This window comes from Microtus oregoni, unplaced genomic scaffold (genome assembly GCF_018167655.1).
Source record: "Microtus oregoni isolate MIOR12 unplaced genomic scaffold, Mior012 000004F_ref0000308, whole genome shotgun sequence".
Lineage (NCBI taxonomy): Eukaryota > Metazoa > Chordata > Mammalia > Rodentia > Cricetidae > Microtus > Microtus oregoni.
Window position 1 is genome coordinate 62,860,063 of NW_024543063.1, and position 273,172 is coordinate 63,133,234.

General features: G+C 42.9%; 10 protein-coding genes across 10 annotated transcripts; 1 reads left to right on the forward strand and 9 right to left on the reverse strand.

The window, feature by feature from the left end:
* Nucleotides 1–1,727: 1,727 nt before the first annotated feature.
* On the reverse strand, nt 1,728–61,859 carry LOC121446984 (ubiquitin carboxyl-terminal hydrolase CYLD-like). Its single transcript, XM_041649931.1, is given in 17 exon segments — nt 1,728–1,948; nt 3,301–3,517; nt 3,731–3,849; nt 4,572–4,680; nt 5,490–5,622; nt 10,709–10,775; nt 11,605–11,696; nt 13,519–13,641; nt 14,937–15,078; nt 15,900–16,065; nt 16,873–17,252; nt 33,899–34,015; nt 47,882–47,980; nt 57,695–57,800; nt 60,034–60,336; nt 61,355–61,798; nt 61,800–61,859. Coding segments are annotated over 17 exon segments (2,862 nt in total). The 3' UTR covers nt 1,728–1,763.
* On the reverse strand, nt 38,768–39,906 carry LOC121446985 (phosphoglycerate mutase 1-like). Its single transcript, XM_041649932.1, has one exon. It carries the CDS (start codon nt 39,902–39,904, stop codon nt 39,140–39,142), a length of 765 nt encoding a protein of 254 aa, XP_041505866.1. The 5' UTR covers nt 39,905–39,906; the 3' UTR covers nt 38,768–39,139.
* Nucleotides 44,404–45,542, reverse strand: LOC121446986 (phosphoglycerate mutase 1-like). The gene has a single exon (XM_041649933.1). It carries the CDS (start codon nt 45,538–45,540, stop codon nt 44,776–44,778), a length of 765 nt encoding a protein of 254 aa, XP_041505867.1. The 5' UTR covers nt 45,541–45,542; the 3' UTR covers nt 44,404–44,775.
* A 9,194-nt stretch (nt 61,860–71,053) lies between the features above and the next one.
* Nucleotides 71,054–132,856, reverse strand: LOC121446980 (ubiquitin carboxyl-terminal hydrolase CYLD-like). The gene is given in 17 exon segments (XM_041649926.1): nt 71,054–71,274; nt 72,629–72,845; nt 73,073–73,191; nt 73,917–74,025; nt 74,823–74,955; nt 80,042–80,108; nt 80,938–81,029; nt 82,851–82,973; nt 84,269–84,410; nt 85,231–85,396; nt 86,205–86,584; nt 99,304–99,420; nt 118,923–119,021; nt 128,760–128,865; nt 131,031–131,333; nt 132,352–132,795; nt 132,797–132,856. Coding segments are annotated over 17 exon segments (2,862 nt in total). The 3' UTR covers nt 71,054–71,089.
* LOC121446983 (phosphoglycerate mutase 1-like) lies at nt 104,160–105,298 on the reverse strand. The gene has a single exon (XM_041649930.1). It carries the CDS (start codon nt 105,294–105,296, stop codon nt 104,532–104,534), a length of 765 nt encoding a protein of 254 aa, XP_041505864.1. The 5' UTR covers nt 105,297–105,298; the 3' UTR covers nt 104,160–104,531.
* Nucleotides 109,800–111,066, reverse strand: LOC121446982 (phosphoglycerate mutase 1-like). Its single transcript, XM_041649929.1, has one exon. It carries the CDS (start codon nt 110,934–110,936, stop codon nt 110,172–110,174), a length of 765 nt encoding a protein of 254 aa, XP_041505863.1. The 5' UTR covers nt 110,937–111,066; the 3' UTR covers nt 109,800–110,171.
* On the reverse strand, nt 115,440–116,706 carry LOC121446981 (phosphoglycerate mutase 1-like). The gene has a single exon (XM_041649928.1). It carries the CDS (start codon nt 116,574–116,576, stop codon nt 115,812–115,814), a length of 765 nt encoding a protein of 254 aa, XP_041505862.1. The 5' UTR covers nt 116,577–116,706; the 3' UTR covers nt 115,440–115,811.
* A 7,797-nt stretch (nt 132,857–140,653) lies between the features above and the next one.
* LOC121447026 (ubiquitin carboxyl-terminal hydrolase CYLD-like) lies at nt 140,654–178,580 on the reverse strand. Its single transcript, XM_041650007.1, has 18 exons — nt 178,448–178,580; nt 170,085–170,737; nt 168,657–168,959; nt 166,379–166,484; nt 161,993–162,001; nt 160,937–161,035; nt 158,206–158,322; nt 156,485–156,864; nt 155,509–155,674; nt 154,546–154,687; nt 153,307–153,429; nt 151,398–151,489; nt 150,498–150,564; nt 146,998–147,130; nt 146,094–146,202; nt 145,055–145,173; nt 144,613–144,829; nt 140,654–143,254 (listed from the first exon to the last, which is right to left on the reverse strand). The coding sequence occupies exons 2-18, from the start codon at nt 170,586–170,588 to the stop codon at nt 143,070–143,072; spliced, it is 2,871 nt and encodes a 956-aa protein (XP_041505941.1). The 5' UTR covers nt 170,589–170,737; nt 178,448–178,580; the 3' UTR covers nt 140,654–143,069.
* A 10,829-nt stretch (nt 178,581–189,409) lies between these two features.
* On the reverse strand, nt 189,410–230,872 carry Nod2 (nucleotide binding oligomerization domain containing 2). Its single transcript, XM_041650553.1, has 12 exons — nt 230,854–230,872; nt 224,954–225,420; nt 217,179–217,281; nt 212,353–214,168; nt 205,299–205,382; nt 205,049–205,132; nt 203,043–203,126; nt 200,377–200,460; nt 199,839–199,922; nt 193,019–193,102; nt 191,621–191,704; nt 189,410–189,638 (listed from the first exon to the last, which is right to left on the reverse strand). The coding sequence occupies exons 2-12, from the start codon at nt 225,410–225,412 to the stop codon at nt 189,566–189,568; spliced, it is 3,039 nt and encodes a 1,012-aa protein (XP_041506487.1). The 5' UTR covers nt 225,413–225,420; nt 230,854–230,872; the 3' UTR covers nt 189,410–189,565.
* An 8,761-nt stretch (nt 230,873–239,633) lies between these two features.
* On the forward strand, nt 239,634–248,560 carry Snx20 (sorting nexin 20). The gene is made up of 4 exons (XM_041650577.1): nt 239,634–239,761; nt 243,564–243,705; nt 245,183–245,334; nt 246,752–248,560. The coding sequence occupies exons 2-4, from the start codon at nt 243,576–243,578 to the stop codon at nt 247,418–247,420; spliced, it is 951 nt and encodes a 316-aa protein (XP_041506511.1). The 5' UTR covers nt 239,634–239,761; nt 243,564–243,575; the 3' UTR covers nt 247,421–248,560.
* Nucleotides 248,561–273,172: the final 24,612 nt, after the last annotated feature.

The window sequence follows — 273,172 nt, forward strand, 5'->3', positions numbered from 1 at the left end:
GGCATTACAGAGAAGCAGCCACATCCTTGGCAGTTCTTAGGCCCAGCACGCACCCTGTGAAACACACAGCTCTGGACCACATACCTGCAGGTGAAATAGCATCTTGGGAGGAGTAAGCTGTGTCTGGAGGCTTAGAGATGGTGGTGATGAGCCATAGCCAGCACATATTCAGAGTAGGTAGAGGCCATGCTATGGCCCAGAGTCAAATGGCGACACCCTAAAACATGCCCTAGACACAATGTGTGCCTGGAAGCTTGATGAAGAACCAACTTCTATGTTCCCCCAACCCAAGACCCTTCCGCTAAAGAAATCAAAGAGAAAGAACCATGAAAACTGCGTTTTAATGATACAGAAATAGTACATGGTACATATCTTTCCATAACAGCACTTCAATCGTCTCGTTTAACAAAATTAAGGCTACATTGGAGCATTCTGACAGAAAGGGACTGTTTTATACAATGTTATTTATGTTTTCACAAACAAAAGAATATTCTTCAGGCAAAAAATTTTTAACAAGATACAAGTAAAGGAAATGGAATACAAAATGTGTTCCTTTGGGTCAGCCTGATAATAGCCACACACCCCTAGGGAGTATCAGGGGATTTTTTTAATGAATACTTTGAGTATGAGGGCGACTCTCCAGAGTTAACATCCCACAATACAAGGCTATTTCATAATATAAAACCAAAGAAGCTGTGTCTCCCGCATAATCCCTTTAGACTGAATAACTAGTGAACATCAACAGTAGTTAAAAGCACAAGAGAACTGTGCAGAGGCCTACGGTGCCTGGAAGGACCATCCCTACATCAACAGACCTTCTCCCTCAAATCCGTTAGGAAGAAAATAAGAAACCAAAATCTGATGACACTAAACGGTCAGCACTGCCAGGAGAGTGGCCAGGACCCTGCGGTACTCTTGAGGATAAATTAACGCCATTTAAGGCCACCCACCAGCAAGGGTTTATCCCCAGTATTTCCACTGTTCACTACTCCTGGCCATCTCTGCTTCAGCTTGTCACCACATTTGGGCCCAAGAGAAACCCTTTAGGATCTAGAATAAGACAAAGCATAGACCCTCAACAACTCCAGCCAGTCCCCCACCTGAGACAACAGCTCACACAGGAGCCTAATTCCTTGCCAGGAAGTCACACTTTGACATCTTGATAAGAGGGCCAAGGCCCAAAGCCACAGAAGTTTGCCTCCACAAGTCCTGCCCTCTGCTGTGATGGGCGGCTCACTGCCTCCTCAGGCCACTCTGCTCCCCAGTTTCCACCATTCCATCTTCTCCGCCTATCCCAGCTGCATTAGGGAACTAAACAACCATCTCCCTGGTGAAGCACTGGGAGTGGTGCCGGTCTCATGACCTATCTACTCTGAGAAGGATATACTTGGTCCATAAGAAGAAATATTTACTTACATCCTCAATGGACTACAAGATTTTAGACGTCACAATTAAAATTGTATCTTTCCAAAAATATTATATTATCAATGCAATAAACTCAATAAACTTAAAGAAAACAAAACTTAACTTCATTTAAACTAAACTTCATTTAAACTTTTAAAAAACAAACAAAACATACTTCCTAGAGTGCAAAATGCTTATTAAATACTTCAAGAACACAAAAGTAATTTGTTTAAAAAGACAGAAATCCTTTGCTAAAGGGCCATCAACACAAAAGACACCCATTGCCGGCAATGGGTGCCAGCTGGACGAAACATGGTGTTAAGCTTTGTGCTTGGCCTCTGCCCCTTTCTGATGACATGTTATTTGTACAAGCTCATGGTTGGACTCTGGTACATGCACATGTACGCATCACAAAGAAGTCTGCGTGCACAGCCTCGAATCCTTCTGGAATCCAAGGAGTGTAGCTCCTCCAGAGACATCTTCAAGTACTCTCCCACTTCGGGGCAGGGTGTCACTTGTGGGATGTTGAAGCCATTTTCACCCCCTAGGGAGAGAGAGAGAGCTCTCATTAGGGCAGCGAACTTCTAAGTCCTCTTGGCAGCCTGTCCAACCAGAACAATTTTACTATCCTAGAATTTAGTGTAGACTGACTCCCAGAATCAAAAACAAAACAAAACAAACAAACAAAACTTTGTTTGACTTTCAGTTTCTAGAATTACGGTCTCCTTTTATTGGCTTCTGAGAGGGCTCAAGCAGAGAAAAGTGAAAAAAAAACAAAAAAAAACCTGGTAAAAGGACAGGCACTTAGGAAAAGCTGCAGTCCCGATTTGCAGACTGCTACTCTAGGCCCCTCAGACTTTTCTGTCCTTCCCAGACACTAGCAGCCTGACTCTTTTCCACTAGAAGCCAATTGTGAGCACTACTGTTTCCCTATGTTTTAAGAACATACTTGCATACCTCTAGCGCGGCTGATTTAGATACTAATAATCAGAACGCGCATGTGCTCTGATGATCAGATTTGCTCTCCCAGGTGCGTTCCCAAAAGTCAAGCTGCTAATGCTGAGTGAAGCACACACAGGGGTGGGCTGTGCCCTCAGGCATCAGAGCTATGCAGAAATGAAGAACTGTTGGTCTACAGCTTGGGCCTCTGGTCAAGAAGCTGTCACTCGGTGCCTCTGGTTATTAAAGTGTCACACCTGAAGACCTGGGGAACTAGGGCTTGGAAAAAGAGCTGTAGAGTAAATGGGGTATGGACAGGTACTGTGACAAGTACCTTACTACCAAGACCCCTGTCACTCAAGTGTGTACTAAGTAATGACTAAGCTTCCTAAAAACATCTCAATGAGTAAAGGTGTCTTCCTGAAATAAAATGCATGAGATCAGGAAGACTGAGTTAAATACAAACCATGCAACCTTCACCACCTTTAACGTTAGCTTAGACAATAGAAAAACAGGCATGATTTCCTTGACCAAAGGATTCCCACAGAGTTTGGCATTTATGTCCTCAATAAATGGCTACTCTACTGTATATAAAAATGCAAAGAAGAAGATGGTAAAATCAGCTCTAAATAAATTTTAGAATTTTTTTTTTCTTTTGAGGTGGGACAAATTGAAACAGGTTCTCACTATGCAATACAAACTGACCTCTGATTCACAATCCTCTACTTCCCAAGTCTGGGATTATGGCTAGGATTCTTTAACAAATCCACGTAAAAACCAAGATGGCACAACATTATTGCTCCTTAGTTTGAGGAGCAGAATTAGTAATACCCTTTGAAGAATAAAGTCCGTCCCACTGTGGTATCCTTTCAAGAATCTGCTCACAAAATACCCTATTACCACAAACACATGCTCTCACTAGGAAGCATCTCCCTCCAAAAGACAAGTTTTAAATACCATCTCGATCAGCCATGCTGTCAAAGAAGAGCCAGGCTGAATCATCCTTCCCATACTTCACAAAAGCAACATAGTGGCTCGTTTCTATGCAGAGAACGGCAAATAACTCCATCTTCTGGCAGGGGATGCATCCGTGTCTCCAGTCCCAGTCAGGCAAGTCTTTGGGAAGTGATACTGGGTGATAGGTATGATTCATTCTCTTCGGATGGAGGTGAACCTAAAATGGACCATGAAGAAAATACAAGCGAGCTAAATGCCATGTTTCAAGGGCAGACTCTAATCACTTTCATTGACCACCACAGCCAAGTTCTACACACACACACACACACACACACACACACACACCGGCAGAAGAGACATGAGCAATAACAATTACTGTGAATGTTTAAAATGCCCTTTGACTCTGACTGGTGCAGTGAGTGTGGATTACCTGAGTGCAGCAGGTCTTACAGAACTGCTTGATCTTCCCTGCTGTGATGTCGGGGTCTTCATAGCAATCTCTACATTCGAACATCGCAAGTCCTCCACAGATGCGACACTCCCTGGGAGCTAGGCAAAGAGAGAAGGAAGAAGCCTTTTTAAAAGACATTCTGTCGTTAAAAGTAAAAGCTATACTTTGAAAACAAGAATGCTTGGGGGTTGGGGAGAAGAAAGGCCTAGTCCTCTCTGACCCTCTTAAAATTTCATTTGGATTTTTTTTTTTGTACCTGAAGTATTTTTAAGGACTTTTTTTCATATAGCCATTTTTGTTAACCTATTCTAGAATTGTTCTTCTGGTCATGAAATGTTCAAAGATATAAAGTAAGTATTTAAGACTAATAGCACATATGATCTTAAGTCAGTAACAATCACTGGCATTATGAACTTTCTGTAACAATTTTCTGTCTGAATATTTATAAAAGTATGTGCACCCAGGTACATGTGTATCTCAAGCTTCTCTCATCTAGCCTCTCGATGCTTTCCCTTCCACTATAACTACCACACACTGTTTTCACATAGGTCTATTGTTTAGACATATGATCCAGTTAACCACTTCCCTCTTATTAACATTTCTTGTCAGATAGTAAGTAAATTTGCATTTAAATTATTTATTTTTACCTCTTTTTTTTAAGAATAAATTCTAGCAGTCAAATTATTGAGTTAGTATGTTTAAGCTCTTCAAATACTGAATTACCTGTCAGAAGTACTATACCCATAACTAATGAAAAGTCCAGGCCAACTATTTCTAAAACAAAACAAAACAAAAAACAAAGAAAGGACTATATACTTACTGTCTTCAAGCAAATCCGTTATATTTAATTCTAGAGAAGGGAAAATTTTTTTGAACATTTTGAAGTCTTTTCCAAACCGAGGCATCTGAATAATCAAGCATGATGGTGCCTTAAAAAAGAAAAAAAAAGGCACATCGCTTTAGAAACCAAAATCTTAAGGAGCTGGGGACTTAGCTCAATATACTGCTTACTTAGCATGTCCAAAGCCTTGAGTCCTAACCCCTGGACTAACGAGTTTCCCTATGAAACTGAAATAGTCATAGCTGTCAAACCCAGTAGTGGTTTCAGCAGGGCTGTTGGCCCATGAAGCAGAGCCCACTTGTGAATGTGCAGTGTGGATGCAGAGCAGCAATAAGCTACAGATTTTCCAGACTCCCCCAGAGACGAACATGATAAAACAGACCACGGCATGCACTGCAGAGATCACAAATTCTGACAGTCAAAGAGACGTTTCTATTGCATTCATTAGCAAACCCATACACAAGAATTTATTGGTATTTTCTCTCTTAACAGAGGAAGAAAAAATAACATTACCTTTGACATGTTTAGATACTATGCATGGGAAAAATGACAACTGAAAACGTAAACATGTATGTACACATATCTTTGCATTAAGCTACTTTAAACTTAAAAATTAGCTTTTGTTCCCTTTGCAAACCAAATCCAAAACATTCCAATTTCAGCTAAGCGGATATCTTTAAAAAGAAACAAAGTTAGAATACCTTTTTTTTTTTTAAAAAAAAAAAGTGTCTTCTTAACTATTTCTTCAAACTATTCTTGGTTAAAGCACAGTGATAGCTAGGTGTGGTTCAGTGGGGCAGCACTTGGGGTAGTGTGTACAAAAGGCCTGAGTTTAATATCTAGCATTGATAAGAAACAAAATAAAGTAGCAGTACAAGTCCAGTTAGAATCACTAACCTCTGCAAATTTCAGGTTACTGTTGAAAAAAGACCATTCTAGTAACTGTTGAGTTGTAGGAACTCCAACTTTCTCATTTTTTTCCACAAAGATCTGATAGAAGTCGCAGTCTTGGACTTTCTGACCTGCTGATCTGGGAGCACACAGGAAGAAATGCATATAAGCCGTCTACCAAATGCCTGAATCGAGTATGAAGCGTCTGACAGACCTGAGGACACAGCATCATGATGCTCATGTCCAGCTTTGGATTGTCCACACACCAGGTGAAAGACAATGATTCGGATGAGATAATTAAATGTGCTTATGCAGAAGACCTCATAAATTAGTTCTTCTGCCTTCTTCATAAATTATTTGAAAGATCTCTTGCCATCAAAAGAAAAATGTAGAATAATATTCCAGACAAGAAACACTATATGAACAATAATCAGTTCTTCTCCCTCCAAATCTAGAAAGTAGCAGATACTCTTTTTTAAAAAATTAATTTTTATTTTATGTACATTGGTGTTTGACCACGGATGTCAGGTCTCCAGGAACTGAACTTACAGACAATTGTGAGCAGCTGCTTTTACTGACTAGAGCAAATGCTACAATGCCTCAGTGACGGATTCTTAGACCTTCTAAATCAAACTTCTTTACTTCTTAAAATAAAAGCCCTGGGAGGGAGGGAGGGAGGGAGGGAGGGAGGGAGGGAGGGAGGGAGGGATACTTTTCTAGCAAGTCAAAGCAGGGCAAGGTGTGACTCCCAGGAACCCTAACAACTATCCTCTAGGCTTTCAGCTACCAGCAGCTCTTTAGATGCTCACCCACCAACTTGACAAACACCAGGTAAATGGTCACGGTGAAACATGAGGTGTCCAACATCTCCCTTCCCTTGCCAGCTTACTAGTAACCATTAAAACTAACTCTACTGAGAAAAATTGATTTTCATCTTTCAGCTTACCGCTTATCTTTTTAGCCAAGTTTCTGGGTTTAGAATCAGATTATTTAAATGTATGTCTAGATTTCAAGAGTTTTAGAAAAAAAACTATCAGCAGTTCTTATCACAAAACTTCTGTAATTCAGGGAGCAGCCTATTGTGATCTTCAGCTGCCCCAAGGAAATTATGTCCTGAATTTACAAAACATAAAATCTGGTAACTAGCTACAGCACTCTTGAGAACTCAAAGCTAATAAGAACAGATTATAATCCAAGAAACTAACAGTTATTCTAGAATAACATTTTAATTGGTTGTTGACTACAAAAAATCATAGAAAAAGTCATAGAAAAAAGTCATAGAAAAAATTCATAGTTAAAAATAGCATAGAAGAGAAAACAAAAATAATGGAGGTAAAAAAAAATCACACCCAGAAAAATCAAGGATGGCCAGGAGGAGGCATGGCAGCTAGTTAATGGAGGAAAGATACATAGTGTCCTAACACTGTAGCAGAAAACTGGGAGGAACAACAGCCACTCAAAACTCACTTCCAGGGCCAGGCATGGTGGTGCACACTTTTAATCCCAGCACTCAGGAGACCGAGGCAGGTGGATCTCTGTAAGTTCGAGGCCAGCCTGATCTACAAAGCAAGTTTCAGGACAGTCAGGGCTATATAGAGAAACCTGTCTCAAAAAATCAAACCAAATCTAAAATGAAAAACAAAACAACAAAAATCACTCCTCAAATCATATGCACAGGGGAGTCCTTTTAACCATAAAGAACAAAGTATGTCAGTAATAAAAAATGGATACAACTGGAAATAAACATACTAAACAAATTAAACCAGTCCCATAAAGAGAAACAATGTATGTTTTCTCCCATTTATGGCTCCTAGATCTTCTACAGATAGACAAAAAGCATTAATTTGTATATGACATGAAAGTAGACGTGATGCTGCCTAAGGAACAAAGGAACTATGAGGAGGGAGACATGGAAAGGGATAGAAAGTATGGAGGTACAGGGGAAACATACTCAATATACAATATGGGGTTTATGAAAATTTTAGAAAATGATAAAAATAATTAAATAACCCCACGGCTAGTGTTTTAGAAGTTTGGAAACCTACAGAATCATAACCAAGTTGTGAAACTGTACCAAGCCATGCTAGTTGGGTTGTATTTTCCACCAGGGACAATCCAAGGGCACAAGAATACAAATTTAGTAACTTTTTAAAGTGGATATTGACATTTTACAAACATGAATATAAAAACATTCATGGATTGGTGTGGTCTGGACCATAATAGGTGAGTCCTGAGGTCCTATACTCATTCCAAAACCCTGCAGCTCCATGATGAGCTTGTGAAGCTTGTGACGTCCCTGCCCAGCCACAAGGAGCCTGGGTCGCCCTGCCTTCATGCTCTTGTGACTCTTTGCTTTGCTCTGGCCTTTCTTTGCTTGCTCTGCCCCAACTCCTTCCTTTTGGGATGAGAACCAACCCTGTGCCACTGTAAGCTGGAAGTACAAAACTTGTTTATTGGTTTTTCAGGAACTCATGGTTAAAAAGACTATTTTTGAACAGTGTTGGAACATTAAAAATTATGGAAACTTCTGAAGTTAGAATGAATGTATTCTGCATTAAAGATGATCAAGAACCTATCGGGACAAAAAGTAGAAAGTAATAGCTTTAAAATCAAATGTTTAAGTCGGGTGTGGTGAAGCATGCACTTAATTTGAGCACTCAGGGGACAGAGGCAAGCGGATCTCTGTGAGTTTGAGGTCAGTCTGGTCTACAAAGTGAATTCCAGGACAGCCAGTAGCCAAGACTGTTACACAAAGAAATCCTGTCTCAAAAAACTTGGGGCCTAAGAGAGAGAGAGAGTTCAGCCATGAAAAAAAAACCCAAAAACAAAAACAAAAACAAAAAAAAAAACAACTAAGGCTCTTAACCAAAAGTGGTAGGAAATGTCTCAGCTATCAAGAGGTTAAGACAGCACACTGCCCTTACAGAGAACCAAAGCTCAGTCCCCAGAACCCACAACAGGTAGTTCGCAACTGCCTGTAATTCCAGCTTAAGGAAATCTGACATCCTCTTCTGGCCTCTGTTGGGACTGAACTCATACACACAATTAAAAATAAAATTAAATGTATTTTTATTTTTTTTATTTTTTAAATTTGTTTATTAAGGATTTCTGCCTCCTCCCCGCTACCACCTCCCATTTCCCTCCCCCTCCCCCGATCAAGCCCCCCTCCCTCATCTGCTCAAAGAGCAATCAGGGTTCCCTGACCTGTGGGAAGCCCAAGGACCATATATTTGGGTATCAAGTTGACAATAAGTGGTCTTGTGATGTTAACATTGTTAACTTGACAGGATCTGGAATCATCTATGAGATAAACCTCTAAACATAACTGTAAAAAGTTTGGTGATTGGGTTGAGGTGAGAAGATCCACCCTAAATGTGGGCAGCACAATTTCACAAGTTTGGGCCCCAGAATGAGAAGGAGAAAGTGAGCTGAGCACCTGCATTCATCTCCATCTGCTTCCCTTGCAGAAGCAGGGACACCGGCTGAGGTACAGTCCCACTACAACTGCACCAAGATGGACCGCACCTCACACTCTCAGCCTCAACCCAACCAGAAAACTTTTTTACAGATATGTTTAGAGGTTTATCTCACAACAAAACTAAGAAGAAGAAAAAAAGAAAAGAAAAATAAACCAACCCCCAAAAAACTGACCTTTTCTTCCCAAACTAACTACCATATATCCTATATCATGCTATTTTTTCTTTCAATGCTATTGAGTTTTCTACTCAAGTCTACTGATAAATACTTCTAATTATATACTGTTTTAATGTTTATTGCTTTGCCTTTACAAATTACAGTAGAATTCTTTTTTTAAATAAAAGAACCCGCGAACATTTTTACCCACTTCATTTTGTAGAAAACTCTAAAATCATTTTTTTTTGAGTTTTTAGAAAAGGTAAAGACAATAGGTTAAGATTCTGTCAATATACATTCCTATCAGTGGGAGTAGGGGCTGTCTCTGACTCTTCTGCCAGTTTTGGGAACTCTATTGGATTGCCTTTTCCAGCCTTAATACAAGGGAGGTGTCTAGTCTTGATATGCAACTTGATGTTCCATGTTTGCTTTATCTCCATGGGAGGCCTGCCCTCTTCTGAATAGAAATGAAAGAGGAGAGGATGGGGGGAGAGGGAGAAGGTGGGAGGGAAGGACTAGGAAGAGAGAAAGGAGGGGAAACTGGAGTTGGAATGTAAAAATCATTAAAAGAATAAAACAAACCAAAATATTAACATATTTAATTATTTACTTTTTCTCACTAATTAATCAAATCTGCCTTGTAACTCAGCGTAAATCTTTTTTAACTCTATCTTTGAAAATAATGATTGCTTATTTTTCTTTCCTAAAACATAAAATATTCCTTTTTCTATATGCTTGAAGGAATAAAAAATGTTGTTGATTTTCCATGATTAATTTATACAGGCTAGACTATAATAAATTCTTTTCTTAAATCTTTGTAGATAATTCTCTAGGATTTTCTAGGTACATAGAAAGCAATTCCCAACTTGGACTTGCTAATAAGTATGCACACCCAATGTTTATGCATCATGCCAGTTCACTAGTTAGAGATTTCTGAAGAGAACCAAATTTAACTGTGATACTTTCCTTGCTCCCACAATCAGTTTAATCCTGGTTCAAACTGCATTGCTTAGACACAAGAGGAAAGAGAACTAACTCATCAGTGTGGGTTCTTAAGGAAGTAGGCAGCACACTCCTAAGATTTTCACCAGAGAAAGCAAGACTGAAATCAAGAGGGGCCCACCATTCAAATGACCTGGGAAGCACAGACATTTCAAACATCCCACTAAGAACTGTATCGCAGTAAACTCAGGTATTCTTTCAATATGGGGAGAAGGAAGATCTAAACTGACAACGAAAGAGCTAACTTAAGGCTAACTATAAGTTATGGGAAGCAAAAACAATGCTCTCCCTGTTTTTTTTCTTTTTTCTTTTTTTAAATTCAGTTAAAGTAAGATTCCTTTTAAAAGTTCACTAACTGAACTTTCAAAAATATTACTATTCAGTTTCATAAGTAATTAAATTGTGGGCACATCTGTCACTAGGGCTAATTAAAAGGACAGGTTCACTTGTGCCCTGGAAGTTAAGTGTAGCTAGAGAGAGGACAGCAGCTAGTGAAACCCACATCTATGCTAGCAACATTTAGCTACTGGGCAATGGCAGTGTAAAAGAAGGTCTACTTCTGAAATGCTTCTAGACAGCTTGAGACCTACCTTATTTTTAACAATGGCTCAACCCTTAAAATATCATGAAACAGGATATTTAGAAATTCCTCAGGATCTAGGAGAAAACAAAAAAAAACCTAAGTGAATCACAGAGAATATTTAAAAACCATTCTATTCTTTAAGAGTGACATATTAATTCAAAGTTTAGTTATTTCAGGTTCTCTTGAGAAGGGAAAACTTATAATAAAATATTACTTTTTCATTTGTTGTCATGATGCCCTATTTAACAGAATATACTCATTCACACACAGTGAAATCATTTTTATGTCTTTTGGGAGGTTCAGTAGAATATACCTGGTATATGTCCTATTTTTTCTTCTATTTTAGTAATAGCCATGTGTATAAATGCCACAGCTGGTTATAGTATACAGTTAACAAACTAATTCAGGAGTTGAATCTGAGCAAATTCTTCAGTTGTGAGCAGACAGAAGTGCTGGCCAACTGCTCCACAGCCCCTTTCAACAGGGAGCACAGTGAGAAACTGAGTGCTGGGGACGCTCCCTATCACAGGAAGAGAAGCAGCTCCGAACAGCACTGCTGAGGACAAGGACAGCTCTTTACTTGGTCATCTTCTGTAGAGCCAGCCGGCTGGCCTCTTAAAGACTTCTTCCACATCACATCACTTCAGAAGATTCACAAAATCAGGAGAAATATGCATGTCACATAGAAAAAAAACTTTTCATATTTTTGCAGTGCTGGGAATCAAACCCAAGGCCTCTTACATACTCCACCACTGAGTATACTCCTAGCCCTCTCAAATAATTCTAACTTAAATTTAATCCTCTAAACTAAATAGGTATATTTCAGGAAATAATTTAGCATATTACTAGATGATAAACTTTCAAGTTATTTTCAATGCATATATTATAAATTAAAAGGGTCACCTTTTTCTTCAGAGGTAAATCCTGATGCAGCAGGAACTTTTTCAAGTATTTTCCTCAGTTTCATAATTTTTGTGGCACACACATATCCATATCTGTTGATAAAAGTGAATTAACTGACACTGGCACAGTGAGTCATATGGCACATCTTAATAATCAAGTACTTTTCATACAATTCTAACATGTTAAAAAACAATAGACAAGGCATTTATTTTTAAGAAACAACTGTAGGCTTCTTACAGAACTTTGAAAAGTGAAAGTCTGAGAATCAGAGTTGTTTCCAGATACTAGTAAACACCTTAAAAATAACTACCATGTACTAATACAATTCTCAACTCTTTATGAAGCCTGGGTGAAGCAATTTTTAAATGGCATTTGCTTATTATATTAAAACACTTATTTTATAAAATAGGATATCCAACTTTGAGAAAGCCCTTCTTATACACAGGATAAGAGACATGGAAAAGGGCACTGATGAGATACTAAAAATCTAAAGTCTGAAATCAAACAGTCAACATAATTATGACATTCTCTTTGTTTGACTATAGGAGACCATGGGCTTACAAGAACAAGTCAGAGCCAGCTAATCATACTGTGTACCTGCTTTTTAGAGCGACTATCCACTTACTTGGTAGCTCTTTGCAGTCAGCAAACACTAAACACCTACCACTTGTGTAATGCTATATATAGGGCACCAAAAATACAAAAGGAGACTAAAGAAACCTAACAACAACAAAAAAAAAAAAACAAATAAACAAAACAGGATCTCTGCCTGTGGGCGCTTCCAATACAGAAAGCAAAACCTCTGTCCAAACAACAGATATGACATTTGCAGACACAAGAAATATATCTCAAATTTCTGAGCTACTGATCTTGCCTTAGCCTCTTGAGCTATCAAGTGCTGGGATTACAGGTATATCCCACCATGCCTGACAAGATGCACCTTGGTCTCATAGGCCATGCAGCAAGTGTTTTCTATAGACTGGTGACAAAATTAGAATAACTATGATTCTGGACTAGTTGGGCAATCGTATGCAAAAAACGTTTGCTGATGGATTGACAGTATTTTAAAAAGAAGGAAGGTTGTGATAATATGCCTTGTGGTTAAGATTTGACCTGTGCTGTTCTAGTGTCATTTACATAGGGAAAGAAAAATCTGAGAGTTTAAAATTTGTGTAAGACTAAATAATTAATATTAAAATCAAAGCACATAATTAAAGGATAAGATGATTAGAAAAGTAAGGCAAACAAGTATCTAGAGAAATTTGTTTCACTTTTCATTTACTTTCTTAGCTATGTGACACAGTACGTCGTTTGGAATACTCCTTATAGTTTCATATTTTGTTATTTTTAAATATATTGTGTTAATTTTTATTTTCACTGTTGAGAAAAGTGCATCACAAACTTTAAATTGATCACAGTTGGACTTTAAATTGTATAGTTTGTTCTCTATGTCCCTGAGCTATCTGTTTCCTGATCACTGGCTAACCTAACTCTTCATCACATAAACGCCTTGTGAAGTCATCACACATCACCATCATGTATCAAAGTCTTCCTACATGGTCTTCTGCACATTTACAACTACCTTAGTAAAGGAGTAAAAGAAGACCTAAATAAATTCTTTTAAACAAACAAAATACCATGTCACTTTAATATACCTCACTTGTTTCTAGTGCAATGTCATTGCTACCTTGTAGTGCATGACTCCAAATGAGTCCCATCATTTTACAGAATGCACTGCCCAGACTAAACAACACATAAACAGAGGACAAAAAATAAAGGTTTTAAAAAGTAAGTATTTCATGAGAACTAAATTCTTTCTTTTTTACTACATGAGTCCAGAGCATAAATTAGTTACTATACAAGAAAACAGTAAACAGAACACCAACTAAAGACAAAACACATGTCTCTACTTACATTCTCAGAGGATTGACTATTGCTGTCCTCAGTAGCTCCTGGGTCTCACTATAATACTCAATATCATTCTTTCCTTTGGGTCTCAGCAACACAGTATCCAGGACAGAACTAAAAGCAAATAAGCTGCAAAATAAAAGAATATTTTCCTCATGTTATAAAAACAATAATATTTGAGAAAGATTCATATTTTTTTATTTTTTATTTTTCGAGACAGGGTTTCTCTGTAGCTTTTGTTTCCTGTCCTGGAACTAGCTCTTGTAGACCACGCTGGCCTCGAATTCACAGAGATCCGACTGCCTCTGCCTCCCGAGTGCTGGGATTAAAGGCATGTGCCACCAATGCCCGGCTGATAAAGATTCTTAAAGGAGTAGGAAGAGGCAAAGCGATAAAGTGTAGGGAACCACTGGTCTAAGAACTCATGGACAGACCACACAGGCCCTGTGCTCAGTACCCAGAGACCCTGCAGATCCAGAACAGAAACACCAAGACTGCACCATACAAGTGAAGGTTGAAAACACGCCAGAGAACATTATGAAAGAAGCTTGTTTACATAAACCAAGAGAGGCCTGGAAATCGGTCACACACACACAGACAACATAGGGCGAAAGTCAGAGACTGGTCAAGACCAGATCAGACTAGTCAGGACAAATTCATCTCATTATCATAAGATAGGCATTTCCTTATAATAACTTGTGAGAGATTAGCAATAAAAATTTGCTGGTATCAAAGAAAATAAATTTAGTTAAAATAAATTTTTATCAGCAAATCTAAGGAATATTATAGTAATGCTTGCTTGTTTGTTTAATCAAAAGTATTCCAGCAACGACAAGACCCACCTTTATTGTGCTCTCTCCTTTAAAATTCTAACTTCCATACTAACTTCCTAACTCTTGTGGCACAGCCTACGGAGTGGCAGATCCACTTCACTGGCAGTGCACAACCCGTACGGCTACAGATTCAGTCTTCATAGCCTAATGATCCTTGCTGTTCAACTTGATCCACTTTAGGGAAAACTACACAAAGGAGGGCAACAGTGATCCCATGGAAAGTAATTTTTAATATTAAGAATTTTTATGATCATCTCGATATTCCAGAACACACGCAGCACGCAATGCCAATAGCTTGCTGCAGGTTACTTGGCACACGTGCCATCATCTACACTGGAGGCAGATGTCCTCAGAGTATCTGTTCACTCAATATTCACTGCAGTATTTTTATATTAGTGCTTTGGATCTAGGAATAGGATATGAAATTCTTTAGTCACTAAGGACCAAATCTCATGATCTTTCCTAACTCTGTCAGTTTCTCTACTCAAAGGCAACTGGCACCTTCTTCCATATACACACACACACACATACCTGTCTCCCCTCTCCCCCACACAGCACTATTTACACTTACTGCAGAAAATAGGAACTTACCTGAATAAAGTTGAGTCCAAGTAACAAGAATTGTAATAGCCCTGGATGCCTTTCTTCTTTCCAACCATTATCTCTAAACCTTCATTTTCCATCTTTGGTGGAGTATTTTCTTCTACTACTTCACTTAAGTAGCCTCCAAATACTGAAAAGATAAAAAATAAAGATAATTCTTTTAAATCATGACAGTATATATTCATATGCATGTACATATATATCATTTAAAGTATATTTTGGCATCTTCTGCATTTTTTTTACTTTAGTTTACTGATATTTATCTGCACTTATAAAAATTCAATTATTCACTTTCAACATCATTCCTGTCATATAGAGTTTAGAAAATTAAGTCAATAAAGCATCTGTCAAAGAATATTTTGTTACTTGTCCAAAATGTTTCATTTTCAAGTATAAAAAGAAAACAAGTTTCCAAAATACTCTTCAACATTAAGAAAAATGTTTTTCATAAAGATGTTTTCCCTATTTCCCCCTGCTTGACTCTCACTATTGTTAAGGGTAAGGCCAGCATCAGCAAGCTAGTGACAATGAGAAGAATTGTCCTCCATCTGTCAAGCCAACTGCATCCCCAGACTGTATCAGATTTCTTCATAAGGACATCCGAAATGAGGTACTTAAAAAGATGCGGAGGGGGAAGTTATTGCTAAAGGGACCACATTTTCATTTCTACCACCCACACTGCCAAAAATTTAATGTCTATAATAAATAAAAGAGAAGAAAAAACACCGCCTTTCAGTCTTTAGACCCTAAACACTTTTCCTAACTCTTCTTTCAACATATCTCCTCTTAGGACAACTCTCTTATGCACCAAGTAAGAATCTTTACCAACTTCGAAACTTCATGAACACTGGCAAGTAAATAAAACATTTAAACACTGTCACCCTCAGATGCTAAAATGTAGCAAGAAACAGTCATTCCAGATGGGTAAATAAATTAAAAGTATCCAATTACCTAAAGAATTACACCTTTCAATCTGATTATAAACAGGCTCCAGAAAATCAAACCTAGAGTCCGGTCTGCAGCTCTTCAATTTCACAAACAGAGCCTTCTTCACGTCGCAGGTGAAATAGCGCGTGCCCCTGAACGTGCCATCTGTACAGCCCGCACATTCATCCTCCTGAAAAAGAAAGGTTTTGGTATGTGTTACACCGGGAAGAGCTATGGAGTTTTCACTTTTTCTGAATTTCTCTTTCAAATCTTTTCTGAACAGATCAGCACGAAGGAAAAGGGACTGACTAACTGGTGCTTTGGCCCTCAGCTGGTGGTTTAAGAAAATAATTCTTTAGCCCTCCAGGAAGTATTTGATGCATTTCCTTTCAAAATACATGCTTAGAACTTCCTTGGTTTACTGAGTTTCCCTGAGCCATTTCAAAAGTATTAAAATCAAGGGGCAGGAGTAGATAAATTACCTAGTTCCTCAACAGCAAGAAGACAAGTGGAAAAAAGTTAAAAACTATATTTAGGCAATAGCTAAATTTATTCAAATTCTCCCTCCTGGTTATGAAATATCACACAATATACTTTTTTTAGAGCCAAAAATAAAACCTTCCCCTCTCCCAAAGACTCCAAACATGATTAATTTTAAAGTCAGTCACATCCCTGAACTGACTGCAATGGGAGGAGGCTAAAGAATAAGAAGGAGAACTGGTCACTGAACTGCTTTCTTTGCTGCATTCTGTTTGTATGTGGAGATTACATGTTCTAGCCTAAAAATCAATTATTCCTTGATCACAAACAAACATGAGGAATAAGTGAGTGAGAAGCCTTAGCAATGGCAAAGGGTGAAGGCAAGCAATACTATATTTCCTCTACTACTGAATATTTTTTGAGAAAAAATAACTTCCCAAGAAATTATCTAATAGAGGAAAACGTAGTTTTAAAACCCATGAAGAAAAGTTGTAGATTTCAAGCCAAAACAAATTACCAGTTCCAGCCCAGCTAGCACGTCACTGAGCCCAGGCGGCTGGCCAATCCAACGGATAACCCCATAGAATGGGGGATTCTTTTTCACTTCAGCCAGTGAGCCCACCTCTAGGCCGTATGCATTACCAGAAGAGATGGGCAAAGGTGGACTCTTCTGGACAGGCAAGCTGTTCAGCTCGCCCATCACACACTGCACTGACAATGACAGTGGGCTGTGAGCAATGCTGCCGTTAGTATTGGGCATCTTGGTCAGGCTGAACGGTAGAGAGTGCAATCTGTTCTCGCTGGATAAGGAGTTCATGGAAGGAGGTTGTGGTGGAGGTGATGAATGTCCAAAGTCTGGAGACAGCTCTGTAAGTGACTTTGCAGGATCTTCTGCAACTATGAAAAATTGTCCTTAATTAGAAAAGGCTGTTCAAGAACATTAAATATGACTGCATCTTCTAAAAACAATACAAAGTTCTAGTCTAACTGATCACATGATCCCTTTGCAAGTCTGCTTGAAAGCACTGTAAACTCATTGGCTCTGAATAATATTTTTGCTCCTCTTCTCGACCTCCACAGTTTCCTGTCTCAGTAATCTGGCATTGGTATCTAAGTCTAGTCAGTATCACATGGATTATATTCTTTCCCATAATGTGATTAAATTAGAAATTAGTATAAAGAGATATAAAAATTAAATAATAATTCTAAATAACCTCTGGAAGAACAGACAGTGCTCTTAATCTCTGAGCCATCTCTCCGGCCCAGGATGAATGAATTCTTGAGAGAGGCAGGTCATGCTGCCTATGCTCACAAAACCCCACTCAGTGCGAGAATCAGATGTGGCAAATACCCACTCAGGTCACTTTCTGTGTAAGTATATATGTAACCTATAGTATCCAACTGTAGACTGTACTGTGTGTTTTAGCTTATAACTGAATCCATGTCATAAGCAGTCATCATAGAGACTTAGAACACTATATTTTCATTTAGTTTACTGAATCTCCTGAATACAAAGCACTGTAGAAGCACTAGGAACTTATAGAAAATCAGGCAAAAAACCAAAACAACTTCAGGGACACTTAACCTAACCTAAGAGAGTGAGTGAGTACAGCGGGAGGAAAGGTTTCAGTTTAAGAGGTGAAGAGCAGTCAGCCAGACCATTGAACTGGAAGAACTAGAAGGATTTCCAGGTAATTAACTTGCACAGATGAAGGAAATAAATACATGAAAGGAGAATGATATCTAGGAAACAAGGAAAGGTAGTGTGTTTTAAAGAAAGTAAGATAGGCAAGGCTTTAAATGAGTCACTTCATTTCTAGAAACAGTTGATTCTAAGCAGAGGTATTAAGAGATAAAAACAAACTGCTCAGCATAGTGGTGTACACTTTTAATCTCAACACTCAGAAACCAGAAGCAGGTGAGTCTCTGTGAGTTCGAGGCCAGTCTGCTCAACAGAGCAAGTTCTAGGACAGCCAGGACTTTTTATACAGAGAAACCCTGTCTTGGGTAAAAAAAACAAAGCAAAACAAAACCCAGACTACTAACATATTTCAAATGTATCCTCAACCCTAATAACAGTGTAGTTGAAACTATGTTTAATATTTTAGTTCAGCAATATTGTCATATTAGCTATGATCTATTCACTGTTTCCAAAATTAACAAATATTGATGAAAAAGTCATTTCCCCTTACATATTAAACAGAGGGTACCATTATAAAGAGGACTAAAATTATAGATTACCTTCATCTATATACAATGAATTTTTGGATTTGGATTGTTGTTGTGAATCAACAGATGACCCACTTAAGGTATAAAATAATTCAGAACTGGTTCTACTTCCAGGGTCTGAGGTAGATCCTATGGAACAAGAAAAGTTCCTTTTTTAAAAAGCCAATATGTTATAAAAAGAAATTTTATAAATAAATTAACATGCGTATGGTAGAACAACTGCTCACACAACTAATATACATATACATAGTATTGTATTGTCTTCGGCTTTAAAAGTTTGGTAATTAGTCAACACAGAAGAGAGTAGGAGCTATAAAATTAATATAAAAGTTAGCCGTTTATATTAAAGCTCTAAGAAACCATTCTGGTGGTCAGTTGTGACACGAGCCTTTAATCCCAGAACTTAGTAGAGGCAGACACATCTGAGTTTGAGGCCATCCTGGCCTATTGAGCAAGTTCCAGGACACTACAGACTATCTAAAGAAATCTGGACAAAAAAAAAATCATTCCATGTAGTCTATTTTTCAATGTCACCTCTACTTTGATGAAATTACTGGCTCACGAATATCACCTCTATCATTCATACCATATAACAGTGGTTTTCCACCTTCCTAATTCTGCCATCCTTTATATATACCTCAAACTGTGGCAAACCCCAACCAGAAAATTATTTTCATTGTTACTTTATAACTGCAATTTTACCACTGTTATGAATTGCAATATAAATATCTTTCTTTTCCAAAGGTCTTAAACGACCCCAATAAAAGGGTCATTCAAACCCCAAAGGGGTCACGATCCACAGGATGAAACCCCTTGCAGTCAACAAAAGAACATCCAGCAGTGTTATAGAGCCTAGACATACACAAAGTTCTTTCACCAAGGTTTGTGAAGTGCATTCTATGATGGTCACATGATGTGGGATTCTCCTCCGCATGCTGTGAATACCATTGGTTAATAAAGAAATTGGCATGGCCTGATAGAGTAGAACAGAGCTAGGTGGGGAAAACTGAATGCTGGGAGGAAGAAGGGCAGAGTCAGTGAGAAGTCATATAGCCCCACAGGAGATGCCAGAACTATACCTGGTCAGCCACAGCCTAGTAGCAATACACAGATTAATGGAGATGGATTAATTTTAGATGAGTTAGCCAGAAATATGCTTAAGCTATTGGCCAAACAGTATTGCAAATAATATGGTTTCTGTGTGATTATTTTGGGGCTGAGCAGCTGGGAACAAACAAGAGGTCTCGTAAAAAAAAAGTCACACAAGAAAACAAACTGCTGAATGATGCACTTATCAGAACTCATCCCAGTAATAAGTGGCTCATCATTATAATTTCCCTTCATATAAACTTCAAATGTGATCATACAAGCTGATGAACAAATTAGGTTAAAAAACATTCAGGTTTTGGGTGGATATATGGCTCAGGAGTAGAGTCCTATTTTAGTTTGTGTAAGATGCCAGATTTGATGCAAGCACCAAAAATTAAAAATAAAAAAGTAATCTCAGTGTCTGGAACAATACCTGAGTAAAAAAGTACTTACCTAGCTTATAAGTTTCTGTTGACTTTGATCCCCAACATTACAAAAGAAATAATATATTTTTTTTTAGATTTACAATATAAACATCTTAGAATTTTATTAACACAATTTCTTGTTCTTTGTAGTTTAGGAGGATGGACCTCCAAGGCTCTGTGCCCTCATTAGGGATGTGGTGGAATATTCGGCCTGTGCCTGTCAATGGCCTGACAATGCAGCCCACGACCCATATGACCAGGGGTACTTTCCTCCTTTCAGGAGAAGGCCAGGGTCAGCTCAAGCACCAAGACTAGGAAGCCTGATGACGACAAGAAGACATGACTTCGAGTCTAGCATCTCTCATGCACTGCTTGAGCTGGAGATGAACTCAGATCTCAAGGCACAGCTTAGAAACTCAGTATCACCCACCACAGCCAAGGAAACTGAAGCTGCTGATGGTCAGAAAGCAATCCTCATTTTAGCACCAGTTTCTCAGAAGAAATCTTTCCAGAAAATCCAAGTCCGGATGGTTCATGAATTAGAGAAAAAGGTTAGTGGCAAGCATGCAGTCTTCACTGCTCAAAGAAGATTCTGCCCAAGCCAACTCAGAAAAGCTGTACAAAAAAATAAGCAAAAGCACCAAAAGCTGCACCCTGGCAGCTGTACATGACACCATCCTTGGGGACTTGTTCTTCCCAAGTGAAACTGTGGATACTCCGTGTGAATGCATGGCAGTCAGCTCCTAAAGGTTCATTTAGACAAAGCTCAGCAGAACAAGCAGAACACAGGTCGAAACTTTCTCTGGTGTGTATTAGAAGCTCCCTCCCTTCCTCTCTCTCTCTCTCTCTCTCTCTCTCTCTCTCTCTCTCTCTCTCCCCCTCTAGTGTTTTTCGCTGGAACTTGCTCTGTCAACCAGGCTGTCCTCAAACACAGAGATCCACCTGCCTTTGCCTCCTGAGAGCTGGGATTGAGGCGTGTAACACCGCCAGCTGTTCTCTCTTATCAAAATAAAAAGCTCCCTCCACAGCTCATAGGCTGGACATTTCAGTGGTTTCTTTACTACATCCTCACTTAAAATCATGTACATAAAATTTTAGTTGACATAAAGTGTAGGAACAAACTATATGTATACATATATATATATACATATACACACACAAACAATAACATATAGCTTATTTAACATCTTGGAGAATCATATTATCTTATTGTAAATTACCAAGAATGGGCTCCATACCTGTAACCTTTGGTTCATTAATACTAGATGAACCTTTGTCACCATCATCTCTTGACATAAAGGCAAGTTTGGGAGGCCTCATTTCCGGTGTCATGCTCTCTGAAATAGTAAACATACTTTTTAACTATATATGGAAGAAACATAGTTTAGCATAAAAAACAAAGAAATCCTTTCCAACAAAAAAAGAACAATCTTTATAATCTTACAGATTATCTTTAAAGACTCCACAGTACTGAAAGGTACTTTCTCAGGTGAAAAAAAATCAACGCTGTACTTAAAAATATAATTTCTGTAAGAAAATATAATCATCAGTTACCAAAAGGCTTTAATTTTTGAAAAGTTAGTCAGATGCAGTCAATTTTATTTGAAGTTTTAAAAAGCTTTTAAGAAAACCTTATTCATAATTTTCGTTACATTTTCCAGATCAGCATGCCCAGCACAACCCTACACATTACAGCGTTTTACACTCAAGCGTTTAAGGAGGGTGCCAAGATAAACATGGACAATCTGTTTACTGTAAAAACCGGAGCCTTTACATGCCCACGTGCCTGGATAACCTCTAACCAATATGCTGTACTAAACTGACTTGATAAAACTTTCTCAGCCACCCAAATATGCTGGATCAGTGTATTTCACAGAACACAGCTTGATAAAAACCTGGGCAAGAGACAAATCAGAGTTAGCAAGAGACTCAGTACTAAGTATGTTTCCACCTTTAAACATAACATGCATGAAGCATAACAGATATGTATACAAACAAATGCAAACAGGAAAAGCAGAGAATTACACACAAATCAATAATGCAAGTTCTAGGACAGCAAGGACTTTCTATACAGAGAAACTCTGTCTCGGATAAAAAAAAACAAAGCAAAACAAAACCCAGACTACTAACACATTTCAAATGTATCCTCAACCCTAATAACAGTGTAGTTGAAACTATGTTTAATATTTTAGTTCAGCAATATTGTCATATTAGCTATGATCTATTCACTGTTTCCAAAATTAACAAATATTGATGAAAAAGTCATTTCCCCTTACATATTAAACAGAGGGTACCATTATAAAGAGGACTAAAATTATAGATTACCTTCATCAATATACAATGAATTTTTGGATTTGGATTGTTGTTGTGAATCAACAGATGACCCACTTAAGGTATAAAATAATTCAGAACTGGTTCTACTTCCAGGGTCTGAGGTAGATCCTATGGAACAAGAAAAGTTCCTTTTTTAAAAAGCCAATATGTTATAAAAAGAAATTTTATAAATAAATTAACATGCGTATGGTAGAACAACTGCTCACACAACTAATATACATATACATAGTATTGTATTGTCTTCGGCTTTAAAAGTTTGGTAATTAGTCAACACAGAAGAGAGTAGGAGCTTTAAAATTAATATAAAAGTTAGCCGTTTATATTAAAGCTCTAAGAAACCATTCTGGTGGTCAGTTGTGACACGAGCCTTTAATCCCAGAAATTAGTAGAGGCAGACACATCTGAGTTTGAGGCCATCCTGGCCTATTGAGCAAGTTCCAGGACACTACAGACTATCTAAAGAAATCTGGACAAAAAAAAATCATTCCATGTAGTCTATTTTTCAATGTCACCTCTACTTTGATGAAATTACTGGCTCACGAATATCACCTCTATCATTCATACCATATAACAGTGGTTTTCCACCTTCCTAATTCTGCCATCCTTTATATATACCTCAAACTGTGGCAAACCCCAACCAGAAAATTATTTTCATTGTTACTTTATAACTGCAATTTTACCACTGTTATGAATTGCAATATAAATATCTTTCTTTTCCAAAGGTCTTAAACGACCCCAATAAAAGGGTCATTCAAACCCCAAAGGGGTCACGATCCACAGGATGAAACCCCTTGCAGTCAACAAAAGAACATCCAGCAGTGTTATAGAGCCTAGACATACACAAAGTTCTTTCACCAAGGTTTGTGAAGTGCATTCTATGATGGTCACATGATGTGGGATTCTCCTCCGCATGCTGTGAATACCATTGGTTAATAAAGAAATTGGCATGGCCTGATAGAGTAGAACAGAGCTAGGTGGGGAAAACTGAATGCTGGGAGGAAGAAGGGCAGAGTCAGTGAGAAGTCATATAGCCCCACAGGAGATGCCAGAACTATACCTGGTCAGCCACAGCCTAGTAGCAATACACAGATTAATGGAGATGGATTAATTTTAGATGAGTTAGCCAGAAATATGCTTAAGCTATTGGCCAAACAGTATTGCAAATAATATGGTTTCTGTGTGATTATTTTGGGGCTGAGCAGCTGGGAACAAACAAGAGGTCTCGTAAAAAAAAAGTCACACAAGAAAACAAACTGCTGAATGATGCACTTATCAGAACTCATCCCAGTAATAAGTGGCTCATCATTATAATTTCCCTTCATAAACTTCAAATGTGATCATACAAGCTGATGAACAAATTAGGTTAAAAAACATTCAGGTTTTGGGTGGATATATGGCTCAGGAGTAGAGTCCTATTTTAGTTTGTGTAAGATGCCAGATTTGATGCAAGCACCAAAAAATAAAAATAAAAAAGTAATCTCAGTGTCTGGAACAATACCTGAGTAAAAAAGTACTTACCTAGCTTATAAGGTTCTGTTGACTTTGATCCCCAACATTACAAAAGAAATAATATATTTTTTTAGATTTACAATATAAACATCTTAGAATTTTATTAACACAATTTCTTGTTCTTTGTAGTTTAGGAGGATGGACCTCCGAGGCTCTGTGCCCTCATTAGGGATGTGGTGGAATATTCGGCCTGTGCCTGTCAATGGCCTGACAATGCAGCCCACGACCCATATGACCAGGGGTACTTTCCTCCTTTCAGGAGAAGGCCAGGGTCAGCTCAAGCACCAAGACTAGGAAGCCTGATGACGACAAGAAGACATGACTTCGAGTCTAGCATCTCTCATGCACTGCTTGAGCTGGAGATGAACTCAGATCTCAAGGCACAGCTTAGAAACTCAGTATCACCCACCACAGCCAAGGAAACTGAAGCTGCTGATGGTCAGAAAGCAATCCTCATTTTAGCACCAGTTTCTCAGAAGAAATCTTTCCAGAAAATCCAAGTCCGGATGGTTCATGAATTAGAGAAAAAGGTTAGTGGCAAGCATGCAGTCTTCACTGCTCAAAGAAGATTCTGCCCAAGCCAACTCAGAAAAGCTGTACAAAAAAATAAGCAAAAGCACCAAAAGCTGCACCCTGGCAGCTGTACATGACACCATCCTTGGGGACTTGTTCTTCCCAAGTGAAACTGTGGATACTCCGTGTGAATGCATGGCAGTCAGCTCCTAAAGGTTCATTTAGACAAAGCTCAGCAGAACAAGCAGAACACAGGTCGAAACTTTCTCTGGTGTGTATTAGAAGCTCCCTCCCTTCCTCTCTCTCTCTCTCTCTCTCTCTCTCTCTCTCTCTCTCTCTCTCTCCCCCTCTAGTGTTTTTCGCTGGAACTTGCTCTGTCAACCAGGCTGTCCTCAAACACAGAGATCCACCTGCCTTTGCCTCCTGAGAGCTGGGATTGAGGCGTGTAACACCGCCAGCTGTTCTCTCTTATCAAAATAAAAAGCTCCCTCCACAGCTCATAGGCTGGACATTTCAGTGGTTTCTTTACTACATCCTCACTTAAAATCATGTACATAAAATTTTAGTTGACATAAAGTGTAGGAACAAACTATATGTATACATATATATATATACATATACACACACAAACAATAACATATAGCTTATTTAACATCTTGGAGAATCATATTATCTTATTGTAAATTACCAAGAATGGGCTCCATACCTGTAACCTTTGGTTCATTAATACTAGATGAACCTTTGTCACCATCATCTCTTGACATAAAGGCAAGTTTGGGAGGCCTCCTTTCCGGTGTCATGCTCTCTGAAATAGTAAACATACTTTTTAACTATATATGGAAGAAACATAGTTTAGCATAAAAAACAAAGAAATCCTTTCCAACAAAAAAAGAACAATCTTTATAATCTTACAGATTATCTTTAAAGACTCCACAGTACTGAAAGGTACTTTCTCAGGTGAAAAAAAATCAACGCTGTACTTAAAAATATAATTTCTGTAAGAAAATATAATCATCAGTTATCAAAAGGCTTTAATTTTTGAAAAGTTAGTCAGATGCAGTCAATTTTATTTGAAGTTTTAAAAAGCTTTTAAGAAAACCTTATTCATAATTTTCGTTACATTTTCCAGATCAGCATGCCCAGCACAACCCTACACATTACAGCGTTTTACACTCAAGCGTTTAAGGAGGGTGCCAAGATAAACATGGACAATCTGTTTACTGTAAAAACCGGAGCCTTTACATGCCCACGTGCCTGGATAACCTCTAACCAATATGCTGTACTAAACTGACTTGATAAAACTTTCTCAGCCACCCAAATATGCTGGATCAGTGTATTTCACAGAACACAGCTTGATAAAAACCTGGGCAAGAGACAAATCAGAGTTAGCAAGAGACTCAGTACTAAGTATGTTTCCACCTTTAAACATAACATGCATGAAGCATAACAGATATGTATACAAACAAATGCAAACAGGAAAAGCAGAGAATTACACACAAATCAATAATGCAAGTTCTAGGACAGCAAGGACTTTCTATACAGAGAAACTCTGTCTCGGATAAAAAAAAACAAAGCAAAACAAAACCCAGACTACTAACACATTTCAAATGTATCCTCAACCCTAATAACAGTGTAGTTGAAACTATGTTTAATATTTTAGTTCAGCAATATTGTCATATTAGCTATGATCTATTCACTGTTTCCAAAATTAACAAATATTGATGAAAAAGTCATTTCCCCTTACATATTAAACAGAGGGTACCATTATAAAGAGGACTAAAATTATAGATTACCTTCATCAATATACAATGAATTTTTGGATTTGGATTGTTGTTGTGAATCAACAGATGACCCACTTAAGGTATAAAATAATTCAGAACTGGTTCTACTTCCAGGGTCTGAGGTAGATCCTATGGAACAAGAAAAGTTCCTTTTTTAAAAAGCCAATATGTTATAAAAAGAAATTTTATAAATAAATTAACATGCGTATGGTAGAACAACTGCTCACACAACTAATATACATATACATAGTATTGTATTGTCTTCGGCTTTAAAAGTTTGGTAATTAGTCAACACAGAAGAGAGTAGGAGCTTTAAAATTAATATAAAAGTTAGCCGTTTATATTAAAGCTCTAAGAAACCATTCTGGTGGTCAGTTGTGACACGAGCCTTTAATCCCAGAAATTAGTAGAGGCAGACACATCTGAGTTTGAGGCCATCCTGGCCTATTGAGCAAGTTCCAGGACACTACAGACTATCTAAAGAAATCTGGACAAAAAAAAATCATTCCATGTAGTCTATTTTTCAATGTCACCTCTACTTTGATGAAATTACTGGCTCACGAATATCACCTCTATCATTCATACCATATAACAGTGGTTTTCCACCTTCCTAATTCTGCCATCCTTTATATATACCTCAAACTGTGGCAAACCCCAACCAGAAAATTATTTTCATTGTTACTTTATAACTGCAATTTTACCACTGTTATGAATTGCAATATAAATATCTTTCTTTTCCAAAGGTCTTAAACGACCCCAATAAAAGGGTCATTCAAACCCCAAAGGGGTCACGATCCACAGGATGAAACCCCTTGCAGTCAACAAAAGAACATCCAGCAGTGTTATAGAGCCTAGACATACACAAAGTTCTTTCACCAAGGTTTGTGAAGTGCATTCTATGATGGTCACATGATGTGGGATTCTCCTCCGCATGCTGTGAATACCATTGGTTAATAAAGAAATTGGCATGGCCTGATAGAGTAGAACAGAGCTAGGTGGGGAAAACTGAATGCTGGGAGGAAGAAGGGCAGAGTCAGTGAGAAGTCATATAGCCCCACAGGAGATGCCAGAACTATACCTGGTCAGCCACAGCCTAGTAGCAATACACAGATTAATGGAGATGGATTAATTTTAGATGAGTTAGCCAGAAATATGCTTAAGCTATTGGCCAAACAGTATTGCAAATAATATGGTTTCTGTGTGATTATTTTGGGGCTGAGCAGCTGGGAACAAACAAGAGGTCTCGTAAAAAAAAAGTCACACAAGAAAACAAACTGCTGAATGATGCACTTATCAGAACTCATCCCAGTAATAAGTGGCTCATCATTATAATTTCCCTTCATAAACTTCAAATGTGATCATACAAGCTGATGAACAAATTAGGTTAAAAAACATTCAGGTTTTGGGTGGATATATGGCTCAGGAGTAGAGTCCTATTTTAGTTTGTGTAAGATGCCAGATTTGATGCAAGCACCAAAAAATAAAAATAAAAAAGTAATCTCAGTGTCTGGAACAATACCTGAGTAAAAAAGTACTTACCTAGCTTATAAGTTTCTGTTGACTTTGATCCCCAACATTACAAAAGAAATAATATATTTTTTTTAGATTTACAATATAAACATCTTAGAATTTTATTAACACAATTTCTTGTTCTTTGTAGTTTAGGAGGATGGACCTCCGAGGCTCTGTGCCCTCATTAGGGATGTGGTGGAATATTCGGCCTGTGCCTGTCAATGGCCTGACAATGCAGCCCACGACCCATATGACCAGGGGTACTTTCCTCCTTTCAGGAGAAGGCCAGGGTCAGCTCAAGCACCAAGACTAGGAAGCCTGATGACGACAAGAAGACATGACTTCGAGTCTAGCATCTCTCATGCACTGCTTGAGCTGGAGATGAACTCAGATCTCAAGGCACAGCTTAGAAACTCAGTATCACCCACCACAGCCAAGGAAACTGAAGCTGCTGATGGTCAGAAAGCAATCCTCATTTTAGCACCAGTTTCTCAGAAGAAATCTTTCCAGAAAATCCAAGTCCGGATGGTTCATGAATTAGAGAAAAAGGTTAGTGGCAAGCATGCAGTCTTCACTGCTCAAAGAAGATTCTGCCCAAGCCAACTCAGAAAAGCTGTACAAAAAAATAAGCAAAAGCACCAAAAGCTGCACCCTGGCAGCTGTACATGACACCATCCTTGGGGACTTGTTCTTCCCAAGTGAAACTGTGGATACTCCGTGTGAATGCATGGCAGTCAGCTCCTAAAGGTTCATTTAGACAAAGCTCAGCAGAACAAGCAGAACACAGGTCGAAACTTTCTCTGGTGTGTATTAGAAGCTCCCTCCCTTCCTCTCTCTCTCTCTCTCTCTCTCTCTCTCTCTCTCTCTCTCTCTCCCCCTCTAGTGTTTTTCGCTGGAACTTGCTCTGTCAACCAGGCTGTCCTCAAACACAGAGATCCACCTGCCTTTGCCTCCTGAGAGCTGGGATTGAGGCGTGTAACACCGCCAGCTGTTCTCTCTTATCAAAATAAAAAGCTCCCTCCACAGCTCATAGGCTGGACATTTCAGTGGTTTCTTTACTACATCCTCACTTAAAATCATGTACATAAAATTTTAGTTGACATAAAGTGTAGGAACAAACTATATGTATACATATATATATATACATATACACACACAAACAATAACATATAGCTTATTTAACATCTTGGAGAATCATATTATCTTATTGTAAATTACCAAGAATGGGCTCCATACCTGTAACCTTTGGTTCATTAATACTAGATGAACCTTTGTCACCATCATCTCTTGACATAAAGGCAAGTTTGGGAGGCCTCATTTCCGGTGTCATGCTCTCTGAAATAGTAAACATACTTTTTAACTATATATGGAAGAAACATAGTTTAGCATAAAAAACAAAGAAATCCTTTCCAACAAAAAAAGAACAATCTTTATAATCTTACAGATTATCTTTAAAGACTCCACAGTACTGAAAGGTACTTTCTCAGGTGAAAAAAAATCAACGCTGTACTTAAAAATATAATTTCTGTAAGAAAATATAATCATCAGTTACCAAAAGGCTTTAATTTTTGAAAAGTTAGTCAGATGCAGTCAATTTTATTTGAAGTTTTAAAAAGCTTTTAAGAAAACCTTATTCATAATTTTCGTTACATTTTCCAGATCAGCATGCCCAGCACAACCCTACACATTACAGCGTTTTACACTCAAGCGTTTAAGGAGGGTACCAAGATAAACATGGACAATCTGTTTACTGTAAAAACCGGAGCCTTTACATGCCCACGTGCCTGGATAACCTCTAACCAATATGCTGTACTAAACTGACTTGATAAAACTTTCTCAGCCACCCAAATATGCTGGATCAGTGTATTTCACAGAACACAGCTTGATAAAAACCTGGGCAAGAGACAAATCAGAGTTAGCAAGAGACTCAGTACTAAGTATGTTTCCACCTTTAAACATAACATGCATGAAGCATAACAGATATGTATACAAACAAATGCAAACAGGAAAAGCAGAGAATTACACACAAATCAATAATGCAAGTTCTAGGACAGCAAGGACTTTCTATACAGAGAAACTCTGTCTCGGATAAAAAAAAACAAAGCAAAACAAAACCCAGACTACTAACACATTTCAAATGTATCCTCAACCCTAATAACAGTGTAGTTGAAACTATGTTTAATATTTTAGTTCAGCAATATTGTCATATTAGCTATGATCTATTCACTGTTTCCAAAATTAACAAATATTGATGAAAAAGTCATTTCCCCTTACATATTAAACAGAGGGTACCATTATAAAGAGGACTAAAATTATAGATTACCTTCATCAATATACAATGAATTTTTGGATTTGGATTGTTGTTGTGAATCAACAGATGACCCACTTAAGGTATAAAATAATTCAGAACTGGTTCTACTTCCAGGGTCTGAGGTAGATCCTATGGAACAAGAAAAGTTCCTTTTTTAAAAAGCCAATATGTTATAAAAAGAAATTTTATAAATAAATTAACATGCGTATGGTAGAACAACTGCTCACACAACTAATATACATATACATAGTATTGTATTGTCTTCGGCTTTAAAAGTTTGGTAATTAGTCAACACAGAAGAGAGTAGGAGCTTTAAAATTAATATAAAAGTTAGCCGTTTATATTAAAGCTCTAAGAAACCATTCTGGTGGTCAGTTGTGACACGAGCCTTTAATCCCAGAAATTAGTAGAGGCAGACACATCTGAGTTTGAGGCCATCCTGGCCTATTGAGCAAGTTCCAGGACACTACAGACTATCTAAAGAAATCTGGACAAAAAAAAATCATTCCATGTAGTCTATTTTTCAATGTCACCTCTACTTTGATGAAATTACTGGCTCACGAATATCACCTCTATCATTCATACCATATAACAGTGGTTTTCCACCTTCCTAATTCTGCCATCCTTTATATATACCTCAAACTGTGGCAAACCCCAACCAGAAAATTATTTTCATTGTTACTTTATAACTGCAATTTTACCACTGTTATGAATTGCAATATAAATATCTTTCTTTTCCAAAGGTCTTAAACGACCCCAATAAAAGGGTCATTCAAACCCCAAAGGGGTCACGATCCACAGGATGAAACCCCTTTGCAGTCAACAAAAGTACATCCAGCAGTGTTATAGAGCCTAGACATACACAAAGTTCTTTCACCAAGGTTTGTGAAGTGCATTCTATGATGGTCACATGATGTGGGATTCTCCTCCGCATGCTGTGAATACCATTGGTTAATAAAGAAATTGGCATGGCCTGATAGAGTAGAACAGAGCTAGGTGGGGAAAACTGAATGCTGGGAGGAAGAAGGGCAGAGTCAGTGAGAAGTCATATAGCCCCACAGGAGATGCCAGAACTATACCTGGTCAGCCACAGCCTAGTAGCAATACACAGATTAATGGAGATGGATTAATTTTAGATGAGTTAGCCAGAAATATGCTTAAGCTATTGGCCAAACAGTATTGCAAATAATATGGTTTCTGTGTGATTATTTTGGGGCTGAGCAGCTGGGAACAAACAAGAGGTCTCGTAAAAAAAAAGTCACACAAGAAAACAAACTGCTGAATGATGCACTTATCAGAACTCATCCCAGTAATAAGTGGCTCATCATTATAATTTCCCTTCATAAACTTCAAATGTGATCATACAAGCTGATGAACAAATTAGGTTAAAAAACATTCAGGTTTTGGGTGGATATATGGCTCAGGAGTAGAGTCCTATTTTAGTTTGTGTAAGATGCCAGATTTGATGCAAGCACCAAAAAATAAAAATAAAAAAGTAATCTCAGTGTCTGGAACAATACCTGAGTAAAAAAGTACTTACCTAGCTTATAAGGTTCTGTTGACTTTGATCCCCAACATTACAAAAGAAATAATATATTTTTTTTTTAGATTTACAATATAAACATCTTAGAATTTTATTAACACAATTTCTTGTTCTTTGTAGTTTAGGAGGATGGACCTCCGAGGCTCTGTGCCCTCATTAGGGATGTGGTGGAATATTCGGCCTGTGCCTGTCAATGGCCTGACAATGCAGCCCACGACCCATATGACCAGGGGTACTTTCCTCCTTTCAGGAGAAGGCCAGGGTCAGCTCAAGCACCAAGACTAGGAAGCCTGATGACGACAAGAAGACATGACTTCGAGTCTAGCATCTCTCATGCACTGCTTGAGCTGGAGATGAACTCAGATCTCAAGGCACAGCTTAGAAACTCAGTATCACCCACCACAGCCAAGGAAACTGAAGCTGCTGATGGTCAGAAAGCAATCCTCATTTTAGCACCAGTTTCTCAGAAGAAATCTTTCCAGAAAATCCAAGTCCGGATGGTTCATGAATTAGAGAAAAAGGTTAGTGGCAAGCATGCAGTCTTCACTGCTCAAAGAAGATTCTGCCCAAGCCAACTCAGAAAAGCTGTACAAAAAAATAAGCAAAAGCACCAAAAGCTGCACCCTGGCAGCTGTACATGACACCATCCTTGGGGACTTGTTCTTCCCAAGTGAAACTGTGGATACTCCGTGTGAATGCATGGCAGTCAGCTCCTAAAGGTTCATTTAGACAAAGCTCAGCAGAACAAGCAGAACACAGGTCGAAACTTTCTCTGGTGTGTATTAGAAGCTCCCTCCCTTCCTCTCTCTCTCTCTCTCTCTCTCTCTCTCTCTCTCTCTCTCTCTCTCCCCCTCTAGTGTTTTTCGCTGGAACTTGCTCTGTCAACCAGGCTGTCCTCAAACACAGAGATCCACCTGCCTTTGCCTCCTGAGAGCTGGGATTGAGGCATGTAACACCGCCAGCTGTTCTCTCTTATCAAAATAAAAAGCTCCCTCCACAGCTCATAGGCTGGACATTTCAGTGGTTTCTTTACTACATCCTCACTTAAAATCATGTACATAAAATTTTAGTTGACATAAAGTGTAGGAACAAACTATATGTATACATATATATATATACATATACACACACAAACAATAACATATAGCTTATTTAACATCTTGGAGAATCATATTATCTTATTGTAAATTACCAAGAATGGGCTCCATACCTGTAACCTTTGGTTCATTAATACTAGATGAACCTTTGTCACCATCATCTCTTGACATAAAGGCAAGTTTGGGAGGCCTCCTTTCCGGTGTCATGCTCTCTGAAATAGTAAACATACTTTTTAACTATATATGGAAGAAACATAGTTTAGCATAAAAAACAAAGAAATCCTTTCCAACAAAAAAAGAACAATCTTTATAATCTTACAGATTATCTTTAAAGACTCCACAGTACTGAAAGGTACTTTCTCAGGTGAAAAAAAATCAACGCTGTACTTAAAAATATAATTTCTGTAAGAAAATATAATCATCAGTTACCAAAAGGCTTTAATTTTTGAAAAGTTAGTCAGATGCAGTCAATTTTATTTGAAGTTTTAAAAAGCTTTTAAGAAAACCTTATTCATAATTTTCGTTACATTTTCCAGATCAGCATGCCCAGCACAACCCTACACATTACAGCGTTTTACACTCAAGCGTTTAAGGAGGGTGCCAAGATAAACATGGACAATCTGTTTACTGTAAAAACCGGAGCCTTTACATGCCCACGTGCCTGGATAACCTCTAACCAATATGCTGTACTAAACTGACTTGATAAAACTTTCTCAGCCACCCAAATATGCTGGATCAGTGTATTTCACAGAACACAGCTTGATAAAAACCTGGGCAAGAGACAAATCAGAGTTAGCAAGAGACTCAGTACTAAGTATGTTTCCACCTTTAAACATAACATGCATGAAGCATAACAGATATGTATACAAACAAATGCAAACAGGAAAAGCAGAGAATTACACACAAATCAATAATGCAAGTTCTAGGACAGCAAGGACTTTCTATACAGAGAAACTCTGTCTCGGATAAAAAAAAACAAAGCAAAACAAAACCCAGACTACTAACACATTTCAAATGTATCCTCAACCCTAATAACAGTGTAGTTGAAACTATGTTTAATATTTTAGTTCAGCAATATTGTCATATTAGCTATGATCTATTCACTGTTTCCAAAATTAACAAATATTGATGAAAAAGTCATTTCCCCTTACATATTAAACAGAGGGTACCATTATAAAGAGGACTAAAATTATAGATTACCTTCATCAATATACAATGAATTTTTGGATTTGGATTGTTGTTGTGAATCAACAGATGACCCACTTAAGGTATAAAATAATTCAGAACTGGTTCTACTTCCAGGGTCTGAGGTAGATCCTATGGAACAAGAAAAGTTCCTTTTTTAAAAAGCCAATATGTTATAAAAAGAAATTTTATAAATAAATTAACATGCGTATGGTAGAACAACTGCTCACACAACTAATATACATATACATAGTATTGTATTGTCTTCGGCTTTAAAAGTTTGGTAATTAGTCAACACAGAAGAGAGTAGGAGCTTTAAAATTAATATAAAAGTTAGCCGTTTATATTAAAGCTCTAAGAAACCATTCTGGTGGTCAGTTGTGACACGAGCCTTTAATCCCAGAAATTAGTAGAGGCAGACACATCTGAGTTTGAGGCCATCCTGGCCTATTGAGCAAGTTCCAGGACACTACAGACTATCTAAAGAAATCTGGACAAAAAAAAATCATTCCATGTAGTCTATTTTTCAATGTCACCTCTACTTTGATGAAATTACTGGCTCACGAATATCACCTCTATCATTCATACCATATAACAGTGGTTTTCCACCTTCCTAATTCTGCCATCCTTTATATATACCTCAAACTGTGGCAAACCCCAACCAGAAAATTATTTTCATTGTTACTTTATAACTGCAATTTTACCACTGTTATGAATTGCAATATAAATATCTTTCTTTTCCAAAGGTCTTAAACGACCCCAATAAAAGGGTCATTCAAACCCCAAAGGGGTCACGATCCACAGGATGAAACCCCTTGCAGTCAACAAAAGAACATCCAGCAGTGTTATAGAGCCTAGACATACACAAAGTTCTTTCACCAAGGTTTGTGAAGTGCATTCTATGATGGTCACATGATGTGGGATTCTCCTCCGCATGCTGTGAATACCATTGGTTAATAAAGAAATTGGCATGGCCTGATAGAGTAGAACAGAGCTAGGTGGGGAAAACTGAATGCTGGGAGGAAGAAGGGCAGAGTCAGTGAGAAGTCATATAGCCCCACAGGAGATGCCAGAACTATACCTGGTCAGCCACAGCCTAGTAGCAATACACAGATTAATGGAGATGGATTAATTTTAGATGAGTTAGCCAGAAATATGCTTAAGCTATTGGCCAAACAGTATTGCAAATAATATGGTTTCTGTGTGATTATTTTGGGGCTGAGCAGCTGGGAACAAACAAGAGGTCTCGTAAAAAAAAAAAAAGTCACACAAGAAAACAAACTGCTGAATGATGCACTTATCAGAACTCATCCCAGTAATAAGTGGCTCATCATTATAATTTCCCTTCATAAACTTCAAATGTGATCATACAAGCTGATGAACAAATTAGGTTAAAAAACATTCAGGTTTTGGGTGGATATATGGCTCAGGAGTAGAGTCCTATTTTAGTTTGTGTAAGATGCCAGATTTGATGCAAGCACCAAAAAATAAAAATAAAAAAGTAATCTCAGTGTCTGGAACAATACCTGAGTAAAAAAGTACTTACCTAGCTTATAAGTTTCTGTTGACTTTGATCCCCAACATTACAAAAGAAATAATATATTTTTTTTTAGATTTACAATATAAACATCTTAGAATTTTATTAACACAATTTCTTGTTCTTTGTAGTTTAGGAGGATGGACCTCCGAGGCTCTGTGCCCTCATTAGGGATGTGGTGGAATATTCGGCCTGTGCCTGTCAATGGCCTGACAATGCAGCCCACGACCCATATGACCAGGGGTACTTTCCTCCTTTCAGGAGAAGGCCAGGGTCAGCTCAAGCACCAAGACTAGGAAGCCTGATGACGACAAGAAGACATGACTTCGAGTCTAGCATCTCTCATGCACTGCTTGAGCTGGAGATGAACTCAGATCTCAAGGCACAGCTTAGAAACTCAGTATCACCCACCACAGCCAAGGAAACTGAAGCTGCTGATGGTCAGAAAGCAATCCTCATTTTAGCACCAGTTTCTCAGAAGAAATCTTTCCAGAAAATCCAAGTCCGGATGGTTCATGAATTAGAGAAAAAGGTTAGTGGCAAGCATGCAGTCTTCACTGCTCAAAGAAGATTCTGCCCAAGCCAACTCAGAAAAGCTGTACAAAAAAATAAGCAAAAGCACCAAAAGCTGCACCCTGGCAGCTGTACATGACACCATCCTTGGGGACTTGTTCTTCCCAAGTGAAACTGTGGATACTCCGTGTGAATGCATGGCAGTCAGCTCCTAAAGGTTCATTTAGACAAAGCTCAGCAGAACAAGCAGAACACAGGCCGAAACTTTTTCTGGTGTGTATTAGAAGCTCCCTCCCTTCCTCTCTCTCTCTCTCTCCCCCTCTAGTGTTTTTCGCTGGAACTTGCTCTGTCAACCAGGCTGTCCTCAAACACAGAGATCCACCTGCCTTTGCCTCCTGAGAGCTGGGATTGAGGCATGTAACACCGCCAGCTGTTCTCTCTTATCAAAATAAAAAGCTCCCTCCACAGCTCATAGGCTGGACATTTCAGTGGTTTCTTTACTACATCCTCACTTAAAATCATGTACATAAAATTTTAGTTGACATAAAGTGTAGGAACAAACTATATGTATACATATATATATATATACATATACACACACAAACAATAACATATAGCTTATTTAACATCTTGGAGAATCATATTATCTTATTGTAAATTACCAAGAATGGGCTCCATACCTGTAACCTTTGGTTCATTAATACTAGATGAACCTTTGTCACCATCATCTCTTGACATAAAGGCAAGTTTGGGAGGCCTCCTTTCCGGTGTCATGCTCTCTGAAATAGTAAACATACTTTTTAACTATATATGGAAGAAACATAGTTTAGCATAAAAAACAAAGAAATTCCTTTCCAACAAAAAAAGCACAATCTTTATAATCTTACAGATTATCTTTAAAGACTCCACAGTACTGAAAGGTACTTTCTCAGGTGATAAAAAATCAACACTGTACTTAAAAATATAATTTCTGTAAGAAAATATAATCATCAGTTATCAAAATGCTTTAATTTTTGAAAAGTTAGTCAGATGCAGTCAATTTTATTTGAAGTTTTAAAAAGCTTTTAAGAAAACCTTATTCATAATTTTCGTTACATTTTCCAGATCAGCATGCCCAGCAAAACCCTACACATTACAGCATTTTACACTCAAGCATTTATGGAGGGTGCCGAGATAAACATGGACAATCTGTTTACTGTAAAAACCGGAGCCTTTACATGCCCACGTGCCTGGATAACCTCTAACCAATGTGCTGCACTAAACTGACTTGATAAAACTTTCTCAGCCACCCAAGTATGCTGGATCAGTGTATTTCACAGAACACAGCTTGATAAAAACCTGGGTAGGAGACAAATCAGAGTTAGCAAGACACTCAGTACTAAGTATGTTTCCACCTTTCAACATAACATGCATGAAGAATAACAGATATGTATACAAACAAATGCAAACAGGAAAAGCAGATAATTACACACAAATCAATAATGCAAGTTCTTGGACAGCAAGGACTTTCTATACAGAGAAACTCTGTCTCGGGTAAAAAAAACAAAGCAAAACAAAACCCAGACTACTAACACATTTCAAATGTATCCTCAACCCTAATAACAGTGTAGTTGAAACTATGTTTAATATTTTAGTTCAGCAATATTGTCATATTAGCTATGATCTATTCACTGTTTCCAAAATTAACAAATATTGATGAAAAAGTCATTTCCCCTTACATATTAAACAGAGGGTACCATTGTAAAGAGGACTAAAATTATAGATTACCTTCATCAATATACAATGAATTTTTGGATTTGGATTGTTGTTGTGAGTCAACAGATGACCTAATTAAGGAACAAAATAATTCAGAACTGGTTCTACTTCCAGGGTCTGAGGTAGATCCTATGGAACAAGAAAAGTTCCTTTTTTAAAAAGCCAATATGTTATAAAAAGAAATTTTATAAATAAATTAACATGCGTACGGTAGAACAACTGCTCACACAACTAATATACATATACATAGTATTGTATTGTCTTCGGCTTTAAAAGTTTGGTAATTAGTCAACACAGAAGAGAGTAGGAGCTATAAAATTAATATAAAAGTTAGCCGTTTATATTAAAGCTCTAAGAAACCATTCTGGTGGTCAGTGGTGACACGAGCCTTTAATCCCAGTACTTAGTAGAGGCAGGCACATCTGAGTTTGAGGCCATCCTGGTCTATTGAGCAAGTTCCAGGACACTACAGATTATCTAAAGAAATCTGGACAAAAAAAAATCATTCCATGTAGTCTATTTTTCAATGTCACCTCTACTTTTTTTTCCTTTTTTTTAATTTTTTTTTATTGCACATCACTCCTTTATTATACTGATCTGGAAAAGAAGATTTAGTATGCCCAAAACAATTTCTGGACCCACATGGTAGGGTCAAGCAGCTGGAACATGATTCAGACAGCGAAAGACAAAACCCTGGACATGATCAAGGGGCACTTCACCTCTACAAGACAAGGCAGAGGGGTCCTAACACACAGTAAGAGACACTCCTGTCCCTTGAGGACAAGGAGTTTATCCCACTTGATATGAGGAATGGCTTATTTTCTGGTGACCACATAGACTATTTCAATCACCACTAGAAACCTCAGAGGGATTTTTGTGTACTGATAAATATGTATGTACTTCTGTTTTTGTAAAAGTAAATGTAACACATAGACTTGACAGGACTGATCCCAACCTTCGGGGGCCAGCAGCTCCTTTAGGGTCAGAGAGGAAGGTAATCTTTTAAATGCAGGCATCTTTTAAATGCAGGCTACTTTCACCTTCCACTGGAATGACTAAAGCCCCCAGTTACCAACTGCAGAAGAGTGCAGGACAGGCTTCTCACTGGTCAGGCCACGGCATGGTTCCTCCCTGACCTCCTAAAGCAGACCCTTGTAAACAAAGGACTAAGAAAACTGTAATTACTACCTCTCAATTCTCCTGGGAGGGAGCCGTCCCTGGATGTGGACCAAGTACCTGCACCCTAGAGGTGTTACTCTGACTAGATTCTATGAAGGGAGTGGGTGCAGGGGATAAAATACTAAAACGAAATGGGAGCCACTGGTCCCCATCTGCAGCTACAACTTAAACTTAAGATCCTAAACATGGAGTCAGTGACGGGTGCTGGGAAGGGCGCAGGAGGCAGACAGGCAGGAAGGAGGGTCTCGGGGCAGAAGTCTGTCTGTGCGCCTTCACTTCTTGGCCTTGCCCTGCGCGGCCACAGCTTCCATGGCTTTCCGCACGGTCTCTTCATCTCCCAGGAACTGCATGGGTTTAACGGGCTTCAAGTTCTTGTCCAATTCATAGACAATGGGAATGCCAGTTGGCAGGTTCAGCTCCATGATGGCCTCTTCTGAGAGACCCTCCAGATGCTTGACGATCCCCCGAAGGCTGTTGCCATGGGCTGCAATCAGGACTCTCTTCCCCTCTTTGATCTGGGGGGCAATCTCTTCATTCCAGAAGGGCAGTGCTCTGGCAATAGTGTCCTTCAGGCTCTCACAGGACGGTAGCTGGTCCTCAGTAAGGTCTGCGTACCTGCGATCCTTACTGATGTTGCTGTAGAAGGGATGGTCAGGCTCCATTGGCGGTGGTGGGACATCGTAAGATCGCCTCCAGATCTTTACCTGTGCCTCACCATGCTTAGCAGCAGTTTCTGCTTTATTGAGACCAGTCAGCCCCCCATAGTGTCGCTCATTGAGGCGCCAGGTCCTGACCACTGGCAGCCACATCTGGTCAATAGCATCTAGGACTGTCCAGAGGGTCCGGATTGCTCTCTTCTGCACAGAGGTGAAGCAGATGTCGAATTCATAGCCAGCATCTCGCAACGCCTGTCCGCCGCGCTTCGCCTCCTCGTGGCCCGCCGGGCTCAGGTCGGCATCGAACCAGCCGCTGAAGCGGTTCTCCAGGTTCCAGGCGCTCTCGCCATGCCGGATGAGGACCAGCTTGTAGGCAGCCATGGCGGTAGGCAAGGGGATGCAGCAGAGACCGAGGCTCACTGAGATTCCACTCACAGCCCGCCCCACACTCGCGCCTGCGCACTTGCACACGTCCGCCACTCTCCCGCGCACTTTCTTCCCCGAAATCTTTCCACTCGCTCTTCTGACCTCCTGTCACCTCTAACTTTGATGAAATTACTGGCTCACGAATTTCACCTCTATCATTCATACCATATAACAGTGGTTTTCCACCTTCCTAATTCTGACACCCTTTAATACAATACCTCAAACTGTGGCAAACCCCAACCAGAAAATTATTTTCGTTGTTACTTTATAACTGCAATTTTACCACTGTTATGAATTGCAATATAAATATCTTTCTTTTCCAATGGTCTTAAACGACCCCAATAAAAGGGTCATCCAAACCCCAAAGGGGTCACGATCCACAGGATGAAACCCCTTGCAGTCAACAAAAGAACATCCAGCAGTGTTAAAGAGCCTAGACATACACAAAGTTCTTTCACCAAGGTTTGTGAAGTGCATTCTATGATGGTCACATGATGTGGGATTCCCCTCCGCATGCTGTGAATACCATTGGTTAATAAAGAAATAGGCTTGGCCTGATAGAGTAGAACAGAGCTAGGTGGGGAAAACTGAATGCTGGGAGGAAGGGCAGAGTCAGTGAGAAGTCATATAGCCCCACAGAAGATGCCAGAACTTTACCTGGTCCGCCACAGATTAGTAGCAATACACAGATTAATGGAGATGGATTAATTTTAGATGAGTTAGCCAGAAATATGCTTAAGCTATTGGCCAAACAGTATTGCAAATAATATGGTTTCTGTGTGATTATTTTGGGGCTGAGCAGCTGGGAACAAACAAGAGGTCTCGTAAAAAAAAGTCACACAAGAAAACAAACTGCCGAATGATGCATTTATCAGAACTCATCCCATTAATAAGTGGCTCATCATTATAATTTCCCTTCATAAACTTCAAATGTGATCATACAAGCTGATGAACAAATTAAGTTAAAAAACATTCAGGTTTTGGGTGGATATATGGCTCAGGATTAGAGTCCTATATTAGTTTGTGTAAGATGCCAGATTTGATGCAAACACCAAAACATAAAAATAAAAAAGTAATCTCAGTGTCTGGAACAATAGCTGAGTAAAAAAGTACTTACCTAGCTTATAAGGTTCTGTTGACTTTGATCCCCAACATTAAAAAAGAAATCATTTATTTTTTTTAGATTTACAATATAAACATCTTAGAATTTTATTAACACAATTTCTTGTTCTTTGTAGTTTAGGAGGATGGACCTCCGAGGCTCTGTGCCCTCATTAGGGATGTGGTGGAATATTCGGCCTGTGCCTGTCAATGGCCTGACAATGCAGCCCACGACCCATATGACCAGGGGTACTTTCCTCCTTTCAGGAGAAGGCCAGGATCAGCTCAAGCACCAAGACTAGGAAGCCTGATGACGACAAGAAGACATGACTTCGAGTCTAGCATCTCTCATGCACTGCTTGAGCTGGAGATGAACTCAGATCTCAAGGCACAGCTTAGAAACTCAGTATCACCCACCACAGCCAAGGAAACTGAAGCTGCTGATGGTCAGAAAGCAATCCTTATTTTAGCACCAGTTTCTCAGAAGAAATCTTTCCAGAAAATCCAAGTCCGGATGGTTCATGAATTAGAGAAAAAGGTTAGTGGCAAGCATGCAGTCTTCACTGCTCAAAGAAGATTCTGCCCAAGCCAACTCAGAAAAGTTGTACAAAAAAATAAGCAAAAGCACCAAAAGCTGCACCCTGGCAGCTGTACATGACACCATCCTTGGGGACTTGTTCTTCCCAAGTGAAACTGTGGATACTCCGTGTGAATGCATGGCAGTCAGCTCCTAAAGGTTCATTTAGACAAAGCTCAGCAGAACAAGCAGAACACAGGCCGAAACTTTTTCTGGTGTGTATTAGAAGCTCCCTCCCTTCCTCTCTCTCTCTCTCTCCCCCTCTAGTGTTTTTCGCTGGAACTTGCTCTGTCAACCAGGCTGTCCTCAAACACAGAGATCCACCTGCCTTTGCCTCCTGAGAGCTGGGATTGAGGCATGTAACACCGCCAGCTGTTCTCTCTTATCAAAATAAAAAGCTCCCTCCACAGCTCATAGGCTGGACATTTCAGTGGTTTCTTTACTACATCCTCACTTAAAATCATGTACATAAAATTTTAGTTGACATAAAGTGTAGGAACAAACTATATGTATACATATATATATATATACATATACACACACAAACAATAACATATAGCTTATTTAACATCTTGGAGAATCATATTATCTTATTGTAAATTACCAAGAATGGGCTCCATACCTGTAACCTTTGGTTCATTAATACTAGATGAACCTTTGTCACCATCATCTCTTGACATAAAGGCAAGTTTGGGAGGCCTCCTTTCCGGTGTCATGCTCTCTGAAATAGTAAACATACTTTTTAACTATATATGGAAGAAACATAGTTTAGCATAAAAAACAAAGAAATTCCTTTCCAACAAAAAAAGCACAATCTTTATAATCTTACAGATTATCTTTAAAGACTCCACAGTACTGAAAGGTACTTTCTCAGGTGATAAAAAATCAACACTGTACTTAAAAATATAATTTCTGTAAGAAAATATAATCATCAGTTATCAAAATGCTTTAATTTTTGAAAAGTTAGTCAGATGCAGTCAATTTTATTTGAAGTTTTAAAAAGCTTTTAAGAAAACCTTATTCATAATTTTCGTTACATTTTCCAGATCAGCATGCCCAGCAAAACCCTACACATTACAGCATTTTACACTCAAGCATTTATGGAGGGTGCCGAGATAAACATGGACAATCTGTTTACTGTAAAAACCGGAGCCTTTACATGCCCACGTGCCTGGATAACCTCTAACCAATGTGCTGCACTAAACTGACTTGATAAAACTTTCTCAGCCACCCAAGTATGCTGGATCAGTGTATTTCACAGAACACAGCTTGATAAAAACCTGGGTAGGAGACAAATCAGAGTTAGCAAGACACTCAGTACTAAGTATGTTTCCACCTTTCAACATAACATGCATGAAGAATAACAGATATGTATACAAACAAATGCAAACAGGAAAAGCAGATAATTACACACAAATCAATAATGCAAGTTCTTGGACAGCAAGGACTTTCTATACAGAGAAACTCTGTCTCGGGTAAAAAAAACAAAGCAAAACAAAACCCAGACTACTAACACATTTCAAATGTATCCTCAACCCTAATAACAGTGTAGTTGAAACTATGTTTAATATTTTAGTTCAGCAATATTGTCATATTAGCTATGATCTATTCACTGTTTCCAAAATTAACAAATATTGATGAAAAAGTCATTTCCCCTTACATATTAAACAGAGGGTACCATTGTAAAGAGGACTAAAATTATAGATTACCTTCATCAATATACAATGAATTTTTGGATTTGGATTGTTGTTGTGAGTCAACAGATGACCTAATTAAGGAACAAAATAATTCAGAACTGGTTCTACTTCCAGGGTCTGAGGTAGATCCTATGGAACAAGAAAAGTTCCTTTTTTAAAAAGCCAATATGTTATAAAAAGAAATTTTATAAATAAATTAACATGCGTACGGTAGAACAACTGCTCACACAACTAATATACATATACATAGTATTGTATTGTCTTCGGCTTTAAAAGTTTGGTAATTAGTCAACACAGAAGAGAGTAGGAGCTATAAAATTAATATAAAAGTTAGCCGTTTATATTAAAGCTCTAAGAAACCATTCTGGTGGTCAGTGGTGACACGAGCCTTTAATCCCAGTACTTAGTAGAGGCAGGCACATCTGAGTTTGAGGCCATCCTGGTCTATTGAGCAAGTTCCAGGACACTACAGATTATCTAAAGAAATCTGGACAAAAAAAAATCATTCCATGTAGTCTATTTTTCAATGTCACCTCTACTTTTTTTTCCTTTTTTTTAATTTTTTTTTATTGCACATCACTCCTTTATTATACTGATCTGGAAAAGAAGATTTAGTATGCCCAAAACAATTTCTGGACCCACATGGTAGGGTCAAGCAGCTGGAACATGATTCAGACAGCGAAAGACAAAACCCTGGACATGATCAAGGGGCACTTCACCTCTACAAGACAAGGCAGAGGGGTCCTAACACACAGTAAGAGACACTCCTGTCCCTTGAGGACAAGGAGTTTATCCCACTTGATATGAGGAATGGCTTATTTTCTGGTGACCACATAGACTATTTCAATCACCACTAGAAACCTCAGAGGGATTTTTGTGTACTGATAAATATGTATGTACTTCTGTTTTTGTAAAAGTAAATGTAACACATAGACTTGACAGGACTGATCCCAACCTTCGGGGGCCAGCAGCTCCTTTAGGGTCAGAGAGGAAGGTAATCTTTTAAATGCAGGCATCTTTTAAATGCAGGCTACTTTCACCTTCCACTGGAATGACTAAAGCCCCCAGTTACCAACTGCAGAAGAGTGCAGGACAGGCTTCTCACTGGTCAGGCCACGGCATGGTTCCTCCCTGACCTCCTAAAGCAGACCCTTGTAAACAAAGGACTAAGAAAACTGTAATTACTACCTCTCAATTCTCCTGGGAGGGAGCCGTCCCTGGATGTGGACCAAGTACCTGCACCCTAGAGGTGTTACTCTGACTAGATTCTATGAAGGGAGTGGGTGCAGGGGATAAAATACTAAAACGAAATGGGAGCCACTGGTCCCCATCTGCAGCTACAACTTAAACTTAAGATCCTAAACATGGAGTCAGTGACGGGTGCTGGGAAGGGCGCAGGAGGCAGACAGGCAGGAAGGAGGGTCTCGGGGCAGAAGTCTGTCTGTGCGCCTTCACTTCTTGGCCTTGCCCTGCGCGGCCACAGCTTCCATGGCTTTCCGCACGGTCTCTTCATCTCCCAGGAACTGCATGGGTTTAACGGGCTTCAAGTTCTTGTCCAATTCATAGACAATGGGAATGCCAGTTGGCAGGTTCAGCTCCATGATGGCCTCTTCTGAGAGACCCTCCAGATGCTTGACGATCCCCCGAAGGCTGTTGCCATGGGCTGCAATCAGGACTCTCTTCCCCTCTTTGATCTGGGGGGCAATCTCTTCATTCCAGAAGGGCAGTGCTCTGGCAATAGTGTCCTTCAGGCTCTCACAGGACGGTAGCTGGTCCTCAGTAAGGTCTGCGTACCTGCGATCCTTACTGATGTTGCTGTAGAAGGGATGGTCAGGCTCCATTGGCGGTGGTGGGACATCGTAAGATCGCCTCCAGATCTTTACCTGTGCCTCACCATGCTTAGCAGCAGTTTCTGCTTTATTGAGACCAGTCAGCCCCCCATAGTGTCGCTCATTGAGGCGCCAGGTCCTGACCACTGGCAGCCACATCTGGTCAATAGCATCTAGGACTGTCCAGAGGGTCCGGATTGCTCTCTTCTGCACAGAGGTGAAGCAGATGTCGAATTCATAGCCAGCATCTCGCAACGCCTGTCCGCCGCGCTTCGCCTCCTCGTGGCCCGCCGGGCTCAGGTCGGCATCGAACCAGCCGCTGAAGCGGTTCTCCAGGTTCCAGGCGCTCTCGCCATGCCGGATGAGGACCAGCTTGTAGGCAGCCATGGCGGTAGGCAAGGGGATGCAGCAGAGACCGAGGCTCACTGAGATTCCACTCACAGCCCGCCCCACACTCGCGCCTGCGCACTTGCACACGTCCGCCACTCTCCCGCGCACTTTCTTCCCCGAAATCTTTCCACTCGCTCTTCTGACCTCCTGTCACCTCTAACTTTGATGAAATTACTGGCTCACGAATTTCACCTCTATCATTCATACCATATAACAGTGGTTTTCCACCTTCCTAATTCTGACACCCTTTAATACAATACCTCAAACTGTGGCAAACCCCAACCAGAAAATTATTTTCGTTGTTACTTTATAACTGCAATTTTACCACTGTTATGAATTGCAATATAAATATCTTTCTTTTCCAATGGTCTTAAACGACCCCAATAAAAGGGTCATCCAAACCCCAAAGGGGTCACGATCCACAGGATGAAACCCCTTGCAGTCAACAAAAGAACATCCAGCAGTGTTAAAGAGCCTAGACATACACAAAGTTCTTTCACCAAGGTTTGTGAAGTGCATTCTATGATGGTCACATGATGTGGGATTCCCCTCCGCATGCTGTGAATACCATTGGTTAATAAAGAAATAGGCTTGGCCTGATAGAGTAGAACAGAGCTAGGTGGGGAAAACTGAATGCTGGGAGGAAGGGCAGAGTCAGTGAGAAGTCATATAGCCCCACAGAAGATGCCAGAACTTTACCTGGTCCGCCACAGATTAGTAGCAATACACAGATTAATGGAGATGGATTAATTTTAGATGAGTTAGCCAGAAATATGCTTAAGCTATTGGCCAAACAGTATTGCAAATAATATGGTTTCTGTGTGATTATTTTGGGGCTGAGCAGCTGGGAACAAACAAGAGGTCTCGTAAAAAAAAGTCACACAAGAAAACAAACTGCCGAATGATGCATTTATCAGAACTCATCCCATTAATAAGTGGCTCATCATTATAATTTCCCTTCATAAACTTCAAATGTGATCATACAAGCTGATGAACAAATTAAGTTAAAAAACATTCAGGTTTTGGGTGGATATATGGCTCAGGATTAGAGTCCTATATTAGTTTGTGTAAGATGCCAGATTTGATGCAAACACCAAAACATAAAAATAAAAAAGTAATCTCAGTGTCTGGAACAATAGCTGAGTAAAAAAGTACTTACCTAGCTTATAAGGTTCTGTTGACTTTGATCCCCAACATTAAAAAAGAAATCATTTATTTTTTTTAGATTTACAATATAAACATCTTAGAATTTTATTAACACAATTTCTTGTTCTTTGTAGTTTAGGAGGATGGACCTCCGAGGCTCTGTGCCCTCATTAGGGATGTGGTGGAATATTCGGCCTGTGCCTGTCAATGGCCTGACAATGCAGCCCACGACCCATATGACCAGGGGTACTTTCCTCCTTTCAGGAGAAGGCCAGGATCAGCTCAAGCACCAAGACTAGGAAGCCTGATGACGACAAGAAGACATGACTTCGAGTCTAGCATCTCTCATGCACTGCTTGAGCTGGAGATGAACTCAGATCTCAAGGCACAGCTTAGAAACTCAGTATCACCCACCACAGCCAAGGAAACTGAAGCTGCTGATGGTCAGAAAGCAATCCTTATTTTAGCACCAGTTTCTCAGAAGAAATCTTTCCAGAAAATCCAAGTCCGGATGGTTCATGAATTAGAGAAAAAGGTTAGTGGCAAGCATGCAGTCTTCACTGCTCAAAGAAGATTCTGCCCAAGCCAACTCAGAAAAGTTGTACAAAAAAATAAGCAAAAGCACCAAAAGCTGCACCCTGGCAGCTGTACATGACACCATCCTTGGGGACTTGTTCTTCCCAAGTGAAACTGTGGATACTCCGTGTGAATGCATGGCAGTCAGCTCCTAAAGGTTCATTTAGACAAAGCTCAGCAGAACAAGCAGAACACAGGCCGAAACTTTTTCTGGTGTGTATTAGAAGCTCCCTCCCTCCCTCTCTCTCTCTCCCTTCCCCTCTAGTGTTTTTCACTGGAACTTGCTTGGTCAACCAGGCTGGCCTCAAACACAGAGATCACCTGCCTTTGCCTCCCGAATGCTGGGATTGAAGGCATGTAACACCGCCAGCTGTTCTCTCTTATCAAAATAAAAAGCTCCCTCCACAGCTCATAGGCTGGACATTTCAGTGGTTTCTTTACTACATCCTCACTTAAAATCATGTACATAAAATTTTAGTTGACATAAAGTGTAGGAACAAACTATATGTATACATATATATACATATACACACACACAAACAATAACATATAGCTTATTTAACATCTTGGAGAATCATATTATCATATTGTAAACTACCAAGAATGGGCTCCATACCTGTAACCTTTGGTTCATTAATACTAGATGAACCTTTGTCACCATCATCTCTTGACATAAAGGCAAGTTTGGGAGGCCTCCTTTCCGGTGTCATGCTCTCTGAAATAGTAAACATACTTTTTAACTATATATGGAAGAAACATAGTTTAGCATAAAAAACAAAGAAATCCTTTCCAACAAAAAAAGAACAATCTTTATAATCTTACAGATTATCTTTAAAGACTCCACAGTACTGAAAGGTACTTTCTCAGGTGAAAAAAAATCATCACTGTACTTAAAAATATAATTTCTGTAAGAAAATATAATCATCAGTTATCAAAAGGCTTTAATTTTTGAAAAGTTAGTCAGATGCAGTCAATTTTATTTGAAGTTTTAAAAAGCTTTTAAGAAAACCTTATTCATAATTTTCGTTACATTTTCCAGATCAGCATGCCCAGCACAACCCTACACATTACAGCGTTTTACACTCAAGCGTTTATGGAGGGTGCCAAGATAAACATGGACAATCTGTTTACTGTAAAAACCGGAGCCTTTACATGCCCACGTGCCTGGATAACCTCTAACCAATGTGCTGCACTAAACTGACTTGATAAAACTTTCTCAGCCACCCAAGTATGCTGGATCAGTGTATTTCACAGAACACAGCTTGATAAAAACCTGGGTAGGAGACAAATCAGAGTTAGGAATGGACTCAGTACTAAGTATGTTTCCACCTTTAAACATAACATGCATTAAGAATAACAGATATGTATACAAACAAATGCAAACAGGAAAAGCAGAGAATTACACACAAATCAATAATGCAGAAAGCCAGAGATACAGAACTAAATTTTTTGATGGAAGCATTCCAAGTTTCACTTCAAAACACAGGTAAAAAAAATTTTGACAAACTTCTTTTAAATTCAAAGATCTTTCTAACTATTAAAACCTGATAACACTCATCCGACACTCATAACACTGATCTAATAAAAACAGAGGAATCAAGATGAAAGGCTTCCCCTCAGGAAGTTTAACAGCACATCCATGAAGTGCAATACAATTGCTGAGACCCATACCTGATAAAAGTGTTATCAGCCAAAACAGTATCACACACAGTGGAATTTTAAGGACAAAAAGAAAAAATAAGAAAATTTTTATGTGTTAAATATAAAAGGTAACAAAATAAAAGTCATACTGAATTAACTGTATGTAAATAATGCTTGATATCTTTTTATCATGACTGGAGGAGGAGGAAAATATATATTAAACTATATATCTTAAACACTTCAAAATATGATCAAATAGAATACTGAGATATCATTTCAATTAAAAATATACTGACTAACCATAATTTCAAAAATGATACAATGAAAGAAATACTATAAATGTTTTATGACATTACCATTCAGATATTTACAAATGTTATCTATGACAGTTTTTGTAGAAAAATAACCATCACTGGAGGAAGGTTCCTAATTAGAGCATATAAGCTGACTAAAGATTACTAATGCCCACTGTCAATTGTAACTGAGAGTTTGTAACTCCATTTGAAAAAGAGCACAACCATATGGATACCACAATATATGTATATTACACAGGTTGGGTCTTATAACAAATGCAGCCAGGGGTCCTCCCTTTGTACTCTGTCAAGATGGCTAAGCAAATTATCCCCAAAAGGATGAGGCATGATGCAAGCTCTGCTAGTGATGCTGGAGGTGATGCTCCAAGTTCTAGGAGTGTGAAAACTGTAATTACCCTCCACCAAAGCCTTTAGGCATAGGGTCTGTTTGGATGGAAGCTTCAACCCAGCCCCTAGCATCCATATATCCAAAGAGTCTGGAATGTTCAGATGGAAGCTCTACCCCGAGCCTCCCCCTCCAATTGCCTCAGACCAGGTTCCACCCAAGAAAGCCCATCAAATGATGACCCCTCCCCAAAGATGCTCAAGACCATTCTCACAGGGTTTTTAAACTGCTCCCCACAGAACAAACATGTGGTTTTCTAGTCTTTCTTTCCCTTCTCCTCTCTGGAGGACTAGAAAGCCATCCGGGAGCATGCTATCTATTAAACATGGGCTTTTTCTAATTCGTTTTGATTTGGTCTGATTTGGATTATTGTGTCAGTGGAAAGGGTTATGGGGTGCAGAAACTTTGCATCTGGAGGTTCCACCAAAGGGCTGTTTTTCTCACTGCCCGGGGCCTCATGGTGGGAAACACCCTTCTCCCCTGCTCCTGCCCTCAGCCAGCTAAGATCAGCTTTCAACTGGGTAAGCTGTCGTTTCCAAGTCACTACCTTAGAGGCCCAGGGCCTCTTGCGATTCTCAGGGTATCCTGCCGAAGACATGGCCGTGCCAGGCTCCCAACCTGTTACCGGGACATGAACCTTCTTTGCCCTGTGGGACCCCTTTTTCAGAAGATGTTCTGTTCAAGGGAATTTCCTACACCCCCTATTTTTGATCCAACGCTTACCAGAGTGGATGCACTGCACTCGGCTTTGGGTCCCGGCATAGACTTGCGAAATGGGCACCTGCAATTCAAAGCCTGATCCCCAAACACCATTGGACTGCCTTTTACAAGTCTTTTTAAATTGGGGCTGGCTGACACCAATGTCCTAAATGCCTAAAAATTTTTGCCGGCATGAGGACCAGTGGACAGGACTCCCATATGCCCATGGTTTCTGGTTACTGCAATCCCACCCTTCCTTCCCTCAGTGGTCAGTGTCTCACCGCACTTGTCTTAGTTACCAGGGGCATGGCACCTGCAGATTCCCGCCTATCTGGGAATCGGAATCCTGAAAGTTCTGCCCTGACCATGCTGCTGGAGACACTGGCCACTGCATATGCACGCACGCACGCACGCGCACACACACACACACACACACACACACACACTTCTCTTGCTGTTTGTCTGCATCTCTGCACTCCTGTCTCTCATTCCTGGCATGTGATCTGGTCATGCTGGGATTCTCCCTGCCACGGATCTGTTCCCCCTGCCCTACTACTCTGACTTGCATAGGTGTTCTGTCCTATGTTGGGTTTCTGTTCTCCCTTATAGCATCTGCTGATCTAGCCCTCAACGGGACCACCTGTGTGCTTGCCTGGCTCCTGCAGCCTACTCCAGGATTTTAAAGTTGGTCAGCTGACACAGTTTCCTGGAAAAATTTTGTTCATCTCTTAATAAATACATGTAAATAATGTGGTCACAGTATGCTTGCTTTGTGCCTGTGTGCGTTTGTGCGCATGTTTTAAAATCTGTAAAACTTGTAACTCCAGATTACAACTGCTCTGAAAAAGTACAAACGCATAGATAACCACCATTTTGGTTAAGTTCAAAACCTCAGTCCCATCCTTATTAAGGGTACCCACATGCGCTGGTCCCACCAAGGAAATATTCCTCTCCCATATGCTTTGACTTACAATGTATTTCTGTATAATTCCTGTCCTGTTCATAAAAAACAAGGTTTATAACTATGCAAATTTACTGAGATATTAAGGCTTCACCTCTACATTCATGTACAAGAACACATGTTGCTAGCAGTCAGATTTTTTATTTTTATTTTTTTTAAAGATTTAATTATTTATTATGTATAGTGCTCTATCATTCTGTATGTTTGCTGGCCAGAAGAGGGCACCAGATATTACAGATGGTTGTGAGCCACTATGTGGTTGCTGGGAATTGAACTCAGGACCTCTGGAAAAGCAGTCAGTGCTCTTAACCTCTGAGCCATCTCTCCAGCCCCCAGCAGTCAGATTTTTTAACTTAAGAGTAAACCCCTTGATATTGATTTAAAACACTAAATTGTTTACAATGTTAAAACTTGGTTCTGCCTTCTACAGATTAGGATTATACTCTCTGTCTTAGAACCACAGCTAAAAAACTACATATTCCTTCTAATCTTCTTGCCTCTAGTAACATTGGTAAACTGTAACTGTTTGGGTAAACTATATGTCCAAATTTAACTTATATATGTCTAATTTAGATATCCCTGACAGGTAAAGGTACCCTGATCCTCAGGTGCCTTTACAGATCTGAGAATATGCTGCTGAGGATGTGGAAAACTGGGTCATTCATATATTTCCAGTGGTCATGTGACACCATACAATCATGCTGTAAAACAGTGTAGCTGTTTCTCTAAAATCTTACTGTAAATAGTGGTACCCTGTGTGGGTAGATCAAGTTCCTTTCAGAAGCCACAGTCTCAGCTGGTGGTGGGGTTTCATACCTACTCCCCACTCCCTACAGGCTGGGATTTTGTCTGGACTGAAGCTGCACAGGTCGTGAACACATCATCACAATTCCTGTAAGATTATATATACAACTGCCCTGCTGCATCCAGAAAATTCTGTTTTCTTGAAGTTGACCTCTACCTCTGGCTCTTAAGAACTTTCTGCTCTCTCTTCTGCAAAGTCCCTGAGCCTTGGTGGGAGGAATGCAAATGTACGTGCCCACTTAAGGCTGCAGACTCCACAGTCTCTTATTCTTGCACCTGAACCAGTTGAAGGTCTCTGTGTTGACATCTTCTGCAGGAAGAAGCTTTTCTTAAGGTTGAGATGTACTGGTCTATGGCTATATTATCAATTTTATCAATTATATTGCTACAAAACTGTTACCATTTTTAAAGGTTATAAACCATGAAGACATGCAACACAAAGAAAAAACTGATCGGGAAGGATACAAAAAGAAATTATGAGTTTGGGATCAGCCTCAGGAGGAAAGGGTCCCACTAAATGACTTCCTTTTCAAATTTCTGTGAATGTGCACATACTGTGTCGTCTGAGTTGTTGTTGATAGTTGCATTATACTCTTAAGCTTCACAACGACAGACACAGCTCAATGCATTACTTTGATACTCAAAGAAATGCATACTTTGGGAGTGTCACAAATTGGCATACTTCATCGCAACTTTACAAACCTGGATGTGCTGTCTCAGCAGCTTTAATGCTTTGGACCATCAGAAACAGCAGTGCAAAGAGGGACACTTTAACAGCGGGGTGAAGCAAAGGTTTCCAGATACCAACAGGAAGAAATATTTCACTGGGGAGAATTCTTCCCAAATCTCACCAACTGTTCAGCTGCTCCAAAAACAATCTTTCCTACGTGCTAGAAATGTTAATTCTGTCCCACAAATGGATGTAATTGGGCAAGAAAAAATAAATAAACTAAGGAACTAAAGGAGACACTGTCACGCTTTTTCCCCTCAAGAAAAGAATGTTAATGATACAAAATATAGATGAAGGCTTATTCAAATATACCAAATTAATTTTCATTTAAATAATTTTACTTTTTAAAAGTCTATTTGCAAGCTTTATTTTGTTGGCAAATACGTGTAATTTATGTGTATAAAAGCAGTATCGTTCTTAATTATCTACTATTCAAGGTTTATGAATATCAATGGCTATGAAAGAGAAAAAGCATTCTCTTCCTTTCTTACAACTGCTCTAAACCAGCAATAACATCAATGACAAGCAGGAATCTTGAAGATCTTGACAAGGGACTTCCAAGTCATGAAACTCGTGTTTTGTTTTGTTTTTGGTTATTTTAATTCTATACCAGTGTTGAAATAGAAGATAATTAAAATGTTTTTATGGTGGGTACTGCTAAAAAAATTTCCTTGTAAGGTTACAGTCCAATTCCAAAACAGTTTTACTTTTCTTTTTTCTATTTATTATGTGCTACTGCAGAATCTAAGACAATTTACAGTTCAAACAAATTTAGAGTTGCAATATAAACATATATTAGTCACATACATACATATATAAAGAAAGAAAGCTGAGAACACATCAATCTTTAATTTACAGAAGACTAAAAACACGCAATCAACTCTGCATCCCTGAGCTTCACAGCTCAGGAATCTTATTCCTTCTTTTTTTAATATTTTATTTATTTATTATGTATAAATATTCTGTCGGTGTGTCTGCCTGCAGGCCAGAAGAGAGCATCAGATCTCATTTCAGATGGTTGTGAGCCACCATGTGTTTGTTGGGAATTGAACTCAGGACCTTTAGAAGAGTAGGCAGTGCTCTTAATCACTGAGCCATCTCTCCAGCCCCTCTTCTTCCTTCTTGAATGGTTATACTAACAATGATTTTCCCAATCCCACAACATACTTCATTCAGCTATAAAATGTAAAGCCCAAGACAATGCAATTAAGATAGCTAAAAATTGAAAATTACATTCTCACAAAAATGTCGCAGGTTTTAAGGTTTCAAAAACACCATTGGACAGTTCCCTGGGGAAAAAAAATCCTTAAAAAATGCCCAAATATACTTGTTTGCCAACTAAAGTGGAATTTGTGGGATATTGTGAAATCAGTGAGACATGAGTATAGAGAAGCAGTTTACTATGAATTGGCTCCTGTGGAAAAAAAACTCATAAATAAAAGAAAGAATTACAAGGGCTTATTCCCAGCCATTCAGCAAGTTAGCATTATAAAGTCAGCATAACTCTCCAACTTTTAGAACAGGCCTTCTTAATTCAGCTCCCAAATAATTTCTTGTGTGTGCTGCTCAAATGTCTCCTGCAGAGGTCTGTGGGAGCACACGAATGTGACAGGGCAACCCCCCATCCTCTTTACCCCTTGTTTGACCATTCTCCATCCTCATCACCATCTTACTGGCCACAGATTCTGTTCATTTACTATCTATCTCAACTTATTAAATGAAAGTTCTACATAGGAATTACTTTATTTTAAAAATTTTTAGTTAATTTATCACTCTGTGTGTGTGTGTCTGCACACGCACCCATGTGCCATAGCATGCATGCATAGATCAGATGATAATCTGCAGGAGTCATTCTCTCCTCCTAGCACGTGAGTTCCAGGAATCAGTCTTGAGGGCAAGTGCCCTTACCCACTGAGCCATCTTGCTACCCCTAATCATCACTTTTGTTCAGTGCGGAGACTGGAACTTACAGCTTCACTGAAGTACTCTAACCATGGAGCTACAGTCTCAACCCCAAGAATGCTTATGTGCTTTGCCTCCTAAACATCCACATCTAAGGAAGTCTACGTGAGGGCTTTCTACTATCTGAATGAATGGTGCTTTTACACTGCTGTATTTTAAACAATAAGCACTCGTTGTAACATTAAAAAAAGCATTTAAATTCACAAACATCCCAAACTGTGCTGTCTATAAAGCATGGATGAAAAGGAAACACAACTAATTAACATAAGGACACATATGTTTTCCCTGAATATAAACCATTTGTTTCCAAAAAGTAAGAAAGGGAATTAGGAGTGGGAGACCCAGGAGGAGTTGGGGAGGTATTATAATCAAAATACATTATATGCATGTATGAAAATTTTCAATAACAAATATATCTTAAAAGAAATCAAAAGTAAAGTATGTCAGACTTTTTCAGAGCAGATCTGTCATATGAACCTCATGCCTCCTGCTACAAAACTAAAAGCTGCGTGGGAAGCATGTTCAAATTGTAGAACAATTTATGACTTGACACCAACAGGCAGACAGGAAGGGTAGAATGCAGGTTAGGAGCCTTCAGTTTCCATTTCTATGAAATAAGGAATTCAGGGCCTAAAATAAGCTATAAAAATAAATTGAAAAGCATTTTGTTGTCAACATTACCAATAATGGGAAAACACTAGAAGAAAAAGTACAGTGTGTTGCTCACTTATAATTCTCGTTACAGTAAAATCATCTTTTATAGAACCAGAAATGAAATCTCCATCTCCATGAAAATAATATCCCCTAGTATGTGACACTAAGAAATACAGGTTTTTGTGCAGATGTTCACAATGCAAGAGTACTCGTAGGATATGGGATTTGTTGGGGACTAAAGAGAACACAGGTTCATAATCAGATGAGTTTTGGACTTTGGTTCTGCCACTCACTTTCATCATAGATAATTTAAGTCTGATTTGAGCCCCGGGTTTTTTATTTTGTTTTGCTTTTGTTGCTTTTGCTGTTTATTCTGCTTTATATATTTTTAATATTTATTTATTTATTTATTTTATGTATGTGAGTATTCTATCTGCATGTATGACTTTGTGCCAAAAGAGGGCATCAGATCCCACTACAGATGGCTGTAAGTTACCATGAGAATTGGACTTAGGACCTCTGGAAAAGCAGTCAGTGTCATAACTACTGAGCAATCTCTCCAACCTCCCTGTTTTGTATTTTTAAGCAGCAAAATATATATTAAGACCTATCTTATAAATCTGTTCAGGACATAGAGATAGCATAAACCATCTAATTCCAGGCCTGGCACATCCCTGGTTATGGCTTGTGGACAGCCCTATTTCTGAATGCCTCTATTGGCTTCAATGCACTAGCCTATCACTGGGAATTGAAACCATTGTCAATCACCTCATAGCAGCCAAAGAAGATACTTATTTGAGGCAAAACAAAAGGTTCTTAAGTTTTGGGGGGGGATGTTTATTGTTTTTCATTTTTGGGTGGTGTTTTTATTTTCATTTATTTTTTAAGTTCAGGGGCTGTGCTGTAGCTCAATGGTAAAGTGTTTTACCACTGTACCAATTATACCAATGGAAAACACTCTGTGTTACATACCCAGCAGTGTGTGTGTGTGTGTGTGTGTGTGCGCGCCCGCGTGCAAGTGCCTTTACCCACTGAGCCATCTTGTTGGCCCTAATTATTATTTTGTAGTAAATAATATATGCAGTAAAATACTAAGAATAACAGATATAATAAAACTATGTAATAGTTTCTGACTACAGTTATGAAGCATGATCTACCATAATAGCATCTTAAAACAAAAAGAACTTGGAGGGGGAGAATGATGAAAGAGTTGTCCCGATGAGGGTGCACTTCGGGGTCAGGAAGAAACCTCATGTCAGGGAAATTCAAGGAATTCACAAGGATGGTCCCAGCGAGGACTCCTAGCCATAGTAGAGAGGGTCCCTGAACTGGACATCTCTTATATTTAGATTGATGACTACCTTAATTGTCATTAGAGCGTCTTCATCCAGTAACTGATGGAAACAGATGCAGAGAACCATACCAAAGCACTGGGCCAAACTCCAAGTATCCTGTTGAAGAAAGGGAGGAACCCACGGAAACAACTAATCTGGGCTCATAGGAGCTCACAGACTCTGGACCAATAGTGAAGGATCCTGCATGGGACTGAACTAAGCCCTCTTCACATGTGTGACAGTTGTGTAGCTTGATCTACTTGTGGGACTCCTAACACTGGGATCCATAACTCTTAAGCTAAGTTTTGGGAACCTATTCATCATATTGGGTTGCCTTGCCCAGTCTTAATAGAAGGGGAGGAGCTTAGTCCTACCTCAACTTGATATGCCATACATAACACCCACAGGAGGCCTGCCCTTCTCTGAACAGAAACAAAGGGGAGGCAACCAGGGCCAGGGGCGGGGGGGGGGGTAACAAGAGGAGAGGAGGGAGGGGAAACTGAGATCACCATGTAAAATAAATGAAAAAATAATTAAAAACAACAAAAAAGGAACTTCAGCCATCATTTAATAAGAATCCTGAATCCTCTGTGGAGTTTAGATGAGATAAACAATTTTTTTAAAAGCTTCTAGCTTCATCTCTTACTCCAAGAGACAGCATTTTTTGTATTTTTGAACCTTCCAATTACAAGACAGGATTTCTTTCTCTATTAAAATGTCTAGGAGAAGACAATGTAAGAGATAATGTATAAACTTCACTATACTTACATACTTTTAGAAATAACCTTTATTGCCTTGGTTCGGGAGAAAAGAAAGGTTAGTCTATATAATGACAATTCTACAATATAAAGCCAACTTCAAAAGATCCATCTTTAGTATATATTTGCATTCTCATAACAAAATACATGTTAGAAACTATCTTCTGAATACATAAAGGAGACATACCTGGAATGATATCATTGATGTGCAGAAGAATTGTACTTTCAACACTTGCAAAACTACAAAGTTGTACTCCATCAAACATTCCATCCCAGTTGCCAATAGGGTTATCCTTGAAATGCCAAAAAAGTAAACCTTTATATACCTTTGTCAATAAATATAAAAGTGAACACCAACATTTCTTTCCAAAGTATTACCTAAGATATCTTTCATAGAAAAATGTTAACTATTTTGCCCAAAAGGAAGGCTGTATTAGAAATATCTGCTAAAGCAACAACTAAATAAATACCACCCTAATAATCATAACCCCGAATTGGTGTGGCATTGTTTGTGACTTACGCCTTCAGTTTTACAATAAAAATAATAACAATCAACTTACAGCAAACACACAAAATAATGAATCAAAAGCGTTTTTCATACTTTAGTCTGCAGTAATAACACCAGCTGAGGTTTAAAGAGACATTGTCTGCAAAAGAAAACTTACTAGGATTGCATTATTTTACCCAGAAACCTACCCTTAAAGTTAATCACACATCTGCATCCCCTGGGCACTTTGCTCACTGTATTACTGTGTGTCTTTTTATAAACAGAAGAGCAGTTACTTCAGAATTCTCTTGTTATCTGTGGGTATACAAGACTTTCCTCAAAAAATGGGGAAAGTCTTGATTTTCTAAGTTATTCTCTACTGTGTCACCAGCACAGGAGTTATTCGTGAGGCACAAGCAGATGGCCATGAAACAACTGCCCTGAGAACCAGTGAGGAATGTTAGCGTGTCCCTGGAAACAGACAGCCATGAGTAAAGTTAGGATCGACGAACTTTCTTATCAAGAAGTCTAACGGGACTGTTTGGAGCTGATGCTCGCATAAATCAAACAATGGACAGAACTTGTGTGGAGCTGGCAGGCAAGTCTCAAGACAGCCTGCCTGGGCTAAATAAGATGACCTCCTAGGTCACCATTAGGAAGGGAGAGGACCCAAACAGTTCCTGTAACATCTAAAGCCTGACCCAAGAAACCTATATAGCAAGGGGAGACTAAGTCCAAAAACTAATGGCCTTCTTTCTCCAACATTCTCTCTACCCAGTCTACAACTCCTCTGAAACACTAAACTCTCATTTAGAGAATTCTTGTTCTTAATTATTAACGATTCTGAGAGACCCACGGGTCTTACTCTGGCTCTAATTTCACATAGCGAGAGTCTGGCAAATTCTTATTTTGTACCTAACTAATGAGCCATCTTACACAATTTCTAAGTACAAGGCAACAGAAACACACTGGAACATTCATACCCAACCATCTCTGTAGAGCATTTATGAATAAATAAAAATGATTATTAAAAATATTCACTGTGTGAGTCTGCTGCTCATAATCCTCTCCCAACACACCCTGGTAAGAACAATTATGAAGGAATCTCCTTTATCCATAATGAACTTTTGCCTATACTTTCAGTCTAAGATAAAAATGTTCTCAACTTCTTTCTCCTCATTCTCTTGGGGCCACGTTAATTCACTATGTGCACTGGAATGCATCCATTGTTAACGAGTATGGTTATTCAGTAATAAAATGAGTGACACAAACAAAAGGAGTCATATTATACCATATGACCTCACTTCTGAGGTACCTACAGCAGGCAAACACCCAGTCTGTAGTTACCACGCATGGGCAAACTGGGCAGAATTTATTTAATCGAAACAGAGCACAGCACAGGATGATGAAAAAGTTCTGTAGACAGACAGTGGAGAGGCCATGATGAGAATATGCCAAATGATTTGAACTGTTAGTGTAACCATGGTTACACTGGAGCCTTTCTTCTACACAGTTTGCCGCAATAAGAAAACAGTTTTTAGACAGTGAAAATCCTGTGGGAATACTCTGTCAACTCAAAAAGCAGTATGGTTCTTTTCCTGAGTATTTTCTATTAATAACTTTCTACATTCATTATTATGAGAAAATTAATTAAACTTTAGCAAATATACAAAAAGTATCAAAAGTATTTTTAAATTAAAGGAAAACACAGTATCATACAATATATTTGGACTTAGTCAGAGAAATGTCAGTTTGTTTTATTGTTTTGGTTTGGTTTTTGTTTTTGTCTACTGGTCAGTTAAAATAAGGATAATTAAAAGACTGAGATTATTATCCCAGTTTCTTAAAACACGAAAAAATTTGGGAAATGTATTGTTTCTGCTCACATTCCTACTGTAATGTTCCTGTACGAAAGACAAACTGGAATATCTTCTTTAAAATACTGTAAATTTGAAGAATACAAAGTGTTCAATTTATTCCTAAATTAATAATAAAATTAATATATATATTCACAATAATAAAACTCAAAAAATCCTTACCATGTCCACACCAACAAAATATCCTAGACTCTCTATTTCTGGCAAAACATCACAGAATATTACTTTTCCAGATTCAACACTTTCTCCGACCTTCAAAGATACTCTGGAGTTTTTTTCCAAAGGGGGAGGTTCAGCCTGCATGGTATCCCCTACGGCTGCAAAATCACTTTCCACTCCATTGTCATCATCGTCTATGGGCTCCAGCTTGTCCAATGCCACAAACACGCCACAATCTTCATCACACTGAAAAAGCTGTTTCTCTTGATATACCCCATCAGTGAAACCTTGGCCAAGATGTTCTTCCTAGTTTTCAAAGTTTTTTTTAAAAAGACATATAAAAAGATTATCCATTAAAGGGATTTCAGGAAATTACTTTGGAAAAACTCTAAATTATATCCATAATATGAAATATGACTAGCAGCTGCTGTTGGGTTTAGGGTGTTTAAAGAATAAAGAAGCTGTATCTGATGATGAAACTAACTCATAATTTCAGATCATAATTCTTTTGAGAAAGAGTGAGGATTAAATTTACGACATAGTACTACCACGACTTTTGTCATGAACAGGCATTCAACTTTAACCAAACAGCAGCATCAGCTCCATTTACTGAGAACAAACTGTAACCATCTACAGCCATCCACCGTACAACTACTATAAGCCATGTGTGCTCTAAGCACTTCACAGATGAGGAACAGGTTAGGAGAACTTGATGTAGGTTAAGTAGCTGGCAACCCTGCTAGTACATACCATAGCTGGCAGTCACAGCCTAATTATTTCACTGCTCGAAAAGCCAAATCAAGAAGCAAGTAAAGCGCGACCTCTCTCTACTCCTGAGAGTGTCCAAATGTGAACCAATAGTCAGTTTGGAATATAGAATTCTTAGATATGTTGCCACGGCACATAAGTTCCAAGGCAGTTTATACATTCTGGGGATAAGCATGAGCAAACTGAAATTGCTGCAACACACTTCAAAAATTTTACCTCTAAACTGTTATACTTAGAAGCATACACTAAGAACTGGGAATCTTGTGGGTACTATCACAAGATAGTTCACAATTTTTTAAGTGTTTATAATTACAATTGGCAATTGTCTTTATATCCTCTCAATTTATCATTAAATAAATTTGGGAGCTGGACTATAGCTCAGAGGCAGAGGGTCCTGAGGTCCATCCTGAGAACTGTACTAAAAACAAACAAACATAAAACACAAATCTTATAAAGGGGAAAATATGTGCTCATGGTCTCTCGCTCACGCGCACACTCACTTTCTCATACGCTCTCTCTCTCTCCTTCTCTCTCTCAAATGTCCTAGCAAACTTACCAGCAATTCTACTCCAAAGAAAATCCCCGACACTGTCCTGTCCGCTAATAACGGTCCTCTGAAGCGCACAACTCCTGGAAATTTCTCTTCCCCAGATCGCAGCTGTACTTTCACAGGGCTGCCCACATCTACCTGGAGGCCTTTAGTTAGTCGAATTCTGTTTCTAAATAGGCTGAGCCTCTCCTCACAGTTGGTAATTGCCAACAGTAACTCTGTAAATTTCTCAGTGATTTCTACAACATCCTTTTCATCAACAAATAGAACTGCGTGTGATTGCTCTAAGATTTTTAATCCAATCTGATTTTTCTTGCCTTTTGCAGAAGGAACTCTTGAATGACCCACAGAACGGTCTTGGATGTACTGTCCTATACTTCCTTTGGGTACTTTTAGGAGTTTCTGTGTCTGTTTGTCTGTTACACTGCATTCTTGAAGAAGCAGATAAAAAAATCCGTTCTTCGCAGTAAGGTGAAGTAACTTTCTCTTGGCTCCATAGGCCTGAACTCATTGTGACAGTAACTTCAGAACATCAACTCACAAAAAGGAGCCACTAGCAAATCTGTCATAAAATCCCCAAAAATGAAGTTACTGGAATCCTAAAGCAAGTTGTTAACAACCTGGTGTCCATGCTGTAAAAAGACAGCAATTCAAAGTGCCTGGCAAACAAGCAAAACAAACTTTAGACTCTACTCAATACAATCTTAAAATAAAACTAAAGATGTTTTTAAAATCTCATTTGACTATATAAATATCTCAGAGCTAAACGACCCATAGGACTTGTGTCCACTGTTTCTGCGTTTTTAAAGAACTCCAGCTACAAAGCATCCATAGAAACAATAATGACTTTTCCAAAATTATAAAATTAGATAGAATCTAACAAAAACTTTAAGATTACCCTAATATACAGACTCTGAGACTTTTTTAAACTTTACAAAGTAGCATTTCTGTCTAACATGAATGAATAATATACAATATTTGAGAAAATACACATAATCTTATAAATTAAAAAGGCTATTTCTAAACATGTAACTTAGAAAGTAACACATTACAGTATCGAACATCTTTTATCAATTAAAAATATGACAATATTACATTCTGAAACTTTATCCACAATTCATTTATCTATATGCTTCATTCTGGTAATGGAACATTATCTCCTCAATTTTATTTTTTATACATTTTATTTTTATTTACACATATATGTTGTATCTCTGTTGACTGTATGGCACATGTGTGTAGTCCCAGAGGCCAAAAGGGGGCGGTTAGATCCTCTGCAGCTGGAGTTATAGGCAGTTGTGAGCCACCCACCATGGGTGAAGAGAACTGAATTCAGGTCCTCTGGAAGAGCAGTACACACTTTTAAGTGCTGACCAATCCCTTTAGCCACTCAATTTCATTTTCACATACCTTTTGTGCTTAGACAAGGAGATATTAACTATACTAGTTATAACTACTATTTTATTTCTTACAATCACAAGCATTAAATATAATCTTGAGTGTATATATATACACATATATATGTTAGGAAATGATTTGTAGATCAAAAGTTGGACAATGCAATGATGACATATGACTATATTACATTGCTCTAAGATTTTTAGTTCAATCTGATTTTGATGATTATGTCTATAAATTATACTGAATTATAAACTGGGCAGTGGTGACGCAATGTTTTAATCCCAGCACTCGGGTGGTAGAGGCAGGCGGATCTCTGTGAGTTCGAGGCCAGCCTGATCTACAAGTGCTAGTGCCAGGACAGGCTCCAAAGCTACAGAGAAACCTTGTCTCAAAAAACCAAAAAAAAAAAAATTATACTGAATTATAAATGCTTATATCTATAAATTGTTCACTCTATACCACAGTTTTAAATATGTATAAAGGGAAGAACATACAAGTGATTATTTTCCAGCTCTAACTTGCATTTAAAACTGTTAGAAAAATAATTTTACAATTTGTAGCCTCATTCTTAAAGACAACTTTAACTAATGACTTAAAACAACATAACTTCAAGTGCTGTAAATGACATGCCCATTGTCAACACCAGGCTAAATGGAGAAAAGTTTGAAGCTATCTCACTAAATCAGGAGCAAGGCAAAGTTGTCCACTCTTGTTACACACAAATACCACAGTTCACATGTAAAGGTACAAGGACAACACAGGAATTGGTTCTCTCTGTCCACCGTGTAAGCTCCAGGAATCGAATTCAGGTCATCTGGCTTGGCAGCAAGCACCTTCACTTGCTAAGGGATTTTTCCAGCCAAATATATACTATTTCATAAGGCAATTTAGAAATATAAGTTAAAAGAAAATTAGCTTTATAAGGGAGATATCCTGCTTGACTAAATAATGCTACCCCTGGAAGTCATGGTTATTAAACGAAAATCCCACCCAGTGTCAGATGTAGAAATACCTCCTTAAGAATTGTTAGGCAGGGAGCTTCCAAATGCCCCCAAGACAGTCCAGACTCTTGCCAGTCCTCTTGGTTGCCAACCACAACTAGATAACGAGATTCTATTACTAATGACACCACATTCCTTAGCTGTAAGATACAGAGAAACCAAGAAATGAAGCTAGAGCTGGGATGGACACGTCCTCCTCTGGCTAGCTTTCACAGTGCTGAAAGGTGCTATGCAGGCTGGGTTGGCAGAATGGGACGTCAGTGGTCTTGGCCAGCTGGGAATCCTATGGACTACAATACTAACCAAGCAGGCAAGACTGTGATGGACTCAGTCAACCATGCTCTATTGAATGTGAGGCCTGCTCTGGTAGAGGGAATCCATGCCAGGTATTATAAACCAGTTTAGAAACCCATGGCATAGAGGCTAACTGCCAAAGAAAAATTTTAAAAACTCAATTTCATTCCTTATAATTAAGGACTTATTTAATTATCTCCATGAAAAGAATGGTTTCCATGTATCTCTACCATAAGAATATAGCTACTTGATTCACAAATACAGTTCATGTTTGTTTCATCCTTCTTTGAGACAGAGATATCCTTCTCCAGCCCTGTGCTTATAGGCAGAAATTAATAACATTATACTATGTAAGCATTTTATTCTTGTAATTCAAATCAAATAAACTTAAAACTAAAGCATCAAACTGTATTTATTTGACTCAATGATTAAGCAACCTGGCAATTCAACACACAGTAACAGTTCCCTTAGAAAACACTTTTAGGTGATGAAGTGTCCCATCACGGTAACATTTTCACAAGTCTGTCCCTCTGTAAGCCCAAATGAGAGACACAAATCACCCGAGACAGGCTAAAGTCAGCACTCCTCCAATCCACCATCACTTAAAGCATCTGTGCGATATTTGGTGAAGATGGATGAAGGCCATGGCAGCTTGAGCGGCTCCTCTTTCTGCTTCCTTTTGTAATGTGTCTTTAACTCCACTTGAGGGCACTGTCTACTTCAACAGAAATGGAATCAATCTATAGCTGCCACTTACACAACACACCTGTGGACACCTCAATCTTAGCCCCACATAAACAAAATCCCTCAAAAAAAGCACCAAAGAAACTACACAACCCTTTAATGTGGCTCTGTGCCTCTGAGGCACCAAGATAAAGTGTTTGGTCTTTTGTTGTTGTTTTGTTTTGTTTTACTAAAATGCTATTAATATGTCAGCATTTTTCAAGAAAGAAAATTACTTTTTTCTCAATCGCTAAGAATCATTAGGAATATAAATTATTATTAGTGAGCCTCAAAATATATGTCTGTTTATTATTTCATTGAAAAGCTTTCCATCCTGTCCTCTGACTCCCTTTCCTGTGTTCTACAAATCATACTCTATACTATACTGTCCCTCTTGCAATCAGCCATTTTCTGTGGTTTCCTGCAGTCTGTCTTTGACTCTTTTTGTGGCCTCCTTGCTTTCCAATTTACTATTTCTAATCAGTTCTAAGAAGTGAGGTGATGAGGTATGTTTCTGTGTCTGAAAAAGCAAAGCAACAAAAACAAAAGGGACAGACAAATTCTAGAAGGGTCTTGAAAAATAAGGGGCATAAAGCCTTATTACAAAAATATTCTTGAGACTGTTCCCAGAGGTTGAGGCAGTCAAAAAGCAGTGAGTCATTGTTTGAGGATCTCATTAAAATGCAAAACTCTGGCCAAAACCATTTCACAGCTATTTTATTTTTAAAGTAATTTTTTCTAAAACCAGGTATCTTTAAAGAGTAAGCTGGAAACTGCATATTCTATTGATTCTCTAACTTAACAACTAATGCTGCAACTTGAAATAAAAAATATAAGTGTTAATGAAGCATTATCAAATCAAAACAAATCATTTTATTTGTTTTACGATATTATATTTTAAATGAATTTGATTACAAAATTGCCTTTTGCAACTCATTAATGGAGGTAGTCCACAGTTTAAAAAAAAAGGAAAAAGATAGTTTCTTGGTTAGTAAAAAGGTTCCTGGAAACAGAAGTTTTAAAACACCATTTTTAAAGTGAACTAGCAGAGAGTGACGAAGTCAGCCAACTTGTTGCACAAGTGAACCTGAGTTTATATTCAGTAATGGGAGAGGTCACAACTAGAATAGTCAAAGCAAACAAAACAAAATACTTTTTAAGGTATTATCCAAATATAAGAAACACGTGTGACCTTCCATCTTTACAAGATTCATTCTTCAGACCTGGGCTGGGACTCCCCAACCTGTCTTCCTGGGTTCTCCCAGTAGATGGCGCTAACTCATTTCAAATGCGGCTTTAGAGGCGCCAGAAAACTCCAGCTGGAGTCAGAACTAGGGCAGAGCCAATTAGGAAAGAGGACAGAGGCAGCAGAAACGGCCAGAACCACCATCTGCCTTTAAGTCACACGGGGGAAGCTTAAGACTTCCTGCGTGTCATTTAGGATGTGTCACATAGCCCCCAAGGCCAGGTTAGCTTCCAACATCACCTGATCCCTCCACACCTACAGTCTGACGGGGGCTGACTACTTGGGAGCGATCATGTATTTTGTCATAACCTAATGTAACCACAAGATGGTGCTGCTGCCGCAGGACAAGATGCTTAGGGAATCCGAATTTTACCAAGCAGCATGAAGACTTGCTGAGGCAGTAGAGGCTGAAAGGGGGGGGGGGGGGGGGGGGGGGGGGTTAAATAGTCTTGCAAGGCTAAGTTCGGAATTGTATTTCCACTATGTTGCCGCTTCGGCTGCCTCTAGTGAGGAGTTTCTAAGCACCAGGAATCGCGATCAAGCACTTTATAAACATGGCTTCGTTCGACATCTGCGGAAAGCCTTCTGGGGACCATCTGCGATGTCTCCATGAACATGTGTCATGGGGCAGCTGGCGATGGGAGCCTCTTGTACTTTCTCAAAAGCACTGAAAGTGATCCGATTCTGACTGTGTCCACAATAGTAAATAGAACGGCTTATCTTGATAAGGGGCTAACTGCTCCGTGCCCCCATTCAAGCCTCTGAGCGCCTGCTTTGTGTCAGGCTAGCAGGACAGGGACCACAGAACCAGAGAAGGCCCTGCTGCCAGTTCTGAGACCGCAGCAAACAACAGGTCAGAGCAAATGTTCTAGGAGGGTGAAGAGGGCAGGGGGAACGTTCCGTGCAGGGCATTGGAGGAGTCCGTGGTAAACAAGAATGCACGCAAGGGGCCCCTGAGAAGCGAGAGTTAAATCTTCAGGGATGGACAGCAGTGGGCTATGTCTTTAACACATCCGTTATGGAAGTTAAACCGAGGCAGGTTTAACTTGATTCACACCTCTAATCCCAGAACTCAGAAAACCGAGGCAGGAGGATTATGGCAAATTCCAGTTCACCCTAGGCTATTGAATGAGACCTTGCCTCAAACAGAGAGAAAAAGAGAGAGAGAGAGAGAGAGAGAGAGAGAGAGAGAGAGAGAGAGACAAGGAGAGAGATACATAATTAATTACATGTACAAGACGACCAGCCTTTAGAGACTCAACCCTTCCTTTACGTATCTGTCTTATAAAGCCGTAACAGCAGCGGGTAGACATTTCTGGAACTATCCAGAGAGTAAATACTTTAGGCTGTGCAGGCCTCAAGTTTTCTGTAAAAGTTCCACAATTCTGCTGTTGCCAGACCCACACAGAATAGGTGAGTGGGTATGATCGCGCCCACCACACTGCCACTTGGGAAAACGGTATTGGGCTAGGCCCGCTTCCCAGCAGTGCGCAGAGCCCTGGTCCGGACCCTAGCATTTGGAGTGGACATGCTCTGCACTTTTCTGAAGAACCCTTCTGTGCCCCTTTCCAGTTCCAGCTGCTGAGCTCTGATAGCTTGCAATGGCCACGGTATGGAGTCTGCCACAAAACAAGCAGAGGAAACCATCAGGGTTGCTCCCATGTCCCCCACACTCTGAGCTCAGCTTCCCATCCTCCAGGCCTGCAGTCGCTGTCTTCAAGACCTCCCCTAATGCTTCTCTGGGGGAACCTCTGACTTAGCAGGTCTGCCTGCTGTGTCACACCTCATGACAACCCCTAACAGCCTTGATCCTCTGTGGCTAGTGGAGCACAGAGCTGGGAAGCGTATATTCCACAGGCTGGTGAGACCAACCGGCCACCAAGCAGAGCCCACCACAGTGACATACAGTCTTGAGAAGCAGTAGTGTCGACTGATAAAATCCTTGCAGATTTTAGTCCCTCTTGTAACAAGAGCTCCTTGCTAAGTGAAATCACCCAGTTCCCATAATTTGCAGGTCAGTCTTCAATCACCTCCCGGCTGTAATCAGATCCCAGGAACAACCCCTTCCATCAAAACTGAACACTGTAAAGCTGTTCCCCACCATGGCTGGCAGGCCACTGAGACCTGCTGTTTACCAACAGGTGAAGACAGGCAGGGAACTGTCACAAACTGTTGCTCCCCATAACTGGTGGGTTGTTCTTTTGAATGACATCAGAAACAACACGTGGAATTCACACACACTTTGGAATGTTTCTCAAACAAAACACATAGCATCTTCACAGTGCCCATATTGGTATTCTAAATTTTTTAATCTTTGCTTTTATGTGCATAGGTGTTTGCCTCCATGTATTTCTGTGCACCGATGTTGCCTTCAGAGTCCAGAAAATTCCTCTGGGAATGGAACTTCCAATGGCTGTGAGCCAGCATGTGGGTGTAGGGGGTTTGAACTCAGGTCCTGGGGAAGAGCAGCCAGTGCTCTTAACCACTGAACCATCTCTCCTGCCCCAACAGTATTCTTTATTCAAACTAAACTCAACTCTCCTACATCCAACACACACCTCCCCTACCTTTCTTCAAAGGCTGAGTCAGCAGCTTTCCCATACTTTTCTACTTCCCTCCGGAACTTTCACCCACAGCCTGTCTTCCACTGGAGCAGAAGGTTCCCAGAAGGGATGATGTGAGGATTGCTTCCCTTGAAAAACTCTGTCCATAAGTGGTTCCTACTTGGCTGCACAAGAGACAAATACCTCTGAGTCACCTTTGGATATTCCCATGGGCCTACGTCCAGCCATGAGCACCATGGGAAAACATCCTTGTGCAGACCCGACCTCTAGCCAGGATGGAAACCCCTTACTGACAGTGTGTCCCATTCTTCAGACTGTGTCAGGGAACCTGGTCATAAGTCAAGGGTAGATTCGGAGTTCCTCTGGCTAGGTCAGCTTTCTTCAGCAAAGACTGGATCTTCACTTGACTGTTCGTATACACAGATGGGCAGTGCAATGCCTGTCACATCAATATGCCCAAATGCAAGAGTAAAATCTCTGAAAGTGTTTGCCAACCTCTGAATTCAGCAGGAAAAAGTAGAGCTGCGGCATGCTGTTACCAGCACGGTCATGTTGTAAGCTGTGTGTTTTCTAAACAGAAACCTTGACATACTACAGCAGCAATAAAACTCAGATCAGTCTAGTGTCCCTTCCTGTACGCAGTGAGGGGCTTAGTCTCCAAGGAAGGAGGACTTCTCATGCATTTTATTATCTAAAAGAAGCCTGGAGTAAAAACCAGTTCCTAAAATGTCATGGGATCATTCCCTGGGCATTACAGAGAAGCAGCCACATCCTTGGCAGTTCTTAGGCCCAGCACGCACCCTGTGAAACACACAGCTCTGGACCACATACCTGCAGGTGAAATAGCATCTTGGGAGGAGTAAGCTGTGTCTGGAGGCTTAGAGATGGTGGTGATGAGCCATAGCCAGCACATATTCAGAGTGGGTAGAGGCCATGCTATGGCCCAGAGTCAAATGGCGACACCCTAAAACATGCCCTAGACACAATGTGTGCCTGGAAGCTTGATGAAGAACCAACTTCTATGTTCCCCCAACCCAAGACCCTTCCGCTAAAGAAATCAAAGAGAAAGAACCATAAAAACTGCGTTTTAATGATACAGAAATAGTACATGGTACATATCTTTCCATAACAGCACTTCAATCGTCTCGTTTAACAAAATTAAGGCTACATTGGAGCATTCTGACAGAAAGGGACTGTTTTATACAATGTTATTTATGTTTTCACAAACAAAAGAATATTCTTCAGGCAAAAAATTTTTAACAAGATACAAGTAAAGGAAACGGAATACAAAATGTGTTCCTTTGGGTCAGCCTGATAATAGCCACACACCCCTAGGGAGTATCAGGGGATTTTTTTTTAATGAATACTTTGAGTATGAGGGCGACTCTCCAGAGTTAACATCCCACAATACAAGGCTATTTCATAATATAAAACCAAAGAAGCTGCGTCTCCCGCATAATCCCTTTAGACTGAATAACTAGTGAACATCAACAGTAGTTAAAAGCACAAGAGAACTGTGCAGAGGCCTACAGTGCCTGGAAGGACCATCCCTACATCAACAGACCTTCTCCCTCAAATCCGTTAGGAAGAAAATAAGAAACCAAAATCTGATGACACTAAACGGTCAGCACTGCCAGGAGAGTGGCCAGGACCCTGCGGTACTCTTGAGGATAAATTAACGCCATTTAAGGCCACCCACCAGCAAGGGTTTATCCCCAGTATTTCCACTGTTCACTACTCCTGGCCATCTCTGCTTCAGCTTGTCACCACATTTGGGCCCAAGAGAAACCCTTTAGGATCTAGAATAAGACAAAGCATAGACCCTCAACAACTCCAGCCAGTCCCCCACCTGAGACAACAGCTCACACAGGAGCCTAATTCCTTGCCAGGAAGTCACACTTTGACATCTTGATAAGAGGGCCAAGGCCCAAAGCCACAGAAGTTTGCCTCCACAAGTCCTGCCCTCTGCTGTGATGGGCGGCTCACTGCCTCCTCAGGCCACTTTCTGCTCCCCAGTTTCCACCATTCCATCTTCTCCGCCTATCCCAGCTGCATTAGGGAACTAAACAACCATCTCCCTGGTGAAGCACTGGGAGTGGTGCCGGTCTCATGACCTATCTACTCTGAGAAGGATATACTTGGTCCATAAGAAGAAATATTTACTTACATCCTCAATGGACTACAAGATTTTAGACGTCACAATTAAAATTGTATCTTTCCAAAAATATTATATTATCAATGCAATAAACTCAATAAACTTAAAGAAAACAAAACAACTTCATTTAAACTAAACTTCATTTAAACTTTTAAAAAACAAACAAAACATACTTCCTAGAGTGCAAAATGCTTATTAAATACTTCAAGAACACAAAAGTAATTTGTTTAAAAAGACAGAAATCCTTTGCTAAAGGGCCATCAACACCAAAGACACCCATTGCCGGCAATGGGTGCCAGCTGGACGAAACATGGTGTTAAGCTTTGTGCTTGGCCTCTGCCCCTTTCTGATGACATGTTATTTGTACAAGCTCATGGTTGGACTCTGGTACATGCACATGTACGCATCACAAAGAAGTCTGCGTGCACAGCCTCGAATCCTTCTGGAATCCAAGGAGTGTAGCTCCTCCAGAGACATCTTCAAGTACTCTCCCACTTCGGGGCAGGGTGTCACTTGTGGGATGTTGAAGCCATTTTCACCCCCTAGGGAGAGAGAGAGAGCTCTCATTAGGGCAGCGAACTTCTAAGTCCTCTTCGCAGCCTGTCCAACCAGAACAATTTTACTATCCTAGAATTTAGTGTAGACTGACTCCCAGAATCAAAAACAAAACAAAACAAACAAACAAAACTTTGTTTGACTTTCAGTTTCTAGAATTACGGTCTCCTTTTATTGGCTTCTGAGAGGGCTCAAGCAGAGAAAAGTGAAAAAAAAAAACAAAACAAAACCTGGTAAAAGGACAGGCACTTAGGAAAAGCTGCAGTCCCGATTTGCAGACTGCTACTCTAGGCCCCTCAGACTTTTCTGTCCTTCCCAGACACTAGCAGCCTGACTCTTTTCCACTAGAAGCCAATTGTGAGCACTACTGTTTCCCTATGTTTTAAGAACATACTTGCATACCTCTAGCGCGGCTGATTTAGATACTAATAATCAGAACGCGCATGTGCTCTGATGATCAGATTTGCTCTCCCAGGTGCGTTCCCAAAAGTCAAGCTGCTAATGCTGAGTGAAGCACACACAGGGGTGGGCTGTGCCCTCAGGCATCAGAGCTATGCAGAAATGAAGAACTGTTGGTCTACAGCTTGGGCCTCTGGTCAAGAAGCTGTCACTCGGTGCCTCTGGTTATTAAAGTGTCACACCTGAAGACCTGGGGAACTAGGGCTTGGAAAAAGAGCTGTAGAGTAAATGGGGTATGGACAGGTACTGTGACAAGTACCTTACTACCAAGACCCCTGTCACTCAAGTGTGTACTAAGTAATGACTAAGCTTCCTAAAAACATCTCAATGAGTAAAGGTGTCTTCCTGAAATAAAATGCATGAGATCAGGAAGACTGAGTTAAATACAAACCATGCAACCTTCACCACCTTTAACGTTAGCTTAGACAATAGAAAAACAGGCATGATTTCCTTGACCAAAGGATTCCCACAGAGTTTGGCATTTATGTCCTCAATAAATGGCTACTCTACTGTATATAAAAATGCAAAGAAGAAGATGGTAAAATCAGCTCTAAATAAATTTTAGAATTTTTTTTTTCTTTTGAGGTGGGACAAATTGAAACAGGTTCTCACTATGCAATACAAACTGACCTCTGATTCACAATCCTCTACTTCCCAAGTCTGGGATTATGGCTAGGATTCTTTAACAAATCCACGTAAAAACCAAGATGGCACAACATTATTGCTCCTTAGTTTGAGGAGCAGAATTAGTAATACCCTTTGAAGAATAAAGTCCGTCCCACTGTGGTATTCTTTCAAGAATCTGCTCACAAAATACCCTATTACCACAAACACATGCTCTCACTAGGAAGCATCTCCCTCCAAAAGACAAGTTTTAAATACCATCTCGATCAGCCATGCTGTCAAAGAAGAGCCAGGCTGAATCATCCTTCCCATACTTCACAAAAGCAACATAGTGGCTCGTTTCTATGCAGAGAACAGCAAATAACTCCATCTTCTGGCAGGGGATGCATCCGTGTCTCCAGTCCCAGTCAGGCAAGTCTTTGGGAAGTGATACTGGGTGATAGGTATGATTCATTCTCTTCGGATGGAGGTGAACCTAAAATGGACCATGAAGAAAATACAAGCGAGCTAAATGCCATGTTTCAAGGGCAGACTCTAATCACTTTCATTGACCACCACAGCCAAATTCTACACACACACACACACACACACACACACACACACACACACACACACACCGGCAGAAGAGACATGAGCAATAACATTTACTGTGAATGTTTAAAATGCCCTTTGACTCTGACTGGTGCAGTGAGTGTGGATTACCTGAGTGCAGCAGGTCTTACAGAACTGCTTGATCTTCCCTGCTGTGATGTCGGGGTCTTCATAGCAATCTCTACATTCGAACATCGCAAGTCCTCCACAGATGCGACACTCCCTGGGAGCTAGGCAAAGAGGGAAGGAAGAAGCCTTTTTAAAAGACATTCTGTCGTTAAAAGTAAAAGCTATACTTTGAAAACAAGAATGCTTGGGGGTTGGGGAGAAGAAAGGCCTAGTCCTCTCTGACCCTCTTAAAATTTCATTTGGATTTTTTTTTTTTTGTACCTGAAGTATTTTTAAGGACTTTTTTTCATATAGCCATTTTTGTTAACCTATTCTAGAATTGTTCTTCTGGTCATGAAATGTTCAAAGATATAAAGTAAGTATTTAAGACTAATAGCACATATGATCTTAAGTCAGTAACAATCACTGGCATTATGAACTTTCTGTAACAATTTTCTGTCTGTATATTTATATAAGTATGTGCACCCAGGTACACGTGTATCTCAAGCTTCTCTCATCTAGCCTCTCGATGCTTTCCCTTCCACTATAACTACCACACACTGTTTTCACATAGGTCTATTGTTTAGACATATGATCCAGTTAACCACTTCCCTCTTATTAACATTTCTTGTCAGATAGTAAGTAAATTTGCATTTAAATTATTTATTTTTACCTCTTTTTTTTTTAGAATAAATTCTAGCAGTCAAATTATTGAGTTAGTATGTTTAAGCTCTTCAAATACTGAATTACCTGTCAGAAGTACTATACCCATAACTAATGAAAAGTCCAGGCCAACTATTTCTAAAACAAAACAAAACAAAAAACAAAGAAAGGACTATATACTTACTGTCTTCAAGCAAATCCGTTATATTTAATTCTAGAGAAGGGAAAATTTTTTTGAACATTTTGAAGTCTTTTCCAAACCGAGGCATCTGAATAATCAAGCATGATGGTGCCTAAAAAAAGAAAAAAAGAAAAAAGAAACCAAAGTCCTAAGGAGCTGGGGACTTAGCTCAATATACTGCTTACTTAGCATGTCCAAAGCCTTGAGTCCTAACCCCTGGACTAACGAGTTTCCCTATGAAACTGAAATAGTCATAGCTGTCAAACCCAGTAGTGGTTTCAGCAGGGCTGTTGGCCCATGAAGCAGAGCCCACTTGTGAATGTGCAGTGTGGATGCAGAGCAGCAATAAGCTACAGATTTTCCAGACTCCCCCAAAGACGAACATGACAAGACAGACCACGGCATGCACTGCAGAGATCACACATTCTGACAGTCAAAGAGACGTTTCTATTGCATTCATTAGCAAACCCATACTCAAGAATTTATTGGTATTTTCTCTCTTAACAGAGGGAGAAAAAATAACATTACCTTTGACATGTTTAGATACTATGCATGGGAAAAATGACAACTGAAAACGTAAACATGTATGTACACATATCTTTGCATTAAGCTACTTTAAACTTAAAAATTAGCTTTTGTTCCCTTTGCAAACCAAATCCAAAACATTCCAATTTCAGCTAAGTGGATATCTTTAAAAAGAAACAAAGTTAGAATACCTTTTTTTTTTTAAAAAAAAAGTGTCTTCTTAACTATTTCTTCAAACTCTTCTTGGTTAAAGCACAGTGATAGCTAGGTGTGGTTCAGTGGGGCAGCACTTGGGGTAGTGTGTACAAAAGGCCTGAGTTTAATATCTAGCATTGATAAGAAACAAAATAAAGTAGCAGTACAAGTCCAGTTAGAATCACTAACCTCTGCAAATTTCAGGTTACTGTTGAAAAAAGACCATTCTAGTAACTGTTGAGTTGTAGGAACTCCAACTTTCTCATTTTTTTCCACAAAGATCTGATAGAAGTCGCAGTCTTGGACTTTCTGACCTGCTGATCTGGGAGCACACAGGAAGAAATGCATATAAGCCGTCTACCAAATGCCTGAATCGAGTATGAAGCGTCTGACAGACCTGAGGACACAGCATCATAATGCTCGTGTCCAGCTTTGGATTGTCCACACACCAGGTGAAAGACAATGATTCGGATGAGATAATTAAATGTGCTTATGCAGAAGACCTCATAAATTAGTTCTTCTGCCTTCTTCATAAATTATTTGAAAGATCTCTTGCCATCAAAAGAAAAATGTAGAATAATATTCCAGACAAGAAACACTATATGAACAATAATCAGTTCTTCTCCCTCCAAATCTAGAAAGTAGCAGATACTCTTTTTTAAAAAATTAATTTTTATTTTATGTACATTGGTGTTTGACCACGGATGTCAGGTCCCCAGGAACTGAACTTACAGACAATTGTGAGCACTGCTTTTACTGACTAGAGCAAATGCTACAATGCCTCAGTGACGGATTCTTAGACCTTCAAAATCAAACTTCTTTACTTCTTAAAATAAGAGCCCTGGGAGGGAGGGAGGGAGGGAGGGAGGGAGGGAGGGAGGGAGGGAGGGAGGGATACTTTTCTAGCAAGTCAAAGCAGGGCAAGGTGTGACTCCCAGGAACCCTAACAACTATCCTCTAGGCTTTCAGCTACCAGCAGCTCTTTAGATGCTCACCCACCAACTTGACAAACACCAGGTAAATGGTCACGGTGAAACATGAGGTGTCCAACATCTCCCTTCCCTTATCACCTTACTAGTAACCATTAAAACTAACTCTACTGAGAAAAATTGATTTTCATCTTTCAGCTTACCGCTTATCTTTTTAGCCAAGTTTCTGGGTTTAGAATCAGATTATTTAAATGTATGTCTAGATTTCAAGAGTTTTAGAAAAAAAACTATCAGCAGTTCTTATCACAAAACTTCTGTAATTCAGGGAGCAGCTTATTGTGATCTTCAGCTGCTCCAAGCAAATTATGTCCTGAATTTACAAAACATAAAATCTGGTAACTAGCTACAGCACTCTTGAGAACTCAAAGCTAATAAGAACAGATTATAATTCAAGAAACTAGCAGTTATTCTAGAATAACATTTTAATTGGTTGTTGACTACAAAAAATCATAGAAAAAGTCATAGAAAAAAGTCATAGAAAAAATTCATAGTTAAAAATAGCATAGAAGAGAAAACAAAAATAATGGAGGTAAAAAAAAATCACACCCAGAAAAATCAAGGATGGCCAGGAGGAGGCATAGCAGCTAGTTAATGGAGGAAAGATACATAGTGTCCTAACACTGTAGCAGAAAACTGGGAGGAACAACAGCCACTCAAAACTCACTTCCAGGGCCAGGCATGGTGGTGCACACTTTTAATCCCAGCACTCAGGAGACCGAGGCAGGTGGATCTCTGTAAGTTCGAGGCCAGCCTGATCTACAAAGCAAGTTTCAGGACAGTCAGGGCTATATAGAGAAACCTGTCTCAAAAAATCAAACCAAATCTAAAATGAAAAACAAAACAACAAAAATCACTCCTCAAATCATATGCACAGGGGAGTCCTTTTAACTATAAAGAACAAATATGTCAGTAATAAAAAATGGATACAACTGGAAATAAACATACTAAACAAATTAAACCAGTCCCATAAAGAGAAACAATGTATGTTTTCTCCCATTTATGGCTCCTAGATCTTCTACAGATAGACAAAAAGCATTAATTTGTATATGACATGAAAGTAGACGTGATGCTGCCTAAGGAACAAAGGAACTATGAGGAGGGAGACATGGAAAGGGATAGAAAGTATGGAGGTACAGGGGAAACATGTTCAATATACAATATGGGGTTTATGAAAATTTTAGAAAATGATAAAAATAATTAAATAACCCCACGGCTAGTGTTTTAGAAGTTTGGAAACCTACAGAATCATAACCAAGTTGTGAAACTGTACCAAGCCATGCTAGTTGGGTTGTATTTTCCACCAGGGACAATCCAAGGGCACAAGAATACAAATTTGATGAATTTTAAAAAGTGGATATTGACATTTTACAAACATGAATATAAAAACATTCATGGATTGGTGTGGTCTGGACCATAATAGGTGAGTCTGAGGTCCTATACTCATTCCAAAACCCTGCAGCTCCATGATGAGCTTGTGAAGCTTGTGACGTCCCTGCCCAGCCACAAGGAGCCTGGGTCGCCCTGCCTTGATGCTCCTGTTACTCATGCTTTGGTCTGACCTTTCTTTGCTTGCTCTGCCCCCAACTCCTTCCTTTTGGGATGAGAACCAACCCTGTGCCACTGTAAGCTGGAAGTACAAAACTTGTTTATTGGTTTTTCAGGAACTCATGGTTAAAAAGACTATTTTTGAACAGTGTTGGAACATTAAAAATTATGGAAACTTCTGAAGTTAGAATGAATGTATTCTGCATTAAAGATGATCAAGAACCTATCGGGACAAAAAGTAGAAAGTAATAGCTTTAAAATCATATGTTTAAGTCGGGTGTGGTGAAGCATGCACTTAATTTGAGCACTCAGGGGACAGAGGCAAGCGGATCTCTGTGAGTTTGAGGTCAGTCTGGTCTACAAAGTGAATTCCAGGACAGCCAGTAGCCAAGACTGTTACACAAAGAAATCCTGTCTCAAAAAACTTGGGGCCTAAGAGAGAGAGAGAGTTCAGCCATGAAAAAAAAAACCCAAAAACAAAAACAAAAAAAAAAAAAAAACAACTAAGGCTCTTAACCAAAAGTGGTAGGAAATGTCTCAGCTATCAAGAGGTTAAGACAGCACACTGCCCTTACAGAGAACCAAAGCTCAGTCCCCAGAACCCACAACAGGTAGTTCGCAACTGCCTGTAATTCCAGCTTAAGGAAATCTGACATCCTCTTCTGGCCTCTGTTGGGACTGAACTCATACACACAATTAAAAATAAAATTAAATGTATTTTTATTTTTTTTATTTTTTAAATTTGTTTATTAAGGATTTCTGCCTCCTCCCCGCTACCGCCTCCCATTTCCCTCCCCCTCCCCCAATCAAGCCCCCCTCCCTCATCTGCTCAAAGAGCAATCAGGGTTCCCTGACCTGTGGGAAGCCCAAGGACCGTATATTTGGGTATCAAGTTGACAATAAGTGGTCTTGTGATGTTAACATTGTTAACTTGACAGGATCTGGAATCATCTATGAGATAAACCTCTAAACATAACTGTAAAAAGTTTGGTGATTGGGTTGAGGTGAGAAGATCCACCCTAAATGTGGGCAGCACAATTTCACAAGTTTGGGCCCCAGAATGAGAAGGAGAAAGTGAGCTGAGCACCTGCATTCATCTCCATCTGCTTCCCTTGCAGAAGCAGGGACACCGGCTGAGGTACAGTCCCACTACAACTGCACCAAGATGGACCGCACCTCACACTCTCAGCCTCAACCCAACCAGAAAACTTTTTTACAGATATGTTTAGAGGTTTATCTCACAACAAAACTAAGAAGAAGAAAAAAAGAAAAGAAAAATAAACCAACCCCCAAAAAACTGACCTTTTCTTCCCAAACTAACTACCATATATCCTATATCATGCTATTTTTTCTTTCAATGCTATTGAGTTTTCTACTCAAGTCTACTGATAAATACTTCTAATTATATACTGTTTTAATGTTTATTGCTTTGCCTTTACAAATTACAGTAGAATTCTTTTTTTAAATAAAAGAACCCGCCAACATTTTTACCCACTTCATTTTGTAGAAAACTCTAAAATCATTTTTTTTTTTTGAGTTTTTAGAAAAGGTAAAGACAATAGGTTAAGATTCTGTCAATATACATTCCTATCAGTGGGAGTAGGGGCTGTCTCTGACTCTTCTGCCAGTTTTGGGAACTCTATTGGATTGCCTTTTCCAGCCTTAATACAAGGGAGGTGTCTAGTCTTGATATGCAACTTGATGTTCCATGTTTGCTTTATCTCCATGGGAGGCCTGCCCTCTTCTGAATAGAAATGAAAGAGGAGAGGATGGGGGGAGAGGGAGAAGGTGGGAGGGAAGGACTAGGAAGAGAGAAAGGAGGGGAAACTGGAGTTGGAATGTAAAAATCATTAAAAGAATAAAACAAACCAAAATATTAACATATTTAAATATTTACTTTTTCTCACTAATTAATCAAATCTGCCTTGTAGCTCAGCATAAATCTTTTTTTAACTCTGTCTTTGAAACCAATGATTGCTTATTTTTCTTTCCTAAAACATAAAATATTCCTTTTTCTATATGCTTGAAGGAATAAAAAATGTTGTTGGTTTTCCATGATTAATTTTTACATGGCTAGACTATAATAAATTCTTTTCTTAAATCTTTGTAGATAATTCTCTAGGATTTTCTAGGTACATAGGAAGGGATTCCCAACTTGGACTTGCTAATAAGTATGCACACCCAATGTTTATGCATCATGCCAGTTCACTAGTTAGAGATTTCTGAAGAGAACCAAATTTAACTGTGATACTTTCCTTGCTCCCACAATCAGTTTAATCCTGGTTCAAACTGCATTGCTTAGACACAAGAGGAAAGAGAACTCATCAGTGTGGGTTCTTAAGGAAGTAGGCAGCACACTCCTAAGATTTTCACCAGAGAAAGCAAGACTGAAATCAAGAGGGGCCCACCATTCAAATGACCTGGGAAGCACAGACATTTCAAACATCCCACTAAGAACTGTATCGCAGTAAACTCAGGTATTCTTTCAATATGGGGAGAAGGAAGATCTAAACTGACAACGAAAGAGCTAACTTAAGGCTAACTATAAGTTATGGGAAGCAAAAACAATGCTCTCCCTGTTTTTTTTTTTTCTTTTTTTAAATTCAGTTAAAGTAAGATTCCTTTTAAAAGTTCACTAACTGAACTTTCAAAAATATTAATATTCAGTTTCATAAGTAATTAAATTGAGGGCACATCTGTCACTAGGGCTAATTAAAAGGACAGGTTCACTTGTGCCCTGGAAGTTAAGTGTAGCTAGAGAGAGGACAGCAGCTAGTGAAACCCACATCTATGCTAGCAACATTTAGCTACTGGGCAATGGCAGTGTAAAAGAAGGTCTACTTCTGAAATGCTTCTAGACAGCTTGAGACCTACCTTATTTTTAACAATGGCTCAACCCTTAAAATATCATGAAACAGGATATTTAGAAATTCCTCAGGATCTAGGAGAAAACAAAAAAAAACCTAAGTGAATCACAGAGAATATTTAAAAACCATTCTATTCTTTAAGAGTGACATATTAATTCAAAGTTTAGTTATTTCAGGTTCTCTTGAGAAGGGAAAACTTATAATAAAATATTACTTTTTCATTTGTTGTCATGATGCCCTATTTAACAGAATATACTCATTCACACACAGTGAAATCATTTTTATGTCTTTTGGGAGGTTCAGTAGAATATACCTGGTATATGTCCTATTTTTTCTTCTATTTTAGTAATAGCCATGTGTATAAATGCCACAGCTGGTTATAGTATACAGTTAACAAACTAATTCAGGAGTTGAATCTGAGCAAATTCTTCAGTTGTAAGCAGACAGAAGTGCTGGCCAACTGCTCCACAGCCCCTTTCAACAGGGAGCACAGTGAGAAACTGAGTGCTGGGGACGCTCCCTATCACAAGAAGAGAAGCAGCTCCGAACAGCACTGCTGAGGACAAGGACAGCTCTTTACTTGGTCATCTTCTGTAGAGCCAGCCGGCTGGCCTCTTAAAGACTTCTTCCACATCACATCACTTCAGAAGATTCACAAAATCAGGAGAAATATGCATGTCACATAGAAAAAAAACTTTTCATATTTTTGCAGTGCTGGGAATCAAACCCAAGGCCTCTTACATACTCCACCACTGAGTATACTCCTAGCCCTCTCAAATAATTCTAACTTAAATTTAATCCTCTAAACTAAATAGGTATATTTCAGGAAATAATTTAGCATATTACTAGATGATAAACTTTCAAGTTATTTTCAATGCATATACTATAAATTAAAAGGGTCACCTTTTTCTTCAGAGGTAAATCCTGATGCAGCAGGAACTTTTTCAAGTATTTTCCTCAGTCTCATAATTTTTGTGGCACACACATATCCATATCTGTTGATAAAAGTGAATTAACTGACACTGGCACAGTGAGTCATATGGCACATCTTAATAATCAAGTACTTTTCATACAATTCTAACATGTTAAAAAACAATAGACAAGGCATTTATTTTTAAGAAACAACTGTAGGCTTCTTACAGAACTTTGAAAAGTGAAAGTCTGAGAATCAGAGTTGTTTCCAGATACTAGTAAACACCTTAAAAATAACTACCATGTACTAATACAATTCTCAACTCTTTATGAAGCCTGGGTGAAGCAATTTTTAAATGGCATTTGCTTATTATATTAAAACACTTATTTTATAAAATAGGATATCCAACTTTGAGAAAGCCCTTCTTATACACAGGATAAGAGACATGGAAGAGGGCACTGATGAGATACTAAAAATCTAAAGTCTGAAATCAAACAGTCAACATAATTATGACATTCTCTTTGTTTGACTATAGGAGACCATGGGCTTACAAGAACAAGTCAGAGCCAGCTAATCATACTGTGTACCTGCTTTTTAGAGCGACTATCCACTTACTTGGTAGCTCTTTGCAGTCAGCAAACACTAAACACCTACCACTTGTGTAATGCTATATATAGGGCACCAAAAATACAAAAGGAGACTAAAGAAACCTAACAACAACAACAAAAAAAAACAAATAAACAAAACAGGATCTCTGCCTGTGGGGGCTTCCAATACAGAAAGCAAAACCTCTGTCCAAACAACAGATATGACATTTGCAGACACAAGAAATATATCTCAAATTTCTGAGCTACTGATCTTGCCTTAGCCTCTTGAGCTATCAAGTGCTGGGATTACAGGTATATCCCACCATGCCTGACAAGATGCACCTTGGTCTCATAGGCCATGCAGCAAGTGTTTTCTATAGACTGGTGACAAAATTAGAATAACTATGATTCTGGACTAGTTGGGCAATCGTATGCAAAAAACGTTTGCTGATGGATTGACAGTATTTTAAAAAGAAGGAAGGTTGTGATAATATGCCTTGTGGTTAAGATTTGACCTGTGCTGTTCTAGTGTCATTTACATAGGGAAAGAAAAATCTGAGAGTTTAAAATTTGTGTAAGACTAAATAATTAATATTAAAATCAAAGCACATAATTAAAGGATAAGATGATTAGAAAAGTAAGGCAAACAAGTATCTAGAGAAATTGGTTTCACTTTTCATTTACTTTCTTAGCTATGTGACACAGTACGTTGTTTGGAATACTCCTTATAGTTTCATATTTTGTTATTTTTAAATATATTGTGTTAATTTTTATTTTCACTGTTGAGAAAAGTGCATCACAAACTTTAAATTGATCACAGTTGGACTTTAAATTGTATAGTTTGTTCTCTATGTCCCTGAGCTATCTGTTTCCTGATCACTGGCTAACCTAACTCTTCATCACATAAACGCCTTGTGAAGTCATCACACATCACCATCATGTATCAAAGTCTTCCTACATGGTCTTCTGCACATTTACAACTACCTTAGTAAAGGAGTAAAAGAAGACCTAAATAAATTCTTTTAAACAAACAAAATACCATGTCACTTTAATATACCTCACTTGTTTCTAGTGCAATGTCATTGCTACCTTGTAGTGCATGACTCCAAATGAGTCCCATCATTTTACAGAATGCACTGCCCAGACTAAACAACACATAAACAGAGGACAAAAAATAAAGGTTTTAAAAAGTAAGTATTTCATGAGAACTAAATTCTTTCTTTTTTACTACATGAGTCCAGAGCATAAATTAGTTACTATACAAGAAAACAGTAAACAGAACACCAACTAAAGACAAAACACATGTCTCTACTTACATTCTCAGAGGATTGACTATTGCTGTCCTCAGTAGCTCCTGGGTCTCACTATAATACTCAATATCATTCTTTCCTTTGGGTCTCAGCAACACAGTATCCAGGACAGAACTAAAAGCAAATAAGCTGCAAAATAAAAGAATACTTTCCTCATGTTATAAAAACAATAATATTTGAGAAAGATTCATATTTTTTTATTTTTTATTTTTCGAGACAGGGTTTCTCTGTAGCTTTTGTTTCCTGTCCTGGAACTAGCTCTTGTAGACCACGCTGGCCTCGAACTCACAGAGATCCGACTGCCTCTGCCTCCCGAGTGCTGGGATTAAAGGCATGTGCCACCAATGCCCGGCTGATAAAGATTCTTAAAGGAGTAGGAAGAGGCAAAGCGATAAAGTGTAGGGAACCACTGGTCTAAGAACTCATGGACAGACCACACAGGCCCTGTGCTCAGTACCCAGAGACCCTGCAGATTCAGAACAGAAACACCGAGACTGCACCATACAAGTGAAGGTTGAAAACACGCCAGAGAACATTATGAAAGAAGCTTGTTTACATAAACCAAGAGAGGCCTGGAAATCGGTCACACACACACAGACAACATAGGGCGAAAGTCAGAGACTGGTCAAGACCAGATCAGACTAGTCAGGACAAATTCATCTCATTATCATAAGATAGGCATTTCCTTATAATAACTTGTGAGAGATTAGCAATAAAAATTTGCTGGTATCAAAGAAAATAAATTTAGTTAAAATAAATTTTTATCAGCAAATCTAAGGAATATTATAGTAATGCTTGCTTGTTTGTTTAATCAAAAGTATTCCAGCAACGACAAGACCCACCTTTATTGTGCTCTCTCCTTTAAAATTCTAACTTCCATACTAACTTCCTAACTCTTGTGGCACAGCCTACGGAGTGGCAGATCCACTTCACTGGCAGTGCACAACCCGTACGGCTACAGATTCAGTCTTCATAGCCTAATGATCCTTGCTGTTCAACTTGATCCACTTTAGGGAAAACTACACAAAGGAGGGCAACAGTGATCCCATGGAAAGTAATTTTTAATATTAAGAATTTTTATGATCATCTCGATATTCCAGAACACACGCAGCACGCAATGCCAATAGCTTGCTGCAGGTTACTTGGCACACGTGCCATCATCTACACTGGAGGCAGATGTCCTCAGAGTATCTGTTCACTCAATATTCACTGCAGTATTTTTATATTAGTGCTTTGGATCTAGGAATAGGATATGAAATTCTTTAGTCACTAAGGACCAAATCTCATGATCTTTCCTAACTCTGTCAGTTTCTCTACTCAAAGGCAACTGGCACCTTCTTCCATATACACACACACACACATACCTGTCTCCCCTCTCCCCCACACAGCACTATTTACACTTACTGCAGAAAATAGGAACTTACCTGAATAAAGTTGAGTCCAAGTAACAAGAATTGTAATAGCCCTGGATGCCTTTCTTCTTTCCAATCATTATCTCCAAACCTTCTTTTTCCATCTTTGGTGGAGTATTTTCTTCTACTACTTCACTTAAGTAGCCTCCAAATACTGAAAAGATAAAAAATAAAGATAATTCTTTTAAATCATGACAGTATATATTCATATGCATGTACATATATATCATTTAAAGTATATTTTGGCATCTTCTGCATTTTTTTACTTTAGTTTACTGATATTTATCTGCACTTATAAAAATTCAATTATTCACTTTCAACATCATTCCTGTCATATAGAGTTTAGAAAATTAAGTCAATTAAGCATCTGTCAAAGAATATTTTGTTACTTGTCCAAAATGTTTCATTTTCAAGTATAAAAAGAAAACAAGTTTCCAAAATACTCTTCAACATTAAGAAAAATGTTTTTCATAAAGATGTTTGCCCTATTTCCCCCTGCTTGACTCTCACTATTGTTAAGGGAAAGGCCAGCATCAGCAAGCTAGTGACAATGAGAAGAATTGTCCTCCATCTGTCAAGCCAACTGCATCCCCAGACTGTATCAGATTTCTTCATAAGGACATCCGGAATGAGGTACTTAAAAAGATGCGGAGGGGGAAGTTATTGCTAAATGGACCAGGTTTTCATTTCTACCACCCACACTGCCAAAAATTTAATGTCTATAATCAATAAAAGAGAAGAAAAAACACTGCCTTTCAGTCTTTAGACCCTAAACACTTTTCCTAACTCTTCTTTCAACATATCTCCTCTTAGGACAACTCTCTTATGCACCAAGTAAGAATCTTTACCAACTTCGAAACTTCATGAACACTGGCAAGTAAATAAAACATTTAAACACTGTCACCCTCAGATGCTAAAATGTAGCAAGAAACAGTCATTCCAGATGGGTAAATAAATTAAAAGTATCCAATTACCTAAAGAATTACACCTTTCAATCTGATTATAAACAGGCTCCAGAAAATCAAACCTAGAGTCCGGTCTGCAGCTCTTCAATTTCACAAACAGAGCCTTCTTCACGTCGCAGGTGAAATAGCGCGTGCCCCTGAACGTGCCATCTGTACAGCCCGCACATTCATCCTCCTGAAAAAGAAAGGTTTTGGTATGTGTTACACCGGGAAGAGCTATGGAGTTTTCACTTTTTCTGAATTTCTCTTTCAAATCTTTTCTGAACAGATCAGCACGAAGGAAAAGGGACTGACTAACTGGTGCTTTGGCCCTCAGCTGGTGGTTTAAGAAAATAATTCTTTAGCCCTCCAGGAAGTATTTGATGCATTTCCTTTCAAAATACATGCTTAGAACTTCCTTGGTTTACTGAGTTTCCCTGAGCCATTTCAAAAGTATTAAAATCAAGGGGCAGGAGTAGATAAATTACCTAGTTCCTCACCAGCAAGAAGACAAGTGAAAAAAAAGTTAAAAACTATATTTAGGTAATAGCTAAATTTATTCAAGTTCTCCCTCCTGGTTATGAAATATCACACAATATACTTTTTTTAGAGCCAAAAATAAAACCTTCCCCTCTCCCAAAGACTCCAAACATGATTAATTTTAAAGTCAGTCACATCCCTGAACTGACTGCAATGGGAGGAGGCTAAAGAATAAGAAGGAGAACTGGTCACTGAACTGCTTTCTTTGCTGCATTCTGTTTGTATGTGGAGACTACATGTTCTAGCCTAAAAATCAATCTATTCCTTGATCACAAACAAACATGAGGAATAAGTGAGTGAGAAGCCTTAGCAATGGCAAAGGGTGAAGGCAAGCAATACTATATTTCCTCTACTACTGAATTTTTTTGAGAAAAAATAGCTTCCCAAGAAATTATCTAATAGAGGAAAACGTAGTTTTAAAACCCATGAAGAAAAGTTGTAGATTTCAAGCCAAAACAAATTACCAGTTCCAGCCCAGCTAGCACGTCACTGAGCCCAGGCGGCTGGCCAATCCAACGGATAACCCCATAGAACGGGGGATTCTTTTTCACTTCAGCCAGTGAGCCCACCTCTAGGCCGTATGCATTACCAGAAGAGATGGGCAAAGGTGGACTCTTCTGGACAGGCAAGCTGTTCAGCTCGCCCATCACACACTGCACTGACAATGACAGTGGGCTGTGAGCAATGCTGCCGTTAGTATTGGGCATCTTGGTCAGGCTGAACGGTAGAGAGTGCAATCTGTTCTCGCTGGATAAGGAGTTCATGGAAGGAGGTTGTGGTGGAGGTGATGAATGTCCAAAGTCTGGAGACAGCTCTGTAAGTGACTTTGCAGGATCTTCTGCAACTATGAAAAATTGTCCTTAATTAGAAAAGGCTGTTCAAGAACATTAAATATGACTGCATCTTCTAAAAACAATACAAAGTTCTAGTCTAACTGATCACATGATCCCTTTGCAAGTCTGCTTGAAAGCACTGTAAACTCATTGGCTCTGAATAATATTTTTGCTCCTCTTCTCGACCTCCACAGTTTCCTGTCTCAGTAATCTGGCATTGGTATCTAAGTCTAGTCAGTATCACATGGATTATATTCTTTCCCATAATGTGATTAAATTAGAAATTAGTATAAAGAGATATAAAAATTAAATAATAATTCTAAATAACCTCTGGAAGAACAGACAGTGCTCTTAATCTCTGAGCCATCTCTCCGGCCCAGGATGAATGAATTCTTGAGAGAGGCAGGTCATGCTGCCTATGCTCACAAAACCCCACTCAGTGCGAGAATCAGATGTGGCAAATACCCACTCAGGTCACTTTCTGTGTAAGTATATATGTAACCTATAGTATCCAACTGTAGACTGTACTGTGTGTTTTAGCTTATAACTGAATCCATGTCATAAGCAGTCATCATAGAGACTTAGAACACTATATTTTCATTTAGTTTACTGAATCTCCTGAATACAAAGCACTGTAGAAGCACTAGGAACTTATAGAAAATCAGGCAAAAAACCAAAACAACTTCAGGGACACTTAACCTAACCTAAGAGAGTGAGTGAGTACAGCGGGAGGAAAGGTTTCAGTTTAAGAGGTGAAGAGCAGTCAGCCAGACCATTGAACTGGAAGAACTAGAAGGATTTCCAGGTAATTAACTTGCAAAGATGAAGGAAATAAATACATGAAAGGAGAATGATATCTAGGAAACAAGGAAAGGTAGTGTGTTTTAAAGAAAGTAAGATAGGCAAGGCTTTAAATGAGTCACTTCATTTCTAGAAACAGTTGATTCTAAGCAGAGGTATTAAGAGATAAGAACAAACTGCTCAGCATAGTGGTGTACACTTTTAATCTCAACACTCAGAAACCAGAAGCAGGTGAGTCTCTGTGAGTTCGAGGCCAGTCTCCTCAACAGAGCAAGTTCTAGGACAGCCAGGACTTTTTATACAGAGAAACTCTGTCTCGGGTAAAAAAAACAAAGCAAAACAAAACCCAGACTACTAACATATTTCAAATGTATCCTCAACCCTAATAACAGTGTAGTTGAAACTATGTTTAATATTTTAGTTCAGCAATATTGTCATATTAGCTATGATCTATTCACTGTTTCCAAAATTAACAAATATTGATGAAAAAGTCATTTCCCCTTACATATTAAACAGAGGGTACCATTATAAAGAGGACTAAAATTATAGATTACCTTCATCTATATACAATGAATTTTTGGATTTGGATTGTTGTTGTGAATCAACAGATGACCCACTTAAGGTATAAAATAATTCAGAACTGGTTCTACTTCCAGGGTCTGAGGTAGATCCTATGGAACAAGAAAAGTTCCTTTTTTAAAAAGCCAATATGTTATAAAAAGAAATTTTATAAATAAATTAACATGCGTATGGTAGAACAACTGCTCACACAACTAATATACATATACATAGTATTGTATTGTCTTCGGCTTTAAAAGTTTGGTAATTAGTCAACACAGAAGAGAGTAGGAGCTATAAAATTAATATAAAAGTTAGCCGTTTATATTAAAGCTCTAAGAAACCATTCTGGTGGTCAGTGGTGACACGAGCCTTTAATCCCAGAACTTAGTAGAGGCAGACACATCTGAGTTTGAGGCCATCCTGGCCTATTGAGCAAGTTCCAGGACACTACAGACTATCTAAAGAAATCTGGACAAAAAAAAAAATCATTCCATGTAGTCTATTTTTCAATGTCACCTCTACTTTGATGAAATTACTGGCTCACGAATATCACCTCTATCATTCATACCATATAACAGTGGTTTTCCACCTTCCTAATTCTGCCATCCTTTATATATACCTCAAACTGTGGCAAACCCCAACCAGAAAATTATTTTCGTTGTTACTTTATAACTGCAATTTTACCACTGTTATGAATTGCAATATAAATATCTTTCTTTTCCAAAGGTCTTAAACGACCCCAATAAAAGGGTCATTCAAACCCCAAAGGGGTCACGATCCACAGGATGAAACCCCTTGCAGTCAACAAAAGAACATCCAGCAGTGTTATAGAGCCTAGACATACACAAAGTTCTTTCACCAAGGTTTGTGAAGTGCATTCTATGATGGTCACATGATGTGGGATTCTCCTCCGCATGCTGTGAATACCATTGGTTAATAAAGAAATTGGCATGGCCTGATAGAGTAGAACAGAGCTAGGTGGGGAAAACTGAATGCTGGGAGGAAGAAGGGCAGAGTCAGTGAGAAGTCATATAGCCCCACAGGAGATGCCAGAACTATACCTGGTCAGCCACAGCCTAGTAGCAATACACAGATTAATGGAGATGGATTAATTTTAGATGAGTTAGCCAGAAATATGCTTAAGCTATTGGCCAAACAGTATTGCAAATAATATGGTTTCTGTGTGATTATTTTGGGGCTGAGCAGCTGGGAACAAACAAGAGGTCTCGTAAAAAAAAAGTCACACAAGAAAACAAACTGCTGAATGATGCACTTATCAGAACTCATCCCAGTAATAAGTGGCTCATCATTATAATTTCCCTTCATAAACTTCAAATGTGATCATACAAGCTGATGAACAAATTAAGTTAAAAAACATTCAGGTTTTGGGTGGATATATGGCTCAGGAGTAGAGTCCTATTTTAGTTTGTGTAAGATGCCAGATTTGATGCAAGCACCAAAAAATAAAAATAAAAAAGTAATCTCACTGTCTGGAACAATACCTGAGTAAAAAAGGACTTACCTAGCTTATAAGTTTCTGTTGACTTTGATCCCCAACATTACAAAAGAAATAATATATTTTTTTTTAGATTTACAATATAAACATCTTAGAATTTTATTAACACAATTTCTTGTTCTTTGTAGTTTAGGAGGATGGACCTCCAAGGCTCTGTGCCCTCATTAGGGATGTGGTGGAATATTCGGCCTGTGCCTGTCAATGGCCTGACAATGCAGCCCACGACCCATATGACCAGGGGTACTTTCCTCCTTTCAGGAGAAGGCCAGGATCAGCTCAAGCACCAAGACTAGGAAGCCTGATGACGACAAGAAGACATGACTTCGAGTCTAGCATCTCTCATGCACTGCTTGAGCTGGAGATGAACTCAGATCTCAAGGCACAGCTTAGAAACTCAGTATCACCCACCACAGCCAAGGAAACTGAAGCTGCTGATGGTCAGAAAGCAATCCTCATTTTAGCACCAGTTTCTCAGAAGAAATCTTTCCAGAAAATCCAAGTCCGGATGGTTCATGAATTAGAGAAAAAGGTTAGTGGCAAGCATGCAGTCTTCACTGCTCAAAGAAGATTCTGCCCAAGCCAACTCAGAAAAGCTGTACAAAAAAATAAGCAAAAGCACCAAAAGCTGCACCCTGGCAGCTGTACATGACACCATCCTTGGGGACTTGTTCTTCCCAAGTGAAACTGTGGATACTCCGTGTGAATGCATGGCAGTCAGCTCCTAAAGGTTCATTTAGACAAAGCTCAGCAGAACACGCAGAACACAGGTCGAAACTTTTTCTGGTGTGTATTAGAAGCTCCCTCCCTTCCTCTCTCTCTCTCTCTCTCCCCCTCTAGTGTTTTTCGCTGGAACTTGCTCTGTCAACCAGGCTGTCCTCAAACACAGAGATCCACCTGCCTTTGCCTCCTGAGAGCTGGGATTGAAGGCGTGTAACACCGCCAGCTGTTCTCTCTTATTCAAATAAAAAGCTCCCTCCACAGCTCATAGGCTGGCCATTTCAGTGGTTTCTTTACTACATCCTCACTTAAAATCATGTACATAAAATTTTAGTTGACATAAAGTGTAGGAACAAACTATATGTATACATATATATATATACATATACACACACAAACAATAACATATAGCTTATTTAACATCTTGGAGAATCATATTATCTTATTGTAAATTACCAAGAATGGGCTCCATACCTGTAACCTTTGGTTCATTAATACTAGATGAACCTTTGTCACCATCATCTCTTGACATAAAGGCAAGTTTGGGAGGCCTCATTTCCGGTGTCATGCTCTCTGAAATAGTAAACATACTTTTTAACTATATATGGAAGAAACATAGTTTAGCATAAAAAACAAAGAAATCCTTTCCAACAAAAAAAGAACAATCTTTATAATCTTACAGATTATCTTTAAAGACTCCACAGTACTGAAAGGTACTTTCTCAGGTGAAAAAAAATCAACGCTGTACTTAAAAATATAATTTCTGTAAGAAAATATAATCATCAGTTATCAAAAGGCTTTAATTTTTGAAAAGTTAGTCAGATGCAGTCAATTTTATTTGAAGTTTTAAAAAGCTTTTCAGAAAACCTTATTCATAATTTTCATTACATTTTCCAGATCAGCATGCCCAGCACAACCCTACACATTACAGCGTTTTACACTCAAGCGTTTAAGGAGGGTGCCAAGATAAACATGGACAATCTGTTTACTGTAAAAACCGGAGCCTTTACATGCCCACGTGCCTGGATAACCTCTAACCAATGTGCTGCACTAAACTGACTTGATAAAACTTTCTCAGCCACCCAAGTATGCTGGATCAGTGTATTTCACAGAACACAGCTTGATAAAAACCTGGGCAAGAGACAAATCAGAGTTAGCAAGAGACTCAGTACTAAGTATGTTTCCACCTTTAAACATAACATGCATGAAGCATAACAGATATGTATACAAACAAATGCAAACAGGAAAAGCAGAGAATTACACACAAATCAATAATGCAAGTTCTAGGACAGCAAGGACTTTCTATACAGAGAAACTCTGTCTCGGGTAAAAAAAAACAAAGCAAAACAAAACCCAGACTACTAACACATTTCAAATGTATCCTCAACCCTAATAACAGTGTAGTTGAAACTATGTTTAATATTTTAGTTCAGCAATATTGTCATATTAGCTATGATCTATTCACTGTTTCCAAAATTAACAAATATTGATGAAAAAGTCATTTCCCCTTACATATTAAACAGAGGGTACCATTATAAAGAGGACTAAAATTATAGATTACCTTCATCAATATACAATGAATTTTTGGATTTGGATTGTTGTTGTGAATCAACAGATGACCCACTTAAGGTATAAAATAATTCAGAACTGGTTCTACTTCCAGGGTCTGAGGTAGATCCTATGGAACAAGAAAAGTTCCTTTTTTAAAAAGCCAATATGTTATAAAAAGAAATTTTATAAATAAATTAACATGCGTATGGTAGAACAACTGCTCACACAACTAATATACATATACATAGTATTGTATTGTCTTCGGCTTTAAAAGTTTGGTAATTAGTCAACACAGAAGAGAGTAGGAGCTTTAAAATTAATATAAAAGTTAGCCGTTTATATTAAAGCTCTAAGAAACCATTCTGGTGGTCAGTTGTGACACGAGCCTTTAATCCCAGAAATTAGTAGAGGCAGACACATCTGAGTTTGAGGCCATCCTGGCCTATTGAGCAAGTTCCAGGACACTACAGACTATCTAAAGAAATCTGGACAAAAAAAAATCATTCCATGTAGTCTATTTTTCAATGTCACCTCTACTTTGATGAAATTACTGGCTCACGAATATCACCTCTATCATTCATACCATATAACAGTGGTTTTCCACCTTCCTAATTCTGCCATCCTTTATATATACCTCAAACTGTGGCAAACCCCAACCAGAAAATTATTTTCATTGTTACTTTATAACTGCAATTTTACCACTGTTATGAATTACAATATAAATATCTTTCTTTTCCAAAGGTCTTAAACGACCCCAATAAAAGGGTCATTCAAACCCCAAAGGGGTCACGATCCACAGGATGAAACCCCTTGCAGTCAACAAAAGAACATCCAGCAGTGTTATAGAGCCTAGACATACACAAAGTTCTTTCACCAAGGTTTGTGAAGTGCATTCTATGATGGTCACATGATGTGGGATTCTCCTCCGCATGCTGTGAATACCATTGGTTAATAAAGAAATTGGCATGGCCTGATAGAGTAGAACAGAGCTAGGTGGGGAAAACTGAATGCTGGGAGGAAGAAGGGCAGAGTCAGTGAGAAGTCATATAGCCCCACAGGAGATGCCAGAACTATACCTGGTCAGCCACAGCCTAGTAGCAATACACAGATTAATGGAGATGGATTAATTTTAGATGAGTTAGCCAGAAATATGCTTAAGCTATTGGCCAAACAGTATTGCAAATAATATGGTTTCTGTGTGATTATTTTGGGGCTGAGCAGCTGGGAACAAACAAGAGGTCTCATAAAAAAAAGTCACACAAGAAAACAAACTGCTGAATGATGCACTTATCAGAACTCATCCCAGTAATAAGTGGCTCATCATTATAATTTCCCTTCATAAACTTCAAATGTGATCATACAAGCTGATGAACAAATTAAGTTAAAAAACATTCAGGTTTTGGGTAGATATATGGCTCAGGAGTAGAGTCCTATTTTAGTTTGTGTAAGATGCCAGATTTGATGCAAGCACCAAAAAATAAAAATAAAAAAGTAATCTCACTGTCTGGAACAATACCTGAGTAAAAAAGGACTTACCTAGCTTATAAGGTTCTGTTGACTTTGATCCCCAACATTACAAAAGAAATAATATATTTTTTTAGATTTACAATATAAACATCTTAGAATTTTATTAACACAATTTCTTGTTCTTTGTAGTTTAGGAGGATGGACCTCCGAGGCTCTGTGCCCTCATTAGGGATGTGGTGGAATATTCAGCCTGTGCCTGTCAATGGCCTGACAATGCAGCCCACGACCCATATGACCAGGGGTACTTTCCTCCTTTCAGGAGAAGGCCAGGATCAGCTCAAGCACCAAGACTAGGAAGCCTGATGACGACAAGAAGACTTGACTTCGAGTCTAGCATCTCTCATGCACTGCTTGAGCTGGAGATGAACTCAGATCTCAAGGCACAGCTTAGAAACTCAGTATCACCCACCACAGCCAAGGAAACTGAAGCTGGTGATGGTCAGAAAGCAATCCTTATTTTAGCACCAGTTTCTCAGAAGAAATCTTTCCAGAAAATCCAAGTCCGGATGGTTCATGAATTAGAGAAAAAGGTTAGTGCCAAGCATGCAGTCTTCACTGCTCAAAGAAGATTCTGCCCAAGCCAACTCAGAAAAGCTGTACAAAAAGATAAGCAAAAGCACCAAAAGCTGCACCCTGGCAGCTGTACATGACACCATCCTTGGGGACTTGTTCTTCCCAAGTGAAACTGTGGATACTCCGTGTGAATGCATGGCAGTCAGCTCCTAAAGGTTCATTTAGACAAAGCTCAGCAGAACAAGCAGAACACAGGCCGAAACTTTTTCTGGTGTGTATTAGCAGCTCCCTCCCTCTCTCTCTCTCTCTCTCTCTCTCTCTACCCCTCTAGTGTTTTTCGCTGGAACTTGCTCTGTCAACCAGGCTGTCCTCAAACACAGAGATCCACCTGCCTTTGCCTCCTGAGAGCTGGGATTGAAGGCATGTAACACCGCCAGCTGTTCTCTCTCTTATCCAAATAAAAAGCTCCCTCCACAGCTCATAGGCTGGCCATTTCAGTGGTTTCTTTACTACATCCTCACTTAAAATCATGTACATAAAGGATAGGCACAAACTATATGTATACATATATATACATATATACAAATACACACACACATTAACATATAGCTTATTTAACATCTTGGAGAATCATATTATCATATTGTAAACTACCAAGAATGGGCTCCATACCTGTAACCTTTGGTTCATTAATACTAGATGAACCTTTGTCACCATCATCTCTTGACATAAAGGCAAGTTTGGGAGGCCTCATTTCCGGTGTCATGCTCTCTGAAATAGTAAACATACTTTTTAACTATATATGGAAGAAACATAGTTTAGCATAAAAAACAAAGAAATCCTTTCCAACAAAAAAGGCACAATCTTTATAGTCTTACAGATTCTCTTTAAAGACTCCACAGTACTGAAAGGTAATTTCTCAGGTGAAAAAAAATCAACACTGTACTTAAAAATATAATTTCTGTAAGAAAATATAATCATCAGTTATCAAAAGGCTTTAATTTTTGAAAAGTTAGTCAGAAGCAGTCAATTTTATTTGAAGTTTTAAAAAGCTTTAAAGAACACCTTATTCATACTTTTCGTCACATTTTCCAGATCAGCATGACCAAAACAACCCTACACATTACAGTGTTTTATATTCAAGAATTTATGGAGGGTTTCAAGATAAATATGGACAATCTTGTTTACTGTAAAAACCGGAGCCTTTACATGCCCACGTGCCTGGATAACCTCTAACCAATGTGCTGCACTAAACTGACTTGATAAAACTTTCTCAGCCACCCAAGTATGCTGGATCAGTGTATTTCACAGAACACAGCTTGATAAAAACCTGGGTAGGAGACAAATCAGAGTTAGGAATGGACTCAGTACTAGTATGATTCCACTTTTAAGCATAACATGCATTAAGAATAACAGATATGTATACAAACAAATGCAAACAGGAAAAGCAGAGAATTACACACAAATCAATAATGCAAGTTCTAGGACAGCAAGGACTTTCTATACAGAGAAACTCTGTCTCGGGTAAAAAAACAAAGCAAAACAAAACCCAGACTACTAACATATTTCAAATGTATCCTCAACCCTAATAACAGTGTAGTTGAAACTATGTTTAATATTTTAGTTCAGCAATATTGTCAAATTAGCTATGATCTATTCACTGTTTCCAAAATTAACAAATATTGATGAAAAAGTCATTTCCCCTTACATATTAAACAGAGGGTACCATTATAAAGAGGACTAAAATTATAGATTACCTTCATCTATATACAATGAATTTTTGGATTTGGATTGTTGTTGTGAGTCAACTGATGACCCACTTAAGGTATAAAATAATTCAGAACTGGTTCTACTTCCAGGGTCTGAGGTAGATCCTATGGAACAAGAAAAGTTCCTTTTTTAAAAAGCCAATATGTTATAAAAAGAAATTTTATAAATAAATTAACATGCGTATGGTAGAACAACTGCTCACACAACTAATATACATATACATAGTATTGTATTGTCTTCGGCTTTAAAAGTTTGGTAATTAGTCAACAAGAAGAGAGTAGGAGCTATAAAATTAATATAAAAGTTAGCCGTTTATATTAAAGCTCTAAGAAACCATTCTGGTGGTCAGTGGTGACACGAGCCTTTAATCCCAGAACTTAGTAGAGGCAGACACATCTGAGTTTGAGGCCATCCTGGCCTATTGAGCAAGTTCCAGGACACTACAGACTATCTAAAGAAATCTGGACAAAAAAAAATCATTCCATGTAGTCTATTTTTCAATGTCACCTCTACTTTGATGAAATTACTGGCTCACGAATATCACCTCTATCATTCATACCATATAACAGTGGTTTTCCACCTTCCTAATTCTGCCATCCTTTATATATACCTCAAACTGTGGCAAACCCCAACCAGAAAATTATTTTCATTGTTACTTTATAACTGCAATTTTACCACTGTTATGAATTGCAATATAAATATCTTTCTTTTCCAAAGGTCTTAAACGACCCCAATAAAAGGGTCATTCAAACCCCAAAGGGGTCACGATCCACAGGATGAAACCCCTTGCAGTCAACAAAAGAACATCCAGCAGTGTTATAGAGCCTAGACATACACAAAGTTCTTTCACCAAGGTTTGTGAAGTGCATTCTATGATGGTCACATGATGTGGGACTCTCCTCCGCATGCTGTGAATACCATTGGTTAATAAAGAAATTGGCATGGCCTGATAGAGTAGAACAGAGCTAGGTGGGGAAAACTGAATGCTGGGAGGAAGAAGGGCAGAGTCAGTGAGAAGTCATATAGCCCCACAGGAGATGCCAGAACTATACCTGGTCAGCCACAGCCTAGTAGCAATACACAGATTAATGGAGATGGATTAATTTTAGATGAGTTAGCCAGAAATATGCTTAAGCTATTGGCCAAACAGTATTGCAAATAATATGGTTTCTGTGTGATTATTTTGGGGCTGAGCAGCTGGGAACAAACAAGAGGTCTCGTAAAAAAAAAGTCACACAAGAAAACAAACTGCTGAATGATGCACTTATCAGAACTCATCCCAGTAATAAGTGGCTCATCATTATAATTTCCCTTCATAAACTTCAAATGTGATCATACAAGCTGATGAACAAATTAAGTTAAAAAACATTCAGGTTTTGGGTGGATATATGGCTCAGGAGTAGAGTCCTATTTTAGTTTGTGTAAGATGCCAGATTTGATGCAAGCACCAAAAAATAAAAATAAAAAAGTAATCTCACTGTCTGGAACAATACCTGAGTAAAAAAGGACTTACCTAGCTTATAAGGTTCTGTTGACTTTGATCCCCAACATTACAAAAGAAATAATATATTTTTTTAGATTTACAATATAAACATCTTAGAATTTTATTAACACAATTTCTTGTTCTTTGTAGTTTAGGAGGATGGACCTCCGAGGCTCTGTGCCCTCATTAGGGATGTGGTGGAATATTCAGCCTGTGCCTGTCAATGGCCTGACAATGCAGCCCACGACCCATATGACCAGGGGTACTTTCCTCCTTTCAGGAGAAGGCCAGGATCAGCTCAAGCACCAAGACTAGGAAGCCTGATGACGACAAGAAGACTTGACTTCGAGTCTAGCATCTCTCATGCACTGCTTGAGCTGGAGATGAACTCAGATCTCAAGGCACAGCTTAGAAACTCAGTATCACCCACCACAGCCAAGGAAACTGAAGCTGCTGATGGTCAGAAAGCAATCCTTATTTTAGCACCAGTTTCTCAGAAGAAATCTTTCCAGAAAATCCAAGTCCGGATGGTTCATGAATTAGAGAAAAAGGTTAGTGCCAAGCATGCAGTCTTCACTGCTCAAAGAAGATTCTGCCCAAGCCAACTCAGAAAAGCTGTACAAAAAGATAAGCAAAAGCACCAAAAGCTGCACCCTGGCAGCTGTACATGACACCATCCTTGGGGACTTGTTCTTCCCAAGTGAAACTGTGGATACTCCGTGTGAATGCATGGCAGTCAGCTCCTAAAGGTTCATTTAGACAAAGCTCAGCAGAACAAGCAGAACACAGGCTGAAACTTTTTCTGGTGTGCATTAGAAGCTCCCTCCCTTCCTCTCTCTCTCTCTCTCTCTCTCCCCCTCTAGTGTTTTTCGCTGGAACTTGCTCTGTCAACCAGGCTGTCCTCAAACACAGAGATCCACCTGCCTTTGCCTCCTGAGAGCTGGGATTGAAGGCATGTAACACCGCCAGCTGTTCTCTCTCTTATCCAAATAAAAAGCTCCCTCCACAGCTCATAGGCTGGCCATTTCAGTGGTTTCTTTACTACATCCTCACTTAAAATCATGTACATAAAGGATAGGCACAAACTATATGTATACATATATATACACATATATACAAATACACACACACATTAACATATAGCTTATTTAACATCTTGGAGAATCATATTATCATATTGTAAACTACCAAGAATGGGCTCCATACCTGTAACCTTTGGTTCATTAATACTAGATGAACCTTTGTCACCATCATCTCTTGACATAAAGGCAAGTTTGGGAGGCCTCATTTCCGGTGTCATGCTCTCTGAAATAGTAAACATACTTTTTAACTATATATGGAAGAAACATAGTTTAGCATAAAAAACAAAGAAATCCTTTCCAACAAAAAAGGCACAATCTTTATAGTCTTACAGATTCTCTTTAAAGACTCCACAGTACTGAAAGGTAATTTCTCAGGTGAAAAAAAATCAACACTGTACTTAAAAATATAATTTCTGTAAGAAAATATAATCATCAGTTATCAAAAGGCTTTAATTTTTGAAAAGTTAGTCAGAAGCAGTCAATTTTATTTGAAGTTTTAAAAAGCTTTAAAGAACACCTTATTCATACTTTTCGTCACATTTTCCAGATCAGCATGACCAAAACAACCCTACACATTACAGTGTTTTATATTCAAGAATTTATGGAGGGTTTCAAGATAAATATGAACAATCTTGTTTACTGTAAAAACCGGAGCCTTTACATGCCCACGTGCCTGGATAACCTCTAACCAATGTGCTGCACTAAACTGACTTGATAAAACTTTCTCAGCCACCCAAGTATGCTGGATCAGTGTATTTCACAGAACACAGCTTGATAAAAACCTGGGTAGGAGACAAATCAGAGTTAGGAATGGATTCAGTACTAGTATGATTCCACTTTTAAGCATAACATGCATTAAGAATAACAGATATGTATACAAACAAATGCAAACAGGAAAAGCAGAGAATTACACACAAATCAATAATGCAAGTTCTAGGACAGCAAGGACTTTCTATACAGAGAAACTCTGTCTCGGGTAAAAAAACAAAGCAAAACAAAACCCAGACTACTAACATATTTCAAATGTATCCTCAACCCTAATAACAGTGTAGTTGAAACTATGTTTAATATTTTAGTTCAGCAATATTGTCAAATTAGCTATGATCTATTCACTGTTTCCAAAATTAACAAATATTGATGAAAAAGTCATTTCCCCTTACATATTAAACAGAGGGTACCATTATAAAGAGGACTAAAATTATAGATTACCTTCATCTATATACAATGAATTTTTGGATTTGGATTGTTGTTGTGAGTCAACTGATGACCCACTTAAGGTATAAAATAATTCAGAACTGGTTCTACTTCCAGGGTCTGAGGTAGATCCTATGGAACAAGAAAAGTTCCTTTTTTAAAAAGCCAATATGTTATAAAAAGAAATTTTATAAATAAATTAACATGCGTATGGTAGAACAACTGCTCACACAACTAATATACATATACATAGTATTGTATTGTCTTCGGCTTTAAAAGTTTGGTAATTAGTCAACAAGAAGAGAGTAGGAGCTATAAAATTAATATAAAAGTTAGCCGTTTATATTAAAGCTCTAAGAAACCATTCTGGTGGTCAGTGGTGACACGAGCCTTTAATCCCAGAAATTAGTAGAGGCAGACACATCTGAGTTTGAGGCCATCCTGGCCTATTGAGCAAGTTCCAGGACACTACAGACTATCTAAAGAAATCTGGACAAAAAAAAATCATTCCATGTAGTCTATTTTTCAATGTCACCTCTACTTTGATGAAATTACTGGCTCACGAATATCACCTCTATCATTCATACCATATAACAGTGGTTTTCCACCTTCCTAATTCTGCCATCCTTTATATATACCTCAAACTGTGGCAAACCCCAACCAGAAAATTATTTTCATTGTTACTTTATAACTGCAATTTTACCACTGTTATGAATTGCAATATAAATATCTTTCTTTTCCAAAGGTCTTAAACGACCCCAATAAAAGGGTCATTCAAACCCCAAAGGGGTCACGATCCACAGGATGAAACCCCTTGCAGTCAACAAAAGAACATCCAGCAGTGTTATAGAGCCTAGACATACACAAAGTTCTTTCACCAAGGTTTGTGAAGTGCATTCTATGATGGTCACATGATGTGGGATTCTCCTCCGCATGCTGTGAATACCATTGGTTAATAAAGAAATTGGCATGGCCTGATAGAGTAGAACAGAGCTAGGTGGGGAAAACTGAATGCTGGGAGGAAGAAGGGCAGAGTCAGTGAGAAGTCATATAGCCCCACAGGAGATGCCAGAACTATACCTGGTCAGCCACAGCCTAGTAGCAATACACAGATTAATGGAGATGGATTAATTTTAGATGAGTTAGCCAGAAATATGCTTAAGCTATTGGCCAAACAGTATTGCAAATAATATGGTTTCTGTGTGATTATTTTGGGGCTGAGCAGCTGGGAACAAACAAGAGGTCTCGTAAAAAAAAAGTCACACAAGAAAACAAACTGCTGAATGATGCACTTATCAGAACTCATCCCAGTAATAAGTGGCTCATCATTATAATTTCCCTTCATAAACTTCAAATGTGATCATACAAGCTGATGAACAAATTAAGTTAAAAAACATTCAGGTTTTGGGTGGATATATGGCTCAGGAGTAGAGTCCTATTTTAGTTTGTGTAAGATGCCAGATTTGATGCAAGCACCAAAAAATAAAAATAAAAAAGTAATCTCACTGTCTGGAACAATACCTGAGTAAAAAAGGACTTACCTAGCTTATAAGTTTCTGTTGACTTTGATCCCCAACATTACAAAAGAAATAATATATTTTTTTTAGATTTACAATATAAACATCTTAGAATTTTATTAACACAATTTCTTGTTCTTTGTAGTTTAGGAGGATGGACCTCCGAGGCTCTGTGCCCTCATTAGGGATGTGGTGGAATATTCGGCCTGTGCCTGTCAATGGCCTGACAATGCAGCCCACGACCCATATGACCAGGGGTACTTTCCTCCTTTCAGGAGAAGGCCAGGATCAGCTCAAGCACCAAGACTAGGAAGCCTGATGATGACAAGAAGACATGACTTCGAGTCTAGCATCTCTCATGCACTGCTTGAGCTGGAGATGAACTCAGATCTCAAGGCACAGCTTAGAAACTCAGTATCACCCACCACAGCCAAGGAAACTGAAGCTGCTGATGGTCAGAAAGCAATCCTCATTTTAGCACCAGTTTCTCAGAAGAAATCTTTCCAGAAAATCCAAGTCCGGATGGTTCATGAATTAGAGAAAAAGGTTAGTGGCAAGCATGCAGTCTTCACTGCTCAAAGAAGATTCTGCCCAAGCCAACTCAGAAAAGCTGTACAAAAAGATAAGCAAAAGCACCAAAAGCTGCACCCTGGCAGCTGTACATGACACCATCCTTGGGGACTTGTTCTTCCCAAGTGAAACTGTGGATACTCCGTGTGAATGCATGGCAGTCAGCTCCTAAAGGTTCATTTAGACAAAGCTCAGCAGAACAAGCAGAACACAGGCTGAAACTTTTTCTGGTGTGTATTAGAAGCTCCCTTCCTCCCTCCCATTCTCCCCCTCTAGTGTTTTTCGCTGGAACTTGCTCTGTCAACCAGGCTGTCCTCAAACACAGAGATCACCTGCCTTTGCCTCCTGAGAGCTGGGATTGAAGGCATGTAACACCGCCAGCTGTTCTCTCTTATCCAAATAAAAAGCTCCCTCCACAGCTCATAGGCTGGCCATTTCAGTGGTTTCTTTACTACATCCTCACTTAAAATCATGTACATAAAATTTTAGTTGACATAAAGTGTAGGAACAAACTATATGTATACATATATATACATATACACACACAAAAACAATAACATATAGCTTATTTAACATCTTGGAGAATCATATTATCATATTGTAAACTACCAAGAATGGGCTCCATACCTGTAACCTTTGGTTCATTAATACTAGATGAAACTTTGTCACCATCATCTCTTGACATAAAGGCAAGTTTGGGAGGCCTCATTTCCGGTGTCATGCTCTCTGAAATAGTAAACATACTTTTTAACTATATATGGAAGAAACATAGTTTAGCATAAAAAACAAAGAAATCCTTTCCAACAAAAAAAGCACAATCTTTATAATCTTACAGATTATCTTTAAAGACTCCACAGTACTGAAAGGTACTCTCTCAGGTGAAAAAAAATCAACACTGTACTTAAAAATATAATTTCTGTAAGAAAATATAATCATCAGTTATCAAAAGGCTTTAATTTTTGAAAAGTTAGTCAGATGCAGTCAATTTTATTTGAAGTTTTAAAAAGCTTTTAAGAAAACCTTATTCATAATTTTCGTTACATTTTCCAGATCAGCATGCCCAGCAAAACCCTACACATTACTGCGTTTTACACTCAAGCGTTTATGGAGGGTGCCGAGATAAATATGGACAATCTGTTTACTGTAAAAACCGGAGCCTTTACATGCCCACGTGCCTGGATAACCTCTAACCAATGTGCTGCACTAAACTGACTTGATAAAACTTTCTCAGCCACCCAAGTATGCTGGATCAGTGTATTTCACAGAACACAGCTTGATAAAAACCTGGGTAGGAGACAAATCAGAGTTAGCAAGACACTCAGTACTAAGTATGTTTCCACCTTTAAACATAACATGCATGAAGAATAACAGATATGTATACAAACAAATGCAAACAGGAAAAGCAGAGAATTACACACAAATCAATAATGCAAGTTCTAGGACAGCAAGGACTTTCTATACAGAGAAACTCTGTCTCGGGTAAAAAAAACAAAGCAAAACAAAACCCAGACTACTAACATATTTCAAATGTATCCTCAACCCTAATAACAGTGTAGTTGAAACTATGTTTAATATTTTAGTTCAGCAATATTGTCATATTAGCTATGATCTATTCACTGTTTCCAAAATTAACAAATATTGATGAAAAAGTCATTTCCCCTTACATATTAAACAGAGGGTACCATTATAAAGAGGACTAAAATTATAGATTACCTTCATCAATATACAATGAATTTTTGGATTTGGATTGTTGTTGTGAGTCAACAGATGACCTAATTAAGGAACAAAATAATTCAGAACTGGTTCTACTTCCAGGGTCTGAGGTAGATCCTATGGAACAAGAAAAGTTCCTTTTTTAAAAAGCCAATATGTTATAAAAAGAAATTTTATAAATAAATTAACATGCGTATGGTAGAACAACTGCTCACACAACTAATATACATATACATAGTATTGTATTGTCTTCGGCTTTAAAAGTTTGGTAATTAGTCAACACAGAAGAGAGTAGGAGCTTTAAAATTAATATAAAAGTTAGCCGTTTATATTAAAGCTCTAAGAAACCATCCTGGTGGTCAGTGGTGACACGAGCCTTTAATCCCAGTACTTAGTAGAGGCAGGCACATCTGAGTTTGAGGCCATCCTGGTCTATTGAGCAAGTTTCAGGACACTACAGACTATCTAAAGAAATCTGGACAAAAAAAAAATCATTCCATGTAGTCTATTTTTCAATGTCACCTCTACTTTTTTTTCCTTTTTTTTAAAATTTTTTTTTTATTGCACATCACTCCTTTATTATACTGATCTGGAAAAGAAGATTTAGTATGCCCAAAACAATTTCTGGACCCACATGGTAGCGTCAAGCAGCTGGAACATGATTCAGACAGCGAAAGACAAAACCCTGGACATGATCAAGGGGCACTTCACCTCTACAAGACAAGGCAGAGGGGTCCTAACACACAGTAAGAGACACTCCTGTCCCTTGAGGACAAGGAGTTTATCCCACTTGATATGAGGAATGGCTTATTTTCTGGTGACCACATAGACTATTTCAATCACCACTAGAAACCTCAGAGGGATTTTTGTGTACTGATAAATATGTATGTACTTCTGTTTTTGTAAAAGTAAATGTAACACATAGACTTGACAGGACTGATCCCAACCTTCGGGGGCCAGCAGCTCCTTTAGGGTCAGAGAGGAAGGTAATCTTTTAAATGCAGGCATCTTTTAAATGCAGGCTACTTTCACCTTCCACTGGAATGACTAAAGCCCCCAGTTACCAACTGCAGAAGAGTGCAGGACAGGCTTCTCACTGGTCAGGCCACGGCATGGTTCCTCCCTGACCTCCTAAAGCAGACCCTTGTAAACAAAGGACTAAGAAAACTGTAATTACTACCTCTCAATTCTCCTGGGAGGGAGCCGTCCCTGGATGTGGACCAAGTACCTGCACCCTAGAGGTGTTACTCTGACTAGATTCTATGAAGGGAGTGGGTGCAGGGGATAAAATACTAAAACGAAATGGGAGCCACTGGTCCCCATCTGCAGCTACAACTTAAACTTAAGATCCTAAACATGGAGTCAGTGACGGGTGCTGGGAAGGGCGCAGGAGGCAGACAGGCAGGAAGGAGGGTCTCGGGGCAGAAGTCTGTCTGTGCGCCTTCACTTCTTGGCCTTGCCCTGCGCGGCCACAGCTTCCATGGCTTTCGGCACGGTCTCTTCATCTCCCAGGAACTGCATGGGTTTAACGGGCTTCAAGTTCTTGTCCAATTCATAGACAATGGGAATGCCAGTTGGCAGGTTCAGCTCCATGATGGCCTCTTCTGAGAGACCCTCCAGATGCTTGACGATCCCCCGAAGGCTGTTGCCATGGGCTGCAATCAGGACTCTCTTCCCCTCTTTGATCTGGGGGGCAATCTCTTCATTCCAGAAGGGCAGTGCTCTGGCAATAGTGTCCTTCAGGCTCTCACAGGACGGTAGCTGGTCCTCAGTAAGGTCTGCGTACCTGCGATCCTTACTGATGTTGCTGTAGAAGGGATGGTCAGGCTCCATTGGCGGTGGTGGGACATCGTAAGATCGCCTCCAGATCTTTACCTGTGCCTCACCATGCTTAGCAGCAGTTTCTGCTTTATTGAGACCAGTCAGCCCCCCATAGTGTCGCTCATTGAGGCGCCAGGTCCTGACCACTGGCAGCCACATCTGGTCAATAGCATCTAGGACTGTCCAGAGGGTCCGGATTGCTCTCTTCTGCACAGAGGTGAAGCAGATGTCGAATTCATAGGCAGCATCTCGCAACGCCTGTCCGCCGCGCTTCGCCTCCTCGTGGCCCGCCGGGCTCAGGTCGGCATCGAACCAGCCGCTGAAGCGGTTCTCCAGGTTCCAGGCGCTCTCGCCATGCCGGATGAGGACCAGCTTGTAGGCAGCCATGGCGGTAGGCAAGGGGATGCAGCAGAGACTGAGGCTCGCTGAGATTCCACTCACACCCCGCCCCACACTCGCGCCTGCGCACTTGCACACGTCCACCCCTCTCCCGCGCACTTTCTTCCCCGAAATCTTTCCACTCGCTCTTCTGACCTCCTGTCACCTCTAACTTTGATGAAATTACTGGCTCACGAATTTCACCTCTATCATTCATACCATATAACAGTGGTTTTCCACCTTCCTAATTCTGACACCCTTTAATACAATACCTCAAACTGTGGCAAACCCCAACCAGAAAATTATTTTCGTTGTTACTTTATAACTGCAATTTTACCACTGTTATGAATTGCAATATAAATATCTTTCTTTTCCAATGGTCTTAAACGACCCCAATAAAAGGGTCATCCAAACCCCAAAGGGGTCACGATCCACAGGATGAAACCCCTTTGCAGTCAACAAAAGAACATCCAGCAGTGTTAAAGAGCCTAGACATACACAAAGTTCTTTCACCAAGGTTTGTGAAGTGCATTCTATGATGGTCACATGATGTGGGATTCCCCTCCGCATGCTGTGAATACCATTGGTTAATAAAGAAATAGGCTTGGCCTGATAGAGTAGAACAGAGCTAGGTGGGGAAAACTGAATGCTGGGAGGAAGAAGGGCAGAGTCAGTGAGAAGTCATATAGCCCCACAGAAGATGCCAGAACTTTACCTGTTCCGCCACAGATTAGTAGCAATACACAGATTAATGGAGATGGATTAATTTTAGATGAATTAGCCAGAAATATGCTTAAGCTATTGGCCAAACAATATTGCAAATAATATGGTTTCTGTGTGATTATTTTGGGGCTGAGCAGCTGGGAACAAACAAGAGGTCTCGTAAAAAAAAGTCACACAAGAAAACAAACTGCTGAATGATGCACTTATCAGAACTCATCCCATTAATAAGTGGCTCATCATTATAATTTCCCTTCATAAACTTCAAATGTGATCATACAAGCTGATGAACAAATTAAGTTAAAAAACATTCAGGTTTTGGGTGGATATATGGCTCAGGATTAGAGTCCTATATTAGTTTGTGTAAGATGCCAGATTTGATGCAAACACCAAAACATAAAAATAAAAAAGTAATCTCAGTGTCTGGAACAATAGCTGAGTAAAAAAGTACTTACCTAGCTTATAAGGTTCTGTTGACTTTGATCCCCAACATTACAAAAGAAATAATTTATTTTTTTTTAGATTTACAATATAAACATCTTAGAATTTTATTAACACAATTTCTTGTTCTTTGTAGTTTAGGAGGATGGACCTCCGAGGCTCTGTGCCCTCATTAGGGATGTGGTGGAATATTCGGCCTGTGCCTGTCAATGGCCTGACAATGCAGCCCACGACCCATATGACCAGGGGTACTTTCCTCCTTTCAGGAGAAGGCCAGGATCAGCTCAAGCACCAAGACTAGGAAGCCTGATGACGACAAGAAGACATGACTTCGAGTCTAGCATCTCTCATGCACTGCTTGAGCTGGAGATGAACTCAGATCTCAAGGCACAGCTTAGAAACTCAGTATCACCCACCACAGCCAAGGAAACTGAAGCTGCTGATGGTCAGAAAGCAATCCTTATTTTAGCACCAGTTTCTCAGAAGAAATCTTTCCAGAAAATCCAAGTCCGGATGGTTCATGAATTAGAGAAAAAGGTTAGTGCCAAGCATGCAGTCTTCACTGCTCAAAGAAGATTCTGCCCAAGCCAACTCAGAAAAGCTGTACAAAAAGATAAGCAAAAGCACCAAAAGCTGCACCCTGGCAGCTGTACATGACACCATCCTTGGGGACTTGTTCTTCCCAAGTGAAACTGTGGATACTCCGTGTGAATGCATGGCAGTCAGCTCCTAAAGGTTCATTTAGACAAAGCTCAGCAGAACAAGCAGAACACAGGTCGAAACTTTTTCTGGTGTGTATTAGAAGCTCCCTCCCTCCCTCTCTCTCTCTCCCTTCCCCTCTAGTGTTTTTCACTGGAACTTGCTTGGTCAACCAGGCTGGCCTCAAACACAGAGATCACCTGCCTTTGCCTCCCGAGAGCTGGGATTGAAGGCGTGTAACACCGCCAGCCGTTCTCTCTTATCCAAATAAAAAGCTCCCTCCACAGCTCATAGGCTGGCCATTTCAGTGGTTTCTTTACTACATCCTCACTTAAAATCATGTACATAAAATTTTAGTTGACATAAAGTGTAGGAACAAACTATATGTATACATATATATACATATACACACACACAAACAATAACATATAGCTTATTTAACATCTTGGAGAATCATATTATCATATTGTAAACTACCAAGAATGGGCTCCATACCTGTAACCTTTGGTTCATTAATACTAGATGAACCTTTGTCACCATCATCTCTTGACATAAAGGCAAGTTTGGGAGGCCTCATTTCCGGTGTCATGCTCTCTGAAATAGTAAACATACTTTTTAACTATATATGGAAGAAACATAGTTTAGCATAAAAAACAAAGAAATCCTTTCCAACAAAAAAAGAACAATCTTTATAATCTTACAGATTATCTTTAAAGACTCCACAGTACTGAAAGGTACTCTCTCAGGTGAAAAAAAATCAACACTGTACTTAAAAATATAATTTCTGTAAGAAAATATAATCATCAGTTATCAAAAGGCTTTAATTTTTGAAAAGTTAGTCAGATGCAGTCAATTTTATTTGAAGTTTTAAAAAGCTTTTAAGAAAACCTTATTCATAATTTTCGTTACATTTTCCAGATCAGCATGCCCAGCAAAACCCTACACATTACAGCGTTTTACACTCAAGCGTTTATGGAGGGTGCCGAGATAAATATGGACAATCTGTTTACTGTAAAAACCGGAGCCTTTACATGCCCACGTGCCTGGATAACCTCTAACCAATGTGCTGCACTAAACTGACTTGATAAAACTTTCTCAGCCACCCAAGTATGCTGGATCAGTGTATTTCACAGAACACAGCTTGATAAAAACCTGGGTAGGAGACAAATCAGAGTTAGCAAGACACTCAGTACTAAGTATGTTTCCACCTTTAAACATAACATGCATGAAGAATAACAGATATGTATACAAACAAATGCAAACAGGAAAAGCAGAGAATTACACACAAATCAATAATGCAAGTTCTAGGACAGCAAGGACTTTCTATACAGAGAAACTCTGTCTCGGGTAAAAAAAACAAAGCAAAACAAAACCCAGACTACTAACATATTTCAAATGTATCCTCAACCCTAATAACAGTGTAGTTGAAACTATGTTTAATATTTTAGTTCAGCAATATTGTCATATTAGCTATGATCTATTCACTGTTTCCAAAATTAACAAATATTGATGAAAAAGTCATTTCCCCTTACATATTAAACAGAGGGTACCATTATAAAGAGGACTAAAATTATAGATTACCTTCATCAATATACAATGAATTTTTGGATTTGGATTGTTGTTGTGAGTCAACAGATGACCTAATTAAGGAACAAAATAATTCAGAACTGGTTCTACTTCCAGGGTCTGAGGTAGATCCTATGGAACAAGAAAAGTTCCTTTTTTAAAAAGCCAATATGTTATAAAAAGAAATTTTATAAATAAATTAACATGCGTATGGTAGAACAACTGCTCACACAACTAATATACATATACATAGTATTGTATTGTCTTCGGCTTTAAAAGTTTGGTAATTAGTCAACACAGAAGAGAGTAGGAGCTATAAAATTAATATAAAAGTTAGCCGTTTATATTAAAGCTCTAAGAAACCATCCTGGTGGTCAGTGGTGACACGAGCCTTTAATCCCAGTACTTAGTAGAGGCAGGCACATCTGAGTTTGAGGCCATCCTGGTCTATTGAGCAAGTTTCAGGACACTACAGACTATCTAAAGAAATCTGGACAAAAAAAAAATCATTCCATGTAGTCTATTTTTCAATGTCACCTCTACTTTTTTTTCCTTTTTTTTAAAATTTTTTTTTTATTGCACATCACTCCTTTATTATACTGATCTGGAAAAGAAGATTTAGTATGCCCAAAACAATTTCTGGACCCACATGGTAGCGTCAAGCAGCTGGAACATGATTCAGACAGCGAAAGACAAAACGCTGGACATGATCAAGGGGCACTTCACCTCTACAAGACAAGGCAGAGGGGTCCTAACACACAGTAAGAGACACTCCTGTCCCTTGAGGACAAGGAGTTTATTCCACTTGATATGAGGAATGGCTTATTTTCTGGTGACCACATAGACTATTTCAATCACCACTAGAAACCTCAGAGGGATTTTTGTGTACTGATAAATATGTATGTACTTCTGTTTTTGTAAAAGTAAATGTAACACATAGACTTGACAGGACTGATCCCAACCTTCGGGGGCCAGCAGCTCCTTTAGGGTCAGAGAGGAAGGTAATCTTTTAAATGCAGGCATCTTTTAAATGCAGGCTACTTTCACCTTCCACTGGAATGACTAAAGCCCCCAGTTACCAACTGCAGAAGAGTGCAGGACAGGCTTCTCACTGGTCAGGCCACGGCATGGTTCCTCCCTGACCTCCTAAAGCAGACCCTTGTAAACAAAGGACTAAGAAAACTGTAATTACTACCTCTCAATTCTCCTGGGAGGGAGCCGTCCCTGGATGTGGACCAAGTACCTGCACCCTAGAGGTGTTACTCTGACTAGATTCTATGAAGGGAGTGGGTGCAGGGGATAAAATACTAAAACGAAATGGGAGCCACTGGTCCCCATCTGCAGCTACAACTTAAACTTAAGATCCTAAACATGGAGTCAGTGACGGGTGCTGGGAAGGGCGCAGGAGGCAGACAGGCAGGAAGGAGGGTCTCGGGGCAGAAGTCTGTCTGTGCGCCTTCACTTCTTGGCCTTGCCCTGCGCGGCCACAGCTTCCATGGCTTTCGGCACGGTCTCTTCATCTCCCAGGAACTGCATGGGTTTAACGGGCTTCAAGTTCTTGTCCAATTCATAGACAATGGGAATGCCAGTTGGCAGGTTCAGCTCCATGATGGCCTCTTCTGAGAGACCCTCCAGATGCTTGACGATCCCCCGAAGGCTGTTGCCATGGGCTGCAATCAGGACTCTCTTCCCCTCTTTGATCTGGGGGGCAATCTCTTCATTCCAGAAGGGCAGTGCTCTGGCAATAGTGTCCTTCAGGCTCTCACAGGACGGTAGCTGGTCCTCAGTAAGGTCTGCGTACCTGCGATCCTTACTGATGTTGCTGTAGAAGGGATGGTCAGGCTCCATTGGCGGTGGTGGGACATCGTAAGATCGCCTCCAGATCTTTACCTGTGCCTCACCATGCTTAGCAGCAGTTTCTGCTTTATTGAGACCAGTCAGCCCCCCATAGTGTCGCTCATTGAGGCGCCAGGTCCTGACCACTGGCAGCCACATCTGGTCAATAGCATCTAGGACTGTCCAGAGGGTCCGGATTGCTCTCTTCTGCACAGAGGTGAAGCAGATGTCGAATTCATAGGCAGCATCTCGCAACGCCTGTCCGCCGCGCTTCGCCTCCTCGTGGCCCGACGGGCTCAGGTCGGCATCGAACCAGCCGCTGAAGCGGTTCTCCAGGTTCCAGGCGCTCTCGCCATGCCGGATGAGGACCAGCTTGTAGGCAGCCATGGCGGTAGGCAAGGGGATGCAGCAGAGACTGAGGCTCGCTGAGATTCCACTCACAGCCCGCCCCACACTCGCGCCTGCGCACTTGCACACGTCCACCCCTCTCCCGCGCACTTTCTTCCCCGAAATCTTTCCACTCGCTCTTCTGACCTCCTGTCACCTCTAACTTTGATGAAATTACTGGCTCACGAATTTCACCTCTATCATTCATACCATATAACAGTGGTTTTCCACCTTCCTAATTCTGACACCCTTTAATACAATACCTCAAACTGTGGCAAACCCCAACCAGAAAATTATTTTCGTTGTTACTTTATAACTGCAATTTTACCACTGTTATGAATTGCAATATAAATATCTTTCTTTTCCAATGGTCTTAAACGACCCCAATAAAAGGGTCATCCAAACCCCAAAGGGGTCACGATCCACAGGATGAAACCCCTTTGCAGTCAACAAAAGAACATCCAGCAGTGTTAAAGAGCCTAGACATACACAAAGTTCTTTCACCAAGGTTTGTGAAGTGCATTCTATGATGGTCACATGATGTGGGATTCCCCTCCGCATGCTGTGAATACCATTGGTTAATAAAGAAATAGGCTTGGCCTGATAGAGTAGAACAGAGCTAGGTGGGGAAAACTGAATGCTGGGAGGAAGAAGGGCAGAGTCAGTGAGAAGTCATATAGCCCCACAGAAGATGCCAGAACTTTACCTGTTCCGCCACAGATTAGTAGCAATACACAGATTAATGGAGATGGATTAATTTTAGATGAATTAGCCAGAAATATGCTTAAGCTATTGGCCAAACAATATTGCAAATAATATGGTTTCTGTGTGATTATTTTGGGGCTGAGCAGCTGGGAACAAACAAGAGGTCTCGTAAAAAAAAGTCACACAAGAAAACAAACTGCTGAATGATGCACTTATCAGAACTCATCCCATTAATAAGTGGCTCATCATTATAATTTCCCTTCATAAACTTCAAATGTGATCATACAAGCTGATGAACAAATTAAGTTAAAAAACATTCAGGTTTTGGGTGGATATATGGCTCAGGATTAGAGTCCTATATTAGTTTGTGTAAGATGCCAGATTTGATGCAAACACCAAAACATAAAAATAAAAAAGTAATCTCAGTGTCTGGAACAATAGCTGAGTAAAAAAGTACTTACCTAGCTTATAAGGTTCTGTTGACTTTGATCCCCAACATTACAAAAGAAATAATTTATTTTTTTTTAGATTTACAATATAAACATCTTAGAATTTTATTAACACAATTTCTTGTTCTTTGTAGTTTAGGAGGATGGACCTCCGAGGCTCTGTGCCCTCATTAGGGATGTGGTGGAATATTCGGCCTGTGCCTGTCAATGGCCTGACAATGCAGCCCACGACCCATATGACCAGGGGTACTTTCCTCCTTTCAGGAGAAGGCCAGGATCAGCTCAAGCACCAAGACTAGGAAGCCTGATGACGACAAGAAGACATGACTTCGAGTCTAGCATCTCTCATGCACTGCTTGAGCTGGAGATGAACTCAGATCTCAAGGCACAGCTTAGAAACTCAGTATCACCCACCACAGCCAAGGAAACTGAAGCTGCTGATGGTCAGAAAGCAATCCTTATTTTAGCACCAGTTTCTCAGAAGAAATCTTTCCAGAAAATCCAAGTCCGGATGGTTCATGAATTAGAGAAAAAGGTTAGTGCCAAGCATGCAGTCTTCACTGCTCAAAGAAGATTCTGCCCAAGCCAACTCAGAAAAGCTGTACAAAAAGATAAGCAAAAGCACCAAAAGCTGCACCCTGGCAGCTGTACATGACACCATCCTTGGGGACTTGTTCTTCCCAAGTGAAACTGTGGATACTCCGTGTGAATGCATGGCAGTCAGCTCCTAAAGGTTCATTTAGACAAAGCTCAGCAGAACAAGCAGAACACAGGTCGAAACTTTTTCTGGTGTGTATTAGAAGCTCCCTCCCTCCCTCTCTCTCTCTCCCTTCCCCTCTAGTGTTTTTCACTGGAACTTGCTTGGTCAACCAGGCTGGCCTCAAACACAGAGATCACCTGCCTTTGCCTCCCGAGAGCTGGGATTGAAGGCGTGTAACACCGCCAGCCGTTCTCTCTTATCCAAATAAAAAGCTCCCTCCACAGCTCATAGGCTGGCCATTTCAGTGGTTTCTTTACTACATCCTCACTTAAAATCATGTACATAAAATTTTAGTTGACATAAAGTGTAGGAACAAACTATATGTATACATATATATACATATACACACACACAAACAATAACATATAGCTTATTTAACATCTTGGAGAATCATATTATCATATTGTAAACTACCAAGAATGGGCTCCATACCTGTAACCTTTGGTTCATTAATACTAGATGAACCTTTGTCACCATCATCTCTTGACATAAAGGCAAGTTTGGGAGGCCTCATTTCCGGTGTCATGCTCTCTGAAATAGTAAACATACTTTTTAACTATATATGGAAGAAACATAGTTTAGCATAAAAAACAAAGAAATCCTTTCCAACAAAAAAAGAACAATCTTTATAATCTTACAGATTATCTTTAAAGACTCCACAGTACTGAAAGGTACTCTCTCAGGTGAAAAAAAATCAACACTGTACTTAAAAATATAATTTCTGTAAGAAAATATAATCATCAGTTATCAAAAGGCTTTAATTTTTGAAAAGTTAGTCAGATGCAGTCAATTTTATTTGAAGTTTTAAAAAGCTTTTAAGAAAACCTTATTCATAATTTTCGTTACATTTTCCAGATCAGCATGCCCAGCAAAACCCTACACATTACAGCGTTTTACACTCAAGCGTTTATGGAGGGTGCCGAGATAAATATGGACAATCTGTTTACTGTAAAAACCGGAGCCTTTACATGCCCACGTGCCTGGATAACCTCTAACCAATGTGCTGCACTAAACTGACTTGATAAAACTTTCTCAGCCACCCAAGTATGCTGGATCAGTGTATTTCACAGAACACAGCTTGATAAAAACCTGGGTAGGAGACAAATCAGAGTTAGCAAGACACTCAGTACTAAGTATGTTTCCACCTTTAAACATAACATGCATGAAGAATAACAGATATGTATACAAACAAATGCAAACAGGAAAAGCAGAGAATTACACACAAATCAATAATGCAAGTTCTAGGACAGCAAGGACTTTCTATACAGAGAAACTCTGTCTCGGGTAAAAAAAACAAAGCAAAACAAAACCCAGACTACTAACATATTTCAAATGTATCCTCAACCCTAATAACAGTGTAGTTGAAACTATGTTTAATATTTTAGTTCAGCAATATTGTCATATTAGCTATGATCTATTCACTGTTTCCAAAATTAACAAATATTGATGAAAAAGTCATTTCCCCTTACATATTAAACAGAGGGTACCATTATAAAGAGGACTAAAATTATAGATTACCTTCATCAATATACAATGAATTTTTGGATTTGGATTGTTGTTGTGAGTCAACAGATGACCTAATTAAGGAACAAAATAATTCAGAACTGGTTCTACTTCCAGGGTCTGAGGTAGATCCTATGGAACAAGAAAAGTTCCTTTTTTAAAAAGCCAATATGTTATAAAAAGAAATTTTATAAATAAATTAACATGCGTATGGTAGAACAACTGCTCACACAACTAATATACATATACATAGTATTGTATTGTCTTCGGCTTTAAAAGTTTGGTAATTAGTCAACACAGAAGAGAGTAGGAGCTATAAAATTAATATAAAAGTTAGCCGTTTATATTAAAGCTCTAAGAAACCATCCTGGTGGTCAGTGGTGACACGAGCCTTTAATCCCAGTACTTAGTAGAGGCAGGCACATCTGAGTTTGAGGCCATCCTGGTCTATTGAGCAAGTTTCAGGACACTACAGACTATCTAAAGAAATCTGGACAAAAAAAAAATCATTCCATGTAGTCTATTTTTCAATGTCACCTCTACTTTTTTTTCCTTTTTTTTAAAATTTTTTTTTTATTGCACATCACTCCTTTATTATACTGATCTGGAAAAGAAGATTTAGTATGCCCAAAACAATTTCTGGACCCACATGGTAGCGTCAAGCAGCTGGAACATGATTCAGACAGCGAAAGACAAAACGCTGGACATGATCAAGGGGCACTTCACCTCTACAAGACAAGGCAGAGGGGTCCTAACACACAGTAAGAGACACTCCTGTCCCTTGAGGACAAGGAGTTTATTCCACTTGATATGAGGAATGGCTTATTTTCTGGTGACCACATAGACTATTTCAATCACCACTAGAAACCTCAGAGGGATTTTTGTGTACTGATAAATATGTATGTACTTCTGTTTTTGTAAAAGTAAATGTAACACATAGACTTGACAGGACTGATCCCAACCTTCGGGGGCCAGCAGCTCCTTTAGGGTCAGAGAGGAAGGTAATCTTTTAAATGCAGGCATCTTTTAAATGCAGGCTACTTTCACCTTCCACTGGAATGACTAAAGCCCCCAGTTACCAACTGCAGAAGAGTGCAGGACAGGCTTCTCACTGGTCAGGCCACGGCATGGTTCCTCCCTGACCTCCTAAAGCAGACCCTTGTAAACAAAGGACTAAGAAAACTGTAATTACTACCTCTCAATTCTCCTGGGAGGGAGCCGTCCCTGGATGTGGACCAAGTACCTGCACCCTAGAGGTGTTACTCTGACTAGATTCTATGAAGGGAGTGGGTGCAGGGGATAAAATACTAAAACGAAATGGGAGCCACTGGTCCCCATCTGCAGCTACAACTTAAACTTAAGATCCTAAACATGGAGTCAGTGACGGGTGCTGGGAAGGGCGCAGGAGGCAGACAGGCAGGAAGGAGGGTCTCGGGGCAGAAGTCTGTCTGTGCGCCTTCACTTCTTGGCCTTGCCCTGCGCGGCCACAGCTTCCATGGCTTTCGGCACGGTCTCTTCATCTCCCAGGAACTGCATGGGTTTAACGGGCTTCAAGTTCTTGTCCAATTCATAGACAATGGGAATGCCAGTTGGCAGGTTCAGCTCCATGATGGCCTCTTCTGAGAGACCCTCCAGATGCTTGACGATCCCCCGAAGGCTGTTGCCATGGGCTGCAATCAGGACTCTCTTCCCCTCTTTGATCTGGGGGGCAATCTCTTCATTCCAGAAGGGCAGTGCTCTGGCAATAGTGTCCTTCAGGCTCTCACAGGACGGTAGCTGGTCCTCAGTAAGGTCTGCGTACCTGCGATCCTTACTGATGTTGCTGTAGAAGGGATGGTCAGGCTCCATTGGCGGTGGTGGGACATCGTAAGATCGCCTCCAGATCTTTACCTGTGCCTCACCATGCTTAGCAGCAGTTTCTGCTTTATTGAGACCAGTCAGCCCCCCATAGTGTCGCTCATTGAGGCGCCAGGTCCTGACCACTGGCAGCCACATCTGGTCAATAGCATCTAGGACTGTCCAGAGGGTCCGGATTGCTCTCTTCTGCACAGAGGTGAAGCAGATGTCGAATTCATAGGCAGCATCTCGCAACGCCTGTCCGCCGCGCTTCGCCTCCTCGTGGCCCGCCGGGCTCAGGTCGGCATCGAACCAGCCGCTGAAGCGGTTCTCCAGGTTCCAGGCGCTCTCGCCATGCCGGATGAGGACCAGCTTGTAGGCAGCCATGGCGGTAGGCAAGGGGATGCAGCAGAGACTGAGGCTCGCTGAGATTCCACTCACAGCCCGCCCCACACTCGCGCCTGCGCACTTGCACACGTCCACCCCTCTCCCGCGCACTTTCTTCCCCGAAATCTTTCCACTCGCTCTTCTGACCTCCTGTCACCTCTAACTTTGATGAAATTACTGGCTCACGAATTTCACCTCTATCATTCATACCATATAACAGTGGTTTTCCACCTTCCTAATTCTGACACCCTTTAATACAATACCTCAAACTGTGGCAAACCCCAACCAGAAAATTATTTTCGTTGTTACTTTATAACTGCAATTTTACCACTGTTATGAATTGCAATATAAATATCTTTCTTTTCCAATGGTCTTAAACGACCCCAATAAAAGGGTCATCCAAACCCCAAAGGGGTCACGATCCACAGGATGAAACCCCTTTGCAGTCAACAAAAGAACATCCAGCAGTGTTAAAGAGCCTAGACATACACAAAGTTCTTTCACCAAGGTTTGTGAAGTGCATTCTATGATGGTCACATGATGTGGGATTCCCCTCCGCATGCTGTGAATACCATTGGTTAATAAAGAAATAGGCTTGGCCTGATAGAGTAGAACAGAGCTAGGTGGGGAAAACTGAATGCTGGGAGGAAGAAGGGCAGAGTCAGTGAGAAGTCATATAGCCCCACAGAAGATGCCAGAACTTTACCTGTTCCGCCACAGATTAGTAGCAATACACAGATTAATGGAGATGGATTAATTTTAGATGAATTAGCCAGAAATATGCTTAAGCTATTGGCCAAACAATATTGCAAATAATATGGTTTCTGTGTGATTATTTTGGGGCTGAGCAGCTGGGAACAAACAAGAGGTCTCGTAAAAAAAAGTCACACAAGAAAACAAACTGCTGAATGATGCACTTATCAGAACTCATCCCATTAATAAGTGGCTCATCATTATAATTTCCCTTCATAAACTTCAAATGTGATCATACAAGCTGATGAACAAATTAAGTTAAAAAACATTCAGGTTTTGGGTGGATATATGGCTCAGGATTAGAGTCCTATATTAGTTTGTGTAAGATGCCAGATTTGATGCAAACACCAAAACATAAAAATAAAAAAGTAATCTCAGTGTCTGGAACAATAGCTGAGTAAAAAAGTACTTACCTAGCTTATAAGGTTCTGTTGACTTTGATCCCCAACATTACAAAAGAAATAATTTATTTTTTTTTAGATTTACAATATAAACATCTTAGAATTTTATTAACACAATTTCTTGTTCTTTGTAGTTTAGGAGGATGGACCTCCGAGGCTCTGTGCCCTCATTAGGGATGTGGTGGAATATTCGGCCTGTGCCTGTCAATGGCCTGACAATGCAGCCCACGACCCATATGACCAGGGGTACTTTCCTCCTTTCAGGAGAAGGCCAGGATCAGCTCAAGCACCAAGACTAGGAAGCCTGATGACGACAAGAAGACATGACTTCGAGTCTAGCATCTCTCATGCACTGCTTGAGCTGGAGATGAACTCAGATCTCAAGGCACAGCTTAGAAACTCAGTATCACCCACCACAGCCAAGGAAACTGAAGCTGCTGATGGTCAGAAAGCAATCCTTATTTTAGCACCAGTTTCTCAGAAGAAATCTTTCCAGAAAATCCAAGTCCGGATGGTTCATGAATTAGAGAAAAAGGTTAGTGCCAAGCATGCAGTCTTCACTGCTCAAAGAAGATTCTGCCCAAGCCAACTCAGAAAAGCTGTACAAAAAGATAAGCAAAAGCACCAAAAGCTGCACCCTGGCAGCTGTACATGACACCATCCTTGGGGACTTGTTCTTCCCAAGTGAAACTGTGGATACTCCGTGTGAATGCATGGCAGTCAGCTCCTAAAGGTTCATTTAGACAAAGCTCAGCAGAACAAGCAGAACACAGGTCGAAACTTTTTCTGGTGTGTATTAGAAGCTCCCTCCCTCCCTCTCTCTCTCTCCCTTCCCCTCTAGTGTTTTTCACTGGAACTTGCTTGGTCAACCAGGCTGGCCTCAAACACAGAGATCACCTGCCTTTGCCTCCCGAGAGCTGGGATTGAAGGCGTGTAACACCGCCAGCCGTTCTCTCTTATCCAAATAAAAAGCTCCCTCCACAGCTCATAGGCTGGCCATTTCAGTGGTTTCTTTACTACATCCTCACTTAAAATCATGTACATAAAATTTTAGTTGACATAAAGTGTAGGAACAAACTATATGTATACATATATATACATATACACACACACAAACAATAACATATAGCTTATTTAACATCTTGGAGAATCATATTATCATATTGTAAACTACCAAGAATGGGCTCCATACCTGTAACCTTTGGTTCATTAATACTAGATGAACCTTTGTCACCATCATCTCTTGACATAAAGGCAAGTTTGGGAGGCCTCATTTCCGGTGTCATGCTCTCTGAAATAGTAAACATACTTTTTAACTATATATGGAAGAAACATAGTTTAGCATAAAAAACAAAGAAATCCTTTCCAACAAAAAAAGAACAATCTTTATAATCTTACAGATTATCTTTAAAGACTCCACAGTACTGAAAGGTACTTTCTCAGGTGAAAAAAAATCAACACTGTACTTAAAAATATAATTTCTGTAAGAAAATATAATCATCAGTTATCAAAAGGCTTTAATTTTTGAAAAGTTAGTCAGATGCAGTCAATTTTATTTGAAATTTTAAAAAGCTTTTAAGAAAACCTTATTCATAATTTTCCTTACATTTTCCAGATCAGCATGCCCAGCACAACCCTACACATTACAGCGTTTTACACTCAAGCGTTTATGGAGGGTGCCAAGATAAACATGGACAATCTGTTTACTGTAAAAACCGGAGCCTTTACATGCCCACGTGCCTGGATAACCTCTAACCAATGTGCTGCACTAAACTGACTTGATAAAACTTTCTCAGCCACCCAAGTATGCTGGATCAGTGTATTTCACAGAACACAGCTTGATAAAAACCTGGGTAGGAGACAAATCAGAGTTAGGAATGGACTCAGTACTAAGTATGTTTCTACCTTTAAACATAACATGCATTAAGAATAACAGATATGTATACAAACAAATGCAAACAGGAAAAGCAGAGAATTACACACAAATCAATAATGCAGAAAGCCAGAGATACAGAACTAAATTTTTTGATGGAAGCATTCCAAGTTTCACTTCAAAACACAGGTAAAAAAAATTTTGACAAACTTCTTTTAAATTCAAAGATCTTTCTAACTATTAAAACCTGATAACACTCATCCGACACTCATAACACTGATCTAATAAAAACAGAGGAATCAAGATGAAAGGCTTCCCCTCAGGAAGTTTAACAGCACATCCATGAAGTGCAATACAATTGCTGAGCCCCATACCTGATAAAAGTGTTATCAGCCAAAACAGTATCACACACAGTGGAATTTTGAGGACAAAAAGAAAAAATAAGAAAATTTTTATGTGTTAAATATAAATGGTAACAAAATAAAAGTCATACTGAATTAACTGTATGTAAATAATGCTTGATATCCTTTTATCATGACTGGAGGAGGAGGAAAATATATATTAAACTATATATCTTAAACACTTCAAAATATGATCAAATAGAATACTGAGATATCATTTCAATTAAAAATATACTGACTAACCATAATTTCAAAAATGATACAATGAAAGAAATACTATAAATGTTTTATGACATTACCATTCAGATATTTACAAATGTTATCTATGACAGTTTTTGTAGAAAAATAACCATCACTGGAGGAAGGTTCCTAATTAGAGCATATAAGCTGACTAAAGATTACTAATGCCCACTGTCAATTGTAACTGAGAGTTTGTAACTCCATTTGAAAAAGAGCACAACCATATGGATACCACAATATATGTATATTACACAGGTTGGGTCTTATAACAAATGCAGCCAGGGGTCCTCCCTTTGTACTCTGTCAAGATGGCTAAGCAAATTATCCCCAAAAGGATGAGGCATGATGCAAGCTCTGCTAGTGATGCTGGAGGTGATGCTCCAAGTTCTAGGAGTGTGAAAACTGTAATTACCCTCCACCAAAGCCTTTAGGCATAGGGTCTGTTTGGATGGAAGCTTCAACCCAGCCCCTAGCATCCATATATCCAAAGAGTCTGGAATGTTCAGATGGAAGCTCTACCCCGAGCCTCCCCCTCCAATTGCCTCAGACCAGGCTCCACCCAAGAAAGCCCATCAAATGATGACCCCTCCCCAAAGATGCTCAAGACCATTCTCACAGGGTTTTTAAACTGCTCCCCACAGAACAAACATGTGGTTTTCTAGTCTTTCTTTCCCTTCTCCTCTCTGGAGGACTAGAAAGCCATCCGGGAGCATGCTATCTATTAAACATGGGCTTTTTCTAATTCGTTTTGATTTGGTCTGATTTGGATTATTGTGTCAGTGGAAAGGGTTATGGGGTGCAGAAACTTTGCATCTGGAGGTTCCACCAAAGGGCTGTTTTTCTCACTGCCCGGGGCCTCATGGTGGGAAACACCCTTCTCCCCTGCTCCTGCCCTCAGCCAGCTAAGATCAGCTTTCAACTGGGTAAGCTGTCGTTTCCAAGTCACTACCTTAGAGGCCCAGGGCCTCTTGCGATTCTCAGGGTATCCTGCCGAAGACATGGCCGTGCCAGGCTCCCAACCTGTTACCGGGACATGAACCTGCTTTGCCCTGTGGGACCCCTTTTTCAGAAGATGTTCTGTTCAAGGGAATTTCCTACACCCCCTATTTTTGATCCAACGCTTACCAGAGTGGATGCACTGCACTCGGCTTTGGGTCCCGGCATAGACTTGCGAAATGGGCACCTGCAATTCAAAGCCTGATCCCCAAACACCATTGGACTGCCTTTTACAAGTCTTTTTAAATTGGGGCTGGCTGACACCAATGTCCTAAATGCCTAAAAATTTTTGCCGGCATGAGGACCAGTGGACAGAACTCCCATATGCCCATGGTTTCTGGTTACTGCAATCCCACCCTTCCTTCCCTCAGTGGTCAGTGTCTCACCGCACTTGTCTTAGTTACCAGGGGCATGGCACCTGCAGATTCTCGCCTATCTGGGAATCGGAATCCTGAAAGTTCTGCCCTGACCATGCTGCTGGAGACACTGGCCACTGCATATGCACGCACGCACGCACGCGCGCGCGCGCACACACACACACACACACACACTTCTCTTGCTGTTTGTCTGCATCTCTGCACTCCTGTCTCTCATTCCTGGCATGTGATCTGGTCATGCTGGGATTCTCCCTGCCACGGATCTGTTCCCCCTGCCCTACTACTCTGACTTGCATAGGTATTCTGTCCTATGTTGGGTTTCTGTTCTCCCTTATAGCATCTGCTGATCTAGCCCTCAACGGGACCACCTGTGTGCTTGCCTGGCTCCTGCAGCCTACTCCAGGATTTTAAAGTTGGTCAGCTGACACAGTTTCCTGGAAAAATTTTGTTCATCTCTTAATAAATACATGTAAATAATGTGGTCACAGTATGCTTGCTTTGTGCCTGTGTGCGTTTGTGCGCATGTTTTAAAATCTGTAAAACTTGTAACTCCAGATTACAACTGCTCTGAAAAAGTACAAACGCATAGATAACCACCATTTTGGTTAAGTTCAAAACCTCAGTCCCATCCTTATTAAGGGTACCCACATGCGCTGGTCCCACCAAGGAAATATTCCTCTCCCATATGCTTTGACTTACAATGTATTTCTGTATAATTCCTGTCCTGTTCATAAAAAACAAGGTTTATAACTATGCAAATTTACTGAGATATTAAGGCTTCACCTCTACATTCATGTACAAGAACACATGTTGCTAGCAGTCAGATTTTTTATTTTTATTTTTATTTTTTTAAAAGATTTAATTATTTATTATGTATAGTGCTCTATCTTTCTGTATGTTTGCTGGCCAGAAGAGGGCACCAGATATTACAGATGGTTGTGAGCCACTATGTGGTTGCTGGGAATTGAACTCAAGACCTCTGGAAAAGCAGTCAGTGCTCTTAACCTCTGAGCCATCTCTCCAGCCCCCAGCAGTCAGATTTTTTAACTTAAGAGTAAACCCCTTGATATTGATTTAAAACACTAAATTGTTTACAATGTTAAAACTTGGTTCTGCCTTCTACAGATTAGGATTATACTCTCTGTCTTAGAACCACAGCTAAAAAACTACATATTCCTTCTAATCTTCTTGCCTCTAGTAACATTGGTAAGCTGTAACTGTTTGGGTAAACTATATGTCCAAATTTAACTTATATATGTCTAATTTAGATATCCCTGACAGCTAAAGGTACCCTGATCCTCAGGTGCCTTTACAGATCTGAGAATATGCTGCTGAGGATGTGGAAAACTGGGTCATTCATATATTTCCAGTGGTCATGTGACACCATACAATCATGCTGTAAAACAGTGTAGCTGTTTCTCTAAAATATTACTGTAAATAGTGGTACCCTGTGTGGGTAGATCAAGTTCCTTTCAGAAGCCACAGTCTCAGCTGGTGGTGGGGTTTCATACCTACTCCCCACTCCCTACAGGCTGGGATTTTGTCTGGACTGAAGCTGCACAGGTCGTGAACACATCATCACAATTCCTGTAAGATTATATATACAACTGCCCTGCTGCACCCAGAAAATTCTGTTTTCGTGAAGTTGACCTCTACCTCTGGCTCTTAAGAACTTTCTGCCCTCTCTTCTGCAAAGTCCATGAGCCTTGGTGGGAGGAGTGCAAATGTACGTGCCCACTTAAGGCTGCAGACTCCACAGTCTCTTATTCTTGCACGTGAACCAGTTGAAGGTCTCTGTGTTGACATCTTCTGCAGGAAGAAGCTTTTCTTAAGGTTGAGATGTACTGGTCTATGGCTATATTATCAATTTTATCAATTATATTGCTACAAAACTGTTACCATTTTTAAAGGTTATAAACCATGAAGACATGCAACACAAAGAAAAAACTGATCGGGAAGGATACAAAAAGAAATTATGAGTTTGGGATCAGCCTCAGGAGGAAAGGGTCCCACTAAATGACTTCCTTTTCAAATTTCTGTGAATGTGCACATACTGTGTAGTCTGAGTTGTTGTTGATAGTTGCATTATACTCTTAAGCTTCACAACGACAGACACAGCTCAATGCATTACTTTGATACTCAAAGAAATGCATACTTTGGGAGTGTCACAAATTGGCATACTTCATCGCAACTTTACAAACCTGGATGTGCTGTCTCAGCAGCTTTAATGCTTTGGACCATCAGAAACAGCAGTGCAAAGAGGGACACTTTAACAGCGGGGTGAAGCAAAGGTTTCCAGATACCAACAGGAAGAAATATTTCACTGGGGAGAATTCTTCCCAAATCTCACCAACTGTTCAGCTGCTCCAAAAACAATCTTTCCTACGTGCTAGAAATGTTAATTCTGTCCCACAAATGGATGTAATTGGGCAAGAAAAAATAAATAAACTAAGGAACTAAAGGAGACACTGTCACGCTTTTTCCCCTCAAGAAAAGAATGTTAATGATACAAAATATAGATGAAGGCTTATTCAAATATACCAAATTAATTTTCATTTAAATAATTTTACTTTTTAAAAGTCTATTTGCAAGCTTTATTTTGTTGGCAAATACGTGTAATTTATGTGTATAAAAGCAGTATCGTTCTTAATTATCTACTATTCAAGGTTTATGAATATCAATGGCTATGAAAGAGAAAAAGCATTCTCTTCCTTTCTTACAACTGCTCTAAACCAGCAATAACATCAATGACAAGCAGGAATCTTGAAGATCTTGACAAGGGACTTCCAAGTCATGAAACTCGTGTTTTGTTTTGTTTTTGGTTATTTTAATTCTATACCAGTGTTGAAATAGAAGATAATTAAAATGTTTTTATGGTGGGTACTGCTAAAAAAATTTCCTTGTAAGGTTACAGTCCAATTCCAAAACAGTTTTACTTTTCTTTTTTCTATTTATTATGTGCTACTGCAGAATCTAAGACAATTTACAGTTCAAACAAATTTAGAGTTGCAATATAAACATATATTAGTCACATACATACATATATAAAGAAAGAAAGCTGAGAACACATCAATCTTTAATTTACAGAAGACTAAAAACACGCAATCAACTCTGCATCCCTGAGCTTCACAGCTCAGGAATCTTATTCCTTCTTTTTTTAATATTTTATTTATTTATTATGTATAAATATTCTGTCGGTGTGTCTGCCTGCAGGCCAGAAGAGAGCATCAGATCTCATTTCAGATGGTTGTGAGCCACCATGTGTTTGTTGGGAATTGAACTCAGGACCTTTAGAAGAGTAGGCAGTGCTCTTAATCACTGAGCCATCTCTCCAGCCCCTCTTCTTCCTTCTTGAATGGTTATACTAACAATGATTTTCCCAATCCCACAACATACTTCATTCAGCTATAAAATGTAAAGCCCAAGACAATGCAATTAAGATAGCTAAAAATTGAAAATTACATTCTCACAAAAATGTCGCAGGTTTTAAGGTTTCAAAAGCACCATTGGACAGTTCCCTGGGGAAAAAAAATCCTTAAAAAATGCCCAAATATACTTGTTTGCCAACTAAAGTGGAATTTGTGGGATATTGTGAAATCAGTGAGACATGAGTATAGAGAAGCAGTTTACTATGAATTGGCTCCTGTGGAAAAAAAACTCATAAATAAAAGAAAGAATTACAAGGGCTTATTCCCAGCCATTCAGCAAGTTAGCATTATAAAGTCAGCATAACTCTCCAACTTTTAGAACAGGCCTTCTTAATTCAGCTCCCAAATAATTTCTTGTGTGTGCTGCTCAAATGTCTCCTGCAGAGGTCTGTGGGAGCACACGAATGTGACAGGGCAACCCCCCATCCTCTTTACCCCTTGTTTGACCATTCTCCATCCTCATCACCATCTTACTGGCCACAGATTCTGTTCATTTACTATCTATCTCAACTTATTAAATGAAAGTTCTACATAGGAATTACTTTATTTTAAAAATTTTTAGTTAATTTATCACTCTGTGTGTGTGTGTCTGCACACGCACCCATGTGCCATAGCATGCATGCATAGATCAGATGATAATCTGCAGGAGTCATTCTCTCCTCCTAGCACGTGAGTTCCAGGAATCAGTCTTGAGGGCAAGTGCCCTTACCCACTGAGCCATCTTGCTACCCCTAATCATCACTTTTGTTCAGTGCGGAGACTGGAACTTACAGCTTCACTGAAGTACTCTAACCATGGAGCTACAGTCTCAACCCCAAGAATGCTTATGTGCTTTGCCTCCTAAACATCCACATCTAAGGAAGTCTACGTGAGGGCTTTCTACTATCTGAATGAATGGTGCTTTTACACTGCTGTATTTTAAACAATAAGCACTCGTTGTAACATTAAAAAAAGCATTTAAATTCACAAACATCCCAAACTGTGCTGTCTATAAAGCATGGATGAAAAGGAAACACAACTAATTAACATAAGGACACATATGTTTTCCCTGAATATAAACCATTTGTTTCCAAAAAGTAAGAAAGGGAATTAGGAGTGGGAGACCCAGGAGGAGTTGGGGAGGTATTATAATCAAAATACATTATATGCATGTATGAAAATTTTCAATAACAAATATATCTTAAAAGAAATCAAAAGTAAAGTATGTCAGACTTTTTCAGAGCAGATCTGTCATATGAACCTCATGCCTCCTGCTACAAAACTAAAAGCTGCGTGGGAAGCATGTTCAAATTGTAGAACAATTTATGACTTGACACCAACAGGCAGACAGGAAGGGTAGAATGCAGGTTAGGAGCCTTCAGTTTCCATTTCTATGAAATAAGGAATTCAGGGCCTAAAATAAGCTATAAAAATAAATTGAAAAGCATTTTGTTGTCAACATTACCAATAATGGGAAAACACTAGAAGAAAAAGTACAGTGTGTTGCTCACTTATAATTCTCGTTACAGTAAAATCATCTTTTATAGAACCAGAAATGAAATCTCCATCTCCATGAAAATAATATCCCCTAGTATGTGACACTAAGAAATACAGGTTTTTGTGCAGATGTTCACAATGCAAGAGTACTCGTAGGATATGGGATTTGTTGGGGACTAAAGAGAACACAGGTTCATAATCAGATGAGTTTTGGACTTTGGTTCTGCCACTCACTTTCATCATAGATAATTTAAGTCTGATTTGAGCCCCGGGTTTTTTATTTTGTTTTGCTTTTGTTGCTTTTGCTGTTTATTCTGCTTTATATATTTTTAATATTTATTTATTTATTTTATGTATGTGAGTATTCTATCTGCATGTATGACTTTGTGCCAAAAGAGGGCATCAGATCCCACTACAGATGGCTGTAAGTTACCATGAGAATTGGACTTAGGACCTCTGGAAAAGCAGTCAGTGTCATAACTACTGAGCAATCTCTCCAACCTCCCTGTTTTGTATTTTTAAGCAGCAAAATATATATTAAGACCTATCTTATAAATCTGTTCACGACATAGAGATAGCATAAACCATCTAATTCCAGGCCTGGCACATCCCTGGTTATGGCTTGTGGACAGCCCTATTTCTGAATGCCTCTATTGGCTTCAATGCACTAGCCTATCACTGGGAATTCTAACAGCAGTGGTTGGTGTTACTACCATTGTCAATCACCTCATAGCAGCCAAAGAAGATACTTATTTGAGGCAAAACAAAAGGTTCTTAAGTTTTGGGGGGGGATGTTTATTGTTTTTCATTTTTGGGTGGTGTTTTTATTTTCATTTATTTTTTAAGTTCAGGGGCTGTGCTGTAGCTCAATGGTAAAGTGTTTTACCACTGTACCAATTATACCAATGGAAAACACTCTGTGTTACATACCCAGCAGTGTGTGTGTGTGTGTGTGTGTGTGCGCGCGCGCGTGCAAGTGCCTTTACCCACTGAGCCATCTTGTTGGCCCTAATTATTATTTTGTAGTAAATAATATATGCAGTAAAATACTAAGAATAACAGATATAATAAAACTATGTAATAGTTTCTGACTACAGTTATGAAGCATGATCTACCATAATAGCATCTTAAAACAAAAAGAACTTGGAGGGGGAGAATGATGAAAGAGTTGTCCCGATGAGGGTGCACTTCGGGGTCAGGAAGAAACCTCATGTCAGGGAAATTCAAGGAATTCACAAGGATGGTCCCAGCGAGGACTCCTAGCCATAGTAGAGAGGGTCCCTGAACTGGACATCTCTTATATTTAGATTGATGACTACCTTAATTGTCATTAGAGCGTCTTCATCCAGTAACTGATGGAAACAGATGCAGAGAACCATACCAAAGCACTGGGCCAAACTCCAAGTATCCTGTTGAAGAAAGGGAGGAACCCACGGAAACAACTAATCTGGGCTCATAGGAGCTCACAGACTCTGGACCAATAGTGAAGGATCCTGCATGGGACTGAACTAAGCCCTCTTCACATGTGTGACAGTTGTGTAGCTTGATCTACTTGTGGGACTCCTAACACTGGGATCCTTAACTCTTAAGCTAAGTTTTGGGAACCTATTCATCATATTGGGTTGCCTTGCCCAGTCTTAATAGAAGGGGAGGAGCTTAGTCCTACCTCAACTTGATATGCCATACATAACACCCACAGGAGGCCTGCCCTTCTCTGAACAGAAACAAAGGGGAGGCAACCAGGGCCAGGGGCGGGGGGGGGGGGTAACAAGAGGAGAGGAGGGAGGGGAAACTGAGATCACCATGTAAAATAAATGAAAAAATAATTAAAAACAACAAAAAAGGAACTTCAGCCATCATTTAATAAGAATCCTGAATCCTCTGTGGAGTTTAGATGAGATAAACAATTTTTTTAAAAGCTTCTAGCTTCATCTCTTACTCCAAGAGACAGCATTTTTTGTATTTTTGAACCTTCCAATTACAAGACAGGATTTCTTTCTCTATTAAAATGTCTAGGAGAAGACAATGTAAGAGATAATGTATAAACTTCACTATACTTACATACTTTTAGAAATAACCTTTATTGCCTTGGTTCGGGAGAAAAGAAAGGTTAGTCTATATAATGACAATTCTACAATATAAAGCCAACTTCAAAAGATCCATCTTTAGTATATATTTGCATTCTCATAACAAAATACATGTTAGAAACTATCTTCTGAATACATAAAGGAGACATACCTGGAATGATATCATTGATGTGCAGAAGAATTGTACTTTCAACACTTGCAAAACTACAAAGTTGTACTCCATCAAACATTCCATCCCAGTTGCCAATAGGGTTATCCTTGAAATGCCAAAAAAGTAAACCTTTATATACCTTTGTCAATAAATATAAAAGTGAACACCAACATTTCTTTCCAAAGTATTACCTAAGATATCTTTCATAGAAAAATGTTAACTATTTTGCCCAAAAGGAAGGCTGTATTAGAAATATCTGCTAAAGTAACAACGTTTTACAATAAAAATAATAACAATCAACTTACAGCAAACACACAAAATAATGAATCAAAAGCGTTTTTCATACTTTAGTCTGCAGTAATAACACCAGCTGAGGTTTAAAGAGACATTGTCTGCAAAAGAAAACTTACTAGGATTGCATTATTTTACCCAGAAACCTACCCTTAAAGTTAATCACACATCTGCATCCCCTGGGCACTTTGCTCACTGTATTACTGTGTGTCTTTTTATAAACAGAAGAGCAGTTACTTCAGAATTCTCTTGTTATCTGTGGGTATACAAGACTTTCCTCAAAAAATGGGGAAAGTCTTGATTTTCTAAGTTATTCTCTACTGTGTCACCAGCACAGGAGTTATTCGTGAGGCACAAGCAGATGGCCATGAAACAACTGCCCTGAGAACCAGTGAGGAATGTTAGCGTGTCCCTGGAAACAGACAGCCATGAGTAAAGTTAGGATCGACGAACTTTCTTATCAAGAAGTCTAACGGGACTGTTTGGAGCTGATGCTCGCATAAATCAAACAATGGACAGAACTTGTGTGGAGCTGGCAGGCAAGTCTCAAGACAGCCTGCCTGGGCTAAATAAGATGACCTCCTAGGTCACCATTAGGAAGGGAGAGGACCCAAACAGTTCCTGTAACATCTAAAGCCTGGCCCAAGAAACCTATATAGCAAGGGGAGACTAAGTCCAAAAACTAATGGCCTTCTTTCTCCAACATTCTCTCTACCCAGTCTACAACTCCTCTGAAACACTAAACTCTCATTTAGAGAATTCTTGTTCTTAATTATTAACGATTCTGAGAGACCCACGGGTCTTACTCTGGCTCTAATTTCACATAGCGAGAGTCTGGCAAATTCTTATTTTGTACCTAACTAATGAGCCATCTTACACAATTTCTAAGTACAAGGCAACAGAAACACACTGGAACATTCATACCCAACCATCTCTGTAGAGCATTTATGAATAAATAAAAATGATTATTAAAAATATTCACTGTGTGAGTCTGCTGCTCATAATCCTCTCCCAACACACCCTGGTAAGAACAATTATGAAGGAATCTCCTTTATCCATAATGAACTTTTGCCTATACTTTCAGTCTAAGATAAAAATGTTCTCAACTTCTTTCTCCTCATTCTCTTAGGGCCACGTTAATTCACTATGTGCACTGGAATGCATCCATTGTTAACGAGTATGGTTATTCAGTAATAAAATGAGTGACACAAACAAAAGGAGTCATATTATACCATATGACCTCACTTCTGAGGTACCTACAGCAGGCAAACACCCAGTCTGTAGTTACCACGCATGGGCAAACTGGGCAGAATTTATTTAATCGAAACAGAGCACAGCACAGGATGATGAAAAAGTTCTGTAGACAGACAGTGGAGAGGCCATGATGAGAATATGCCAAATGATTTGAACTGTTAGTGTAACCATGGTTACACTGGAGCCTTTCTTCTACACAGTTTGCCGCAATAAGAAAACAGTTTTTAGACAGTGAAAATCCTGTGGGAATACTCTGTCAACTCAAAAAGCAGTATGGTTCTTTTCCTGAGTATTTTCTATTAATAACTTTCTACATTCATTATTATGAGAAAATTAATTAAACTTTAGCAAATATACAAAAAGTATCAAAAGTATTTTTAAATTAAAGGAAAACACAGTATCATACAATATATTTGGACTTAGTCAGAGAAATGTCAGTTTGTTTTATTGTTTTGGTTTGGTTTTTGTTTTTGTCTACTGGTCAGTTAAAATAAGGATAATTAAAAGACTGAGATTATTATCCCAGTTTCTTAAAACACGAAAAAATTTGGGAAATGTATTGTTTCTGCTCACATTCCTACTGTAATGTTCCTGTACGAAAGACAAACTGGAATATCTTCTTTAAAATACTGTAAATTTGAAGAATACAAAGTGTTCAATTTATTCCTAAATTAATAATAAAATTAATATATATATTCACAATAATAAAACTCAAAAAATCCTTACCATGTCCACACCAACAAAATATCCTAGACTCTCTATTTCTGGCAAAACATCACAGAATATTACTTTTCCAGATTCAACACTTTCTCCGACCTTCAAAGATACTCTGGAGTTTTTTTCCAAAGGGGGAGGTTCAGCCTGCATGGTATCCCCTACGGCTGCAAAATCACTTTCCATTCCATTGTCATCATCGTCTATGGGCTCCAGCTTGTCCAATGCCACAAACACGCCACAATCTTCATCACACTGAAAAAGCTGTTTCTCTTGATATACCCCATCAGTGAAACCTTGGCCAAGATGTTCTTCCTAGTTTTCAAAGTTTTTTTTAAAAAGACATATAAAAAGATTATCCATTAAAGGGATTTCAGGAAATTACTTTGGAAAAACTCTAAATTATATCCATAATATGAAATATGACTAGCAGCTGCTGTTGGGTTTAGGGTGTTTAAAGAATAAAGAAGCTGTATCTGATGATGAAACTAACTCATAATTTCAGATCATAATTCTTTTGAGAAAGAGTGAGGATTAAATTTACGACATAGTACTACCACGACTTTTGTCATGAACAGGCATTCAACTTTAACCAAACAGCAGCATCAGCTCCATTTACTGAGAACAAACTGTAACCATCTACAGCCATCCACCGTACAACTACTATAAGCCATGTGTGCTCTAAGCACTTCACAGATGAGGAACAGGTTAGGAGAACTTGATGTAGGTTAAGTAGCTGGCAACCCTGCTAGTACATACCATAGCTGGCAGTCACAGCCTAATTATTTCACTGCTCGAAAAGCCAAATCAAGAAGCAAGTAAAGCGCGACCTCTCTCTACTCCTGAGAGTGTCCAAATGTGAACCAATAGTCAGTTTGGAATATAGAATTCTTAGATATGTTGCCACGGCACATAAGTTCCAAGGCAGTTTATACATTCTGGGGATAAGCATGAGCAAACTGAAATTGCTGCAACACACTTCAAAAATTTTACCTCTAAACTGTTATACTTAGAAGCATACACTAAGAACTGGGAATCTTGTGGGTACTATCACAAGATAGTTCACAATTTTTTAAGTGTTTATAATTACAATTGGCAATTGTCTTTATATCCTCTCAATTTATCATTAAATAAATTTGGGAGCTGGACTATAGCTCAGAGGCAGAGGGTCCTGAGGTCCATCCTGAGAACTGTACTAAAAACAAACAAACATAAAACACAAATCTTATAAAGGGGAAAATATGTGCTCATGGTCTCTCGCTCACGCGCACACTCACTTTCTCATACGCTCTCTCTCTCTCCTTCTCTCTCTCAAATGTCCTAGCAAACTTACCAGCAATTCTACTCCAAAGAAAATCCCCGACACTGTCCTGTCCGCTAATAACGGTCCTCTGAAGCGCACAACTCCTGGAAATTTCTCTTCCCCAGATCGCAGCTGTACTTTCACAGGGCTGCCCACATCTACCTGGAGGCCTTTAGTTAGTCGAATTCTGTTTCTAAATAGGCTGAGCCTCTCCTCACAGTTGGTAATTGCCAACAGTAACTCTGTAAATTTCTCAGTGATTTCTACAACATCCTTTTCATCAACAAATAGAACTGCGTGTGATTGCTCTAAGATTTTTAATCCAATCTGATTTTTCTTGCCTTTTGCAGAAGGAACTCTTGAATGACCCACAGAACGGTCTTGGATGTACTGTCCTATACTTCCTTTGGGTACTTTTAGGAGTTTCTGTGTCTGTTTGTCTGTTACACTGCATTCTTGAAGAAGCAGATAAAAAAATCCGTTCTTCGCAGTAAGGTGAAGTAACTTTCTCTTGGCTCCATAGGCCTGAACTCATTGTGACAGTAACTTCAGAACATCAACTCACAAAAAGGAGCCACTAGCAAATCTGTCATAAAATCCCCAAAAATGAAGTTACTGGAATCCTAAAGCAAGTTGTTAACAACCTGGTGTCCATGCTGTAAAAAGACAGCAATTCAAAGTGCCTGGCAAACAAGCAAAACAAACTTTAGACTCTACTCAATACAATCTTAAAATCAAACTAAAGATGTTTTAAAATCTCATTTGACTATATAAATATCTCAATGAGCTAAACGACTCATATGACTTGTGTCCACCGTAACTGCATTTTTTTAAAGAACTCCAGCTACAAAGCATCCATAGAAACAATAACAACTTTTCCAAAATTATAAAATTAGATAGAATCTAACAAAAACTTTAAGATTACCCTAATATACAGACTCTGAGACTTTTTTAAACTTTACAAAGTAGCATTTCTGTCTAACATGAATGAATAAGATACAATATTTGAGAAAATACACATAATCTTATAAATTAAAAAGGCTATTTCTAAACATGTAACTTAGAAAGTAACACATTACAGTATCGAACATCTTTTATCAATTAAAAATATGACAATATTACATTCTGAAACTTTATCCACAATTCATTTATCTATATGCTTCATTCTGGTAATGGAACATTATCTCCTCAATTTTATTTTTTATACATTTTATTTTTATTTACACATATATGTTGTATCTCTGTTGACTGTATGGCACATGTGTGTACTCCCAGAGGCCAAAAGGGGGCGGTTAGATCCTCTGCAGCTGGAGTTATAGGCAGTTGTGAGCCACCCACCATGGGTGAAGAGAACTGAATTCAGGTCCTCTGGAAGAGCAGTACACACTTTTAAGTGCTGACCAATCCCTTTAGCCACTCAATTTCATTTTCACATACCTTTTGTGCTTAGACAAGGAGATATTAACTATACTAGTTATAACTACTATTTTATTTCTTACAATCACAAGTATTAAATATAATCTTGAGTGTATATATATACACATATATATGTTAGGAAATGATTTGTAGATCAAAAGTTGGACAATGCAATGATGACATATGACTATATTACATTGCTCTAAGATTTTTAGTTCAATCTGATTTTGATGATTATGTCTATAAATTATACTGAATTATAAACTGGGCAGTGGTGACGCAATGTTTTAATCCCAGCACTCGGGTGGTAGAGGCAGGCGGATCTCTGTGAGTTCGAGGCCAGCCTGATCTACAAGTGCTAGTGCCAGGACAGGCTCCAAAGCTACAGAGAAACCTTGTCTCAAAAAACCAAAAAAAAAAATTATACTGAATTATAAATGCTTATATCTATAAATTGTTCACTCTATACCACAGTTTTAAATATGTATAAAGGGAAGAACATACAAGTGATTATTTTCCAGCTCTAACTTGCATTTAAAACTGTTAGAAAAATAATTTTACAATTTGTAGCCTCATTCTTAAAGACAACTTTAACTAATGACTTAAAACAACATAACTTCAAGTGCTGTAAATGACATGCCCATTGTCAACACCAGGCTAAATGGAGAAAAGTTTGAAGCTATCTCACTAAATCAGGAGCAAGGCAAAGTTGTCCACTCTTGTTACACACAAATACCACAGTTCACATGTAAAGGTACAAGGACAACACAGGAATTGGTTCTCTCTGTCCACCGTGTAAGCTCCAGGAATCGAATTCAGGTCATCTGGCTTGGCAGCAAGCACCTTCACTTGCTAAGGGATTTTTCCAGCCAAATATATACTATTTCATAAGGCAATTTAGAAATATAAGTTAAAAGAAAATTAGCTTTATAAGGGAGATATCCTGCTTGACTAAATAATGCTACCCCTGGAAGTCATGGTTATTAAACGAAAATCCCACCCAGTGTCAGATGTAGAAATACCTCCTTAAGAATTGTTAGGCAGGGAGCTTCCAAATGCCCCCAAGACAGTCCAGACTCTTGCCAGTCCTCTTGGTTGCCAACCACAACTAGATAACGAGATTCTATTACTAATGACACCACATTCCTTAGCTGTAAGATACAGAGAAACCAAGAAATGAAGCTAGAGCTGGGATGGACACGTCCTCCTCTGGCTAGCTTTCACAGTGCTGAAAGGTGCTATGCAGGCTGGGTTGGCAGAATGGGACGTCAGTGGTCTTGGCCAGCTGGGAATCCTATGGACTACAATACTAACCAAGCAGGCAAGACTGTGATGGACTCAGTCAACCATGCTCTATTGAATGTGAGGCCTGCTCTGGTAGAGGGAATCCATGCCAGGTATTATAAACCAGTTTAGAAACCCATGGCATAGAGGCTAACTGCCAAAGAAAAATTTTAAAAACTCAATTTCATTCCTTATAATTAAGGACTTATTTAATTATCTCCATGAAAAGAATGGTTTCCATGTATCTCTACCATAAGAATATAGCTACTTGATTCACAAATACAGTTCATGTTTGTTTCATCCTTCTTTGAGACAGAGATATCCTTCTCCAGCCCTGTGCTTATAGGCAGAAATTAATAACATTATACTATGTAAGCATTTTATTCTTGTAATTCAAATCAAATAAACTTAAAACTAAAGCATCAAACTGTATTTATTTGACTCAATGATTAAGCAACCTGGCAATTCAACACACAGTAACAGTTCCCTTAGAAAACACTTTTAGGTGATGAAGTGTCCCATCACGGTAACATTTTCACAAGTCTGTCCCTCTGTAAGCCCAAATGAGAGACACAAATCACCCGAGACAGGCTAAAGTCAGCACTCCTCCAATCCACCATCACTTAAAGCATCTGTGCGATATTTGGTGAAGATGGATGAAGGCCATGGCAGCTTGAGCGGCTCCTCTTTCTGCTTCCTTTTGTAATGTGTCTTTAACTCCACTTGAGGGCACTGTCTACTTCAACAGAAATGGAATCAATCTATAGCTGCCACTTACACAACACACCTGTGGACACCTCAATCTTAGCCCCACATAAACAAAATCCCTCAAAAAAAGCACCAAAGAAACTACACAACCCTTTAATGTGGCTCTGTGCCTCTGAGGCACCAAGATAAAGTGTTTGGTCTTTTGTTGTTGTTTTGTTTTGTTTTACTAAAATGCTATTAATATGTCAGCATTTTTCAAGAAAGAAAATTACTTTTTTCTCAATCGCTAAGAATCATTAGGAATATAAATTATTATTAGTGAGCCTCAAAATATATGTCTGTTTATTATTTCATTGAAAAGCTTTCCATCCTGTCCTCTGACTCCCTTTCCTGTGTTCTACAAATCATACTCTATACTATACTGTCCCTCTTGCAATCAGCCATTTTCTGTGGTTTCCTGCAGTCTGTCTTTGACTCTTTTTGTGGCCTCCTTGCTTTCCAATTTACTATTTCTAATCAGTTCTAAGAAGTGAGGTGATGAGGTATGTTTCTGTGTCTGAAAAAGCAAAGCAACAAAAACAAAAGGAACAGACAAATTCTAGAAGGGTCTTGAAAAATAAGGGGCATAAAGCCTTATTACAAAGATATTCTTGAGACTGTTCCCAGAGGTTGAGGCAGTCAAAAAGCAGTGAGTCATTGTTTGAGGATCTCATTAAAATGCAAAACTCTGGCCAAAACCATTTCACAGCTATTTTATTTTTAAAGTAATTTTTTCTAAAACCAGGTATCTTTAAAGAGTAAGCTGGAAACTGCATATTCTATTGATTCTCTAACTTAACAACTAATGCTGCAACTTGAAATAAAAAATATAAGTGTTAATGAAGCATTATCAAATCAAAACAAATCATTTTATTTGTTTTACGATATTATATTTTAAATGAATTTGATTACAAAATTGCCTTTTGCAACTCATTAATGGAGGTAGTCCACAGTTTAAAAAAAAAGGAAAAAGATAGTTTCTTGGTTAGTAAAAAGGTTCCTGGAAACAGAAGTTTTAAAACACCATTTTTAAAGTGAACTAGCAGAGAGTGACGAAGTCAGCCAACTTGTTGCACAAGTGAACCTGAGTTTATATTCAGTAATGGGGGAGGTCACAACTAGAATAGTCAAAGCAAACAAAACAAAATACTTTTTAAGGTATTATCCAAATATAAGAAACACGCGTGACCTTCCATCTTTACAAGATTCATTCTTCAGACCTGGGCTGGGACTCCCCAACCTGTCTTCCTGGGTTCTCCCAGTAGATGGCGCTAACTCATTTCAAATGCGACTTTAGAGGCGCCAGAAAACTCCAGCTGGAGTCAGAACTAGGGCAGAGCCAATTAGGAAAGAGGACAGAGGCAGCAGAAACGGCCAGAACCACCATCTGCCTTTAAGTCACACGGGGGAAGCTTAAGACTTCCTGCGTGTCATTTAGGATGTGTCACATAGCCCCCAAGGCCAGGTTAGCTTCCAACATCACCTGATCCCTCCACACCCACAGTCTGACGGGGGCTGACTACTTGGGAGCGATCATGTATTTTGTCATAACCTAATGTAACCACAAGATGGTGCTGCTGCCGCAGGACAAGATGCTTAGGGAATCCGAATTTTACCAAGCAGCATGAAGACTTGCTGAGGCAGTAGAGGCTGAAAGGGGGGGGGGGGGGGGGGGGGGGGGGGGGGGGGGGGGGGGTTAAATAGTCTTGCAAGGCTAAGTTCGGAATTGTATTTCCACTATGTTGCCGCTTCGGCTGCCTCTAGTGAGGAGTTTCTAAGCACCAGGAATCGCGATCAAGCACTTTATAAACATGGCTTCGTTCGACATCTGCGGAAAGCCTTCTGGGGACCATCTGCGATGTCTCCATGAACATGTGTCATGGGGCAGCTGGCGATGGGAGCCTCTTGTACTTTCTCAAAAGGACTGAAAGTGATCCGATTCTGACTGTGTCCACAATAGTAAATAGAACGGCTTATCTTGATAAGGGGCTAACTGCTCCGTGCCCCCATTCAAGCCTCTGAGCGCCTGCTTTGTGTCAGGCTAGCAGGACAGGGACCACAGAACCAGAGAAGGCCCTGCTGCCAGTTCTGAGACCGCAGCAAACAACAGGTCAGAGCAAATGTTCTAGGAGGGTGAAGAGGGCAGGGGGAACGTTCCGTGCAGGGCATTGGAGGAGTCCGTGGTAAACAAGAATGCACGCAAGGGGCCCCTGAGAAGCGAGAGTTAAATCTTCAGGGATGGACAGCAGTGGGCTATGTCTTTAACACATCCGTTATGGAAGTTAAACCGAGGCAGGTTTAACTTGATTCACACCTGTAATCCCAGAACTCAGAAAACCGAGGCAGGAGGATTATGGCAAATTCCAGTTCACCCTAGGCTATTGAATGAGACCTTGCCTCAAACAGAGAGAAAAAGAGAGAGAGAGAGAGAGAGAGAGAGAGAGAGAGAGGAGACAAGGAGAGAGATACATAATTAATTACATGTACAAGACGACCAGCCTTTAGAGACTCAACCCTTCCTTTACGTATCTGTCTTATAAAGCCGTAACAGCAGCGGGTAGACATTTCTGGAACTATCCAGAGAGTAAATACTTTAGGCTGTGCAGGCCTCAAGTTTTCTGTAAAAGTTCCACAATTCTGCTGTTGCCAGACCCACACAGAATAGGTGAGTGGGTATGATCGCGCCCACCACACTGCCACTTGGGAAAACGGTATTGGGCTAGGCCCGCTTCCCAGCAGTGCGCAGAGCCCTGGTCCGGACCCTAGCATTTGGAGTGGACATGCTCTGCACTTTTCTGAAGAACCCTTCTGTGCCCCTTTCCAGTTCCAGCTGCTGAGCTCTGATAGCTTGCAATGGCCACGGTATGGAGTCTGCCACAAAACAAGCAGAGGAAACCATCAGGGTTGCTCCCATGTCCCCCACACTCTGAGCTCAGCTTCCCATCCTCCAGGCCTGCAGTCGCTGTCTTCAAGACCTCCCCTAATGCTTCTCTGGGGGAACCTCTGACTTAGCAGGTCTGCCTGCTGTGTCACACCTCATGACAACCCCTAACAGCCTTGATCCTCTGTGGCTAGTGGAGCACAGAGCTGGGAAGCGTATATTCCACAGGCTGGTGAGACCAACCGGCCACCAAGCAGAGCCCACCACAGTGACATACAGTCTTGAGAAGCAGTAGTGTCGACTGATAAAATCCTTGCAGATTTTAGTCCCTCTTGTAACAAGAGCTCCTTGCTAAGTGAAATCACCCAGTTCCCATAATTTGCAGGTCAGTCTTCAATCACCTCCCGGCTGTAATCAGATCCCAGGAACAACCCCTTCCATCAAAACTGAACACTGTAAAGCTGTTCCCCACCATGGCTGGCAGGCCACTGAGACCTGCTGTTTACCAACAGGTGAAGACAGGCAGGGAACTGTCACAAACTGTTGCTCCCCATAACTGGTGGGTTGTTCTTTTGAATGACATCAGAAACAACACGTGGAATTCACACACACTTTGGAATGTTTCTCAAACAAAACACATAGCATCTTCACAGTGCCCATATTGGTATTCTAAATTTTTTAATCTTTGCTTTTATGTGCATAGGTGTTTGCCTCCATGTATTTCTGTGCACCGATGTTGCCTTCAGAGTCCAGAAAATTCCTCTGGGAATGGAACTTCCAATGGCTGTGAGCCAGCATGTGGGTGTAGGGGGTTTGAACTCAGGTCCTGGGGAAGAGCAGCCAGTGCTCTTAACCACTGAACCATCTCTCCTGCCCCAACAGTATTCTTTATTCAAACTAAACTCAACTCTCCTACATCCAACACACACCTCCCCTACCTTTCTTCAAAGGCTGAGTCAGCAGCTTTCCCATACTTTTCTACTTCCCTCCGGAACTTTCACCCACAGCCTGTCTTCCACTGGAGCAGAAGGTTCCCAGAAGGGATGATGTGAGGATTGCTTCCCTTGAAAAACTCTGTCCATAAGTGGTTCCTACTTGGCTGCACAAGAGACAAATACCTCTGAGTCACCTTTGGATATTCCCATGGGCCTACGTCCAGCCATGAGCACCATGGGAAAACATCCTTGTGCAGACCCGACCTCTAGCCAGGATGGAAACCCCTTACTGACAGTGTGTCCCATTCTTCAGACTGTGTCAGGGAACCTGGTCATAAGTCAAGGGTAGATTCGGAGTTCCTCTGGCTAGGTCAGCTTTCTTCAGCAAAGACTGGATCTTCACTTGACTGTTCGTATACACAGATGGGCAGTGCAATGCCTGTCACATCAATATGCCCAAATGCAAGAGTAAAATCTCTGAAAGTGTTTGCCAACCTCTGAATTCAGCAGGAAAAAGTAGAGCTGCGGCATGCTGTTACCAGCACGGTCATGTTGTAAGCTGTGTGTTTTCTAAACAGAAACCTTGACATACTACAGCAGCAATAAAACTCAGATCAGTCTAGTGTCCCTTCCTGTACGCAGTGAGGGGCTTAGTCTCCAAGGAAGGAGGACTTCTCATGCATTTTATTATCTAAAAGAAGCCTGGAGTAAAAACCAGTTCCTAAAATGTCATGGGATCATTCCCTGGGCATTACAGAGAAGCAGCCACATCCTTGGCAGTTCTTAGGCCCAGCACGCACCCTGTGAAACACACAGCTCTGGACCACATACCTGCAGGTGAAATAGCATCTTGGGAGGAGTAAGCTGTGTCTGGAGGCTTAGAGATGGTGGTGATGAGCCATAGCCAGCACATATTCAGAGTGGGTAGAGGCCATGCTATGGCCCAGAGTCAAATGGCGACACCCTAAAACATGCCCTAGACACAATGTGTGCCTGGAAGCTTGATGAAGAACCAACTTCTATGTTCCCCCAACCCAAGACCCTTCCGCTAAAGAAATCAAAGAGAAAGAACCATAAAAACTGCGTTTTAATGATACAGAAATAGTACATGGTACATTTCTTTCCACAGCAGCACTTCAATCGTCTCGTTTAACAAAATTAAGGCTACATTGGAGCATTCTGACAGAAAGGGACTGTTTTATACAATGTTATTCATGTTTTCATAAACAAAAGAATATTCTTCAGGGAAAAATTTTTAACAAGATACAAGTAAAGGAAATGGAATACAAAATGTGTTCCTTTGGGTCAGCCTGATAATAGCCACACACCCCTAGGGAGTATCAGGGGATTTTTTTAATGAATACTTTGAGTATGAGGGCGACTCTCCAGAGTTAACATCCCACAATACAAGGCTATTTCATAATATAAAACCAAAGAAGCTGTGTCTCCCGCATAATCCCTTTAGAATGAATAACTAGTGAACATCAACAGTATTTAAAAGCACAAGAGAACTGTGCAGAGGCCTACGGTGCCTGGAAAGATCATCCCTACATCAACAGACCTTCTCCCTCAAATCCGTTAGGAAGAAAATGAGAACCAAAATCTGATGACACTAAACGGTCAGCACTGCCAGGAGAGTGGCCAGGACCCTGCGGTACTCTTGAGGATAAAGTAATGCCATTTAAGGCCACCCACCAGCAAAGGTTTATCCCCAATATTCCCACTGTTCACTACTCCTGGCCATCTCTGCTGCTCAGCTTGTCACCACATTTGGGCCCAAGAGAAACCCTTTAGGATCTAGAATAAGACAAAGCATAGACCCTCAACAACTCCAGCCAGTCCCCCACCTGAGACAACTGACAACAGCTCACACAGGAGCCTAATTCCTTGCCAGGAAGTCACACTTTGACATCTTGATAAGAGGGCCAAGGCCCAAAGCCACAGAAGTTTGCCTCCACAAGTCCTGCCCTCTGCTGTGATGGGCGGCTCACTGCCTCCTCAGGCCCCTTTCTGCTCCCCAGTTTCCACCATTCCATCTTCTCCACCTATCCCAGCTGCATTAGGGAACTAAACAACCATCTCCCTGGTGAAGCACTGGGAGTGTTGCCGGATCACCAAGCCCAAGGAGGGCAGTCTTGTTTTTAAACAGAGGTCTCATGACCTATCTACTCTGAGAAGGATATCCTACTTCTGACATAAAGACCTGTCATCTGGTAGTGTGGTGGTACAGGAAAAATCTTCTCAGAAGTTAAATGTTTACATTATTAATTAGTAGAGAGAAATCAATTCAGTGGTTTATTTTTCCCCTTCAACACGAGAATTTTGTCTATTTCTTTGGCTCCCAGAGCCTCTATTTCTATAGAAATAGGGTGGAAGGAAATATCCAAGTAAGTACCATCGAAAACCCTCTAAGATTTATGCACATTCCAAAGACTGCTAATTCCTCTAAGAATAGGGCGCTGAGGTACACATACCAAATGTACTTAATATATAAGTTCATATGTAAACAAAGATAAACACAGAGTCAATATCCACTTATTCACACTTAAATAGAATGACTGCTACAGACAATAGCATTGTTTGATCCCATATTAACACAAAGAGAAGTTGTCTTTGAAGCCTTCAAACCTAATAGATCTTTTCAGGAAAATATTAGTAATATCTCTAAGCCAACTTTATTTTCTCTGTGCTGTGACCTGTATAAGAATACATTAACTATTACCACTCCAGCCACATGAGTCACCGTGCCTTGCTCCATGAATACTTAAGGAAACCTGCCTGCTAACAGTTATCACTGAGATGTTCCAATTGCTCTCTCCCCTAATCCTCCAAGTTGACACCAAAAATGGACATTTTATAACAAAGTTACTCATTTGTCTCAAAACCAGAACAAATAGAAAATAACACCATGAAAGGAATTTCAGCATGTTCTGACCACTGCTACAGGAACACAGAAACTTGGCAAAATACAGACATGCAGGAAATCAGCACTATATAAGAAAAATTAACAAACTCAGCACACCTTCAAAAACTGGAATAAAGGCAGACTCAGTAAAACCATATTATTTCTTCCTCAAGGCAATCAAAAAAGAAAAATGATTTAATATCCTTGGTCCATAAGAAGAAATATTTACTTACATCCTCAATAAACTAAAAGATTTTAGACGTCACAATTAAAATTGTATCTTTCCAAAAATATTATATTATCAATGCAATAAACTCAATAAACTTAAAGAAAACAAAACTTAACTTCATTTAAACTAAACTTCATTTAAACTTTTAAAAAACAAACAAAACATACTTCCTAGAGTGCAAAATGCTTATTAAATACTTCAAGAACACAAAAGTAATTTGTTTAAAAACACAGAAATCCTTTGCTAAAGGGCCATCAACACAAAAGACACCCATTGCCGGCAATGGGTGCCAGCTGGAAGAAACATGGTGTTAAGCTATGTGCTTGGCCTCTGCCCCTTTAAGATGACATGTTATTTGTACAAGCTCATGGTGGGACTCTGGTACATGCACATGTACGCATCACAAAGAAGTCTGCGTGCACAGCCTTGAATCCTTCTGGAATCCAAGGAGTGCAGCTCCTCCAGAGACATCTTCAAGTACTCTCCCACTTCGGGGCAGGGTGTCACTTGTGGAATGTTGAAGCCATTCTGACCCCCTAGGGAGAGAGAGAGAGCTCTCATTAGGGCAGCGAACTTCTAAGTCCTCTTGGCAGCCTGTCCAACCAGAACAATTTTACTATCCTAGAATTTAGTGTAGACTGACTCCCAGAAGAAAAAACAAAACAAAACAAACAAACAAACAAAACTTTGTTTGACTTTCAGTTTCTACAATTATGGTCTACTTTTATTGGCTTCTGAGAAGGTTCAAGCAGAGAAAAGTGAAAAAAAAAAAAACAAACAAACAACCTGGTAAAAGGACAGGCACTTAGAAAAAGCTGCAGTCCCGATTTGCAGGCTGCTACTCTAGGCCCCTCAGACTTTTCTGTCCTTCCCAGACACTAGCAGCCTGACTCTTTTCCACTAGAAGCCAATTGTGAGCGCTACTGTTTCCCTATGTTTTAAGAACATACTTGCATACCTCTAGCACGGCTGATTTAGATACTAATGATCAGAACGCGCATGCGCTCTGAAGATCAGATTCGCTCTCCCAGGTGCGTTCCCAAAAGTCATGCTGCTAATGCTGAGTGAAGCGCACACGGGTGGGCTGTGCCCTCAGGCATCAGAGCTATGCAGAAATGAAGAACTGTTGGTCTACAGCTTGGGCCTCTGGTCAAGAAGCCATCACTTGGTGCCTCTGGTTATTAAAGTGTCACACCTGAAGACCTGGGGAACTAGGGCTTGGAAGAAGAGCTGTAGAGTAAATGGGGTATGGACAGGTACTGTGACAAGTACCTTACTACCAAGACCCCTGTCACTCAAGTGTGTACTAAGTAATGACTAAGCTTCCTAAAAACATCTCAATGAGTAAAGGTTTCTTCCTGAAATAAAATGCATGAGATCAGGAAGACTGAGTTAAATACAAACCATGCAACCTTCACCACCTTTAACGTTAGCTTAGACAATAGAAAAACAGGCATGATTTCCATGACCAAAGGATTCCCACAGAGTTTGGCATTTATGTCCTCAATAAATGGCTACTCTACTGTATATAAAAATGCAAAGAAGAAGATGGTAAAATCAGCTCTAAATAAATTTTAGGATTTTTTTTTCTTTTGAGGTGGGACAAATTGAAACAGGTTCTCACTATGCAATACAAACTGACCTCTGATTCACAATCCTCTACTTCCCAAGTCTGGGATTATGGCTAGGATTCTTTAACAAATCCACATAAAAACCAAGATGGCACAACAGTATTGCTCCTTAGTTTGAGGAGCAGAATTAGTAATACCCTTTGAAGAATAAAGTCCGTCCCACTGTGGTATCCTTTCAAGAATCTGCTCACAAAATACCCTATTACCACAAACACATGCTCTCACTAGGAAGCATCTCCCTCCAAAAGACAAGTTTTAAATACCATCTCGATCAGCCATGCTGTCAAAGAAGAGCCAGGCTGAATCATCCTTCCCATACTTCACAAAAGCAACATAGTGGCTCGTTTCTATGCAGAGAACGGCAAATAACTCCATCTTCTGGCAGGGGATGCAGCCGTGTCTCCAGTCCCAGTCAGGCAAGTCTTTGGGAAGTGATACTGGGTGATAGGTATGATTCATTCTCTTCGGATGGAGGTGAACCTAAAATGGACCATGAAGAAAATACAAGCGAGCTAAATGCCATGTTTCAAGGGCAGACTCTAATCACTTTCATTGACCACCACAGCCAAATTCTACACACACACACACACACACACACACACACACACACACACACACACCGGCAGAAGAGACATGAGCAATAACATTTACTGTGAATGTTTAAAATGCCCTTTGACTCTGACTGGTGCAGTGAGTGTGGATTACCTGAGTGCAGCAGGTCTTACAGAACTGCTTGATCTTCCCTGTTGTAATGTCGGGGTCTTCATAGCACTCTCTACACTCGAACATTGCAAGTCCTCCACAGATGCGACACTCCCTGGGAGCTAGGCAAAGAGGGAAGGAAGAAGCCTTTTTAAAAGACATTCTGGAGCCGGGCAGTGGTGGCGCATGTCTTTAATCCCAGCACTCGGGAGGCAGAGGCAGGCGGATCTCTGTGAGTTCGAGACCAGCCTGGTCTACAAGAGCTAGTTCCAGGACAGGCTCCAAAACCACATAGAAACCTTGTCTCGAAAAATCAAAAAAAAAAAAAAAAAAAGACATTCTGTCGTTAAAAGTAAAAGCTATACTTTGAAAACAAGAATGCTTGGGGGTTAGGGAGAAGAAAGGCCTAGTCCCCTCTGACCCTCTTAAAATTTCATTTTGATTTTAATTTTTTGTATCTGTAGTATTTTTAAGGACTTTTTTTCATATACGCATTTTTGTTATCCTAGTCTAGAATTGTTCTACTGATCATGAAATGTACAAAGATATAAAGTAAGTATTGAAGACTAATAGCACATATGATCTTAAGTAAGTAAGTAACAATCACTGCCATTATGAACTTTCTGTAACAATTTTCTGTCTGAATATTTATATAAGTATGTGCACCCAGGTACACGTGTATCTCAAGCTTCTCTCATCTAGTCTCTCAATGCTTTCCCTTCCACTATAACTACCACACACTGTTTTCACATAGGTCTATTGTTTAGACATGTAATCCAGTTAACCACTTCCCTCTTATTAACATTTCTTGTCTCTAATTTCTTGTCAGATAGTAAGTAAATTTGCATTTAAATTATTTATTTTTACCTCTTTTTTTTTAAAGAATAAATTCTAGCAGTCAAATTATTAAGTTAGTATGTCTAAGCTCTTCAAATACTGAATTACCTGTCAGAAGTACTATACCCATAACTAATGAAAAGTTCAGGCCAACTATTTCTAAAACAAAACAAAACAAAAAACAAAGAAAGGACCATATACTTACTGTCTTCAAGCAAATCCGTTATATTTAATTCTAGAGAAGGGAAAATTTTTTTGAACATTTTGAAGTCTTTTCCAAACCGAGGCATCTGAATAATCAAGCATGATGGTGCCTAAAAAAAGAAAAAAAAAAAAAAAAAAGAAACCAAAGTCCTAAGGAGCTGGGGACTTAGCTCAATATACTGCTTACTTAGCATGTCCAAAGCCTTGAGTCCTAACCCCTGGACTAACGAGTTTCCCTATGAAACTGAAATAGTCATAGCTGTCAAACCCAGTAGTGGTTTCAGCAGGGCTGTTGGCCCATGAAGCAGAGCCCACTTGTGAATGTGCAGTGTGGATGCAGAGCAGCAATAAGCTACAGATTTTCCAGACTCCGCCAGAGACGAACATGACAAGACAGACCACGGCATGCACTGCAGAGATCACACATTCTGACAGTCAAAGAGACGTTTCTATTGCATTCATTAGCAAACCCATACACAAGAATTTATTGGTATTTTATCTCTTAATAGAGGGAGAAAAAATAACATTACCTTTGACATGTTTAGATACTATGCATGGGAAAAATGACAACTGAAAACATAAACATGTATGCACACATATCTTTGCATTAAGCTACTTTAAACTTAAAAATTAGCTTTTGTTCCCTTTGCAAACCAAATCCAAAACATTCCAACTTCAGCTAAGCGGATATCTTTAAAAAGAAACAAAGTTAGAATACCATTAAAAAAAAAAAGTGTCTTCTTAACTATTTCTTCAAACTATTCTTGGTTAAAGCACAGTGATAGCTAGGTGTGGTTCAGTGGGGCAGCACTTGGGGTAGTGTGTACAAAAGGCCTGAGTTTAATATCTAGCATTGATAAGAAACAAAATAAAGTAGCAGTACAAGTCCGGTTAGAATCACTAACCTCTGCAAATTTCAGGTTGCTGTTGATAAAAGACCATTCTAGTAACTGTTGAATTGTAGGAACTCCAACTTTCTCATTTTTTTCCATAAAGATCTGATAGAAGTTGCAGTCTTGGACTTTCTGACCTGCTGATCTGGGAGCACACAGGAAGAAATGCATATAAGCCATCTACCAAATGCCTGAATGGAGTGTGAAGCGTCTGACAGACCTGAGGACACAGCATCATAATGCTCGTGTCCAGCTTTGGATTGTCCACACACCAGGTGAAAGACAATGATTCGGATGAGATAATTAAATGTGCTTATGCAGAAGACCTCATAAATTAGTTCTTCTGCCTTCTTTATAAATTATTCGAAAGATCTCTTGCCATCAAAAGAAAAATGTAGAATAATATTCCAGACAAGAAACACTATATGAACAATAATCAGTTCTTCTCCCTCCAAATCTAGAAAGTAGCAGATACTCTTTTTTAAAAAATTAATTTTTATTTTATGTACATTGGTGTTTGACCACGGATGTCAGGTCTCCAGGAACTGAACTTACAGACAATTGTGAGCACTGCTTTTACTGACTAGAGCAAATGCTACAATGCCTCAGTGACGGACTCTTAGACCTTCTAAATCAAACTTCTTTACTTCCTAAAATAAAAGCCCTGGGAGGGAGGGAGGGAGGGAGGGAGGGAGGGAGGGAGGGAGGGAGGGATACTTTTCTAGCAAGTCAAAGCAGGGCAAGGTGTGACTCCCAGGAACCCTAACAACTATCCTCTAGGCTTTCAGCTACCAGCAGCTCTTTAGATGCTCACCCACCAACTTGACAAACACCAGGTAAATGGTCACGGTGAAACATGAGGTGTCCAACATCTCCCTTCCCTTGCCAGCTTACTAGTAACCATTAAAACTAACTCTACTGAGAAAAATTGATTTTCATCTTTCAGCTTACCGCTTATCTTTTTAGCCAAGTTTCTGGGTTTAGAATCAGATTATTTAAATGTATGTCTAGATTTCAAGAGTTTTAGAAAAAAAACTATCAGCAGTTCTTATCACAAAACTTCTGTAATTCAGGGAGCAGCCTATTGTGATCTTCAGCTGCCCCAAGGAAATTATGTCCTGAATTTACAAAACATAAAATCTGGTAACTAGCTACAGCACTCTTGAGAACTCAAAGCTAATAAGAACAGATTATAATCCAAGAAACTAACAGTTATTCTAGAATAACATTTTAATTGGTTGTTGACTACAAAAAATCATAGAAAAAGTCATAGAAAAAAGTCATAGAAAAAATTCATAGTTAAAAATAGCATAGAAGAGAAAACAAAAATAATGGAGGTAAAAAAAAATCACACCCAGAAAAATCAAGGATGGCCAGGAGGAGGCATGGCAGCTAGTTAATGGAGGAAAGATACATAGTGTCCTAACACTGTAGCAGAAAACTGGGAGGAACAACAGCCACTCAAAACTCACTTCCAGGGCCAGGCATGGTGGTGCACACTTTTAATCCCAGCACTCAGGAGACCGAGGCAGGTGGATCTCTGTAAGTTCGAGGCCAGCCTGATCTACAAAGCAAGTTTCAGGACAGTCAGGGCTATATAGAGAAACCTGTCTCAAAAAATAAAACCAAACCTAAAATGAAAAACAAAACAACAAAAATCACTCCTCAAATCATATGCACAGGGGAGTCCTTTTAACTATAAAGAACAAATATGTCAGCAATAAAAAATGGATACAACTGGAAATAAACATACTAAACAAATTAAACCAGTCCCATAAAGAGAAACAATGTATGTTTTCTCCCATTTATGGCTCCTAGATCTTCTACAGATAGACAAAAAGCATTAATTTGTATATGACATGAAAGTAGACGTGATGCTGCCTAAGGAACAAAGGAACTATGAGGAGGGAGACATGGAAAGGGATAGAAAGTATGGAGGTACAGGGGAAACATACTCAATATACAATATGGGGTTTATGAAAATTTTAGAAAATGATAAAAATAATTAAATAACCCCATGGCTAGTGTTTTAGAAGTTTGGAAACCTACAGAATCATAACCAAGTTGTGAAACTGTACCAAGCCATGCTAGTTGGGTTGTATTTTCTACTAGGGACAATCCAAGGGCACAAGAATACAAATTTAGTAACTTTTTAAAATGGATATTGACATTTTACAAACATGAATATAAAAACATTCATGGATTGGTGTGGTCTGGACCATAATAGGTGAGTCTGAGGTCCTATACTCATTCCAAAACCCTGCAGCTCCATGATGAGCTTGTGAAGCTTGTGACGTCACTGCCCAGCCACAAGGAGCCTGGGTCGCCCTGCCTTCATGCTCCTGTTACTCATGCTTTGGTCTGACCTTTCTTTGCTTGCTCTGCCCCCAACTCCTTCCTTTTGGGATGAGAACCAACCCTGTGCCACTGTAAGCTGGAAGGGCTAGGAAGAGAGGAAGGAGGGGAAACTGTAGTTGGAATGCAAAAATCATTAAAAGAATAAAACAAACCAAAAAATTAACATATTTAATTATTTACTCTTTCTCACTAATTAATCAAATCTGCCTTGTAACTCAGCGTAAATCTTTTTTAACTCTATCTTTGAAAATAATGATTGCTTATTTTTCTTTCCTAAAACATAAAATATTCCTTTTTCTATATGCTTGAAGGAATAAAAAATGTTGTTGATTTTCCATGATTAATTTATACATGGCTAGACTATAATAAATTCTTTTCTTAAATCTTTGTAGATAATTCTCTAGGATTTTCTAGGTACATAGAAAGCAATTCCCAATTTGGACTTGCTAATAAGTATGCACACCCAATGTTTATGCATCATGCCAGTTCACTAGTTAGAGATTTCTGAAGAGAACCAAATTTAACTGTGATACTTTCCTTGCTCCCACAATCAGTTTAATCCTGGTTCAAACTGCATTGCTTAGACACAAGAGGAAAGAGAACTCATCAGTGTGGGTTCTTAAGGAAGTAGGCAGCACACTCCTAAGATTTTCACCAGAGAAAGCAAGACTGAAATCAAGAGGGGCCCACCATTCAAATGACCTGGGAAGCACAGACATTTCAAACATCCCACTAAGAACTGTATCGCAGTAAACTCAGGTATTCTTTCAATATGGGGAGAAGGAAGATCTAAACTGAGAACGAAAGAGCTAACTTAAGGCTAACTATAAGTTATGGGAAGCAAAAACAATGCTCTCCCTGTTTTTTTTTTCTTTTTTTAAATTCAGTTAAAGTAAGATTCCTTTTAAAAGTTCACTAACTGAACTTTCAAAAATATTAATATTCAGTTTCATAAGTAATTAAATTGAGGGCACATCTGTCACTAGGGCTAATTAAAAGGACAGGTTCACTTGTGCCCTGGAAGTTAAGTGTAGCTAGAGAGAGGACAGCAGCTAGTGAAACCCACATCTATGCTAGCAACATTTAGCTACTGGGCAATGGCAGTGTAAAAGAAGGTCTACTTCTGAAATGCTTCTAGACAGCTTGAGACCTACCTTATTTTTAACAATGGCTCAACCCTTAAAATATCATGAAACAGGATATTTAGAAATTCTTCAGGATCTAGGAGAAAACAAAACAAAAAAAAAAACCTAAGTGAATCACAGAGAAAATTTAAAAACTATTCTATTCTTTAAAAGAGACATACTAATTAAAAGTTTAGCTCTTTCAGGTTCTCCTGACAAGAGAAAACTTATAATAAAACATTACTTTTTCATTTGTTGTCATGATGCCCTATTTAACAGAATATACACATTCACACACAGTGAAATCATTTTTATGTTTTTGGGAGGTTCAGTAGAATATACCTGGTATATGTCCTATTTTTTCTTCTATTTTAGTAATAGCCATGTGTATAAATGCCACAGCTGGTTATAGTATACAGTTAACAAACTAATTCAGGAGTTGAATCTGAGCAAATTCTTCAGTTGTGAGCAGACAGAAGTGCTGGCCAACTGCTCCACAGCCCCTTTCAACAGGGAGCACAGTGAGAAACTGAGTGCTGGGGACGCTCCCTATCACAGGAAGAGAAGCAGCTCCGAACAGCACTGCTGGGGACAAGGACAGCTCTTTACTTGGTCATCTTCTGTAGAGCCAGCCGCTGGCCTCTTAAAGACTTCTTCCACATCACATCACTTCACAAGAATCACAAAATCAGGAGAAATATGCATGTCACATAGAAAAGAAACTTTTCATATTTTTGCAGTGCTGGGAAACAAACCCAAGGCCTCTTACATACTCCACCACTGAGTATACTCCTAGCCCTCTAAATAATTCTGACTTAAATTTAATCCTCTAAACTAAATAGGTATATTTCAGGAAATAATTTAGCATATTACTAGATGATAAACTTTCAAGTTATTTTCAATGCATATATTATAAATTAAAAGGGTCACCTTTTTCTTCAGAGGTAAATCCTGATGCTGCCTCAACTTTTTCAAGTATTTTCCTCAGTTTCATAATTTTTGTGGCACACACATATCCATATCTGTTGATAAAAGTGAATTAACTGACACTGGCACAGTGAGTCATATGACACATCTTAATAATCAAGTACTTTTCATACAATTCTAACATGTTAAAAAACAATAGACAAGGCATTTATTTTTAAGAAACAACTGTAGGCTTCTTACAGAACTTTGAAAAGTGAAAGTCTGAGAATCAGAATTGTTTCCAGATACTAGTAAACACCTTAAAAATAACTACCATGTACTAATACAATTCTCAACTTTTTATGAAGCCTGGGTGAAGCAATTTTTAAATGGCATTTGCTTATTATATTAAAACACTTATTTTATAAAATAGGATATCCAACTTTGAGAAAGCCCTTCTTATACACAGGATAAGAGACATGGAAAAGGGCACTGATGAGATACTAAAAATCTAAAGTCTGAAATCAAACAGTCAACATAATTATGACATTCTCTTTGTTTGACTATAGGAGACCATGGGCTTACAAGAACAAGTCAGAGCCAGCTAATCATACTGTGTACCTGCTTTTTAGAGCGACTATCCACTTACTTGGTAGCTCTTTGCAGTCAGCAAACACTAAACACCTACCACTTGTGTAATGCTATATTAGGGCACCAAAAATACAAGAAGAGATTAAAGAAACCTAACAACAACAAAAAAAAAACCAAATAAACAAAACAGGATCTCTGCCTGTGGGCGCTTCCAATACAGAAAGCAAAACCTCTGTCCAAACAACAGATATGACATTTGCAGACACAAGAAATATATCTCAAATTTCTGAGCTACTGATCTTGCCTTAGCCTCTTGAGCTATCAAGTGCTGGGATTATAGGTATATCCCACCATGCCTGACAAGATGCACCTTGGTCTCATAGGCCATGCAGCAAGTGTTTTCTATAGACTGGTGACAAAATTAGAATAACTATGATTCTGGACTAGTTGGGCAATCGTATGCAAAAAACGTTTACTGATGGATTGACAGTATTTTAAAAAGAAGGAAGGTTGTGATAATATGCCTTGTAGTTAAGATTTGACCTGTGCTGTTCTAGTGTCATTTACATAGGGAATGAAAAATCTGAGAGTTTAAAATTTGTGTAAGACTAAATAATTAATATTAAAATCAAAGCACATAATTAAAGGATAAGATGATTAGAAAAGTAAGGCAAACAAGTATCTAGAGAAATTTGTTTCACTTTTAATTTACTTTCTTAGCTATGTGACAAAGTACGCCATATGGAATACTCCTTATAGTTTCATATTTTGTTATTTTTAAATATATTACATTAATTTTTATTTTCACTGTTAAGAAAAGTGTATCACAAAGTTTAAATTGATCACAGTTGGACTTTAAATTGTATAGTTTGTTCTCTATATCCCTGAGCAATCTGTTTCCTGATCACTGGCTAACCTAACTCTTCATCACATAAACGCCTTGTGAAGTCATCACACATCACCATCATGTATCAAAGTCTTCCTACATGGTCTTCTGCACATTTACAACTACCTTAGTAAAGGAGTAAAAGAAGACCTAAATAAATTCTTTTAAACAAACAAAATGCCATGTCACTTTAATATACCTCACTTGTTTCTAGTGCAATGTCATTGCTACCTTGTAGTGCATGACTCCAAATGAGTCCCATCATTTTACAGAATGCACTGCCCAGACTAAAAATCACATAAACAGAGGACAAAAAATAAAGGTTTTAAAAAGTAAGTATTTCATGAGAACTAACTTTTTTTTTTACTACATGAGTCCAGAGCATAAATTAATTACTATACAAGAAAACAGTAAACAGAACACCAACTAAAGACAAAACACATGTCTTCTACTTACATTCTCAGAGGATTAACTATTTCTGTCCTCAGTAGCTCCTGGGTCTCACTATAATACTCTACATCATTCTTTTCTTTGGGTCTGAGCAACACAGTATCCAGGACAGAACTAAAAGCAAATAAGCTGCAAAATAAGAGAATATTTTCCTCATGTTATAAAAACAATAATATTTGAGAAAGATTCTTAAGGAGTAGAGAGAGGCAAAGGGATAAAGTGTAGGGAACCACTGGTCTAAGAACTCATGGACAGACCACACAGGCCCTGTGCTCAGTACCCGGAGACCCTGCAGATCCGGAACAGAAACACCAAGACTGCACCATACAAGTGAAGGTTGAAAACACGCCAGAGAACATTATGAAAGAAGCTTGTTTACATAAACCAAGAGAGGCCTGGAAAACGGTCACACACACACAGACAACATAGGGAGAAAGTCAGAGACTGGTCAAGACCAGATCAGACTAGTCAGGACAAATTCATCTCATTATCATAAGATAGGCATTTCCTTATAGTAACTTGTGAGTGATTAGCAATAAAAATTTGCTGGTATCAAAGAAAATAAATTTAGTTAAAATAAATTTTTATCAGCAAATCTAAGGAATATTATAGTAATGCTTGCTTGTTTGTTTAATCAAAAGTATTCCAGCAACGACAAGACCCACCTTTATTGTACTCTCTCCTTTAAAATTCTAACTTCCATACTAACTTCCTAACTCTTGTGGCACAGCCTACGGAGTGGCAGATCCACTTCACTGGCAGTGCACAACCCTTACGGCTACAGATGCAATCTTCATAGCCTAATGATCCTTGCTGTTCAACTTGATCCACTTTAGGGAAAACTACACAAAGGAGGGCAACAGTGATCCCATGGAAAGTAATTTTTAATATTAAGAATTTTTATGATCATCTCGATATTCCAGAACACACGCAGCACGCAATGCCAATAGCTTGCTGCAGGTTACTTGGCACAAGTGCCATCATCTACACTGGAGGCAGATGTCCTCAGAGTATCTGTTCACTCAATATTCACTGCAGTATTTTTATATTAGTGCTTTGGATCTAGGAATAGGATATGAAATTCTTTAGTCACTAAGGACCAAATCTCATGATCTTTCCTAACTCTGTCAGTTTCTCTACTCAAAGGCATCTGGCACCATCTTCCATATACACACACACACATACCTGTCTCCCCTCTCCCCCACACAGCACTATTTACACTTACTGCAAAAAATAGGAACTTACCAGAATAAAGTTGAGTCCAAGTAACAAGAATTATAATGGCCCTGGATGCCTTTCTTCTTTCCAATCATTATCTCTAAACCTTCTTTTTCCATCTTTGGTGGAGTATTTTCTTCTACTACTTCACTTAAGTAGCCTCCAAATGCTGAAAAGATAAAAAATAAAAATAATTCTTATAAATCACGACAGTTTATAATCATATACATGTACATATATATCATTTAAAGTATATTTTGGCATCCTCTGTATTTTTTTTACTTTAGTTAACTGATATATATCTGGACTTGTAAAAATTCGATCATTCACTTTCAACATCATTCCTGTCATATAGAGTTTAGAAAATTAAGTCAATTAAGCATCTGTCAAAGAATATTTTGTTACTTGTCCAAAATGTTTCATTTTCAAGTATAAAAAGAAAACAAGTTTCCAAAATACTCTTCAACATTAAGAAAAATGTTTTTCATAAAGATGTTTGCCCTATTTCCCCCTGCTTGACTCTCACTATTGTTAAGGGAAAGGCCAGCATCAGCAAGCTAGTGACAATGAGAAGAATTGTCCTCCATCTGTCAAGCCAACTGCATCCCCAGACTGTATCAGATTTCTTCATAAGGACATCCGGAATGAGGTACTTAAAAAGATGCGGAGGGGGAAGTTATTGCTAAATGGACCAGGTTTTCATTTCTACCACCCACACTGCCAAAAATTTAATGTCTATAATCAATAAAAGAGAAGAAAAAACACTGCCTTTCAGTCTTTACATCCTAAACACTCTTCCTAACTCTTCTTTCAGCATATCTCCTCTTAGGACAACTCTCTTATGCACTAAGTAAGAATCTTTACCAACTTTGAAACTTGATGAACACTGGCAAGTAAATAAAACATTTAAACACTGTCACCCTCAGATGCTAAAATGTAGCAAGAAACAGTCATTCCAGATGGGTAAATAAATTAAAAGTATCCAATTACCTAAAGAATTACACCTTTCAATCTGATTAGAAACAGGTTGCAGGGACGCAAACCTAGAGTCCGGTCTGCAGCTCTTCAGTTTCACGAACAGGGCCTTCTTCACGGCACAGGTGAAATAGCGCGTGCCCCTGAACGTGCCATCTGTACAGCCCGCACATTCATCCTCCTGAAAAAGAAAGGTTTTGGTATGTGTTACACCGGGAAGAGCTATGGAGTTTTCACTTTTTCTGAATTTCTCTTTCAAATCTTTTCTGAACAGATCAGCACGAAGGAAAAGGGACTGACTAACTGGTGCTTTGGCCCTCAGTTGGTGGTTTAAGAAAATAATTCTTTAGCCCTCCGGGAAGTATTTGATGCATTTCCTTTCAAAATACATGCTTAGAACTTCCTTGGTTTACTGAGTTTCCCTGAGCCATTTCAAAAGTATTAAAATCAAGGGGCAGGAGTAGATAAATTACCTAGTTCCTCACCAGCAAGAAGACAAGTGAAAAAAAAGTTAAAAACTATATTTAGGTAATAGCTAAATTTATTCAAGTTCTCCCTCCTGGTTATGAAATATCACACAATATACTTTTTTTAGAGCCAAAAATAAAACCTTCCCCTCTCCCAAAGACTCCAAACATGATTAATTTTAAAGTCAGTCACATCCCTGAACTGACTGCAATGGGAGGAGGCTAAAGAATAAGAAGGAGAACTGGTCACTGAACTGCTTTCTTTGCTGCATTCTGTTTGTATGTGGAGACTACATGTTCTAGCCTAAAAATCAATCTATTCCTTGATCACAAACAAACATGAGGAATAAGAGGGCCAGAAGCCTGAGGAATGGCAAAGAGTGAAGGTAAGCAATACTATAATATTTCCTCTACTAATGGATTTTTTTTGAAAAAATAGCTTCCCAAGAAATTATCTAATAAAGGAAAACCTAGTTATAAAACCCATGAAAAAAAGTTGTAGACTTCAAGCCAAAATATATTACCAGTTCCAGCCCAGCTAGCACGTCACTGAGCCCAGGCGGCTGGCCAATCCAACGGATAACCCCATAGAACGGGGGATTCTCTTTCACTTCAGCCAGTGAGCCCACCTCTAGGCCGTATGCATTACCAGAAGAGATGGGCAAAGGTGGACTCTCCTGGACAGGCGTGCTGTTCAGCTCGCCTATTACAGACTGCACTGACAGTGACAGTGGGCTGTGAGCAATGCTGCCGTTAGTATTGGGCATCTTGGTCAGGCTGAACGGTAGAGAGTGGAATCTGTTCTCGCTGGATAAGGAGTTCATGGAAGGAGGTTGTGGTGGAGGTGATGAATGTCCAAAGTCTGGAGACAGCTCTGTAAGTGACTTTGCTGGGTCTTCTGCAACTATGAAAAATTGTCCTTAATTAGAAAAGGCTGTTCAAGAACATTAAATATGACTGCATCTTCTAAAAACAATACAAAGTTCTAGTCTAACTGATCACATGATCCCTTTGCAAGTCTGCTTGAAAGCACTGTTAACTCATTAGCTCTGAATAATGTTCTTGCTCCTCTTCTCGACCTCCACAGTTTCCTGTCTCAGTAATCTGGCATTGGTTTCTAAGTCCAGTCAGTATCACATAGATTTTATTCTTTCCCATAATATGATTAGTTAGAAATTAGTATGAAGAGATAAAAAATTAAATAATAATTCTAAATAACCCAGGAAGAACAGTCAGTGCTCTTAATCTCTGAGCCATCTGTCCGGCCCAGGATGAATGAATTCTTGAGAGAGGCAGGTCATGCTGCCTATGCTCACAAAACCCCACTCAGTGCGAGAATCAGATGTGGCAAATACCCACTCAGGTCACTTTCTGTGTAAGTATATATGTAACCTATAGTATCCAACTGTAGATTTTACTGTGTGTTTTAGCTTATAACTGAATCCATGTCATAAGCAGTCATCATAGAGACTTAGAACACTATATTTTCATTTAGTTTACTGAATCTCCTGAATACAAAGCACTGTAGAAGCACTAGGAACTTATAGAAAATCAGGCAAAAAACCAAAACAACTTCAGGGACACTTAACCTAACCTAAGAGAGTGAGTGAGTACAGCAGGAGGAAAGGTTTCAGTTTAAGAGGTGAAGAGCAATCAGCCAGACCATTGAACTGGAAGAACTAGAAGGATTTCCAGGTAATTAACTTGCAAAGATGAAGGAAATAAATACATGAAAGGAGAATGATATCTAGGAAACAAGGAAAGGTAGTGTGTTTTAAAGAAAGTAAGATAGGCAAGGCTTTAAATGAGTCACTTCATTTCGAGAAACAGTTGATCCTAAGCAGAGGTATTAAGAGATAAGAACAAACTGCTAAGCATAGTGGTGTACACTTTTAATCTCAACACTCAGAAACCAGAAGCAGGTGAGTCTCTGTGAGTTCGAGGCCAGTCTGCTCAACAGAGCAAGTTCTAGGACAGCCAGGACTTTTTATACAGAGAAACCCTGTCTTGGGTAAAAAAAACAGAGCAAAACAAAACCCAGACTACTAACATATTTCAAATGTATCCTCAACCCTAATAACAGTGTAGTTGAAACTATGTTTAATATTTTAGTTCAGCAATATTGTCATATTAGCTATGATCTATTCACTGTTTCCAAAATTAACAAATATTGATGAAAAAGTCATTTCCCCTTACATACTAAACAGAGGGTACCATTATAGAGAGGACTAAAATTGTAGATTACCTTCATCAATATACCATGAATTTTTGGATTTGGATTGTTGTTGTGAGTCAACAGATGACCCATTTAAGGTATAAAATAATTCAGATCTGCTTCTACTTCCAGGGTCTGAGGTAGATCCTACGGAACAAGAGAAGTTCCTTTTTAAAAAAACCAATACGTTACAAAAAGAAATTTTATAAATAAATTAACATGCGTATGGTAGAACAACTGCTCACACAACTAATATACATATACATAGTATTGTATTATCTTCGGCTTTAAAAGTTTGGTAATTAGTCAACACAGAAGAGAGTAGGAGCTATAAAATTAATATAAAAGTTAGCCGTTTATATTAAAGCTCTAAGAAACCATTCTGGTGGTCAGTGGTGACACGAGCCTTTAATCCCAGCACTTAGTAGAGGCAGGCACATCTGAGTTTGAGGCCATCCTGGTCTATTGAGCAAGTTCCAGGACACTACAGACTATCTAAAGAAATCTGGACAAAAAAAAAAATCATTCCATGTAGTCTATTTTTCAATGTCACCTCTACTTAGATGAAATTACTGGCTCACGAATTTCACCTCTATCATTCATACCATTTAACAGTGATTTTCCACCTTCCTAATTCTGCCATCATTTATATATACCTCAAACTGTGGCAAACCCCAACCAGAAAATTATTTTCGTTGTTACTTTATAACTGCAATTTTGCCACTGTTATGGATTGTAATATAAATATCTTTCTTTTCCAATGGTCTTAAACGACCACAATAAATGGGTCATTCAAACCCCAAAGGGGTCACGATCCACAGGATGAAACCCCGTTGCAGTCAACAAAAGAACATCCAGCAGTGTTATAGAGCCTAGACATACACAAAGTTCTTTCACCAAGGTTTGTGAAGTGCATTCTATGATAGTCACATGATGTGGGATTCTCCTCCGCATGCTGTGAATACCATTGGTTAATAAAAAAAATTGACTTGGCCTGATAGAGTAGAACAGAGCTAGGTGGGGAAAACTGAATGCTGGGAGGAAGAAGGGCAGAGTCAGTGAGAAGCCATATAGCCCCACAGGAGATGCTGGAACTTATTCGGTAGGCCACAGCCTCGTGGCAATACACAGATTAATGGAGATGGGTTACTTTAAGATGAGTTAGCCAGAAATATGCTTAAGCTATTGGCCAAACAGTATTGCAAATAATATGGTTTCTGTGTGATTATTTTGGGGCTGAGCAGCTGGGAACAAACAAGAGGTCTCATAAAAAAAAGTCACACAAAAACACAAACTGCCGAATGATGCACTTCTCAGAACTCATCCCATTAATAAGTGGTCCATCATTATAATTTCCCTTCATAAACTTCAAATGTGATCATACAAGCTGATGAACAAATTAAATTAAAAAACATTCAGGTTTAGGGTGGGTATATGGCTCAGGAGCAGAGTACTATATTAGTTTGTGTAAGATACCAGATATGATGCAAGCACCAAAAAACAATAAATAAATAAAAAATAAAAAAGTAATCTCAGTGTCTGGAACAATACCTGAGTAAAAACATACTTACCTAGCTTATAAGGTTCTGTTGACTTTGATCCCCAACATTACAAAAGAAATAATTTATTTTTTTTAGATTTACAATATAAACATCTTAGAATTTTATTAACACAATTTCTTGTTCTTTGTAGTTTAGGAGGATGGACCTCCGAGGCTCTATGCACTCGTTAGGGATGTGGTGGAATATTCGGCCTGTGCCTGTCAATGGCCTGACAATGCAGCCCAGGACCCATATGACCAGGGGTACTTTCCTCCTTTCAGGAGAAGGCCAGGATCAGCTCAAGCACCAAGACTAGGAAGCCTGATGACGACAAGAAGACATTACTTCGAGTCTAGCATCTCTCATGCACTGCTTGAGCTGGAGATGAACTCAGATCTCAAGGCACAGCTTGGAACCTCAGTATCACCCACCACAGCCAAGGAAACTGAAGCTGGTGATGGTCAGAAAGCAATCCTCATTTTAGCACCAGTTTCTCAGAAGAAATCTTTCCAGAAAATCCAAGTCCGGATGGTTCATGAATTAGAGAAAAAGTTTAGGGGCAAGCATGCAGTCTTCACTGCTCAAAGAAGATTCTGCCCAAGCCAACTCAGAAAAGCTGTACAAAAAAATAAGCACACACACAAAAAAGCTGCACCCTGGCAGCTGTACATGACACCATCCTTGGGGACTTGTTCTTCCCAAGTGAAACTGTGGATACTCCGTGTGAATGCATGGCAGTCAGCTCCTAAAGGTTCATTTAGACAAAGCTCAGCAGAACAAGCAGAACACAGGTCGAAACTTTCTCTGGTGTGTATTAGAAGCTCCCTTCCTCCCTCCCTTTCTCCCCCTCTAGTGTTTTTCGCTGGAACTTGCTCTGTCAACCAGGCTGTCCTCAAACACAGAGATCCACCTGCCTTTGCCTCCTGAGAGCTGGGATTGAAGGCGTGTAACACCGCCAGCTGTTCTCTCTTATCAAAATAAAAAGCTCCCTCCACAGCTCATAGGCTGGCCATTACGGTGGTTTCTTTATTACATCCTCACTTAAAATCATGTACATAAAATTTTAGTTGACATAAAGTGTAGGAACAAATTTTATGTATACATATATATATACACACACACACACACACACACACACACACACACACAATAACATATAGCTTATTTAACATCTTGGAGAATCATATTATCATGTAAACTACCAAGAATGGACTCCATACCTGTAACCTTTGGTTTATTATGACTAGATGAACCTTTGTCACCAACACCTCTTGACATAAAGGCAAGTTTGGGAGGCCTCCTTTCCGGTGTCATGCTCTCTGAAATAATAAACATACTTTTTAAGTATATATGGAAGAAACATAGTTTAGCATAAAAAACAAAGAAATCCTTTCCAACAAAAAAAGCACAATCTTTATAGTCTTACAGATTCTCTTTAAAGACTCCACAGTACTGAAAGGTAACTTCTCAGGTAAAAAAAAATCAACACTGTACTTAAAAATATAATTTCTGTAAGAAAATATAATCATCAGTTATCAAAAGGCTTTAATTTTTGAAAAGTTAGTCAGATGCAGTCAATTTTATTTGAAGTTTTAAAAAGCTTTAGAGAAAACCTTATTCATAATTTTCGTTACATTTTCCAGATCAGCATGCCCAGCACAACCCTACACATTACAGCGTTTTACACTCAAGCGTTTATGGAGGGTGCCAAGATAAACATGGACAATCTGTTTACTGTAAAAACCGGAGCCTTTACATGCCCACGTGCCTGGATAACCTCTAACCAATGTGCTGCACTAAACTGACTTGATAAAACTTTCTCAGCCACCCAAGTATGCTGGATCAGTGTATCTCACAGAACGCAGCTTGATAAAAACCTGGGTAGGAGACAAATCAGAGTTAGGAATGGACTCAGTACTAAGTATGTTTCCACCTTTAAACATAACATGCATTAAGAATAACAGATATGTATACAAACAAATGCAAACAGGAAAAGCAGAGAATTACACACAAATCAATAATACAGATAGCCAGAGATACAGAACTAAATTTTTTTGAAGGAAGCATTCCAAGTTTCACTTCAAAGCACAGGTAACAAAAAATTCTGGCAAACTTCTTTTAAATTCAAAGATCTTCCTAAATATTAAAACCTGGTAACACTCATCCGACACTCATAACACTGATCTAATAAAAACAGAGGAGTCAAGATGAAAGGCTTCCCCTCTGGAAGTTTAACAGCACATCCATGAAGTGCAATACAATTGCTGAGCCCATACCTGATAAAGCTGTTATCAGCCAAAACAGTATCACACACAGTGGAATTTTGAGGACAAAAAGAAAAAATAAGAAAATTTTTATGTGTTAAATATAAAAGGTAACAAAATAAAAGTCATACTGAATTAACTGTATGTAAATAATGCTTGATATCTTTTTATCATGACTGGAATAGGAGGAAAATATATATTAAACTATATATCTTAAACACTTCAAAATATGATCAAATAGAATACTGAGATATCATTTCAATTAAAAAAATACTGACTAACCATAATTTCAAAAATTATACAATGAAAGAAAAAAGTATAAATGTTTTATGACATTACCATTCAGATATTCACAAATGTTATCTATGACAGTTTTTGTAGAAAAATAACCATCACTGGAGGAAGGTTCCTAATTAGAGCATATAAGCTGACTAAAGATTACTAATGCCCACTGTCAATTGTAACTGAGAGTTTGTAACTCCATTACCACAATATATGTATATTACACAGGTTGGGTCTTATAACAAATGCAGCCAGGGGTCCTCCCTTTGTACTCTGTCAAGATGGCCAAGCAAATTATCCCCAAAAGGATGAGGCATGATGCCAGCTCTGCTAGTGATGCTGGAGGTGATGCTCCAAGTTCTAGGAGTGTGAAAACTGTAATTACCCTCCACCAAAGCCTTTAGGCATAGGGTCTGTTTGGATGGAAGCTTCATCCCAGCCCCTAGCATCCATATATCCAAAGAGTCTGGAATGTTCTGATGGAAGCTCTACCCCAAGCCACCCCCTCCAATTGCCTCAGACCAGGCTCCACCCAAGAAAGCCCATCAAATGATGACCCCTCCCCAAAGATGCTCAAGACCATTCTCACAGGGTTTTTAAACTGCTCCCCACAGAACAAACATGTGGTTTTCTAGTCTTTCTTTCCCTTCTCCTCTCTGGAGGACTAGAAAGCCATCCGGGAGCATGCTATCTATTAAACATGGGCTTTTTCTAATTCGTTTTGATTTGGTCTGATTTGGATTATTGTGTCAGTGGAAAGGGTTATGGGGTGCAGAAACTTTGCATCTGGAGGTTCCACCAAAGGGCTGTTTTTCTCACTGCCCGGGGCCTCATGGTGGGAAACACCCTTCTCCCCTGATCCTGCTCTCAGCCAGCTAAGATCAGCTTTCAACTGGGTAAGCTGTCGTTTCCAAGTCACTACCTTAGAGGCCCAGGGCCTCTTGCGATTCTCAGGGTATCCTGCCGAAGGCATGGCCGTGCCAGGCTCCCAACCTGTTACCGGGACAAGAACCTGCTTTGTCCTGTGGGACCCCTTTTTCAGAAGATGTTCTGTTCAAGGGAATTTCCCACACCCCCTATTTTTGATCCAACGCTTACCAGAGTGGATGCAGTGCACTCGGCTTTGGGTCCGGCATAGACTTGCGAAATGGGCACCTGCAATTCAAAGCCTGATCCCCAAACACCATTGGACTGCCTTTTACAAATCTTTTTAAATTGGGGATGGCTGACACCAATGTCCTAAATGCCTTAAAATTTTTGCCGGCATGAGGACCAGTGGACAGGACTCCCATATGCCCATGGTTTCTGGTTACTGCAATCCCACCCTTCCTTCCCTCAGTTATCAGTGTCTCACGGCACCTGTCTTAGTTACCAGGGGCATGGCACCTGCAGATTCCCGCCTATCTGGGAATCGGAATCCTGAAAGTTCTGCCCTGACCATGCTGCTGGAGACACTGGCCACTGCATATGCACGCACGCACGCACGCACGCGCACACACACACACACACACACACACACACTTCTCTTGCTGTTTGTCTGCATCTCCGCACTCCTGTCTCTCATTCCTGGCATGTGATCTGGTCATGCTGGGATTCTCCCTGCCACGGATCTGTTCCCCCTACCCTACTACTCTGACTTGCATAGGTGTTCTGTCCTATGTTGGGTTTCTGTTCTCCCTTATAGCATCTGCTGATCTAGCCCTCAACGGGACCACCTGTGTGCTTGCCTGGCTCCTGCAGCCTACTCCAGGATTTTAAAGTTGGTCAGCTGACACAGTTTCCTGGAAAAATTTTGTTCATCTCTTAATAAATACATGTAAATAATGTGGTCACAGTATGCTTGCTTTGTGCCTGTGTGTGTTTGTGCGCATGTTTAAAATCTGTAAAACTTGTAACTCCAGATTACAACTGCTCTGAAAAAGTACAAACGCATAGATAACCACCATTTTGGTTAAGTTCAAAACCTCAGTCCCATCCTTATTAAGGGTACCCACATGCGCTGGTCCCACCAAGGAAATATTCCTCTCCCATATGCTTTGACTTACAATGTATTTCTGTATAATTCCTGTCCTGTTCATAAAAAACAAGGTTTATAACTATGCAAATTTACTGAGATATTAAGGCTTCACCTCTACATTCATGTACAAGAACACATGTTGCTAGCAGTCAGATTTTTTATTTTTATTTTTATTTTTTTAAAAGATTTAATTATTTATTATGTATAGTGCTCTATCTTTCTGTATGTTTGCTGGCCAGAAGAGGGCACCAGATATTACAGATGGTTGTGAGCCACTATGTGGTTGCTGGGAATTGAACTCAAGACCTCTGGAAAAGCAGTCAGTGCTCTTAACCTCTGAGCCATCTCTCCAGCCCCCAGCAGTCAGATTTTTTAACTTAAGAGTAAACCCCTTGATATTGATTTAAAACACTAAATTGTTTACAATGTTAAAACTTGGTTCTGCCTTCTACAGATTAGGATTATACTCTCTGTCTTAGAACCACAGCTAAAAAACTACATATTCCTTCTAATCTTCTTGCCTCTAGTAACATTGGTAAGCTGTAACTGTTTGGGTAAACTATATGTCCAAATTTAACTTATATATGTCTAATTTAGATATCCCTGACAGCTAAAGGTACCCTGATCCTCAGGTGCCTTTACAGATCTGAGAATATGCTGCTGAGGATGTGGAAAACTGGGTCATTCATATATTTCCAGTGGTCATGTGACACCATACAATCATGCTGTAAAACAGTGTAGCTGTTTCTCTAAAATATTACTGTAAATAGTGGTACCCTGTGTGGGTAGATCAAGTTCCTTTCAGAAGCCACAGTCTCAGCTGGTGGTGGGGTTTCATACCTACTCCCCACTCCCTACAGGCTGGGATTTTGTCTGGACTGAAGCTGCACAGGTCGTGAACACATCATCACAATTCCTGTAAGATTATATATACAACTGCCCTGCTGCACCCAGAAAATTCTGTTTTCGTGAAGTTGACCTCTACCTCTGGCTTTTAAGAACTTTCTGCCCTCTCTTCTGCAAAGTCCATGAGCCTTGGTGGGAGGAGTGCAAATGTACGTGCCCACTTAAGGCTGCAGACTCCACAGTCTCTTATTCTTGCACGTGAACCAGTTGAAGGTCTCTGTGTTGACATCTTCTGCAGGAAGAAGCTTTTCTTAAGGTTGAGATGTACTGGTCTATGGCTATATTATCAATTTTATCAATTATACTGCTACAAAACTGTTACCTTTTTAAAAGGTTATAAACTATAAAGACATGCAACACAAAGACAAAAAACTGATCGGGAAGGATACAAAAAGAAATTATGAGTTTGGGATCTTAGGAGCTTATATACTCTGGACCTATAGTGAAGGATCCTGCATGGACTGACCTAAACCCTCTTCATATGTGTGACAGTTGTGTAGCTTGATCTACTTGTGGGACTTCTAACACTGGGATTGTTAACTCTTAAGCTAAGTTTTGGGAACCTATTCATCATATTGGGTTGCCTTGCCCAGTCTTAATAGAAAGGGAGCAGCTTAGTCCTACCTCAACTTGATATGCCATACTTTAACACCCACGGGAGGCCTGCCCTTCTATGAACAGAAACAAAGGGGAGGCAACCAGGGCCAGGGGCGGGGGGGGGGACAAGAGGAGAGGAGGGAGGGGAAACTGAGATCACCATGTAAAATAAATGAAAAAATAATTAAAAACAACAAAAAAGGAACTTCAGCCATCATTTAATAAGAATCCTGAATCCTCTGTGGAGTTTAGATGAGATAAACAATTTTTTTAAAAGCTTCTAGCTTCATCTCTTACTCTAAGAGACAGCATTTTTTGTATTTTTGAACCTTCCAATTACAAGACAGGATTTCTTTCTCTATTAGAATGTCTAGGAGAAGACACTGAAAGAGATAATGTATAAACTTCACTATACTTACATACTTTTAGAAATAACCTTTATTGCCTTGGTTCGGGAGAAAAGAAAGGTTAGTCTATATAATGACAATTCTACAATATAAAGCCAACTTCAAAAGATCCATCTTTAGTATATATTTGCATTCTCATAACAAAATACATGTTAGAAACTATCTTCTGAATACATAAAGGAGACATACCTGGAATGATATCATTGATGTGCAGAAGAATTGTACTTTCAACACTTGCAAAGCTACAAAGTTGTACTCCATCAAATCTTCCATCCCAGTTGCCAATAGGGTTATCCTTGAAATGCCAAAAAAGTAAACCTTTATATACCTTTGTCAATAAATATAAATGTGAATGCCAACATTTCTTTCCAAAGTATTACCTAAGATATCTTTCATAGAAAAATGTTAACTATTTTGCCCAAAAGAAAGGCTGTATTAGAAATATCTGCTAAAGTAACAACGTTTTACAATAAAAATAATAACAATCAACTTACAGCAAACACACAAAATAATGAATCAAAAGCGTTTTTCATACTTTAGTCTGCAGTAATAGCACCAGCTGAGGTTTAAAGAGACATTGTCTGCAAAAGAAAACTTACTAGGATTGCATTATTTTACCCAGAAACCTACCCTTAAAGTTAATCACACATCTGCATCCCCTGGGCACTTTGCTCACTGTATTACTGTGTGTCTTTTTATAAACAGAAGAGCAGTTACTTCAGAATTTTCTTGTTATCTGTGGGTATACAAGACTTTCCTCAAAAAATGGGGAAAGTCTTGATTTTCTAAGTTATTCTCTACTGTGTCACCAGCACAGGAGTTATTCGTGAGGCACAAGCAGATGGCCATGAAACAACTGCCCTGAGAACCAGTGAGGAATGTTAGCGTGTCCCTGGAAACAGACAGCCATGAGTAAAGTTAGGATCGACGAACTTTCTTATCAAGAAGTCTAACGGGACTGTTTGGAGCTGATGCTCGCATAAATCAAACAATGGACAGAACTTGTGTGGAGCTGGCAGGCAAGTCTCAAGACAGCCTGCCTGGGCTAAATAAGATGACCTCCTAGGTCACCATTAAGAAGGGAGAGGACCCAAACAGTTCCTGTAACATCTAAAGCCTGGCCCAAGAAACCTATATAGCAAGGGGAGACTAAGTCCAAAAACTAATGGCCTTCTTTCTCCAACATTCTCTCTACCCAGTCTACAACTCCTCTGAAACACTAAACTCTCATTTAGAGAATTCTTGTTCTTAATTATTAACGATTCTGAGAGACCCACGGGTCTTACTCTGGCTCTAATTTCACATAGCGAGAGTCTGGCAAATTCTTATTTTGTACCTAACTAATGAGCCATCTTACACAATTTCTAAGTACAAGGCAACAGAAACACACTGGAACATTCATACCCAACCATCTCTGTAGAGCATTTATGAATAAATAAAAATGATTATTAAAAATATTCACTGTGTGAGTCTGCTGCTCATAATCCTCTCCCAACACACCCTGGTAAGAACAATTATGAAGGAATCTCCTTTATCCATAATGAACTTTTGCCTATACTTTCAGTCTAAGATAAAAATGTTCTCAACTTCTTTCTCCTCATTCTCTTAGGGCCACGTTAATTCACTATGTGCACTGGAATGCATCCATTGTCAGCGAGTATGGTTATTCAGTAAAAATGAGTGACACAAACAAAAGGAGTCATATTATACCATATGACCTCACTTCTGAGGTACCTACAGCAGGCAAACACCCAGTCTGTAGTTACCACGCATGGGCAAACTGGGCAGAATTTATTTAATAGAAACAGAGCACAGCACAGGATGATGAAAAAGTTCTGTAGACAGACAGTGGAGAGGCCATGATGAGAATATGCCAAATGATTTGAACTGTTAGTGTAACCATGTTTACACTGGAGCCTTTCTTCTACACAGTTTGCCGCAATAAGAAAACAGTTTTTAGACAGTGAAAATCCTGTGGGAATACTCTGTCAACTCAAAAAGCAGTATGGTTCTTTTCCTGAGTATTTTCTATTAATAACTTTCTATATTCATTATTATGAGAAAATTAATTAAACTTTAGCAAATATACAAAAAAGTATCAAAAGTATTTTTAAATTAAAGGAAAACACAGTATAATACAATATATTTGGACTTAGTCAGAGAAATGTCAGTTTGTTTTATTGTTTTAGTTTGGTTTTTGTTTTTGTCTAATGGTCAGTTAAAGTAAGGAGAATTTAAAAACTGAGAGTATTATCCCAGTTTATTAAAACACGAAAAAATGTGGAAAACGTACTGTTTCTGCTCACATTCCTACTGTAATGATCCTGTACCAAAGACAAACTGGAAAATGTTCTTTAAAATACTGTAAATTAGTCCATTTTAAGAATACAAAGTGTTCACTTTATTCCTAAATTAATAATAAAATTAATATATATATTCACAATAATAAAACTCAAAAAATCCTTACCATGTCCACACCAACAAAATATCCTAGACTCTCTTTTCCTGGCAAAACATCACAGAATATTACTGTTCCAGATTCTACACTTTCTCCGACCTTCAGAGATACTCTGGAGTTTATTTCCAAAGGGGGAGGTTCAGCCTGCATTGTATCCACCGGGGCTGCAAAATCACTTTCCAATCCATTGTCATCGTCGTCTATGGGCTCCAGCTTGTCCAATGCCACAAACACGCCACAGTCTTCATCACACTGAAAAAGCTGTTTCCCTTGATATACCCCATCAGTGAAACCTTGGCCACGACCTTCTTCCTAGTTTTCAAAGTTTTTTTTAAAAAAGAGATATAAAAAAATTATCCATTAAAGGGATTTCAGGAAATTACTTTGGAAAAACTCTAAATTATATCCATAATATGAAATATGACTAGCAGCTGCTGTTGGGTTTAGGGTGTTTAAAGAATAAAGAAGCTGTATCTGATGATGAAACTAACTCATAATTTCAGATCATAATTCTTTTGAGAAAGAGTGAGGATTAAATTTACAACATAGTTCTACCACGACTTTTGTCATGAACAGGCATTCAACTTTAACCAAACAGCAGCATCAGCTCCATTTACTGAGAACAAACTGTAACCATCTACAGCCATCCACCGTACAACTACTATAAGTCATGTGTGCTCTAAGCACTTCACAGATGAGGAACAGGTTAGGAGAACTTGATGTAGGTTAAGTAGCTGGCAACCCTGCTAGTACATACCATAGCTGGCAGTCACGGCCTAATTATTTCACTGCTCGAAAAGCCAAATCAAGAAGCAAGTAAAGCACGACCTCTCTCTACTCATGAGAGTGTCCAAATGTGAACCAATAGTCAGTTTGAATTATAGAATTCTTAGATATATTGCCAAAGCACATAAGTTCCAAGGCAGTTTATACATTCTGGGGATAAGCATGAGCAAACTGAAATTGCTGCAACACACTTCAAAAATTTTACCTCTAAACTGTTATACTTAGTAGCATACACTAAGAACTGGGAATCTTGTGGGTACTATCACAAGATAGTTCACAATTTTTTAAGTGTATATAATTACAATTGGAAGTGTTAACTTTTAATATAGGAAACTTAAAATCTTCTTAGATATGAAGTCCAGAATAATGACTTGTAAGTTTCTACCGTAAGAGATAATTTTTTAAAGTTTTCAAGAATTGTCTTTATATCCTCTCAATTTATCATTAAATAAATTTGGGGGCTGGACTATAGCTCAGAGGCAGAGGGTCCTGAGGTCCATCCTGAGAACTGTACTAAAAACAAACAAACATAAAACACAAATCTTATAAAGGGGAAAATATGTGCTCGTGGTCTCTCGCTCACGCGCACACTCGCTTTCTCATACGCTCTCTCTCTCTCCTTCTCTCTCTCAAATGTCCTAGCAAACTTACCAGCAATTCTACTCCAAAGAAAATCCCCGACACTGTCCTGTCCGCTAATAACGGTCCTCTGAAGCGCACAACTCCTGGAAATTTCTCTTCCCCAGATCGCAGCTGTACTTTCACAGGGCTGCCCACATCTACCTGGAGGCCTTTAGTTAGTCGAATTCTGTTTCTAAATAGGCTGAGCCTCTCCTCACAGTTGGTAATTGCCAACAGTAACTCTGTAAATTTCTCAGTGATTTCTACAACATCCTTTTCATCAACAAATAGAACTGCGTGTGGTTGCTCTAAGATTTTTAATCCAATCTGATTTTTCTTGCCTTTTGCAGAAGGAACTCTTGAATGACCCACAGAACGGTCTTGGATGTACTGTCCTATACTTCCTTTGGGTACTTTTAGGAGTTTCTGTGTCTGTTTGTCTGTTACACTGCATTCTTGAAGAAGCAGATAAAAAATCCGTTCTTCCCAGTAAGGTGAAGTAACTTTCTCTTGGCTCCATAGGCCTGAACTCATTGTGACAGTAACTTCAGAACATCAACTCACAAAAATGAGCCACTAGCAAATCTGTCATAAAATCCCCAAAAATGAAGTTACTGGAAGTCCCAAAGCAAGTTGTTAACAACCTGGTGTCCATGCTGTAAAAAGACAGCAATTCAAAGTGCCTGGCAAACAAGCAAAACAAACTTTAGACTCTATTCAATACAATCTTAAAATCAAACTAAAGATGTTTTAAAATCTCATTTGACTATATAAATATCTCAATGAGCTAAACGACTCATATGACTTGTGTCCACCGTAACTGCATTTTTTTAAAGAACTCCAGCTACAAAGCATCCATAGAAACAATAACAACTTTTCCAAAATTATAAAATTAGATAGAATCTAACAAAAACTTTAAGATTACCCTAATATACAGACTCTGAGACTTTTTTAAACTTTACAAAGTAGCATTTCTGTCTAACATGAATGAATAAGATACAATATTTGAGAAAATACACATAATCTTATAAATTAAAAAGGCTATTTCTAAACATGTAACTTAGAAAGTAACACATTACAGTATCGAACATCTTTTATCAATTAAAAATATGACAATATTACATTCTGAAACTTTATCCACAATTCATTTATCTATATGCTTCATTCTGGTAATGGAACATTATCTCCTCAATTTTATTTTTTATACATTTTATTTTTATTTACATATATATGTTGTATCTCTGTTGACTGTATGGCACATGTGTGTACTCCCAGAGGCCAAAAGGGGGCGGTTAGATCCTCTGCATCTGGAGTTATAGGCAGTTGTGAGCCACCCACCATGGGTGAAGAGAACTGAATTCAGGTCCTCTGGAAGAGCAGTACACACTTTTAAGTGCTGACCAATCCCTTTACCCACTCAATTTCATTTTCACATACCTTTTGTGCTTAGACAAAGAGATATTAACTATACTAGATATAACTACTATTTAATTTCTTACAATCACAAGCATTAAATATAATCTTGAGTATATGTACACATATATATGTTAGGAAATGATTTGTAGATCAAAAGTTGGACAATGGAATGATGACATATGACTATATTACATTGCTCTAAGATTTTTAGTCCAATCTGATTTTGATGTTTATGTCTATAAATTATACTGAATTATAGATGCTTATATATATAAATTGTGGGCTTTATACCACAGTTTTAAATATGTATAAAGGGAAGAACATACAAGTGATTATTTTCCAGCTCTAACTTGCATTTAAAACTGTTAGAAAAATAATTTTACAATTTGTAGCCTCATTCTTAAAGACAACTTTAACTAATGACTTAAAACAACATAACTTCAAGTGCTGTAAATGACATGCCCATTGTCAACACCAGGCTAAATGGAGAAAAGTTTGAAGCTATCCCACTAAATCAGGAGCAAGGCAAAGTTGTCCACTCTTGTTACACACAAATACCACAGTTCACATGTAAAGGTACAAGGACAACACAGGAATTGGTTCTCTCTGTCCACCGTGTAAGCTCCAGGAATCGAATTCAGGTCATTAGGCTTGGCAGCAAGCACCTTTACCGGCTAAGCCATTTTTCCAGCCAAATATATACTATTTCATAAGGCAATTTAGAAATATAAGTTAAAAGAAAATTAGCTTCATAAGGGAGATATCCTGCTTGACTAAATAATGCTACCCCTGGAAGTCATGGCTATTAAACAAAAATCCCAGTGCCAGATGTAGAAATACCTCCTTAAGAATTGTTAGGCAGGGAGCTTCCAAATGCCCCCAAGACAGTCCAGACTCTTGCCAGTCCTCTTGGTTGCCAACCACAACTAGATAACGAGATTCTATTACTAATGACACCACATTCCTTAGCTGTAAGATACAGAGAAACCAAGAAATGAAGCTAGAGCTGGGATGGACACGTCCTCCTCTGGCTAGCTTTCACAGTGCTGAAAGGTGCTATGCAGGCTGGGTTGGCAGAATGGGACGTCAGTGGTCTTGGCCAGCTGGGAATCCTATGGACTACAATACTAACCAAGCAGGCAAGACTGTGATGGACTCAGTCAACCATGCTCTATTGAATGTGAGGCCTGCTCTGGTAGAGGGAATCCATGCCAGGTATTATAAACCAGTTTAGAAACCCATGGCATAGAGGCTAACTGCCAAAGAAAAATTTTAAAAACTCAATTTCATTCCTTAAAATTAAGGACTTATTTAATTATCTCCATGAAAGAATGGTTTCCATGTATCTCTGCCATAAGAATATAGCTACTTGATTCACAAATACAGTTCATGTTTGTTTCATCCTTCTTTGAGACAGAGATATCCTTCTCCAGCCCTGTGCTTATAGGCAGAAATTAATAACATTATACTATGTAAGCATTTTATCCTTGATTTTCAAATCAAATAAACTTAAAACTAAAGCATCAAACTGTATTATTTGACTCAATGATTAAGCAACCTGGCAATTCAACACACAGTAACAGTTCCCTTAGAAAACACTTTTAGGTGATGAAGTGTCCCATCACGGTAACATTTTCACAAGTCTGTCCCTCTGTAAGCCCAAATGAGAGACACAAATCACCCGAGACAGGCTAAAGTCAGCACTCCTCCAATCCACCATCACTTAAAGCATCTGTGCGATATTTGGTGAAGATGGATGAAGGCCATGGCAGCTTGAGCGGCTCCTCTTTCTGCTTCCTTTTGTAATGTATCTTTAACTCCACTTGAGGGCACTGTCTACTTCAACAGAAATGGAATCAATCTATAGCTGCCACTTACACAACACACCTGTGGACACCTCAATCTTAGCCCCACATAAACAAAATCCCTCAAAAAAAGCACCAAAGAAGCTACACAACCCTTTAATGTGGCTCTGTGCCTCTGAGGCACCAAGATAAAGTGTTTGGTCTTTTGTTGTTGTTTTGTTTTGTTTTACTAAAATGCTATTAATATGTCAGCATTTTTCAAGAAAGGAAATTACTTTTTTCTCTATCGCTAAGAATCATTAGGAATATAAATTATTATTAGTGAGCCTCAAAATATATGTCTGTTTATTATTTCATTGAAAAGCTTTCCATCCTGTCCTCTGACTCCCTTTCCTGTGTTCTACAAATCATACTCTATACTATACTGTCCCTCTTGCAATCAGCCATTTTCTGTGGTTTCCTGCAGTCTGTCTTTGACTCTTTTTGTGGCCTCCTTGCTTTCCAATTTACTATTTCTAATCAGTTCTAAGAAGTGAGGTGATGAGGTATGTTTCTGTGTCTGAAAAAGCAAAGCAACAAAAACAAAAGGAACAGACAAATTCTAGAAGGGTCTTGAAAAATAAGGGGCATAAAGCCTTATTACAAAGATATTCTTGAGACTGTTCCCAGAGGTTGAGGCAGTCAAAAAGCAGTGACTTATTGTTTGAGGATCTCTTTAAAATGCAAAATTTTTGGCCAAAACCATTTCACAGCTATTTTATTTTTAAAGTAATTTTTTCTAAAACCAGGTATCTTTAAAGAGTAAGCTGGAAACTGCATATTCTATTGATTCTCTAACTTAACAACTAATGCTGCAACTTGAAATAAAAAATATAAGTGTTAATGAAGCATTATCAAATCAAAACAAATCATTTTATTTGTTTTACGATATTATATTTTAAATGAATTTGATTACAAAATTGCCTTTTGCAACTCATTAATGGAGGTAGTCCACAGTTTAAAAAAGAAGGAAAAAGATAGCTTCTTGGTTAGTAAAAGGTTCCTGGAAACAGAAGTTTTAAAACACCATTTTTAAAGTGAACTAGCAGAGAGTGATGAAGTCAGCCAACTTGTTGCACAAGTGAACCTGAGTTTATCCTCAGTAATGGGGTAGGTCACAACTAGAATAGTCGAAGCAAACATTACAAAATACTTTTCAAGGTATTATCCAAATATAAGAAACACGTGTGACCTTCCCTCTTTACATGAAACATATTAAGAATAGGTTTGAAACACATTACAGCTAATTTCCTTTATTACAAATAATAAAGTTGGATGAAGAACTTTATGGTTCTTTCTATATACACTTGGTGATAAACCAAAATGATCACTTATCGTCTCAAGATATCAGCATTACAAAAGAAATGCGCTAACATCTTTCTTCCCACTATAGTAATAAATGTAATGTTAACATTCTCATTCCACTGGGATCTTCATAGTAGTTAAATAAAGCCTTATAACCCCAAGCAATAAGAACAGCCTCAAGACTTCTCTCTTTGTAGAAAGAGAAACATCAAAATCACATTGTGAGTTCTTTCCAGGTCAGGGGGAGTATTCAGATACAGTCAGGGTTAGACACTGAAATCCACAACTTTAAGTATGACGCCTGCTTTCCACCTACTCAGTTGCTGCTTTAAATAAAGGTCATGACTTCTGTAATAGAAGGAAGATAGGTCTCACAAAGGCCATGGTCAAGAGGATGGGGTTAGATGAAGGGAGAAATTTTCAATTGTACTCTCTTGTTACTTGGCAAATGGAATCACTGTGAAAGTGAGTATATCTCACGAACAATTCATCTAAACGCTATCTCAGGTTAGACTGGGTAACAGTGATCTTGTATATTTTGAAAATTAATGAAGTATTCAAAGAAGTGTATCAAAGAGCTGGAACACAGCAGTGTAGCCTCAAACTGTTCAGCCTGAAACAAGGATGAACAGGCTTCTTCTTTTCTATTTTTGAGGACACTGGAGACAAGGGAACAGTAAAGAATCACAGGGATTTGAAATCATATCTGTTTATATGAGCTTGGTGATGGCCTGAATGTTGAGTAAAGGAGGGTTTCATTATATTACAATAACCATTAAACTAAATGAGAGTTGAAAATAGAAATGTTGATCAATTTCCAATGAATGAAATGAAAAGATGATCAAGATATAAGTCCTAGCACAAATCAGACTTCTAAAACACACAGTACAAATGGCCATCAGTTACACAGAAATGGTGACTGCTAACTTTTCTAGACTATTAGATATCTTGATATCAGTTCAAGAGATCAGGTTGCACCATCTAAGAGGCTCACAAAAACAGGTGTCAATCAGGAACTTCCGACATCTTCTGAGGCAGCCTCCCTATTCTCAAACACCACAGGAAGTTTTCTAAATCAGCATAGAAATTGAAATACTAAATACTGCCCAAACCATAAATGGTAAAGAGGTAAGCAGGCTGGCATGGATCCTCAAGAAAAGAAACACATCTTTTCCCAAATGCTTCAAGACAGCTAGGATGACTATCGGTTTAAGAAAAAACCCTCGCTAAAAGAACAAGTTGTTATATGCCTAAACAGTACACAGAAATACAGAGATTTCAAGACCAGGATAACTTACAACACAAGGATACAGTCCCTAAAACAAGTGGGTCTTACAAGGTTTAAAAAAAGACCAAGTCTGATTCCTACACACAGTCATATCAGGAGGATGACCGCCCCACTCCTTGTCTTCCCAGGGCCTAGGCTGGGAAACTTCATTAGCTTAGGAGGTAACAGTGAAAGTCAAAACACTATTTCTTTGTCCTTTTAAGTGACTCAAGTTTCTACTACGTTAAAATATAAAATCAAGAAAAAGGAAAATGACTTTTGCCTAAAATACCATTGACTCTTTGGATAAAAGAAATCACAATCAGTTTTAGACTATGCTGCTACACATATAAGTATAAAAAAAGGAGAAATGTTACACTTAAGAAATCAAGCTGTTTAGACCCTAAATAATCACACAGAAACTCTATTAATTAAATCACTGCTTGGCCCATTAGCTCTAGCTTTTTATTAATTAACTCTTATATTAATTTAACCCATTTCTATTAATCTGTATATCACCACGTGGCTGTGGCTTACTGGGTAAAGTTCCCAGCATCTATCTCCTGCGGCTCCATGGCTGGGGTCATCTTCAACAGAGAGAAGGGAGAGAAAAAAAAAAGAAGAAATAGGGGAGGGAGGAGAGGAGAGGAGGGGGAGATCGTTAGCAGGGTTCAACACTCTACATTCTAAGTCAAAAGATTCCTAGACAGTAAACATAAGTCCTTGATATTTGGTGATACATCCTACACACAGCATCTTCGTTTTGGTGCTTTGAGCACTGTGATTACCAATGAGATGGCTCAAATTTCCATATGCTTATTAAATTTCTTTTCTGTTCTCTGTATATTGCTTGATAAGAGGCATCAGCCATTTTGGGTAGTGGGTAAAATCTTGTTTTACTACAAGCTTGTAAAAAAATCTTTTTACTTAAGGAAATGAACCTTTTACCTCATATCGTAAAAGTGTTTGTACAATTTACACTCAAATTTAATTGTGTTGCTCTTACTTCAAATGGTTGCAAAAGGTTTTTATGAGAAGTCTGTTAATTGCCTTTGCTAAGACTTACAGACTCATCAGCATCTCAAACGTTAAATAAAATCCATTAGTATTTTCTAGGCAAAAAAAAAAAAAAAAAAGAAAGAAAGAAAGAAAGAAAAAAAAAAACCAAGCTGTTCTGAGCTTCATTTGACACTGGCTTCCTAGCCTCACGCCACGTATAACATACTTAAAAAAAAAAGAAAGAAATTTAAGATGATAGTATACAAGCCAGGAACATGATACTGGTATAGTTAGAGGAGCAGGATAAACTACTGTCCTTGCTCCTCGTGTATTGAAGATTTCCTTAAATCACTTAACCACAGTTGAGCTATCTGCTGTTCGATGGTATTTTATATAACAAGTTCCTGGCCTTATTGGCTCATCTCAAAAGTTAACCACTCCAAACAAGGATTTCTTTGAAAGAATACCTTAGGATTTTGCAGCAGAACATTAGAGAATGTTCGGGTACTGTCAACATTCAAATTACAGGAACCTCACTAAGAATTTCCAGCAAGTCATTTTCTCTTAATACTGTTCTAGTGCAAATCCACCCACTACCCAGTGGGGAGCAGCAGGCTAAATTCTTGGGGCCACTCAACCTACTTGAGGTGTGAGGGGGTGTGCAGGAGACTGACGCCTGAATGCACGCCCCCTTGAGGCCTGCATTCTCTCTGGAGCCAATGATTACAAAAACGAACAATCTTATTAAGATTCCCTAATTAGCCCCAACTAAAATAAAAACAAAAACAAGGTATGAATGAATGCTCCTCTAAGGAGACAACTTCCAAGAAAAAGAAGAGAGAGGATGGTGGCGAGAATAGGGGGGTTGGGAGATTGCAAGGCTTGATGGCTAGATGACAAACCCTTAAAACATGCTAACGCCAAGGGGTGGAACAGAAAAAGATGCCAAGGACATGAACAACCCGGCAGCTGACCCAGCTGAACGCAGCTCAAGACCGTGATCTTCATTCACGACTTCGCGATTCTCCAAAGCTGACCATGGGCAATAAAAGGAAAGAGAAGTACCCGTCTCAACAGGGCACACCTTCCAACTACACAACTGTGCAAAACCATTCTCCTCCCTCCCCTTTCTCACGCCACCCCAGACCAGGGAAACTGAAAGAAAAAAAAGCAGAACACGCCATTAGCGAGGCCGGACTGCTCTTCCGGGAGAGGAGTCTCCAAGAGCCCCCAAAACGGCACAAGCATGAAGTACCACAACCCGGGGCTCTCCGTGCCTCTTGCAACCCGCTGGGGGACCAGCCAGGTCCTGGCCTCAGTTTCCCCATCTGTCAACGACGGCGAGCCAAAGAGGAAGACTGAGTGCTGCGCTGCTCCTCCCCAAGCCCTCTGGTCCCGGAGTCCCGCGACTCGAAGTCCCCCTGGAGGCTGGAGGTGGGCAGCCCGGGGCAGCTAACGGGCCGGCGCTGAGGCCCGACGGTCGCCTCTGCCGCTCAGGGAGCCCCGAGGCACAGAAGCAAAGCCGAAGACCATGCCTTTGCCGCTCGGCCGCACTCACTCACCCTTCTCGGCCGCCGCTCAACGCCCCGGCCCCGGCTTCATAGCCGGCGTGTCCGGGGCTGGCCCGGAACCCCACACCCACCACCCCAGTATTTACCTCAGGCTCGCGGGCCCCCGCGCAGCCGAACCTGCTACCTGGGCCCGCCCCCACCTGCCCCGCCTCCGAACCGCCCGCGGGGAGGGAGGAAAGGGGGCGGAAGGGCAGACGCCGCGCCAGCCAATCGCATCCAGAGATTCGTGTCTGCGCGCGCTCTGATTGGGTCTTCCTGTAGATCTTCGTCCAATGGCAGCCGGCGCGGCGCCGGCCGAAGGGACTTTCCGCTCTGTCAAGCTCGGTGGAGCCAAAGGGAAAGCGAAGGGGCGGGGCAGAAGGGACAGAAGAAAAGGATGGGGGCGAAGAGTGAAGGCTGATTGGACCAAAGGCTATGGGTGCCGCGTCACCATTGGCTGAAACCAGACCTGGGCGGGGCGCTGGGCTCCCAGCTCCACCTCCCTTGCGCGAGTCTGGGTTCTTGCTCTAGCTGTCAAAACTCGGGTGGGAAGCGGAGAGCTGAGAATAGTTTTTCAGAATTCCATGAAAGATCGATGCTTAGAATCGCACCTAAGAGTCAATGTTTTCTTTCTCAGTTATTCGCCGTGTGACATGGGGAACTCCCGACTATGCTGAGCCTCTATTTCCTCATCTGTAGAACGAAGGTGTTAGTACCACCTCTCTTACCAAATTCTTGTAAAATGCCACGCCGCATCCCCTAACAGTAGGCGCTCGGGAAAAGTTGAGGCGCTTCCTGCCCTCGGATGGGGTCCGGAACGCCTGCTATTTCTGAACCACTGGGGGCACCTGTCCCAGGTTGGAGAGAATCTCCTAAGGATAGAGAAGGGATTTCCACCCTCCACCTTACCCAGGCCGGCACCCCTGGCCACCGGCCAGATTTGGGGTAGAGTTAAGGATCTTTCGATTAGAAGAGAGGCTTCTGACTCCCAAAAGTGCTCACAATATTTAAGGAAACTCTTTTTATATTCAGTCCCAGAGTCTGGCAGTACATGCCTTGCTTCGCTGGATAGTCCTCTTAATTAATTCCTTCTCCTTTGACATTTTAACTACTAATTATGGGAGAAGGTGATTAATACTGAGAAAGAAGGAGGTGTGTGTGTGTGTGTGTGTGTGTGTGTGTGTGTGTGTGATTATTAATCGTGACACAAATTCCCCCAGTGGAAAGTGGCATGTTTCTGAAACCAATGAGAAGTTAAAAGCGGGCAGACACATGGGTGATTACCAACAGTATAAACTCACCCCATCTCTCTCTGCCGAAATCACCCACGGTGAAACTAACATCACTTGTAAACCTAAGCCTCAATCACTGGTACACATACATCCTGTTCCCACCTTCCTGAGCTCTAGCAAGAAACAACATGATAGGGATCAACAGTGACAGTGACGTGCAGTGAGTGGCCTTACGCAACACTATCCCTGAGAGATCTGATTCTCCCATGACACCGGCGGGACCCGGAGATCCAATCTGGCTGTGTGGGAGAACATTTCAGCCTGGAAACTGGTTTTGCTTCCCTCCAACCAACAAGGAAGAGAAAGGAGTCAAGGAAGTGAACTTGGGGAATCTTTTAATGAGGCAAGCACTCTTAGTTTCTCCATCTTGCCAAATTCCTCCCCCATTGTTTTCTCTCCTCAGATCTTCTCTCCCTTGTGCTCCTTGCTGGGTTGTCACGCCTGGCCACAGTGGCCACACATCTTACTTAGCCCTCCTCTTGTTACATGCTCACTGAATCGGGGTTAGGGCCTGCCCTCGTCATCAGCTAAGCCAAGCCTTACACCCAGGCTCCTCTTAGTCACCGTCTCTGCTAGAACTGAGCTGACGCGATGCTCAAGAGATGCCTGCCATGATCTCAAACAGGAGAGCAGACGGTGTCATCACCTATATATTATTTGCAATTCTTTATCTTCCAGCCTCTCATTTTACAGAAGGGAGAGTAAGGTCCAGAGGTAAAAAATGGATTCCCTCAGTCGCACAGACGCTGTCTCCCCACTTGTGTTTAAATGGTTTCTCTGACTGAGAGGTTATCATCCCTCCAAGCTTCCCTTCTCGAGGGACCCAGCCTAGGTCCAAACTCTACCAACAGTCTTTTCAGAGCCTGCTCACCTCTTGCTTCCCTACCCTCAGCCTGCCCCACCCATCCTGCCCTTGGCTCCACACGGGTTAGGTTGAGCTGCTGAGGAGCTGGCAGGAGTCAAATCGGTGGACGGTGGACGGGAGGAATGAGTGCCTGCCCCCAGCAGGGAGCACAGAGCACAGAGTAGCCCCCTGCTGTCCCCGTTGACAGCTCAGTCAGAGTTAGGAGAACAGTCTGAGAAGTACTCTAAGAAGGGAGGGGTGAGCTCAGAGGCAGCCTGAAAAGGCTCCTGCAAAATAAGAGAGCAATGACGAATGTCACAAGAGCTGAGTGAGCAACCCAAAGGGAACAGAAAGTGCATGAGATACTGAAGGAACTGAGAAGGCTCTGACAGCGTGGCACACTTCGTCAGGGCCAGGCAGGGCCTCATTCCCAGAGCACTGCGACTCCCTGGAGGGTTTTTAATCTGGTAGTGAATGCGATTCTAAACTGTCTTACCCAATTCTCTTAAGGCGTGTGCAGGATCCCTAATGCATGGCCAGTGAGCTGAATGCAACCCCTCTAGACGTTGGTAAATCCAGGTAACTTTTTAGGAGCTATTTCAGACACACCGTGGGGACTGAAGGAAACATTTCTTAGTAGTGCTGGCATGGCCACGACATAGACCCTGCACTATGTCTCCCAGGGGTTACCCCATGCCTCATTAAAAACTCAGTAAGTACCCACAGTGTTTATTTCATGCATATCTGTATTTAACACAACCTAAAGTGAATGGTGGTCCTGCCCCACTGCGATACTACCGTACCCCACCACCACAGTGAATGGGTGACTTCCCGCCACACCCTCAGCCTCCCTGGTTCTAGCTGTGTTCCCACCAACCTAGTGAACACGGCTCTGAACCAGAATGAGCTCTGAGCCAAGAAGCCACCTAGACCAGGTATCCTTGCAGATGAGGATAGGGCACCATCGCTTTCTCCACAGAAGCCCAGCATGGTGTCTTCCCGGGGAGCTGAGTATCCTCTGTCACAGATACATCCATCTCTGAGGAGGGGCCTTGTGGCAGACCTGAGCACTCTATCTGGAAGCTGTTGCGCTGGCCACCGAAGAGCTCCTTTCAATGAGATAAAAGAGATTGCATTAAACGTCTTTAAGCTAATCCAGCTGAGCCCCTGCTCCCCTCTTGGAGCTGCTATCAGTATTTAGTAGTGATGAGTGATTTCTGTGGGCGACTCTAAAGCACACAGAGGAAGAGGCTCGGTGCTCTCCTCTGACACATTTGTGCCACACTGAGACCATTTGGGGTAGCTCATGCACTGAGTGTGCCTCGTGTCTGGGATAGCCATCCTTCCTTGGGAAGGACGCTCTAGTGGTGTCCTGGGCAAGGAGATTCATTCTTCTCATCTGTGCCAGCTTCGGCTTCTGCTCCCATTAAATACAGTTCATTAAGTGAGCTCTTCGCTTAGTTTTTTTTTTTTTTTAAAAAAAAAAAAAAAGATTGAGTGCCTAACATGTGCTGCGTACCTTCCCAGGCTGAGGGCACTGGAGAGAGCTTCGCCTCTGCTCCCAAGCAGCTGGCATTCCGAGGAAAGTACGTCAGCCTTTGCTAAAGCCTGCTGCTGTGACAAAATCCCCGAGAAAACTAGATTGGAAAGAAGAAGGGTTTCTTTTGGCTCAGGGGTTTCCCCCGTTGCTTTGGCCAGTGGCTTTGAGCCTACGGTATTGAACTATCATAGGGTGGCCGTCGCTAACCTTGAGGTAGTTGAGAAGCCTAAAAGAGACATGAGGGAGAACCAGAGTCCCACTATCTCCCTCAGCGGCACAATCCCAAATGACAGAAGACCTCCTATTAAACTCCAACTGTCAAAGGCTCCACAGCGTACCAATAGAACCACATATTGCCAATTAGTTCTTCAAAACACAGGACTTTGAGGGATATCAAGATCCAAACTCTGTCAAGAAGAATGGGGCAAATGCACACAAGGAGTCAACACTGAGAAGGCCCCGAGGCAGGAGGATTGGAAATGGGCAGACCAATCAGGGAAGAACTCCCTCAAGGAGGCGATTGGGGGGGGGGGGGGCATAAGGAAGTAGGCACAAGCCTAGCACAGGAAACGGTGACACCTTAAGAATGATCCTGAGTAAACTGGGAGCATAGGGGTCACGGGAGAAGGGAGAAGGAGAGGAGGAAAATGGAAGGGGAGTGGAGAAAAATGTATAGCTCAATATAAACAATAGAAAAAATAATAAAATTAAAAAAAAAGAATGATCAGGCAGGTGCACAGGTCTGAAAGGAGAAAAGCCCTCAGCAAAGCAGCAGAGAACACGGTTTCAGTGGCAAAGAGAACTCCAGACACAGGATGGTCAGCAGGAGACTCTGACTTTACTCTGTGCTAAGTGGGAAGTCAAAGAGGGCTTAGAGCCGAGCAGTAGCTAATCTGACTTGTGCTGGTCCTACTAGATCAATCTGTAGGCCAGGGGCAGAAGCAAGGAGCCCAGCCAGGCTGCCATCAGCAAGGGACCCCTGTGTCCTGGCAATGGAAGTACTGAACAAGAAGTGGTAGAGATGAGGGCACATGGAATGAGGATGCCAAACAGAAGACAGCTAGGCCTGGGGGTACACACTTGTCACCCCAACAGTAGGGAGGAGGCAGAGGCAGAAAGATCTCAAGTTCGAAGCCAGCCTGGGCATCATAACAAAATGTCAAAAAAAAAAAATAGGGTAAAGAGAAGTTTGGAAAGAGAACAATAAAGGGAGAAAGTGACTCTGATTTGGGGGACAAATGATTGTTCCTTAGAACAAAAGCTGACAGGATGAGTGACAGGGGAGAGCTGTGCTCAGAGGATTGGATGGTGGCTTGTTGGGGAAAATAATTATAAATTGTGATGAGATTTAGAGTCAAAACAACAGGAGCCTCCGGGGAGTTTGGGTTTTCCGTCTACACAGCTGTAGTCTGTTTGGATGTAACACTCAAACAGGAAATTGCTCAGCTCAGTCCCCATGTCCCGGATGACCTATAGCCACTATCCCAAACCCGAGGCTGAGCATGAGCAATTCCAGAGCTTAACCCACCACACTGTGCCCACTGCGTGGGAGGCGATGTCTCGACCATGCGCTGTTAAAGTAAAGCGTCAGAACTCTAGCCGAGACTCGGCCCACTTCAGACACGGTTCCGCTGGGACGTTTCTTCTTCTTCTCGGTATTGGAGACTCAACCCTGGACTACACAGTGCTAGGCAAGTGCTTCCCCGCTGAGCTCCACCCCCAGCCTTTTCGATCCTATTTCAATGCCGCACGTTCATTTCAGTATCTTGTTGCCTGATTGTGGAGGAGGCTGAGGCAGGGGTAAGGGAAATACTCAGTGACCACTTTCTCCCAGGATCGTGACAAAGATTGCTAAAATCTAAAAAGTTTCCTAAACTAAAACCTAGAAAAGTCTCCTGCCCTGGTACTTTTTGTTCTGCGAGCAAGAATTAGGTACTTTTGGTCACGTGGGATGTCTGCGAGGACCAGCCTGAGCCAAGAAGGGCTACACAGGCACTTGTTCTCCAACAACTTTTCAAAGAAATTTAAGACTAAGAACCTGAGTTCACTGGGTACCTGCTCAGGCCCGAGTCCCTTTGGTGTCGTCTGCTGGGCTTTTCAAAGTCCAGAAAGTTAAACTGATTCTGCCAGTGATTTCCTACCAAGTTCTGGGTGTCCTTCTTGTCCTTGCCTGGGTCTTTGTAATACCTCATTTCCCTTTTTTGTTTTGTTATTGTTTTCCTTTTTAAATTTTTGATTGATCGACTGATGATGTTGTTTTTCTTTGAGATGGAGTCACACGTAGTCCAGATTGACCCCAACTCAGTACGAAGTCAAAGATGACCCAAACTGTTTTGTTTCTACCTCCCAAGCACTGGAATTACTAGTGTGCACCACCACACTTGGCTCTGCCCCCTTATTTCTTCTCGGTCTCTCCTGGATTCTGCCACCCAGGTCTAAGAACTCCTCATTTTGAGGCTGAAGACACCCACCTCACTCTCTCCCTGGCAGTGCCCTCTCAGGCCTCCAGACTGATACAGTGTAACTTGACTTCTCCTAGGCATAGCAAACTCGACCATCTGAAACAGAAGCCTTTCCCTTCCCAGTTTATTTCCAGCTTGCTATCCACGAACCCCCCACGCCCCTCCCACCCCCGTGCTTGGAACTAAAATCTGTCATTCTAGATTCTTCCCTTTCCCTGGGCGCTCTCCTTTCTACCTGTAAGCCCCTGACACTCACCTCCACAGGGTCTCTGGGGTCTATCCACCTAGCTCCACCTCCCCACCAATACCCAGCCTGCACTAGTTCCTCAGCCGCCTTCCCACTTTCTTCTCTCTCATTCCTACCCCTACGAATTTGGGTCACATCTCCACCCAGGAGCGAAGTTCTTTGTTAAAAAAAAAAAAAAAAGGATCCTATCTCCCTGGCTTAGAACATCCCAATGACTTGACCTTATTTTATTTATTTAGGTTTAGGTTTTTTGATATAGATTCTCACTATGAAAGGTCTGAACTTTCCCCATTTTACAACTGGACCAGAATTTCAGTTTGCTAAAAGGACAAAGGGAGAGACAGCATGCACACAGGGATGAGGGGGATAATACACACCAGGTCCGAGTCGGTCCCCACAGTACCTCAAGGCAATGACCAAAAAGGACAGTTCCTATAATCTCCCTAAAATATACCCTATATGCCCAGGTATGTCCCAAAATGGTGAAACTATAACCACAGTCAATTTGAAATGTACTAATGTGACTGATGCTTACCTAACCAATTACATTTGAGATGATGTTCCTGTCCCTGAAATTCCCCCTAGCTTTGCTTAAGGAGCCTGAATGCTCTTCTCATTGACGCCATTTTGTCTTTGCATCACATGGCTGACCCCCCTGCGCACTGGAATCTTTACCCTTGAGAAAATAAACACTCTTGATGATTACATACTGGACAGTGGTTTTTTGTGGGACTACTCTAGGACCCTAACAACTACATAGCCCAGACTGGCCTCAGATGCTAAATCCTCCCATTGAGCCTTGCAAGTGCTGGGATTACAGGCAGGTGCCACAATATCTGCCTTTATTCCAAGGTCAAGACCAAATTCTTGGTCATGTCCATCCAGAACTGCCCCTTGATAGGCCATCTAGTGGCACCCTGCCCTTGGCTCGCGGCAACCAGAGTGTGTTCATTTCCTGCAGTTGCAGCAAACCATCATAAGCACAGGGTCTGAAAGTGACATAAATTACACCATCAGGGGGCTGGAGAGATGGCTCAGAGGTTAAGAGCATTGCCTGCTCTTCCAAGGTCCTGAGTTCAATTCCCAGCAACCACATGGTGGCTCACAACCATCTGTAATGGGGTCTGGTGCCCTCTTGCTGGCCTGCAAGTATACACACAGACAGAATATTGTATACATAATAAATAAATAAATAAATAAATATTTAAAAAAATTACACCATCATCTGTAAGTTCAAAGTGGACTGTGCTCCCTCCAAGGCGAGGTGGGGGGGGGGGTCTGCTTCCCTGTCATTCCCAGCTTCCAGACCGGCAGTCGTTAGTTCTTTTTTTTTTTTTTTTTTTTGGATTTTCGAGACAGGGTTTCTCTGTAGCTTTGGTGCCTGTCCTGGAACTAGCTCTTGTAGACCAGGCTGGCCTCAAACTCACAGAGATCCGCCTGCCTCTGCCTCCCAAGTGCTGGGATTAAAGGCGTGCGCCACCACCGCCCGGCCAGTCGTTAGTTCTTCACCCCCCCTTCTACCTTCAAGGCCAGTGGCATGGCATCTCCTTCAGCTGTCACGGGGCCTTCTTCTGTGCCATGCCATTCCCCCACACCTGTCTCTCATAAGGACACACATAACTGTGCAAGGCCGACTGGACAATCCATGGCAACCACCACTCTTATTCCAAAAAACCCTACAAAGTCCCTTCTACTAAGAAAGGTCCTGGGAGCTAGAACCTGATGTCTTTGGGGACCATGACTCAGCTCACTGCACACCAAGGATCTTGTCTGAACAGTCTCTGTGCAGCTAGCTCCATGGCACTGAAAGCCCCTCTGCCCTCTCTCTGGCGGCCTGGCCAGCTCCTTCCCATGAGCACACAGCTTTCTTAGCGCATCAGAAAAAAGCGCCCTGGCCCTGCCGTCTGTTTGTTTCTCAGGATCTCGGCATTCCTCCGAGGAGGCAAGGGATACCCGAGGTGAAGGGCATCTGAGGTGGAAAGGTCTCACTGGTCTCTTGGCCTTGCTGCTGTGGGCCTAGGACAGTAGTGTGTCTATGGCAGCAGAAACACGGTAACAGAATCTGTTCACCTCGTGGTAGACGAGGATCAGAAAGGATGGGAGGTCCTGATGTCCCTGGGAAGGGCATGACTCCTGATGACTTCGCTTCCCTCTATCAGGCCCGACTTCCTCCAGTTTTTACCTCCAATAGCATCAGAAGCCAGGCACTGAGCCATCAGCATATGGGCCTCTGAGGAACATTTAAATCCCAGCTATAGCAACTCCCTTCCTAGTACTTAATAGGAAAGTATTATTGTATACATGTACTTTTAATGGACTTGCTTTCTGTCTGCCTTTCCCTCTGCCCTCACCCTGCTTTGAGGACAAGGACAGTAGCATTTGTTCGGACATAACTAGCTAATGAATTATTACCGAAGATGAGCTTACCATCCGACATGGTGCTGCGAAAATAGTCACTATATTCCCTCCTTAGAGAAGGTGGCCCCATCCCTACTTCCCCTCATCATCCGCACCACCAACCCAGGCAGGGCAGAGCCCCAGGAACAAAGAGAGAGACCATGGACGGACACACACATGGAAATGCCCCAACATTTAGCAAACCAGACACACAGAAGACCTCTAAGGAAGCAGGACCCCATCACAGCCAGCAGCCAACGTGCGCATGCTCACAGAGAATGGCTAAGTCTTGTGCCAGGCAAGCCAGTGCAGCAGGCTGCTTGAGGAGGAACACCACATTCCTTCCTTCTTTACCTTCCTCCTGGTAAAAGACTTCCGCTCCTACGGCCACTTGGAAAGAACTAAGAAGGCCCAGAAGGCTGTCCCTATGCACCCTAGAAGGCTCCAGAATAGCTTCTGATTTCACGCTGGGTTAGGCTCCACTAAGTTGAAGCCAAATGTGTTTGGACTGCCAGCAATTTCTAATTTCTTTTGCGTTAAGCAATAAATTGTTCAATAGAAAACAACATCGTCTCCCCCCCCCTCATTGTGGGACACGGAACTCTGAGATTTTGACAGGTTTGGGGGATATTTTTAAATGTTTCATCACAATGAACACAGCCTTGGTAACTCTAGAGTTTTCACCTCTGTGGTTATTTATAGCAGAAAGTTCATGATCACATTTTCTATAAAAATACCAGCATAAAAATAAAACCATACAGTTCATAAATATTCACCTGTTTTCACGTGTAATGATATGGAAGGCAGTAAATCGGTATAGTTAACAAATTACAAAGGTGATGTTTTGAAGAAAAAAAAAAACACAAAAAGACCTTGCCTAGAAAAAAAAAAGGCGGGGCCAGGTTTCATCCCCTGCAAACCTCCAACCCCTGACTCTATATCCTAAAGCATCTGTCACAGATCAAATGGGGCTGCCTGTTAGGGATGTTTCAGAAGTCCATTGTCAGCGCTCAGTCCACAGGCACCAGCTCGAGGCCCTGCTGGAGCTGCTTGAAATTCTGGCCCAGATTAGCTCTAAAAAGCTGCAGCTGGGACAGGAACTGACTCCAAAGGCGTGGCAGCGGCTACAGAGTAATTGATGCTACTGGAAACCAAAGTCCACCTGTGATCCCAGCTGGAGTATGGCCATGTTTTTTCTTGTAAATCTAGAATATCATGGGAGTGGGGGGTGGGGGCAAATGGCTGTTGTTTGCGTTAAGAAAGGAGAGCAGGATAGGTGTTGTGTCTGCTGTCTGGGTTGAGGTCCTATTGGGCCTCATGCAGAGTGAGGGACGGGACCAGAGTGGGATGGCCTCAGAGTGTGAGCAGAGTCCAGACATAGCTAAGAGCTGTTTCCTGAATATTCCTCTCCGAGAGAGAGAGAAGAGGAGGGGGTGTCTTGCATGTAGGTCTAAGTCTCCATACCAACAGGCCGAGTTGACATCTATGGTCCTGACTGACCCCCGTTAGAACGCTGGCCGTTCCGCTAGAGGCTGGCCACATACTGTCGGAGGGATCCTCTTGTGTTCATCTCATGCTTAGAGTCTGGAAATAAACAAGAAAGCAAAAGCAGGTGCATTAGCCGGAGTTCCTCTGAGGAACAGAACCAGCAAGGTGGGTGGGAGGAGGGAGAAAAAGAAGGAAGGAGGAGGGAGGGAGGGAGGGAGGGAGGGAGGAAAGAGAAGGAAAGGGAACTTCTCAAATTCACCATCCATTGGGGCTGGGTAGTCCAACAACAGCCGTCTGGAGAGGCAAAGAATCTGGTCACTGCCCTGGCCAAGGAAGAGACTGGACACTTCAGCAGTTCCATTCAACTCGAAGCCTGGAAGCTCCCTGAAGTGATGCTGGTGATGGTGTTGAAAGCCAAAGAAGCTGGAGTCTTCTGTGCAAAGGTGATGGCAGCAGCCATAGCCGATCTCACTTGGGAAGAAGAGGGGCTCAAGGATGCAAGTACACGCTATCTTCCTCCTCCTTCAGCTTCCTTCCACGGGGTGCCCAGTGGATTGTGTTACCCGCATTCAGTCAGGTTCCTTCCCCTCTCAGCCACTGTCCTACATGATGATCCTCTCTAGACACCCCACAGAAGTGTGGTCCTCTCGTCCCACGTGTCTCTTAATCCAGTTCAGTTAACTAAGGCGAACCATCATGCACCCTTGGGAGAAGTCAGTTCTGGAGGGCACTGGAGCATCTTTTTCTGCTATCAGAAGGTGACTATAGTGCTCCCAGGAGAAAAGTCCAGCCCTGAGTAGCATGGGGATGTTGCCTGGAGCTCTTCAGCCTCCAGAGTCCACACCTCCAAGGCTGAGAGGTCATAGCAGGAGTCTGCTGTCACTGGAGCTGAGTGCTTCGACTTCCTCCAGGGAGAAGGTGTTCCCTCGGAGCCTGTGGGGATGAAAGGAAGGGAGATCTGAGTGGAGGCTTGCAAGGAAAGTGGCCATCCTCGAACCCATGCCTGGGAGGGGTTCATGCCCAGTCCCAGCCTCGGGCTTACCAGATGTAAGGGGTTCTGTTTTTAGCATCTGCCACCCAGGGCTATCAGGACCACCCCACAGAATGAGCAACATTGAACCACGCCAGCTACAGACTCCCAGAGCCAGCTATTCTTTTTCAGGCAATAATCACATCTGTTAAGAATGAAGTGAGCAAAATTCATGCCCATACAGCTTCATCAATAAGCAGCGAGGGGCATCGGAACCCTTAAGAAGCAGCCCGAGGCTGACCTACTCCTTGGCAACAGAATGTGACACTTCTGAGGCCTGTGCAATGATTTAAAACAGCAACAATAAAACAACAACAACAAAAAGCATGTTGTTTCAAATGCTAGACTACCTTACCTCCCCAGCAATGAAACTTCACAGCCACACAAGAAGCAAAGTGTCTCCAGCCCAGGTTTTCGCTTTGGTTTCAATTTCGCTATTTGAAATCTGTTTGCTACTGCATGAAACACAAGTGCCGATGGGTCCTGTCTAGGTAATGAGTTGTGTGGGACTGCAGCCAGCTCTGAGAGTCAGCCCACCTAAGAAGGGCCAACTTTTCCTCCTCTCTGGTTAAATGTCTGGCGTTGACAATGGAGCTCCAAGTCAGGCATGGTGGTGCACACCCGTGATCCCAGCACTTGGGAGGTGGAGGCAGAAGAATTGGAAGTTTATTCTTGGCTACACAGTGAGTTTGAAGCCAGCCTGGGCCACATGAGATTCTGTCTGAGGTGGGGAGTGGGGATGGGTGAGCAGGAAGACAGAGGAAATACAGTCCTAGTGTGGACAGCATTTTTGAGGAAATACTGAAAAGTGTGCTTGTTTTGTTTGGATATAATGCTCTTGCCCAGACTTGCTGGAACTCACAATCCCGCCTCAGTCTCCTAAGCACCAGGACCATGGGCATGCCTCACCATACATACCTGATCTGAAGTACAGACCCTTACAGAGCTCTCTTAGTTTTAAAGTATTGAAATCTAGACCAGTGCCTGAAACACGCAAATCCTAATTTTCACTCATTATGTGTTAAACCAGAGCCTTCCTTTCTGTTTTCTACATGAGAAACAGGAGCCTGAATCAAGTTGTATTTGAATTCCTTTTTCAAATACATGGATGACCGTGGCTTTTAATGATACAGATGTTGCCATGCCGTACTGCGGTCCCCACCCTGTGTAATCTTCAGAAATCAAAGGTGCAGAGGATCTCACATAGCATCCTCAATCTGTAAGAGCTGATGTCATGGCCAGAAGTGAATAATGGGGTTCTTCTTTTAATTATCTAACCACACCCCTATTCCTACTTTGTAGCTTAGAAGACCAAAGTCTCAGAATAAATACTCCTGATTTCTTTCTTTATTTCCTTCCTTCCTTCTTGTCTATCTGTCTGTCTTTTGTTTGTTCATTCTGTCTGTCCGTTTTTCTGAGACAGGATTTTACTCTGTAACCTAGGCCAACTTAAAACTCAAAATCCTCTTGTCTTGCCAGGTGGTGGTGGTGCATGCCTTTAGCACTCCAGAGGCAGAGGCAAGTGGATCACTGTGAGTTCAAGACCAGCCTGGTCTACAGAGTGAGTTCCAGGACAGCCAAGACTACACAGAGAAACCCTGTCTAGAAAAACAAAACAAAACAAAAATCCTCCTGTCTCAGCCTCTTGAGCATTGGGATTACAGGTACACACCACCACACCCTGATTTTGAACAGAACTGGCCCCTCCTTAGAGACACTGACTTCCTTTACAGCCAGAGATCTAAATCTATTGTGTACAGAATAATAGCAAATGTTGAACAAAACTGGTCTTCAAAATTCCACCATTCATTTCTCCTATCACCCCATCTCCCAGATATGAAAACCAAGGTTTGAAAAAGCAAAGAAATTTCTCCAGTGGCCTTACCAAACTTCCAGAATGGTACTATTCCTGCTGAGGGCCTGCAGGAGGGCTTCTGCACCCCGGTAAGTAATGCCATTGTTGGACAGCCTGGAAAAGAAGTAGACAAGATGCGCTACTGTAACACTTGGTCTTCTGCTGAGCCTATCTGGTCTCAGGAAGCGAGCATATAAGCCCAGTGAGATCATCTACGAAGGCCAACATTCTTGTGAAGACAGTCCCTCTTCCACTCACCGAACTGGTCACACATTGGGAAGGACATAAGGGCTGAGCCCCACAGTTCAGTGCCAGGCTTCCGAGGGTTCAGATCCAGCCTCTACCATTTGCTGTTCAGCAAATTTGTCTGAATAAGAAAGTGTCTGCCTCACAGAGAGTAAAACTGAACAGGAAACAACACAGCAAGAGCTCTTGGCACAGCACCTTACTGGTAGAGAGGACCTCACAAAGAGTGATGCACGGGGACACAGGTTAGGGACAGAGGCTGAGACAGGAGCTGATCCGCATTGGAAATGTGGGTTCCTAGCCTTGCTTTCTAGGAACTACTACCCCATCTGCCTTCCTCCCTAGCACTGGCCTGCTGCACATCTGCCATCAAAGCGATGCTGAGAACAATATCAGCATGTGCTGAGCTTTCCCTGTGTGCCAGCTCTCTGCCTGTTACGTCAGTGCAGGCTTAGAACCCATGCGGAGGCCAATTACTATCCCTTTACACTTGAGGCAACGAGGGCTTCTGTCCAAGGAGAGAACGTCTGTCTGTGAAGCCTGGACTTCAACCAACACTTGGCAGAGAGGACAGCGGAAAACGAAAGAGATAGGCACTTTCTCTCTATCTATCTATCTATCTATCTATCTACCTATCTCCATCCTGTTTCTCTTTATCTCCTCACATATATAGATACTATGAGGAAATGGAAACGGTGTACTTATTGCTACACGGAATGCTTAAGAATCAGTCTGGCAACAAGTAACACAGGCCTCTCCCCACTCCCACCACTGCCTAACCTCCTTTAGGATCGAGTGAGGCAAAGGGTGGCAATGAGGAAAGACAAGCCCGCTACCACCTCCACACCCGATCAATGACACGCCAAGTGTCCCCAAGTGCTCCAGCAGCACTTGCTGTTCCGTGCACTGGATGTATTTCTCCCAGGCTCCAGGGCAACAGGAGCCTTTCCACTCTGAAGTCAAATCCCACCTTCCGAAAGGCCTTGTCCAAATGGCGGCAACCACACCTCATGCCAGGGAAGCAATGAGCACTGGCAGCCTCACCTGCCCAGACCAAAGCAAGCTTTCCCCACCAGATACCTCAGTGAGACTCCCAGAGCTGGCCAGAGCCTGACCTCTGACCCTAACACCCCTCCCCCCGTCCTCAGGCGGGGCATTATTGTACCATCACAAGGAACTTACTTCAAGATTTTTAAACTTGAATTTCTCTTCAGTCCTTCTGCAAGAGAACACACCCCTTCGTCACAGATATGGTTTTCCTCCAGGCTGCCGAGAACAGAAAGGAAGACAAGTTGTCCTGGTGACAGTGACTGTGGAGAAGGATGTCAGGAAGGATTAACCTATACCCTCACCCCATTTACAGAATCCCACTATTCAGCAAGAATAAGAATAGACAAGAGGGGTGAGGGAGTCTCAATTCCAAGGATAACTCTGCAAGGGAACTCACTCCACAGTGCCACTATATGAAAGTCCCCATCATTCGAAGCTATGAATACTCTTATCTCTTTCTTTCCTAGATTAACAAGAAACTTTATTTTGACGAGAGGAGCTATGCACGAACGAAGTGCATCTCCGGCTTTCCACTGAACCAGAATTGGCCAAGCGACACACACACGAGTCACGGATCCACAGGGAAAGTTAACAGATGGAAGCTTCCAGGAATGCTTCTGAAAGGAAGGAGCTCTGCCTGCCATTTGCCCTTGTACAATACAGAGCCTGAATCCTGGAATACAAAAGTCAGCACTGCAGATGGAGCAGTTATCCTGATATGTGACAAAGAAGACACACACTAAGCCTGCTGGGACAGGAAGACATAGAAACAGTTGAGGCCCTGGCTAGTCTGCTATAGACACCACTACAGCGCTAAACTGCCTTCCTTTCCCAGATTCCCCAGACACAAGATAATAAACTTTGCTGGCTTAAGCCTCACAGATGGAGGCTTTCTATCATGTGGTAGAATTAACTTACACTAAATTTGGCCTGAGTTTGCCTCCAAACTTCTGAGTTCCTTGCAGCAAACTGCAACTTAATTTAGTATGCAAATGAATTGAAACCTAACAATATATTCGTGCAGCGAAGAGCTTGGTTTCAGATGATCCCAACGGCCACGCTTCAGTGGGTCACAGGCTGGCAACTCACTGCACCACATCTACAGGAGGGGAATGAAGAGTTGTTGCCAACACGTGTTTCTGTGTATTGCTTCCTTTTCCTGTAAATACTGCGGCCCTTGGGGCTGGATGGAGCTTTCTGAACCCCTCCATGTTCCAAGTGCCAATCTGTTCATTCATCAGTCTCCGCTCATATAAATTCTGCTAAATCTGCCTTATCTAAACTAAAGTTCCCTTATGCCCAGCTAGCCAATATCCATGGTCTTTCCTATATTAACAAGAAACCTCATTTTGGGGCTGGAGAAATGGCTCAGCGGTTAAGAGCACTGACTGCTCTTCTAGAGGACCTGGGTTCAATTCCCAGCACCCACATGGCAGCTCACAACTGTCTGAAAATCCAGTTCCAGGGGATCTGACACCTTCATACCAATGCACATAAAAAATAAAGATAAATAAATCATAAAAAAAAGAAATGCTAAGAAACCTCATTTTGTTGTGGGAAGCTATGTGCTTGGAGCAAACAAACATATGGCATTCCCTACTCTCTGCTATAGCAACCAATCATAATCATAAGCAATAACTCTCAATGAGGTGCTTCTCTAACAAGAAGTGATGAGGGCAATTCCCAATCGGTATATAATCAACACTACATCTTCAGATCCCAGACCCTTGCTGTTGTGCAATGGTTTCCTCCCAGACTGAAACATATTAAATCGGAGGACCACAGAGGAGGGGCAAATAATACTGGGGGAACTTGGAAGAAGAGAAGCTGTGTTGGAACCCCAGTTCACCGGGCCAGCCAGAGCTGTGTTCACAGAGGAGATAAAGAAAAGAATGTTCCAACAGGGACTTTGAGGCTAGTATGGAGCTTTAGAGGCTCTGCTGAGCCCTTTAGTGTGATAAGATCTTTATAAGTAGGGCAAAGGCTTTGGCAGATCTCAGTGACCTAGACCGGAGTATAGAGAGTCTGTAAGGTAAGAGAACAAACTAAAGGAGAATGGATAGAGAGATAGAGAGAAACAAAGAAAGGAAGAAAGAAAGAAAGAAAGAAAGGAGGGAGGGAGGGAGGAAGGAAGGAAGAAGGAAGGGAGGGAAGAAATCTGTCAGGGTTATTCAAAAACTAATGTGACAAGATTTGTATCAAGCTGGGGTTCCTTTTTTTTTTTTTTTTTTTTTTTGGTTTTTCGAGACAGGGTTTCTCTGTGGCTTTGGAGCCTGTCCTGGAACTAGCTCTGTAGACCAGGCTGGTCTCGAACTCACAGAGATCTGCCTGCCTCTGCCTCCCAAGTGCTGGGATTAAAGGCGTGCACCACCATCGCCAGGCTAAACTGGGGTTTCTAAGGAAAAAATTAGTAAGAATCCAAACTGTGAGCTAAGGAGGGGCTGGGAGGCTTTGGAACCCAAGGAGCAGTTCACAGAAGACACTTGTGAGGAAACCATACAGGTGAAGATGATCAAGCCTGCTCCAGGGTGGGGAATCGCCCTCCCAGAGTAAGGAGAATACCTTTCCCTCCAGTGCAAAGGTTATGCTAAGGGTGGAAATGGTTTGCCCAGCCAGGCTGCGATGAATGGAGAGACAACAGCTATTGCTCCAACCACAGTGACAACCCAGGGCCACTCTGGCCCAGGGAGCCAGCAGGTACAGCAGAGGAGACCAGGGCTACTCTCACCTTTGCCCCACAGAGATACGAGCAGATTAAGTCAGGCCCATCTTAGTTCCTCTGGTGCAGAGAAACATGGGGAGGCTCCGGGAAAGAGCTCCAGATGGAAACCTAACAGCTCAGAGAGAATGACTGAGGGTTTCGCAGAGCTAATGAGGTCAGAGCCTCCTATCCATGCTCTGCACCCCACCTTGATCTGTGGGGGAAGCAACTGATACAAATGGGTGGAACCTTTCCAGGTTCTATTAACCCTTGCTTCTGCTCGACTTTAGTATCTTCCTAGTTATGAACTGCTGGGATCACCTGACACCTGCTGAGAACAGGTGACGACAGACTTTCTGGGTGCTTCAGCAGGTATCTTTGTAACCTGTTTGCTATGGGATGGTGCCTCAGGATGTTGCCCCGCCCATCCTCTGGAAAGGTCTTGCTATATAGATGACATAGTGCTAAACCCTGAGTGTTTTACAGGTTTGAAAAGCCATTAGAGGGTCATACAGGTACATCTAAAGGAAGAAGGACGGGAGCTCAGTCTGCACAAGGTGCCAGGGCCCGGCACAGCTATAAAATTCTTGTGGTAATATGGTCTGGCAGGATGTATATTGTGCCTGACAATGTTACTGACAAAATCCTACAACAGCCAGTGCCTATACATGTAAAGAAGCTACAGGCATCCTGGAGACTCTTCAGACATTGGCAGGTTTTCTTTTCTTTTATTCATTTTCTTTTTCTTTCATTCTTTCTTTTTGTTGTTGTTTTGGTTTTTTGAGACAGGGTTTCTCTGTGTCGCCCTGGCTGTCCTGGAACTCATTCTATAGACCAGGCTGGCCACCAACTCTGCCTCTGTCTCCTGAGTTCTTGGATTAAAGGCATGCACCACCATGCCCAGTGATTTTGGCAGATTTTCATACCCCATCTTGCCTAAGCTGCCTGTTTTCTGCATAATATAACTTGATAAAGTGTTATATGGGATTGGGACTGAGAGGCTCAAAGGGCTTTTGAGCAGACTTAAGATCCTTGTAGGACAGGCTAACCAGTGTGTGCCCTACTACTCCAGTGTCCCTTCCAGTTAGAAACCGCCAAGAGTTCAAAAGGCTATAGCTGGTGGCAATGGCAAAACCCACCTGAACAAATGGTTCCATCGAGTTCTGGTGTCAGTCATAAAAAGAAACAAAAGCTATGTATACAACGCTTGAACAGCAACCATAAGAGGTGAAATCCATAACTGGATCCACCTCAGTGACTGTAGAAACACCTTACCCAATGAAGGGCTGAATTGAAGGCCTCCTGACCAAACTGCTTTCGGGGGTGGCACAAAATCAAACTCTACAGACGCGACATACATACTTACAACAGTGGAACATGGTGTCTACAAGCCCTAGTACCAATGTCACACAGGCTGGCCTCAGACCCGGGTCCTTTAAAGCCACTGAGCATTGCCCAGTAATTAAACATCCCAACAGCTAAAGCATTTACATCCAAAAGATATCCTACAAGAGGAAAGGAGAGAGAGAGACAGAGAGAGAGAGAGAGAGAGAGAGAAAGAGAGAGAGAGAAGACAGACTTCCAGAGGCTGTAATGTTATTGAATAAAAGCCTCAGTGCAGAGGTGGGTTCATCCATCCCTTGACTTGTCGCCCAGGAACAGATGAAAATATTGCTGCTGTTGTTGTAGCCAGGACCAGACAGCAAGACCCCACTGCTGAAAGTACTGCCTGCTCATGCTTGACTGGAACATGGAGACGTTAAGCTGGGACTGAAATGTAAATTCTCACCCTGCTGGCTGGCTTTCATACAGCCAAAGGGAGCAGTATATAGGCTGCTGATGGGAAACTGCCACCAGCGTTCCTACTTGGCTGTGGATCTTGCATGCTGAAATGCCAACATGCTGGGCAGCACGTGCCTGCTAGTGCTCAGTGCTCATGGGTAAGCCCAACAGCCTCCCAGTTGGCGTTCAGGCCCACTCCACAAGAGGGAGTTCACATCTGGTACTGTGAGCCAGTATGGCTGAGGGTGTCGTGGGTTCCAATGGGAAAACAACTTCTATGGTTTTTCTAGATGGCTGCGGTGTGCCTGTCCAATGATCTTTTAAACGTGTGTTTGTACCTATAGATCACTGCCGTTGTCAGTCTCAACTCATAACCCCTGGTGAAGCTCCAAAGAACACGCGACTGCTACTGTGGCATGGTGACCTGGTTCTTAGCCATAGAAGGACATCTATCACCTCCTCCAAGGCTCAAAGACCATTGCGAAAGAGGGGGCAGAAAGAATGCAGAGCTAAAAACAAACGTGGAGCGTTGTGCAATGGTGTCTTCCAAGGTTAAAACATCCTGTCCTACAGGGAAGCTCCTTTAACAGTAGGGTAAACAACTCAAAATAGCTTCAGGAAGTCCCTAAAACTGACCAGATTCACCAACCACACCCACCACACACCAGTGCAAACCACAAAAGCTGAAAAGTCCCTCTCAGAGAAGCAAAACACTCCAAGACCAGACCAGCTACCGGGAAGAATCAGAAGCCAGCTGAGCTGCCTGGAAGAGGGTTAGACCAACTGAGGCACCTGGGAAGGACACTATCCAATCTATTGAGCTGCATGCAGGCTGTGCAGTGTGCCCAAGGTCCCAGCTTTGAGAATTCTCACCCATGCTGGAGTGGGCTTTGGTGATGCAGCTGTCTTTGAGTCATTTCTGTCCCTGTAAGTAACCCTCATCCTGCAAGTAACCAGAGTAATGCTCCATGGTTCACCAAGTTGGACTTTGGTCTGTCATGGGCTCCCTTTCTGGGGTCACTAGACATGTGTGTTACAGATCCCCAGAAAATATTTGGTCACACAACACCTCCACTCTGTGTCTGTGGCAATCGTTTGAGTACCCTTGCTTTGCTGTTTTCTGGAGAAGTCAATCACTCAGCATTTTCTCCCGCTGCTAAATCTGTAACTGCAGAGGCACCCCTGGGGTTGACGGCTCTGGCAGCATCTACAGGATAGATAAATTTGAGATCTGTCTGCACATCTACAGGATAGATAATTTGAGATCTGCCTGCGCATCTGCAGGATAGATAATTTGAGATCTGTCTGCCTCAGGTCTGTGGCATAAGCACACTTGGTAGCTCTTCTTTCAATGATCCCAAACTCCATTCACCTTCTGAGGTGAACCTTAACTCTGATTGTTGTTTAGGCACAAATTTGGAACCTTGGCAGGTCCCATGGCAGGTGAGGACCACGCGGATGAGGGACAGACAAATATCCATACAGACAGAGTTTGAATGTGAAGTTTATTTGAGGTAAAGGGAATGAGAAGGGAAGAAAGAATGTGTGTGTGTGTGTGAGAGAGAGAGAGAGAGAGAAGAAGAAGAAGAAGAAGAAGAAGAAGAAGAAGAAGAAGAAGAAGAAGAGTCCTGCCTCTCCCTTCAGAGAAACAGCAGGAAAGAGAAACCAGGAGTGGGTGGAGCTTGTCTCCTAAAGGAACCTTTGCACCTGCATACAAACCAGGACCCAGTCCAGGGTACAGCCTGGTACATCCTGTCAGATGACAGAGTAGGCCAGCAGAATGCCTGAATCCTAACACTAATAGCCAGTGTTCTGAAGAACTCCAACTCATCTTGAAATACTGAACTTCACAAACATTAGTACTCCTGGTACTATTGCTGCAGTTGTGGGCAGCTGCAATAGTAGCAGTAACCTCACCGCTACAATGTAGCTTTTACGAAACACGTACACAGATGGCAGGCACTGTATTAAGCCCTTACATATGGTAGACACTATATTAAGCTTGTACATGTGGTAGGCACTAAATTAAGTGCTCTACCAGGACTACCTTCCTTAATTCTTTAAAGCACCTTTCTAGAGCTGGAACATTCATGCTTCCAGTAGTCTAGGGATTACTTTAATGTACCCGCTAGATTCCAGGGTCTGCGGGTCTTCACCACTATGGCATATGCAGGCAATAAATAAAGCAGCAAACCAACATATCCACGTAGATAAAAAGAATTAGCAGTGAAACCAGGCTCTGCAAGCTTCACACAATTCAAAGCTAAAATCATTAGCTTACCCACACAACCTCCCATGGATGAGGCTAGGCGATCAATAAAGACTAGTACCTGCCTCCCAGAGTGGGGGTGGGGGTGGGGATCCTCCCAACTCACCAGGGTTCCTCTAGTGCCTTGAATACCCACCTCCCAGGAGTGGGAGAGTCCTCCCAACTCTGCCTCCCAGGAGCGGGGAGTCCTCCCAACTCACCAGAGCTCCTCCAGTGCCTTGTTCCTCTCTAGCATCAGTGCTAGGGCCTGGGCACCCTTGCTGCCAATGTTGTTCCCCACCAGGCTGGACAGAATCATGGAATAAAAATTAATCAGCATAGAGAGGGACCTCAGAGACAAACTGACCTATGAGGGGCAAATGACGCACCCTAATAGTGTGTCGTGTAGACATACAAATTGATTGCAGTGCCCCTTAAGGCCAGGAGCAGCCTCCAAACCCTCTCCAATTGGGCAGTCATTTCCAGTAGACTAAAATAAATATGATGGTCCTTAAGATAAATATGAGGGGTTCAACTCGCAATCTTCAATCTGCCAACAGGAAATCATGACCCTAAAAGGAGCAGAATCACCTCCAAAATGACCCCCAGCTCCTCACGTTCCTGATCCCAAACTCAATGTGTTTTTTCCTTACTCCGTTGCCTAATACAAGTGGGTGTATACAGAGTTCAGAGGCCTTCAAAACTGTCCCAACCACCGAGCTCCCCTTTGACAAAGACAGGACACACCTTGCAGCTTACCTGAGCCACATCATACTCTGGTGATCAGCCACAGCTTCGGCTAGAGCTTGGGCACCCTTATCGCCCACACTGTTGCCCCAGAACCTGAGAAGACAATAGGGTGCGCTTCAGATATGTGCCGATGTGTCCGTGTGGTGCTACTCTACCCCAGGGAAGTCTCAGTCGTCCCAGCAGAGTGGATCTACCACAGCCTTTTGATGAGGTGACCAAACTTCACTCAGACTTTTCAGTGACCTTACAGACTTAACAAAGGCTTGTAGACCCACCTCTCAGTGATAGGAAATTCATTTGCGCTACTGAAGGCTTGTGGTCCCACCTGTCAGTAATGGGGAACTCACCCTCAGTAGTGAAGGCTCATGAACCCACGCCCAACCCCACACCCAGTGATGGGAAACTCACCCTCAGTACTGAAGACTCGTGGACCCACCCCTTGGTGATGGGGAACTCACCCTCAGTACTGAAGGCTCGTAGACCCACCCCTTGGTGATGGGGAACTCACCCTCAGTACTGAAGGCTCGTAGACCCACCCCTTAATGATGAGGATCTCACCCTCAGTAGTAGGTCACATGGTCATGATAGTTTTCCTTCCTGACATTTGCTTCCTGGTAGCTTTCACCCACAAGTCTGTAACTATTCTCAGAGATTACCCAGAACAATGCTAACTCTTCCTGGACCAGCCAGCTTTTCATCTCTTGCTTCTTCTCAATCCTCTCTATTTCTATGCTGTCCAACTCCTTTACCTTCTGACCCACTGCAGCTTGGGCTCAGTCCCCACATTCTGACTCAGGACTGTACATTCAGAGACTTGCCCTGGACTGTGTATATGTACAGATAAGCGAAGACAGCTGCACTGGGCGGCACAGCGCTTTCGTTCACTATGTGAAATAGTTTGTTCTGATGGCCAACTACAGTAGGATGAAGCCCACCTCTGCAGGTGTCTGTGAGAGTGCTCCCAGCAACAATCAGATGGCTTGAAGGCTATGACCTCACCAATAAATAATTGCCTTGATGGATTCATAATATGGCATTGCTGGGAGGTGGTGAAATAGGAGTATGGCCCATGGAAGAAGTAGGCACCTGGGGTATGTCCTTGGGGCCATGTACTGGGTCTCTTCCTACATCCTGCCTCCACTTGCTGATCAGCTGGTGAGGGACAATTGTATATATTCTGTCAATTATGTTTTAAATAAACAGTGATTTGCCAGTAGCCAGGCAGGAAGTATAGGCGGGACAATCAGACAGAAAGTAGAGGCCGGTCAATGACAACAGGAGAATTCTGGGAAGAGGAAAGCCCATTCCTCTGCAGTCCTGCCCCAGACACAGAAGAAGAAAGATGTGACTACCCCGCTGAAAAAGGTACCGGGTCATGTGGCTAACACGGGTAAGAATAATGGGCTAATTATAAGAGTTAATGAGAAGCCTGAGCTAATGGGCCAATCAGTTTATAGCTAATGTAGACCTCTGTGTGATTTTCTTTGAGACATAATGACTGTGGGAACTGGGCAGGACAGAAACCTCAGACAACAATCAGCCATGGAGTGACCAGCTGTTCTTTCCCACAAGTTCCTGCCACCACAATGTTCCGCACAACCTTCAGGGGCTGAACAGTAACGGGCTAAACCCTCTGGAACCATAAGCCAAAAAATAAACATAACTTCCCTAAAGCTGTCTGTATCTGGTATTTTAGTACTGGCAACAAAAGTTAACCAATACGTTAGATTAAGTATGGACTGAGGTGTGGCTGTGTAAAAACACCGCTCTGGGCACAGGGCACTGCCATAGGGAAACAAACAAACCTGGAAACATCCAAAGTGCACCAACAGGTGACTGTCAAGTAGATGCACTAAAACCATCCAACCAGTGGGAGGCTGTGCAATGAGGTCATACCGTCTGAAAGATGCCCATACTACGTTGTGAAGCAAGAGGAGGGGCCGGGCTTCCAGAAAAGTTTGCTATGTTTCTCATAGTTTCCTATGAGAGTGTTTCAGTTCCTGATACAATCCCTGGCCCAGACAGGTGTCTTAAAAAAAAAAAAAAAACAAAAACAAAAAAACAACTTTAAATGGGACATGAATGAGACCTCAGGCAGAAGGGAGCTCCACGGGTTTAAGGCCTCATTTTGTGTATACTCTGTTGCTGCTAACCCAGCTGGAAAGGGTGCTGACTTTGAATGAGCAGTCTTCTTCCTGGCTCACACTGTTATGGGCAACTAGCCTACCAGAGCCATGGGTTGAAACATCTGGGCCCCATAGTTACTCTCTTCCTACGTCGTGGGTTCCACAATCCCCAGTTCTTGACAACTGACCCCTCCCTTGGAAGTACATCATTAGACAGGTCCATTTTGTCCCTTTTGTTCTTGAAAAGCACAGCGTATTTGTGAAGGCAGCCCAGTCCTGCGCATCCCTGAGGACCTCAGTTCAAGGCACAGCCCTCTCCCTACCCGCTGTACCATGAATTTCCTACTTACCAGGTGAGGAGGTGAGCACAGAGGCTGCTCCAAAGCAGCCTAGCAATACCCACGCTAACCCCAGCCCACCCTTCCATGTGGAGCCAAGGCTGCCTGTAGGCTCTTCAAGTGAAGCGCTCGCCTGCCCTGACATCTTTGAAAGTCACACATTCGTTCCCGGGGGGGGGGGGGGGGTGCTCCGTCTCAGAACCCAACCTACCCCAGGAACTTCAGAGAGGTGTTGTTCTTGAGTCCCTGGGCCAGCACCTGGGCTCCAGCACCTGTGATGTGATTGTTGCCCACCCTGAAAGGAAGACACAGAAGTTCAAAGAAAGTACAGCACGCTGGTCCCCAGCCTCTCCTGGGGTGTGGCAGTGACATGCTCTCCTGCAGAGCCTACTGACATCTTGACTCCCACCATGGTTCCTGCCCACTCGGACTTGGTTTTTCCAAGTCCTGGGCAGGAGTCACAGTAGAAAGCTGTTCTGGGAACTGGTTTCCCTAGGAATTGTCTTCCTAGTTTCAGCTATCCTCAGTCTACACCCCAGGACACCCCTCCCCATGACTTCAAACCCACTGTCGCCACGGGGTGCTACTGGCCTATTCTAAAAGGGCTGGAAAGAAGAGGAATCTGAAGGTTCTCTGACAACACCAAGGATACTGCAGAAGGGGAGAAAGCAGAGCCAAAGGGGTGTCAGAAATCAGCAAGGCAAAACCCCAAAAAGGCTCTGGCATAGCAGAATCTGCCTCACCACCACCACCAGTTCAGAGTTGCCACCCAAGACAAGCTTTCTAGAATAACTACAATACATTTCATCTTTTCAAGGCACTTTATGCCACTGTGGCTCACTACAATCTTATAGGGCAGATATGACCATCTCATTCCAAAAAGTATGTGTACCAAGAAAACAACCCAAGACCTCTGCTGGACAGACTAGGCTTGGGAGCACCCTGTTGGCTTCCTGAACTCCCTCAGAGCTGCTCCGAAATCCAGAATACCTCCTCCCATCCATCTCCTTCAAGCAGGGTCAGTCCCCAGCCTCCCCAGCTCCCTCCCCGTTTTCCCACCCGTGGGCATTTTCTGCTCATATATTCCCTTCTTTGAGGACTGAACTAACATAAGGACGCACAAGCTGGAAGCTTACATAATTTACCCACGATCCTTCAGTCTCCGAGCTTACTATATAAAGCATGTACTGTACCAGCTCTTTGTGTGTGTTAACTCTATCGTGACGGCCTTTCAGATGGCTCTGGGTACAATCCTCGTTTTTAAGGAAAGGCGAGAACAAAAACATTCATTATCTGACCCAAGGCCATGCAGTGAATAAAGGTTCAAATCTCTGGGTTTCTAGAGTTGAACCAGGGGCAGCTTAGCTCCAGAGCCCCTGCATTCAGCCACAACGACAGTCCCATGCGCTGGCCGCAAACCTAGGTCTCCAGTTCTGAGTCCCACAGCCCATGCTACCCACTGACTTCCCTAGATGGCTGGACCAGGTGAGTATGGTGAAGCAGGCGGCAGTGAGAGACCAGAGCTTTCTGTGTAAAGTCGTGCCTGTGGCCTTGGTCTTTGTAGCCATGTCTGAGGTGAGCTCAATGACCAAATCTTAAAACGGCATCCCTCATCCCCAAAGGCAGCTAGCTATTAATACTAATACTAATACTAATACTAATAATAATAATAATAGATGGTGCTCTCTTTGCTGTTGCTTCACAAATTATAAGAGGCATTATGAGAGAGAGAGAGTGTGTGTGTGTATGTGTGTGTGTGTGAGACAGAGAGAGAGAGAGAGAGAGAGAGAGAGAGAGGCAGTAGGGACTTGGGGCATACTTGTTGATCTCTAATAGGAATATCAGGTGGCATTTCAAATCTTGCCTAATGAGTGCTGAGAAAGGTTTGGGGCACAACCCAGCAACTGGGTACCACGGCTGTGGTAGCAAGCACAGGTTTGGTGTGCATCAGAAAGAACTTGCAATCTTCATAGACACTGGGGGTAAAGGCCTAGAAAATCTCTACCCTGGGGACCAAACATCCAAAAGAGGAGGTCCTCAGCCTCAGTAGAGCAGAGCAGACCATGGCATCTGAGAAACAAGTTCAAAGTGAGACCCTTTCCTGGATGCAGTTCAGGGTTACCGGCCACTGTGGGTCACACCATAGTCCAGCCCGGATCACCTGAACTCCGCTGTAAGGAGCATCGGATTCAGAGAGTAAGGGGAAGCGGCACTCACCTCAGTGACAAGAAGTTCTGCCTGTGTGCAAGGAGCTTGGCCATGGAGTAGGCAGAGCTGTCTGTGAGCTTGTTGTTGAAGAGACTGCTGGGTTCCGGGAAAGATGGGAACAAATCACATGACCAGCAAGCTAACCAGGGTGTCTTCCTCTCTTCCCAGGAGCCACCCTGCCTCCTCCAGCCAGGCCACACCTGGCCCACCCCATCACCCACTCATAGCTGCCTCAGTGGCCAGGCCCAGCCCAACTCACGCGAGCTTCTGCAGCTGCTCACAGTGAAGGGCATACTCGATCAGTGTGCAGAGACCTCTGTCTGAGATGTTGTTATCTCGCAAACTGAAAAAGACATCATTGGTTCAGTTAAAAGTGGAGCTGATGGGAGAAACCCCCAAGGAGACACTCATCTCCCAAATGACAGCCTCACCGTGCTTCTGGGAACAGGAAGGACAGAGCATGGCCCATGCCCCTCCCTCCCAAATCCCTGGCCAGGGGAGCTGATGGTAGGGGACAGTCCAAGGGGTGGGGACTTTGAGGGCTGACTAAGAGGCCACGGCGTTAATTCCAGTGCACATCTTTGCAGGACAGTGACCGTGACGATCACCCCACATAAGGCTGTGAGGTGGAAAGGAGTCAACCTGTGGGAGAAGCAGCCAGAACAGGACATAACTACCTAGCAAGTGGATGGCAATACCAGTTAGGTAGACAGTGGCTCAAACCTTGGAAATATTCCTGGGTTTGTGAGCACTGCTCACCTCTCTTTGCCCATCAAAGCCCCTGCACGTTGGCAAGCCTCTCCAGCTCCTTCAGGATCACAAGGGCATCTGAAAGTTCTCCTGCATGGAACTGGCAGCCCAGGAATCTGTGCTAGGTAAAATCAGACACCTGTGTATATTAACAACCATGCCCACTATTCTTCACCTTCAGGCAAACTTAGGTGGTCCTGCCTGGATGGCTACAAGCCCAGGTGCTAGTCCCCCTCGGCGGGATGTCCCGACCTTGACCAGCTGTTCATCAACTGTCCTAGCTTGCTTCCTATGGCTATGATAAAACATCATGAACCAGGAACAACTTAATGGAAGCACTAATTTATTTTGCCTTATGGTTCTAGAAGGATAGGAGTCTATCATGGCAGGCAGGCAGGCCCAGCATTGGGTAGGCACGAAGGCCAGAGCATGAGAGCTAATATCGTCAATGGTAAGAACAAAGAGAGAGTGATCTCCAAGTGGCAAGAGTCTTTAAACTCTCAAAGGCCACCCTCGGTGACATGATCCCTGCCAGCAAGGCTGTACCTCCTAACTTCTCCAAACTTCACTGCTAATTGGGGACCAATTAGAATTGCTAGCTGCAGTTCCCTTCATCTGCAAAAAAGAAAAGACCACCCTCAGTAAACTGTGCCCATACAGCCCCCTGAGCACCATACCTGGCAAGAGCCACCTGGAATCACAAGTACACCCATGTGCCAGGCATTGCTCTATATACGCCCCAACAGTAACACTGTGCTCACCCCAAGCCCATGCAATAGATGATATTGTTATGTCCTCAACAGAGAGAACATGAGGCACAAATAAGTGACCTGACTTTGCTGAGGTTGCACAGTGCTTAGGGTTCCCCCAAGGCTTGTCTCAGGCTCTCAGAGAAATGATTTTTGAGCTGCAGGTCTTATGACCTCTTAGTGAGTCCCACAGACAATTCTGAAGGTCCTGAGCAAGATTTAAGAGCTGAAGTAGAAAAAATAAAAGAAAGTAGAGTGAGGGGCTGGAGAGATGGATCAGCAGTTAAGAGTACTGGCTGCCCTTCCAGAGGACTGGGGTTCAATTCCCAACACCCACACAGCAGCTCACAACTATTTATAACTCTAGTTCCAGGGACCCCAACACTTTCACACACACACACACACACACACACACACACACACACACACATATATATATATATACAGGCGAAAGCACCAATGTACATTACACAAAATAAAAATAAATTATTTTTTTAAAAAGAGTAAGTCAGAGCTAATAAGGGAAGTCGTTTCCCCAAGCTCTTGTTTCGGTTCTATGTGCCTGTGCGTTCTCTCTGAGTGAAACAGAAAACCGAAACCCATCAGCCTTGAGGCAGAGAGAGCAGAGTCTGCAGAAACCTGCATAGGAGCACTTTGCGTGTAGGGTTTCTTAGAGACGAGGATTTCAGTTGGCATGGAAACCCTTCCAGTGAAGAAGATGCAGACTCACACTGTGGGAGAGAAAGAAGCCTGCCCCTTCTTCCCTTCCACTTTCTTTCCTCCCTCTTTGTGGCTGCGTTACACACACACACACACACACACACACACACACACACACACAAAATGCCAACCACTTCTCAGTTGTACGTAGGTTAAGAACGGTAGAGCTTGGCCAAGGGCCTTAACTGCTGTGTGCAAATCCTCTTTCTCTTCCTAACGTAAATCCCCAAGGTGATTGACGCATAAAGTGAGAAGGTTCATTTGGACACGCACTTTGGAGCTGTCAGTCCATTAGATAGCCTTATTGCTTTGGGGCCTGTGTCAAGGCATCGTATCATGACCGGAAGGTGAAGGAGGGAAAGAGTATACATCTCCAGCCAGGGAATAAAATGTAAAGGAATGAACTGGACTCCTGTAACCCTACGAGGACACACCTCCGATAACCTAGACGTCCCACAATGCCCCACTCCTTAAAGATTACACTTCCCAACACATGGATCCCCCAAAAGCATACATCCATTCACGGCAAGAGCTCAAAGTAAAAGAAGCTGACTCCTGCATATTCTCACAGGATAAGATTTCTGGCATCTGAGGATGCTTGTTACAGTTTGCCAGGCCCCAAGCCTAAGCCTCCCAGACAGGAATTACCGTGGCCTGGGAATCTCCTATTCAACAAGTATCTTTTCATGATACAATAGCCTCCCAGACCCATCAGCATGCCACAGGATCATATGAATAACATGATCATTCTTAATCATGGAGAGAGGACCATTTAAACATTCCGGAGATAGGGGCTGAGCCTAGTAGACTGTAACTCCGGTACCGAGTAGTTAGGGGCAAAAAGATCTTAGATTTGAGATCAGCCTGGATTGGCTGAGGCCTCATTAAAAAAAAAAAAAAATTCAGAGATGACTTGCTCTGAAGATTATCCAGGCCAGTGTCGCTGGTCTTCTGAGGTTTGTGGTTTAAAAGTATGGTCTCACTGTCAAGGAAGGTACACACTCAGATTTCTACCAGAGCAGCTTCAGCATCCAGGTGTGCAAATTCCCAGTCAAGGAACCATGTTGCTCCCTTCCCGAGGAAATGGCACATTAAATACAGGCCATGTCCACTCATTTTCCTGGTCAGAACCATGCTCGTCTCTTAGCTCTTGATGCTGGAAAGCAGATACTCTAAGATGGCATCAGGCAGCCTCAGCCTCCCTGCTAGGCTCAGCTAACAGAGACACAATACTAGAAAGGCAAAGGGGCAGAGAGAAGGGGCAGGGCTTTCTAACCTCAGATGCATCCCTTCCTAAAGACCCTCTCCAGGTCTTCTCTCAGCCAGTAAATCCTCCCTTGCCTAGCGCCCTTCCTAATTCCCATCCACAATTCTGCAGTTGCTTCCGTAGACTTTCTTCCTGCTTCCCAACTTAAGGGCAACATCTGTTTCCTCAAGGCCCAGATGGAACTATTCATATTTCTAGCATATAGTTATTGTACACACTAGAGCAGTAATATTAACTCCATATGCTGTACATGTGTTCTAAACATGCAACCATAGTCCCCGTGTAAGGGTTAGTCAAGTCCCCACAGCCTCACACCGGTGTCTGTATATTGTGGCTTTGTCTCAGAGCAGATAAGCCATCCTACTACACACGGAAATCTTGCCTTTTGCTCAGTTCAACTAAGGTTCTCTACGAGGAGAACCAACACCCCAGGAGGTTCTGATAGGCTCTTTAAAAAAAAATAGCAGAAGGTCCCTTTCAAGACAAAGGACAAAAGAGCTGGGAGCTGGGAGCTGCAGCCACGCTGGTTGGCAGGCCTGGGCGGACCCTCTGCCTTTGTCTGACCCCAGGCACGGAAAGACGCCACGCATTCAAGAGCACAGACGTTCAGCCACGGAACAGAAAGCAACACGGGTAATGGAAAGTCCTCCACCCGCTTTCTCTCAAGACCTGAAATTCCCATCTTGGTGAGATTTTAAAGACTCTAATGAGGTTCAAATCCTTTCTGATTTGAAGTGGTCCCCAACAAAGACATAAAACTTTCCATGGGCCCTCAAGACTTTCCCAGTGCATTAGAAATGCACCCACAGGCACGGACTAGGAAATTTGGAACCAGAAAGACTTGACTTGTGAAAGCCATACTTGTTTTCTCTATGATTTTCCTGGTCAGAACCATGCTCCTCTCTTAGCTCTTGATGCTGGGAAGCAGATACCCTAAGATGGCATCAGGCGGCCTCAGCCTCCCTGCTAGGCTCAGCTGGCAGAGACACAATGCTAGAAAGGCAAAGGGGCAGAGAGAAGGGGGGGGGGGCCTGACTTGGATGAGTTACTTGACTTCAGTGAACCTCAAGTAAAGGGTCATGGGGTTGCTAATAGCCCGGCGGAGCCCAGCGCAGTTGTGGGAATAGAGGAGGTGATTTCTGAGAAGTGTGGCTCAGTGTTTAACACAAAACTTCGAGTATGGCTGTGATGGGCAGTCTTGATTGTCAACTTGACACACGTGGGGAAAGGGAACAACTGAGGAACCGCCTCCATCAGATGGGCCTGTGGGCATGTCTACGGGTCATTTTCTTGATTGCTCATTGACGTAGGTGGACCCAGCCCACTGTGGGTGATATCGTTTCTAGGCAGGTGGACCTGGGGTGTATAAAGAAGCTAGTCGAGCAAGCCAGAAGAAGCAAGTCAATAAGCTGCATTCCTCCGTAGTTTCTTCTTCACCCACCTGCCCTGACTCCATAGATGATGAAATAAACTCTTTCCTCCTTAAGTTGCTTTTGGTTAGAATATCATAGCACAGCAACAGAAAGCAAGCTAGGGCAGTGGCTGTCATTGTCTGTTTTGAAACTAAGGTCCAGAAGAGGAAAGGGTCTGGCTGATGTATGGAGGGTGGCAGACCTGGATTTCAACACTGTGTTAGGCTTCTACATCTTAACTTGACAATAGCATTTGCCACAGGTCCAACTAAGGGCAGGTTAGGTAACTAAGTCGCCATCTTTACTGAGGTATTCCTTGCCTAGTCTTGCGATTTACTTACGTTTGTGTCTCTAAATTCCTCTTACTGACTCTGTTACATGTGTGTTTTTACAGTGCCATGCTTTTGGTAGGGCCCGCCAAAGCATCCACTTCACCCAGCTCCTATTTAATATGTGTGTGTGCATGCATGTGGCTTTAGAGTTAACTTTATGTATGAACATAAGTTAGCTTTAACTCCATGTGTCTGTATAAAACTTAAATTCAACTATGTCTATCTGCACATGTACTTACTGTGAAAAGATGTTTTCGAAGCTAGCCTACAGCCTTTCCTGTGAGCCATTCTCCACTCTCGTCAGTTCTACCGCTAAGCTTTTATTGCAAACAGTTTTCTCTTCTTTGTCTCTCACCGGTATAAGTCTCTCACCTGTTACATTAGAGACCAGTACAGTCAAGCTTGGACTCAGCTCTCCAGGCGGATCCTATACTGTAGTCAGAACTTATCTATACCCCACAAACAGCACTCAAGTGCTCAGAGAGCTAGGAAAAATGGCATTTAAATATTTAATTATTAAAAGGCTTTCCATAACAAAGAGACAGGTTGGCTCCTAGCAGCAGCACTCTATTTCCTCCAAAGAAGACAGAAGACAAATGGGCACAGAATAACGTCCATCCGCAATTTGCATCAAGCGCTGACCATTGGGAAAAACTATCTTTCAACTAAACTCCTGAAGATCTCCAGACAGTGGATAAAGGAAAATTAGAATCGACGCTACTCAGTGCAAGGTAAATTGTCTTCCTACAGAATTCTTAATCCACGGAATCTTCTAAAACCTGGCAGGCCCTGAGCTAACCAGCAGAAGGCAAACACAGTCTTGATGTCCCTGCCCTCAATGATCATGGAAGATACTGAGGAATGGCTGTAGGCCAATCGAGTAAGTTATCTGTCATTTTTTAATCAATAACTCAAGTATTTTATCCTTCTCAAAGATCTCTGATGCAATTTGACAGCTGAGAAGTTTCGTCAGTTTAAAATGACAACCTCACCAGACAAATTTCAGTACAACTTCTTAACATGTTCTAAATAAAAGGTGCTTTAAGAATCACAAATGCAGGTTATTAAGGTGTGAGGACAAATGAAAGTTATCAAATTTCTCTCTCAAGCTGCCTTTTATAGCCTTAATCTATTAATCTAACTCTGGCAGAGTACTACTCTAAAGATATTTTTCATCTGTCACAGTCATTCTGACATAAATATGCTGCTGTTTAAACAATGCATGTGTCTAAAATTTACGTCTCAAAAAATTCTTGCGAGTTCCAGGGAGTCAAATCGAAGGATTCGCCTTAAACAGGTCAGATACACCTCTCTCAAATCCTGAAATTTTTTTCTTCCTAAACCTAACCTTATCCTCTGCTCTGCCAATACCTTGCCAGGTCCAAGAGACACTGGACAGTTTCATACCATAAATCCTGGACAGGAGTGATGCAACCAGCTACCCCAGGATATAACCAGCACCCAGCTTTCTCAGCACCCCCAAGTAAGATTCAGTGCCCACAAATAAGCAGGAAGCTGTCTTGAAAACCCGCTGTCCCATTTCCCTCAACCTGCCATGCATCCCTAACTCCCAGCCTTTTTATTGTAAGAGAAAGGCAGGAATGTTATAATTTGCTGGCAGGGTCTGTCACCTGTGTACCCTGTCCCTTTAAGAGACCAGCCCCACCCACTCCCAATCTCCCCCTTCCCACCTCCTCTCCAGTGGGTTCTCTCTCTGTCCCCTCTTCTAGAGAAGAGGTTTCTGCATCTCTCTCTTCTCCCTTTTTCCTCTTCTCCCCTTCCCTTCTCCCTCCATAACCCACTAAATAAACTCTACACCCAAGCTCTCTCTGCATGGCATATCTGTCTCTCACCCTCCGAGGTCGGTCTCCTGGTCTCCTATCTGCAACGGGATGGGACCCACCTTGGCCTTGGGTCACCCAGTTTTATAAAATGATAACACTTGAGGCAGGCGGATCTCTGTGAGTTCGAGACCAGCCTGGTCTACAAGAGCTAGTTCCAAGACAGGCTCCAAAGCCACAGAGAAACCCTGTCTCAAAAAAAAAAACAACAAAAAAAAAATGATAACACTTGTCACACTCACTACAGTGCTGTGCAGACACCAAGGCAGGGCAGCAGCTGCCCAACGCCAACATCGCCAACAGAGTTGTGGTCCAGCTGCAGGGCCACAGGCCGCTGGAGGTGCCGCAGCACAAAGGCCAGAGCAGCACACTCTGCAGGGCCCACTCTGCAAAATGTTAACTTCAGGTGCCCAATGTCCAAGCGACGCACAGCCTCCTGTGCCAACTGCTCCTCCTGCATCTCATACAAGCACCGGATAAGCCAAATGAAGCCAGGCATGGCATGCATGCTTTTGGCCTCACCGGGCACAGCAGGTGGGATGTTGTGGAAGTGTTCCCGAAGGCTTTGGGCCAGACATGAGCGGGCACATGCGTGGCGCTGGAGTAGCACCCTCTTAGGGATCTGGCATGCGACTAGCAGGTCCCGATGCTCCTTGGACAACAGGCCCGCTAGGAAGGCTGCTGTGATCTGCAAGTTGTGTGGCTCAGCTTTCTGTAGGAGAGCCACTTCGCTGCCCTTCTTGACTCTGGAGCCCTGGATACACAGAGTGGGCAGCAGTCTAACCAGCAGTGAGCTGCCCAGCCGGCCACAGCCGAAGAGGTGCCTGAGGGAGGCTGCCGCTGTGTCCGCACTGACTGCCAGGTAGAACGCGGCGAAAAAACACTGGAAGGTAATGTGCAGGAATTCCAGGGGTGCCTTGCTCCCGGGCACAACGCTTTGGGCACGTACCAGGAAGCCAAGAGCAATGTCCTCAGAGTCAACCTGTGCTGCCTGGAGCTGCTGGACTGAGAACACATAGCAGCTCAGGGCCAGGCCCTGGAGAGCCAGGTGGCCAAGGTGCAGCAGGGTGGAGAGCCGGCTTTGAAGGAGCCGAGGTCCCAGACCGAGGGGGTAGGAATCTGGGGGGGAGGCGTGCAACAGGAAATGCTGGAGGATCAGGAGGTACATGTCTGTGCTGGTTGTCGGGAACTCCCCATTCTGCAGCAACAGTTCCTGGTGGCATCTGGACACCATCCATGAGAAGACAGGGAGGTGGCACAAACCGTGCAGGGCTGATGTGGCTTGGAGCAGGCAGATGAGGCGGTCTGCCACTCCGGGTTCCCGGTGGTGCTTCCTCAGGTATAGTTCGATGCCTTCTTCGGAGAAGCCCTTGAGGTGGCATTCGGTCCGGACGAACTTCCTGAGGAGCGCTGACACGGCGTCTGGACGACTGGTCAGCACCTTGCAGGCGTTCTTCAACAGGTTCCCCTGAAGGAGGTTGAAGAGCAGGGTCTGGACTGAGGTGGGGTCGGTTGGGGAGCAGTGACGCTCCCGGTCGGTAAACCGGAACTTGAACTCATCCAAGCCGTCGAAGGTTAACAAGACACGGTCAGGATGGTCAAGGAGGAACTGGAAGACATCCTGCTGGGCAACATCCGGCCAACAGCAGTGCTCAAAGAGCAGCGTCCTTAGAGACAGCGGTTTGGCCATGCATTGCAGCTGCCGGCAGCTGAATGGGAAAACGAAGAGAAACTGCTGGAAGTTCTGCCCCGTGGCCCACAACAAGTGCAGCCGCTGCAAGAGGGTACTCTTGCCACTGCCTGCTTCGCCCACCACCAGTACGGTGTCTGCATCCTTGTTCAGATGGTCATGGGTACCAAAGAGTTCCTCCAGGCCCAGGACGGTGGGACTCTTCTGCGTGGCCCCAGCCGTGCCCACCTCTGTCCGCAGCTCCAAGATGTTCTCCGTGTATATATCCTCCAGGCAAAGATTCTCTGACCCGTCGTAAGTACTGAGGAAGCGAGACTGAGCTGACACCATGGTCCTCAGCTTCGAGATGAACCTTTGGCACTCAGCAGCTGGGGTACAGAATAGGAAAATGAGGCTGGTATCGTGGTCATAATGGGACCTACGCAGAGAGTCACCTACACTAGGGGTGAGATACATGGCTCAGAGAGCTAGCGGGCACCTATCCTGCCTTGGCCACTTATAAGCTGCGGGATTTGGGGCAGCCACAGAAGCTTCCTAAGCCTGGCTCTTCTCTGCAAAGCAGGAAAATGTCAGAGAACTTTGACATGGGCAAACAGAGATGATGCATGCCACCTGGTAAGTATAGTGTCCAACACAAGACATTGGCCACTGCCATACTAAATATGTACACCTGAACATGCCAGGGAAGGTATGACTCGCAGGATCCACATCCTGTCTGTTCCTGTTGCATGGCCTGAGTTACCATTCAGTCTCGGCTGCCAGTTTCTGAGGGAAAATAGGGGACGGGGCTTAGGTGTCCAACTTACGAGGTCTGACACCTGGGCCTACCACCTGCTTGGCAAGCTACTTGGCCTTGCTAAACCAGTTTTCTTCTTAATGTGAAATGTCCCCACCGGCTTATGTGGTTTGCATGTTTGGTTCCCAGCTGTCAGTACTGTTATGGTAGGTGTGGAACACTTAGGACACAGGGCTAGCCGGCTGACACAGTCCCTTGGGGGGGAGGGGGGACTCAAAGGTTACAGCCTGGCCCACTTCCACCTGAGCTCTCTGCTTCCTGTCTGTGGCTGTGATGGAATCCGCCTCTCCTGTTACCACTCCTTGGGCCAAGCTGCACCCGCCACCAGTCCTCCTGACCACAACAGACAGTCCTAAAGCGATGAGTTAATCCAGTCAGGTATTCCATACCACAAGAAAAGTGGCCACGGGCAGTGTCGAGATCCGATTCCTGAAACCTACGCCTCTGTTACCTTATATGGCTAAAAGGACTGGCCGGAAGCAGAGGCTGACTCTGAGAACTCAGGGTCACTGGCATCTGTGCCGAGTCATCAACAAGATCTATCCTTCCTTCTTGCCCCTTCTTCCTCCTGCCCCTCTGTACCGAGGGCCCTACTTCCTCCCGAGAGCTTAGTTCCTCTTTCAGGAAATAGGGAAGGGATGATCAGAGGCCCAGACTGGCAGGACGTCATAGGACGTCATAGGATGTCAGCATCTTCACCCACCATGGCCTCAATGGCCCCAGGAAAGCACCAGTTCATTTGTCATTAGCTCAGAAGCAAGCAGATTCTTGTCAGAGAGCTCTTAGCCCATAGAAGTATCTGCAGAGCCACGCAGGAGCCCCATGCTGATATCCCTTCTCTCTGTTTTCTTCTTTGATATGGGCCTCACTATGGAGCTCAGACTAGCCTCAAACTAGCACTCTTTCTGCCTAAGCCTCCCTAGGATCTGGGGATTAGAGGTTGGGCCTCCACACCCAGTATTCAAAGCTTCTTGTTCCCCAAGGTGAGGATCCTTGTAGCTCTTTCTACTCTTCGGCTATATCAGGAGCACTGACCAGATGCCAAAAGATACACAGCCTCCTTTCCAATTTCCCGACTGACAACGCCAGTCTCTAGAGTCTAAAAGCTTAAAGCAAACCTAGGACTGGCAAAGATGGCCCAATGTGGGGCAAAAGCACCTGTCCCCAAGCCTGATGACCTGAGTTTGATCCCCAAAATCCACAGAGTGGAGGGAGACAGCCAAGCCCAGCAGGTTGTCTTCTGAGCTCCACATGCATGCCATGGGGCATTCACATACATGTACACACACACACACAGAGAGAGAGAGAGAGAGAGAGAGAGAGAGAGAGAAATAAAAATAAGTAGATAAATAAATGTGAAGTAAAAATAAAGTAAGTTAAAGAATGTCTCTCGTTTTCATTTTAAAGAAAATAAACACAATTTTCACTAATTTTTTTTTTCTTTTTCGAGACAGGGTCTCATAGCTTCCAGCTTGTTTCCGTAATGGAAGATGACCTTGAACTCCTGATCTTTCTGCCTCCACACACACACACACACACACACACACACACACACGTGACCTTGAACTCCTGATCTTTCTGCCTCTACACACAGGTGTCCGCAACCATGTCCACCCGCTCAACTGTCATCTTTAGAAGCATCTCATATCAGGAGCTGTATAATGCCTCTATGGCCGCTACACTTGATAACATTGTCAGCAATTGCTTGCGAAGGGCCATACTGGCTACCATACAGCGATGCCCACCTCCTGCTCCCGTACAAAGTAGTCTACACCTGAGTACCAAGCACAGGCCTCCAGCCATCCCGCCCACAGCTTTCTCCTGCCCAGAGGGCAAGGCCAGAAGGCTGAGCCCCTCTGTTAGCTCCAGGCACATACTTCATGGACTTTCAGTCCACATGAGCTTTCTTCTCAGTTACATGGGAACAAGACTGGGAGACTACCGGGCTTGGATCCTCTCTGAAACTCATGCTTTCTTCTCCCAAGGAGGGAAGGTAGGGACACTACAGTCAGACTCACTTCCTGTTCCCTGCCACTCAAGTCTCAGTTTTCCCATCTGGAGAATGGGACATAGCAATATTCACGTCTCAGGACTGTGGGTGGATGGTAGCGAATGCCCCTAAGATGCGTGTCTCGGCCGTGCCACCCAGGCCTCTTGCACTACTCAGCTGCTGAGCATAGACATGGGTGAGACTATATTCCCTAAACTTTCCTGGTGATGCGTTCCAGATCATGAGAAACTACGTTTGATGAATCAAGAGATCCCAGGCCTATCTCTGCCTGATGTGGAATACAGTTTAGACAGCAAGGTATACCCACCGCTAGCCCTCCACAAGCCATGGCTGCAGTGAGCACGGTAGTTCAGGGAGCAATGAAAGGGGGAGAGTCACTGTGCTGTCACGCTTTCAATCTCCCCTGCTGCCCAGTGACTCAGGTAACCCCTAGGCTTCAAATGGAGGAACTGAGCCTGAGGGAATAACGCACCAATGCATGGGCGTTCACTGACGTGTGCTTTGCTCTTTAACCAGGAATCTCAGCTGACTTCCTTTTCTTTTCTGTTACCCTAAAGGGACAAATACTTACCTTCGGAAGTCAGGAGCAGTGAAGGTAATTTCTTGATGTGCTGCAGAAGGAAGGCAGCCAGTCCATTTGCCTTCACTGTGGCAAGATCAAGCAGCCTTCTTGCCTACAGACCAAGAAAAGAAAAGGCCATTACCACTTTTTTCAAGAATACTGATGGAGGGGGAGGAGGCGTGTGGGAAGGTTTCTATTAAAAGTTAGACATCAGAAGACCTCCGAATGCTCTTAAATCCAAAACCTTTTGAGTGCCGACATGATGTCACAAATGGAAAATTGAAGCGTTGTGGAAAAGGGCCTTCAGGCCACATCTCTATGAAATATAATTACCTTCTGTGCTTAGACATGGGTCAAACTGCCAACGTATTCATTGTTTATAAAAATATTCTAAAATCCCAAAAATATCCGAAACACTTCTGGTATCAAGCATTTAAGACAAAAGAAACTTCACCAATGATACAATTTTATACAAGGTCCTCTTCTATCATAATGAGAGCCCAGAAGAACAACAGCAGCACAGCCTGCATTCAGCAGACAAAGATATGTAGTCAAGGTTGGTGAAACATGCACACAGGCAGCCTGGCTCCTTCCCAAAACCCACTGAAATAATGAAGAGCTAAAAACAAAATAAAACAAGACCAAATAAATAAATGCATAAGCCCACCAACCTACAAAATCAGAAAATGATTCTGGATGCTGTAGAGCACCTGGAAGGCAGGGCCTCACCAAGTCCTTGGGCCTGAATGTTTGAGCTCTCTCTCTGCACAGAACCCACTCCTCCAACCTCAGCTGCCCCTGAGTTTGGGGCCTGCACACCCAACTGCCCATTTGTCTCCTCCACTTACCCGTGTCATAATTGCACACATACACTGGCACACATGCTAGGCACGTATGTCCGGATCACAGCCTTCCCCATCCCTGCTCAAGTCTCCGCCATCCTCCTAGCTTTCCAGCCCAATGTTTGAAGTCACCTTGAAGGACCTTCTCTGACTTCCATCAGCACATCCTGCGACCTCCACCTTCAAAGGACCGGAATCAGGTCGTTCAACAGAAACAGGGCCCGTGGCATACCAGGAAGTTATGTGTGTGCAATGGAGCCTTCAGACACCCACACTCTTCAGTGACAGTAGGCGCACTCAAGCTTAGCCACAGTTCATACTTAACCACAACATCCAAGATATTGCCATTTCAACACATCATCAATGTAAAAAAACAAAAGAATAGTTAAGAGTGTTGCTTTTCTTTTAAGTCTTCCACAGCTTCAACATTTCGACTCATGGTGTGGCCCAGCTGTGTGGCAGTGCTCAGCAGCCACCCAGAAGCTGATGTCCCCAAGCTACTGAGCCCTGCACATGTGGCCCTACTGCTGTCCTGCTCCGAGACATGCTGTGGCTCACCTGAAAAACCTACATAGCTGCCTATGACTGCTCTGCCCCTGCCTGCAGCCCATCCCCAGCGCCACAGCCAGGGTTCAAATGAACTCGTACAAAATGAATGCCAAGGTTACCTTACCACTACCCAAAGCACTCACCCTCCTTATTCCCAGGCCTCTACAAACAGACCTTTACCCCAGATAGAAGGCTTTCTATTTGAGGAACTCAGTAAACCCAGGAGGAAAGGTCTAGGGATAGAAACTGCCTAGACTGTCTACTGTAGAAGTCACAGCAGGAGGCTTCACCTGCTTGCTGGGTGAGTTTCAAAAATCTGTCATTTTAATAAGAAGACAGACAGTCAAGGTTTGCCCATACCCAGAGAAAGTGTCAAATATGGGAGGTCAGAGCCACATTAGTGAGGAAGGGAAAACAGCTCAAAGGTTCAAAGGTTTATGCAGGGAATGAACAATGTCACACAGCGGTAGAGCAATTGCTTAGCCTGTGCAAAGCTCTTGGTTTCATCCCTAACACAGAAATGTGTGTAGCATGAATAAAAACAATCCCACCAACCGTACAAAGACCCAACTATTAATATCATTATGTCTGCATAAAAGATTACATCCCTAAAACAAGAACAAGACACTGTAATAAGGGAACAGTAAAAAGAGCCCCACACACTGCAAATGAGAAGATGGGAACTCGAGAGTCTGCAGTTGATAGTACCATGCAGAAAACAGCACAGAGTTGGCTGTGGTGTCTTATGCCTGTAATCCCAGTACTTGGGCAACTAAAGAATGAGGATTGCCCCAAATTTGAGGCCAACCTGTGCTATGTAAGAGTTCCAGGCCAGCCTGGGCTATAGTGTAAGATCCTTTCTCAAAAATAACAGAAAAAAAAACCCACAGCAATGAAAAACAGAAGAAAACTGGAGGATTCATCTAGAAATCCCAGCATTCAAGGAGCTGCAGTTGCATAAAAAGAGAAGAAAAGCTCAGGTAAGGTGTCCCCATCATGATCTCCACCTCTTTGCTTGTATCTCACTCCTCCCACTCTTCAACTGGACTTTGGGAACTCAGCCCAGTGCTTCACTGTGAGTCTCTGCCTCTGTTTCCATCAGCTGGTGGAAGAAGGTTCTATGGTGATATTTAGGGTATTCATCAGTCTGACTACAGGGCAAGGCCAGTTCTGACACCCTCTCCTCTATCGCTTAGGGTCTTAGCTGGAGTCATCCTTGTGAATTCCTGGGAATTTCTCTAGTTCCAGGTTTCTTGCTACACCCATAATGGCTCCCTCAATCAAAATATCTCTTTCCTTGCTCTCATATCTCTGTCCTTCTTCCATCTCTACTATCCCGTTCCCTCAAGTTCTCCTTGCCCTTCCCCTTCTCCTCTCTTCTCCCCTCTGCCCTCTCTTCTCTCTCGACCCCCATGTTTCCAATTTTGTCAGGCGATCTTGTCTATTTCCCCCTTCCAGGTGGATCTACGTATGTTTTTCTTAGGGTTCACCTTGTTACTTAGCTTCTCGAGGATCGTGAACTATAGGCTCGTTATCCTTTGCTTTCCAGCTAGTATCCACTTATGAGAGAGTACATACCATGTTCATCTTTCTAGGTCTAGCTACCTCACTCAGGATGGTTTTTTCTAGTTCCATTCATTTGTATGCAAATTTCAAGGTGTCATTGTTTTTTTTTACCACTGAGTAGTACTCTAATGTGTAAATGTGTCACATTTTCTTTATCCATTCTTCGGTTGAGAGGCATCTAGGTTGTTTCCAGGTTCTGGCTATTACAAATAATGCTGCTATGAACATAGTTGAACAAATGTTCTTGTAGTATGATTTAGCTTCTCTTGGGTATATGCCCAAGAGTGGTATTGCTGGGTCCTAAGGTAGGTTGATTCCTAATTTTCTGAAAAACCACCATACTGATTTCCAAAGTGCTTGTACAAGTTTGCATTCCACCAGCAATGGATGAGTGTTCCCTTTACTCCACATCTTCTCCAGCATAAGCTATCATTGGTGTTTTTTTTTTTATCTAACTTGTGTAAGATGTTATCTCAGAGTTGTTTTGATTTGCATTTCCATGATGGCTAAGGATGTTGAGCATTTTCTTAAGTGTCTTTCGGCCATTTGAGATTTTTCTGTTGAGAACTCCCTGTTTAGTTCTGTACCCCATTTTTAATTGGGTTGTTTGGAATTTTGATATCAAATTTCTTGAATTCTTTATGTATTTTGGAGATCAGTCCTCTGTCTAATGTGGGGTTGGTGAAGATCTTTTCCCATTCAGTAAGCTGCCTTTTTGTCTTATTGACTGTGTCTTTTGCTTTACAGAAGCTTCTAAATTTCAGAAGGTCCCATGTATTTATTGTTGCTCTCAGTGTCTGTGCTACTGACATATATATATTTAGGAAGTTACATATATTTAGGAAGTGGTCTGCTGTGCTCATGTATTGAAGGCTACTTTCCACTTTCTATTCTATCAGGTTCAGTGTGGGTGGATTTATATTGAGGTCTTTGATCCATTTGGACTTGAGTTTTGTGCATGGGGATAGATATGGATCTATTTTCATTCTTCTATATATTGACATCCAGTTATGCCAGCACCATTTGTTAAAGATGCTTTCTTTTTCCATTGTATAATTTTAGCTTCTTTGTCAAAAATTGGGTTCATAGGTGTGTAGATTAATATACAGGTCTTTGAATCAATTCCATTCTGTTTTTATGCCAATACCAAGCTATTTTCATTACTGTAGCTCTAAAATAGAGCTTGATGTCAGGGATGGTGATGCCTCTGAGCTCACCAACTCTAGCCGGACTGGGAAGGAGCAAGCATAGATCCAAACTAGTCCCTCTGGATGTGGGTGACAGTTGCATGGCTGGGCAGACTGCAGGGCCACTGGCAGTGGCACCAGGATTCATCTCTACTGCTTGTACTGGCTTTTTGGGACTAGTTTAAGAAAGAGAAAATGCTCTCTGAAGTTTTCATGACAGCACTAAACAGGGAAGATAATGAAGGAATGCCATCAAAATTCCAAAGGAAAAGGATGGCCAGAATGTTTGTTTGCTTGCGTGCTGGGGATTAAACCTGGGGTGCCACACGGTAACTTTCTTCTACTCAGGCGTAGCTCCCGAGCTCTTTTAACTCTGAGACAGGGTCTCACCAAATTGACCGGCCCATCCTTAAACCGGCTCACTCTGCAGCGCACACAGTCCTTATAGAGGCTCCTCTCCTGCCAGCCTCCCAAGTCGCTGGGATTACAGAGGTGCCACTAGGGACTTCATCCCTAGTCGTGCCGTCAATCAACTATGAGGGAAGCTTTAGACACTCGGAAAGTTCTATTTCTAAACAGTCTGTTAGAAAAAAACAGACTAGGGGATATATCATCTGCCAAAATGGAGGAAACCAGCCGATGGCAGCTGAGGACAATGGTGTCATCAACAGTCATGCCAACTTGTTCCTGGAAGTCAGAATGGGCTATAATGAGCTCAGAGCAGACTGGGCAGCACAGCCCCCTTCCTCGGACCACATTCCTGGGATCCTTCCCACATGCCTCCTACCTCCTCTACCAGATACTCCAGCTTGAACGAGCCCAGGATTAATGTACTCACCAATGACCTTGTCACTGACCTACTAGAGGGTTCCTAGTAGACAACCAAGGAAGCAGAGGCCAGGCTGCATCCAAAGACCCTGGTAAGTTACTCTGACCTGGGAGCCTTCATCTAAGAAGAAAAGGCAATGTTGCTGTTTCTTGGCATAGTATGTGTAGCTTGCCACTTCATTTTTTAAAATAAAACAGACAGTTCGTAAATTTCTAACAAAAGACACGGAAACTGAAAAAATAGCAAAGGGATGATTAACAGACAAATCAGATCATTGATTGCCTCTACTGGTTGCACCTGAAGGGCAAGGTCCCAATAAACATGCAGCTTCTTCATCTGGATGTAGACATATGAAATGTGCTATGTTGTAGGTATGGCACATTTCCCAATTTGCAACTGTGGAAGTAGGTACTGTGACAGGAGCAAGCAAGTTATAGCTCAGTCTCTCACCTCAGCACCGTTGGCTTTAGCATCTGCATGAATCATGCAGACAGCTGGTATCACAGTTGGCATTGCCAGCCTGAGGTTCCCCAACAACTGTTATCCCCAGCTGAGCAAAATTCCAGAACACTTCCACATCTTCTGACACAAAGGGAAGTGTGCACTCCCTGGAGAGAGACAGGCCTGGGCTCCTTTTCTAGTTAGCCCTTTGCGAACGGGCAACTTGTTCTTCGTTCTCAACAAACACACTTTCCGTCGCCGGGAGGATGGACCAGGGCAGGGCTTAAGTGGACCGCTAGAAAGAAGGCTGGTCCTGTGCCTGGTGCACACTCTCTCTGCACCTGCTCGGGGAAACGGCATTCTGCTTTATTCCACAACGCGTTTTCCATTCTCAACCTTCAACTGGTGATAGCCACCTCTCTAAAGAAATGAAGGGGTTAATGCTAGACACATGTTAGCTGGAAATACCGTGTTACCTACACTGAGTCAGAAATTGAGCTACGGAGGAAAAGAAAGCCAGAGATCCAGGAATGGCAGCGCTGAAGGGAACTAAGGAAAAGTGGATGATAAGCATTTAACTTCAGGCCGTGGGATCCTCTTTGCTGCCTCCAAATCCTCAGATCTGCTATTCATTGTTCTTTCCACTGTCACATCCCTCAGCCAACTCCCTCATCCTCAGTGTTGGCTTTTGGGGTCCACTAAGTCCTTCCTTCCTTTCTTTTGACACAGGATCTAAACATGTAGACTTAGCTGGCCTGAAACTCACTAAGGGCTGGGATCCAAGGTGGCTGGCCCCACTTACTTCTTTCTTGGAATGGAGTCTTTGCTCATTGAAATCCTGCCTTTCTCCTGTTTAGTAGGTTAAAGGTCCCTTTGTCCTGCTGCATCCCATGGATTTAGGTAAGACCATATGCTCCTTTCTGTTTCTCTCTGGGTATCTATAGGCATCCATGGATCGCTTCTTTGGTCTGTAAGTTTTCCCATTTTCTTTTCTTGCATAGTCTCCATGCTTTGGGTATTCCTGCTCCCATCTCCACTGGGGCCTAAGATCTGGTGGTATTCTTTAAACCCTGAGCACTAGGTCAAATCTGGTAACTTCTACATGAACTGATTCTGTCCCCACAACCGGTCACAGGAGGCACCAAGGAAGGACAAGAAATAGGTGCTTTTGAATGCTAACGAAAGGCACACTGGGGCATGCCTTCAGGCCCTGTGCGCAGTAGTGAGAAGGCCCAGGTCATGTGTGTTTTGTGAAGATTTAGCCACCTTGAGCAGCTTGAAAGCGACACCGGAAACAGAGACACTTGCTTCATCCACCTCAGCCTTCGTTTAGCCAAACTCACCTGAAGTCCAGCTCGCCAGTCCTCGCACTGAAATGTAGCCCTAATAACTTAACAAGTGCTGACCAAACACCTATCACCTGCAATGCTCTAACACAGCCAGGCATGCGGTAAGCCTCATAGATTCCAGCTGAATGAATGGGTCAAGGCCAGAGTCCACCCCTCACCTTTCCTTCACTACTATAGACTTCTCAAAACTGTAGAGTATTTCTATTTTCATGCTTCCCAGGCAGCCTGAAGACCACCACTTACAGGATAATAGACGTTTCAGAAATACTCAGCGATACTTTGCTGCCCTTGTGGTTTCTATTGAATCGTTGCCTTTTGGGGGCAGTTATCTCCAGTTCTAATGCAATTTCATATCTAAAATCCTAGGTGTGCCTTTAAACGATATTGGCACACAGAGACCTATACTATTAAATTTAGATTTAGCATAATGCGGAATTATTCTCCGTTGAGCTGTTGCTTTGAAGCAGATAGCAAATAAAAGTCTGCAAGTACAGAGAGCCACTCCGCAGAAATGACAGCAGTCAGGGACAATGGGCTTCCCAGACACGTCTCTAATTGATGCACGGGATTAACTCAGTGAGTTTGCCCTGAACCCCTGTGCATCCCTGAGGTTAAGAGTGTCCTGCGGATGAGGAGACGGAGATGGGAGAAATGAAGGGTAGAGGCTAAGGCTGGGGCAGAGTGAAAGGCCCCAGCACTGCCAACAAGAAGAAGAAAAAAGGAAAAAAGTGGGAGGAGTAGCTAGAGAGCTTCTGTATGGAACCATCCAGTCACACAATGATGCTCTTGAACTTGTATCATTCTGGCTGCTGAATCCAAGCCCTGCACTGCCATGCCACAACTACCCCCACCAAAACTGACATGCTGGCACAACCAAGAGCGACTTTGACCCGCCTGGCCAACTCTGCATGGCAGATCCCACCAACCGTGCTATTTCGTGGGCTTGAATGCACAAGAGCAATGGTCTTGGTGACTGAGCAGCATGCTCCTGCGGGTTCTGCTGGCACAGGCCACGGCTTACCCTCTGCGATGACGTGAAGATTGGCAGCCTGATCTCGTCACATTCGTACTGACTCAGGAATCCCCTCTCCCTTGCCAGCTCCAGCGCGGCTTCTATGTGGTTGTAGAGTTCCCTGACAATGGCTGGCCGGTGACTCTGCAGGTCTCTGGTGGGATGAAGGGAGTGAGTGTCCCAGCTGTCATGCAGTTCAAGGGTGTGACTGTTGGCCTGGGCCTCCTGGATAGCTTCAAGAAGCTTCTGACAGCCCCAATCACCCTTGTTCCAGACTGTGTCCAGTAGGCGCCTGGCAGAATGGGAGAGAGGTTGGCCAGGGAGACGGAGACCCTCATAGTCCTCCCAGGACAGCACATCCCAGGACAGCAACCAGTCCAAGATGCTCTCAAAGCCCTCCAAGGACCCCGAGACCAACAGTGCCACCAGCTGGCTCCTCCGTGCCTGGAAGTCTTCCTGTGAGCACATGTCACAGCCTGTAAGAGAGCAGGGAAGGTCAGAGGTCAGGAGTCAGGCTAGGGTGCTCAGAGGTCAGGAAACGGTTTCTTGAGAAGTCAAGTTGTAGAGGTCAGAGGCCAGGGAATGACTTCTCTAGAAGCCAGGCTATTAGGCAGCGACCTACCTCAAGTTCAAGTGGGCTACAGGTGTACTTGGACATTCTCCAGTCTTAAGTTCCCCCAAGGTGAGGCCCCAGGATATCAAGAAACTAGCTGCAGGTCCCATGAGTTTAAAGCAGCCAGACATGGGAGCCCTTGGTTACCATAACCATGCTTGCTCTCTCCACCTTAGTAAGTTTCACAAAGCAGAGCTGGCAGGAGAAGTAGCCCCCTGCGGATCAGCTCCCTTCTATGCAGGCCACACTCAGTCCTACAGCTTTGGAACCACTGGATCAGTCAAGTGCATCCTAAGGGCCTTAACGAAATATTTCATTTCCCACTCTCAGCTTCTAGAAAGCGGGGGTTGTGGCCAGCCCCATCTACAGAGAGGGAAACTGAGGCACGCTGGCAAGGGATTTTGTAGTATTTGTCATAGCTGGGAAAGACAGGGCTGGGACTGGAACCCAAGCAGTGGGTCTCTTCCTGGTGCAAACCTTTTTCTCTTACCTTTGGTATCCCTACAGGTCCCCAGCCCTGCCGACTGCACATAACCCATTACGGCTCCATGGGCAGAGCTGGGGTTGGCTGCAAAGATGCCGAGTCAGGTGCAAAGGGGTGTCTGGTGAAATGGGGTATCTTGAAGCCTACTGGTATGCTACCCCGACAACAACACACACGCATGCACACACACACATGCACGCGCGCACACACACATACACACACACACACACACACACCTCTAAGGCCCTTGCTCCCTGCTGTGCACTCAGCAGCACACACTATTTGCTGCCTTGCTATCGCTCTTCTCAGGAGTTCTCAGGAGCTGGTACTGAGTTCAGCCTTCAGTCCCAAGTGCTGGGGCTCTGCGAGGAAGGGACCACCAGGAGCTCCGAGCACAGAGATCGCTGAACGGCAGAGAAAAATCAGAAAGCTTCAGTGGGTCGATTTGTCATTGCCACTGTCCAAGATAAGGGCTGGGGCAGTGCCCAGAGAGAAAACGAAAGTGAAAGAGTACAGAAGAGGAGGAAGAGGAAGGAAGGCTTCCTTTCGCAATCCGGGACACTCTAAGACGCTCCTGGAGCGCAGAGGGGGCAGCTGGAAATGGTCTGGGGAGTCCCGGCCTTTTCTGTTAGATAGTGATTATCTCCACTCTATGGCAGGCTCCCACTGCAGGCTAGTCCTCCCTCATTCTGACACCCCAGAGCTTTGCCCAGCTCTGTGCTCGACAGAAGCCCTGGGGATGCTGACTCTAAGTGCACCCAGGGAAGCCTGGGGCAGGAATGCTATGGGTCTATCTTCACTCTCTAACTCAGCACCACATTACTAACGTGCAGCCCGGCAGCCTCCGGCTGGCCAGACAGGGAAAGTGAGATAGGGAAGCTACCTGAGCATCCAGCAGCTTAGGAGAGACGGGACCCCTACTATGGAGGCTACCGTTAGCCAGGAGCTGAGAGTTCTCACTGGCCAAGCAGATCAACTGTGTCCTGTGCTCAGTCCAAGCAGAGGAGCCGAGAACGGGGAGAGGGGAACAACAGCAAGGGGCAGTGTGATCTGTGACTAAGTCGTGGGGTGCCTCTCAACTGTGCAAACCACCCAGAGTTGGGGCACCAGCTATCCTGCCAGCCCTGCTCGGGTCCTGAGGAAAGAACCACTGACCCTTCCTACTCTGAGAACAGCACAGAGAGACCAGGGCAGCACTCTGGCCTGAGGCCCGAAGTGCAGCTGGGAAGTCTGGAGGGTCGTGAGGCTAACAGGGGATGCCTGGCTCACTTTACCCACAGGATACTGGGCAGAGCACATGAGTCAGAAGCCCAGAGACATTGCACAGGCAGTCCCCGATCCAGCCGACCCACCCTAGGGGAAATCCCAGAAGCTGAGCAGGAAGCCTGAGCTGGCGGGCCAGCACCCAGAACTTGCTGGTTCTTGGCAGTCCTGGCACACAGCCTGGGACATCTACACTGGCTTTCACTCAAAGACCCTGGGGATCAGAGATGTCTCCAACAAATGTGCTTGCCCAGAGAGAAACAACTGGGAGAGAGCAGAAGCTCTCTCCAGATATGCCAAGAGCCAGCCGGATGCCCGAACCATACACGCCCAAACAATGACGTCAACCATGTGGACACAGGCAGGGTGAGGCAGGAAAGCCTGTGGCTTGGTGCTCTGCCTCCCACCTGCAGTTGGAAAGTCCCATCTTGCCAGTCTCCTGCAGACCACAAAGCAAGGCATAGCCCTGAAGGCCAATTCTGCCAGTCCCCTGCCTCTGAGTAGGCCATCTTCCCATCTACTCTTAAGCAGTTGGAAAAGATCCAAACCCGGGTTTGCTACTGTTCTCCTGACAGGCTGTTTATCTTAGTTTATCTTCGTTAGTTTATCTCGTTCAGCTAAAATTGGAAGAGGAAAGCAAAAGGGTCATCGCTCTTGTCACCACTTTTAAGCTGGCCCTAGAATCCTGTTCCTGCACCTTCTTCCTACCCAGTCAGACTCACCCTCTCCAGGTTAAACAGGCTGCTCTGTCTGCCCTGCCTTGTCTTCGCTATCCAGCTGGTGCCACCTTAGAATGACTCTTAGGCTCTGAAAGATGAACTCAAACAAAGGGGGCACCTCCTCACTGAAACAGAGGGTCAAGGGCATCTACGAAGGCCTCTCTCATCCCGACCCCCCACCCTCCTGCCACATACACATGCCTAGCACCTCCTTCCTTCCCAGGATCATGGGGAGCCTGGTTTTCCTGAAGTTCTTTGAGGGCTGAGCTCTCCTTGAAGTGCCCCCAGGCCTCTGCAGATAGGAGAGGAAGGGAGGTACCCAGAGGAGTGCAGAATACAGCTTCTGAGCTGTCCAGTCCTGGCTGGCCAGGCTTTCCCTGGGACACTAACCTCACCCTCCCTCGCTCTCTGGCCCTCTGAGTTGCTCCCCAGGAGACCAGTTCCCATCATAGAACGGACTAATTTGTCCTTTATTTCTACCCTCCCTCGTGCGGGCCTGAATGGCCATCCCCAAGTCCTGCCTGTCTCCTTCTCCCCCTCCCACACCCACAACCAAGGAGAATACAAACCCTGACTTCCAGCTCTTGGCCTTCTGTTCTTGGCCTCCCTTTCTGTCAATGGCATTTGCACTACCTGTTCACTCTCCTCCTGGGAGCACTCCTTTCAAGGCCGTGAGGAATATTTCTGATCTTCCTCCCAGGGTACGAGCTGCTCTTTCTAACCATTCCACCTCCAAGGCCAGCAGCCCCTCCCCAGATCTGAATCACTGCCACTTCTCTGAGTCACTCTCTCCCTGCATAAGCCCACCTCCCCTCAGGCTTACTTCCCAACTGTGTGCTGGTGGTGCCTGAAATCCACTGCCAGCTCGGGACACCATTCAACATCACGTGGTGCCCACCAGCATCTCCAAACAGACAAAAGCCATCGCGAGGCCTTCCTTGGAACAGCTCCTCGCTCAAGTGAAAGTGGCCACACACTCCAGAGTCATCCTTGGATGACTCTGCCACCCTCGAGCACCACAGACTATCCACCCAACCTTCCACAGACCCCACATCTGAAAGCCACAGGTTCTCCACCTCTCTATATACCATGATGTAAGCCCTAAAGCCTCCTCATGGTTCCCTCATCTGCCGTGACCGACCCCCCCTCGGTAGGCCAATCTCAGCCTTACAACTAGCCGAACCTACCAGACCCTAAGTCAGAGCTGAGGCCTTATCTGTTCACAGCCCCGCCCACCAGTGGCTCTCACCAAAGTCAAAGCGAAAGCCAAAAGCCTTTATAGCAACCTCAAGCCCAATACAAGAGACTTCAACTCCTGCCCTCTTCCTTCTAGCCCCCAACTGCTCCTTCCTTCCCACCCTGCTCTAGCCCCTTGCCTGCCTCCTCATTCTCAGAACAGGGGGAGCCTATCCGGTCTGCCATGCTCCTGCCTCTGCATAAGCTTTTTGCTCACAGGGCACTCTGTCCCACAGATAGTCACATGACTTGCTACATGCCTCCTAAAGACTTTGTTCAGTGTTCACTGTCTCAGAGGGGTCTATATAGGCTATATGAAACTGTGGTCCCCAAGCCGTGTCCCAGCTTTTTCTCCCCCAGTCCTTCCTGTTATCTTAGCATAACACTGCTGGAGCTCCTCTCTAGACCCTGTGCATAGAGATGGGGTTTGGATGAATGAGAATCTGCATATTCCACACAGCTTGGGGAGGTAGCCCCGTGGAACCAGAGAGTAGCCATTGCAAGGCGCAGACTTTAATTAAATGGGCATAGAAGCCACCTTGCTAGTAGTAAGAACCTGTTTACTGGGCCACACCGAGTGTTGACCTGGGTGAGAGGGGCAAGATGGAGCCAGTGCCAGTGTGGTGCTGCCCGTGGAGGCCAACTGACATGGAATGGCCAAGAGAGCAGGAGCTCCAATCACCTCATAACAGACTGACCAGAAGAGAGGCAACTGAGCTGTCACTTTGGTCTTTTCGCCAAGAGGGCAGAGGGGGCTGATAGAGCCAGCTTTTCCCCTACAGAACATCAACCCTGGGGGAGATCATACCCCGCAGGAAAGCTAACACTCCTGTTCCAAGCCAGGACCCTGCAGGCTCTGAGAGAGACACGGAAATCAGCTACCGACCTACCCAGAGGCTTGGGAGCTAGCTTGTCCAGACATAGACGGCACCAATGGCTTGGGAAGCAAAGGAGAGGACCAAGCCTGAAGGCTGAGTGCTGGGCTGGCATTGGGCAGAAATAGAGTTTGACCCCAGCTCCCACCTTCACAAATGAGTAAGGACAGGCAGGAGACAATGGCAAGGACCACGGAGCAGCAGCTGGGGTTAGAAAGAAGGCTAAAGACAGAGAAACTGAGGCACACAGAGAAGGGACAACTGGGCCAGGAATAGCTCCTGTTGTGACCCAAAGCAAGATTTCCTCCTTCTAGGTGAGGTCCTCACCTGCAAGTTTTCCCTCCACTGGCCCAGTCACCTCCAAATCACAGCCTCCCCTCAGACTTCAAAGGACCTTGGGGGATTCGATGTGCTTCCCATATCCTAGACCTCTTCATCCCCAGTGACCACAGTCTGCCCCTTGAGACCCCCTTTCCTTCTACAGCCTATCTACTCTGCTGATGCTTCCAGGGGAAACAGGGTGCCTTCCAGAAGCGCAGCCAGGCCAGCTCCAGAGGCAGTGACCAGCGTTCCGAGGATGGGACGTTAGGCGCTCGTGGTCTCCACCACAGCAAGTGCAGTCGCCCGGAGCCCTCAGTCTGCCCCAGAAAACCCTCTTTCCACACACCCACCCACCCCCAAGCACCCGCAGACCACAGAACCAGCAGGCCAGCACTCACCGCCAGCTGCAGCGCGGGGTTCCTCCGCCGGGGAGGCTCCTGGACTCCCTCAGTGATCTCGCCCCGCCCGTCGCCCCTCCCACTTAGCTGGAGACCCCGCCCACTCTGGCGGACCACACCCCTCCTGATTTCCCTCCAGGGATCGGTGAGACCGGTCCTGCGAAAGAAGAGGCCTGCCTGCGGCGCTGTGAGTCCTGCCTTTATGTGGCCCACTTTCTGGGCCACCCTCCAATCAGGAGGGAACCTTAGAGTTCCGGGAACAAGAGCTAGGAAAGCCTTCGCTGCCAGCAGGAACCGATGCCCCCCTCCCAGGAGTTGTAAACCCTTAGCCACAGTCTTAATGGCTGCATTCCCAGATGACTGTGCTGGTGGAGACTTGTTAGGACATTTAAAGTTACTCTTTCCCCCTTGGCTGTCGGTCCCACGCAAGCTGAGGAGAGAAGTCACAGGGTGCCTCCCACACAGCCCCCGAGCCTGGGCGCTACCACCGTCCCAATCAGCATTCAATTGCACTGTGATGTTTCTATTGCATTCATTCGATTTTGTAATTTCCTATTCTTAATGTTATTTTTTTAAACGCTTGAATGTGAAGCCTCAAAAATAAATAAAGAGAATAATTGACATTGACACAGGAGGTTTGTGTATAAAATGAGGACATGATGCCCCAAGCTGTGGTTTTATTGTCGATAGGAAGAAAAGTACAACCAGAGGCATCTGGAAGAGTTCAGAGCAGGGTGAGAAATTAGTAGCTTGAACATGGCCAGCAGATGGGGCCTGGGTCATTGGGGGCTGGGGCTGGGTGGAGCAAGAGAGGAAGAGAAAGAGACAACCAAGAGAGGAGGGACCAAGAGAGGAGGGACCAAGAGAGGAAGACAAAAGAGGATGAGCCAAGAGAGGACATGGCCTAAATGGCAAGGTTACACAGGAATGAGAAGTTGGGGGAGGGAAGCCCAGGAGCTGGAGAAGTTTAGGGTAGAGGGTGGGGTAAGGAGACCTACAGATACCGAGTGAGTCTGGAGGCCAGCATGGTCTCTGGTAGTTAGAGCAGATAGCCAGCCATTTGTCCGGAGTTTTTTTTTTTTTTTTAAACCTGACAGTGTGTGCTGGCCTGTGCTCACAGTAGCTCCCTTACCCCCCCAACCCCCACCCCCGCAGAGTACTGTTCCTGTCCCTAATTTCTGCATGAAGAAAGTGAAACACAGGGCAGTTCACTGGCCTGTCCACACAGTGAAAGTGCCCGCAGGATGTGTCTCAGGAAGGCTCTCTGGCCTGTCCACACAGTGAAAGTGCCCGCAGGATGTGTCTCAGGAAGTTCACTGGCCTGTCCATACAGTGAAAGTGTCCTCAGGATTTGTCCCAGGCCTCAAGTACCAAAGACTGTGCGCTAACCACTACTTTACACTGTTTCCAAATAAGTGCCCGGCAGCTGAGGTGGCATCTGCTTCATTGAAAGAGGTGGCCATCACTAGGGAGAGGTCCCAGTGGTGTTCTGTGCTGTCTATGGGGCATTCAACATGATACTGATTGAAGCCTGTGCAGGCAGCAATAGCAAAACTTCTTTGAATGGGGAATGGTTGTGGGGTTTCTTTTTTTGCAATTTTTTAAATTTAAAATGTTTACATCTATTCATTGACTTATTGTCTGTGAGTATTTTGTATGGTGCACATATGTGTGACACATGAGTGGAGATCACAGGACCTTGCAGGAGTCCAGTTCTCTCGTTTCACCATGTGGGTCCCTGAGGACCAAATTCAGGTTGTCGGACTTGGCAGCAAGCACTTCTAGCCACAGAGCCATTGCATCTGCCTCACCGTTTCTTACATTGTTTGGAGATGGCGTACAGTCTAGCCTGGGTGGACCAGAAGGTGCTAAAGCTGAGGATGAGTTTGAAGACCCAATCCTCCATCTTCCACCTCTGCGTTGGCTTTCCTGAGCTGTCACCCATGCTGGAGTGGGCTTTGGTGATGCAGCTGTCTGTGGGCCATTTCTGCTGCTATAAGCAGCCACATAAATTTACTGGTTCATTAAATTGAATTTTGGTGGTATCCTTACTTTCTGTCATTGATTCTCTGAGTAAGGAGTGTAGCATGAGTTCTAATTAGTCTTAATAATAAAAACTCAGAGTCAGTTATCAGGGGATGAAAGTGGGAGGATCAGAGAAGTGGAACAGCCGGCCACCAGAGAGTTCTTACCTCTACCAATGCTCAGGCCAAAGGGGTGATCCTGTCTTCGGATGCCTCCTCAGACTGCATTGAGTTCCTGTCTCCTCCCACCTTATATTTCTCTCTCTGTCCAGCCATATGACTCCTGTCTCTACCTCCCTAGTGCTGGAATTAAAGGCGTGTGATCCCAAATGTTGGGATCACCTTTGTGTGAGCTCTGTTTCCCTTTTAGACTGGATTAATTTCCTGTAGCCCAGGGTAGTCTTGAACTAACAGGAATTCATCTGTCCCCGAGTTCTGGGATTGAAGGTGTGTGCCACCACGGTCTGACCTCTAGTGGCTTAGCTCTGCACTCTGATCTTCAGGTAGGCTTTATTTGTTAAAACAAAAATATCACTGCAGAGGAGATGTTTGTTCACATTTCCCCCAAATAGCGTCACACAAGGAAAGCCACCATGGCTACCTGAGCCCAGATCTTCATCACTGATCTAGGTTAGGCAGGCACTGCTGACCGTTCTCCGTATTGCCAGCAGCATTTCCTTCATGGAGCAGCCCTAGTGAGTCTCCTTCAAAAAAAAAAATCAAATCATGCCGATTTTCAAATGAGGGTGCTTATTGCATTAAAGTAACTGCCAACATGTCTGGTGTCTCATAACCAGTCTGTGACGGCTAATGTTGGGCGTCAACTTGACTGAACTACAATCATCCAGAAAATGGACAAAGCAGAGTTCTGGGGGTCTTTGACGGAGTTTACAGAGAAGTCTGGCGAATAGAGTGGGAAAGACCTACCCTAATTAGGGCCAGTATCACCTACTAGGGTAGAACCATAGCAGCCAGATGATCACTGGAGATGGGTCCTTCGTGGTCTCTTGCTCTGACTCGCACTCTTAAGGTAAAGAAACAGAGGTTCCCAGAGGCCACTGGCTTCCTACGGTGGGCCAACTACCCACAGCAGGCACCACTGATCAAGTCCCTACCCTTCTCTGCCCCTTTAACGGGGTCCTTACCGGTCCCTCAGTGGCCACAGCCTACAGTCCCCCATGGGAGTCTCCTTGTGCTCTAAGCTGTGAGGAGCAGCCGAACGCATGTCATACACCATCAGCCTAGCTGGCTTTCTATCCCAGATCATGTTCCTTGCATGTCCTCCTCTCCTACCCGACTGAGGGTTCTGGAGGATCAAAGCCCCCAGTGGTCATTGCTCACCTCTGCCTTTGGCACAGGCATGACCCAAGCTTCGTTGAAAGATGGACAAGTTCGGCCAGGCACATGCCACTGAGCTACCTCAAACTGGAGGGCTCAGTATATCTGGGTGTCCCGGGCCTCTGTCCTCACTCCATTCCTACCTCAGAATGAGAGCCAGCATCCTGACAGCACCCCACCTCCCGGACTAAGTCATCCCTGAGCTCATTAGTGAACTGGGAAGGTTTTGCTGACCAGATGTGACCTGGTCTGAATGTCTGAATTCTCCTCAGTTTTACACAGTGAAATCCTAACCCCTGAGGGCTTGGGAGGTCAGACCCTCAAGAATGGATTAGTGCCCCTATGAAGCAGACCCAGGGATTCCCATGATGGCAAGATAGTCATGAGGTACAGCCATCTGCCATGAACCCTCTGCAGACACCCAATCTGCAGGAGTCCTGACCTTAGACTCACCAGCCTCTAGAACCATAAGAAATAAACTTAAATAAGCCAGATGGTCTGTGGTATTTTGTTATAGCAACAGGGATTGGTATGGGAAGTCCTTCTGTATATGTGTTGCTTTTATTGGTTAATGAATAAAGCTGTTTTGGCCAGTGGCTTAGCAGAATAGAACAAGGTGGGAATTCCAAGCAGATAGAGGAGGAAAGAAGACAGAGTCATTGAGAAGCCATGTAGACACTATGGGAGACAGACGCCTCCGCAGAAACCTGCCAAAACTTTGCCAGTAAACCACTACCTCATGGTGAGGCGTAGATTAATGGAGATGGGTTAGTTTAGAATAGGAGAGTTAGCTAGAAATACACTTAAGCTATTGGCCAAACAGTATTGCAAAAAATATAGTTTTTGTGTGATTCAGGTCTGAGAGGCCAGGAACGAACACCCTCCATCTACAAGGGTTAGCCTAAGAACATCAGACACCAAATAGAAGACAGCTCTCCCACCCACATTCCCCCACTGACTCCTTGATGAGAGCCTCCTTCTTCATTGTCCCATAATGCTTCTGGAACCAACTCTGTTTACAAATCCCATTTTGGCAAAGTAAATATTCCACCACCCAACAGAGTGTTTGATTAAAAAAAAAATAGTTCCTTGCCAGGCATGATAGTGCACTTAATCCTAGCCCTTAGGAGGCAGAGGCAGACAGATCTCTGTAAATTCAAGGCCAGCCTGGTCTACAGAGCAAGTTCCAGGACAGTCAAGACTACATAGTGAGACCCTGTCTCAAAAACCAAAAAAAAAAAAAAAAAAAGAAGAAGAAAAGAATAGTTCCTCAGCCTCTACCTTGCACAACTTTCCTCAGGAGGTAGTGTCCCTGTATCTGTGTGACCTAGAAAAACAGCTGAGCACCCAGATCTCAGACCACTTCTGCCTGCCCCCAAGCACGCACCATGTCCTCATCACATAACAGGCCCCATGAGAAAAGCTCTATTGTCTCCACTCCACAGTAAATCCTGACATAGATCAGAAGCCTGACCATCCTGGGGTTGAGGGGAGACTAGGAGGTTCAGCACAGCAATGGGCAAGTCTGCAGGGCAGAAATGAGGCCAGCACCCTCATCCTTCCCATTGTATCTCAGTGCAGTCACAAAATCAGTCAGCAGCACACTTGGTCTGTGGCCCCAATTTGAAGTCCTGCAGAAATAACAATCTTTGAAATCGTCAAAAAGGCTCATCATGTATGCACAGCTGCAAAAAGATGAGAGCGGCATTACCAGGTCTGGGGTCACTTGCAAAACACCTTGCCAGCTCAGGTTTCTTTGCAGACCTGGGGAGATCCTCCCCGGGGATCATTCCTTTTAATTTCTCAAAAGGAAGTTTCAGTATTGTAGTCTCAAGTGCGCTCGATCTCTGGAGTGGTGGTGAGCAGCAATTTATTTATTCATTTTCTATTTTTGAGGCATCGGGGAGAGTGCCTGCACATAAAAAGGACTGGCTTAATCTCCCTGGCACCCAGAGAGGCATGATGGTTGACCCTGAGCTGGAGCCACAGCCCAGTTCCTTTTCCGCATTTCCTCACCATTCACTCGCTTGCTCGTGAGCTCTGTCACACAGCAGTAACCCATTGAGCAGCCAGTAACTACAACGCTATGCTGAGTGCCGGCTGGCGGCAGCCCACCAACATGTTCACTGCTCCCTGATGGTGTGGTGTTTGATACAGTAAGTCAACAGCTATACCAACAGTGGTAGATGGCATGAGGTCAAGAGCAGGCTGCCCACAGGAGCGACAGGAAGACATACAAGAAGCTACAAGCCAGGGGAAGGAAAAGCCCACATGGAAAGAACCTAAAGAAGGGTATTTCCAGAAAGGAAACTCCTGGATAGGTGAGTCTTTGCACCTCCACCATGCTCCAGCTTGGCTCTGCTAAGGGGAGCAAGGAATGCTGGGAACATAGCAGTGCTGCTGGGAAGGGAGGAAGGTGGATAGAGTCTGGATTGGTTCTGAATGTGGTGGGACATTACCAAAAGGTCAGAGCAGGGGAGACACCCTCTGACTTTGGCATTTGACTCCTAGATGCCAGAATCTCCCCTTCTTGACTCCATAGTGCCCCTTTCCCCTCATCTGGCCCTGGTATTGCCACAAGGAATGCCCTCTATTCTGTCCTGGCCCACCACAATCATCTCTTACAGACTGAATATGTCTCAGACTTTGGTATTAAAATTCTAACACCTAATCTGATGGCCCTGAGAAGTGGAGCCTTAGGAGGTGACCATGTCATGGGGTGAAGACCTGGGACTATGTTCCTTAAGAAGGAGACCCCTGAGAACTCTCTAGCCCTCTGCTGAATATGAGTGGTCACAACAAAAAGATAGCCATCCACAAACCAGGAAACAGGCTCTCACCAGACACTGAATCTGCCATCGCCAGGATCTTGAACTTTCCCAGGCCCCAGAACTGTAGGACACACATTTGTTGGTTAAACCACATAGCATAGGGCCTTCTGTTAGAGCAATCCAAGTGGACAAGACATAGCCCTTGTCTGTCTCTCCCCTCCCACATCAGGCTCCAGGCTACAGAGAACAATCAACACCCAGCAAGTGACAAAGTCTTCTGGTCACACCCACCCAGTTGTGTTCCTCCAATAGAACCTCCATGTCAGGTGGTTTCCAAAAAATGGGCTCCCGGCTCCAAAAGAGGAAGCAGAGACTGTCGCACTAGTCCCCTGTGGCTGCTAACTGCTACGATGAGCTCATAGGGTGTGGAGAAGGATGCAGAGCCTGCTGAGGCATCTCACAGATTTCAAGCCTGGGCAGAGATTGGGCAAGAAACTGGACAGCTGCATGGAGGGAAGAGGAGGGGCAGAGTAACACCGCCTCTCTGCAACCCCATGTCTCCTTGCCACACTGGGCCTTCTTCCAGGCAATGTGAGGCAGAGGCAAATGAGACATGGCCCTTGCCGCCAGGACTAGCAAACCAGTGCACGGTAGTTCTCTAGAGCCCATGCCAGGAACAAATTCTAATAGATATGGGTGTTCTTGCTATGATGGTGATGGCAGTGCAGAGAGACAGGGTTGGGTGGCACTTTCACAAGCAAACCGACAGGTAAGGAGGTGCAGTAAGAGCCCCGAGAAGAAAGGCAAACTGAAGATTCCAGCATGGCATTGATTGCCCGCCCTCACAGGCTCAGCACGACACCATCGAATGCTCAGCACATCCTGACTCATCTGAAGCTTCCTGAGGGCCTACGGGGCTGAAGCAGATGCAAATAAGGGCGAAACCTCCGTGACTGTGGAAAGCAAGATTGATCTAGTCGAGCACGGCTGACGATGTCTATTTATCACACGATCCATTAAGTGCAACTGCGAGCCTCAGGAGGGAGAGGGTATTAAGAAGCACGCGTACCCAGAGGAACATGAACGGTCTCTCTCCGGCCATTAAAGTAATTCAATAAAAGACAGACAATGGACTTAGAGAGGAGACAGGTGGGAAACATGCCCGTGAAGAGATGTCCAAAAGATTAATCTCTGGGAGACACAGTGTAAGCTATGAGGTGACACCATTGACACCACTGTAGTATGGCTACAAGAAGTACTAACCGTGTCAAGGATGGAGAAGGTGCAGCCTGGCCTATTAGCAGCTGGGAAGGTGCAAGATGACTACCCCGGGCAGTGGCCTGGCCCAGTCCTGTCGAGACCCTCTTCCTCAAAGACCCCAAGAGTACCCTCGGACAGTCACATAGATTTGGTTAAACGCCTAAGAATGGAACTAATGCAGCAATTATGGCGACACTCTAGAAACCGTGAAAATGGGCATCACAGCTCCAGAAAGGAAAAACAGTGACATGCTCAAATAAGGCGACGATGGAGCAAGAGGAAACTATAAAACTCAGGAACAAACACACACACACACACACACACACACACCATTTTACTCCTACACACAAGAATACTGAAGGAAAGAAACAAGACATCAAAGAGCTCAAGCAGTGTACATGGATCGATGCATATAAAATTCAAAGGGAAGTAAAATGAGACTCAAGAGTCACGGACCTATTCCTAGGGTCAAGTTTATGAAGACAGAGGGACAGAAGGGTCACAGCCACTTGTGCCCAGGAGAGAAGAGCATGGCTAGAAGGACACTAGACAGAAAGGTTCTAATTCTCGTCCTCCTCTAGCCTCTTGCTCCTAAGGCCACACACACTGGTGGTCATAAGTGACATCCCTATGCTAAAGTCTGTCTTCCCTGGAACTTTCTGTCAACTAATCATGGACACAGCTTAACTCCAAATGGGAGCACGGAGGCCATTGTATGTCCTTCCATGTCAGACTCTGGCTCTGCATTCCACCAATCCAGTGTTCCAAACCTCAGTCCTCTGGTCTGTCAATACAACACGAGGGTCCCCGTTATGCCTAGCTCATAGCTAGGACAATAACTACTAAAAAGATGTGTTTCCAAATCCTTGTGTTAGACTGTGAACCCCAACACCATGGGTTTGGGAGGTGGAGCCTTCTGAGAGTGACTTCATGAGGGCAGTCTTCATAAAAGGTTCATGCCATAACAGTGAAACTGGGGTATATAAAGTAGGCTCCCTCTTGCCTGTCCTTCTGCCATGTCGTGTCACGGGTAGCAGGAGAGCCCCACCAGGCACTGCCACTGTGCTCTTCCATGTCCAGAACTATGAGCTAAATAAAATATTTGTGTGTAATTTTTTCCAGTCTGTGGTCTTTAGTCATTGCCACGGAAAAGAACTAAGATGAAGGACCGTGGGATTGACGCTCCACATGCCAGAGATGGTTCAGGTGTCTGAAGGCTGCTAGGAAGTGAGGTCAAACTGCACTCCTGTGGGTGGCCTGTCTGAGGTACTGCAAACACCCGTCTATGGGGTTCCGTGAACATCTTTCAGCAGCCAATAAGCTGGGGCCTCTGAGGCAGATCGCTCAGCCTATTTCCTGTTTTCAAACAGAGAACTCAGTGGAGCAGCAGACACTCAACCATCTCGTCTCCTCTTGTCTCGTAGGACCTTAGTCTCGCCGGACCTTAGAACAGAGATCGGAGTGGGGCATGTGACTCTCCTGGAACCCTGGACCCACAGAGCCTGAAGATCCCAGGTCAGTCAGTGTTTGACCCCAAGCTCAGCTGGCTTCTGCCCACTGAGACTCTGACCTCATTGAGAGATCCTCTGGGAACTTGCTGGGGACAGAGCAGGAAGGATGGAGGCTGGTGAGAGCCTCTACCAGTAGGGCTTTCCTTAGAAACCGGGGGCAAACTGGGCATAGCCCCTTCAACCTCTAGTCCTGGTTCCTTTTGAAATGCCAGGCACCATTCCTGTTCTGGGGAACAGGTCTAGACTTGTGTTTCTCAAAGACTGGAACTAATGACCCTGAAACAGAGTACAGAATCCAGGGCCCACCCCAAGGCAGTCTGGGTGTTGTGAGGTTGACAGCCTGCCTGTTTTTTTAGAGCCCTGAGCACTTCCTCTCCCCGACCCCAGTGGGGATTCTGATGCACACCCATGTTTGAGAGCTCTTCCCTTCTAGCAATGGACTTCACAAGGAGGCACCAGGGGTCCCATGGCGCTCACCCTTCTCTGGCAGGCAGGTGGGGATACCGCAGATGACATTCCAAGGAAGAGCTGGGAAACCTGCCCAAGAAAGAAAGGGGCTTAAAATAAAACTCAACTGCCACTCCTGGCATTTCCTTCCTTCTTCTCTTTGAACGGGTGCTTCTCAATTCTTCTTTCTTGCGGGGAATAGCAAGATGCTCGTCCCCTCTTCAACCCCCAAGAAAGGTGGCCTGTGTACCCCAGGAACACTGAAGAGGCAGGAGCCCTAAAAGCAGGTAGCAAGGCACCAAGAAGATGGGAAGAATGATTGTTATGCACAGGAGCTGGGGTGGGAAGGAAGGCATATTTCTGAGGTCTTCCAAGGCCTCAAATCAAGAAAACAGATCTGGAAAGACCTGGACCACTAAGGCTAGCCGCACACACCCCCATTCACTGACCACTAAGGCCAGCTGCACACGCACCCATTCACTGACCACTAAGGCCAGCTGCACACACACACACACCCATTCACTGACCACTAAGGCCAGCTGCACACATACACACCCATTCACTGACCACTAAGGCCAACTGCACACACACACACCCATTCACTGACCACTAAAGCCAGCTGCACACACAAACCCCCATTCACTGACCACTAAGGCCAACTGCACATGCCCCTATTCACTTCACAGACAAAATGATAGAGAAAGGCAAAGAGTGGCCACAGAACACACTAAGTCCCCATTAGATAAGTCAGGTGTGCTGACCACACCTGCAGTCCCAGCACTTGGGGGGCAGAGGCAGGAAGACTATGAGTTCCAGGCAGTCTGGGCTAAATAGTGTGGCACTGTCTCCAAAAACTTCCACTACAAATGACAGCATGTGACCAACTATAGCGAGCACTTAGCACAGTGCTTTTCAACCCGTGGGCCACAGACTCTGCATATCAGATGTTTACTTTATGATTAGTAACAGTAGAAAATTACAGATAAGAAGTGGCAATGAAATAATTTTGGGTGGGGTCCCCACAATATGAGAAACTATATTAAGGGGTCAGAGCATTAGGAAGGTTGAGAACCGCTGACTTAGCAGAACAAGAGGGACCCATCTCTTCACCATGTCCTAACAGTGGGACAAGGCTGTCTTTCCTTCCCAGAGGGAAATGGGAAAATGGAAAACAGAAGGTAGTGAATAACTTGCCCCAGGGCCTTAGTCAGTCGGGATGGAGGCCATCTCCTGACTCCTCCATAGGGCTGAGAGTTTGGAAAGGCACACAGTCTGTTGAGTACACAAGCATTTACAGCCCTGGGTCAGTTAGGCCCCTGCTCTGTGCCTCAGTTTGCCCACCTATAAATGTCAGGCTTGATGGAGGGTCCTTGAAGGCACTTATTAGATCACTGCTTAGAAAACAGCTCAGGGTTCCTTCCATGTCCTATCAAGAATAGCCCCCTGAGGCATAGACTCAAGCCCAGCTAGCCTCCCATAGGCCAGGCCAAGAGTCCTAGAGAGGTGATGTCATCATTACACCCCCGCCTTGAATTCCTGTACTATGGTGGTTAATCTTGCCAACTTAGCTGGATTTACCATCCCCTGGGAGCCAAGAGAAGTGCACCTCTAGGTGTGTCTGTGGGGTGTTTCCACAGATGACTAAGTAAGGGGGAAGGACCCACACTTGAATGTGGGTAGCACTATCCCAAAGACTAGGAGGAAAAGAGGGAAGTGTGGTTCAGTGAGGTGGCTTAGCAGGTAAAGGTGTTTGCTGCTAAGACTGATGAGCTGAACTCAAGCCCCATAACCCATGTGGTAGAAGGAGAGAACCCACCCTTGCAAGCTGTCATATGACCTCCATACTCTTCATGTGCATGTGTGAGCACACACATGTATGTACTCACATGCATGCACATGTACACACACAGGTACACACATACATACATGTTTAAAAAAGAAGTGGGGAAAGCCTCTATTAATGTAGACATAGTCTCCCCCTTTCCCTTTCTCTCCCCTTCCTCCCTCCTCTCTGCTTCCTGGACACCAGGAGGTGAGCGGCTGTGTTCTGCCCATGCCCTCCCCGCTATGAGGAGCTGGAATCTGAAACTGAGCATAGGAAGCCCTTCCTCTGTCAGTTGTTCATCTCAGGCATTGTCAGTGATGAGAAGAAAATCTACATGTGCCTAAAAGGGTACCCGGCCATCTGTGCATCTGAGAGGAGGCTTTTATGACTCTTCTAATTTGCAGCTAGCTATCTGTCAAAAGCATACACTTCTAGAGCCATTTCATTACTATTGCTCACGCACCTAACACACATCAGATCCTAGTAACAGAAAGGACTGTGCTGCCCCTGGTGTGTGAAGGACACTGAGTCTAAGCTCTATGGGGTAGACCTAGCTTGACCCTCAGCCCAGCCTGTGAAGGTGGGTTCTGATACTGTACCCATTTTATAAGACACCGGGGCACAGGGCAGCTAGGTGGCTGACAGCTGCCAAGTCATCCATCCGTATGTGTACACACTGGACACTAGAAGCCTGCCGGCCTGCTGTCTGCCTCCTGTCCACTTCCGTAAGAGCAAAGATCATGTCGTCAGCCAACTTGGGCTTCTGTCCCAGCCCTGCATCTCAGAGCCTCGGCACAAAATGAAAATATAAACAGTCCCTGTAGAGGAGGGAAGTGAGATTGAGGCCGTGAAGACAAATTCACAGTGTGTCTGTGGTGGCAGTTCCATCTGGCTCCTTCGTACACTCACCAACCACAGACTTTGGGTTAGACCTGTTTCTGTATCTGTTATTAGGCAGGAGTAGCAAAGTTTTGTGGGTGTTCTATTAAAAAGGAAGGGTGAGCAGGTGGTGGTATACACCTTTAATCCCAGCACTCAGGAGGCAGAGGCAAGCGGATCTCTGTGAGCTGTAGGCTAGCCTGGGCTATGCAGAGAAACCCTGTCTCAAAAAAAAAAAAAAGTAAGTCTGAAGAACCAGTTGAGATGAACTAGGCATATTGAATATTTACTTTAAAGTAGATACACAGGGTGCACTGTAATATAAAACTGGGTGGTGGGACATTTATCTAGACTAGCCAGCATCTTTCTCCCAGGTAATTTCCAAAGTTACTGCTGTCACTTGACACGACTCCATGTGGAATCCAAAGCAACTGTACACTCCATGGATCACAACCCCAGCTCAGGGTCTGTCTGTCCATCAGAGGGGAAGGCTAGGTTTGATCTGGCTGGGTGGGCAGTAGAGAATCAAGCACAGTGATCACTGATATTCCTCCATGCCTGTCAGCACAGATCACAACCAGAATCCCAAGCACCCCAGGATCTTGCAGGAGCCCCAACACGAGTTGGCTCTCACTACTCTCTTTTATACCTCTAGAAGCCTTGGAGCATGGCAAGTCTCGAGCATCCTGGGAGCCCTGGCTGGACAGGACCCATACACCAGTGCACACCAACAACCAGACAAGACGTACTGCCCTCCGGCCCAGACCTCCCATGTTCAGGACCAGAAGAACACTTAGGTAAACTTGAGATCTTGGGGTTCAGTGCCAGGGGGCAGAAGTTAGTTCAAAGACATCTGAAGCTCTTCAGTGACTGCACCAAGAAGCTGGGTAACTGTCTTAACTGGGGTCACCCCTGAGAAGCCCCAAGACAAGGATTTGGTGCAGGCTCCTTATGTTGGAGGCAGAGCGGGGACTGTAAACAAGATCAGCATCCTGTATAGGGGGTGGATGATCCCATGACTGGGGTGGGTGCCTGGGACTCAGTCTGGATGAGGGTCCATGGGAAGGTGTAAGGAACATAACTAAGTTGTGCATCCAAGGGACAAAGAAGTCAGTGATTGTCCACCATCCCTTCCTGCAAACGCTGGCCCAAGCATGTTGCTGTGGTCCTAGAGAGGCCCCAGGATTCTAAGTTGAGAGGCTTCCCAGAACAGTGGCTGCCAATGGGTCCTAGCCTGGCACTGATGATACCTGCAATAGTGCCATCTCCTGGACCAGTCTCTCTTTACACCCATTCAAGATGGATCTGCAGAAGCTTGACATGTGTCGGGCTTGGAAAGTAAAACTGATCACCCTCTTAGCCTTCAAGCTCAGTCTCCATTAGTGAAAAATAATTAGAAATGTCACAAAGAAGCTACTGGAACAAAAGAGGAGGCACTTACCCCAGTATGAAGGGGAGATAGTGACATGCGAGTCACGTGACACAAGATAAGGATTTCCCAGCCTGCACTTCTTGCAATAACTGCACAATTATTTATGTAATAGTGTTGGAAGAAACTATGCAGATTCTCAAAAGGGTATGGGGCTCAAGTGAAGCTTAAGAAACATTGTCAAAAGCTGGACGGTGGTGGCACACACCTTTAATCCCAGCACTTCGTAGGCAAAGGCTTCGCGATCGCTGTGAGTTGGAGCCTAGCCTGGTCTACAGAGTTCCAGGATAGTCAGAGTTACACAGAAAAATCTGTCTTGAAACAACAATAAAAAATACAAAACACTATTGGTCTCCAGGCAAGGAAACAGGAGGACTGGTTTCAAAGCAGAGAGTGGCAGGTGTACCCTGAAAGTGTTGTTAGTCTAGTAAGTCCCTCCCCGCCCCCCAGTTGAGGCTGAAATATGACCCCCTCAGGGCTTCCTCACCACACTGATGTGCACTCATGGGTTCCATGGCTCCCTGGAGTCGATGCTGTAGGGAATACAGAAGCAAACATGGACGCGTCCCTGTTTACCAGGGCACGTGGTTACAGAATGGTCCATCAGCGGGCTGGAAGTGGGTGATGCAACTCTCCCACAGTGCACTTCCTAACAAGAAGCAGTCGAGTGCTACATTACATGATTGACAGGGTCCTGGCTGATGCCCCAGCAGTGAGGGTGAGAGGAAGGGTAGGCCCTTCCAGAACTCTGACAGCCCAAGCCAAGCGGACCCAGTCATCTTCCCCCAGCCCCGGCCTAGAGAGCACTGCCTACTGCAGATTCCTTAACCGCACTGTCCTTCCAGAAACCCAGGACGGTCCTAGCTCCAACTCCAGCATGACCACCAGGGAGCTACAGGAACACTGGCAAAAGGAGAAGAGCCGCTGGCGACACGTCAAGCTGCTCTTTGAGATCGCTTCAGCCCGCATCGAGGAGAGGAGAGTCTCCAAGTTTGTGGTAAGCAGAGCATAGATGTGAGGAAGCCCCTGTCAGTCACCTCCCGCATGCTCCCAGGGAGGTCTCGGGAGACTGCAACTTTCCAGCCAGGACGTGACACACTAACTCACTGTCTTCCGAGAAATGGAGGTTTCATGCATGGCTCCGCATGCAGGGTCCCACGAAGATTAGAGATGTGTGATCACGTGACTGACCCCGTGATGTCAGGTGTCAGTTATCTGTAGCCCTTCACTGATTCTGTGCTATCATCCAAACTACGTGCTTGGTTTTTATTCAAATGGCTTTAAAAAAAAATACAGCTACATTTCAGTAAAAGATCGGTTTCCCACGACACGAAGGAAAACCAATTGCAAAAGCAAACACAAAAGAAAGCTGAAGTCTTATTAAATTCTAGCTGCTGGTCCTGGTTGTGGGAAGCGCCCTGCTGGGAGCTGCCATCTTTGTGAGACTGGGAGATCAGCATGTTCTAGAAGATAGAAGAGTCACACCAACCTCAGTAATTCCCACCTCTCCGGGAGCAGGCCACCCTGTCCCTCCTTCTCACTGGGTCCAGCACAGTTACAATAGCCACCAGTGCGTGCTGGGCACGGCTCTCCCTCATATCAGTGAGTTCCCTCACTGGTTTAATCCCCATGGAGAAAACAGAGACTATTCCTATACTCAAGTTAGCGAAGGGGAAGCTCAAAGAGGTTAAATTACCAAAGACTAATGTGGCTAAATGTGTTATACCGGAAACAAATGCCCAGGTGGTCCACACAAGCCCTCCCAATTCCAGCCCACGCTTCCCAATTCAGAACTTTGAGCCCTCATTTTTATGATAAAAAGCCAAGAAGAGACCTCAGGTCCACGACCAAGTTCCTGCGCTCTTTTTCTTCCACGATGCTTCTAAGCACTGTTCATCTAGGACCAACATTTGCCATGCAACCTTTACTGATAGCGAATACAGCATGGGGGGGGGGGTGGATGAGTCTCCAAGTATGTTACATGCATACATAAAATAGCAGAGGGCCCGCCAGACGGCTCAGCCAGTAAAAGCACTTGCTGCCCAGCTTGACCACCCAGAAAGACAAGGTGGAAGGTGAGAACCAATTCCCACAAGTTGTCCTTATACACACACATGCACACGCACACAGCGTGTGCACTCGGAGTGTCCCGAGGCTAGCCTCTCCGTATGTGTACATACACACAAACTGGGTGCATTAGGGGTGTCCCATTGCACATGTACATAGCATGTGCATTCAGAGTGTCCCAAGGCTACACACACACTGCATGCATTGGGGGGTGTCCCGAGGCTACACACACACACACACACACACACACACACACACATATTGCGTGCATTGGGGGTGTTCCGAGACTACACACACACTGAGTGCATTGGGGGTATCCCGTGCCTAGCCTCTCCCTCTGCCTGCAGATGTATCAGGTCGTAGTCGTCCAGACAGGGAGCTTCGACAGCGACATGGCGGTTGTGGAGCGGCGCTACTCGGACTTCGAGAGGCTGCACAAGGCCCTCCTGAAGCGCTTCGGGCCGGAGCTGGAGGACGTTGCCTTGCCGCGGAAGCGCCTGACGGGGAACCTGTCGGCCGAGACCATCTGCGAGCGCCGCCTGGAGCTGCGCGACTACCTGCGGCTGCTGTACGCCGTGCGCGCCGTGCGCCGCTCGCGCGAGTTCGTCGACTTCCTGACGCGGCCCGAGCTGCGCGAGGCCTTCGGCTGCCTGCGCGCCGGCCAGTACGCACGCGCGCTCGACCTGCTGGGACGCGTGCTGCCGCTGCAGGAGAAGCTGACGGCGCACTGCCAGACCGCCGCGGTGCCCGCGCTCTGCGCCACGCTCGTCTGCCTGCGCGACCTGGAGCGGCCGGCCGAGGCCTTCGCGGTGGGCGAGCGCGCGCTGCAGCGCCTGCGGGCCCGCGAGAGCCACCGCTACTACGCGCCGCTGCTGGATGCCATGGTGCGCTTGGCCTACGCGCTGGGCAAAGACTTCGCGTCGCTGCAGGGCAGGCTGGATGACAGCCAGCTCCGGAGTCCCACGCACAGGGGCTTCACCCTGAAGGAGCTCACGGTGCGAGAGTACCTGTCCTGAGCTGGCCTGGCTGGTGCCCTGGCATCCAGACTGCGGACAAAGACCTGGGTCACTATCGCTGGCTGGCTGCTTGGGGCTATCGCGGGTGGGTTTTGCTGGACAACTTTAGACAAGAACCTCTTTACTATGTCTGCTAAGCAGAGGGCTCCTGAGATCCCTGGAAGAGTCATCTTGTGCCCCTTGGGTGCAAGGTTCTTTGAACCCTGAGCCCACAGGCTTAGCTGTCAAAACTTTGCAAGTACTGTGGGCCTTACCATCTGGGAATGGGATGAACTGCCTTCCGCAGAGAATGAGTTCAAGGCCAGCCTTGAATTTGGTGAGACTGTCGAGGCCAGCCTGGTCTACAAGAGCTAGTGCCAGGACAGGCTCCAAAGCTACAGAGAAACCCTGTCTCGAAAAAAATAAAAAAATAAAATAAAATAAATAAATACAGAGTTCTGATGATGGCTCAATAGCCGAATGCTTACCGAACATATGAGATGCCTTCGTTTCAATCCCCAATACTACAATAAAAGAAAAAGAAGCACTCGGTTTTTTTGTAAGCAGCCAGGGAAGAAGTTTGCATGACGACCTCGTACCTCATGGGACTAATGAGCTGAGCTCATGGAACAGTCTAGTGAATGAGCCAAGAGACCAAGGCACCACACTGATGTATGAAGAGTTCTTCCAAGATAGGATTCACAAAACTGCACCCAAATCTTGTTCAATATGGACGTCTTATGGCAAGTACCACAATGGGCCTGTGCAGGCCTTTAGAATGAAGCAGAGAGAAAGTCTTCCTTCAAGCACTTTTTCCAGGAAGACACTGCAAGTGGAAATACTGGACTTTGGGGAAATTACTCAGTGGCAAAATAAAAGCTGTGTCTGTTTGTCCTGGTGATTCTGTAAGCTATTTCTTCAAGTCTAAAATGTACTCAATAAAACACAACAGAGAAAACAGTGCCCTGTATACAGAACTAAATAGGAATTTCTAGGGGAAAAATAGCTGAGTAACCAAAGAACCAACCGGATTCTCATTGGAAGGCTCAACCAATGTTGAGCCAAACTTCTGCTATGGTTTGAATGCCCCCACTCTGAACTCTAACTGTGAAATAGTAAGAGGGTAGAAATTGACGTGGTGGCGCATGCCTGTAATCCCCACCACTCAGGAGGCTGAGGCAGGAGGATTGTGTGTTCCAGGGCAGCCTGGGAGATGTAGTAAATTCCACCTTGGCTTGGGCTATTAAGTTTCAGGCCAGCCGGGCATGCATGTCTAAATAAAGAAGGGGTTGGAAACGTATCCAAATATGGGGTCTGGAGGTGGCAGTTTTGGAAAGTAATTGATACTAGACCAGAGCATAAGGACAGGCCTCTGCAATCGCACGGGTGACCTCATCAAAGGTGCCTGCCTTTTCTGTCTTTCCTTGTGATTCCCCCACGCAGCCTTGAGACTCTGCAGAGTCCCACCACTTAGAAGTCCCTTATCAGAAGCAGCCCTCTTGACTTTGGACCTCCAGAACAAAGAGCTGAAGAAGCCTCTGTTCTTTATGAATTCTGCAGTCTATGGTACCTGGCTGCTGAACAGAAAATGGACCAAGACTCCTATGCGTTCCACCCTGTGACTAAGGACAATGGTGATGTGACCAAGGATGAAAAACATCTGGGTATCTGGACTCCAACTAGCACTCACCCACACCCGGGGCTGATTAATCACAGTTTGGGCTAACATAGCTTAAGCAGAGAGGCTGGGCTTCAGTGCTCTCTGATGGACATATCCTTGGCATTGTAAGAGAAAGAAAAAGGAATCTTATTTAAAAAGAGAAGAGTGTTCGGCACTAAAATGTGTGTCTCCAGACTGTGAACGGGCCGTGTGTTGGGAGCGAGTGTGAGTAACTGTGGCTGTGTGGATGTGAGAGTGTAGAGGGACATCCCGTGGGCACACTGGGAGTAGCTACAGCATCATGTAACAGGGTCTCCCTCAGTGCACCTGAAGAAGGACCAGGCGTCCTACACAGCGTGCAGGCAAGGACTTGTCCTGTTGGCCTGAGTGAGGCCAAAGCAGCTGCAGGACCCCCCCCCCCCCCCCCCCCCCCCCCCCCCCCGCACACCTCTCCCTGACGGTGCCCTACGCTGCTCTCCTGTTGCGTGGTGAACTTTTCATCTGGAGAAATTTGAATAACATCTGTCGCACCTGGAGCTTCAGCAACAGAACAAAGTTTGGTGCCGCCTGAGTTCGGTTGGGTGAAGCATCTATCTACTGAGCTTGTGTGCAGCACACAGGTAAGGTGTTGTTTATAGGGTGTGTGCATGCGTGACCCCCAAAGCACTGGCACCACAGAAGGCCTTGCTCTAGCAGAGATGCTGACTTCCCCATGGCTGCACAGATGGAATCCCCCTTCACTTAACCTCTCACGGTCTGTAAGCTCTGGCACCTCCTGGGCCCACAAGACCATGCGCAACCCTGAGCAGAATTACATACAGCTGGGAGGGAGGCCTGGAGAGGAGTGGCTGGAACCCCGGGTGAGCATCTCTACATCCTTCCTACCCCTCGTTCTACGAGGGAAGGCCCACAGGCAGCTCGAGAGGGGCTGTCGCTATGGTCACCGCTGCTCTGATGGCCGTGAGAATGGCCTTTCTGCTCGGAGGACAGTGATCTGCAGCACCTGCCTGGGTCTCCCAACAGCCTTCTCCTCGGCCACTGTAGTGTCTGCTGCTCACACACTCTGTGTTCGGCCATGATGATAGTTCAAAGGCCTATGATCACTGCCACACTGGCCACCCCTCCCAGCACTTGGAGTCAGAGACCTCTTTGTTTCCTGCACTCCTGGGAGAGGCCCTCTGAGTTTGTAGGCAACCCCTCCAGGGAGCTTCCTCTTGGCCTACTCCTGCCATGACCCTGTGACCCCATGTAGTGCTCCACTTCCCTGTTTCCGAGAGCACCTCCCACCACAGTGACTTAGTCCTTGCTCCACAGAACATTGAGAATAGTGGCAGCCAGGACTAGATCTCCCTTTCCCAAACTGGCTCCCAAGGAGGAACACAGTGCGCCTGCCCTTGGCGCTCAAGGAGGGACACAGCAGCACGTGAGGAGAGCGGTTTGCTCTGCCACACCCTCTCCACCATGGCATCCTTACCACAGCCCAGAAGTAGAACCGGAATGCCATAGGCCGGCAGTGCCAGGAGAGAGACCCGCCACACAGCATCCATGGACACAGAGCCCAATGGGATGCCCACCCTCACCCAAAGAGACACACAGACCCTGGCCTCTGAAACCCGGAGCCCAAACCAGTTTTTCCTTCCTTAATTTGTTTCTCTCGGGTGTTCATCAGTGAGACAGTCACAGTGGCGGCATGAGGCTCACAGCCATGCCCATGAGCTTGCTCTGGATGTTAGCCCCAACGCCTGGGGACTAGGCTTTCATGTTAGCCATCTAGGTAGAGATAGGCAACCCCATTATACTCTGAGTCCATGGATGGCTATGTTCCAGGCTTCTCTCCTCATACTGCCAGCCCAACCCTGTCCAGGCCACACTCTCTTACCACTTACAGCTGAGAACAAGCACCCTGGGGTGTTAAAGTGACTTTCCCAGGGTCACATGACTCCTATTCAGTAGAGCAGGAAGTGAAACTTAGGCTGTGTGACCCCACGTCCTCACCTCCATCACTGGAGGATGGAGGGTGGCTGCCCCGGGACCCCTCACCCAAAAGAGCTCTTTGAGGCCGTGCCACCCCTCTGTTTACAGATGTGGAAAGTGCGCAGGGGCACTGTAAGATGTCTGGACCAGACCTGGGCTACCCACCGCATGGCGAAATACTCCCACCGGTAAGGCAGATGGAGGAATCCTCGTTTCAGATTCTAGATGTCCTTGGTGGTCACCTAGCTGGACTTGGGGGGCTCAGGGTCAAGGATGCCTAGCTTCCAGGCTGCAGGGGGTAGAGGGTCTGCTCAGCTGTGCTCCCCACCCCTCATGAGGTTCCTGCGGCTCTCTGCTTTGGAGCTCCTAGGGCTGGTTTCCCCTGCTAACCCAGAATGTACCAAAGGCCCATCTGTCCCTGCTGGAAATGACCTGGACAAGAGCTGGGCTGCACGGATGGTCACTCTCAGCCTTTCCTCTTGGGTCCTGTTAGGCCACTGTAGGTTTTAATCACTTGCCATGTGCTATTTTCTTTTAGCGGTCTGTTTTATTTATGCAAATCTATTTGCAAAATGTAACTATAACTCCAAGTGGAAAGTCAGAATCCCTTGCCCTCATTAGAAGGTGACTCTAACAATAAACAGTGACACCTGCCGCCCTCAATGTGACCAACAGGCCTTGCCCGAGGCAGGTGGCAGGCCTCCGCTGCTAAGTCCCATCTGTGCTGATGGACTCTGGGGACTGGCGAGCACTGCTCAATGGAGAAGAAGTGTCCGCCGTGTGGTCCCCTCCTGCCAGCGCTGTCCTAAGCCATCTGGGTCTGACCCACATAAACCCAAGTCACCTGTCTGGTCCAAGCAAGCCATAGACTTCATCACCTACTGTTCATTCCTGAGCACTGGTCTCAGCCCTGTTTACTGTCTCCAAAGGCTTGTGTCTGCTCTGACTTTGATTGCATGACCTTGAGCAGCAAAGTCGCGTCAGGAGCTGGTATTCAAGCTTTAGTGCCCGACTTCAAGCTAATTCCAGATAACAGCACCCATTCTTGGAGGAAGTGATCTGAGCTGGCCAAAGCCTGACCCTGCAGCGTGTCCTCTGAAGGAGATCTTGGTGCAGCTAGCCTTGCTGAGAGGAAAAACAATGAGACGAAATGCCCTCTGTCCCAGGGACCAGCCTCCATCAGACCCACACGGGCCATCTTGCCTGCCACGTACCTGTGCATGTCTTCTCAGAACAGGGAAAGTCAAGGCACTTTTATGTCTTGGAGCCTAAGAGCAGAATGACAAGCTGGAGGCTGGAACATGCTTATGCCAGCATGACAAGCACTCAGAGCAAACAGAAGCTCTGACAGCATGGTGTCCTGTCGGGTCCGATGTCCCAACAAATAACTACTTTTCCCTAACTGGACCGATGTGGAGGCGCAGGAAATCATGAGACACGGTTCACACAGCAATATCGGAAGGGCATCTCAGGCTTCATTCATTCCTGAAGATCACCTGCGTTTATTATACAAACACCTTTTATTCCCCCAGATAAACCAAGGTGGAAACTCATTAATATTCTCTTTCCGGGGGACGAGGGAGTACCTTCACACCTGCAACTCAGTCACCAGCTTGGAATCCACACCTCTTCCCAGGCGATCTACATAATAACAAAGAGAAGGAGTGGTCCATCCTGAGCCTTTTGTTAGGTGGCTACAGGTGTCTGGCCGGATAGCAGCTGCCCTTGGAAACTAAGCAAGGCCAGAGAACCGGGTTGCAAATATCTCGTATGAAACATGGGCCTGCAGTGTCCCTCAGCCAGATGGCTGGAGAAGAGTTCTCAGAGGAAGCGTTGCGTCTCTGAGGGTGCAAAGGAGCCAGCATGGAGCCCAAGTGAGGGAAAGCAGAATGTCAATGTCAGGCCAGAACCTGACATCAGGTACCAGCAGATAGAAAGACATTGCTAGCGGCCGGCTCAGTCAAAGTCAATGAGCTGAGGAGCTTGTGCTTGGTGCGTGTGGAGCCCTTCATGAGTTCCACACACAAAACCACAAGTTAACCTGACACGGAAAGAACCTACTGTCTGACGATCCCAGCAATGGACTGGCTGCCGGCCAAACTGGATCCAATCTCACCATGCATGCACGCACACATGGACATAAACATGCACACACACACACACACACGGACAAACACACAACAGACGCTGACACATACAGAGACACACACAGGCACACAGACACACGCATGCACATAGACAGGCACATGCGCATGTGTGCACTTGCGCACACACACACACACACTTGCATGCCACTCTGTTCTGCTTCCTCTGCTTTGCTTTCTTTTCTTTTTTTTTTTTTTCGTTTTGTTTTGTTTTGTGTTTTGAGGCAGGGTTTCTATGTGGTTTTGGAGCCTGTCCTGGAACTAGCTCTTGTAGACCAGGCTGGTCTCGAACTCACAGAGATCCGCCTGCCTCTGCCTCCCAAGTGCTGGGATTAAAGGCGTGTGCCACCACCTCCCGGCTCTGCTTTGCTTTCTTGCTCAGTGACAAGAGGACAGACAACCCTCCAAGATCACATACTCTTTTCTTGGCAGCTCCAAATAACTCTCTCTTGCAGGCTTTTTGTGTGGTCTTCGCACACAGGTTCTGTGGAAAGCACACACCTGTCCCTTCCCGAGGGACCCAGAGGGGACACCTCACACACACAGTGTACAACCACAGCTAGCATGGGCATCCACCTGGGCAGGCTTGAGCAGAGAGTTCTCGAGCATACTGTTTTGTGATCGACTTTGTAAAAGGCAATTGTGCTTAACTCGCCTTTGTCTGCAGTGTATAACATCCTCATGCTCTGGTTCTCATGGTTTCCTACATGCTGATGTAGCTGCCACATTTTGCCATGTTTACTATGGTTCATATTCCTTTAGTAGACTGGGGCACCTTCCCATCGCTCTCTCACAGCGGTATTTCTGAGTTTCTAAACACTTCTCTAGAATTTAGACATTGCCTTTTATTTATTTATTTATTTATTTTGATTTTTTGAGACAGGGTTTCTCCATAGCCTTTTATTTTACGTTGACCAAAGTTTCTGTTTATGAAGCATTCACGCTTGCAATGTTTTTATTTCTCCTCAGAAAGGCAGTGCTAATACTCTTCCACCTGGTAAACGTGAGAGCTCTCTATTCCTGTATCTACTATGGCACTGTCAAGCTAGCCTTAAGTTCAAACTAGGTTCCTTTCCTGGGATTCTCCATTAGGGAGATCACAGACTTGATCCGGCCATTCACAAGATGGTCAGGAGAGGGCGCTCAACACCCAGCACTCAGCGCTGAACGAGCCCAAGCTAAAAACCAGCATTTCTCCAGGAAAACGCAACTTGGCAAAGCTTTCAGAAGAGACAAAAAAAGGTTGCTGCGCTGCCTCCGTCACTATCGTCCGAGTTTTTTGGGGTTCCCCAGGGGAATTCCATTTGTGATTAGGACTTCAAAACTCTTTCGGTTCTCCATCTTCCCCCTCCCACAAGGGGAACCTGAATCTTCCTACAGAAAGGCAGTTACAGGATGTTTTCCTGGAGGCCTAATGCCCAAATGCCTGTTCAACCCCCCCCCCCCCATTCCTATGTCAGAAAACCCTTTCCTGATTCTACACAACCAGGAGTCAGCTCATGCCCATTCCAAGAGGAAGGACTGGGAGCAGGCTCCTCCTCCCATGTACTCCTCCCACCAGTGGCTCTGCCTTGGGGAAAGGAAAGAGTTTGTGCTCCCAGGAAGGTACACCTGACTTCTCAGGGCCCACTCCAGACACTGTCCCCTCCACTCAGAAATGGAAAGAGGGCCTGAGATCAGCAGGGCGGGAGAGCTGCCCTGCCCGCCACCAGCTGCAACACTCTGCACCTCCCCTGCTCAACACAATAGAGCCAATCCTGTCGGCAGAGGGGTGGGTGAACCAGCCCCGAAGTTGTGAGCATGGGAGAGCTGTCCCCAATTACTTATCTGTCATGTGGCGTCATGGGTAGGGTGAGATGCCCTCTCTCATGCTCCCATCAATGCCTGAAGCAGATGGGAGAGCTGGCCCTGTCCAGCTGCAACCCCCGGGTGAGCAGACCCTGCACCTCGCTTGGGCAGCACAACAGAGCCAACCCCATTGGCAGAAGTGTGGGTGAGCCAGCACCGATATTGTGACCATAGAGGAGCTCACCTGTTGTGTGGTGGCATGAACGTGAATGAAACAGAAGTGTGTGAGAGAGAAAGAGAGAGAGAGAGAGAGAGAGTGAGTGTGTGTGTGTGTGTGTGTGTGTGTGTGTGTGTGTGTGTGTCCTGCCCATCAATACCTGAGGCGGGTGGGAGAGCTGGCCCTGAGGTTATAAGAATGGGAGAGCTAGCCCCACCCCTCATCTGCTGCCACTCTCGGGAGAGCAGACCCTATGTATGCCTGGGCATCACAGTAGAGCTGGCCCTGAAGGTGTAGGTTTGGGAGATCTGACCCTGAGGACATGAAAGTGGGAGAACTGGCCCTGCCTCTTGCTCATCCCTGCACTGCAAAGGCGAGAGAGAGCTCACCTGATGGTGAGGACAAGGGAGAGCTGACCAACCCTGCAACTGCCCCAGCCCAGAACCAGAGTTATGGGTTGTCCCACTCCAATATCCACCCCATCTGTGATCTGCGGGAGTATGGGAAGCGACTGGTCTTACAGACCCAAAGCTGCAAGATCTCCACAACACAGAGCAACATCAGGATAACCAAGAGGAGTTCCAGTGAGGGCCCAGCATCAATAGCGTAGAAGAAACCAGAGGCCTGAAACAGACCAATGACTCTGCAATGAACACTTGCAAGTAAAGACATCTGGACAAAGGGTTCACTATGTGACTCACTGTGTCATGCTACAGCTTCCACGATGAGAAATCACCCCCCTTTTTCTTTCCTTTTTTCTTTCTTCTCTTAAATTTATGGGGCTGCAAGGGTAGAGGGTGGATATGCAGGGACAGGAAATGAATGGGATGGACATGCATGATTTAAAAGACACAAAGAATAAATAAAAAGGAAGTTAAAGAAAAAGAAATGGGAAGCCAGGTTATGGTGGTGTACACCTTTAATCCTAGCACTTGGGAGGCAGAGGTAAGCGAATCTCTGTGAGTTTGAGGCCAGTATGGTCTACAGAGTGAGTTTCAGGACAGTCAGGACTGTTACACAGAGAAACCCTGTCTCTGTGGGATTGGGGGGGTCCTTCCTCACTGGTTAGAAGGATTAGGGGGGTCCTTCCTCACTGGTTAGAAGGATTGGGGGGCCTTCCTCACTGGTTAGGCAACTTTTAAAGATGCACCTAGACCTTTCCCTGTAAGGATGAACACAATGTGTGGCAAGGACCAAAATCCTACTGGAGGGGCAGACAGTAAGGAAAGTCCAAGGGACTCTCCAGGAGACCAACTGGAACTGTCTAGCAGGAAACTCTCCAGCCATGTCCCCCTGGAGAGCACCTAGATGTCCATTCAGAGCCAACAGCCAAGTAAAGGGCACCCTATCTGTCACCAATATATTTCACAGCCATGCAGATAGACATCTTGATAAAATACAACTGACAAGTCTCACATCTCTAGACACACAGTCTTTGTCACCCCCAGGGCAGGAACTCAAGAGGGCAAGTGAAGCTTTCTGAGAAGCAACTACTCTGTGAAGCAACTACTCTGTGAGACCCAGCTGCAGGGGGCTGTGCAGAGGTAAACACAATGGAGCCAGCGGCAACCCCAAGGAACAGGGTACAGGGACAAAGTTCTGTAAAGAGATTTATCCAAAGGCATTGAATTCACGAGCTTATGGTGGCTAAGATGTCCCACAGCCTCTGCAGCAAAGCGAAGGCCTGGAAACAGGACACATTCAAGGCAGGGAAAGATAGGTGCACTGCTCAGCAGTCAGGCAGAGGGAGACCAGTCCAGTCTTCTCTGCCCTTTGCTGTTAGTCTCTAGCAGGATTGGATAATGCCACCGCCTTCTTCCCATAACCCACAAAACTCTGCCGTTTCTTCTAAGATGACCCTCAGAGACACAGATTAGCTAGCTATCTGGGCACACCATGTCTTGAGCAAGCAGACCTATAAAGTCAGCCACCGCAAATTCTTTTTTTTTAAATTTATTTATTTATTAAAGATTTCTGTCTCTTCCCCGCCACCGCCTCCCATTTCCCTCCCCCTCCCCCAATCAAGTCCCCCTCCCTCCTCAGCCCGAAGAGCAATCAGGGTTCCCTGTCCTGTGGGAAGTCCAAGGAACCCCCACCTCCATCCAGTTCTAGTAAGGTGAGCATCCAAACTGCCTAGGCTCCTACAAAGCCAGTACGTGCAGTAGGATCAGAAACCCATTGCCATTGTTCTTGAGTTCTCAGTAGTCCTCATTGTCTGCTATGTTCAGCAAGTCCGGTTTTATCCCAGGCTTTTTCAGACCCAGGCCAGCTGGCCTTGGTGAGTTCCCAATAGAACATCCCCATTGTCTCCGTGTGAGCCACCGCAAATTCTAAGGAGAATGAGAAAAGCCTAACATTTGAAGTCCAGGTGATGGTTTTCTGTTCTAGGGAGTGAGGTGCTTCTCAAGAAGACATGGTATGTGTGTGTGTGGGGGGGGGGTCCCAGATAATCTGCTGAAGGGATGTTCTGCCTCTTAGTCTTAGGAGATCTGTCCAAGGAGTATCTGTGCAGTAACAGTTTGCCAAGATGTGCTTTTGGGTTTTGTGCACTTTCCTCCGGGTGTACATATGGATGCAGAGAATGTGCTTTGGTTCAGAAAAGCACTTCCCAAGGGCCTTGTGGTCCCCAGCACACCTGGGAGACGGTAGAAGCTTTAATTGGTGGGGCCTAGGCCTGGAGAGATGGCTCAGTGGTTAAGAGTGCCTGCTGATTTTTGCAGAGGACCCAGGTTCAGTTCCCAGCATCGACGAGATATGGCTCACACCCATCTGTAACTCAAGTTCTAGGGGACCCGACACCCTCTTCTGGCCAGCCATGGTGTACATACATATGTGCAGGCACATACGCATACATATAAAATAAAAGTAAATGAAACTTAAAATAAAAGGGTGGGGCCTAGGGGAAAGAAATGAGGTCACTGGGGTGTGCCTCTGGAGAGAATACTGGGACTTCAGCCATCCTCTTTCATTTCATCCATGAGGTGAAGGGTTTTGCCACAGTCACCATGATGAACCTCAAAGTACCAGAGGAAATTAACCACGGGCTGAAACCTCCAAAATTATGAGCCAAAATAAATTTTTCCTTTTGTTGTTACTTTTTTTTTTGTCTATTTTTCCCCTTGAAACATGACCTTGCTGACTCCTAGCCAGTGGTCCCCCTTCCTCTGTCTCCTGAGTAATGTGGTTTGTGCTAGCATGCCTAACTCCTGCCCTCTTTGTAAGCTGATTGTCTGAAGGATTTCTTACAGAAACGGAACGCTAATGACAGAGGCTTTAGGTACCCTGGTGGTCAGAGCTGGAGTTTGACCCTGAGGCTCCTCTCTGTCTAAGATGTCTCAGGACCGAGATGGTGATGAAGAAGAGGGCTGCCTGGATGAGCATGAAGCCACTGCCCAGGGAACAATCCAGGCCAAAGTATATGATTGTCACTTTTCTGTTGTGATAAAACACCATGGTCAAAGCAACTTATAGAAGAAAGGGTTTATTTGGGCTTAAGGCGGCATTGGGCAAGAGTCCGCCACCATCACGGTAGGGAAGTGTGACAGCAAGCAGGTGAGTGGAGCAGCCAGCTGAGAGCTAACTGATTCCCAGTGACACAGTTCCTCCAGTAAGGCCACACCTCCTAAGCCTCCTGGAAATAGTGCCAACTGTGGACCGAGTATTCAAATGCCGGAGACTGGAAACATCTCATTCACATCACCACAGCATGTGTGACACCCTTTCAGCCACATGCGCTGACCCCTCATTCCCAAATTCCCTAAGCCAAAGGTGATGTGTTCCCAGCCACAGATTTGTAGGGTTGTTACGAAAGAGCTAATGCACAGCTGTGAACTCTTAGCATTAGAGATCTGTTGGGCTCCCTCAAAGGAGCGGTCAGGAGGAAGAGTGGTCCTCTATTCTTAATCCGTTTTTTATAATTTATTTAACTTTATTTTATGTGCATTGATGTGAAGGTGTCAGATCCACTAGAACTGGAGTTACAGACAGTTGCGGGCTGCCATATAGGTGCTGGGAGTTGAACCCAGGACCTCTGGAAGAGCAACCAGTGCTCTTATGAACCCTCTCTCCAGCCCCTACTCTTATTCTTGAGTGAACTAAAGTTTGCTGAAGATCTGTTGCTGCATCCTTTCTCCCACATGGTGACTCAATACTAATTACAAATGCTCAGCCAATTGCTCAGGCTTGTTACTAGCTAACTCTTACACTTAAATTAACCCATATTTTTTAATCTCTGCTTTGCCATGTGACTTGGTACCTTTTCTCACTACAGCGTGTCCATCTTGCTCTCTCTGCATCTTCCAGGAACTTTCTCACTCCACCCTTCTTCATTCCAGTATCCTCAGTTTGATTGTCTCGCCTAACTTTATCCTGCCTTGCTATAGGCCGATCAGCTTCTTTATTAACCAATGAGAGTAATACACATTCACAGTGTACAGAAGGATTATTCCACAGCACATGAGATTTCCGACTCCCAGCTCAGGGTTCTATTCCCACGAGATGCAGCCTTTCCAGGCTGTCATCCCTGGTGCATCAAAGGCTGTGACTTCTGTCATTACGGAAATCCCTTTGACTGGAAGCCATCCCTGGTCTGATTAACCAAGGTTGGCAGGTGAGGGACCCACTCTCGATATCAGAGCTCAGATAAGCAAGTCTACAGTTACAAAATTGTGTTTCCACCCAGGGCCTGCCAGTGACTGTCTTGGCAGCCTCTGCCAGGGGAATCTTCCTGGGCTGCATGTTAAATGTTCTCTCCTTTTGCTGTGATCAAAGGGGTTGCTTGTTCCCCTGATAGGTGACAAAAGATGTCAGAGAGACTAATGAGATAACAGGGGCACCGCCCCTTTTCTTTTGCCTGGAGGAGAGAGACAGGGACTGGGTGGCATTTAGGACTTGGGGAATGGTGCACATGTAAGGGTGGAGGCTGCCACAGATACAGAGAAGGGTATCCCAACCCGGCAGGCTCCAGGAACTGACATCAGGTGGCTGAGCTACCAGTGTCTTGTATCCTCCAGGCAAAGCATCTTAGTGGGTTGTATGGAACGCAGCCTCAAGCACTGTAGATTCTACTGTAGCTCTGAGACTGTGTGTAATTCAGAACCTGCCTGTCATTGCATACTTCTGACCATAATGATTAATTTTGGAGTGAGCATGTGACCTCATCAGAACCAAAGAGAAGTGCTTCTTGCTGATGTTGGCATGATAAGGCAAGATTGGAGCTCCCAGGGAGCTTGTCCAAGAAGAACTAAGGAAACAGAGCCCTAAACGGTGCAAGACAGACAATGAGTTTTGTTGATTTTAGCACCTAGATCAAGCTGCACCTGATTGCTAGTTTCCTCATTGGTTTGTTTGCTTAGGCCATTGTGATTTCTCCTGTTTGCAGTTGTAAAACAACAACAGCCATTTCATGATCTTTTATCACATGAGCATCCAAGGTGCCACACCCCTACAGCATCTGCATTCTGTAAGTTCCCTAAGAAATTAGCAAATGGTTCCACCCATCGATCTACATTTCCAGAAGTCATCTTCAGCCCCTCTGAGCGTGTCACACACCCACACGGTAGAGCCTGTGTAGCTGGACATGGTGGTACAAGCCTGTATTCCTATCGCAAGGAAGGCTAAAGCAGAATTGTGCATTTCGGGCCAGCCTGGACTACATAGTAAGACTTGCACTCTCTCCCCCAAAGACCATCAAGACAACTCAGAGGACAAGGGTGTGGTTGAACAAGCTTGAAACCCCAGGATCCACATGGTAGAAAGAAGTGACCCCAGTAAATTGTCCTCTGACCTCCACAGGGGCTGCGGCTCATGTGCGGTGTGTGTGCACATAAACACACAAATAAATAAAAGTGACTTTCACAAATCTCTGCTGGCAAGGGCATGTCTAGAGAGGGAATCTGAGGCCTGCTCAAGTTGGTGCCACAGGGTAAGCTCCTGGCAGGGGCCACTCCTGTGCAGCTGTTTCAGTCTTGAAGTCTTCCCTCAGAATGAGCCCCGGGGAGTAGACTGGAAGTCCTTGAAGCCCAGTGACTGTTTCTGTCTCTCTTGAATATGACAGTCCAATTTTGCGGGTGCAGATACAGAGGTAGCAGAGACATTTGATGCCCCTACTATTTTAGGCAAGTTTCCCTAGACAAAAAGAACTCAGTATGTGTGTTTGTGTGTATATATGTGTGTGTGAGAGAGAGAAAGGGAGGGACAGAGGCATATCATGTGTGATATTATTTTCATTATTATATATCATATAAACATTAAATTCAATGCATATATACTAAAAGGGACCTCCACTTGGCTTACAGGAATAGGGTCTGAGAAGTCCCACAACCGTCTACACACTGAAGAGGCTGAAAGCATGCTAGCTGTCTGATCCACAAAGCTGGATTGCTTCCGTAGCCCCAATCTGGTGGGGAGGATTCCCGGAGAGCTGCTGGCTTTCACTGAGTTCTGACGTCAGCAAAGGATGGCAGCGGCCCGAGCGGTGGTGACAATGTGGCTCTCAGGAAAGGGTAAAGTCAGGCAGCACCACATTGTCCCACAGACTTTTCTGTCCAGGTGACCTGTGGGAGGGTGACAGCCACTGGAGGTGTGTGTGTGTGTTGGGGGTTTCTTCAGAAAACCCTTTCTGAGCCTTTCCTCATAGGCCTATCCCGAGGTGTGTCAGGGTTCTATAGCGGCTGTCTCTCCCTGGGGAGGCTGACAACCAGTTAGTAGCTCAGGCTATAAGACTGGGTGCCTCAGCAGTCCCACGCTGGAGTTAGAAACCTGGAAGTTTCTGGAGAGCCACTGGTCCCTACTCCATGGCAGAAACCCGATGTCAGTGACGAAATCAGCAACAGCAACAGCAATGGGGTAAGCCAGCTCCAGGGCAAGAGAGAGGCCTAGCTGTAGCTTCCTTCTGCTTTTTTGTCTGGATTGCTACCAGAAGGGGCCACCTACAATGTGTGTGTATGTGGTGTGTGTGTGTGTGTGTGTGTGTGTGTGTGTGTGTGTCTTCCCACAGCACCAAAAGCAATCAGGACAGTTCAATTCTTTAGGTGCAGCTGCCTACTCAGGTGATTGTAATTTATGGCAGGTTGTGACTTTAAAGCCAACTATCTCAGGTATGATGGTAAGTCTTGGTTGTCAGCTTAACAGGGTCTGGAATCAACTGAGACACCATATTTGAAAACTGGGCCCACGACCAAATGGGCACTTACTGTTGCAGCATGCTTCTCTATGGCTGCGAGTAAATACTAACCCGAGCAGCCTGTGGGAGGCAAGGGTCTCAGTTTACCGCTTTTCAGATGCAGTCCATCCTCCCAGAGAAGCCAGGGCCCTTGCTGCTATTGTGGGCTTGTGTTTACATGGGGGGGGGGGGTAAGCAGGCTCTGGTTCTGTTGAGCAAGCTAGCCTCAAACTCTTGATCCTCTTGCCTCAGCCTCCCACCAAGGGCTGGGATTACAAACCTGAGTACCACACCTCATGGTCCCAATCCTTAAGGAACTCACAATGGGGAGGGAGAGAGCCAGGCAGATCCTCACTGAAATGCCACAGGTGGTCCCCTGACTTTTGTTAACAGCCCCTTCATTCCTCCTGCCACAAGCTCAGCTCTCACTCATCAAAACAGCCTCAATGTTCTTGTCTGTATAATGGGAACAGGAAGAGGCTCACAGAGTACAGCTGACAGAGACAAGAGACTCTCACGTAGGTGGGGGCCGTGGGATCTGAGCACAGTTATTTCTGCATCTAGCTAGACAATGGCTCCTCCTCCCCCTCTCTGGAGAGGTGAACTCTGCAGTGCTTCCTTCAGACTTTCCGTCTGTCTGTCTGTCTCTCTTCCTTTTAAGATTTATTTATTACATATACAGTGTTTTGCCTGCAGGTCATAAGAGGGCATTAGACCTCATTACAGATGGGTGTGAGTTACCATGTGGTTGCTGGGAATTGAACTCAGGAGCTCTGGAAAAACAGCCGGTGCTCTTAACGTCTAAGCCATCTCTCCAAGCCCTCCTTCAGACTGTCAAGGTCTCCACAAGCAAGAAGCCTCAGGACCACAAAGCTTAGCTGCCTTGCTTCCAGCCAGGTAACTAGATAACTAGGTGGTAACTAGGGAGGCAACTCAGGCCTGCCCTCCCAGCTCACTCCAGCTCACTTGGTCCCAGGAGAGCCACCTAAGGAATCTTGTATCCCAGGACTCACACAGGGCTAGCTCTGATGTATGTTCATACACAGATGTGGTTGGAAAACCTACCACGGGACAAGCAAGGCCACCACAGGCACCACGAGAAAGTCCATGGGTTGCTGGTTAAAATGAGGAGGGGCTGCATCTATCTAAGCAAGGATGAAAACACAGACACCAAGTGTCCCATCTCCCAAGAGACGTCTCAAAAGGACGAGCAGAGTAACAAGTGGTGTCTCCCCTTGTAGCATCAGTCCCTTGCCAGGCTCCTGTCGGGCTTTGAGCAACATCTGGGCAGCTGTTGGGCAGTGCTTAGACTGTCGCTGTGTTTGACGCTGGTGCCTGAACCTGTGTCATGCTAGCCTTCAAAACAGACAATGAATGCTTATTAATTACAGCATGCAAATCAACAAAGTGATCCTTCATTAGCTTAATTGCCTCTTCTATTTTATCAGTAAACTGTGATTCTCAATTCCTAATCCCCATATCTGATGCTGCCAGCTGCTAGTATGGGATGCTTGCAGATGGTTTAGGGGGTGCTTGTCTGTCCTGCCATCTCCCCACGCCCCCTCCCCACACTTACTTTCTTCAGAAAAGAGCTGGCAGCTGCTATGCCTAGTCCGGGTCAGTCTGGTCCCCAGGTCAGAAAGAAGTGGATCTAGGTCAACATGTGTTAGAAGACAGGGAGGAACCCCTGAGGTCATGCGTGGCCTTTGGCATCAGTGTGGACGGTGGACACCCCCATTCTTGCTGATGGCAGTGTGAAGGCCCTCCCTGCTCGGGCTGGCCAGTGACTTAGATGCTATCACCAATGCATGGTCGAGAGAAATATGCTGAGATTTGCAGAAGATGAAAAGGGTCCACCCAGGACGACAGAGCAAATGGATGGCCATGCAGGGCCTCCATGCAGGTGGGGTGTTACCTGGCACATGCCTACAGGATGAACAGTACCACAGGCAGCCAGAAGGTGCAAGTGGAACAACTGATACGGGAAATGGGCAAGGGAATCACTCTGAGGGCCAGAGTGTCATGTGCAGAGCTGAGCCCTTGTCCCTATAGCCATGGGATGAGTCTGTGTGGGAAAACTTGATCATACTGGTGTGTGAGCATGCTTTCTGTCTGTGGTTAGGAACCAACAGAAGGGGAGCGAGCCCCTAAAGTAGCTGTACCAAGGCGGGGAGACAAGGGAGGAATCGCGGATGGGCTACTGGGAGCTCTGTCTTTGTCGTTTGCTAAACAGAGAACAAGTTGTAGGGTGAGGGACTGAGTTCAAGGCAGATGTCATTAGAACTCTCTTAGTCTAAATATAAAGATGGTCCCTGAAGCCATGGAACAGATGAGACCCAGGGAGTCTGAGGGGAAGAGAAGGGGGCCAGGACTGAAGTCTGAATAATTTCCTATTCTAATAGTTTTTTAATCTGTAAATAATTATATGGGTACAGGAAGCAGCCAAAATATCTCAGACAGGTTCCACGCACCCGTGTATGATACCATTTAATAGGGAAGGTTAGATAAATCTGGACGAGACGGAACAGGTTACGACATCAGGAAAGCAATCTCAGTTGAGACTGGGTCTGGCTGCAAGTGAGAGCGGTCGAACAAGAGCGGAGCTGATGTCTTTTCACAGAATAGTCAACACAGACATCTACGCCAGCATAGAGACCTTGCTCCTCCACGTCCTTAGGGACACAACCTTCTTGCCACTCCAGCATCTCTAGGGAATAGACTTTGTCCTCGTGATCCATTTTGGTACCTAAAATTGTAGCCATAACTCCTGCTTTCCATAACGCTAAACGGAGGAGGGAGAGGCAGGGTAGAAAGGCGATAAGCATATAGTAAGCCATCTCTAAGGAAGGGTCCCAGGAGCTACATATTGACCAGAAGTTAGTCAGGATATTTAATGTGAGACAGACCGAGAACTGTTTTTATTCTTGAACTCAGAACCAAAGGCTGTATTCCCAAGGAATACAGAGGAGAATGGAGACAGGGAGCAGGTGGGCACCATTGTGAGGCCTAAGGGGAGCTGCGCTCTGCACCCTGACAAACTTCCATGAGACCAACCAGGAAACCTGTTACAGAACAGTCTCACGGGTTCCAAGACAAGAAAATCCATAGCAAGGTGGCAGAGATGATGAGCATTGTCTATCTGATCTGAGAGCCCAGGACTGTGAGCACCGTATTCTTTAGGGGAGGTCATGGAGGTGAGAATTCTTAAACAGGGAATGCTAACGTAGACCCCAAAGACTCCAGGAGAGGACAACAAACAGACAAAAAGGAAGGTGGCCAGCACAGGGTAGCAGTCAGGGGACTTAACAGGAGCTGTGGGAGATGGAGGACTTCTGTCTTCGTTGATGGCTCCAGAGTGGGGCCCAGGAGTGGGTAGTGACAGGAAGAGAGAAGGGGCATATGTCACAAAACTGAGACCTGAGGTCCAGGATGTCAATGGGTGGGAGACAAGATTCTCCAGCTCACCCCAGCAATCCAGCTACCGCTGAATACACTTTAACCTTCTCAGGGTTATTATGACGCCTGCCTCTCCTAGACCTGGATGGGCTCCCAGGAGACAGACTTTCCCTTACCCAACCTCACCTGGTCCTCTGAGCTCCTAGGAAGAAAAGATTGGGATCCTTCAGCAAGCCTAAGTCATAGGCTCTGCCCGTTCAGGGATCATCACAGCGTAGCACCATTTCCATGGCCCAGCCCGCACTTACTGCTCTGTTTAAGCCTCTCTGTGTCAGCACAGTTCTTCCTGCGCCTGGTGAGCTAAGCTGCCCTCAACAAGTGACTGACAGGAGTGAGTGGATAATCTCTCAGCTCCTTGGCTCTGTAAGGGTGGGCAGCAGGGGGGTGTGTGCCTACTGGAAGCTCCCCACACTCTCCTGGAGAACAAGATTATGACAGTGTGTGTCCCTTCGCTGCTCCCTCCCATCGGTTTGGATTCCTCCCTCCCCTCCTGGTGTTTTACTTCAAAATAAACATGTATCCAAATTATTGTCTTGAAATCCTCTCCGGAGAAAAGCCATATAACTGGATGGTTGCCAGGTACTAGGAGAGCTGTAACTCCGTGGTGGCCTCTGGGCCCCACACCCTACTAGTCTCTGGCAGCTGGCCAGAAGGCTGCAGCCTTAACATTTTACGAGTTCCTCGTGGGTTGCACCTTTCCATCTCATAGGCCACACTGCAGCCACATGACTTCACCCAAACCGACCCTTGGCAAAACTGATCGCTTTGTCCAGGCTAGTTTAGGCTACACACTTATGGACAGAAAGGGTGTCGGAGTCAACCTTATAAGCCAGACTTATCATCTTTTCAGAATGAGCTGTCCACGGTGGGTTCATAATTTAAAAAAAAAAAAAAAAAAAAAGCAGCTGGTTGACCCTCCCTGCCAAGAAGCTCCTCTTTCTCATCTGGTTCATTCACTGGTACTGAGCTCCTCTTAGGAGCCACCCCCAAACACTAGAGCAGAAGGGGGGCAAAAACAACACAACTATATGGAGGGTGCAGGCTCATGCTGCTCCCACAAAGTGCCTCTTCCAAGGCTCCCCCAAATGCTTCCTGCCTGTGAGCCCCGTGGGTGCTCTAGGACTTGTGTTGACACATCCTTGGCTGGCCTAGAAATGTCCTAGTTGTCCCCATTGCTGTGACACTTGGAAGAAGAGGCTATGTCAGCAGGGCTGACCTCAGCCTGGGCAGCCTCGGACTGCCACCTCAGACCCCACAGGAGGGGCAAAGTCACCCCCCCCCCCACACACACACATCTCCCATCAACTTTTCATAAAAATCAATTTCTGTCCCGTTTTTGCAGTGTACATAAAAGGCGGTGGCATCAATTAGCCTCCGGTCCCTCCCATCCTTTCCTCCTGTCTTTTCTGGAAGCCTCTTTGTAGGAAAATCTCATATTTCAGCAATTTGCATCATCCACACATTCCGCTTTGAAGTTCTAAGTTATGGTAAGAAAACGACCCACTTATCTGCCCATAAAAAATGTTCAAAGCTTATAAAGTCCTAGAACAGATGTACATTATCATTGGATTTGCGGCCTTTTTGCTGGAGCGTGCCTAATAGTTTCCGCCGCCCCTGGCCCTTTTCCCACCCCCATGAGCACAGCCTCTTCATAGAATCCCGCCTGCCCCTCAGCCCTCCTGCCCCCACCCCCGCACGGAACCCCGCCCCCAGCTCCTCCCCGCACCTCTTCTTCACAGAAGCCCGCCCCTTTGGCCTTTCTCAGCAGCTCCTTTCCACAAAAGCTGGACCCCGCCCCTCCCACATCTCCTCTCCTCAGAAGCCCTACCCCCTCTCGCATCTCTCTCTGCAGAAGCTGCTCCCCACTGGGCCAGGCCGACTTCAAAGGTCCTGGGTTGCCTGTGAGAAGCAAAGCACAAAGTGGGAACACAGGGGCTTTTAAAATCCCCCACGTTAAAGTCAATATTGTCCCTCCCCCCTCCCCCCACTTTGCCGGCAGAGGGGCGCAAGTCCGTTCTTCCCTTCTTGCCTCCTGCCACCAGTTCAGCAATTACCAGAGGGACACGCAGGCTCCAGATGTCTATCCTTGCATGCCGCACACCCCCTTCTTTTAAAAAGAGTTTGTTCTTTGACAATTTCATATATGTATATAATGTGTTTTGACCAGATTCAGCTCCATCTCCCAATTCTTTTCCTCTTCCACTCCCCTTGGACCTCTTCTTCCTGATAAACCACTGAACTTGATTTGGATGGTTGCATGGATATGAGCTGTTCACTGGACCATGGGCGACTTACCACCTGCTATATCCTTGAAGAAAAATCACTTCCCCTCCCCCAGCAATCATTAACTTCCAACGACTCCTTGCGTAGGCACGGGGCTTCCTAACCTGCTTCACACATGTGCTCAGTCTCATGCACAACACCACAGCCGCTCGGTGTTTGTAGGAGCAGTGGCCACATCATGTCCAGAAGACACTTGTCCTCATTCTCTGGCTCTTAGCTTTGTTTTTCTGTCCCCTCTTCTGAAATATTTCTGGAGCCTTGGGGGCGGGGACTTGATATGGATGGAACACTCAACAGTCACTTATTTTCAGGGTACTGACCAGTTATGAGTCTGCATTAACCACTGACCACTGCAAAACAGAGCTTCCCGACCAGGGATGAGAGCAGCGCTAACTCACCGTCTAAACATGACTATCTACAAGGTAGCTTGACAGTATATCCATTTAGCAAGACAACAGTATTCCCCCTCCAGGCTATGACCTCCCAGGCTTTTGACTGGATTTACAGCACCAGCCATGCATTCCCTCCTGTGGAGCAGACCTCAGATGCCATCTGAAAATGGTTGGTTATCCTTGTAACTTCGCGCCGCTGTTGTAGCGGTGGGCACATCTTCCTGGAAGGTCAGTGTTGAAGCATCCTGTTCACTGCTCGGTAATACGATGACTCCTCTTCCCCCAGCAGTCTGAATAGGCACTATGAAAGCTAGTCATTAGGAAGGAAGTTTTCAGGTCAGTTCTAGCTTGACTTCTCTGTGTCTCGAATTTAAAGCGTCTTGTCTCTTCAAGAGTAGGGTCTTACTATCCAGGTATGATGACACTCAAACGCAATGGCCATAGCTGTATTTGAGGTCACCTCTGGGGCCTCCCTGACTAACAACGGATCAAGGTATCCCAAGCCTGGCACTGGGATCTTTGGTTAAATTATGGCTTCTGGGAATGACATTCTCCACCCATACATGGTATCTCTGTTCAAACTCCTTTTTCAAAACATTTATTTTGAATTATCTTACAAAGCAATGGGCTTTCATGAGCTTCTCCATGCACCTCTAGTTTACTTTTGCTTAACCTTCCCCACTCTCCCTCCTCTCTTTATCTCTTCTGCCTCCATCCTTGCTTTATGTTCCTTCCTGCACGTAAAGACTGCCCCTGCACATCTGGAGCAGCAGCGCCCCTGCGCATCTGGAGCGGCAGCACTCCTGTACATCTGGAGCGGCAGCACCCTGCACATCAGGAGCAGCAGTGCCCCTGAACATCTGGAGCATCGTGCCCTTGCACATCAGGAGCAGCAGCACCCCTGCACATCTGGAGCAGCAGCGCCCCCGCGCATCTGGAGCGGCAGCACCCTGCACATCAGGAGCAGCAGCACCCCTGTACATCTGGAGCAGCAGCGCCCCCGCGCATCTGGAGTGGCAGCACCCCCGCACATCTGGAGCAGCAGCACCCTGCACATCTGGAGTGGCAGCACCCCCGCACATCTGGAGCAGCAGCACTCCTGTACATCTGGAGCGGCAGCACCCTGCACATCAGGAGCAGCAGTGCCCCTGAACATCTGGAGCAGCGCGCCCTTGCACATCTGGAGCAGCAGCACCCCTGCACACCAGGAGCAGTAGTTCCCATCCAAGATGGAGACAGACTAGTGTATCCTGAGCACCTTCATGGGGAAGCATGCCACAGACACCCACAGTAGGTGGTGCTGAGTCACCATGTGCCTTACAGTGAGGCTCCCCGTGCAGGGTGGTTTCCAATCCTTTCACCATGCCCTAGCCAGTGGCGTATGCTATCTCACACCGCTGAGCTTACAACTTTTTGATGTCTCTTAGGTTCCAGAGGACACCATCCACCAGGATCCCTTCCAGACCCTACCAACCCTGGCTGGTTCCCTTGTCACTCACCCACACTGGCCTCCAGCCATTCACCCAATGCCTCAGGGTCCTGGCTGGATTGCTACCTGGCCAATTCCTCATCAATCTTGCAGTCTCACCTATGTATGGTTCTAACTCTCTCACACCCTCAGTCTGTTATGCACCGTTAGACCTCCATGTCCCCACAGAAGGCATCCCAGCCTGTAGCGATGCCACTGTGTGACAGCTGCCCCCACCCCCACTGGCCTGTGAGTTCTATGAAAGCCTATCAAGATGGGGCCTGCTTTGGTTCTCGTGAGCACTTTTGATTGACTTGAACACTTCCCGACACAATTGTTGATTACTACATACTAGAAAAGCATGGGCAGAGAACTCTGGAGATAAACGTGGAATGGGTGTGGTCCAGGGAATGGCCAGCTGAGTCTGAGATGGTCATCTCTGAGCGGTGAGGCCCAACTCTGTGCTCTGCCCAAATCCGTCTCAAACCCTGCTCAAGTTTGGCAGCTCCTTGTAACCACAGACTGATGAGGTATAAGGAAACCATAGCAAGACATCTGTAGCATGTGCAGGCCAACGCTCAGGGAAGGGGAAGGAAGGAAGCCAGCCTTGGAAAGGTTGGGCATGGAATCTCAGGACCAACCACATCACAATCAGATGCTGCACTTTGTGGTCAGAGTCAGGGGATGTCAGACCAAGTGACCTCAGTTAGGACACCACACCCAGGCTCTCAGGTCACCCAGGGCCCCTGTAACATCAACACCACTGTTCCTCTCTTCTGCACCCCAAAACATTCATACTAGACTCCCAGTTTTCAGCCTGTGCCAACTTCCTGGACACAGAACAAGCATGCTGCAGGAGCTGGACAGCAGGATCCTGGCACAGCCATGCCACTACCTACTTGTGCTTCTAAGCCAATCACCAGAGATGCTTCTCAGGCTGGTATCGGGCACATGCTGGGTCTGGCTGGAGGCTGTGCAAGAGCCTGGAGTATGAATCCTTTAGTCACTGTACAGGCCTCTGACTAGCACTCAACTGGGTACTTGGTCTCTGGTGAACAGAGATTTGGTGGAAACCACATAACTGACATAAACAGATCTGAAAAGAGGGTTCCATCCCTGATGGGTGCTGTACTATGCTTTTAGCAACCTGTGTATCTTCGTGTGCAACTCCAAAGTTATTATCTACGGCATTTTCACGGTCATTCGCGAACATGGAAAAGCATTGAAATGGCTGGCTGCTGGCTGCCTAGCTGCTCATGCCCAGCCGGGGAAAAACAGGACAATACCGTGGTCTCTGGTTCTAGCTCTCCTCTTACATGTCCTTGTCACAATTTCTGGGCTTTGCTCTGTGCTGGGGATTTCACTGTTTAAAATAGTCCCTGGGCCCAGAGCAGAAGGACCTGCCCAGTTCCCAAGCATGGGGAAGCTGGGATTGTCTTGAGGAGTCAATGCCAGGCTGGAGATGTGGTCCTATAGCCACACTCAAAGTGAGTATCAGTATCCAGGAACTAAGTGACTGCACAGGGCAATGCGCACAGGCTGGCTGACGGCAGTGTCATGACAGGCTGGCGGGAACCTCACTCTCTACCTCCCCAGGAACAGCAGGTAAGTACTCACACATGGAGTGTCCAAGGCAACCTGGCAGACGAACTGCAGAGATGATTGAGCACAAACTAGCCACAAACGCTGATCAACCCTGAGAAGGAAGGGACCGCAGGATCCACGAGCTTCAGGGCCCTTGGTAAGCCTGGAAGGTCTCCAGAACTCTTTCTCTTTCAAACTACCTGAACTAGTGACAGTGACGGTGGCCTGTGGAGAAGGCGTGGTCCTGGCTAGTCTCGGTCAATGCCTGCTGGCCATTCAGTCAAAAGCTTTAGAAGGCTGCTATTTCTCTGAAGAAGGGCCCCACAGGCTGCCAGCGTCCAGTCCTATCCACCTCTGTAGGCTCAGAGTTGTCACTCTCTGAGACCAGGGCTGGGGCAGACTCATGGTGATGCACGGTGGCTCTTCCGAGTCCCCACAAGCCAGGTATAGAGGGAAAGAACAACCCCATGGGATGTGGTCAAGAAAAGCAACAGGCCAGGTAGGGTGACTCTCAAGAATGTGGCAGAAGGATCTCTGCAATTGGGGTGAGGACAGGATAGCACCCACAGTCTCCTGGGGCCATATTCTCCTAACAGGAGCTTCTGTTTATGATAGGCCTCGCACATGCAATGCTCTGTGCTGAAGCTTTACAGCCGTGGGTCCACTTATCTTCACAGGAGGTCCATGAGGTGGGAACTAATGAGCCCGTTAGAAAGCAGGAAACCAAGGTATCAGTAGTCAGGTCACTTGCTCAGTGTCACTGAGCAGTGTACTGTCAATCATGCCAACTGGGGCGGTCTCTTGAACCTACAGAAGCTGCAGCAGGACAGGCAGCATTGGGGTCCTCTGCCCACACTGAGCTCTCCAGACCAGCCAGCAGTCTTTCTGCTCCCATTCCTGGGGAGCTGGGTGGCATCAGTCCAGGCAGCTCCATGTGGAAGGCACCCCTTTCCCATCTCCTGTCTTGCTGGAAGCTCCACAGATCCGGGAGCTTAAAGCTGAGTAGATTTCGTCAGGCTACTTGACAAAGCAATCAAGGTTTGGGGCAATCGCACCTCTGGGGCTTTGCCATGGCCAGCCTTGTTCACTTGAGTAATGTGTTATGTGGTGAAGGTCACCGGGGCCCCCTGACACCTTCCCGTGAACAACATCTCATGCCTGGAACACACCCTCACCCGGATCCAGCTCAGCTTCCTGCGAGAGGTGCAGTATGAGAGACCATGTACCATGAGCTCTAAGGCAGCTAGGCCAGGATGGGAAGCCTTGGCCAGGGATGGGTCCCAGGCCCAGGGAGACTTGTACATTACTTGAAGGGTCAGACACTACTCAGCTCCCACAGATTACTGCATGGAGGAGGGTGATTTTGAGTTTCTCATTCTCATGAAAAAACAAGCCTTGATTTTTTTTTTTAAGTGAAAACTTTAGATTTTGGACATTCATTCAAAGTCTTTGAAACTCTGAAATGAGTCAAACAAGACATGCTGGGCCTTTTTAGGACTGCCCCAGCTGTTGGGGGTTAGCATAGGAGCTGAGAAGACTGAGTGGAAGGGGGAGAGTGAGCCAGAGCTCTGGGGAACGTGGGCTTATCCCTGCTCTATCTGCCCTCTCCCACATACTGCATGGGCACGTGGTCCAGGGCTTACTA

Excerpts from the sequence above, each read along its gene's own strand:
- LOC121446985 (XM_041649932.1), bottom strand. The coding sequence starts at position 39,904 with ATGGCTGCCTACAAGCTGGTCCTCATCCGGCATGGCGAGAGCGCCTGG.
- LOC121446986 (XM_041649933.1), bottom strand. The coding sequence starts at position 45,540 with ATGGCTGCCTACAAGCTGGTCCTCATCCGGCATGGCGAGAGCGCCTGG.
- LOC121446983 (XM_041649930.1), bottom strand. The coding sequence starts at position 105,296 with ATGGCTGCCTACAAGCTGGTCCTCATCCGGCATGGCGAGAGCGCCTGG.
- LOC121446982 (XM_041649929.1), bottom strand. The coding sequence starts at position 110,936 with ATGGCTGCCTACAAGCTGGTCCTCATCCGGCATGGCGAGAGCGCCTGG.
- LOC121446981 (XM_041649928.1), bottom strand. The coding sequence starts at position 116,576 with ATGGCTGCCTACAAGCTGGTCCTCATCCGGCATGGCGAGAGCGCCTGG.
- LOC121447026 (XM_041650007.1), bottom strand. The coding sequence starts at position 170,588 with ATGAGTTCAGGCCTATGGAGCCAAGAGAAAGTTACTTCACCTTACTGG. Across the intron at positions 151,490-153,306 it reads ATAGTTAATCCTCTGAGAAT|ATATGGATATGTGTGTGCCA; the intron begins GTAAGTAGAAGA and ends TTTTATCAACAG. Across the intron at positions 144,830-145,054 it reads GTAAGACCTGCTGCACTCAG|GTTCACCTCCATCCGAAGAG; the intron begins GTAATCCACACT and ends GGTCCATTTTAG.
- Nod2 (XM_041650553.1), bottom strand. The coding sequence starts at position 225,412 with ATGTGCTCACAGGAAGACTTCCAGGCACGGAGGAGCCAGCTGGTGGCA. Across the intron at positions 205,133-205,298 it reads GAGCAGCTGCAGAAGCTCGC|TCTCTTCAACAACAAGCTCA; the intron begins GTGAGTTGGGCT and ends GGAACCCAGCAG. Across the intron at positions 193,103-199,838 it reads AAGGCACTGGAGGAGCTCTG|CCTGGAGGAAAACCATATCT; the intron begins GTGAGTTGGGAG and ends TGTTCTCGGCAG.
- Snx20 (XM_041650577.1), top strand. The coding sequence starts at position 243,576 with ATGGCAAGTCTCGAGCATCCTGGGAGCCCTGGCTGGACAGGACCCATA. Across the intron at positions 243,706-245,182 it reads AGGACCAGAAGAACACTTAG|AAACCCAGGACGGTCCTAGC; the intron begins GTAAACTTGAGA and ends CTGTCCTTCCAG. Across the intron at positions 245,335-246,751 it reads GGAGAGTCTCCAAGTTTGTG|ATGTATCAGGTCGTAGTCGT; the intron begins GTAAGCAGAGCA and ends CTCTGCCTGCAG.